The 249,147-nt window shown below is 42.2% G+C and overlaps 3 protein-coding genes and 4 long non-coding RNA genes across 11 annotated transcripts; 3 read left to right on the top strand and 4 right to left on the bottom strand.

Moving 5' to 3' along the window:
• Nucleotides 1–8,873: 8,873 nt before the first annotated feature.
• LOC101972869 (uncharacterized) lies at nt 8,874–21,351 on the bottom strand. Of its 2 annotated transcripts, XR_013425470.1 has the most exons (6): nt 20,776–21,351; nt 18,740–19,146; nt 14,529–14,774; nt 11,009–11,044; nt 9,371–9,454; nt 8,874–9,267 (listed from the first exon to the last, which is right to left on the bottom strand). It is a non-coding gene; the product is annotated as an uncharacterized LOC101972869 (long non-coding RNA). The 2 variants fall into 2 exon arrangements; XR_257856.5 differs by lacking the exon at nt 9,371–9,454.
• Nucleotides 21,352–21,976: 625 nt separating this feature from the next.
• On the top strand, nt 21,977–82,000 carry Nup153 (nucleoporin 153). 4 transcript variants are annotated; one of them, XM_078020580.1, is made up of 23 exons: nt 21,977–22,110; nt 34,255–34,480; nt 40,332–40,580; nt 42,017–42,156; nt 42,238–42,363; nt 47,636–47,752; nt 47,862–47,906; nt 47,993–48,046; nt 50,126–50,272; nt 50,931–50,980; nt 51,244–51,370; nt 59,361–59,498; nt 60,091–60,189; nt 61,395–61,479; nt 63,466–63,588; nt 66,450–67,052; nt 70,262–70,456; nt 72,787–73,605; nt 75,953–76,098; nt 76,177–76,300; nt 77,078–77,350; nt 80,365–80,533; nt 80,863–82,000. In XM_078020580.1, the coding sequence occupies exons 1-23, from the start codon at nt 22,000–22,002 to the stop codon at nt 80,945–80,947; spliced, it is 4,251 nt and encodes a 1,416-aa protein (XP_077876706.1). In that variant the 5' UTR covers nt 21,977–21,999; the 3' UTR covers nt 80,948–82,000. The 4 variants fall into 4 exon arrangements, with proteins under 4 accessions (XP_077876706.1, XP_077876705.1, XP_077876704.1 ...); XM_078020579.1 differs by having other exon boundaries at nt 51,268–51,370; nt 75,953–76,300; XM_078020578.1 differs by having other exon boundaries at nt 75,953–76,300.
• Nucleotides 82,001–83,733: 1,733 nt separating this feature from the next.
• Nucleotides 83,734–93,531, bottom strand: Fam8a1 (family with sequence similarity 8 member A1). Its single transcript, XM_078020581.1, has 5 exons — nt 92,688–93,531; nt 91,749–91,869; nt 89,842–89,965; nt 89,187–89,326; nt 83,734–86,892 (listed from the first exon to the last, which is right to left on the bottom strand). Exons 1-5 carry the CDS (start codon nt 93,397–93,399, stop codon nt 86,748–86,750), a joined length of 1,242 nt encoding a protein of 413 aa, XP_077876707.1. The 5' UTR covers nt 93,400–93,531; the 3' UTR covers nt 83,734–86,747.
• Nucleotides 93,532–95,843: 2,312 nt separating this feature from the next.
• Nucleotides 95,844–102,970, bottom strand: LOC144366381 (uncharacterized). Its single transcript, XR_013425469.1, has 2 exons — nt 102,507–102,970; nt 95,844–98,262 (listed from the first exon to the last, which is right to left on the bottom strand). It is a non-coding gene; the product is annotated as an uncharacterized LOC144366381 (long non-coding RNA).
• A 6,715-nt stretch (nt 102,971–109,685) lies between these two features.
• Nucleotides 109,686–117,003, top strand: LOC144366380 (uncharacterized). Its single transcript, XR_013425468.1, has 2 exons — nt 109,686–112,825; nt 113,672–117,003. It is a non-coding gene; the product is annotated as an uncharacterized LOC144366380 (long non-coding RNA).
• On the bottom strand, nt 116,695–244,512 carry Cap2 (cyclase associated actin cytoskeleton regulatory protein 2). Its single transcript, XM_078020577.1, has 13 exons — nt 244,172–244,512; nt 221,356–221,477; nt 217,466–217,566; nt 193,096–193,173; nt 155,856–155,999; nt 155,479–155,564; nt 149,263–149,368; nt 130,511–130,700; nt 128,299–128,471; nt 127,109–127,232; nt 126,939–127,021; nt 121,186–121,326; nt 116,695–118,205 (listed from the first exon to the last, which is right to left on the bottom strand). Exons 2-13 carry the CDS (start codon nt 221,474–221,476, stop codon nt 118,122–118,124), a joined length of 1,431 nt encoding a protein of 476 aa, XP_077876703.1. The 5' UTR covers nt 221,477; nt 244,172–244,512; the 3' UTR covers nt 116,695–118,121.
• LOC144366379 (uncharacterized) lies at nt 139,338–142,031 on the top strand. Its single transcript, XR_013425467.1, has 3 exons — nt 139,338–140,057; nt 140,406–140,518; nt 141,800–142,031. It is a non-coding gene; the product is annotated as an uncharacterized LOC144366379 (long non-coding RNA).
• Nucleotides 244,513–249,147: the final 4,635 nt, after the last annotated feature.

Here is a 249,147-nt window from a genome sequence, read left to right as displayed (position 1 = left end):
GATGTGGGTTACTATGCTCAGCAATGCCTAGGCAAACCCTCAGAGCAAGTAGCAGTGCCCTCTCGCCCCCCCCACACACACACACACTTGGAAATGGTGGCTAAAGATTGCTTACTATGAGAATTTTGTTAAAAATTGTATTATTACAGAATGTTTTCAGGAAAATCTCAGCTGTTCACAAGAGCCTTTCTGAAGTCACCAAGAGTTAGATCTATATAGTGCTTTATAGAGACTTCCAGGAAGAAATAGAGAGGGGGAGAAAAAACTCAGAACTTACTCAAATTTTATAGTCTAGGTTCAGCAAGAGAGAAACTCAGCTATTTAACGCTTAAGCCAATGGTAGAAACTGGAAATACTGTCAAGACAAAAATGAACAAATCTGCCAGGCTTACTGGTGCACACCTGTAAATACCTGCGACTCAGGAGGCTGAGGTAGGAAGATTGCAGTTCTAGACCAGTCTCAGCAATTTAGCCAGGCTGTGAGTAACTGGAAATGTGGCTAAGTGGTAAAGCGCCTCTGCGCCCAATCCCTGGTACCAAAACAACAACAACTAATGAACAAATTAACATCCCCTTACTGGTGTGAGATCAGTGGTACTTGGGACATTGGCATTGTCACTTGTTATGATTATAAGAGAACGAACTGGTTTGGGGACACAGTCTATTGAATATATCAGTACAGGCATGTGTTGAAGAGTTAATTTCCTAAGTCCAGTGTTACCAGTGTTGTCATATTTGTGTACGGTCATTTGGACACATTTTCTCCTAACAGAAACATAGCTTGTGACTCTATGGCACTGACTTATGGTAGGAAAACATTATTAAAATACCTTTAGGGTTAAGTAAGGGCAACACAGTATCTTCTACTAAATTATTACCACCCCAGCCAATTTAAGTTACAATATTCGAGCCTTGGAACTACACTGGAAAGAAAGACAACTAATTACACGATTAAGCTTTATTTTAAAAAGTAAAGCTTTCTGGTTACGTAATGAGAGTCTTGGAGGAAAGTGTCATTGACGAAGATTTCTTGCCCTCTTCTTTCTGGACCAACAGCTAACAGAAGAGCATGCTGCTGGCCCAGTCGTGTCGAAAGCTCTCCATACTCAGCCTTGGTCTCCCACAGTGACAGCAGTGTCCGTGTTTTCCTGAGCTACCTCCCAAGTTAGAAAACAGGAACGGAAGGCCTGTCTGTGGTCTGTGGCAGGCGTCTGGGGTTTTCTGTCCTCGCAGAAAGGCTCCAAGGCCAGCAGCTTCCCACCAGACATCCTGGAGGGATCTGTGGCCTCTCGCTGGTGGGGCAGTGGGATCTAGATGGCCCCATGGAAGGCGAGAAGACGCCAAAGGGGAGCTCTGTCCTTCCAAGAGCATGAGCCAGGCCTGAGAGGAGCAAAAGAAAACCCCAAAGTCTAAATGTAATGAGCTTGTCTTTTATTCTTTTTTTTTTTTTTTTTTTTGATGCCAAGGATTGAACCCAGGGATGCTTACCCACTGAGCCACATCCCCAGCCCTTTTTTATATTTCATTTTGAAACAAGGTCTCACTAAGTTGCTTGGGACCTTGTTAAGTTGCTGAGGCTGGCTTTGAACCCACAGTCCTCCTGCCTCAGGTGCTGGGATTCCAGGTGCGTGCCACTGTGCTCAGCCCAGTTTGTCTTTTGTCTTTAATCCCGGAGGGGAGGAAGAGAGAAGTATCGATTGGCTCCTTGTTTCCTGGACACACGGTGCATGCGTAAAGCTGAAATGAAACACCTTGGTTTTTCTCTTTCCAACATTCTGGGACATGCACCCGCCTCTGTATTCTGTTTCCCATCTGGGAGGCCCCCAGTGCCTGCACACTGCTCTCACACTGAGAAGACTAGCTCAAGAAGATGCACGGGGTGTCTTAAACCCTGTATCTGAACAGTGAATCATGTACAAAGAAACAGGAAAGCATTGTGGGACAATGAAGATGGTACAAAGAAACAGGTAAGTGTTGAAATTGGAGTCTCTGGAAGAAGACTTTAGCAAAATCTGAGCCAACCTGACCCTTTCATAATATCTAAAATGCTTTGAACTATGTAGTTTTTAAAATTGGTGTTTATGACAGCTGTAAGCAGTTACTTGGGGCCTTCATCTCCTAAATGTCTGCGTGAGTCGAATCATGGAGATGTCCTTAAGTTTCTTTATTATTGTTTATCTTTTCCTAATCCAGCAGGAAGTTTTGGGGCTATCGCAGCACAGTAGATCAATTTTCCTAAGAGTTTTTGTCAAGAAAAACACTTTGAACAAAAAGCCACAGCTCTGTGTGATTGATTAATCGCCCTTGTTGAATCAGCATAATCTACCTAGTGTGTGGTTAACCACAAATAAAACAAGCCTCCTCCAAACACTAGAGTTAAAATACTTAGGTGCAGCCGCTGCCAACAAGAGAGAAGTTTACTGAGAATGAGAACATAAGGTCTTCCTTCATACCACAATACTCAGGGCGATTTTGATGGCGGTGGAGGACGTCAGCATGCCTACGTTCTTCAAGCTAGTCCTTACATATACAGTGGCATGTATTTGTAAGAAGGGCAGTTATCTGACACACATAATAGATTACACTCACCCTTGGCAGCTTAAAACAACTTTTATCATCTCACACAATGTCTCTGGGTCCCAAATTCAGGCATGGGCAGGTCTGAGTAGTTCTGGCTCCGCTCTCTTAGGTGTTTCCAGTCACCTGCAGCCCTGGCTTGATGGACTGGGGGATCCACTCTTCAGGAAGCTGGTGCTTCTTCCTTGCAGTGTAGACCTCTCTATACTGCTTGCATGTCCCCACAGCATAGCTATGGGCTTCCCTGAAGTCAGTGGTTCAAGGGAGAAGACAGAAGCCATAGCGCCTCTCTGGGCTCAGAAGCCAACTTCTCCCACGCTATATTCTTTTGAAGTGGGATACTAAGAAGTGAAGGATGATCAGGCTCCCCCCCCCTTTTTTTTTGTTACCAGGATTGAACCCAGGGGTGCTTTACCACTGAGCCACATCCCCAGTCCTTTTTATTTTTATTTTGAGACATGGTCTTGCTGATTTGCTTAGGGCCTCACTAAGTTGCTGAGGCTGGCCTCAAACTTGTGATCCTCCTACCTCAGCTTCCCAGGCTGCTGGGATTATAGGCATGCACCACTGGGCCCGGCTACACTCTTCTTTTTGAGAAGAGAACTATAAACAGATTTTAGACATGCTTCAAGACCACCATAACTAGTTAGAAGTTGTACAGCAGAAGCCAGGGCCCAAAGCAAAGCTAACTGGAATCTTAAGTGAACACAGGAATCCAGTTCCTGATGCGATGCTCTCCTTCATGAAGAGGAATGTAACAAGGAAAGCTGCATCCCCTGGAGGGCAAAGGAGACAGCAATCAAAGGGGAAATGTGAGGATGATTTGAATAGATGAGATTGTCAATGATCAGACTGCTCTAGTATCCTGGGGGAAGCAAATGATCAGATGCTATAAATTTTGCTTTTACTTATAGTTGTATTTTCTCATCTGGTTCTTTTCGGATCTGCTTCATTAGAGGCACAAGTACATAAATATATTTGATGGCTTTGTTCAATGCAGGAAATCCAAGCACATCCTTACTTATGAAGACAAGTAATAGTAACGATGACTTTAGGAATAAAACTTCCACCGAAGACAAATTCCTCAGAGAAGCCTTTCCTTGATCCCTTAGACCAGGCTGACTCCTGCTCTTGCTCATGGTCACGGTGTGCTATAGCTCGGGTTTACACCATTGCACGTGATATAATGAAATAATGGCATTTTTTTTTTTTGTTTTCTGGTTTCCTCCCTCACAGAGCAGGGCTATGGTATTTTCCAACCCTGAACTCCAACTGCATAGTGCAGGGCTGGGTATGTATTAGGTTTCCAGAAGCCTGCTAAAGGGGTGATGCTGCAGTCTGGCTGGGCACAAATCACGAGCCACTCAAGCGGGAACAAACTTTATTTCCGAACTCACACGGTCCTTCCAGGAACACCACACACCAGAACTCCCTTCACTGGAACTTCACCAACTAACGAGAACTCCCCAGGAATCCCTCAAGAACTCCAAAGTAGCAGGCGCCTGAGGCGGACAGCAGGGATCTATATACAATTGAATACACAGCTTAACTTAATTATCTGGCAAAATGCCAGGGGCCATCCTACTGGCTGTGGCTCTCAACAGGGTGAGCTAGTGGGGAGAGCTGTACATCAGACCCAGAACTTGACCTGGAAGACCCAAGGCTTATTTCTAACAAGGATCCAGGAGTATGGACCGGCTTTACAGTAGTGTTGATGTTTACAGAATACTCTCCAAGTGCTCCATTCCTCTCCTTTCCATTAAAAACATGATTTAGCCAGGACAGTGATATGCGGCTGTAATCCCAGTGACTTGTGAAACTCAGGTGGGAAGATCACCAAGTTGGTGGCCAGCCTCAGCAACTTAGCCGGGCCCTAAGCAACTCAGCAAGACCCCGATGTGGCTAGGGAGGTGGTCAGTGATTAAGCGCCTCTGGTTTCAATCTCCAGGACCCTCCAAACAACAAAAAGACATGATACCTGTACATACACACATATATGGTTGAACTTAATAGTTGGTTTGGATTTCTTCAGTTACCTAATTCCCTTTTCTGTTTCAGGATCCCATTCAGGATATTATGTTACATTTTGTTGTACTGTTTTTTTGTTTGTTCTTTTTGTTGTTTTGCTTTTGCATCAAGGATGAAAACCAGGGGTACTTAACCACTGAACTGCATCCCTTTTTTATTTTTTTATTTTGAGACAGGGTCCCACTAAGTTGCTGAGGCTGGCCTTGAACTTTCGATCCTCCTGCCTCACCCTTCGAGTGGCCAGGGTGACATACATGAGCCACTGTACCTCACTTTGCGACACCTTCTTATCTTCTGGGCTACGCCAGCACCTTCACTTGCTTTTGCTGTCTTGGGCAGTTTTGAGTCGTGTAATGTCGGAGCCTCTACTAGATTTGCTTTTGTTTTTCTCAAGATTAGACTGGAGTTCGAGGGTTCTAGGGGGGAGATCGAAGAGGTGACATGCCATTTTCATCATGTCGTGGACCATGCTACCAAGGTGATCTCACTGTTGATCTCGGTCACCTGAATGCTGTTTGGTTTCTCCACCATCAAGCTACATCTTCCCTCTTTCTATATTCTTTGGAAGGAAGTCACCATGAAGTTCACCCAGGCAGAAGCTTGTTCTCTCAATAGGTCTTGCCTATCCACCAATCTGTATGAGGGGCACCCAACCTTCATTCAACCCCTGTGATTCATTTCCTTTGGGCTGGAAATCACTGGATGAAGGAAATACAGATGGTGATGGATCTGAGCTGACTGGGAGAAAGGAATTTCACTGCCTACCATTTTCTGTTTTCTTTTTTTTTTTCTTTTTTCTATGTCTTTATTTACTTATTTTTATGTGGTGCTGAGGATTGAACCCAGTGCCTCACACATGTGAGGCAGGTGCTCTACCACTGAGCTCCTGCCCCAGCCCCTCATTTTCTGTTTTCTGCTGAAAATTCAAGACTGAGAATCAAATATAATTGTGTCATCCACTATGAAGTTCTTTTGACAAGATTTTGAGACTAACACATTCTGAAACTAGTCTTCCTGGTGTGAATCCAGCTTGCCACCTAGCCTTTCTGATCTTGACTAATCCTAAGCCTAAAGCTCAGTTTTCCCACCACCAAGTGGGACAGGCAGCAGTATCCACCTCATGGGTTGTTGAAATCATTATGGGACAATGCGTGTGAAATCCCTTATACTGAATAAACAACCAGGCAATGGGATATGTGTGCATATGAAACAGACATCTCTTTCCTGCTACCAATCATGGTACCCTGTGGTTCTCCACTCGTAGTGTGAATGACACACCTTCCTTCATAGGGTTGCTTAGCTTTCAGATATCACCAAAGCAATGAGAACAGGCATGTTGGGAAAAGATCCAAGAATTTGTGGGAATGAAAATCAAATTCACTCAAATTAAAAACTCAGTGAATGTGTGAGCAACAGAAAATACTCCACGGAAGAAAGTAAGTTCGGAAGAGATTTAAAGAACTCAAAATATTGCATTGTGAGACAGAGATGGAAAGTGCGGGAAAGAGGTGAACCAGCATGCAGGATAGCATGACAAGACCAAATATACATCTAATACGAGCATCAAAGGAAAAGAGGCTTAGGAAAGCAGAGGTGTCAATGCGAAAATTTCCCAAAACTGGTGAAAAGCATGAGTTCTCAGATTCAGGAAGTACAATAACTCCATAAAGAGAAAACTAAAACGTCAACGATTAAACATATGACATGAAATTGCCAAACTCCAAAGATAAAAATATTTTAAAAGTATTCAGAGAGCCAGACATCTGTAATCCCAGCGGCTCGGGAGGCTGAGGCAGGAGGATCGCAAGTTCAAAGCCAGCCTCAGCAAAAAGTGAGGTGCTAAGCAACTCAGTGAGACCCTGTCTCTAAATAAAATACAAAATAGGGCTAAGGATGTGGCTCAGGGGTGGAGTGCCTCTGAGTTCAATCCCCAGTATCCATCCCCCCAAAAAGTGTTTAAAGAAAACAATTACTAGCTATAAATTAATCACAATTAGATTAACAGCGACCTTCTCAAACATACTAATAGAAATCTGGGGACATAGCTCAGTTGGTAAAGTGCTTGCCTTGCATGTACGGGTTCAATCCATAGCACCACAAAAAAGAAAAAAAAAAACTACACCAATAGAATTCATAAGACAATGGAATAGTTTCAAAATTCTGAAATTGCTTACTTATTTAGTTGCTAGTTACTTAAAGATTCAAGAATGAGGGCTGGGGCTCAGTGGTAGAGCGCTTGCCTAGCACGTGTGAGGTACTGGGTTCAATTCTCAGCACCGAATGGTAAATGAATGAATAAAATAAAGGTTCATCAATAGCTAGAGAGGGGGGGGGGAGGGAGGGAGAGAGATTCAGGAATAAGAACAAATTATAACATTTTAGCCCAAGACTAAAAGAATTGACTACCTGTAGACAATTCCACTAAAAGAACTATTTAAGGTAATACTTAAAGAAGGAAATGAAAAGCCGAGTACACCTCATCCTAGTCACACAGGAGGCGGAGGCTGGAGGATCGTAAGTTCTAGGTCAGCCTGGGCAACTTTGTGAGGCCCTAAATCAAAATTCATAAAGGGCTGCAGATATAGTACAGTGGTACAGCACGTGCCCAGCATGCATGAGGCTCTGGGTTCAGTGTCCAGAAAGTGGGGGGAGAAAAAAAAGTCCAGAACGAAGATAAAGGCATGAATGGTGAGGAAAGAAATCAGTCAACATGTGGATAAATCTAAATGAGCATCAGCAAAATAAAACCTGTGTGGGAGCAATAAAATGGAAGTGGGACTCAAATATGGTCAACAGAGTCAACAGGTAAGGGAGGGGGGATTGGAATGGAAGCATTCCAGAATGTCCATGTTGCTTTGGGGGAGGATGGAGATGCTGATCCATTTTATTTTAACTAATCAATTTGTTCTAATCGGTTATACATGACAGCAGAATGCTCTTGGATTCCTTGTACACAAATGGAGCACAATTTTTGACTTCTCTGGTTGTACCCAAAGTAGGGTGCTGATCCAGCTCAAGTGAAAGTGACAAAGTGATCACTCAAAAAGAAAAAAAAGTGACTTCCAAACCAAGGACTGGGGGAGAGCAAGGTAACACAACCAGCAATCTATTAAGAAGAAGAATGAAGTGGGAAAAGCAGATGGAAATTCCTTTTAAAAAGGCAGCAAACAAGATGAAAAGGTAAAAACAAATCCGAATAAATCCATATTCAGAATACATCTAAATAGGCTAAAATTATCTTTTTTTTTCTTTTTTCTTAAACAAGATTTTTCTTTTTCCTCCACAAGGACTCTCCGGGTAGCACAAGGGCAGGGGAAGTACTTAACTGAGGCTTCGTGATGTTCTAGGCATAGGTGGGGGAAGGGGCTGGGTCCAACCCCACGACCAGTTTGAAGGTGTTCCCGTCTCGGAATGTGCGCTGTGCTAAGTGAAGACATTCAACCAGGTCTCTTCCTCTGGATTCTCAAGTCCCTGGAGAATGCACCCCTAAGCTCTTATGGGGTGGGAGACAAACTCCCTTTCCTAGCTGCTCTGGGTGGGAAAGAAGAGCGGGCAGTCAGCGGTGTGCCCCAGATACTGCACCCATCTTGTGTTCAGCCAAGGGCCGGTCGTACCAAGACCCTCCTTGAGGGTCTCCTTACGTTTTGTCCGATATGCCTACGGCTGGTCCTTCAGCTGTCATTTCCCCTGCCCTGCAAATGAGTTTCTCTCTCCCCAAGTTGTAATAAAATCTTCTTTCCACGGGGGTCATCTGTTCTTTCTCCTGGGTAGTTTAATGATTTTATTAATTCATTTACTGTCACACAGGATGAGTTTAGAGAAGGAGAAGTTACAAACCATGTGACTCATCTGCCAGCTTTAATCAGAAGCCACAGATCCAACTGTGCTATGTCTAGAAAGATCGACAGCCAATGCAAACAACATGAAGTACCATCACATAGAAGAGGAAGAGGACCCCAAGTGTAGGTGACCCTCTGTAGAGATCTATGACAGAGGCTCATAACAAAAAGTTCACAGCAGATATACCAGGAGGTCAGAGATCAGAGAAAATCTAGTAATCTCCTTCTGTCCCACTTTTTGTTTACTTCTCTTCAGTGACATAACTAGGTAATAATACAGGCGTTACTTGAAGAAGGATTTAATTTTTTTTTTTTTTTACACAGACTGCTAGGATCTTAAGATCAATGAACAATATTAAAGGCTATTCCTTGAAGTGCATGAAAATCAGCGCAGAGATGATTGGAATTAAATGGCATTTAGATGCTCAGTTACTTTTGCTTGGAGCATGGGAAGCAATATAGTTTATTGGTTTTTGAGTCAGAAAGAACAGGGTTCAATACCCATCTCTAACAATTCCCATCTCTATCAATTCCCATAACCAAACCAAAACAAAGAAGAACAGACACACACCCCCACTCTGACATTGGTCAGCTAGATGACTGATGACCTTGGGCAAGTTATTTAACATCTCTGAGCCTCAATTTCCTCATCTGTAAAATGGAAACCATATTCCATTTGTCACAGGATGGTTCTGAAAATTAAGTGGGGTGCTACATGGAGAGGGTCTGATGCTCGGCCTGGCATGCTATAGAATCTCAGTGCATGCCCCTCTGTGTCCTCTCCACACCCTGTCATCCTGGTGCTATCCGTTTCTTGTTGCCACTAGTGAAAGAGAAATGAGATGTACATTAATAAATAATGTTTTTTAAAAAATTACTCTATGATAACCAAATAACACCATTCCCAAAATGACGTAAAAACACACTGGAATTTTGAGTCAGGAGATGTCCATTCATCAAGTCATTGATTGTGGCTGAGTATATAGCCTGAGCTCTCGGCCCTCAATTTCCTACAAGGAGAGACAAAAATGGCTCAATACACGTTTATTAAATGAACAAATGAATAACAAAATGGAAATAAAATCCCAAATGGATGAACCACTCCAATGAACAAGGGCTTTTGTTTAAAGTAGAGATGCCTAAACCAACACAAGTCTGAGGGAATAGTAGCTTTTCAGCCAGAGGTGCAAGACTTGCGGAGGAAGCCTTCGTGAGGTTCAAGTTCATGGAGGCGGAGACTCCAGGGCTCCAGAGCTCACCAAGGAGCAGCCTGAGTTTTCCCTTGTGACCCTCCTCGTCCTGACTCTCACTCAGAAAAACAGCTGTCCCCGGCAGAGGCCACTGTCCACCCCAGACAGCATGGATCTCCATTTCCAGATAGAATAAGCCCCAAACAGAATGGGCACCTGTAGGTGAAGCTGGAGAAATAACTCACGGATCAATGGGGGCACCAGCCTAGGAGAACTTGAGGTTCCTTTTGACCTCTGCGTGAAGTCTGATTTCTTTGGTCCCTAACTAACCCCATCTCTGTACCAAATGTTCAGCGGGGATAAAAAGGACATTCTCTTCAGAAGAATGATTTTCTTTCCTTATGACATTTAGTAGAGTGCTCTGCAAGCAGTTGATACTTCCTGGTCAATCAGGTACTGATGCTTAGTCAACTTTAAGGGAAAAGACATTAATAACTGAAGCCTGGAGTGTGAGGGCTCTTGGAATAAGGAAAGTGATTCTGGTAATCTGCTCAGTGCCCAGAAGTTCCCTTCTCTGCCTCCTGCTGGGCCTGCCCATCCCCCTCATGATTTACACCCTGGCCATTGTTATTGAACAGGGAGTAGGATTCTGATGTCATAGTAACAATATGTGACTTGTTTGTTGAGTTAAGTCAATAAACATAGCTGACTTTGATCAATATCAACAACCATTCCAGGGGGTGAGTCTTCCCAATCGTTGCTTGTGAATGATTTTCAGTCAGTGTGTCCATCATCTTTCTCTAGGACTTAATCCTTTTTAGGAGTTCCAATTTAGCTCAGCACTCCTAACCTCCTTCTGGAATCAAATAGGTCAATGATATTGCCAGCCTAATGTGTCCTACCTAGCCAGCTTCCATGAAAAAAAAGGGTGAGCTGTTCTCTCCAAATAAATTAACAAGAAATTAAACAAATCAGTGCAAGCCATCTAAAGAGATTTCACTTTGTAATTTGTCTACTTTGGGACTATGGTATTAGTTACATAGAGCCTTTCTTCTAGAAGTATCTCTGAACCCTAAAAAACTAGGAGGCTTCTATATGCTAATAATTTTCCCTAAGAATCAAGCAGTATTTAGGTCTCTGGGAAATATTTTTGCACTGAACACAGCTTGAAGACCTGGATGCTCTTATGTGGTCCATTAGACTCAGAATTTCTTCTTGGAACATGGAAAGGAGATTAAAGGATGAGAAAAATGGGATTTAAAAAACAGTAAGAGTAGATGAGACATGTGAACACCTGTTTGGCCTCTGCGTTATCCTCTCTTTCCAAGATGGATACAGGGGGTTGGAGATGTGGCTCAGTGGTAAAGTGCTTACCTTGTGTGCAAAGGCCCTGGATTCCATCGCCAGCACCTATATAAATAAATAAACAAACAAACAAACAAATAAATAAATGTATTATGTTCATCTACAACTAAGATAATATTTAAAAATAAAAAAGATGGATACAGAACTCCACTCTAGATTTTCATTCTATGCAAGGGAATTTAAGAAAGAAAGATAAAGAAGTCAGGATGTGGAAAAGAAAATGACTTGCAGAGAGTTGTACCCCAAAGGAGGTTGGAGGATCAGTGCAACTGAGAACAGAAGGGAAAAAACTGGGAGTTTGTTAAAAAAAAAAAAAAAAAAAAAAAAAAGACTTCTAAGGACTGGGAATATAGCCTTGTGTAGAGATTATGCTTAACTTTCATAAGGCCCTGAATTTGATACACACACTTCTAGGTTTAACCTAGAGGTTCTGTAGGTCTGGGACATGGACTGAGAATCCATACTTTGGATCCATCTCATGCTGATTCCAGATTTGTGGACGACCGTGAAACGAATTAAACAAATTAGGAGCTAATTTTTAGCTCTGGCCTTGAAAATAGGGCTGAGGATGTTTAAAGTTGGTTGTCAGGATACTTTCCTCTCTATTCTCTCACCTCCTCTCCCTACTTTCAAGCAGTTAAGCCATTTGTCTTCACCAGGGTGAAAAGGAAACAACCCTTCAGTGTCTTCCACAAATCTGAGATCCTTGGAGGAACAGGTATGAGAAAAGCATTTGGGAGCTGCAGGGTGGAGTGTTGAGGAGGGTGAGGCTTCCCTCCAGTCACTGCTAGAAAAAGAGGGTCCAGGCAGAGAAGAATTAGAGGGGCCCCAGAGGACCCAAGTGCCCTTGGACCCTCCCCGGGGTGAAGACATGTTTGTGGGAGTTAGAGGAAGAGTAGATCCTGCAGATTCCCAGCCCAGCGATAACACCCTAGCCAGCCTGTGGCCACACTGCCAGAAGTTTTGGAGCCTTGGCTTGATACCAGGCTGTGAGCTGCTGCTGCTGCCGCCCCTGCCTGCAGAGAACAGGGGGGGGACAGAAAGCAGCAGGATTGAAGGGGCCAGATGGACAAATCACATTCCTTGGCCTCTTCCTCAGTTCTGGGGGATCTCATAGTTATTTGCAATTATTTGGGGACACACTTTGTTCCTTTGCAAACTTGGGTCCATGTATCTCTGTTAAGTAGATTCTGTAACCTGGCCTTTGGTCCTGAAGAATTAATTTGGAACTAAAGAACTGAATGGCGCCCTCTGCTGAAAAGTCACTGAACTGTCCTCAGGGACTGTGAGTGCTGAGCACAGTCTCTTTGAGCTGGGCAGTGGGAACCAAGATGGTTTATATGAAGTTTTTGTTGTCTGCCTTCCAAAAATTGCTTAAAATGTAAAATATCAACGTAAAGCCATTTAAATACATAAAGCCATTTGTGAAATACACATTTCCAAAAGTAAATCTATGTGAGTAAGCATTTAATTAAAATACTTAAGTACGACCATCTCTACTTGTCCCTAAATGGTAGAACCTATGCTGTGATCACATTTTTATTTGCAGAATATGTGGCTGAAATACAGCAAATATTCGTTGGATGTCTTTTTTTTTTTTTTGCATTAGTAGGGATTGAACCTGAGGGCACTCTACCACTGAGCTGCATCCCCAGCCCTTTTGAAGTGTTGGTTTTTAAAAAAATTTTTTTAGTTGTAGACGGACACAATATCTTTATTTATTTTTACATGGTGCTGAGGAGCCAACCCAGTGCCTCATGCATACGAGGCAGGCGCTCTACCACTGAGCTGCAGCCCCAGCCCTAAAAGTTTTTCTTTTTTAAAAGAGAGAGAGAGAGAGAGAGAGAATTTTAATATTTTTTTTTTAGTTTTCGGTGGACACAACATCTTTGTTTGTATGTGGTGCTGAGGATTGAACCCGGCCGCACGCATGCCAGGTGAGCGCGCTACCGCTTGAGCAACATCCCCAGCCCCCCAAAAGTTTTTTATATTAAGACAGTGTCTCCCTAAATTACTGAGGCTGGACTCACTTCTGCCTCAGCCTTCCAAGTCACTGGGATTACAGGCATGTGCCACCACACCTAGCAGTATGTCATTTTTTAAATGTTTTTTTGTTTTGTTTTAATTAGTTACACATGACAGTACAATGACCTTGACATATCATACATTTGAACCAGATGGGATATAATATCTCATTTTTCTGAGTATACAGATTGCAGAAAGTATGTCAATTTTTAAAGTACTGTGTGTATCTTTCTCTCCTTAGTTCACAGTTCCTATTTTGGTATTGCCTCTCAGGGAAGGCACTGTGTTGATCTGATTGCATAAAAGTGATATTACTGGCCTGGGGTGTAGCTCAGTAGTACGAGTACTTGCCTAGCATGTGTAAGGCCCTGTGTTGGATCCTCAGCACCACATAAAGAAAAATAAATAAAATAATGGTATTCTGTCCATCTACAATTAAAAGATTTTTTTTTTTTTAAAAAGTGATATTACCATTTGTCTCTGGCAATTAGTACACGGTCTGAGAAAAATTATGTTTAAAAGGAAAGGGGAGATTAAAAGTACCTTAACAATGAACGCTAATCTTAACAAATTTTATTTTGAAGTATTTTTCCAAATACACAAAAAAATTTGCATAACATAAAAGTTGAAGAAAATAAAGAATTGCAAAACCTTGCATGAACAGGTGTTTTGGATACTTTCCTCTCTATTTAGGCCAGAGCTAAACACCATTCAGTAAACATTTATCCCATTTGTGTTTGGCACTATGGATACAAAACGTGAAGTGACAATAAGGCGAGGCTTTTCTTTCCTTTGTATTATTTATTAGTCCTTCATTATTTACGACGCTAGTAATGACACTCTGGTCTTCTGCGACACCATTTCTGCAAGGTATCATTCGTCTTTCCTTCGTTCATTTTACAGCTTTCGAATTTGGGTCAACAAGGAGCCAATCTGGACCCAGAAGAGTGACTTAACAGAGGGGAAAATACACCAAAGGTGAGTTCAGGCTGGCCGTGACCTGGCAGGATTTTTGAGAGTGTTTTCAGAAGGGGCGAGCCGAGACTGTCATTCAGAATTGAAGGTCTGCCATCCCCTTTCCCCTCTCAGCCTCCCTCTCTTTCCTCTGACACCACCCCTTAAACTTTTCCCCTTGCCTTTTCTACATTGCTGGTGTATGTAGGAATTTTTCGGCAGAAAGTTGCCGGGGAAATTTAAACTGATGACCTGACTTGTCTTGCGTAGATGTAATTTCCTAATTTCAGGCGGTACTTGTCCTCAGCCTGAAATTAGGAAAGTTGCTGAGAAGTGTTGCATTTCCCCCTCTCCATCAGTTTTTCATAGTTTTCAAGGGCACCTAGTGCTGGAGGAAAAATGAAGTGAAAGTCAAAACCAAACCTTGAGAGACAGGGACCATGGCCGGTGTGTGAGGAAGCCTAGCTGCAAAGGTAGACCGCATGAGGAGTAAGGGGAGAGGCACCCTCACTGCAGCCGGTGGTGGACAGGGAAGAGTGGGGGCTCCTACCCATTTGTGTAGACCCGCTCCTCAGTCCCCAGAGGCAGACCATTACTGCTTTGCACAGTGGCTGCCTTTTGGTGTGGACTCCAGGATGAGTGAGGCAAGCGACTGCACTTCAGCACTGATCAGCAAGGATGATGCTCCAGCCATCATGGGTCTCAGGCCTTCAGCTGGAGGGATGGGCTCACAGGTGCTTCTCGTAAGTGCTTCTCAGTGGCTGCTGATTCAGTGAAGGGGCAAGATTCTCCACCCCTGCAAGAGATAGAGATTTGACTGTTCCTCATTTAAAGCAGTTCAGGGGTGGCTTGGGCTTAATTGGGGCTGGTAGAAGCTGTTTGTCATTGGCTTTGGGCCCCTGTGGCGACCTCTGACGTGATATATCACGTGTGTACGTGGTGAGCATCAGCCTTTGTGTGCAGAGATCTCTCTCTTCCTAGCGGGGGAGCAGTATGACCAGTTCTGCTCCGTGTCTCTACTGCCTTGGGTTTGTCCGGCTATGCGGCCTGTTTGATACTGAATGTGGATTGACACAGCTTTGGTCGTTTTTACCTTGGAGAGAACATCTGAAGAGTTCTGTTTGTTGTTTGTGTTCTGGTTTTGAAGACCCATATATTTTTGTTAGCTCAAGATATCCTATAATGGACCTAAACAAGGTGAGCCATGTCATGGCCCCAAGCCAAACATGAGTTGGCGGTGTTGGCTTCAAATCATTTTAACTAATCACTATGGGTGGCTAATTGCTCTGTTCAATTAACTCTGCCACCTACGATAATAGAAAATGAGGATGTACTAAATCACTGTTTCAGGTAATAGTGTAGCTTCCTTTGGAAAAAGAAGCTAATGAAAATAATCATTAAAAATGTTTAATTTCTGTTCACTTTGGTGGTAAAGGTGGAACTTACCAACTGGTAAATAAGATGGGAAAAATCTACATGTTCCATAAGCTGTCAATCCATCAACTCTTAATTCTTGGTTGTTGTGGATTCATGAGGATCAGAAATTCCTAGATGGTCTCTTTTTGGGGGGTCTAGTTATGTCATTATCCTGCATCGATGTGAATCTCAAAGGGGCAGCCGTGGTTCTCTTTGGCTTGTGTGAGGGGAGATGCACGTGAGCACTTAAATCATAATTTTCCATTTTTTGGTACTCCACCACTTTTTAGGCCTTCTTTTTGTAGGAGTCAAGAACTCTAGATGTGTTGTGGGAAGACTACTATGGATGACCAACTTCAAGGGAATTTTTGATCCAAAGGATCCTTTATGGTTATAAAATTGAAATTTGACAGAAGAAAAAGTTTTGGAGAAAATACTGTATCTACACATCATTGTGGCTTCATGGTGCCTCTTTGAGAGGTCAATATAGTCTGAGGAGGCAATCTATTTGCTTTTCTGCTTTATCAGGGAGAAGGCAGCTATCATACTTACCTTTAAAGTTTTACAGTTCAAGAAAGTGAAATCTACAGATTTTATTCTAAGTTACCTGACTTTTCATCTGGCATTCTGGATACTAGATAATAAATGATCCAGTCCCCAAGAATATCCTTTACTTGCTTTTGCATACTTTTCTTCCTTAAAAATGACTTTGTGAGGCTGAGCATGGTGGTAACACCTGTAATCCCAGTGGCTCAGGAGGCTGAGGCAGGAGGATCTTGAGTTCAAAGCCAGCCACAGGAAAAGCAAGGTGCTAAGCAACTCGGTGAGACCCTGTCTCTAAATAAAATACAAAATAGAGCTGGGGATATGGCTCAGTATTTGAGTGCCTGAGTTCAATCCCCAGCACCAGCCCCCAGAAAGATTTTATGATTACTTCAGAAAAATCATAGTAATGATTTACCACTAGTTTTCTGGCATTTCTCTCTGCTCATGGCTTTTTTTTTTTTTTTTTTTTTTGCACTGGGGATTGAACCCAGCGGTGCTTCACCAATGAGCTGTATCCCTAGCTCTTTTCATTTCCGGATAGAATCTTGCTACATTGCTTAGGGCCTTGCTAATTTGGTGAGTTGACCATAAACTCTCAATCCTCCTGCCTCAGCCTACTGAGTCACTGGGATGGCAGGCATGCACTGCCACACCCAGCTGGTCATAGGCTCTTGATTTATGGTTTACTCTACATCTATGTCTTCTGGTTGTTGTCTGTCATGCATTAATCCTAAAAGAAAAGTTTTATAAGAAGGCTGTTTGGGAATTAGCAAAGTGTTTTTCAAATATCTCCACTCAAGGTTATTTCAAAACTAATCTTTGGTTTCAGATTCTTAACATTTCAGATGTGCCTAATAAATTCTGGTGACATAGTTGATTTTCAAAACAGTGTTTTTCAATTTAATGTGCACACAAGTCACCTGGAGATCTTGTTCATCTGGAGGTGCTGACTGAGTAGGCCTAGAAGGGACAGAGATGCTCTAGTCTAACGAGCTCCCAGGGGACACTGCTGCCACAGTCAGTGAGCAGCCAGGGACCAAAAGCCACTGTTGGTTTAAACTAGGTAGTTTGTGCTTTTCAGGTGGAGGTGGTGGGGTGATGTGTACATTAGGGCTGTTTCCATACTAATGAGAATAATGCACTTTAAAAGAAAAGCTTTCACAAGTTAGGGTCTGATCAATTGGAGTATTTTCTACAAATGCCGTTAAAAAATAAAGAAGCTTGGGTCTTGGTGTTAGCAATTTGAATTTTGGGACTCTCAATTGTTTTGTACTTGCAACCATAATGATGAGTCTGGTTAAAGTAACTGATCAGTTATATTTTTTAAAAAACTCTAAAATTGAACATGCCAATAGGTTGTTTGTATGGAATAGATGCAATAATGTGTTAGAATTTATGCTGTAGAATTCTGTAGGTGAATTGTTTGTGTCAAGAGCCTCGTGGTCAGTGGAGCATAATGCATTAAACTTTAAGAGAACTCAGTACAATCCTTAGAGGATACAGTTGTATTCAATGACAGACCAAATGCTAAAAGCTCAACATGTATTGGGCTCTCAATAAATAATTGTTTTCTTTTTTAAAAATTTTAATTAGGTCTATGACAGCAGAATGTATTTTGATTCATTGTATTCAATTGCAGCACAATTTTACATTTCTATGATTAAATAACTGTTTTTATTTTTGTTTATATTTTTGGTACTGGAGATTGAACCCGGGGTGCTCTACCGTTGAGCTACACTACCAGCCTTTTTTATTTTTTGAGACAGACTCTTGCTAAGTTGCTGAGGGTCTTGTGAAGTCGAAGAGGCTGTCCTCGAACTTGTGATGCTTTTGCCTTAGCCTCTTGAGTTGCTGGGATTACCAGCATGCACCTCGGTGCCCAGAATATTTGTTTTTTAATCATTTGATTTCAGTTGATGATTCACTAGCTGTCTTTAATGTTAGGATGGGAATTGACCTTGAATTGATGGGAACTGACCTGAATTCAGTTGTCATTTTATCCAAACAATTTCATTCAAAAATGATGAATTTAGGGGCTGAGCGTGGTGGCACACGCCTGTAATCCCAGTGGATCAGGAGTCTGAGACAGGAGGATCTCGAGTTCAAAGCCAGCAATGGTGAGGTGCTAAGCAACTCAGTGAGACCCTATCTCTAATAAAATACAAAATAGAGCTGGGGATGTGGCTCAGTGGTTGAGTGCCCCTGAGTTTAATCCCTGGTATGCCTCCACCCACAAAAACATAAAGAATTTAAAATTTGCTTTGAGTTACATGAGTTTATGTTCATTCATGTAGTCAGGAAGAAGAAAAATCTAATGCATGTTGGAATCATGTGATAGATGTAATTAATCAAAACTTGGTTACATTAGTTAATTCATTTCATCTTAAATATTACTTTATTCTCCAAAGACAGAAAATATAATAAGTTAATGAGAGTATACTGATTTATATCTTTAAAAATCTTCCCACTGCCATGTCCCTTCTTCCCCTAAAATACAAACAAGCAAAAACCTCCAATAACTTTCTAGAATTTGAACTCTGCATTGTCATATTTATTGAGTTTCTCCAGCTGTGATTGCATATAGTAGAATGTGAACCTCACTACTTTAATATTATTTTTCTATCTAATGAAATGCTTGGTGATAATTATCACATGATATATAGAAGCTCAAGGAGATCTATCTAAAACTACTCAACAAAGTAGATATCATAGCACATGCCTCATTTTTTTATCTATACAAAGTAAACACATAAAGCTACCTAACTTCCTTTCATTGTCATCTTTAAGTGATCGTCTTACCTTTTGAAGAATAAAGGAAGGCTATTTTTTTAATCCAGGATGGATTTGACCAAATTTATTTCTTTTGCAATTAGTGGATATTCTTCCTCTATTAGTGAAAGGCTAGCAGCTTCTGTATTTGCTGATTTATGATTGGCAGATGGTTACCATGTCATAGGGAAAAAAATAAAAAAGTTTCTTGGTGAAGAAATACTGTAGTAGTAATAGGATTTTCATGAGCCGAGTTGTCTCCCAATAAACTATTTGTTTCAGCTAAAACCAAAAAACAAAACCAACTGGGTCCAGGTTCATTGCAGATTTCTTCCTCTTATTTCTTGTCTGGTACAGCTTTCAATGAATCAGTTAACATGAATGTACGATTACTGTATCATTGTCCCTTTAAATATTGTTATGCTTCCAAGAAATACCTGTGGAATGAGGGAAACAATTGAGAGCAAGGTTAAGAGAGATGTGCATTTTCCCCGATTTCCTTAAAATTCTACCCATCTTCTACTCTGAAGTTTTGTCTAGGTTTGGCCCAATTCTTTTACATGTTTCTTCCTTTCAAAGCTTGGCTGTGAAGGCTGTCCCTCTCAAGAAGGAGATGGTTTCCTGTGCCGGAAATTTTGATTCTGATAGGGTGAAAAGGAAGATGAGATGTGGATACAGTTCAATCTCCTACAATTGAAGACCAATTAAAAGATCAGGTACAGATCTTCCCTGCCAGTAAGCACCAGGAATAACCTTACTCTGCTTGGCAAATTACCTACCTAAGAAAAGAAGAGGATTTCTTCTAGTTGCAATGGCTTAGGCCAGTGATCCCCATGACTTGGGAGGCTGAGGCAGGAGGATTGCAAGTTTAATGCTAGCCTCTGCAATTTAGTAATACCCTGTCTCAAGAAAAAAAAAAAAATAAGGGCTTGGGATGGAGCTGAATGGAGCACCCTGGGTTCAGTCACTAGTACTGGGGGGGGGGGGGAAGATGCAGTGCTTCAGGGGGAAGAAAATTCCTGGAGAGTCCATGGGTAGAGGGAAGTAGGACTGGGGAGAAGAAGAAGTAGACTAATTCTGTTTATCATTTTTGGCAACTTGTCTTAGTGGATATGGTCAGAGGTGCCACAGAAAGTCGTTTGCTCTGCAGCCTGTATCCGGTACAGCATGATTTCTTTAAGTGCTAAAAGGCATTACAAGTTCAAGGTACTATAAGTTTGGTTTTACAATTTCACTTACATGATTTAAACAGTGACTTGAATCATACAGATTGGGGGTGAGAGGGTATAGAATTCTTGGAGCTTGTTATCTGTAGCTAATACCTTGTCAATATTATTAGATGCTTTCTATCTGAAGTTACTATGAGCTAGTTATAAACCCTTTCAGCAGGGCCACCACCCTGTTGAGGTCAATATTCACTCTAATTGCAGATGAGGAAACTGAAGCTTAGAAAGAAGATCAGTAACTTCTCCAAGGCTACACAGCTAGTAAGTGATAGATTTGTGTATTTGATTTCAAAGTTATTATTGATTCAAAAATAATTGTCTCAAATAGAACATAAAGCCTATGGTTTTTCACAACAGATTTTTTCTCCCTAATCTTTTGTTTTATTTTGTTATTGTTGTCGTGCTAGGGATTGAACTCCAAGGTGCTTAACCATTGAGCCTCATCCACCGGTCCTTTTTTAAGTTTACTTAGAGACAGGGTCTCCCAAAGGTGCCGAGGCAGGCTTTGATCTCTGGATCCTGCTACCTCAGCCTACTGAACCACTGGGACTACAGGCATGCACTACTGCATCCAGATAGCGTCTCAGCTCTTATAGATGGGTTCTAATACTGGCTTTGACTGCCTAGCTCAGTGTCCTTGATGGTTCCAGCTACAATCTTTGAAAACCTCCATTTTGAAGGTTGAATGACAAACTGGACCAAATCGTTCTGTCAGCTCTTAGAATCTTTACAGGTAGTGAATTGAATCTTTGAATCTGGCTTATTCACTTTCCTAAATAGAATGCTATTTGGGGAAAAAAAATGTTCACTTTTAAAATTACTAGAAATATTAGTACTTACCCGTAATGTTGGCTAACTACATTAGGTTATAACTGCATCCATTTACTGTGCTTCTTGCATACCAGTAAATACACTCAGTGCTGTACACAGATGATCACATTTACTCCTCACTATGGTTTTGTAAGGTGGATTTTAAAGTCTCCCTTCTATAGAGGAGAAAGCCAAGGCCCAGAAGGTTTTGAGTCCTCCAAAGTCCAATAGGCAGAGCGGCGAAGCCAGAATTCCAGCCCTGTGTGCTTGGCAGCAAAGCCCTTATGTGTCTAAAGAAACCCTGGTAAGCTGCATGTATGTTCCAGTTCTGCTTTCGGCCTACGGTTCATGGACAGTGTTTATTCAACCCCAGGTTTGCTTTTCTCTTTTTTCATCTTAATAAAGCATCAACAGCTCCTGTCTTTGGTTTCACATGCACCTTCTGCCAGCTGAACCATGATGGGGAGAAGCAGAGTGGGAGGAGGTTACTGCGCTCAAGCCGAACTCGTCTCTGAGGTCTCCTTTACAGCCCATAGCAGCCGCGCCGCCCAGGCTTTGTGCCTCTGCCGGCTGGGCGCCACTCCTTCCGCGCGTCCGCGACCGGGCGTTGAACTACGTTTCCCAGCGGGCCCCGCGGCAAGAGCGCGGGCTCGACCAGCCTTCCTTCCTCCTCGCCTCCCCCCGTCGCCGCGGTGATGATGCAGACGCGTCGGGCGCTGACGAGTGACGGTGCTCTGGCTCGCGATCGCGGCGGCGGCCTAAACAGCGGCAATAGGCGCAACAGCGGCGGCGACTGCAGGGACGACGACGACGACGACGACGGCGGGGCGGGCGCTGTGCGCAGAGGGGAGGGGTAGCGGGCGGCGCCGGCGGCTTCAACTGCGGCAGCGACAGCTAAGGCGACGGAAGAGGCTGCTCCGCCGGCCGGCGGTCGGGTTAGGCCTCAGCGGCGCCGGGAGCGGCTCGCGCCGTCCTCTGCGGGAGATCTCCATAGAGACCGTGACAAACAGACGCGGGGTCCGCGCGAGCTGCCGTTCTGGAGCCGGGTCCTCGGCCTCACCCTCCACCACCCCCCCGCCGCCGGCGCGCGCGCACCCTCGGTTTCTGCTCGCGACCTCGCGGTTCTCCGTGAGTCTGTGCCTTACTGTCTGGGCAGCGCGGGCCGACTTTTGGGCCGGGGCCGGGCGGGGGAGGCCCTAAGGCCGCCGCCTCTGCCTCTCCCGCCCGGGAGCGGGAAGCCGCCGAGGCTCCGCCATGGCCTCGGGAGCCGGAGGAGTAGGAGGGGGCGGTGGCGGCAAGATCCGGACGCGGCGCTGCCACCAGAGGCCCATCAAGCCTTACCAGCCGGGGCGACCGCAGCACCAGGTACGGGACGCGGGCGGCGGGCGGGGCCGGGTGTGAGGCCCCGGCGCCCCACGTGGAGAGCGGCCGGGAGGCCCGGGCAGAGGCCGGGAGGCGGCGACGGGAAGTGGGCTGCGCCAGGCCGGGCCTTGCGGCGCACACGTGGGGTTGGGCCGCCCTCGCCGGGCTGGCCCGGGGCTTTCCCGGGCGGGCGCAGGGCGGGAAAGGAAATGCGGGGCTTGGGGCTACGTGGGCTTTTTTTTTTTTTTTGGCGGGTTTTGGGGCTTTGGCGGTATCACGCCCTTTGGAGGGGACAGGAAAGAGGTGGCTGGTGGCCCCGGAGCTGGCCATCTGGAGGGGCGCGGGGAGGGGGCTGCCTGGACGGGCCTCGGGGCGCCGAGGAGCTGGGGGGCGCTCTAGGGCGCAGGGTGGCCCTCGTCCCCTGCCCGAGGCCCTCCGGCGAGAACCGCGGCTTAGGTCCCCTCCTGGCCGTGGCTGCCGTGCGCCGGGGCGTTTTGAAAGTCCCTCCGCCCTTACGTCGGGCTCTGCCGCGCGACTCTTCCCTCCCTCTCTCTCCTCCCCCTCTGCATTTCGGAGGCTGGAGTCGGCGATCCCCGCGGCTGGCCGGTCGCCGGCCCTGGGCTCCCGCACCTGGGGTCTTAACAGCCAGGGTCGTGCTCCAGGGTTAGGTGCCCAGGACCCCGGGGGGCCACCTGCGCCCGCGGGATGCTGGAGATGGTGAGAAAGGGGTTCCTCGAGGTTGTGGGTGAGACGTTTGGTTCCGAGAAAATCGCGCGTGGAGACGGGGCTCTGCGGGGGGACTGAGCGGGAAGCCCTGCCCTGTTTTGGCAGAGCCGCTAGTAAAACTTCTCGGTGGCTCTAAGGTGGGGAGTGCGTCTTCAGTCCCTCAAACTAAGAGTACAGACCGCACAAGGACCTTGAGAACTTGTTGCATACTGTTAAAGGTACGTTTCCCCGATTGCTTGAACGTCGAACCCTTCAACGTTTTGTTCGGTGGTATTGTTAAATTGTATCACTATCAACAGATTTTTAGAAGTAGAGATTTGAAGGAAATTTTATGTAGTAAGTCGTGTTTTATGTAGTAAGTCGTTTTTTGCGTGGTTAGAAGTCTGGACATTATTAACACTTCCAACGATCCCCCCCCCCAATATGTGCAGAAAAGCTTGGTTTTCAGAGTTCTTTGTGAGAAACAGGGGTGTTTGGAGACAGATTTAAGATTAGAATTCAGGTCACAAGCCTGACCATTTAACCTTACGTAATCCTTTGTGTATGGAAGTTAGAATTACGTGCTTTCTGTTTCTCCTAAGAATAAACTGAATGTTTTCCTAGATCTTATGCTGCTATAGAAAAAAAGAATTTTTAAAAATAAAGACCAATGAATGGTTTGGATTGAATTTAGAAGGGAAATTATATATTCTAGGGTGGCAAAAGTTACAATCACAATTTATTTTAAAAGTACTTAGATAAAAATCTAATTTGGGAGGGATGATGCCTTAATAGTACAACACCTAAAGTCCAAGTTGTTTTTAGAGCTGCTATGATTTCAGGCTGTGTGGTTTTATTTTAAATCTTGATAATTTATCATCATTTCTTATCTAAAGTACTTTTTTCTTGTACCAGCCATTTGATTGAAAAAGAAAATATATTTTAGCTTTTGAACTGGGATCTGAGATATTTAGGGGTTTCTTGATCACTTAATACTGGCAGAAACTGCGAAGTATTTGGGGATATATTAAAGAATATTCTCCTATTATTTTTTTTTCCTCTTCATCTTAAAATAAGGACCTTTCTTAGTCCTTACTGGAACTTTGGTGGACCTGCTTGCTCTCAACTATACTAGACAATCCAATGGATGTTTTGCAGCAGCTGCTGAGTCATCATGAATAGCAAGGAGCTTCATGACATGGCATGTTTTGTACTAATGTTAACTGATTAAGTGTTCAAGGTTTTCTGGGTGAAAATGAAGCCTTTGGTTTTGTAGTAGAAGGTTGGAATAAGAATGAGAGGTCTAGCACTGTTAGTTCATGGGTGTTTGCCAAACCCTGTCAGGCCAACTATCTAGTGCAGTCACCTGGTACCTGTGACTTCTGCACATGTTCAGTTGACTTGTAATTTCCTGTTTTGACTTCTGGTTTAGCTCTGAGGGAAATGTATAAAGATTAACATTTTCTCCTTGTAACTTATGATCTTTAAAATGTCACTGTGCTTGAAGATGGAGACAGAAATCCATTATCTTACTTAACTCACTGAGGGATAGTAACGCATAGAACTGTTACCGCTGTTGACCGGGGACGACTTCTTGCTTCCCCAGTTTTGAAGTATAACATCAGAGAAGCACACCGAGGCAAGGTCAGAGTGGAAGGTAGAAGTTTATTAAAGGACAGCAGAAAAGACTTCTCCCGAAGGAAGAAGGGGACCCAAGAGATGGAATCCATGGAAGTGCGGTTGTCTCCCCTTTTTATACCTAGGGTCTTCATCTGGTCCGTCCATCCCCCTTACCCCCCCATTCCTGTCCTTTGTTCTGTTATCTTTCAGTGATGGAATGTAGGTAGGAAGGCCCGAAGGGTGGGGCACACAGGTGGGCCAAAGAAGTAATCTGGGCAGAAAAGACTTTTGAGTCAGCATCTTCAAGTTTGCTGGGAGCTGTTTCATTAACACTTCTTTGGGATGGGCTCTGGGCCTTGGGGACATTAATATTCCAAGAGTTGTTCTGCTTTTCCGGGAATTCATTCTCAACATGGCCTCTATTTTGGATCTTACTCCATATTAGACCCGATTTGCCTAACTACACTGACTACCTAACTTTAAATCTGGCTTCAGAAGCAAAAAATGAAGAATAGCTTTGAACAGTGCAAGCTGATAATTTTCACTTGTATTCTTCTGCCTCTTATACCTTTTAGCTTAGACACTTTTATGAAGGGAATAGTATCATTTTTCTACTTGGGAGTGACTAGGTCACTAAAGAGAATGTGGTTAGTTCTTGTCACTTCCCATCTCATTTTTGTGTTGTTCTGTGGAGAGGTCAAACCTCTTGCCTTTTGTAATAGCTACTACAAATTATTCAAGCACATGAGCCAGCAATCAATTCAGAACTGAAAGAAAGGGCTTCTTCTGGAAGAAACCACTGCCACCTCCTGGTGTTTTTTGCCTTCCAATTGGAATTGTGAGATTTGTCTTCTGGTTTGAAGCTAAGGGAGTCCACTCAGCAGTTTTGAGGCTATAAGCAACCTAGTGAGACCCTGTCTCAAAATAAAAAGGGCTGGGGATATGGCTCAGTGGTTAAAAGCTCCAGGATTCAGTCCATGGTACAAAAAAACAAAAACAAAACAAAACAAACAAAAACAAAGATAGTTTACATCAGGGGTTGGTAAACTTCTTCTGGAAAGGAACAGATGGTAAATTTTTAGACTTTGCTATTGCTAGTTCTCTGTTTTTCTTTTTCTTTTTTACCTGTAAGTGGCACAATACCTTTATTTTATTTACATTTATGTGACGCTGAGGATCGAACCCAGTGCCTCACACATGCTAGGAAAGTGCTCTTCTAGACACTGAGCTACAACCCTAGCCCCTCTCTCTCTCTCCTTTTTACAACCCTTTTGCAAATGTCAAAACCATTCTTATCCTGTGTAAGAACAGGCCAAGGCCTGGATTTAGCCTACAGACCATAATTTGCTAAGCTGGTTTATATGATAGTGTGGTTTTTGTTTTGGTAAGTGTGTAAGTATGTCCCGTGTGCTATCTGATGGCTAAAGTGTTTTTGGTTTTGGTAAGAAGGGATATTTAAAGGTTGAGTGTTAAACTCATTCTAGAAGATCACTAAGTAGTTCTGACTTTTGTCTTTATTTGTTTTATCCTAGATGCTTAATATTTTAAATGGATATAAAAATGGAAATAATTGATTGGAAAAACATACTCTAATGGGATTAACTGAGTTTGAATCCCATTAGATTGCTCTGATTTGGGCAATTTAAATTCTTAAGTTCCTCATCAGTAAAGTAAAACTTGTTGTGAGGGTTAAATGAGATAATATAAGTATAGCTTTAGTATAGGATCTGACATGTATAGTTAGGACTCCTTTGAAATTGTTGTGATGAAGTAGAACCTTTGAATTTAAATGTCTTTAAATTGTCTCTGATTTTGGGGGGGGGCGTTGAATGAGAGGTGCTTTACCACTGAGCCACATTCCCAGCCTTATTTGCTTAACTTTTATTTTGAGACAGGATCTGGTTAGGGCCTTGCTAAATTGTTGTGGCTGGTATGGAACTTGTGATCCTCCTGAGTCACTGGGATTACAGGTGTACCCCTGATACCTGGCATGAATTGTCTGAATTTTGCTTCCTCTTAGAGGTTCTACCCCCTTCCCAAGTTTAAATCTTAATAGGTTTATATAAGATTTGAGATCTTTGTTTACTGAGTGGTGAGGTGGTGAGACCAAATATTAAACAACCACTACCCTTTTAAGTATTTAGTATTTTCCTCATATAAATGCCAGTCATTTTAAGTATATGGAGAAAAAGCCACAAGTATTGTTTAATGAGAGCTAGGTTTGTTTTTTTGTTTTGTTTTGTTTTTTGGGGAGGTACTGGGGATTTAACCCAGGGATGCTTTACCACTGAGTCACATTGCTACCTCTTTTTATTTTTGATTTTGAGACAAGGTCTCCCTAAGTTGTTGGGGTCTCGATAGATTGCCAAGGCTGGCCTCAAACTTGTGAGCTTCCTACCTTAGCCTCCTGAGTTGTTAGGATTACAGGTGTGTGCCACTGGTCCAGCTATTTACTAAATTTTTAAATTAAGATGACAATAAGCCCAAGTGTATCCTTTATTTCCTAGAAAGAACCTTGCTAAGGTAGGTAGCTATTAGTTTGAAGTAAAATGAAAACTTTGGTCTTTACCTAATGAAAATTGTTTTCTTTAGGTAAAGAGTATTATTAGATTGCAATGGTTCCATATTTTAAAACACTTGTAGCTACTTTGATTATGGCTGAAATATTATTTTTAAAAGATCATGCATTGGAAAGCCTGTTGTAACTTCTTGCTGCCAGCTGCAGCTAATTGTCAGAAATAAAATGATAAGATAGATGGCTTTCTTATCCATATATGTCAGCTTGTCAGTTTGTTTGCTTTTGCTTATCTTTTTTCATAGTGTGATTTAAGAAATAAACTTTTACCCGTTTTCAAACATCTTAGGTGAAAAAAATGTGTCTGTATCTTATGGATTTTTTTTAGTGGGTTTAACTGCTGTGAGCTTTTAATGGGTCATGAATTCTCCTTAGCTGCATTTATGGAAGAAAGTTTTTAAAAAGGTTAAAGTCTATAGCCAATTGTAGAATTTTTGTTCTTTCATCAGAAAAGTATTTTAAGTGTCTAGAGAACTTGAGCTGCTTGGATGGGGTAAGTTTGGCCACTGAGTGACTAACAGCTTATAAAATATGGCAGTACCTTAGATTTAGAAATTGAATTAAAGATATTGAAAGTGAATTTGGTGTATAACTGCATTAGAATTTAAATACCAATTACTTTTCCCCCTTATGGAAACAACTGTTAACCTAACAGAGAAGCTATGTTAAAATAAGTAATTTTAGGGGATGGGGATGTGGCTCAAGCGGCAGCACGCTCGCCTGGCATGTGTGCTGCCCGGGTTCGATCCTCAGCACCACATACAAACAAAGATGTTGTGTCCACCGAAAACTAAAAAAAAATAAATATTAAAATTCTTTCTCCCCTCCCCTCCCCTCCCCCCCCTCAAAAAAATAAGTAATTTTTAAAAAATAATAATTATTATTTTTTAAGTCAGGTAGATTCTTAGATTGTTCTTGGGATTTGAGGGAGCAAAGGAGAAAACCCATTTGGGAAACTATATGAAATGACTTTGAAAAAAGTTTAGGAAGGAGGGTCTAGTGACATGGGTGTTAAATGGATCAGGAAGGTGTATACAGAAAGAAAACTTTTTAAGGGAAGAAAACTTTTTAAGGGTTGGTGACAGGTTTCTGTGTAATGCAGAAACAGCAGTCAAAACAACCAAACTTGACACTGGTGATTGTTTTGGGTTTTATTGCAGATCCAGTGAAATTATTTCAGAAAGGAGATTTCAGAATCTGAGTACTACCATTTAATAAAGGATAATGTGAAGAAAAGCAAGTGGACTCAGGAGGCTGAGGCAGGAGGATCACAAATTTAAAGCTAGCTTTAGCAATTTAGCAAGACCCTGGATGTAAATAAAAAATAAAAATGGGCTGGGGATGTGCTCAGTGGTTAAGCAAATTTCTAGGACAAACAAACCCAGAAAGGAAAAGGGAGTGGAATAGAACTGAAGTAACAAACCTAAGAGAAGGAAATATATATAGGAAGGATATATCCTGTGTCCATATTGGAAGATGCCTCTGATGAAAGATTTGTATGAAAAGAATGTCTTTATAATTGCAAATGAATTCTGAGTTGGTGTTGTATAGAAAAACCCTTCCCCTTGCCCCACTCTAGTCTTCTTTCTTTAATCCTTGAACTCTGATTAAATATGTTTGAAAAGCTAATATGTCCACAGTGCTTTACACAGTGAATGTTCTTGATGTATGTGTAGTATTGAATTTAATTTCACTGTGGCCTCCAAGTTGGATATTTAATTATTCTAAATCTCAGTTATCCCCACCTCCCCATCCCCTGGGGTTGAACCCAGGGTTGCTTTTTCCAGTCCTTTTTAAGTTTACTTTCCCAAAATTCACTTATTTTTATATAATAAGCCATACACTAGAATTTTTTATTTTTAATTTCAAGACAGGGTTTTGCTAAGTTGCCAAGGCTGGCCTTGAACTTGGCAATGCTCCTGCCTTAGCCTCCCTGGTTGCTGGAATAATAGGTGTGCATCACCATGGCTGATCTAATGACACATTTGATGTGTTTTGCCAAATGAAGAACCCTCAGTAATGGGGAGAGAACCCACTAGATTTGAGAAATCCAAGTTTAAAAATTTACTCCTTTAATTCTTCAGTTTGGCAAGACCCTCGTGTTATTGACTCATGTTATTTCTTATCATCTAGTGTAGACTTTGCTTCAGTGCCACAGGGAGTGTTTTTAAGATTTTAATGCCTTTTGTTATTGTTTTTCCTAAACACTTCATTAATTTGATTTTTTAGGATTGCTTTTCTTCTGTCATTTAATTGGCTTAGTTATTTATCATTCCAGAGGATGGTTCAGTCTCTCCTTGTCCTTGGACAGCTTCAGTTGGTTTTTGTTGGCAAGGGATGTTAGTAGGGCATAAAAAATGATAATTGCTGAAAGTGAAACTTACGTCATGTAAATGTTTTACATGTTTATTTATTTATTTATTTATTTTTAAAGAGGGGGGAGAGAGAGAGAGTTTTTTTTTAATGCCAGGCGAGCGTGCTACCACTTGAGCCACATCCCCAGCCCCAATTATATGTTTTTCAGAGTTTTAGAATTATTGATGTTTTTAGAAACTTGCTCTAGAATATTCATATGTGGCAATAAGCTGTTATTTGAGCAGTGCGGCTGTAGGTAAATTAAACCCATGCACCAACAAATTTGTGCTCTGTGAGACCTGATGCCAGCTCTCACAGAACTGTGCTCTGGTAAAGGCCACAGACAGACTGTAATCACCATGCTATTTGGCAGATTGCCATCATATGGTAGGTAGCAGGGCACTGCTGGTACTCTTGTAAGGGAACGAGTGTCCCAGACTTGGAAGGTCAGAGGCGGTTTTCTATAGGAAAACTTCCATCAGGCTGCTAGGCTTACTGATGAAACAGATCTGGAAAAAGGTAGGACTTAAGTATTCACTGGACCTTTCTTCAGAGTACTTGTGTTTCTTCCTCAGTTTTTCCTTTTGTTATGTTGTGCGTGTGCGCGCGCCCATGCCTCTGCCTCTCTCTCCATGTCCTTCAGCATAGGGCTTTGAACCCGAGAGCATTCTATCTCTTGAGTTATATTCTCAACTCTTTCTATTTTATTTATTTATTTTATTTTTGGTACTGGGGGCAACCCAGGGACACTTTGCCACTGAGATACGTCCCCAGCCCTGTGTGTGTGTGTGTGTGTGTGTGTGTGTGTGTGTGTACACATTTTGAGATGGGGTCTTGCTAAGTTGCTGCAGCTGACTCAAATTCTCAATCCTCCTGCCTCAGCCTCAGAGACCCTGATATTACAGATGTGCACTGCTATTCCTGGCTTGTTATATTTTTTAAGTCATAAAACATTCTTTCTTCAAACTGACTGTCCCCATTCCTGTAAAGACCTGAAGAACGCCTCAAGAACTCCTGAAAAGATAGTTGGGTTACACTGGGCCTTCTTTGGTAGTAAGATCAATGAAAACTTAACTCCAAAAGGAAGCCCTTTTTCCCCTTTTCCAATTCTTTTCACTCTCTCAATTTTTCATTAAGGGCTAAAGTGTTTGGTTCTTTAAAACTTAAAATTGACAGACAAGAAGATACTTCTTCAGATCTTACTCAGTATAATTCTGTGTATAATCAAGAGATGTTTTTTTCTTCTTGAGGAATTTTTAAACAATAATGATATCTCCTAGTTGGTCATTTACTAAAAGCAAGTACATAATCTGTGCAAGTCTTTAACAAGTGGAAATAAAATTAGCTCCAGGGTGCATATTTACTTCTGATTGATTTTCGGAGTCGATATTATAAAGTTTATAATGTTTATAAAAACAGGTGTAATGGTTGGATGAACTTGATAATTTTGAAAATAGGGTGGTCTTTTAGGTAAAATGTTACTTTATATTATAGTTAAGTTTATAAGGTTATGTTTATCAAGGTCTTATTTGGTATAATAGGTCACTGAATTTTTAAATAATTTTAGTAGCGTGGCTCTCAGAATTTAATTTGCATAATGATAACTCTAAGAGTTTCTTCTTTTGTTAAAAAGAAATTTGTATTTATCTAAGTATAACAGTACTTCTGATCTGAAGACTTTTTGCAAGGTGGGTACCTAGGATTGAATCCAGGGACTCTTAATCCCTGAGCCACATCACCCAGCCATTTATTTGTTTATTTATTGATAGATAGAATCTTGCTAAATTGCTTTGGGCCTCAATAAATAAGTTACTGAGGCTGGCTTTGAACTTGTGATCCTCAGCCTCCCGAGCTGATGGGATTACAGGAATGTACCACTGCACCCAGTTGAGGACTACACTTTTTTGAGAATAATTATATTAGTCTTTTTATTATGATTAGATATGTGAACTGAAGAACAAAAGATGAAGCAGATGATTCTAAGCACATGAGCAAAGACACACATATAAGTGTATGTTTCAAGGGAGTTTTTGAAGGATTTCAAATTTATCTTAAGATATATTAGATTTTTGCCTTTATTGATAAGGTAACCCTAAGTTTGGATAGCATATGTGAAGGACACTCCTTTATTTAGGTCTTCTCACTTTTGTTCCCTTAGTCTACTTACACAGTAGAAATTTGCATAGCCTATTATTTAGTAAACACCCTTTTCAGACATTTTCTGTGCTTATATAATGGGGCACCCATCTCATTTTTCTTTCTCTTGATTTTTGTTCATGGCACTATCTCACACGTATGTTTATGTGTGACATATTTTGTTTTTCTCACTGATTTTTAAACTCCATGAGGGCAAAAATTTGTTCACCACTGTGTTTTGATTCTTTTTTAAAAAAATATTTTTAATTGTATATGGACACAATACCCTGATTTTATTTATTTATTTTTATGTGGTTCTGAGGGTTGAACCCAGTGCCTCACACGTGTGAGATAAGTGCTCTATCAATGAGCTAAACCCCGGCCCCACCAGTGTTTAATTCTTGATGCACACTACTGTGTGCAGTTAGTATTGATTGAATGAAGAAAAGCAGTGTGTGAACTGCATTGTATTCAGTACAGTCCAAAATGGTCACTGCAAAGTTTGTTGTTCTGATTCACTTTAGGATATTTTCATTATATTTTAATTATTGTCTGACTAGTATTCCACATGTATGTTTTCTAAACAGTTGAAGTTTGAGTCTTTTTTTTTTTTTTTAAGTATGCTTGATTTTATTAACCTGTTGTAGAGGAACTTTCCCCCCTAAATGTAATGATAATTTCCTGAAATGTGTCTAATTTCCTAATGTCTTTAACTATAGTGTTGGTTCTCAAACTTTAACATAACATCAGAATCACTTGGGTGGACATTACCTGAGATTAATGTTACTGTAGCTGAGGGAACCACACATTGAGAAACCACTAGGATTCGAATATGTTAAGCTTAATTTAACTTTGTCCTGATGATTTGTGTCATTTAATAGAGGTATGTTTGATTATTTAAGTACTTTTTATTATTTACTGAATGTACTTTTTTTTTTTTTTTGAAAAAAATCCTTTTGCTGTCATTTACTGTGCAACTAGTAACTCCTCTGTCCCACTGAAATTTTCCTGTGCTAAGCTGCTCTGGGCTGAGACTAGATAAGTTGTTAAATTTTAGCTTAGAAAAGAGAAAGTCTTGTAAGCACAGTTCATGTGTACTTCAGAGAATAAGCTTTTTCGTATCTGTTTTGATTATTCAGATTTGGTTTTTGATTGTTCTCTAACATATTTCCTGCTGTCACACAAGTGACTTCTGGTTAAATATGGTGTCATTTTCTCTGCTTGCTTTAGATGGATAAGGATCATGAGGATCCTTGATATTTTTATATTTTCTACATTTTTATACTTTAGAAGTCCACAAATGACTTTTTCCACCTTGTTATTTCTGTAGTGCTTTAGCTAACCTATAACCTCATATCGTATGTGTCTTATTTTTTTGAAAGGCTGTCTTAAACTGAATTTTACCTTGTAAGTACTTCTGGGTCTTTTGAAATAGTGGAGGGTGGGATAAAGAACTAGTACTATATTATATTATTAAAAATGTTAACTCTAGATGTAGTAGGTATAATATGATTTTTTTCCCAAAGTAACTAATATTATGCATCATAGCATAGAAAAAGGAAACAGTGCATTTGTGTTTTTTAGTAAATACTGCTTAATGAAGGAAATTGTTGCTTGCAATTGGTTACCTTAGCAGAGTTTTTTCTGTTGACTTTTTCCTGGTTAGTAATAAAATTACCAATATGTTTGTTATATGTTGTAAGTTGAAAAGTATTGTCACATAATTTTCACTATAATTTCAGTAGATAGTAGGAGGGGGTGTTCTTACTTAAGCTAGAGTAAATCAAAGAACAGGGAGAAATTCAAATTTCGTAATGGGTCATAGTAATCCCAAGGCCCATGCTTTTAGTCTGTCTTAGATATACTGAAGTAGTTGTGTTTGTGCCCGGGGTAAGTTACTTATTGTCTCTCTTCATCCTTAAAGTGATGGGAGTGTTAGTTTCAACCTCATATAATTATTGTAAGATTAAATTGAAGGAAATAAATTGATTACAGCATTGCCTGACTCATAACTGAAGTCACTGTAAATGTTAATAATTCTTGTAGTTATAATACCACTTTATATTTCTTCCTTTAAAAGTCAATACAGTAAAATTTCACTTTCAAAAGATATTAGAGGAGCTGGGGATGTGGCTCAGCGGTAGAGCGCTTGCCTCACACATACAAGACCCTGGGTTTGATTCTCAGCACCACATACAAAACTGAAGTGAAATAAAGGTGTTGTGTCCAACTGCGACTAAAAAATAAATATTTTTTTAAAAAGATATTAGAATATTTCTTGGATTAATTTATGTTGGATTAGTTGTCTTTTGTTCTTAAACCCTCATTTCTATTAGTCTAATTGTTTTGTTTTCTTAAAGAATGTGTAAATAGTTGTTACTGAAGTTATGGTTTCTTTTAATACATTGAGATAGAAAAGGATGCCTTTTCTTGGATTAAAACATTTAGAACATATTTTATTGCTAAATCTAAAATAGATCTTGCTTATTCGATAGCTTATGGGGTATTTTAAAGGATTAGAATAATTAGGCATTTGGGACAAATATTAGCTCATGAATGCTATAGAACAAAGGAAAAAGTAAGAATTTCATATAAAGAAAATTTAAAATATTGTGTCATCGTAACTTTAGTAACCGAATTTTAGTAAACGCTGTTGGAAATAGTTATGTCTTGCTTGGCATGAGTTTCTTTTCTGTAAGTGATTATATATTTAAAAAGGTTAATTTCTAAAATTGTCTTGTGTTTTCTCCCAACAGGGCATTCTTAGCAGGGTTACAGAATCTGTTAAGAATATTGTGCCAGGGTGGCTACAAAGATATTTCAACAAGAATGAAGATGCATGTAGCTGCTCAACAGACACAAGTGAGGTTCCACATTGGCCAGAAAATAGAGATGATGATCATGTGATATATGGCCATGAGGAGAGCTCTAATATTAATGATGGGAGAATCACCCCTGAGCCAGCTGTCAGTAATACAGAAGGTAAGTAACATACGGATATATTTTTTATGAATGATAGATTTTCATGCCCTAATTTTAAATACATTTATGTTTACCTGGCTGTGGTTAATCAATGTCATTGAGTAGAACATAAAACATCTGAAGGAGGATGGTGATTAGGTTTAAATTGAATGTCTTTGTTATTTATCAACCTTCTGTTCATTAAGGAAGTCTGACACATTAGTTAAGAGTACAAACTCTGATGTCAGACTTTGGGTTTGAATTTTCATATCAGCAGTATTAGCTATGTAGTGTTTGGCAGGAGACCGTTTCCTCCTCTCTGCCTTCCTAAGTTGTTTCAGAAAGAGTAATTGTGAGCTGAGCATGGTGGTGCACTCTTGTACTCTAAGCTATTGGGGGCAGAGGTGGGAAGACCATTTCAGCCCACAAATTTGAGACTGACCTTGTCTTTTTTTTTTTTTTTTAAGTAATTGTGAAGCCCTTAGAATAAACCCTAGCATTAAGGGAACACTGCACAAATGTTAACCATTAGAATGCAACTGTTAGTGCCTCTCAGAACTCATGAATTTGGGTATAATATAACTAGTTGTATCCTGTTCTCTAGAGCAAACTCAATTGGGTTATTCCATTAATCACTGTTCAGTGATCCTGAATTTTAAATCTTTGAATTCTTAGGATCTACTTTCCAGCATTTTGTTAGGGTTTACAAGTATTGTAAATTTAGTGTAACCCACGTCTAGGCTATATTTGGAGATATTATTATTGTCATTTCACTTGATATGTATTTTTTATATCTGTATAGCTATATAGCTATATAGCTCATCTCATTATAGCTTCATTGAGATACATGCCATAAAACTCACCTATTTAAAATGTAGTTTAGTGGTTTTAAGTATATTCACTGGGGTTTGCAGCTGTCACTCCCATTGATTTTAGAACCTTTGCTGTCACTCTTCATTCCCTTCTCCCTCAACTCCTGACAACCACTGATCTGCTTTCTATCCCTGTAGATCCCTATCCTAGGCATTTCATGTGAATGGAATCATAAAATATGTATTCTTTGTCTCCAATTTTCCACTGACCACAGTGTTTTCAGCATGTATCAGAATGTCATTTGTTTTTTATTGTTGTTGGACAATATTCCATTATATGGATAAATTTACCCCTTATTTATTAGTTAATGGACATTTGTTTTCACTTTTGGGATGTTATGAATATCACTGTGAATATTTGCATGCAAATTTTTGTGTAGAGTAAAATAGCTGGGGCATATAATCACTCTATATTAAATATTATGACAAATTGCCAAAGGGTTTTCTAAAGTGGCTGTATCATCTTACCTTCCTGCAGTATATGAAAGTTTTATTTTCTTTATATATCATTATCAAAACTTATTTTGATTATAGTTACCTTAGTAGGTGTAATGATATTTCATTGTGCTTTGAGTATGGTGTTGTGTCGCCGTTGCCCTCCCCCTGCCAAAAAAAAAAAAAAAAAAAATCTGGGATTGAATCCATGCCTCATGCATGTTAGGCAAGCAGTCTACCACTAAGTCACAACTTCAGTCTCCAACTTAGTTTTAATATATGTAGTTTTCAAGATTTCTTTTAAATATATGACAACAACCATCTGGAGGCTTTTTATTTGGTAGATGTCTAAGATGACTGCTTCCAATCCCTCACCCTGCCAATCACATGGGATCCAGCTTGACTTTTCTTTCTTTTTGTTAGAGATTTTCTAGTATGCACTGATGTAGTCACAGTAACAGAATCTGTTCTCTCAATCCTAATAGAATACTTATAGGGTTTAATTAAACCTATATAGGGATTTAGGTGTGGGATTCATGGATAGTTTCTAATTCTACACCTGTAAAATTATTTTTTGTGTTTGTATTTACATGGAAACAATGGAATTAACTTCATTGGTTTGCTAAGGTTAATTCAAACTCAGATTGTATTCATTACTGTATTAAATTTATAAGATAGCTTTTCTCATATGTATTATACATGCCTTTGTAATTTTTAAACTCAAGTTATTATGGAAAATTTATAGAAGTACAGAGGATAGTACAATGAACCCCTATTTCCCCATCACTCAACAACAGTTTATGGCTGGTTTTGTTTTCTCGGTTCTCACACATTTTAGCCCACCTCTCCACTTCACTCCCCTGAGGATTCATTTTTTTATTTATGGTGCTAGGGCTTGAACTCAGAGCCTCATGTTAAGCAAGCACGCTACCACTGAGCTACATTTTCTGCTGTTTAGAAGCAAATTGTGGGCAGCTTTTTGATATGTTTCAAAAACTTATATCACATTTTCCTTTCTCAGACCTGACTCATAGTCCCCAAACCTTCTGAGTCCTAGGCAGTTCTTATAATCTGCCTTGACCTTTCTCAAATTATTTGTTTAATGCCTGCAGTCAGATAGTGTGAGACTTCAAGTATAAATTTTAACCCTCCCATAAGATGAACATAGCTATTACTAGATATAACCACAAAAAACATCAGTTTATATCAACTATGCAAAACATTACACTTGAAGTTATTCTCAAAATTTAGAGATATATCTACTATCGAAGTAGTGTCAAATTGCAGAAGGCTAAAAATAACATTAAAGTTCTTAATGTTTCCTAAAAATTAATTTTTTTTCTTTGCTTTTTTTTTTTTTTTTTTTTTTAAAGAGAGAGTGAGAGAGAGAGGGGGACAGAGAGAGAGAGAGAGAGAATTTTAACATTTATTTATTTTTTCTTAGTTCTTGGCGGACACAACATCTTTGTTGGTATGTGGTGCTGCTGAGGATCGAACCCGGGCTGCACGCATGCTAGGCGAGCGCGCTACCGCTTGAGCCACATCCCCAGCCCCATAAAAATTAATTTTTACAAAAATAACTTGTATTAATAGTAACAGTGGGGCTGGAGAGTATTTTTCTTCTTCAAGTGGCACAATGCAGTAAAACAGTTTGCAGCCCATTTCAAATGTATTGTCTGCAGCCTCTGTTGATTCTTGTAATGATATGAGCCTTGGATGTATAGATTGCTTCTGCTAGATTAGAAGAATAGAATGATGAGAAAAACCTCAAATCCATGTACCTGTTAAAAAGTTTTGGACTATTATGCCTCATAATTGTACTCTTAGAAAACTGGGTGTTTATGGCTGATGTGAATCTGTAGGTGACATGGCCTTATTTAATCTTCCTATCCCAGACTATATTCTTCATATGGTTAGGTGTGAAAGATAGGAAGCTCTGTAAGTAGCAAGAACTGGCTTGTGCTTCTTGGCCATATGTATGTATCATTTTTGGAGAAAGAATGCCTATTCCGTTTCTTTGCTTTTTTTTTTTTTTTTGGTTTTGTAATTTGACTTTTGAGTTGTAGGATTTATTCATATCTTCTGGATATTAGCCTCTTTATAGGCTTTCCAGATATTTTGTGTTCTGTCTTTTCACTCTTTTTTTTTTCACCACAGTTTAATTAATTAATTTGGTATGGGGGCATTGAATCCAAAGGCTCTTTACTGTTGAGCCACATCCCCAGTCCTTTTTACTTATTATTTTGAGACAGTCTCACTATGTTGCTGAGAGACTCGGCCTCCCGAGTTGCTGGGATTAAAGTGTGATCACATCTTGCTTTAAATTTTAATGTAATGCCTTTGTTTTTGCTTTTGTTGCCTAAGCTTTAGGTATGGTATGTAAGAAATCATTGTCAGATCCTAATAACTTAATGTTTTTCCTCTGATTTCTTCTGGAATTTTAGAGTTTTGAGGTATTGGGCTTAAGTCTAAGCCTCCAATATGGTTAGACTTAACCTTCTGTTTCCCCTGTGACTTTTCAGAATGGTTGTAGAATGGATCTAACACTAGAACATAGTTCTTATTCCTACAGGGAAATGTTTTGGTGCCTCAGCTGAATGCCAGGGAAGTGTTTATGGGATTTCTAGATTTCTAAGTTCTGGCAGCCCTTGAGAATTCTTGGCACAGTTTTTTTTTTTTTTTTTCCGCTTAGTACTCTTGGTGTCTCTGTTTTCAGCTTCATTGCAGCTGCTATTTGGTGGTGTTGCTTTGTGTATGTACAATCCATTCACCCACTGAACATTTCCATGTGAACTTCTGGGGGCTTCTGTGAGTGTAGTGCCCTTGGTTCTGATTCTATATGCTGTTTTGCATGGACTTCATCAGGACTCTGTTCCAGATTTGACAGTATTCCTCAGGCTTATCTTTTCTTAAACTCTTTTTTGTGGTCTAAACACGGTTGCCTTGTACTTTCACCAGTTTGATACATATTTACATTAGAAGAACTAGTTTGGTCTTAGTTATTCCATTCTAATGGGAACTTGACAAATGATTTTAAAGTTCTTGGAAATATACAAGAAGATGAACAGAGGTATTCTGAAAAAGAATAAGGTGAAGATGGGTGAAGTGGAGTAAATTTAACAGGCATTCAGTGTGTTCTAAAGCAAAGTATTAAAACATTATGGCACTGGTACAGAAATATATAGGTGTAACATTAGAGGAAGAAGGAGTAAAGCCTTTTAATTGACAATCGATGAGGAAAGAATGGCTTATTTAAGATTTTATCTTAGGATACTAAAAACAGGCTTATCCCTTTGGAAAGAATGAAGCTTACTTCTTCACTCCTGCATTGTAACTGATTCCAGATGGAGTCAAGATGCAATAAGCAACAATACCCAAGGAAATGAGTAAAAGTTGTAAATAAGTTGAACCAACTGGGGGAAAAATGGTTGTGGTATTTCAGTTGTCATATCACATGGTCTTATGGGCAAAAAATACACTTTATACATCTTATTAGTCTTATTATTAATCTTAATAGTAAGGGAGACTATGACAATAAGCATTTAACAGAAGAAATATAAGTGGGTAACGAATATAGGGAAGGATGCTCAAAAGCTCTCTCACTTGAATAAGTACAAATAAAATAATGATTCCATTTGACAGAAATTAGAAAAGGTTAATATCCAGCTTTGGAGTTTATCAGAAAATGTATATTGTCATTTACTATTTATGTGAGTACAACTTATGAAATCTTTTGAAATCACAGTTTAATATCTGTTATAAAAAATAAATAGGAGTATGCAGTTGGGTTCAGTTTGACAGAGCAGTTGATTTTCAGGATACCTAGGACCGCTTGGGCTAATTTTGGCACTCAGCTTCAGACTTAACTGAATCATACATAGGCTGTGATAGGCTCAGAGAGATTTGTTTAATATCAGTTCTCACAAATGTCATATGTATTGAAATTATAGAACCATGAATTTATGCAAAAGAATACTCTTAAAATATGCAGATATAAGTGCATTTGTGTTTAATTATTTTCTTATTGGGAAAATAATTGAATAATTATAGGCAGTTTGAGGGTATAATAGAATACAGGGTGGTTTTTAAATGGAATGCTCAATGTACAAAAAATTATTGGTAAAAGAAAAAAGATTAAAGAACAAGATGATAACATGATTATGTTGGGACAATGTATCTTTGTGTATACATAGAAAATATTAGAGATACACAGAGTTAATAGTGACTAAATCTGGAGGGAGAGGTTTAATGCTTATTTTATGACTTTATGAGCAGATGTTATAATAACACCTGTTCAAGGAGAATCTGGGACATGTTCTTTAAGTTGTACGTGATCACTAAACTATTTTGACACTAGTTTTGGTAACTTCAAGTTTAGTTAATTGGTTAAGGAGTATCTTAAATTTGTCTTATAGGAATCCTCAGTGATTTGTAGTTGAAACTATTAATATAGTGTTTCTATATAGTGTTTCTTAAAGAAACACTGATAGTGTATTGATTTTTCTAAGTTGAATATTTATACTATTCTCTCTCTCTCTCTGTGTCTCTTTTTTTTTTAATTAAAGAACCTTCGACAACAAGTACTGCTTCCAGTTATCCAGATGTATTGACAAGGCCTTCTCTTCACCGGAGTCATCTGAACTTCTCCATGTTGGAATCTCCAGCGTTGCATTGTCAACCATCTACATCCTCGGCATTCCCAATTGGCAGTTCTGGATTTTCCCTTGTAAAAGAAATAAAAGATTCTACCTCTCAGCATGATGATGACAACATCTCAACTACCAGTGGTTTTTCTTCAAGAGCCTCTGATAAAGGTATTTTTTTTTCATTTGACAGTAAGTTTGGTAGTAAAATTAAATTTCATGGAATGTTTTTTCCCCCACATTTTTTTATTGGTGCATTATAGTTGTTCATAATGTGGAATTTGTCATTACATGTTTATATATGCACACAGAAGAACAATATAATTTGACCAACATCATTCAAAAACACTTCTGCCTCCTTCCTCTCCACCTCTTATGTTAGTCCCTTTCCCCTGCTGATCTTTGATTTTTAGGATATCCACCCTCACCTTTGATTTCCTTTTACCTCTCTGGCCTTCCGAACATGAGAGAAGACAACAATCCTTAACCTAGTGTGTTTGACTCATCTAACCTAACATGACATGATTTCGTTTTCTTTATGGCTGAATAAAATTCTTTCATGTATTATATCACATTTTCTTGATCCTTTCAACTGATGATGGACACCTAGTCTAGTTCCATGGTTTTGCTGTTATAAACATGGGTATGCATGTATCACTATATATTATCGGTCTTTAATTATTCAGGGTTAATACTGAGAAGTGATAAAGCCGAGTTATGTGCTGGTTCCATTTCTAGTCTTTTGAGGAGCTTACAAACTGATTTTCATAGTGGTCGTACTAATTCACAGTCCCACCAGGACTGTAAAAATGTTCTTTATTCTTCATCTTCTCCAGCATTTATTATTAATTTATATTCTTGATGACTGCCATTCTGACTAGTGTGAGATGAAATCTCAGTTTTGGTTTGCATTTCTTAATTGCTAATGATGTTGAACATTTTTTTCTTGTTTGTTGGCCATTTCTATTTCTTCTTTTGAGATGTGTGTGTTTAATTTATTTGCCCATATATTAGTTGGGCTAGCTGATGTTTTGATGTAAAGTTTTTTGAGCTCTTCATGTATTCAAGACACTAACACTCTGTAAAAGAGTAGCTGGCTCGAAAAGATTTTCTCCTGTTCTGTGGGTTATCTTTTCACATTCCTAATTATTTCCTTTGTTGTGCAGAAACTTTTAAACTTATTAACTCTTGACATTATTTCCTGACCTTTAGGGGGTCCTATTGAGAAAGTCTTGCCTGTGCTTAAAAGCTAGAGTATTGACCCTACATTTTATTCTAAGAGTTGCATATTTTCTAGTTTAATTTCAAGGTCTTGGATCCATTTTGAGTTGGCTTTTGTGCAGGTTGTGAGATAAGGGTCTACTTTCATTCTTCTGTATATGGATAACCAATTTTCCCAGCACCATTTGTTAAAAAGGCTTTCTTCAGTGTATGTTTTTGGCACCTTTGTCAAGGATTAGATGACTTGGGTTTGACTAAGTGTCTTCTATTCTTTACTATTGGTCTATGTTTTAGACCAATTACTGGCTATTTGACTTTAGTTTTAATTTTTATTTTTCTATGTGAAATCTAGAGTCTTATAATTGGCACTATTACTTTTGTTTCAGATATAGCTGTTTCAAAGAACACTTCATTGCCACCTCTGTGGTCCCCAGAGGCTGAACGTTCTCATTCACTTTCTCAACATACTGCCACCGGCTCAAAAAAACCAGCATTTAACTTATCTGCCTTTGGAACACTTTCCTCTGTGAGTACTAACTGGATTGGATTTAATCACATTCATTTTGAGTATTTTTTGCTTAAAGTTTGTCATTGTGTTTCTGTGCAGTCACTTGGGAATTCTTCAAATCTTAAAACAAGTCAGCTTGGAGATTCTCCTTTTTATCCTGGAAAAACAACATATGGTGGGGCAGCTGCTGCAAGACAGTCTAAGCTACGAAATACACCTTATCAGGTTGGTTTCATTGGAGATGGATGATGGTTCTTTTCTTTTTGCTTTTAATTAGCCATTCACTATTGACACTCGAAAATTTAAAAAAAAAATAAACTTTTAGTTATTCTTTGGTAAAAATTACAGAACTGTGGAGATGACTGCACCTCCACCATCACCCTTTTTAGGATATGTGAATATTATTTCAGGTCTAAGTGAACATTTTGTGTATTATATTTGTGTGTCTCTTAGGAAGTTTGATTAATTTATTTTGTAAGTGAGGAATGAATTATATAATAAAAATTTTCTCTTATTTGTGTATTTGCATTATATAATAAAACACATACAGTTGTGTAACCATTTCTGCAGATTTTTAAACAAATACTCCCATCACCTCAGAACATTACCTTGTGCATCTCTGTAGTCAGTCTGTCCTTTCACTATCATCCTCTTGAACACCACTAATGTTTTTCTTTCCCTGTAGTTTGCCATTTTCCAGAATGTCAGGTGTAGCCTTTTGTATCTGACTTACTCCAGTTAGCATAATTCGTTTGAGATCAGTCTGTTTTTGCATGTCAATAGTTCCTTTTTATTGCTGAGTAGTATAATCATAGTTTTTCACCAGTAAAAGGACACTGTATTATTTCTCGTTTTTTTGCCTGTTTTGGATAAAGCTGCTATGAACCTTTTGTATGAATGTTAATTTTCATCTCTTGGGTAAATACCTGGGCGTTGGATTACTGGCTCACAAGGTAAGTATATAATAAATTGCCAGATTGTTTCAGAGTGATTGATAGCCCATTTTTAAATTGGGCTATCAAAGAATTTTGAGCGTTCATTTTTTCCAAATCCTTTATCAAATGTGTGTTGCAGATATTACATTCTGTGACATGTTTTCACAGTGTCTTTTGAAGAGAAATTTTTACTTTTGATTACATCTAAGTATATTGTTCTGTTTTTCTTTTATGATTTTGCTATTATATCTAAGACATTTTTGTTTAACCCTGTGCCACAGATTTTCTTGTTTTTTGTTTGTCCCCAGAAGCTTCATAGTTTTAGGTTTTAATTTAGACCTGTGATTCATTTTGAATTAATTTTTTTATCTAGTGTTAGGTATGGGTCAACACTTGTTTTACGTATGGATGAACCATTGTTCTAGTACCATATGTTGAAAAGACTATCTTTTCTCCATTGAATTACTTTTGCACATTTGTTGAAAAGTAGTTTACTATACATTGGTTCTGTTTCTGGGACTTTCTATTATTTTTCCATTGATCTGCATTTGTCCTTGCAGTATTACCTTGTCTTGATAGCTCTTTTATAGTAAGTCTTAAAATCAGGAAATGCGAGCTCTCTGTTCTTTTCTTTTACAAGCTTGTTTGGGCTTTCCTGGGTTCTTTGCTTTTCCATAAAATTTTAGATTCAGCTTGTTGATTCCTACAAAGGCTGTTGGAATTTTGATTGGGATTGCATTGAGTCTAAAGATCAATTTGAGAAGAATGGACATCTTAACAAAATTGAGTCTTCCAGTCCATGAATACAGTATATCTCTTTATTAAGGTGTTTTTAAGATTTCTTTCATGAGTGTTTTGTAATGTTCACAATGGAGACCTTGAACACATTTTATTAGAATTTTTTGTTTATTTTGATTAGTTACACATGACAGTAGAATGCATTTTGACACATTTATGTTTTCATTTTATTTGGCATAGCATGAGCAAAAGTCTGAATAGTGTTATTTATTCAGTAAGTTGAATTCATAGTTGAAGTCTTTCCAGCAAAGAAACATTCAGGCTCAAATAGCTTCCCTGATGAATTCTAACAAGTATTTAAAAAAGAAAGAATACCAATTATAAACTCTTCATGTATTAGAAAAGAACATTATCAACTCTTGGGGGATACTGAGGATTTAACCCAGGGGCTTTTACCACTGAGCTGCATCCCCAGCCCTATTTTTTAAATTTCTTTTTGAGATAAGGTCTCACTAAGTTACTGATTATGGCCTTAAACTTCTGACCCTCCTGCCTCAGCCTCCTAAGTTGCTGGGGTTATAGGTGTACCACCATGCCTGTCTCCCCAACACAGTTTGTTTGGGGGTAGGGGGGATGGGGATCAAACCTAGGGCCTTGTACATGCAAGGCTAGCACTCTACCAACTCAGCTATATCCACCCCCTGCCAAACACATTTTTAATAGGCTAACAGTACTTTGATCCAAAATGAGACAAAGACATTATAAAAAACAAAACAAAACAAAACATGGACAGCATTTCTCATTAATTATGGATACATGCTTTTACAACAAAAATTTTTGTAAATTGAATTCAAGGTTTATAAAAAGAAAACTGTATCATGATCAGGTGGGATTTGTCCTGGGAAAGCAACATTTGAAAATTTTGTAACCTAGCACGTAAGCAGATTAAAGAATAAAAACCTGGGCTGGGGATGTGGCTCAAGCGGTAGCACGCTCGCCTGGCATGAGTGTGGCCCGGGTTCGATCCTCAGCACCACGTACAAGCAAAGATGTTGTGTCCGCCGAAAACTAAAATAAAATATTAAAAAAATTAAAAAAAAAGAAAAAGAAAAAACCTTATGAACATTTGATGTTATAAAACATTTCACAAATCCATCATCCACTCATGATAAAAATTTTCAGCAAACCAAACGTAGGAAAAGATAAAAGATTCATCCTGATAAAGCATATTTACAGATGTACCATTCCTTAATGTGAAAGACTGAATACTGTTCTTCTGAAATGGGGGGAAGAGCAGGGAAGTCTCTTTATCAAAACTGCTACGCTTCAACCTACCCAGTGTAGAACAAGGTATACAGATGGAAAAGGGAGAAGTAAAATAATTTCTGTTCAGGAATGTAGGTATTTATTTATATCTATTACCAAAGGACTTTAAAAAATGCTATCAGAACTAATAGTTTGTCAGAGTCACAAGATACAAGGTCCAAATACAGAGCAATTTGTATTTATGTGTGTATATATTAGTAGTCAATAATTAGAAATTAGTAACTTTTTGAGAAATACCAATTTAAGGGGAATTGCATCCTGTTCTTTGTCCTGCTATTTTCTTGAGGACTGTACAAATTCTGGTTTGTGTGGGTTATAGTATTTTTATTTTATATTACAGATTTTGACCTTTTTAGAGATGGAAGAGAATATAAACATTAAGATTTCTGGAGCAAATCTTATTGAAATGAGAATCCATGGCAAATAGGAATCAACAAATGCTTGAAATTAGGATATTTAAACATTTTAATTTTGTCATTAAGGGTAGTCATTTCTTATCCTGATTAGAAGATTCTTTCTTGTCTAATTAACAGTAGTAATTATGAGACTTTTTTTTTTCCTGCGCTACTGGAAATTGAACCCAGGGGTGCTTTACCACTGAGCTACATCCGCAGCCTTTTTTTTGGAGTGTGGGAGGTACAGGGATTGAACTCCAGGGTACTCATCCATTGAGCTACATCCCCAGCTCTATTTTGTATTTTATTTAGAGACAGGTTCTCAATGAGTTGTTTTGCGCCTCGCTTTCTGCTAAGGCTGGCTTTGAACTTTTGATCCTTCTGCCTCAGCCTCCCAACCTGTCGGGATTATAGGCATGCTCCATCTGCACCTGGCCATCCTCAGCTCTTTTAATTTTTATTTTGAGACAAGGGATTGCTAAATTGTTTAGGCTGGCCTCGAATTTGTGGTCCTTCTGCCTAAGTCTTTCAAGTTACTGGGAGAACAGATGCACAACACCACACTAAGCTATGAGCCTTATTTCTGAGTGTTTTTATGGGGGACATTTTGTTATAAGAGAAAGCATTAACTGAATGTCAGAGTTACATAGGAAGCTTTTTCTTAAGCTGGATCATATCATGTTAAAAACTAAAATTTATAGTTAATATAGTTCAGCATGTTAGACAATGATGCAAGCCTATGATTCATAGAATAGTTTTGAGTGTGTTCCTGTTTCCTTCTCCTTTCTTACCAGTATTGAGTTCTGTTCTTTTTAATGCTGAGTTCTCATATACCCTTAGAATCTTCCTCAATCAAGCATCCAAATATTTACAGTTGACATTAGCTACTTTTGTTTTTGTCATGCTGGGGATAAAATCTAGGACCTTAAGCTTGTTAAGCAAGTGTTCTTCACTGAGCTACACCCTCAGCCTTGTAATTGACATTTGGAATGCAGTCTATTAGCCATTTCTTTCCTAGAGTTATGGAGCTAGAAGACATTATCAACATTCCAGTTCAGTTCTGTTTTATTGATTAGTGAACTGAGTCCCTGAGAGTCAGTAGACTTCAGTGATATCCTGGTGAATAGTTTAATGTTTTCTCGTGATTGCTGAAGCCTCTAGTCTCTCAACAGCAATCCATAGGGGACACCAAATTTGTAATAATACTAATGTATTATTATTATTACTGATGCAGCTACTTTGAAAATAAATAAATATATTTGATATATAAGAAGAAATTTTTAAAGTAGTAATTATGGTTCAAATTTTTAGATGAAAAATTTTAAAAACTAGGTTATATTTTGGTTGTGAGATTATCTTTTCCTTATGTTACTCATTGCCAAATTACTTGGTTTTGTGGTATCACATGTTTATTAGAATCTTGTAGTGCATTCTTGAGAGAAGGGTGTATTTTTATTGGAATATATACATTTTGCTTTTGTATTAAAGGGTAATTGCCTAGTCTTTAAGATTTTTTTCCTAATCCCAATTTTAAGAAAGTAAGTCACTTTATTAAGAAATAGCATGAGTATTTAAAAATGTTTCTTTTGTCATGTTGACTTTTGAGAAACAAGTTATTAGTATTAAAATGTTAGATTTTCATTGCAGTAGAATCTATAGTATTTTGTTTATCTGTCTTGGAATTTGCTTGAATTAAATGTTAATTAATATTCAGAATAACAGCTATCTTAATTCACTTCTCATTAATTTAATATTATTTGATTTAAATATCAAGAGTATGCAGGTCTAGGTATTGCTAGAACTTTTTTACCAATTATACCTTTTCACCATGTGTAATATAACTACAGATCCATTCTTCAGAGTGGTGTGTACTATTTTATCACTTCTAATTATAAAAAACTGTCTCCAGCAGGGAATTGGATTTTCAGTAAAAGCATGAAGAAGAAAAACAATTAAACTCTTATTTTATGACACCTCTCAGAGATAAGTTGTTGATAAAATACCGTGTTTTACATTAGACATTTTATTTTGTAAATATTTTCATTACATAAAATATGTGACTTAGATTTTGTTGCTACAAATAATATAGAGTTTACTTCACAGGCACCAGTCAGAAGACAGATGAAAGCTAAGCAACTTAATGCACAATCTTACGGTGTGACTAGTTCAACAGCTCGGCGAATATTGCAGTCTTTAGAGAAGATGTCAAGTCCTCTAGCGGTAAATTTTTAAAATCACTCTTAAAATTTGAGTTTAGTGAAAAATCTTAATTTTATTATTTCATAAAAAATAAAATTTTTTTAATAAATTGTTATTATAACATTAACAGGATGCGAAAAGAATTCCATCAGTTGTTTCTTCTCCTCTAAACTCTGTAAGTTGACCTTTAAAGCTGTTGTATTCTCAGAGACATAGTTTTTACAGTTTTCTGTATATTCTAATACTGTTTTATTTTTTCAGCCTCTTGATAGGAGCGGGATAGATATCACAGATTTTCAGGCCAAAAGAGAAAAGGTATGGTAATTATTTAATGTGTCATCAATTTTGTAGCATTTAAAGTTTAACAGATACACAAATTAGATTCAGTTGATAGTTGTCATGGAATGTGTTTGAAAAATGACATTTTTTGTACTTGGACATTGTTCCTTCTGCTCAGTGATAGAGCACTTGCCTAGCACATGTGAGGCACTGGGTTTGAGCCTCACCACCACATTAAATTAATTAATTAATTAAAGGTATTGTTCATCTACAACTAAAAAAAAAAGATGTTGCATAGCAAATGCTTATTCAGTATTTTTTGGTGATCTGCCATTTCTATCTTTAGATTCTTTATGGTCTTTATGACTTGTTCTTTTGATAAATGAAAATGAGAATGAACAAAATTTGTTTAGTAATTAGAAGGTCAGAAAATTAAAACCTTCATTGAACATTGAACCTTTGGAGATTTTCCTAATTATCTAACATTATGACAAATCTAATGTGTATAAATAAAATTTCAGTTTGGTACACATTTCGTCAGCCAGCCAACACTATTTCAGGATACCAGAACTATAAAAAATGTAATATAGATGTCTTGATACACTTCCATTGTGTTTTATTTGGTTCAAGTTAGCTCTTGAGGTTACTGTGTGAAAAATAAAATGCTTAATAATTTGAGGCTTTGGGTTAGTTATGTTTATGACTGGTTAAATATCCTTCCAGAAATGCAGATTCTCAAATTCGTACTGTTGAAAGCATTTATCACTAAATTTCCCAAAAGTGATTATTAAAATAATCCTAATTGTCTGAATTCACTCTGGGAACTATATGAGAGGTTGATGAATTATAATTATGAAATTGAGTATAAAGAAAGCTAAAATTGAATTTTTCATGGAAAAGTATTGCTTCTCAATTTTTGAATTACCTAGATGTTTGAACTTGGGCAAGAAGAAATCTATTATTAGCTGTCATCATGGTATTAATTTAAATTGTTAACTCTTAGACTCTCTTGTAAGATTGTTTAAAAACAAGTGGAGTTTTAAGGTTATCCCATAATAATATTGTCAGTAAAAGTCTTACTATGTCGTATTATTAATGATTGCGTATTGTTTAAATAAAAGGAAACAAAATGCTGGGGTACAGCAAGTTCATGTTTCACAGATACGCCAGAACAGTCTGCAAAATAAACTCTCTTATTCAGTTATTTGGTCACACTAATGAAAAGGATTTAGGGAAGAGCTAGCAACTGTACAGAAACTTTGCCCAGAAAAACCCAGGTTGTTCACAGCTGCTGCTGAGTGCAAGGGCTCTATTCATGGTATTGCAGTCTCCATCCAGGGTTCAAATTCTGGGCTTTATGGTGACCTTACACCATCAAGATTTTTACTGTGATTTAGAGAAGCAAAGGACTATTAATGAAAAACACTTGTGTACTTAGACAATAAAACCAGTTCATTTCAGAATCTGCAAGTTTTTACATTGTAAGGTTTTGTCTTAGTTTGTTTTTTAATTAACATTGGAGGAACCAACTTAGGACTTTGTTCATATTTTTAGGAATTAGAAGTATTTTTATGACTAGCTAAAAAATATTCACATACGTTATTTTTTTTTGAGGTGCTAGGGTTCAAACCCAGGGCCTTGCACATGCTTAGATAAGACTTTAGTACAAAGTATGTCCCCAGCACTCATACAGTATCTTATTTGCAAGATGAAGAAAATGTAGACAATAATTTGGGGGAAAATGTGAGTAAAACCAATTTAGACATATTTAAAATTCATGCTTTAAAAACTGAGCAGTTTTAAATTAAATAAATTACATTTTATGTGTGAGCAAATGTGCATGTATGTGAAAAAAATCACTGAGTCTGGAATGAAATATAGTTAATCTTCCTATGAAATTGTTTTGAATTTGTGTGTATGTTATACATATAAATAGATAAAGTACCACTTAGGTTCAGTTTTAATAATTTTTCCTAGTAGTATATATTTGCATCTGCTGAGTTTCTTTAGAAGTATTCATGGTCTCTAGGTAACTTTAGATTTTGTCATGTATTTTTAGATATGAGTCATTGATATGTATGAAATTATTTGTCTTTATTTCTGTTTGCCATTAAGGTGGATGCTCAATATCCCCCTGTTCAGAGACTTATGACCCCAAAGCCAGTTTCCATTGCAGCAAATCGAACTGTTTATTTTAAACCATCTCTGACCCCATCTGGTGAATTAAGAAAGGTTAATCAAAGAATTGATAAAAAGGACAGTGTGAGTATTTATTTATTTTCACCACTCTTTGAATATTGGTTATGATGAATAATCATGAGTAATGTTAAAAAGGAGGTATTCTCTCATTATAATCTACCATCTATATAATGAGTAAAATTGGTGTATTAATGATGATTATGTATATGCCTTTAAATAGTTTTCACCTTGATCAAATCCTAAATTAGCATTTACTGGTAAATATTAGTATTATACTTACTATCTAGATTAATTTTGCTAGATTTGATCCCCCCTCCCCTGATCCTAAGTTCAAAGCCAGCCTCAGCAACTTGGTGAGACCATGTCTCAAAAAAAAAAAGTGTGAGGATGTGGCTCAGTGGTTGAGCACACCTGGGATCAATTCCCAATACAAAAAAATTTATAGGAAGAAAAATGGTATAGCTGGGTGCTGTGGCTCACACCTGTAATCCCAGTGGCTCTGGAGGCTGAGACAGAACGATCAAGAGTTCAGAGCCAGCCTCAGCAAAAGTGAGGTGCTAAGCAACTCAGTGAGAACCCTGTCTCTAAATAAAATACAAAATAGGGCTGGGGATGTGGTTTAGTGGCCAAGGGCCCCTGAATTCAATCCCTGATACCCCTCCCCCCTCAAAAAAAAGAAAAGAAAAATGGGATCTAATGGCATCTATTTTTTTTTTTCTAGACTGGATATGAAAAAAATATGACATCAAGACAAAATAGAGAACAAGAAAGGTAATGTCATTTCATATCCACTAAAATTTCTTTATATTTAATTTGTAAGGTCCATATTTGATTTCAGATGCCTATTTGAATATTAAGAAATTTAAATGTAGAAACTTTATGCCAAAAAAAAAAACCTGTCAGTTTTAAAAATTATATTGAGCTTTGCATTTATTTTTCTTCCTTGTTAGCAGTTCTGGATTTTAGGTATTTAGTTAACAGGTTATGGACCCGAATAATATATCAATTGTTTTGATTTTCTTTTTATTTGCTAGTGGCTTTTCATATCCAAATTTCAGTATTCCTGCAGCCAATGGTTTATCTTCTGGAGTAGGTGGTGGAGGTGGCAAGATGAGACGAGAGAGAACACGCTTTGTTGCTTCTAAACGTTCAGAGGAGGAGGTAGGGTTATATATTTAAATATTCCTGAGGTTTTTAAAAAGCTTTGATGTGGTAGTTTTAAGGGGAGACCTGTAAGGGTGGGGGAGGACCCAGAGCAAGAATTATCTGCCATTGAAACATTTTCTTCAAAGTATGTGTGTAGCTGGGCATGGTGGTGTAAGCCTGTAATCCCAGCGGCTTGAGAGGCTGAGGCAGGAAGATCACAAGTTCAAAGCCAGCCTCAGCAAAAGCGAGGCAGTAAGCAACTCAGTGAGAACCTGTCTCTAAATAAAATATAAAACAGGGCTGGTATGTGACTCAGTGGCCGAGTGCGCCTGAGTTCAATCCCCACTACCCCTTGTCCCCCCAAAAAGTGTGTGTGTGCTAACTGTAGTATTTTTAGTGAATATTATAAAGCCACAATAAAAACAAATATTATAAAAAAACATTATCATCCTTCAAATATGGGAATTGATTGCCATCAAGATTACTTGATCTTGGAGTGTTACTATATAGTTTTGTCTGTTCTTAAACTATATATATGGTTAATGCTGTATATATTCTTGTCCTTTTCTCCATTTTTTTCCTTTTGACATTGTGAAAATTCACTAGATTGTTTCATTTCACTGCTATATATTTATTCAGTGTAAAGCTTTACCGCAGTGATTTCATTCTACTATCAGGATGTATTTGGGTTGATTCCCAGTACATGTTAATAATATTCATGCACTTTTCCCTCTTTTTTTTTTAAACATTTTTCTTGGTTGCCAATGGGACTTTATGTATTTATCTATTTATTTATTTATATGTGATGCTGAGGATCAAGCCCAGTGCCTCACACATGCCAGGCAAGTGCTCCACCATTGAGCCACAGCCCGAGCCCACTTTTTCCTCTTTATGTACAATATTTTCTCTAGTATATTTCTGTAGAAATGGAACTGTTAGATTATAGATGATGACATACAAGTTCATATGTATTAGATGCTGCCATATTGCTCTTCTAGGTAGTTTTGCAGTTTAACACTTTGCACGTTACAGTGGGTAGCTAGACTTTTTCTGTATCATTACCAGATCTTGATTTTGTTGACTTTTGAATTTTTGCCAGCATGATGGTTGTGAAATGATATATCATTGGAGTTTTATTTTCCATCTTGTTTACTGGCAGGAAGGCATCTTTTTTGGCCATTTGAGTTTTTCTCTTATCAGTTTTTTTCTATGAGGTTATTTCTTCAACTAGGAACAATTCTTTATATATACTGACCTTGAATGTTTGCAAAAAATCAGTGACTAATAGAAGATTGGTTTGATTAATCTTTCTGCCTATAGTTGGCTATATATTTTTTTACTAGTTTAAATTGAATACAGATCTCATTTCAGATTTTTTATAAATGATTTCAACCAAGTTACATCATTTAAAAATTTTTTGTTGTTATAAAGAAGAGGTTTATAAAGCTTACTAGATCATTTAACCTTTGGTACATAATGCTTTCATTTGCCATTTATTTCAAAAATCTCATTTGTATCCTCCTTGACCACAAATGTTTTAGTGGGATATATTCTTAAATTTAACATGTAAGTGACTGAATTCAGGTTTTGTTTGAAGTTGTTGAATGTCTTAGGGTTAATTTTCGTTAATGTCAGTTGGTATTTTGATTAGCAGTCTTGTTTGGGGAAGTTGGTTTCTTTTTCACTTTTTCTCTTTCCTTTTCCGAGTTAACATTTCAGTACTTTTGCATCTGGCTTATCAGAATCATGATTTCTTTGCCTGTTGGACTTCCTGTATGTACCTTTGCCATGATGTTTGGGTTTATGCTAAGGGCCTTGGTTCAGTTACTGGTCTGGACGCTCTCTTTCCCTCAGGTTCTGCGTGTCACTCTGCTGCTGGAGAGTTGTGAAGGAAGGGAATATATTAGTGTATTTCACTATCTCAAAAGAAAACTACAGTCTTTAATGCCATTGATCATACAGTATGTACAATTTTAGCAAACCTATTTTATTTTGTTATTAAAGCTTTTATGCAGAACTATTAATTATGTTTAAGAAATAGGTTGTCTGGACAGAAAATGTAGCTTAGTGATAGAGCCTTGCCTATCATGCTTGAGACTTGGGGTTTTTTCCTTAGTACACCCTGAGAAATAAGTTGTCTTACTTTGTACAAAAAAGAAATTTCGTGATTATCTGAATAATGTAAGATAAGCTTATTTTTCTAGACATACTTTTATAATTTTCATTAATATTGTGATATTATTTATCCCTGTATGAGGAAAATATTGGGTTGGTTTTATGTTTGCCAGATGACATATTGTGTAGATATTCTTCATTTCCCTTCACTTTTAATTTTTAAAGATATTAAGCTGAAGCTCGATGATATCTCCAGCTTGATTTTAACTGTCTTAAAGGTAGCGTTTAGTGTTAACTTTGCAGTATTGCGGTAGGGTTTTTATTGGTTTTTATTTACTTTTGTTCTTATTGTCTGGTATAACAATTGTAAAGAGTTACATGGAAACCCCTATCTCATATCTTTGTCACCACCTCCCTGCTCCTGGGCCCCCCCTCCATTCTGGCCAACTGCCAACTGTCAATTTTGCATCCCAGGATGCCTCACCCAACCCTTGTCCATCCCTGGCTCTTTTCCACATTGGAGTTGTTATCTCCACATTTCTGAGGAAAGAGGTACTAATGGGAAGACTGCCCCACGTTTCTGCTCACTGCTTTTTATCTGGATAAAATAGGTTTAGCTACACATTTTTATAATTATTTTGAATGCATTGCTTTTTTAAATTATTGTTCACATGTTAGTGATGTTCAGACCAGTAGGGTCTGGTTTTAGTTATAGTTAGAATTTTTGGCGAATTACTCAAGATTTTTTTTTTTTGGTAGGTATTTTAATGACCTTTAGGGAAAGGCCAAGTGGGAGAAAATTAAAATGGAACATAAACAGATAATGCTTATCTCAGATACATTTACTACTTAGCAGGAATTTGTATTTTTTGATTCACTAAACATTCAGGTTAATACAAATCTATATCTAAAGTAACTTAAGTTTGCAATATTGAGATAGAGGGTGTTTTAACTTTTATCTTAGATTCTAAAATTTGTAAGAATTATAGTCACTACACTTAACTTGCATTTTGCCTTTATGTCTCTGTTTTTGGTACTAGGGCTTGAATCCAGGAGTTCTTTATCACTTGAGCTACATCTCCAGCCCTTATTAATTTTTAATTTTGAGACAGGTTCTGGCTAAGTTGTTGAGGCTGGCCTCGAACTTGTGACCCTCCTGCCTTAGCCTCCCAAGTCCCTGGTATTACAGGTGTTTTCTATCATGCCAACTGTGTCTCCTTAGTTGCTTATTTCTAAAATGGGAATAAGAATCAACATATTGCTGGGTACTGTGGTCAGAGCCTGTAGTCCTAGAGCGGCTCAGCCTGCTAAGCCAGAAGAATCACAAGTTCAAGGCCAGCCTTGTCAATTTAGCAAAGTCTTGGTCTCAAAACAAAACACACACACACACACACGCGCGCGCGCGCGCAGGGATGTGGCTCAGTGGTTAAGTGCCCCTGGATTCAATCCCCGGTACACCTTGTTGACATCTAGTGAACTCTACACCCTCAAATTATGGTATATTCTTCAACAGAACATATACTGTACTATGTTAAACAAATTTCAATGCAAGTTTAATTAGAAATTCATAATCCTCCACCCAGATATTTGGAAATTAAACACATTGCTAAATATTGCATGCGTTAAATAAAAAGATCAAATGAGAAATTGGGGGATGGGGGACAAAAACAAAACCCAATGTATTGAACTTACATCTGTAGTACATCTGTCACTTGATAGTAAGCCAAGTATTTCCCTGCTTCAATTTCTTCTTGTATCACATCTACCTTATATAAAATAACTCAAGTACATATATAACTCAAGTACACGTAAAGATGTTTAAAAGGTATTAAGCCATGAAACATTTGCCTTCAGCTTGTGTCTGTAACCATCCAGTTAGCAGAATTCTTGACATTTTTTTTCTCCTATTAAGACCCACTTAGCTCCAGGTCCTTATTGGGGGCATTAGAAATCAAATTACAGAATAATATAAACAACCAGTGTGGCTGTTTGTGGCTTAATGAATTGGCACAAAATAGTAGGTCATACAGTATGTTAACGTCTAAAGGCAAGAAAATAAGCTTGAGGTTGGAGAGTAGAAAGTCCCCTTCAAAACTAGCCTGGTGTATCTTTTGTTTGCTCCCCACTTCCCCAAATTGACTATCAGGTTCCAAACATAAAATATCAAAGTAATTATTCCGCAAATACACATGTAGCACTTAGATTTTAATGTATTGTATTTGTCCTATCAAGTAGCCATCTGTCGGGCTGGGGTTGTAGCTCAGTGGTAGACCACTTGCCTAGCATATTGATGGACTGGCTTTGAACCTTAGCATCACATATAAATAAAATAAAAGGTACATTGACTACTAGAAAAAAAAGATGGGCATCTATCTCCCCCCTTTTGGGGGGGGTGTTTTTCAAATAAGTTGAAGATATCAGTATACATCAAGGTTATATAATGTACTAGAATTAAATATTTGTTGTTTTTTTAACTTAGCAAAAATATGCTTATAGTGAAATGTAGAATTCTTAGGTATAATGTTTAATGAATTCAACAAATGCTTAAACTAAACCTCTATTGAGGTAGTGAACATAGCCACTATCCCAAAAAATTTACTTAACATTCCTTCTCCAGTCCATTTCTGTCACCTTCTACCCTAAAGCACTTAGATTTTAATGTTTTATATTTGTGCTATGCTCAAATATAAAATTACTGTGCTCATTTTTTCCAAATTTTGGTTTTGCTTTTCCAGGAATTCCATATAAATACAATTATTCAGTAAATATTCTTTTGTTCTGGCTTTAGTGACTAAAGCTGCTGTGAACATTCTTGTACAAATCTTTTTGAAATCATATTTATTTCTCTAACAGTAAATACCTAAAAGTGGTAGGTTGTATTCTGAGTGTTTTAACTTTTTGAGAAACTGCCAAATTGTTCCCCAGAGTGGTAGTGGCATGTTATACTCCTACCCAGGAACTTCTCAGCATTTTAGTTACTCTTGATATTTACCAGCAGTTGTCATCTTTTTAAATTTTAGTCATCCAAGCTTGTGTGTGGTGGTATTGTGTTGAAGTTTGAATGATCATTTCTCTGATGACTAATAATATTGCATTTTTTAAATGTGCTTGTTGGCTTTGTATGTGGGTTGTTTGCTCAGATCTTTGTCTTTTTCAAAATTGGGTTGTCTTATCATTAGGTGTAAGAGGTCCCAAGTACTTTTGTCATATAAATTTCTTTTTTCCCAGTCTAAGCTTTTCATTTTCTCAACAGTGTCTTTTGATCAGCAGTTGCCAAATTTTATGAAGTCTGATATTTTTCCCCTGTTGTTTTTGCAGTTCTTTATATGCTAAGAAACCATTGTCTTTCTCCAGGCTGCAAAGATATTGTTTTCTTCTAGAAGATCTGTTTGTGCTTCCTGGTTTTTGGGTTTTATTTTTGTCCTATTCCCCCACCCCCAATTTCTTTTTTTTTTTTTTAAATTTAACTCATGCATTATTTAGAAGTGTGTTTAATTTCCAAATATTTGGGTTGTGGATTTCTAATTAAACTTAAATGGAGATTTGTTTAATATAGTGCAACATATGTTCTGTTTGAAGAATATACTGTAATTTGAGGGTGCAGTGTTCTTTAGATGTCAAGAGATGATTGATATTTCTTAGATCTTCTTCCTTTCTTTATTTTTTAAACTTTTTATCTTTATTTTTTTATTTTTGTGTGGTTCTGAGAATCGAACCCAGTGTCTCATGCATGCTAGGCGAGCGTGCTACCACTTGAGCCACATCCCCAGCCCTCTATTTATTTATTTTTCGAGAAGGAAGTATTGTTAGTCTGTTAAATTATAGAGAGGTGAAGATTTAAAATTGACAACTTTTTATATATTCAGATTGTTTTTTTCCCCTTAATTGAGTCAATTATTGTGTGATATATTTTGAGGCTCTCATTAAGAGCACACACCTTAGCGTGTAATGAGTTGATCTTTTATTATCAAATGTCCAAAAAGATCTTTAAGAATATTCTTTGTCTTGAAATTTTCTCTGTCTGGCATTAATAATAAGTGCTGAATTCTTACTAGAATACATTTTATGCATAGTAATTACAGTTTATATCCTTTTCTATCCATATGCTTTCAGTCTTTTTATATTTAAAGTAAGTTTTTAAATATATGACATACTTGAGTTTAGATGTTTAATTGGGATGTTTAATTCATTTATAGTTAATGTAATTATTGATGTGGTTAGATTTAGGTCTACCATTTTCCCATTTTTTTTTTGTTGTTGTTGTTGTTGTTTTTTTCTTTTGAAAGCTGCCTCTGTTGGCGTGAATCAATTATTTATTAAAATTTCATTTTAATTTATCTTTTAGCTTTACCTTTTTTGTTAGTATCTTTTTTTCAGATTATGTTACTTTTGTACCACTTGCTATAAAATCTAAGTGTCTTGCAACTATATAGTTCATATTTGCTACTATTCATCCTTGGCATTTTATGCTATATGTATCATTTCATTTTACATTTAGGCAGACTGTAAACCCACAGTATATCCTCTTTTTCTTTTTTTTAAGGGCATTTTAAATTTTATTTTTATATTTGTATTGTTAATGGACCTTTATTTTTTATTTATATGTGGTGCTGAGAATTGAACCCAGTGCCTCACACATGGTAGGCAAGTGCTCTGCCACTGAGCCACAACCCCAGCCTTCTATTTGTTTTTTGTATAATTATATATATTTTAAAGAAACTAAAAAAGAAAAGTGCTTTAATTTTGCCTACATATTCTTCATTTCCTTCCCAATCTGAGTTTCCATTTTATATCATTTCACTTCAGCCTGAAGAAATTATAAAGCAAGTTTTATGGTGACAATTTTGTAAATTCTTAGTTTTATTTTATCTGGAGGGAAAAAAAGGTAAAAATGCAAGTGTCAATTTTTGCTTTGATTTTTGGATCAACTTAATTGAGTTGTGATTTATGTACTGTGAACTTTTCAGATTGTTTTAGCTGGCAGTGAACTTACTGGAACTAAAACTCTTTCTCCTCTGGTGGACAGCAGTTTAAACTCTAGTTCCAATGAGATTCCCTGGTGTCTGCTTTATACCTGTGGAGTTTTCAGGTTTAGCAGATTTGAGTGGTTTTGCATTCAGACTTGGGAATTCCTTTCTGTGGCTTTTCATTTTTTCATCTCCCCTCATTTCTAACTGTTGTGGTCTTGCCACACTGTCTTCTGATTCGTCAGCTAACAGGTTTTCCGTATTCTGTCAAGTTTTCAATTGCTCAGAGTCACTAACTTAAAGAGAACAGGATGCTCACTCAGTGCCCTTTCCTACCTACTTTTTTTCCTTGCTTTTCAGCATTTCCAAATGTTTGGTGTTGACTGTTTTTTTTTTAACACATTTTCTCCTATATTATTATGTTTCCAAGGCATTGGTCACATAAAGTACTCCACTACCAACTAGTACAGGTGACTCTGTGTGTGTTCTTAATCTGGGTCATTGGAAACTTGGGATGATCTTTGCTCTATTGGTTAGAAACCAAAGCAATTTACTAGACTTCATGGGTTCTGGTAGTTACTATTTGTTTTAATGCAAAGATAATATAGAACTTTGTTTTGCATTATTACCACTGTTATGTGTAGAGTAAGAATCTTTTTCCTCTCATTTTTTGCCAATTAGAAAAATTGGTGCTGAGGGTAGTTAGGCTCTCAGAGTTATATGGCAGTTCGTGACATAAACCTGGGATTCAGATCTTGTTTTTTACTTGAGAGCTTACATTGCTAATATTATATGGTGCTATCTTCTTTATCTTATCTAAATTTATTTTAACTTCATCAGTTCTACCTGAAAATAAGAGTAGGAGTAAAAGAATGATGGGGAATATGCAAACACTTGTCATTATAATACATGCTGTGTTTTAGGAAATGGAAGTACCAGTATTACCGAAAATACCCCTACCAATCACCGGTTCTTCACTGCCTACCTTCAATTTTAGTTCTCCAGCAATCACAACTTCCTCTCTGTCACCCATCGGTCCTTCTCAGTCGTTAACAAACAAGGTACAGAGTCATTGTATAAATGAGGTGATGTACTTCTGAAAATGCTTATTTTAAAGCAGTGATTAATTTCTTTATGGAAATTAATACCTCAACGTAGGTAAAGAAAAATAAAATGGTGTCTTAATATTAAAAATTTAAATATATTTTATATACATTACAATGGAATTCTTTAACTCTTATGCAGTGCATTAGAGAAAAAAGATTAATTTGTTTCCCAACAATATTTCCAATGAGACTTGGGGGTGGGGGTAGGAGTAGATGTTATGTCTTTACTTTCTCAGTTAGGTTTAATATCTTTTAGTTTGCTTCTGTGCCCCGTCCCTTGTTCCTTACTTTCACTTTTTCTCAACATGTAGTTTATTTTTCTCATGTAGGCAACTATCCAGCTCTAAGATTGTATATATTCCTTTTCTAAGAGGCAGCCAGATTTTATAGAAGAAACTCAGTGTTTTTTAGAAGTTCTGATTTTTAAATCTAAAAGAAAAAAAAAACTGAATTTTTTGGAAATAATTTTCTGAAGGTGTGTTTTATTGACAGTTTCTTTTCCTAAATAGCTTTGTTTGTGTCATTTCTTAATAATTTGGAAAACCAGGTACAAATGACATCTCTGAGCAGCCCTGGAAGTCCCATGTTTAGATTTTCATCTCCAATTGTAAAATCTACTGAGGCAGATGTACTACCTCCATCCTCTGTAAGTAGTAATAAATATTTCATATTTAATATATATTAACTTAATAACCATAACTTAATAAAGCACATATTTTGTATTTTATAAATATAAACTATTTCAAAGCCCTACTGTATTTTATCAAATCTGTGATGTCATTGGTAATAAGAAACGTTATTTTTTTGTTTCCAACTTAAATATTCATAGTACAGAAAAGGTAATTGCATATACCATTTGATAGTTAATTCTCCTTCTCTGTGACCTCTAAGAAAAGGGACATTCCTTTGCTCCATTTAATATAGTTATCATACGCAAGAAATTTTATGATTTTATAATACAGTTCAGATTTAGACTTCCCATTGTCCCTAGACTGTCAATTAGTTGATGTTTTATGTCTATTGGCCCTAGATCCAGATAAAGACTAGGACCTAATTACTGAATTACACTGCATGTACTTAATAGATCTGTTTGAATGACCTTTTTAAAAAAAATACATATGTATTTTTAGTTGTTGAATGACCTTTATTTTATTCATTTTATTTATATGCAGTGCTTAGAATTGAACCCAGTGCCTCATACATGCAGGGAAATGCTGAGCCACAACCCAAGCCCTGATGAGTGACCTTTTAATCTAGAAAAGTTCTGGGCTTTTTTGGTCATGCAACATATATTTGTTCATGATTAAATAACATTTTGAAAGAGAATAATGCATAAATTTAATGTACATTTTGTTCCAGGTTTGGCATTTTGTAAATTTTGCCTTCTGTTTTTGTCTCCTTTTTTTGGTCCCAACTAGTGTTATAGATCAAGTATAATTTCCTTGCTGCTTGCCAGAAACCCATCAGTTATCCCCCAACTCATACTTTTTATTAAAAAAATTGCATTCAGAAACTGGGCATTAGGAATGCAGCATTATTTTCTGGAATGTTTTGAAAGGGGGGAAAATAAGGCCTAAGAAATTCTTTTTTTTTTTTTTTTTGAGACAAAGTCTTGCTGTGTTACCCAGTCAGCAGTCTGGTCTCATTCCTAGGTTCACATGAACCTCCTGCTTCAGCTTCCTTAGTGCTGTTACTATAGGTATACACCACAGTGCCTGGCTTATGAATCCCAGATTTAGATATTGTGGAAATTATATAGGTGAAATTTAGTGTGTGTATGTGTGTGTATAAATACTTATATATTTGTTTAGAAATGAGTTGACACTTAAGAAGACTTTTTTGTTTTTATAGATTGGATTTACATTTAGTGTGCCTGTTGCAAAAACAGAATTTTCTGGCTCCACTAGTACTTCAGAACCAAGTATAAGTAGTTCTGGTAAGTAAAATTTTTTTCACATATTTTTGCAAAAACAAAATTGTATTCATTAGCATAGTATTTCAAATTCTTTCACCTTCGGTAATTCTTCTAAGTGCTTTCACTTGAATGAAGTTAGCTCTGAAAAGAAGTTTTTGCTTTCTAATAATACTTTCTATTAATGGTTTTTCAGCAGGACAGTCACCATAACAAATTTATTAAAATACTGAGCAAGTTAGTTATAAATTAAGTTTAGTTTTACTGTAAATTTGTCTACAGTATAATTGTGGTGGATCTCATCTCCAGGTTTACTGAGCATTTCATAAGCATTTTCATTTGTAAAGGTTATGCTGGCCTGTGCAGTTAATGATACATAATCTCTGAACTGAAAAAAAAAATTGACATATTTGAGGAAAAGGAATTAGATAATTAAAATAGGATCTTGTTATAGTAGTAGTTGTTTTCTTTTCACATAGGACTGTGCTACTTAGGATAAGAATTCTGAACAAGGGCATTTTCCCCAAGAAATAAAGCCAAGGGAAAGGGTATAGTAACAAAAGAAAAAACATTACATTCTTTGTAAATACCAAAAAAATTATTGTGAGATTGGAGAGAGAGCTTTGCTTGCTAAGTTTGTGGTTCTAAATTTTTTTATTACCTTTTTTTTTAAAATCAAACAGCTCTATGTAATAAAAAGTAGCAGACATTTCAGTTGTACTTCTTACCATAAAATTTACGCATTAAACCTTGAATTATGTAGTAAACCTCTCATGACTTGTTATGAAGAAAGGTATTAAAGTCCTTTCCAGATTTTACTAATGCTTTAGTAGTGGTAACTGAATGTGTAACAATTTATTAAAATAGCTTTTTATTTTGTGAGAAATTATAATGTGAGAAATTACCCAGTTTTTTTTTTTTTTTTTTTTAATGAGTGATTACGAGTACATTTATGAGTGGCATCTACAAAATTGTATATTCTCACTTTAACACCTTTGGTTCTCACCATTTTTTTTCCCCTCTTTTTTTGATACTGGGGATTGAACCCAGGGGTGCTCTACCACTGAACTACATCCCCAGCCCTTGTGTTTTTTTATTTTGAGACAGGGTCTCGCTAAATTGCTGAGGCTGGCCTCGAACTTGCGATCTTCCCGCCTCGGCCTCCCGAGTCGCTGGAATTATAGGCGTGCGCCACCGCGCCCGGCTGGTTCTCATCACTTCTATCATTTAGCAAAGCTGATTGAAAATGTGGAAGTCATGATTAATTATTTTGTGACAGGAGCTAGTTTTCTCATTTTCTTCTTTTTGTCTCTTTGAGTGCACTTCAGGTAATCCTAAAACTTTACCTTAAATTTACTAAAAACAATTTAATTTTGATTATAAAAAGTAAAAACAATGAATATGAATTCCTTTTACCACTAGCAGCCACCATTAATTTTTAGATAGAAACATTCTAAATTTTCTAGACTTTCTAACCTGCTTTTGCCCACAACTATGCTTTTTAGCATATGCATTTTATTATGCCACTGTTATAGGCAATTTATGTAACCAGTTCCTTATTGATACTGTATCATACAGATTTTTAATATGACTGAAGGATATTTTTAGTCATAGCATGAATTTCTGTTGAATTTGTTTTAGGTTTTTTTTTTTTTTTAAATCACTATTTTAAATTGCTGAGCAATCAAATACATTATTTTAAGCAGTGAACAAGTCTTACCCCAGTGGCTGTATCCCCAGTGTTTCAGTTTAATTTTCTTCTAATGAATTACTTGCTAACAGTTGTAGTTTATACTTCTGTGCGTTTTTGTGACATGTGGGGTGGTGAGGGGAAAGTATTTTTATCTCCTTATAATGGTAAATTATGTTTGCTCATTATTTTTGAATTATAGTGACTATCAAAGTTTTAGAAATTGATTTAAAAGGGCTTAGATTGTTAAAATGCATTTAGTTCAAGAATCCAGTGCTTTCCTTGGCATAATATTTTTTATAATTTTAAAAAAATTACAGCTCAAGATATCACTGTGGTGAACAGCACAAGCTATAAGAAGCGAGATGAAGATCGTGAGGGCCTTTTTAGACCTGTAAAAATCCTGAAAGAAGGAAGTGTTCTAGATGTTCTGAAAAGCCCTGGTAAGATGATAGTAGCCCTTGAGATAGTGGGGGGAAAAAAATCTTAATTTTAAACTCCCTTGATTTCATTTTAATGTTATTTGTGTTATAATGTGGATTCCTTTAAAAAAAAGTAACTACCAATAATTTGATAAGATGTTGAATTTTGAATGTAGATTTAGTGATATCTAATTCTTTCATGGGAAATATCTTAGAAATACTACTTTAGAATTCAAGATCTCTGTATATAATAAAGAAATCTCTTTAAGAGGCAAGTATAGAAAGAGAATATGAGTTTTCTATTAATTGAGATGGGCCAATATTGAATAAGAGTAAACTTGATGATAACACCTATTACGTCTTTGAAATAACTGCCTTCTCACATTATTCCCCGGATTGGTACATATAGAATGAGGCCAAATTTACTGAATTGTAACACAAATATGTAGGAAATTGTATTCACTTGAAATAAGACTTGAAAACTAAGTCACTTATATGATGATGATTATTTTATTTTTTAATCAACACAGTGTTTGTATCGTGGGGTACAGTAGTATAATGAACAAATCAGGGTAAAGCAGGTATAGAATGGAAATGAGTCCAAGTCTTTAAACAGAGGATGTAATAAGTTTGGCTTCTACAACAAGTTTTAGGGTTAGGTTGTTTGATTCTGCTTTCTTATTTCATAGGTTGTGTATACTACCTATAGAATTCCGGTAATTGAGTTAGTTTTAATTCCAGAATGCTAGCTTATAATAAAATTATTAGTCAGTGGTAATAAATGACTATTATGATCTAAAAAGTAGAATTATTAGCCAACTAGTAGATAAGCAGCAACTGTATAGGTTTTTGGACTGGGATATGTCTGAAAAATAGAGTGCATATGTGAAGCCCTGGATTCATTCCCTAGAAAGGGTGGTGTATTGTTTTGCCCTATACATGTATTTAGGGTTGCACTTTGTTTCTCAACCTGGTCCCCTTTTAACTTTTTTAATAGGAACATTTTTCAAGTATTTTATTTTATTTTGTATTAGAGATTGAACCCAGGGATACTTTACCATTGAACGACATCCCCAACCCTTTTTATTTTTTATTGTGAGACGTGATCTCATTAAATTGCCCAGGCTTTCCTTGAAATTGTGATCCTCCTGCCTCAGCCTCCTGAGTCACTAGTATTATAGATATGTTCCACCAGGTCCAGCTTAAATAGGAAAAATTTTATAAGAGTCTTCTTATAAAGTTTATTTGAGTGACAATGAAAAGGAAAATAAATTTAATACTGTCAGTTTTCCTAATTTAGTGTTTCAAATAAACAATTACAAAACAACATTGCTGGGCTGGGGATGTGGCTCAAGTGATAGCGCGATTACCTGGCATGTGAGAGGCACTGGGTTCCTCAGCACCACATAAAAATAAAGATATTGTATCCACCTAAAACTAACTAACTAACTAACTAAGTATTTTTTTAAAAACCCAACATTGTTGACTGCTGGGAGTGACTGAAATATATGGTATCATTTTGCCGTTATGCTAAAGTAGCTATAGGCTTGATTATTTCTTGATACCAGTAGAAAACCTGTAAGGACCTTCTTTATTGTCTTCTCTTCTAATGCTTTCTTTGGTGATAGTGTTGCTGTGTATAAACTAAAAGTTTGTTGTCCCCAGGAAAGGATTAGAAAGTCATTCTCATTAATAAAGTATAGCTTGAGTGAATCAATTCAATGACTGCTTTGAAATTACCCTAATTGTCTAAATATACCTTCCATTTTTACAAAAAGATACACCTGGCACTGGGTTATGGCTCAGCGGTAGAGTATTCGCCTAGCACATGCGAGGCTCTGGGTTTGATCGTCAGCACCACATAAAAATAAGTATATAAAATAAAGGTATTGTGTCCAACTGCAACTAAAAATAATATTTTTAAAAAGATACTTGACAATTATAAAAGGATTCTGAGATTATTTTAGAAATATATTTGAGTTGTGTTTGAGTTACTGTTTACAAACCACATGTGAACATGTATTTGAGTAACATCAGCTGCTGTTCAATGAGCATTAAAAAACTGGGTTTTAATCATTTTTATATTTCTAGGACTTACTAGTTGGGTTATGGTATCATTTGTTATTGAAACATAGTTTAAAGCTTTTGTGTGTTTTTTTTTTTAATTTTTAATTTTTTTTAATTGTAGATGGACAACACAACACCTTTAACTATTCATTTACTTATTTATTTTTATGTGGTGCTGAGGATTGAACCCTGTGCCTCACAAGTGCAAGGCGCACACTACCACTGAGCCACAACCCCTAACCCTTTTGTGAGTTTAATATAGTTACAAATATTCCTTAGCACCTTGTTGTACTTTGAGGAATACTTATCAAATAATCATGCCTGCTCAGCTCAGCTTAGCTGGTTTTATTGATGGTTGAGATTACCACAACAGTGGATTATGACTGGAAAGCATTAAAACATTGTAGGTATTAAAGTTGTTTGGCAGGGCCCAGAGAACACCCAAATGAAGGGACAGACATGAGGGGACATTAAGACTGTGCTGTAGTTTAATATTTTGGGAAGGCAGACTGCAGTAAAATGTGGATGACAATAGTGTACATCATTATACTAGAAATTCCTTGAGGGAGAAGGTGATGTGTGCTTATTTTAAAAAAAAAAAATCTTGTAGAATTTTAACTTGTCTAGATGTTGCTTATTTATGCTCTTAATAAATATGTATGAAAAACAATCCTTAAAAGCAGTCCATTTGGTATTGTGGTAACTCTGCAAGAAGGTAGATGTTTTTTTTTTTCCTCTGTAATAATGTTGTAGTTAACGTTTTGATTGGAAAACTTCTCTTTTTACAAACTCTCTGCTCTTTTTCTCCATTGTAGGTTTCACATCGCCAAAGGTAGATCCTCAGTCAACCACAACAAGCCCAGTAGTTTATACAAGACCAGCAATAAGTACATTTTCTTTGAGTGGAATTGGGTTTGGGGAGAATTTAAAGGGTGGATCATCATGGCAGTGTGATACATGTCTACTCCAGAACAAAGTTACAGACAACAAGTGCATAGCCTGTCAAGCAGCAAAATTGCCATCAAGGGAAACTGCCAAACAAACTGGAAGTGGGACACCAACCAAAAGTGGCAAAGCAACTCTTTCTGCATCGGCTACAGGCTTTGGAGACAAATTTAAACCAGGAACTTGGGATTGTGACACCTGTTTAGTGCAAAATAAACCGGAAGCAGTGAAATGTGTAGCCTGTGAAACACCGAAACCTGGCACTGGTGTGAAGCGAGTGCTCACAATGACAGTGGTTTCAGAAAGTGCTGGGACCATGGCTGCGTCATCTTCCAGCTGCACTGTGGCATCTGGTTCTTTAGGATTTGGAGATAAATTCAATAAGCCTGTGGGGTCTTGGGAGTGTCCAGTTTGCTGTGTTTCTAACAATGCAGAAGACAACAAATGCGTGTCCTGTACTTCTGAGAAACCAGGTACGTTTATGGCTATATGGAATAATTTTACTCATTACTTTAGTAGGGTGTTTTAATTTATTCTGTAAAAACAGCTAAGAACAATCTCAGTATTTTAAATGGTTCAAGATGAGCATCTCCTCACATTTTTTTTTTTTTTTTAAACCATCTTGAGGTTAAAATGACTTGATAGTAGGGGCTAGATCTTCATGTTTGCTTGGATAGGTTGTGTGTCCAGCATATACTCTGACCTCCATTTTCTATGTGCTTTTATTAGAAGCTTCTTGCTCTTCCTGATAATTTTCTTTCTTTTTTAAAAAATATTTATTTAGTTGTAGATGAACATACAGTATCTTTATTTTTATATGGTGCTGAGGATCGAACCCAGTGTCTCATACATTGGAGGCAAGCACTTTACCACTGAGCCACAGTCCCAGCCCCCTTCCTGATAATTTTCAATGTTGCGTAATGTAGATGTTGAAAGCTTTCAGAATGGAGCATTCTCACTCAATTCTTCACAGAATAAAATGTTATTTTTCTCTCTTTCTCTAAGTAGAAATAAAGATAATTTTGTCATTTATAGGAATGTTTCTTTAAGGGGTGAACACTGATGCTTTATGAAAAGGCTGTAGCTGAGCAGTATTGATACCTGTAGTCATATGCCGTTTGCCAGCAATGTTGCAGTGATAGTAGATTTTTGAACAAATTTTGAGCAAAAAATTCTAACAGCTAGAAAAATGGAGTTAATTGAGTTTCTTCTGTTTCTCTGTTCAAAATTGAGTACTGAAGATTCACATCTTAATTCATTTGGAAGTGACTCTTTGCTTGTTTTGTAATACTAGTATATAACTTTATGATACAGATATAGTGATATAGATATGAATAGAACATGAATGTTCTGACAGTTATACTTCCTGTTTTTATTGTGTTACTTATGGATGTGTCCTTTTGTGTGTGTGTGGGGGTTGTAGTTGTAGACGGACAGCATGCCTTTATTTTATTTGTTTGCCTTTATTTTATTTATTTATTTATTTATTTATTTATTTATTTATTTATTTATTTATTTTATGTGGTCCTGAAGATCAAACCCAGTGCCTCACATGTGCAAGGCAAGCGCTCTGCCACTAAGCTACAGCCCCAGCTCCTCCTTTTGTGTTTGTAAAGTGAACCTGCATTACTAGCCACACTCTTTGCCTCAGCACTAAGCCATATTTCTAATTCATGCCGGATACTACAACACTAAGGTTTCAAAGTCTTCATTCCAAAATATCTTTTTCTTCCCATCTGGCATCATCTCCTTACTAAAGTCTTTGATACATTCAGGAAACCAGAATTGATTAAATTGACAAAAGAGTAATAAAACTTTGAATCCTCAGTAAGTGAACTTTTACCCATGAACAAAGGAGTCTTATAGATGTACAAAAGAACTTGAACTTTATCCAGAAAATGACAAATGATCATTTTCACCATAGGAATGACTCAAGTTTGTATTTTTTTTTTTGATAAATCACTCTGGGTTTTTGGTTAATGGATTTGATGCCAATAGAATTTTTAATATTCTTAGTCCTATGAATAATATGCAATAGATAATGGTTGTGTGTACTAAGGGAATCAAATCTAGGAGGGAGGGATATAGAATAATGTACATTGGAAGGCATGTTAATTTCAAGTTGCTGATGTTGACATCAAATACATGTGAGTCCTTTGGATATGCTGATATGGATCATTGACCCTCAGAGCTGGAGATAAGATGAGGGAGTCTTTTGTTATTTGAAGTTATCAAAGTCATGGGAATAGAGGTGAGTGGAGTAAATAGAGAAGACAGCCCAAACTGCTAATTTAGGAAGTGGTAGGAATAAAACTTGCACAGTTAATCTTTTAAAGGAACAATCAGAGGAAAAACAAAACTGCATGACAGTAATTGCCTCTGAGGAGAATGGATTTCAACAACAGATGAGGGGGAAACTTACCAGAATAGTGGAAGTGTCAGAGAAAGATTGAGATAAATTTGAGAAATATTTAAGGGAGAAAGAGCCATTTAGACATACTAACCAAGTGGATTAGCAGAACCACCAACTAAGACTAACAGTGACAGCTCAGAAGAGAAGTGTGGGAGGCAGGTACAGATTAAGAAACTGTCATTTTGGTGTATAAGACCACTAGAGTAGATGACAGGACAGTGGACCAGAAATGGAAACCAGGGAGCAGTTGTATTGGCAAGAGAACAAAACAGAACATGCCTATACAATATAGAAATTATTCAGTTAACTGGGAGAATCGACAACAGATGCAACCATTTAGAGAAGTGGTGGTGGTCGAAGGAATGGATGTCTTTATACCTTGTGCTTGGGTGAGCCCTTCTTCCCAAGCCACTTTACCCATAAACATGCTGGTTCTGCTTAAAAGATGTAAATGTCATCTTTGGGAATCCTTCCATGCTTCTTCATCATTTCTTCCTTCTTTGCACACTTGTTTTAGGTCATTTATCACTTGATGATGGTGCTGCCATGAGTTTGTTTAATTTTCCCCTACCTTAGGAATTAAATGTTATTTTACTCAACTTGATGTTCCCAGAACCCAACTATATTCTGGTGTTTAATAAATGTGTTAAATGGTCAGCATGTAATGGAGTGTAGTGTTGAATTGTAAAGTGGATGATTGTTTTCTGTGCAAAAACAATCATTTTAAATGCGGAGACTTGTGCCTTGAGATCTTACAATGAATATGGTATATGGCTATGTATTTATGTGTTAGGGTATTGCCTATAGTTTGCATCTTGTATCTTAAAAACACTGTGCTATTTAAGAAACTGACCTTTCAATACTAAAGATTGAACCCAGAGACCCTTTATTGATGAACTCTTACCTATCTATAGTCTTTTTTTTGTTTTGTATTTTGAGACAGGGTCTAAATTGCTGAGACTGGCCTTGAATTTGGGATCCTTCTGCCTCAGGATCCCAGCTAGCCATCATCCGTCCTTTTAGCCTCTTAATTTGTGAGCATGACTTGGTTTTTTTTGTTGTTGTTTTTTTTTAAACCACAACAATTCAAATTTGAAGTTAAGGAATTCATTACTAAGCAAGGTTAGAGCAAGCTGATCATTAGAGTTTTTTTCTGGCATATTCAGTTTCTTAATATGAAAAGTTAATAAATATTAAACACTTAAAAATATCATTAAGATGCTGATACAATGTAGTTAAATTTTCATGAGTTTCCCTATTACTTTTTAGGAAGTTCAATACCTGCTTCAAGTAGCAGCACTGTGTCTGTCTCTCTGTCTTTGGGAGGCTGCCTAGGATTGGACAAGTTCAAAAAACCTGAGGGAAGCTGGGACTGTGAAGTGTGCCTAGTCCAGAATAAAGCCGACTCTAGCAAGTGTGTTGCATGTGAAAGTGCAAAACCAGGCACGAAAGCTGAGTTTAAAGGTAAGGTAATGGAATGCCTCTTTACAATGCTGTTTTAAAGTGCAGTATTTACAAACAGCTGAAGTTTTTAAAAAGTTATTCATTCTCTGTTAAATTCATATAAAATGGAATATTGTCCTTAGATCTTTTTAATTCACATACATCTGAATTATTAAGTCAAATTAGTTGTAGATCATTAGTGAGGTATCTTTGCAACTGGGTAATGACTTCTTGTTATTGAAAGAGAGTAGTGTTTTTATTTTTCATTTTTTAAAGTTGGTGCATTATAGATGTCTGCAATGGTGGTATTCATTGTTACATAATCATACGTTTACATGGTTGTTGCTTTTAAATGTTAACTCTCTAGATGAGTTTTCTGACTCTTATTTAACAGACTCTTATTTATACAAACCTACAACCTTATTATATATAGGTAATATAGCTTTGGGCTTTGGTTCCCCAGCATATGACCCAGAAAAAAATGAACTCTTGAATATTTTGTTAATCATGTACACATTTCAGTCAAAAGTTTGATAAACCTGGGGGGAAAAGAAATTTTAATATCAGAACGACCAATCAGGGAGAAGTGAGCAAGATTTTAACCTGTAAGAGAGTAAGTTGACAAGGTGGGAATATGGAGGAATTAAAAGAGTACCATAATTGTGGCAGGAGGATCTCAAGTTTGAGCAGTTCAGCAAGGCCCTATCTCAAAATAGAAAATACAAGGGCTGAGAATGTAACTTGGTGGTAAAACGCCCCTGGGGCTCAGTCCCCAGTACTCAAACAAACAAAACCCAAGCTTTCTCTTATTTTCTAATTTGCCTCAGACTGGTGGCTTTCAAACTCTTCTGACTGAAAAATCAAAGTTAGATATGAACTTTTATATTTTGACTCATCGTACCCACATCATATTTGTCTATATGATTGAAATAACATTTTTACAAAATGATACTTCCCTCTTGGTATGTATGAAGTACCCTGGTGTTTTCTGTTTTAGGGGGCCACAGTCAGCATTTAATTGGATGACTAATGAAATACCACTGTCATTTTGAAAACCATTGCATCTGGTTGATTGTTTTCCATGCCATTTAACCTCATTTTTTAGCTGTTGCTCCACATTTACTTTACCACATTCTCTGCCTGTGGTTCAGTGACCACCATATTTTAAATCTGCCCATAGAAAGAAGTAATTAGTTCCTGTCTTTGGCCCCTTTATTTTTAGCTTTCTGTCAGTATTATTTAGTAGTTTAGAGAGTAGGTATATGGCTACTTACTTGCCTAAGATTCTCATGTAGTTTTCCAGTTGAGTTTCTCCTAATGAAAGGTAAGGTTGGTGGGTAATCATTAAAGGGAGATCTGAGGAGGAGGGCTTATAAAAAGTGTGGCTGATTTTTTTTTTTTAATTTACTCATGGATAAGTAATATATGCATATCTTAGCACCTTTTAATGGTTCTCTTTGAACCTCTTGCACTGTATTTTTAGATTCTTCAGCTGTAGGAAAGCAGCAAGAGACCGATTTTGATCTTCTCAGTTTAATACTATATCTTTATGAATATTGCTTCAGGTCATATAATTTTTCTTGTTTATTGTTGCTAAAATTTTTTAAATGCTCAAGTAAAGAACATTTACAGGTAAAAGGAAATTGTGACAAAGGTTCATAGTGAAAAAGTTGCTCTCTTGTTGCTATTTTTTATTTTTCCAAATCTTCATCCTCCCAAAGGTGATAGCTGTGGCCCTTTTAAAATCTTCTAATTTCTTTATACCCATTCTAAGCAAACACGCTCCTATTTGATGTGTTCTGATTTCCCTCTACCTTGTAAGGAAAAGTTGTTTACCTCACTTTCTTTCTGCCTTCTTGATTTATTATGGATTATTTTGGACATATTTTTCATTCCTTAGCAGTTGCTTGGACTGCATGTTATTTTGCATGCCTGGTAGTTTGTCTTTAAAACAAAGTCCTAGCTATAGAATTTCTGGGGTAAAAGGGTATAATTTTTGTTAAATATTGACAAATTGCTCATCCCAAATTGCTTGTGCTGATTTATACTTTGATCTACAATAGAATGTTGGATGTTCCCAGTGTCACCACCACTAAAAACTTTATCAAACCTTTTTGATCTCTGCCATTCCCATAGATGGAAAGTGGCAGATCAGTATAGTTGAGGATTGAGATATAAGTTTTATACTGAGTATTTGTCAGTTTGGTTCATATTTTATTTTACCATTTGTAATACTCCTCAAAGTAGGCCTTTTCAAAGTTGTTTTTATGTCATTTTGGCTTTTAATGTTTACATTGTGAAAGGATGAGTGCATTGATTCAGTGTCTTTGTGGCATCTTATATTTTTGAAGGCTTTGGCACATCATCTTCGTCTTTGAATCCATCAACTACGTCCTTCAAATTTGGTATCCCATCATCTTCTGGACCTTGTGTATCATCTGACTCTGGATCTATAAACCCCATCAGTGAAGGCTTTAAATTTTCTAAACCTACTGGAGATTTTAAATTTGGAATTTCATCAGATTCTAAACCTGAAGAAGTTAAAAAAGACAGTAAGAATGATAATTTTAAATTTGGACTTTCTTCTGGTTCAAGCAACCCAGCTTCATCAGCTTCATTTCAGTTTGGAGTGTCTAATCTTGGGCAGCAAGAAAAGAAAGAGGAACTGCCTAAATCTTCACCTGCAGGCTTCAGCTTTGGTACGGGTGTTATTAACCCTACCCCTGCTGCTACTGAAACTGTGGTGACCTCTGAGAATAAGAGCAGCTTCAGTTTTGGAACCATAGAAACTAAGAGTGTCTCAGTGGCTCCTTTCACTTGTAAAATGACAGAAGCTAAAAAGGAAGAAATGCCTACAACCAAGGGAGGGTTCACTTTTGGCAACATGGAACCTTCCTCTCTGCCTTCTGCCTCCATGTTTGTTTTGGGAAGGACAGAAGAGAAGCAACAAGAGCCCGTCACTTCTACTTCTCTGGTTTTTGGGAAGAAAGCTGACAATGAAGAGCCGAAGTGTCAACCAGTGTTTTCCTTTGGGAATTCAGAGCAAACCAAAGATGAGAGTTCTTCAAAGTCAACATTTAGTTTCAGTATGACAAAACCATCTGAGAAGGAATCTGATCAACCAGCAAAGTCTACATTTGCTTTTGGAGCTCAAACCAATACTACAGTTGGTAAATATTAGAAAATTTTTACAAGGGTCTTTAATATTTCCATAAATGCAGTAGGTCAAGGAATGGTTACATAGAACATGCTTGATAGAGCACCAGCTATAGAGAACAGATGGGATTTTCAGTTTTAATTGCTCCAAACCCTCATGATTCTAATGAAGTTAACTGCAGGTCTAATTTTAAGAAATAACAGCTCTAATGGAAAGCTCATAATAGTGTATCATTGTCTTTCTCCCTCATAATTGGGCCTTCTACTTGGGCTTTTATAACCAGAATTGGCATTATACTATCTAGAAAAGTAGGTATTTTAAATAAGCTTATGAAATATTGTATAATTTTTATGTGAAGTCCTTCAGTTACAAATAGTTAACATTTATCATCAGACATTTAAGGAACACAGCCTAGAAATATAATTAAATCCTGAGAAAACAGAGACAATTCTAAAACAAAAGTCCTGAAGAAAAAGAAATAAAAATAGCATTTTTAAAAGTAAAGAGCATGGTTGTTAAACTTAAAGCCATTATATGGATTTAGTAGCAGAACGAACACAGGTGATAATCAGATTTGTGAAATGGAATTTCCCAGAACACATTGCAAAAATAGATATTGATATAAACTAGATCTACAGTAAGTTCCATTAAAATAGGAGTTCTTAGAGGATGAGAACATTACCCGGGAGATGTCAAGTAAGTGACAGAAGTTTTTCTAGATATAAAGAAAGACCTGTCTTAAAAATGGAAAGGTGGGCTCAGGGTATATCTCAGTTGGTAGAGTGTTTGCCTTGCATGCACAAGGCCCTGGGTTCAATCCCCAGTACCAGGAGGAAAAAAAAAAAAAGGAAAGGCCCATACTAATTGACAAAGATCAGTGAGTTTTAGGACACCAAAGCCAAAACTCTGAACGCTTCCAAAGAGAAAAACTGTTTGCCATAAACAAACAGGTATCAAAGTAACATTAGACTTCTCCTTTGCCAGCATCAAACACTAAAAAAACAAAAGAGCAGTGCCCTCAAAATAAAAATGGTTTTGGACTTTAGAATTCTGTAATAAGCCGAATTTATCCAGACAAAGTAGAGGTCTTTCAGACATGCAAGGTATAATTTAAAAACCCATTAATAACACTTTTTAACAATAAATTAGAAAATACTCAAAACAAGAACCTAAATAATGTGGAATTCATCAAATAGTTGCAAGCAATTTTTTCTATTAGATATTTTCTTGGAATTTTAAAAGCAACCTACATAGAAAATCATAACTAAAATTACTCTTTTGAAAAGGAACAAAGCAGATCAAATCAAATTTGGTCATGCAACCCCTAGACTATAATAAATGCTTTTAACCACCCTCCTGTTAGCCAACATGAAAGTGAGCCAACAGGCTCCGCTTTTTATAAATCATGCTAATGCCCATAGGACACTATGAACTGCCTTGACTAGTGTGCAATATCGGAACTCAAAACATTGAAATAGTAAAAAGTCCTCTATTAGGTATTGAGGGTCACCACATAAAAACCATCAGGTTTCCTTTAAGTTCTCATCTTCTAAGAACTCCTATTTTAATGGAACTAATAATAGTGGTATAGCGTGTCTCATTTGTGTTTTCTAACATTTCTAATTTTGTGTTTTATAGCATCAGTGGAATTTATAGCATGCAGAATAATTGAGTAATCATTAAAGACGTACTTGTTCCTGAGAGTAGCTACTCCACATCCCTTAACATGAATTTTTAGAGGAACTTTTGTGGAGCTTGATAAGCTATGCTAGTTCTGAAATGTACATGGAAGGGAAAATAACATAAGAAATTTTGGGGAGAAGGGCAGGCACACAGACAGGGGTGTCCTACTATGAAACTGTATGTGACATTAAAATAATGAAAACAGTCTAATGACAGTAACATCAGAGGAAACAGTATATATAAAGGTAGCATTGCAAATTGGTTAGTAAGAGGTAAATAGTGCTGGGAGAACTAGCAATCCTTTTGGATAAATTGAAGTTATTTTACTGCATACTTCAACATAAATTGCAAAATCAAACACACAAAAGTACAGCTAATCTGGATTGTTCTCCAAACACAGTATCAATTTATATTTGGATTTGAGGGATAATATATATATATTTTTAAGTCTTGAATGCCAAAAGCCTTCCTGTGGGGGAAAATATCTATAAGCTATAAAAGAAAAGATATTTTTCAAAATTTAGAATTAATAGATGATCATTCTGTGAATAAATCTATATAAATATAAGCTTCTATTTTTTTAAAACTATTGAATTCCAAGATTGTAGTGCAGGAAATGCCTTCTGAGATGATTGGTACTTAAGGGTTAATGTTGTTTTCTTAATTTTGTCTTACAGATCAAGGAGCAGCAAAGCCAGTTTTTAGTTTCTTGAACAATAATTCCTCTAGTTCAAGTACACCAGCAACTTCAGCTGGTGGTGGCATATTTGGTAGTTCCACTTCTTCCTCCAATCCACCTGTGGCTGCCTTTGTGTTTGGACAGGTCAGCAATCCTGTGAGCAGCTCCGCTTTTGGTAACTGTGCTGAATCCAGTACATCTCAGTCTTTGCTGTTTTCTCAGGATAGCAAACCAGCAACCACATCCAGCACAGCTACAGTGGTTACCCCATTTGTCTTTGGGCCAGGAGCCAGCAGTAATAGTACTGCAACCTCTGGTTTCAGCTTTGGAGCTACAACCACTACAGGTACATAACACATTGTGTAGTTAGATTGGCTGGAATACAAAAATGTCTGTTCTTAGCAAATAATATAGCAGGCTGCCAGCATTCTTCAGTGGCATGTGTGCCTTTGGTCATCTGTGCCTGGGATGTTGTACTCATTCACTGTATAGAATAGTGTACAATTTGTGTTCAGGTTGAGTATGTTTAATTCTTGGCAACAGTTTTTCTAACCTTTGCAAGAATTTAATTAATTTTTCTGAGTTTTCATTTTGAAATGTCAAGTTATAAGTAATCAGTGGTGGTGGTTTTATTATTATTCAGTTCTCATGAATGCTATATGTACATGTATATACAGCATCAAGTAATTATTTCTTCATGTATTGAATTTCTGGCAGAAGATTATCTTTTTATATTTTTTAAGTAATAGTTGGACACAGTATCTTTACTTATTATTCATTTCCATGTGGTGCTGAGGATCAAACCCAGCACCTCGCATGTGCGAGGTGAGCTCTCAACCATTGAGCCCCAGGCCCAGGAGATTTATCTTTTTAGTTGTATCCCTTTACCAAAAAAATTAAGCTATAAGGTGGAGGAGTTTCATTCATGTTAATTGAAATCTCTGTTTATGTGGATTCTGTTTTACTACATAAGAGTAGAGTTATAGTCTCAATTATTACTTACAACTTGTTTTGATCAAGGTAAGCATCTGAAAAGAAGGATGGACTTTGAGGGTTTATGGAATCTTTTGAGGACTGACCGTAGTGACCATCTTGATGATTTACACATTACTTTGGCCTCCAGGGTCCTCCTTTGTATTTGGCACTGGGCCTCCAGCACCATCTGCCAGTCCAGCATTTGGTGCTAACCAGACCCCAACATTTGGACAGAGTCAAGGTGCCAGCCAACCCAATCCCCCAAGCTTTGGATCTATATCATCTTCAACAACGTTGTTTTCTGCTGGGTCTCAGCCTGCACCACCTACTTTTGGAACAGTGTCAAGTAGCAGCCAGCCTCCTGTGTTTGGACAACAGCCTAGTCAGTCAGCATTTGGCTCTGGAGCAGCTCCTAATCCCAGTAAGTTTGTACAATAATGTGGTTTGTGTCATACTTGGAGTCCGTGTGTCTTACTACAGGGAGTTATATCTCGATTACTCTCCTTGGAGAGGCCTACTGTATTGTCTCATGACACTTTGATGGTAATTAATACTAATCTTTCCATGTGGCTTGCTTGCTTGCTTGCTTATTGATTGACTAATTGATTGGGTACTAGGGATCACTTACTTGCTTGCATATTTATTTATTTATTGAATACCAGGGATTAAACTTGGGGACACTGGACCACTGAGCCACATCCATAAGCCCTAATTTGTATTTTATTTAGAGACGGTCTCACCAAATAGCCTAGCACCTTGCTCCTGTCTCAGCCTCCCGAGCCACTCAGATTACAGGCATGTGCCACAGTGCACAGGGTGACTTGCATATTTAAACAGAAGTTTATATGACTTTTTAAATATGACTGATCATGCTGTATTTTAATCATGTATTTTCTCAGAATTGCACTTTTTTTTTCTTATTATGAAATGTAATCTCATTTATAGAAGCGGTAAAACAAATGAACAGTGTAACACTGAAGCAAATATTTGTGTAACCACCACCTGGAAGCCCCTTAGAGATCCCATTTTGATCACATTCCTTTCCACTTAGCTCTTTTGTGATGTGTGTGTGTGTGTGTGTGTGTGTGTGTGTGTGTGTGTGTGTGGTAATCATTGTTCTTTGGACTTTAAAAAAAAAGTTTACAGATATGCATCTTTAGGAAATATAGTTTTGTCTGATTTTTCAATCTATAAGAGTAGAATCTTATGCAATCTTCTGTTTTTTTTACTTTTTTCTCTTTGGTTTGTAAGGTTCGTTCATGTGATTGCATTTAGTGTGTTCATTATCACTCCTGCATTGTATGTATATACCACAGTGTTTCCATTTACTGGTTTTTTTTTTTTAATATTTATTTTTTAATTGTACACAATACCTTTATTTTTGTTGTTGTTGTTGTTTTTATGTGGTGCTGAGGATCAAACCCCGGGCCTCGCAAGTGCTAGGTGAGCTAGGCAAGCGCTCTACCGCTGAGCCACAACCCCAGCCCCTCCATTCACTGTTGATGAAAGTTTAAATTGTTTTCAATTATTAGAAATTGCTGCTCTACTTGTTCTTAGATATGAACCTTGGGGTACATGTGCATGCTTTTCTGGAGTATATAACCCTGGGTGAGGTCACAGGATTAAGAGGTCTATGTATCTTGTACATAGAAGATAGTTGATGGTTTGTACCAATTCACATTCTCTTACCATTGTATGAAAAAAATTGCCATTTGGATTCTATTTAGATTCTATTTAATGTCATTTGTGGATTCTTCTTGAAGCATTTTTGGCCATTTTCTGATTGTTTCGCTTTTGCTTATTGGTTTGTAATGGTACTTTGTGTATTCCAGTATTAATACTTTATTGGTTAATAAATGTTGCAAGATTTTTCCTGTTTTGTGACACATATTAACCATTTTAATCAGGACTTTTTTTTTTGTAGTGTGGAATTGTACAGATTGGCTTTCTTTTACACGGGTAACATCTCTCTCTATCCCAATAGAGATACAGTATGATTAGACCAGTATTCTGATAATGCAAATACTATATATTACTGAGTAGCTGTGTGGTGTGCTGTGATTTTCTTTCCTATTCAAAATTTTGTTGCCTCTGACATCAATGATTCCTGCTCTTTTAACATTTTCTTTGTACTTATAATTAAAGTTTAAACTCTTCCTGAATTTGTATAAATATTTCCTCAGTAATTTTAAAGCCATTAACTGTTTATTAACATCTGAAAAAACTTTGTTTTGAATCTGATCTTCCACTAGGCTTCCTAGCCCAGCGGTTCTACAGTGGTGGCTTTGTGCTCTCTTACCATCACCTCAGGAGTTCCTTTAAGCATGACTTTTGTCTTTTGTACTTTCAAGGGATTTTTTTTTTTTTTACCTTTTCTTGTCCTTCTTTTGAGATTTTACCTTTAGTATTATTACTTTTTATTTTTTGAATTATCTTTTATATTTGTTTTCTGACTGTTTCTTTTATTTCTCTGATTTTGTTTCATGGATAATGTGTTTTCTGTTATCCCTTAAGATGTTAGTGATACTGAGTTACTGGTTTTTTCTTCAGGTTTCACTTTTCTGCTTATTTCCCCAGATTGCTTTTTTCTGTTTTTGTAGTTTGTTAAATTCCCCAGAGAAAATGTTTGTAGTCATCTGCTTAGAGGGTTACAGGGATCCTCCTGCTTGCCAGTGTTCTGGGAGCTGGGTCAGGGAGGATGGGTTGAGGTCACCATATGCATTATGGCAACCTGTCATGTTCTTACCTTTGACTTGGTGTCATATCCCCTGCTCCAGAGACCTCTCCAAAGACTAAACTTTGGTTTGGTGTTAGAGTTTGTTTCTGAAAACTATCCACAGTCTTTCTGATGGTTTTCTTTGTTGTCATCCTTGTCCTTGTCCTTGTTTGCTGGCCTCAAACTTGGCAATCCTTCTCACCCAGACTTTTGCTGAAGTTACCAGCAAGCATCACTGTACCTGGTCATTCCCCTTTCCTGTTATTTTAATGTACTTTTCAAAGAAGATAGACCTGAATGTTTGTCTGTTCCACTGCCTTTAACTAGATGTGTACTTTGCCCTTTTCTCCTTGGTCAAGGCCAAATTGTTTCACTTGTTAGAGATACCAATTGGTGTCAGAGAAAATATTTTAATTTTCTGTAGATTATATAATCATAAGAAATCTTAACTCTTTACATGTTTTCATATGTTGATGTCAGAATCATTACTAAAGAAAAACTATTAGGGGCTGGGGATGTGGCTCAAGCAGTAGTGCACTCGCCTGGCATGCGTACGGCCCGGGTTCGATCCTCAGCACCACATACCAACAAAGATGTTGTGTCCGCCGAGAACTGAAAAATAAATATTAAAAAAAAAAAAATTCTCTCTCTCTCCTCTCACTCTCTTGAAAAACTATTATTTTTCCTTTAATGAAGTATTTCTGCTTCAACTATTATAGGTTCCGGTTTCCAATTTGGCAGCAGCACTACAAATTTCAATTTCACAAACAACAACCCATCAGGAGTGTTCACATTTGGTGCAAATCCTAGCACGCCTGCAGCCTCTGCCCAGCCTTCAGGCTCAGGGGGCTTTCCATTCAACCAGCCTACAGCAGCTTTCACAGTAGGGTAAGAGGATTTGCTATTCAAGTGAAGGTCAAGAGTGTATGAATGCATGTGTTTTGCTTCCTGAAAGTCGTTCAGATGCAATATACTTTGGGTGAAATTAATATATTCTCCAACACCAATTTGCCTTGTTTTAATTTTGGAGATTTATAGCCTAAGAAAAAAATGTTAGTTGTAGTATTAGTGTGTGTCAGATAAAGTGGAAAATGTATTTGCTTCACAGTGTCTTTCCTGCTTTCTTTTCCCTGTTGCTAGTCATGTAAAAAGTTGTTATGATTCTAACATTTTTTTATTGAGCATCATGTCACATTATGAAGTTTTTTTCCCCACAGGTCAAATGGGAAAAATATGTTCTCCTCTTCTGGAACTTCAGTTCCTGCTCGCAAAATAAAGACTGCTGTTAGGCGCAAGAAATAAAGGTCACAGTGGTGTTGCACACACACTTTTAACGACAGCTGGTGCCCTTATTTCAGATACTGGATTGTACTCCAAACTGGGCTCGTCTGAAGTCACATCTGCCTAAGGACTTCTTTAATTTTGGAATTTTCCTCCTTTTTCTTTACGGAAGCTCCACTCCCACCTCTCCCAATCCCCACCCCCCTTTTTAAAAAAAAATAATAGCTAGACTGGTGACTGATTCTTCAGCAAAGATATTTTATGATTCAGCACATTATTCACTGATTTTGGCATAGTCTGGCTGTCCCCAGGAATAGAGCCTGCACGGTGAATGGCTTTGTATAGACCCTCTTCGTCTGCACCGCAATGTGCGCTGATAAGCGTTTGTGGAACGCATTGAACTTGTAATTATATCTGAGGAATTCTGTATAGATTAGAGGACGTTGAAATGAATGATCTCTATGCCGAGTTTGTGCTGGTGTACGTGTGAAGTGAGTGAGTTGGGTGTGTTGTGCACTAAGATTTTCTGATAGAGAAAGCCTGATTAAAGAACGGTCCATGCCAAGGACTTGTTAGATCTAGTTCATCGTCCATTTAATAATTATATGCTATTTCTACATTTTCATTCTTCTATCACCTGTCTTGCCTTTTTCATTATTTTATTATGAAACTTCTGTAAATATAATTTTGTTTCTGTACTTTTTTGGCATAACATAAATCTGTGAACTTGAAATTTTAATTTTGTGTTAGACATTTTTTTGTTGTTTGTTTAGTCTTGTCTCAGATTTTATTATGTAAATCCCATTATTCAAAGTTGCCTAAATCCATTTAGAAATCTTAAAAAAAAAATTGGGGATACTTAAAGTTGAATTTATTGGCTTTTCTGATCCAGTTTTGTTTGGACCAAAAACCAGTATTGTACAAAGTATTAAGCATATATTTTTATATTTACTGAAATGGACTGTGGTGACTTTGGATAATAAGGAAAAGTTTAATATTAAAGCCATGTTTATTACAGTATAATTAACATGTTAAACCATGGGATAAATGCCATCAATAAAAATTTATGAAGCACTTTTTGTTAAAGAGTTTTAACTCATAATGAAGGTACACAGTAGCCATGGAAAGGGACTTTATAAAGCAGTGTTCAGTTAGAAATCCCAGAGAGTATATTTAATGTAGAGAGGGAAGGGTCTGAGTTGACAGCATGAAGGAGGCACCCTGCCTGTCTGGTGCTGGGGGTCTTGCCTATTTGCACATAGATCTTCATACTTTTTTTGAAGTTGAAAATAAACACAACCATTTGTTTGTATTATATCTTCCTTGATAGGTGATTGGACAGTGTTTATTCATAGTTTGCAGGGATATATATCTAAAGCAATTTTCAAAAACTTTAGTGGTCCTTTTGTGTAATTTTTTAAATTACTAAATTATTATTTTACTGATCACTTTTTTTTCCTGTGGCCCAATGAACTCTTAGAATAGCATTGGTATTTTTAGACTGCAATTTGAATGCAGTTAATATGTGCTTGCTTTTAATTTGAGGTGGTTGGAGTTGAAATTCTGAAATTTTTCAATGTTTAGAAGCATTTCTGTTTTCCATAAAACGATGTTTGTCTTACCTAAGGCATCTTCAACCATCATCCTTTTATAATTAATAATATATATTTGATAATCAATGTTAGAAAAGGTAACTGGAAATCTGTGACCGCTAGGTGCTCTTGTAGGTTGGTTCTTTGCCATTACCCATCCCAGGTAATTAGGCATGTCAGGCTTTCTACTTTGCTCAAAAAATATGCTAGAAATGTTTAGTATTCCTTTTTTAAACAAGTTACCAATAAACCATACTTAAGATCCCATAAATGGGATCTTTTAGCTTCCCAACTGAGTGTCTATAGAACTGTATTTGAACTTGGGACTATTTCCAATCTTTATTCCTCAGTATCAGGGATAGAACCTAATGCTTTGCCACTGAGCTATATCTTCAGCCCTCTTTGAGACAGGTCTTGGTAAGTTGCCCTGGTTGGCCTCAAACTTGTGACCCTCTTTACTGAAATAAATTGTTCATTTTAACAATTTGTTACCAGGCTGTTAATAGTTTAGCCTGGGAAGAATGTTTCCTTCTATTCTGATGGCATGTCCTTTGGGGGGCCTGTTTAAAATTTGAAATTCAGTGAAAAATTTTAAAGGTCAGCTTGTGTGTTTAATGGAAACTAATTTGATGTAGTATTGAGGAAATGGGGGTGTTATGTCCACACACTACTGCTCCCTAACCCTAACCAAGTCAAGAGAAATATGGAGCAGCTTTTACAAACTTTGCTCAAAGGACAGTGTAGTTCTAAAATGTGCAATTAGGGCTTTGTTGTTGTAGGTGGACACAATACCTCTATTTTATTCATGTACCTAGTGTTCCACCTCTGAGCCACAACCCCAGCCCTTAGTAGCTAAGTTTTTAACAGCACATTGTCTACAGATTCAAACCAGACTATATTTTTGCCTTTCCTGAGGATACTTTATCTGTTCCCTTAGCTTGTCTGTGTAGGTTAGATTGGGGAGGGGTTTGTAAGACCAAAACTGAGTTTAAGTTGCCCAGCTGTCTCATAGTCTTATATGGTGGTAGCTAATGACTCTTTAAGGACTGGATTGATTGTAATTGGTGTGGGAAAGAAATATCCCTCGAGGCAGATAATGTTTTCATAGACCCATTTCTAAAAATGACCCAGTTCACTGGAGTATCCCCCTGGAAAGTGGTACTTGGAAGCAAGGTCTCCCTAGCAAACCTCAAATAAACAGACAAAACACAGATGCACTGGTGACACAAGTATTTATTGAGAAAAATAATACAAACTGGTGGCATACAAATTATTAAAAAATAGAATGATGGATTTTATTTATTGGTCGGACATCAGAAACTGCAGGTCAAATCCTACTATAATGTGCACACGTTGTGAAGACTTTGGTACTGGGGAAGGGGAATGGCAAGAATTTAAACATGGTGGTACTTGCCAGATTTTAGGAATACTTTTATTTGGGCACATTCTTTGAAGAAACAATAATAGCCTCTTTTAATAGGGCTAAATGTAGAATGAAAACATTCAATACTACACACCCTTCAAAAATCCCTTTATATTCCTAAGTATAAATATTTATGTGTAAGCAAAACACTCAAATCACTGACAAGAACAAATCTTTTTAGTGTAGGAGTTAAATTTTGCTAGTATTTTAAGACATTAAAACATTAGACAAGTGGCCCTCAAATAGAATGTCTTTTTTCCCCCAATCCTAAACACGTTGAGTGATGGAAGGCAAACATTAAGGTAGAACTACTGAACCAGTGCTAACGGAGTTGGGCCATACTTTCTCATAAATACTGGCAAGTAAAGACTTTTCATCCAAATGTGCAGGCTTGCTTTCTTTTTTTATAGAGTGGTCTTTATAAAGCAAGGCTACTACTCGGCACTGTGTACCCAGGGCCCAGCTTCTGCCTCCCAACATGAACATAGTCAGCCTGCCAGACTAGCCATTCCAGGATACTTTTAAAGTGACAAATAATGTTTGTACTAAGATTTTTTTTTTTTTGGCCTTTTTAGGCTAGAGTTTCAACTTGAGAATTAGATTTTGACACAGAAAAGAGCCAATATCACTTATATAAGTGAAATATACCAAATAGAAAGGTTTCCTGAAAGGGAGAATCCACCTCATAGCTACAAGGGAAAATGGGCACTGGGCCATGTTCTCTTTTTTCCCCATTGTTTTGTCACATTTTTCAACTCTGGGAATGAAAAAGTACTTCCTCTAAGCACTGAATTCATAAATAGAAACAGACTTTGGTTTTGTTGTAAAGGCAAAGTAAGACTTAATGTGTATCCGATGGGAATACATGGTATAACTTGAGTCCACACTTACAGCAAATTGTACTAATTAAACTGAACTTTTTTTTTTTGTATAAATAAAAAGCCTTGATGACAACTTATTTCAGTAGAAATTCCAAGTCAAAGATACATTCCACAGTTACGACTGAAGGACATTTAAACTTGAATTCCCCAATCAGTGACAACAGTAGTGTCTATACTATTTTAAGTTTGTATAACATTTCCCAATTTTCAATATAAATAAAAGATTTTTTGTTTTCTTTTTCCTTCGAAGAGCCATAAAACAACCTTCACAGAGGTTACAAGTGCATCATCTATTTAGTACTTGTACACACTTAACAATATTAAGTTTTACAATAAACATGTATTACTAAGGACACTGTCAAAGTTTCTACACACATTAAATGTTACTTTCACAGTTTTAAATATCAAAAGAAAAATCTACTTTAAAAATTGAACAGTGATAACAGACATGTCTTGGGTTTGCTATAAATTTAATACCAAGAACACAGCTTAGACTGATCCCGTAAGCAGTCTAATTTTAAACTGTACAGTACAGTTTAGTGTTTTTTGGAAAATAGTGTCAGAGTTGGAGAAAATGAGTAAGAATCAAAAAATTACAAATAGTTCGGGTATCTCTCTCAACACAGGTAACTGGGACACACAACAAAAGCACATGCAAACATGAACAAAACCCCATGACTTTGCTTCAGCAGAGTAAAGCAAAATGGCAATACACAAAGTATTATTTTGCTTCACATTTCCCCTACAACTCCATCCCAAGCAGGCCCAAAATGAGCTGAAAGCAGCTGAAATGATGTCTGGAGATGACGGTCTCCCTTGCTTTGGAGAGAATAGTTCAGGATGGGAAAATTGCTAGCATTTCACAGGCTACTGGCATTTAGAGTTACTCATGAAATAACTAGGGTGATTTATTTAACTCTTGATGTCTCAACAGTCATGGAACTATATAAGAAGAGGAAAGGAACTACTATGTGAGTATGAAGTATATAAGTTACACTCACAACACTGAAAAGCATTAACACTTTCTTCATGCTGCACACAAATTTTGTAGTAAATATGCAACATTTTAATAAAAGTTTTCCCCACATAGTCGTAGTGAGTTTTAGGGGGCAGTGAAAATACTTGCACATGAATTGTATGTTTTAAATTTACAGTAAAAATTTACACCCCCTGCCCTTATAAACAATCACTAACTTAACTTTTCTCATTAAAAAAAAAAATCAGTGATAATATAGCAATATGACTTAATACTTTTTCATCATTATGAAAAATCTGCCCCTAAACACGTTTAAGCATTAAGAATAGTTGCAGAGTTAACACCTTTACTGCAGTGAACTGCAGCACAGACTGGAAACTTCAGGCAAGGAACTGCTAGGCCTGCCTCACTTGCCCCTTTCAAAAACACTGCAGCTGACTCAACACCTGCTGGCAAGGGAGGTAAGTGAAGAGTTCTCACTCCCTCCCCACACCAAAACAAAGAACCATTTCCCCAAGAAGTGTAAACTAAAAGATAAACTAAGTAGGTGTTTACAAAACACAACTGGACTTCTTCCATCATTTTGGGATAAACCAAAATAAAAATTTTAAAGTTTCATTTGGAGATTTCAAAGCTGAAAATGCTTTCAACAAATTCTAATGCCTTAGATCTAAAGAAAGTATATATTGTCCATTGTTGATTATGAAACCACTGGCCTTCTTGTTGATCTAAAAATTTTTTAACACTTGAATTTAATATATATGTTTTTCTTCTGGAAAAGTTCTTTGGCATTCAAGTAAAATCAATACTTTCAGAACAGTCACCTGTATCACACTGAAGTGACTGCTTTAATTTCTAAATCAATTTTACCCAGGGATACTGATGGCCTTGACACATAATTTAGTCTTGTCATTATTCCAAAGAGTGGAATTCAGGGTTTTCTGGGACATCATCTGACCCCATTTCTTTTTACCACAATGGTTCCTGCTACAATGTCATAGGCTGTTCGATTATGCTGAAAAAACAGCAGTGTGATGAAAGCAGGGAAAAAAGAGGCAATAGAAAAATTCTTGATCAGAGCTCGTATGGTGGACCTAAAAAATTAAAGCAAAAATATCAAGGTATAGATGACTACATACAGATGAGTGGTATCCTACCCAAGTTCAAGTTGTACTTGAAACAGTCAATATGTAATTAAGAGAATCTTTACCTTTGATGTGTTATTTTCAAGTAAATATATCATGACCAAACTACTGGGCTCTTAAAGAGTTCATCAACATAAGACTTAGAACTTTCATAAGAAAAACATCTCAGATGGGCTGGACTCTGCCTCAGTGGCAGAGCGCTTGCTTGCCTAGCATGTGTGGGGCACTAGGTTTGATTCTCAGCACTGCATATAAATAAGTGAATGAAATAAAGGTCCATCAACAACTAAAAAGTAAATAACTCAGAATATGAACTAAGGGTTTACAGTATATTTTAGTATTTTTTTCTGGAAGAATACTGTTCCTGGCTTCCCTTTTCCATAGTGGCATCTTTTTTGTTTTTGGTACCAAAGATTGAACCCAGGGGTGCTTAACCAATGAGCTACATCCCTAGCCCTTTTTATTTTTTGAGACATGGTCTTTCCAAGTTGCTGAAGCTGGCTTTGAACTTAGATCCTCCTGCCTCAGCCTCCCAAGTCACAGGGATTAAGGTGAGTGTCACCATGCTGGGCCCATAGTCCCTTTTATTACCACGTGTTTCCTTCTAAATTTTCCTTCTAAACTGAATGCTTAATGTCACATTCTCTACCTTATATGAAGTGCGAGCATTTTAAAATTGTCTAGTCTTTCAACCCCTCTCTCCTTTGTAGGAAAGCCGTAAAAAGTGCGACAACAACAAACATCAGAATGAAGAATTATCCTACTAATATTAGATCTCTGCCCTTTGTGCACTATATTGTTACCAAAAGAGAAAAAAAAAAAAAAAAAGCAACGGCTAAAAGAGTAGACTGAATGCAGATTAGCTGTTTCCAAATCCATCTTTTAATTTCTGGTTGTGTCGCACATCTGCAAAAAAATATCTATCTTATAAGGCTTTAGGGATTAAATTAGTTAATGCACATGTCACTTTACAGTGCCTGGTATATGATAAGTATTAGCCATTTTTGACTCTTACCCACTTTCTTTTATAACAATCCAGGTGTCACTCATTCTGGCAATATTTACAGCTAGATTTTATTTGGCTCAACTGATTACCACCCACTCACCTTTACCACTCACATTACCACTAGGCGCCCTCCCTGGAAGCTAGACGCCAACTACTAGGGGACTGGAGGTATTACAAGCTCTGGCATTTGAGAGCAACAGGATATGTGCATGTATTATGCATATCATCAAACTCTTAGCCTATTCAAGACGAGATATAATGGTGGCTCAAGACAGAGTAGTAACTGACCAAATATCCCAGACCTAGGGAATTATAAAGCTGGGCCCTGAGGATTGGTATAGCATCAACACCTAAATCATCTTCTCATTATTGTGATCTATAAAAATGATCTTGAATATGTATACTGAAGAGGAAACAATTTAAAAAGTTCACAAATGAGAGCAACTAAGAACAGAGCAGGGAGGAAGAGCAGGAGGAAAAGATTAACATTTAACAGAGACATGAGGTGGGAGGGAAAGGGAGAGAAAAGGGAAATTGCATGGAAATGGAAGGAGACCCTCATTGTTATACAAAATTACATATAAGAGATTGTGAGGGGAATGGGGAAAAAAAAAACAAGGAGAGAAATGAATTACAGTAGATGGGGTAGAGAGAGAAGATGGGAAGGGAGGGGAGGGGGGATAGTAGAGGATAGGAAAGGTAGCAGAATACAACAGTTACTAATATGGCATTATGTAAAAATGTGGATGTGTAACCGATGTGATTCTGCAATCTGTATTTGAGGTAAAAATGGGAGTTCATAACCCACTTGAATCTAATGTATGAAATAAGATATGTCAAGAGCTTTGTAATGTTTTGAACAACCAATAAAAAAAAAAGTTCACAAACCCTTTAATAATTGCAGTATATGTCATAAAGAGTGAGAATAATCTAAATTCAATATTCTAAAAATATTATAACAAGCATTATAACTTATGCCATATTCAATACAGTCCTGTGTCACATAAGGGACACATTGAGAAATGTATCATTAGGTGATTTTGTTCACTATATAAAAATCTTAAATGTACTATACAAAACTAAGATTCCTACACAAAGACATTAGTCAATATAATCTTATGAGACCACTGTGATGTATGTGGTCTATCCTTGACCAAAACATTATGCAGTGCAAAAATATACCTAAAATATATACTTTCCCAAATATATAGTAGATGAAGCTAAGAAAAGGACTTACGTTGTAATGCTAACATTTGAGGAAGGAATCACTAAAACTCGACTTGGAGCAATAAGCACTGATGTATCACATGTCACAACTCGAAGCCCTAGCAGGAACTTCCCAGGGGTAGCTCCACCTGCTCCCCAAATGCAAATTATCTAAGGAAATAAGGAAAATTTAAAAATAATTTATTGGTTCAACTATACCAATTTTAAAGATAAGTTTCCTGTTACTTCATGTTTTAAAGTTTTCAACTTAAAAGAATACTCAAAGGATAGCCATTTATTTCTGTGGTCTCTTAATATGTGCAACACTACAATATATTTAATATTTCTCTATGACCCATTATATTTTTTAGTAAGTTGTTCCCAAGGAAAAATACTCCCAAGTGTCCTCAACCAACCAACTTACAAGTATATTTATTGGTCAGAGTATTTTTATGAGTGGAATTTTATTTTTAAGACCGAAAAATACTACAAAGAAATTATAAAATGTCTCCCTTCTAAACAATTTCTAAAAGTTGTTTTTTTACCTTGAAAAAAAAGTTAACTAAAGAAAATGTGGAAAAAACAGAAAAATACTTGAAAAATAATGATTAATTATAAATTTCCATTACTAAGGCTGATCATCTAAAGATTGATTCTTAAAAAAATTATTTGCTGCAGTAACTTACCTCATAGAAACAAACTAATAATCTGTATATAAGTGCCACAACCATCATTTTCTGCAAATCTTCCATTGACGTATCTTCATCTATTTCTTCTATTATATAATGCATAGCAAACTTAGAGATATCCCTACACAAAATAATAATTTGGGGTTACTCAGAATTAGTTACAAGAACAGTTATGGTTTTGTTTTGTTTTTGTGGTACTGAGGATTGAACCCAAGGACACTTTAGCACTGAGCTAGATCCCCAGTCCTTTTCTTGAATTTTTGAGATAGGGTCTATACTGCCGAGGCTGCTCAAACTTGTAATCCTCCTGTCTCAGCCTCCTAAATCACTGGGATTATAGGTGTACAACATGGTGTTCAGCTGTTTAATCATAAATTTTAAATGAAATTCTAAGCTAAACTTTAGGGTCCCAATCATCTAGTTGCACAAAACATTTACTAGCTTATTCAACAAATAGGCATGGCAGGGTGGAGGAGCATGTTCCTGCCACATGTGCTATGCACTGGGCTGGAGATAGCTCAGTAGCTAAAGCACTTCCCTAGTACAAGCAAGGGCCTGGGTTCAATCCCCAGCACTACAAAAAATAAAACAAAAATTGCACCATCATGAGTGAATACTGTGCAACCCCTGGGGATACAATGATAATTTGAAATGTGTCTATTTTCAGGGAGATTCAACCCAAAAAGGGAAACAACAATAAGTAATAATAATGACAAAGCAGGAAGCCAGCTGTAATAGGGAACCACAAGTACCAGGGAAACATTTCAGTTACACTTAACCTTGTGAATGACAAGTAAGCTAGGATTTGAAGGATGAAAAGAAGTTAGCCAGACTAAGGTGGAAGAAAGTTCCAGGGAAAGTGAACAGTAGGAAAGCTGTGGAGCAAGACAGTGTGTGATGGAGGTTATAAGTAGTTTGATATGGCTCAGATATTAAGTATGAGAAGTGACAGTAATTAAGAAATAAGAGCATGTGTTAAATCACATGAAGAAATTCAGACTTTATCTTGGCGAAGAGAAACAAGTAAAGGGTTTTAAGGCAGGGGAGGGCAGAATCAGAATTTATGATCACTTTGGTTTTACATAGGAGGTTCAGTTGAGATAAAACAAGAGACTGGCTATGATCCAAGCAAGAGATGACAGTGACTGGAGTAGGGAGAAACCATGATGAGGCAAACCATGATGAGGCAAAGCACTGAGGAGGCAACGGTCCAGGCTCAAGCTATCCAGGAGAAACTAGACACAGAGGAGTTGGCATTGGGTGGTTTTGTGAGGAGGAGGGAAAAGGAGGAAGCACAGTAACACTCAGGTTCACATCGGCTAACTTTCATGACTAAGTTCTAGGTTTAACTTCTCATAAGCCCAAATTTCAGTCTATAACCCATAGAGGTAAGCTCAGTGCCTCAGTGCTTAGCAAGTGGTAACTGCTGTTATGATTATTATGAGTAAATGCCTCGCTTGGCAGTTCACTCGGGATTTGTCTGATAGTATGAGCAATCCCATCTGGAAATGTCACTAGTTTATTATTAATAGTCACCTGCCAGTTCTCTTCATGTCTTTGTCTATGGAGACTCCACAGGATAGTAAGAGGAAAACTAGTTCCTGGCCTAAGAGAATAGTTGAACAAATGAGATTTGGAAGGTTCTTTTACCTTCTTTTGAACAGTGAAATTACCAGAAATTTTAAAAGAAGTTTATTAAAATTTTTTTTTCTTCTTTATAGGTATTTCTTTAAAACTACCACCACCACCAAAAACAAAAAACAGTAACTCTAACAAAGCTCTTATAAAGAAATCATGACCATGGCACACCTATTACCCACATAGCCACTTGCAAGCTTGAACAGAACTTAACAAAAGGACTCTAAAATAGAACTAAAACCTTTCTACAAATGTCCTTCACTTACTTTATTCCACTGAGGTGCATAATAGTTAAGACAATGGTTGCTTTTATAAAGAAGAGAATAAAGAAATCCACCATCTCTGCCATAAATCTGTGGGCCAAGGATGGAATAACATACTCTCTGCCTGCAAATTAAAAAAACAAAACAAGTTAGGAAACCCAATCACTTCATACCTGGGAACCAAAGTCAGATAATGAGGGGGGAAAAGCAAAGTCAGGGCACAACTTAATAATTCTAAAAAATATATAACCTGAAGCAATTATCAGGTATTGATTCCATAAGGGTACCATTAAATATAACAACTATTTAGAGAGTATTTATATAAGACTAGTTAGCTTACAATTTGCTTTCACCTTAATGTTTAAAATTTGATTTCTTAGCTAATGACTAGAGTGCCCAATACATTGCACTAGGGACTAGAAGAACTAGATGATCACATACAGGAAATCAAATCTAACACTTGCCGTAAAAATCAAGGTTAAGAATGGACAACTAGTATTAAGTAAATCCCTATATCCCACATGCTACCTTCATTTAATTTTGCTTTCTATTAAAAAACAAAAAACAACAACAACAAAAACCCTGATTATCAACCTCCCAACCTAATTCTGTCAGGGGTCGTGTTCTGGCATCCACCAGTGCTCGGCCATGCACAGGATTCGCTTTAATGAACTCGGCGTATTCTAGTCCACCCCGAGGTGCACAGGGCCTTGGGTCAGTAGGCCAGGCCCGAAGTCATCCCTCCTCTCGGTCTGCGACCCTCCCCGACGCGCGGTCCCGCCATCGGGGGCCCAGGCCGGCCGTCGGGCCAGGGGTCTCCCCCTCGGGGGCTGCGGCTGAGCGCAGCGGCCTACGAGCGAGGGATTCGCTGCGCGCGGGGCGCCGTGGCCCCGGGCACCGCGGCCTACGACCCCAGGCGGCCCACGACCCCGCGCCTCTCACCCGCCTGCCGCGCGGCGTCGCTCGCCGTCCGCGCAGGCACCGCGGCTCCTACTCTTGTCACTGGTGTCGCCCGGACCGTCCCAGGCACGGGAGCAACCCGCGGCCCCAAGCCCGCAACCGGAGCCGGGGTGGCGATGCCCGCCGCCGCCGCCGCCGCCGCCGCCGCCTCGGGCCCCGCGGCCCCGGCGCCCAGGAAGTAGAAGGGGTTGTAGTAGCCGAGCTGCGGCGCGGCGGCCGGGGAGGTGGCGCCGGCCGCGGGGTAGCTGGGCGGCGGCTGAGGGCCGCAGTAGGCGGGGAAGGCGGCCAGGCCGCTGTGCCAGGTCAGGTAGCCGCAGTACGACTGCCACAGCCACTCGTGCACCTGCCGCGAGTACTCGCGGGCGCTCAGCCGCGCCGACCTCTCCCGGGACGCCGCGGCCTCGGGCGCCTCGCAGCTCGCCGGCTCCGGCGGCCCCGCGGCCGCCTCCTTGCGATTCCGGGGCTCGTGCGGCGGCTCCGGCTCCTCGGCAGCGGCGGACGCGGGGCCCGGGGTTGGAGGCCGGCCCGGGGCCTGAGGCTCGGCCTGCGGCCCGTCCCGGGAGCCGGGGGCAGCGGCGGCGACGGCGGCGGCGGCGGCAGGGGGGCCACCCGGGGCGGGGACCGGCTCGTGGTCTCCTCCGCCTTCCTCCCGCCCGGGAGGGCGGCCTCGGGCTTCCTCGGGCCCCTCTGCCATCGTCGCCTCAGCAGCACCCTCCGCGGTACCTGTCACTGAGCTTTTCCCTCCCCCAGCGGCCCCTCCCCAACGGCGCCGTCGCCACCGCAGCACCGCAGGCGTCAACAATCCGCCGCCGGAAGCGGAAACCCCGCCCCTCGGAGGCGGCCGGGAGGAACTGGGGGCGGTGTCTCCTCAGTAGCTGCAACCAGGTGGTCGCCCTGCGCTTTGTGATGTTAATGGCATCCAAGTGGAGGCGTTTCTAGATGTTTCTGTGGGGACGGGCCGAGGTCCTCCCGGGAAGACTGTGGAGGGCCAGGAGGGTTTCCCGCAGAGGTCCCGGGCGGACGCCGCCTGTTGTGCGACGCCCAGAGCGTGTGGTCCGCGCCAGTTCACGATTTGTCCCGGGCATGCCGTGTTTGTGCCCTTGGATGATAGATCCAAAGCCGCACTCAGCTGAGACGTATGTAAGACGGAATGTCTCAGTGCGGACATTTTCAACTGAAGTAAGAGAAGAAGGGTTGTGCTGATTGCCCGAGCAGCGCGGTTCTGAAGCGTGCTTTCCTCCTGCTGTCGGGCCGCCTCCCGTTTCGGCAGATGTGCCTTTCCCCAAGCCACGGCCTCAGCCCAGGGGACCTTTCCCTTTATTTTGCTGGGAAAAGACCATGGCCCAGAACTTTGGTGCCCTCTCTCAGTACCTTAGCCCATGCGGGATAACTCTTATCCCCCTGCCACCAGAATTGCTAGACTTAATATTTCATACACACACGCACACGCACGCACACGCACACGCACACATACATACATGTATACATATACATATATATAAATTGAACCACTGAGCTGCATCTACAGTCCTTTTTATTTTTTATTTTTGAGACAGGGACTTAATAAGTTGCCCAGGCTGAACTTTAACTTGCATTTCTCCTGCCTCAGCCCCACCATGCCTGGCTACATGTTTATATTTTAATATACTTTATTATGTCCTTAACTTTATAAGCCTCTCAGTGGGTAGTAGTAGGACTTTGATTCCCTAATACCATATTGAGGCAGGGGCTAATCATTCTAAACTGAGGAAAGGGAAGCCAGAAGGAGGGAAGAGAGGTTGTAATGAGTGTGAATAACTGGCACAGGGCTACTGTAAAGATTTTAAGAAAATTATATAAGACATGAAAAGAGAATAAGAAAAACTCAGAAACGAAGTAACATAACTCAAGAAAGAATTAGAAATAAAAAATGATTTCAGAAAACTGGAACACCAGAGTAAGCAGATATAACAGTGCCTGTTCAATTCATGTTCAATACAAGTTGAACATGAATTTTTTAAGTCAAAAAGAAAAAGGCAAAAAATCCAACGCAAACATTGAATCATCGATTCAGAAAATCCAAGACAGGGGCTGGGGATGTGGCTCAAGCGGTAGCGCGCTCGCCTGGCATGCATGCGGCCCCGGGTTGGATCCTCAGCACCTCATACAAACAACGATGTTGTGTCCGCCAATAACTAAAAAATAAATATTAAAAAATTTCTCTCTCTCTCTCTCTCTCTCTCTCTCTCTCTCCCCCCTCCCTCCCTCTATCACTCTCTCTTTAAAAAAAAAAAAAGAAAAAAAGAAAATCTAAGACAGGTAACAATAAATATAATGCAGTATAATTCAAGAAAACTTCCTGAGAATATATATGCACATATATGTACAAAGTGGGGAGATAAAGGTTTTATACATCTTATATACTATTGTGTATTATTATATATAAAGAAAGAGTATACTATATGTCTGAGAACTGAAAATGAACAAAATGTATTCTAGTAAAAGTGCTAGACAATGTTTTTTAAAAAAGCATATATATATATATATATTGCCTAAACTTTAACACTTCATTTGAGAAGAAAATAGTGTAACGTTTAATAATTCAAAGAAAATGTGAATCAAGGTCATTAGATCCAGAAAACTGACTTTTGAGTAGCCCTGAGAATAGGCTATTTTATTTTCAGTATGAAAGAACTCAGGGAAGGTTATTGGCTTGAGTTATTTCTGAGGTCTACTGGAGAATGAGTAATGTCTAACATACAATGGCAGAAGGATTGTTGGTGAACATTAAATATTTAATTACTTGTAAAACTTGGGTTAAATGAGCACTTACATCAGTCGGAGTCCAGTCAAGACATAGAGAGCACATAGTATTTTGAACAGACAATGTTTGCTGGAAGGAACTATTAAGAGTCTTGGAGTTGGGGCTGGGTTTATGGCTCAGTGGTAGAGCTCTTGCCTGGCAGGTATGAGGCACTTGATTTGATCCTCAGCACCACATAAAAATAAATAAAAATAGTCTTGTAGTAAATGAGGATTGGCTAATAAGAAGCAAAGAGAATTGTAAACTATATAAGAATAGCAGATACATGGAGTAGCCGCTACTTGTAGTGTAAGGGTCCAGCGAAACGTCGGAGTAAGAGACCACAAGAGACTGTCTTATGCAAAAGCAGAAGGGTGGGTTTATTTGGAGACCAGCATGCTGGGGCTCCCTCTATAGCAAAGAGAGAGAGAGCCCTGAGAACCGCTTGAGCAGAGCTTATATACTTTTCTTGGAGAGGGCAGGGAGGGAAGTTCATTGATGGGTCAGGGTGAGTGGGCAGTTTGCCTGCAACCGAGTGAGGGAGTGCATCCTGCAGTTTGGCAGTTGGGGACAGCACATCCTGGGAACAAGATTAGCAAAGAGTTCACAGTTGGGGACAACACATCCTGGGAACAAGATTTCAACAGTGTTTTGTTAAGCATATAGAAAAACAGAGTGACAAGTACCTATTTTATTAACCTTTCATTTCCCACTTTTTCTTCTGGCTACTTTTAATCATAAAAGTGATCATTGGGGGGTGTCACCTTCTGTGTCTGCTAGTGGGGTATATTGTTGTCTGATTACCATAAGTTTGACTTGTCCAATTTGGGATTGGAGAAAGGAAATTACACGATTGAGCAAACAGGGTCCTAGAGTTAGCAACAATATAAGAATTATTAGAGGGCCGGCCAGGGCTGATAAAAGTGTAGTTAACCAGGGGGATTGTGTGAACCAAGACTCGTACCACCCTTTTTGGGCATCTCTCTCTCTCTGACGCTCTTCAAGGCGTTTTTTTAGTTTACTCATAGATTCTCTTACAACTCCAGTATGGTCGGCATAAAAACAACATTTTTCCCTCAATGCAGCACAAAGGCCCTTTTTTCTCATGAAGAGGAGGTCCAACCCTCGCCTGTTCTGTAAAACAACTTCAGAGAGAGAGGTTAAAGATTCCTGCAAAGCTGTGATGGAGGTTTCTAATATCTTTAAGTTTTGGTCCATTGCTGTTTCTAATTGGGTCATTTGTCGTGTCCCATGGACCAGGGCAGTGGTTCCTGTGCCCACCCCTGCAGCAATTCCCATTTCTAATAAGATGGCTAAAGCGAGGGATACAGGTTCCCGGTGAAACCGGGTTGTATGCCCCCCTATTTGATCTTTAAATGAACCTGCGTCATGATAGAGCATTCTGGGAAACATCTGCACCATTACATAATTAATCACATCTGTTGACCATTTTATGAAAACATAAATAATGTTTAAGTATATAGAATTATACTGTTGTAGGGATGGATAAGGCAAGGCACCTAAGATAGCACTGAAGACAGGGAAACAGTTCTATTTGGCTGCAACCGGATTCAGAGGGCATTGCTTCCGCTGTAATCAATTAATCCCCTGAACCCCAAGTTTAGGCAGCTTTAGAACTCCGTACTCAGCATGTAAGGGAAAGGGCTCAGAAGTTCACAGTCTGCAGAAGTTCACAAAAAGCAGTTTTTGTTTCTGTTATTTTTTTTTTTTCTCTGTTCTGGGCAAGTTAACTTTTTAAGGACACCTGGGAGGGGGAGAATTTTTTTTTTTTTCCTTGCCAGCTGTTACCATGGCGCCCAGTTGATAACTTTTTTATCTTAGAAATGTAGCCATCTCTGTGAAGCCTCAGCTCAAGGCCAGAGGCCCTGTTCACATATTTTGTGAAAAACTAGTAAGGGGGTGTCTAGCTTAGGAGTGCTGATTTTTCCAGCCAGTGGCCAAGTAGAACAGGGCAACATGAAAAGAGGAAGTTTATCTATACTGAACTCTTTTATAGGGACTCTTTTGCTGAAAGTCCTAAAGTCAGCCATAGTGAAGACTTCTGGAGAAGGTCAGTTAAGACTTTTCTGTGGGCCTGGTACAGAGGGGGAGGACAGGGAAGGCGGTGCTGAGAGCAGCTCCGTGGATCTGAGAATGAGGAAGGAGAGATGTAGAAGAATAATGGGAAAGGGGTTTGGGATTTTCTTAGCAATAAAAACTTGAGTAGTAGAACAGGTAGAGCAGAGGGGAAGACTGGAGTGAGTATCCCAAAAAGCCTGTGAGGGACTTTAAATTTTTAGTAACCTGTTTTCAGTGATGACAAAGCAACTTTAAAGGCCATTTTCATTACATTTTGGATAGTCCTGGTGGGTCCCGGTGTGGGCACTGAGAGGAGAAGAGAGGAGTGAATGGGTGGAGAGATACCTCAGTACCTGTTACTTCAGCAAGGGGGCAATGGTCTGAGAACTGGTGGAGGTTTGGGTTCCATCAGGTAGCCCCTGTATGTTTACATCCTTATGACTTACAGAAGAAGTCGGATTTTCCCCCACACAGCCATGACTGTGGCTTTGATAGTCTTTACCGCTGTAGGTGTTATAAGTAGCACCTGGTATGGTCCTTTCCAGCAGGGTTCTAGGGATGACACCTGATGTCGTCTTACATAGATGAAGTTTCCCACTTGATATCGGTGTGGAGTCCCTTCATCCCCAGGTTGGTAGGCAGTGGTCAGCTGTTTCCACGGGTATCACTGAGTTTTTTTTTTTAAAAGCTTTAAGTCTGTCAAGCAAGAGGGTGTGAAAGGAATTGTTAGGTCTTAGAGTTGGGGTCAGGTCCCTTATTGGAGGAGGGGCATCATAGAGAATTTCATAGGGGGTTAGGTTACACAAAGAAACAGAGGGAGTATTTCTTGCATGAAACAATGCATAAGGCAGGAGCATAGTCCAATCTTTTATGCCGGTCTCTAAGCTTAATTTTGTCAAGGTCTCTTTAATGGTTCTATTCATTTTTTCTACCTGTCCTGAGCTCTGGGGTCTATAAGCGCAATGCAACTTCCAATTAATCCCCAGGGTCCTGGCTAACCCCTGACTTACCTGGGCCATGAACGCCGGTCCATTATCGGACCCTATTACCTTAGGCAGGCCGTATCTTGGAAAAATATCTTCCAGGATCTTCTTGACCACCATTTCTTTCTTTTTTTTTTTTTTTGCGGGGAAGGCTTCAATCCATCCTGAAAATGTATCTACAAAGATTAGGAGATATTTAAGTCCATACCTTGCTGGCTTAATTTCAGTAAAGTCCACTTCTCAAAATTGTCCTGGTCTGGTCCCTCGAAGGCGTCTTCCTACAGGAAGCTTGGAGGGGTATGCATTAACCAATTGACAGGCCCGACAGGCTTTTGTTACTTGTTCAGCTATTTTCTTTCGCTGTGAGCCAGTTAGTGGAAAACTCTGTTCCTGATCCTTTAGGAATGCCTGCAGTTTCTTTGAACCAAGGTGAGTGAGTTGGTGTACATTTTTAACGTAGTGTAGGGCTTTCTGAAATTGCAAGTTGGGTTCAGTGTTGTCAAGGAGTTCAGTGTCAGTGTCCTCAGATGTTAAGTTGTCGGGGTGCTCCGACGTAGTTAAATCTCCTGACTTATGTTCCCCCATATGGAAAGTGTTAACATGGTTACTCTGTTTAGGGCTGTCAATTTAGCCTCTTTATTTGTCCTCTTGTTAGATGGGGGTGGTATCTGCACAACAGTTTGTTTTCTGGGCTCAGTGAGCCATTGTTTATCGCCCCTAAGGGAATAGTCTAGGAAGATTACTTTTTGCTGGCAAATTTGGGCTTTTTTGACAGAAGCTCTATACCCAAATTGAGCAAGCTCAGATAGTAGTGCTTGAGTCCCAGACTTACAGTTTTCCTTGGAGTCTGCTGCCAGTAGCAGGTCATCCACATATTGGAGTAGGGTGACTTCAGGGTGCATGGTTCTGAAGTTATTGAGATCTCTGTGGAGAGCTTCATCAAAAAGAGTGGGGGAGTTTTTGAACCCCTGTGGGAGTCTGGTCCAAGTTAGTTGATCAGACGTTTCAGTTTCTGGGTTTACCCATTTGAAAGCAAACAGTAATTGACTTTCTTTATGCAGAGGCAAGCAAAATAAAGCATCTTTTAAGTCCAGAATAGTATACCATTTTCGCTCAGGGTTCAGGGTGCTAAGCAGATTGTACGGATTAGGTACTGTGGGGTGAATGTCCTGCACTCTGTTGTTGATCTCTCTTAAGTCTTGAACAGGGCGATAGTCCCCAGTTCCTGGCTTTTTTTCTGGTAGCAGGAGAATGTTCCAGGCCAATTGACAGGGCTTCTTTGCTCAGAGGATATTGTTTAATATTAATTGGGGAGGCTGAGGTTTTTAACTCCACCATTATTGGAGGTTGTTTTACGACTAGGCCTAATTTAGCAGTTTCTGCCCAGGCATCTGGGTAATCTGTTATCCATTTCTGGGATAGCTTGCCTGTTTGATCAGTCTTGGGGGGTGTGAAGAGTTGATGTTCATCTTCTACTGACATAGTTAAAGCCATGACTATAGGAGTTTTTACTGAAGGATTTAGAAATTTCATTTGGGGGCCTTCAGGGTTAAAAGTTATTCTGGCCTGGAGTTTGGTGAGCAGATCTCTGTCCATCAATGGGGCTAGGCATTCTGGGATCACTAGGAAGGAGGAAGGAGTGATGGATTTTTCCTTTCCCCAGGTCCATGGTCCTCTTAGTTGTCCAAGCCCAATATTTACTGTTATTAGCCCCTTGAATTTGAGACATTTTAGTTGATAGAGGGCCCAAGGGGGCCTTAAGGGCTGAGCATATTGCCCCTGTATCCACTTCAAAGTTTACTGGGGTCCCCTCCACTTCAAAAGTTACCCTGAGCTCGGGGAGGGGATCTGAGCCCTGACTTTCCTAGTCATCCTCCAGAGTTAGAATGGCTGGCTGGCGTGGCTGTTTCTTTCTAGGGCAGTCTTTGGCCCAGTGTCCTTTTTCTTTACAGTAGGCACATTGATCTGAGGCCAGATGTGGCTTCTGGCGTGGACCCAGGTATCTCTTTCTGTCTCCCTGTCTCTTAACTTCTGGCCTATTTGTTGTTGTGACCAGGACCTTAGTCAATGCCTCAGTCTGTCTTTTGCTTCTTTCATCCTCCCTTTGCTCCCTTTCTTTCTCCCTTTCTTCCCTTTCTTTCTCCCTCCTTTGTTCCTTCTCTTCCTCAGTTTCTCTTTTATAGTATACCTTCTCAGCTTCTCTGACTAAATCTCTCAAAGTCATATCTTGCAATCCATCTAAGCGTTGTAACTTTTTTTTAATATCCAGGGCAGCTTGCCCAATAAAGGCCATCATGACAGATGCCTTTTGATCCTCTGCCTGAGGATCAAAAGGAGTATATCTCCTATGTGCCTCCATAATTCTCTCCAGAAACATAGAGGGTGATTCATTAGGCCCCTGAATAATCTCTCTTACCTTGGTCAAATTAGTTGGCCATCTAGCGGCTGCTGGGAGACCCGCTATTAGAGCCCGGCAATAAGTGGACAGATGCTCCCTACCTTTAAAGGTGTTGGGGTCCCAGTTGGGTCGGTTTAAGGAGAAGTCAGCTTCGATTATGTTGGGAAGTTGTGTCGGTCGCCCATCTGGTCCGAGGATATTTTCTCTTGCTTCCAGGAGGATTCTCTTTCGTTCCTCTGTCGTGAAGAGAGTGCCTAAGAGTTGTTGGCAGTCATCCCAAGTAGGCTGGTGTGAAAACATCAATGACTTGATCAGACCTGTGAGCCGGGTGGGGTCCTCGGAAAAAGGGGGATTGTTATTTTTCCAATTATATAGATCTGAAGAGGAGAAAGGCCAATACTGGTAGGCTTGCATTTCTCCACCATGGCCATCCTCTATCATTGGCCCATAAGGACGGAGGGGAAGTATCACGGGGGGTCATCTGTAGGGCACTGAGCTGGCTTAACCTCCTGTGGTGGAGAAGCTGAGTCAGCAGCAGGGGAATCTCTTAGAGGGTGTTGGGGGTTGGGGAATGAAGGCAGGGGATAAGGAAAGGGAGGAGAGTCCAGCAGAGTCAAATCTTGAGACTCAGGGAGAACAAAGGGTGGAGGAGGAGGTTTGAGAGATAGAATCGTAGGGGGAGGGGTAGGAGCAGGAACAGGGACAAGAAAAGCCTTCACCCAGGGAGGAGGAGATTCACAAAGGTCCTGCCAAGTTAAGATATACGGCTGTTGATCTGGATGGCTATGTGGTCCCGGCTGAAAAACAATATCTCTAATTTTTCGAATTAGTGGGGAGTAGAAAGATCCTTCTGGAGGCCATCCAATTCCAAAGGCAGGCCATTCTGAGGCACAAAGAGTCTGCCAGGTCCGACGTTTTACTGAAAAAGAAAGATTCTGAGCCCTTATGCGGACTTCAGCCCAGTGATCAAGGGTCAGGGACAGAGGCGTGGAATGACTCTGTCCCATAATGAAAGTTACTTGAACAAAGACAGGGACAATACAAATGACAAATGTGACACCAACACGGACACACAATGAACACACAATGAACAGTAAACGTGTAACACAAATCCAGAGGCAAAGATTAAAAACAGACAGTGAATTCAACCTGAGAGAAAGAATAGTTGCCGGCAAAACCAGACGGGTTGGCAGCAGAATACAGATGAGGGCACCTCCGTCCCTCCCAGATGGGGGCACCTCCGTCCCCCCCAGAGTCTCCCAAAGCGTCCCTTGAGGAGACGTGGTCTGTGGCTTCAGGGACACGTCTATCCACCACCGCCAGGGAGAACTTACGCTCTCCGCTGACAACCACACTCTGCCAACCCAAAACCAGAAAACCAGAAGACAGATGAGGGCACCTCCGTCCCTCCCAGATGGGGGCACCTCCGTCCCCCCCAGAAGCTCTGAGAGCTTTCGCTCTTCTCTGAGCCAAAAACCAGAAGCCAGAAACCAGAAGCCAGACAATCACAAAGGAAAAACAAGGAGGAGAAGAAGAAGGAGATAAGGCGCCATACTTACCCCCCTAAAGGAGTCTTGTTGAGGTCTCCCTTCCGGCGATGCGCAGTTCCCGGCCAATGCACCAAATGTAAGGGTCCAGCGAAACGTCGGAGTAAGAGACCACAAGAGACTGTCTTATGCAAAAGCAGAAGGGTGGGTTTATTTGGAGACCAGCATGCTGGGGCTCCCTCTATAGCAAAGAGAGAGAGAGCCCTGAGAACCGCTTGAGCAGAGCTTATATACTTTTCTTGGAGAGGGCAGGGAGGGAAGTTCATTGATGGGTCAGGGTGAGTGGGCAGTTTGCCTGCAACCGAGTGAGGGAGTGCATCCTGCAGTTTGGCAGTTGGGGACAGCACATCCTGGGAACAAGATTAGCAAAGAGTTCACAGTTGGGGACAACACATCCTGGGAACAAGATTTCAACAGTGTTTTGTTAAGCATATAGAAAAACAGAGTGACAAGTACCTATTTTATTAACCTTTCAGTAGGACTGAAATGAAGTGCCCAAGGAGGAGAACTTCTACACCAACAGGGCTGACAGCCAGACCTTGTTCAAGGGAGCATGATTGTGGCTCACTGGTGGGCAAAGAGGGTCACCAAGGACTTGTTCAGAAATCTTGTCCCAGGCTTGTTGGGAAAAGCTATCCACTGGGAAGTGCCTCATCTCAGAATTCCCCACAACGTGCTAGGAGAAGCCCCTTGCAGGAAGGAGCTTCACCACCAGTATACCACAAGGAAACCATCTCAAAGATAGTGTGCTGGGGGAAGCTCTCCAAGAGAAGGTGCTGCTTGCTGCTAGCTACTGGGCACTACTGAAGTTCAGAATGATAAGCCAGGAGTCCCAGGAAGAGACGCTACTTCTTACCACCAAACTAGCTAGCATGGAAGAAGCGTTTACAGAGTTTAGTTCCGTTATTGCAGAAAAAGCAAAGATTTGGAGCTCTGAAAGTCAATAAATTGGCAAGTGACCCTAGATTAAAAGAGTACAAGATGGATTTATATTCTAAAATATTAGTATAACTATGAAAATGGGAAAAGCATTCATGTTCCTTGGGCAGTTCTATGCAACCTGAATTGGGTTACCAGCACACATTGCATTTCTCTAGATAAGCCTAGCTTATCTAGAGGAAAAAAAAAATATATATATATATATATATTTATATATATATATATATATATATATATATATATATATATATATATATTAATCATAGGCCTTCTAACCAGAAAGTGATGGTGACTCTGTTCCTTCTGAGTTCCTCAAGTGAACATGTAGACCTTCTCCATCTCCTCTAGCCACAATTCATTGTGCTCATTTGCTGAGTGTGTTAAGTGCTGGATGTGTGCCGGGTGTTGGAATACAAAGGTGAATGAAACACCACCGTTGTGGCTGAGGGGATGACAGAACATACGGGAGAGCTTGGCGTGTCAGTTAGTACAGGATTAAAGTGTCAGTCCAAAGTGGGGAGTGATCAGTTCTGCTTGCAAAGACACAGGTGAGAACTTGGAATGGCTTTGTAGGAGGTGACTCTGAGTTGAGCTTTTGTTATATGGACCTGGCAGGGAGGGTGATTCCAGGGAGAGGGTGCAACAGGAGTGGAGTTCATGTAAAAAGAGCCAGGCTGAGGCAGCCTGAGATGGCCCCACATAGAGATGAATCGCAACAGTAGGGAGGGGTTTGACTTTTTTTTTTTTCTCCAGGTGAGGGAGTTTGGACTTTGTCTTACAGAGAGCAGAAGCTATAAAATAATTTCTATCAGGGAAATAAAAGTAGTCATATTTCTTTTTAAAGACATCTCTGTCTAGTAATAGTGTGCAAAATGGTTTGCGTGGTGTAAACAGGAAGACATGGACTCCACCTGGGAAATTATCATCTTGCTAAGATAAAGAGAACCCGCTGAATGAAGGCAATAGCAAGGGGGACGTAAAGAAGAGCAAGCACTTGCGTGACATAAAGGAAACCCAATATGCGGAGCTTAGTGATTGAATGGATTTAAGTGAGAGAGAAGCACACAGTTTGTGGCTTGGATGACTGAGGGCGTGGATTGTGCTGCTATTCATGGAAACAAGGAAGGAGGATGAGCAAGATGGCAGAAGGGGCTGTACAGGGATATCCAAGGCTCCCAGCTTTGAACACAGTGTATCTGTAAAGATAAGATCAAGCTAGATGGAACTTGAAGTGAGGAGTAGGTGGAAAGTTTTATGAAATGAGAAGAAAGAAAAGCCAAGAACAGAATGGGGTGGGGGGAGAAGGAGAAAAGGAATTGTTGAGATGGGAAGGAAAGTAGGATTGAGTGGGAAGAGACACTTTCCCTAAGAAGAGAGTGGTATGAATAGAGTTCTCCAGAGAAATAGAACCAGTAGTGTGCTATGGGAAGATAATATTATGAGAATCTGGCACAGGATCTGCTGTCTGCAAACCGGAGACCCAGGAGAGCCAGCGATGTGATTCTAGTCTGAGTCCAAAGGCCTGAAAACCAGGGCATCAATGGTGTGAATTCCAGTCCAAGGTGGGGAGAAGCCTGATGTTCCCACTCACAAGACAGGCAGGAAACCAAAAGAACAGCGGGATCCCGCCTTCCCCACTTTTTGTTCTATTCAGACACCCAGAAGCAACGTTCAGCCTTGCCCAATGTAGTTGACACTAGAATTAACCAACATTGGGGGCAATACCTGCTGTCAAACCAGAGAGAAGGAATCAAGATGAGAGCTATGGTGGGCATTTTCTTTTCTTTTTTTTTTTTGGTACTGGGAATTGAACTCAGGGCCCTTGACCACTGAGCCACATCCTCAGCCCTATTTTGTATTTAACTTAGAGACAGGGTCTCACTGAGTTGCTTAGCTCTTGCTGAGGCTGGCTTTGAACTCGAAATCCTCCTGCCTCAGCCTCGGAGCCTCTGGGATTATAGGCGTGCTCTGCGCCCAGCTCTGCCTTTCCTTTTTTGACCACCTTCCCTGTTTTTATTTCCCTCTTTTTCTTTTTTCTTTTTTTTAAAGAGAGTGAGAGAGGAGAGAGAGAGAGAGAGAGAAAATTTTTAATATTTATTTTTTAGTTCTCGGCGGACACAACATCTTTGTTGGTATGTGGTGCTGAGGATGGAACCCTGGCCGCAGGCATGCCAGGCGAGCGCGCTACCGCCTGAGCCACATCCCCAGCCCTCTCCCTCTTTTTCTGACAGCTCCCCAATTTCTTACCGAATAAACCCCTCCTGGTCTGTGCTTCTGTGGTAGGACTGCAGGGGCACTCCACACTCCAAGCCACCAGGTCAGCAGGTGACCCAGGCTCAGCTGAGTGACCTTAGCTGGGACTTGGAAACTTGAGCCAAGTGATTCTCGAATGGAGTGAATTCAATGCCAGCTGCAGTCCTTATCTGAAGAGACTGCTGAGGAACTCTTGCAACTTCAACTTCTTCCTTTACTTTCAAGGGCTCTGATATCCTTTCAATAACTTCCTCTTAAGATTAAATTAGCAAGTGCTGGTTTATGATCCTTCCAGCTAATAATATGGCTGTGAGATGGCTTTTGGATAGTTTCATGGGGTGAGGGGAGGGAAATGAAGCAGAGATAAATAACTGTGTTCTGATCTTTTTTTTTTTTAAAGAGAGAGAGAGATGAGATGAGAGAGAGAGAATTTTTAATATTTATTTTTTAGTTTTCGGCGGACACAACATCTTTGTTTGTATGTGGTGCTGAGGATCGAACCCTGGCCGCACGCATGCCAGGCGAGCGCGCTACCGCTGGAGCCACATCCCCAGCCCCTGTGTTCTGATCTTTAAGGAGTTTGTTTTGGAGGAGAAGCTGCTAGTAGAGTGGCTAATTATTGTTTTAGGGATTCATTGTCACTGTTTTATTGTTATTGTGGGCAGAGAAAGTGGTGGTTTTCATAGAAGTGATATATTTGTTTTCAGAATGATTGATTGTTCTTTTTTTTTTTAAGAGAGAGAGAATTTTTTTAATATTTTTTTTTTAAGTTTTCGGTGGACACAACATCTTTATTTTTTTATTTGTATGTGATGCTGGGGATCCTGCCCTGCGAATGCCAGGAGAGTGCTTTACCGCTTGAGCCACATCCCCAGCCCCTGATTGATTGTTCTTAACAATGTTTGAATCCATATTTTGATAGAACTGAAAAGTGGTATCTTTTTTTTTCATTTAATTTTTTTTTCCCAGTACTGGTGATTGAACCCAGGGATGCTTTACCATTGAGCCATCCATGTGCCACCATGCCCAACTTGAAAAGAAAAGGCTTAAAACTTGGGCAGTCATGAATCAGTAGTTTTATTATGGATTTCTCTAATTTTTAGTGAGGTAAACACTTTTAACTCATCATCCTATTTGAACTATTCTTACTAGTAATATGTGGTCTACAGTCCTCATAGTTATCAAGTTGGTCTTTAGAGTGTTTAGTCAGGGATAAATTTTGCCTGATTTAATACATTGATAGAAAGCAATTTGTAAAAAAAAAAAAAAAAAATTGAACTGCTACCAAAGGCTTATTTACAAATAAGATGCCTACATGCACTAAATAAAAGGCTAATTTAAAAATGACTTAATTTCAGTGCTAACTTTTTAGAAATACACATAAATGAAGGCATTTTTTTCCTCCTCTAGCCAAACTTGGAGCGAATTGCTGCATAATGCTTTTCTGCCCCCCAGTGGTTGTTAAAAAGCATTATGAAATTTGTCATCTGCTTTTAAAGATTTTATATTATCAGAATATATTTTTCTTTATGATAGACTTCTTGATTTGAGGAATTTGAAGTGGTTTATAAATAAATCATCAATCACAAGAGGCACACATTACTTTTAAAAGCAGGTCCTACTTACTGTAAAACAACCAGAAGCCTCATTATGTAATGTAAACAGGACTCAGGGCAACCAGTAGGTGGGGGAGTTTCCAAAGCTAAGAGTACCACCGTGTCCTTCAGGCCCCACAGTACCCCAGGACCTTAAAGAACATCAATTTAACCTTTTCTGTTTTATATTAACAAAAACGAAGGACTGTCGATTAGCTCCAAGTTATTTATGCATATATTTATATTGCCCATGAGATTCTGGTAAAAATGAGGAATAGATTTTACCTTTGAACTATGAAATTGGGGTGAAAGGAGAGCATTCTTTTAGGTATTAACATCACAAGATAAAAAGCTCAAAATAAGTAGGATGTGTGAAGAAAATGATTGTGACATACAGAGGAAAGGGTCAAAAAGAGAACTGGGTGACATGTTAGAGAGTCATGTTATGCACAAATGTCAAGGGAGGGAGCCAAGTTTGGCTTTGATCCAGTCAACAACAGAAATTATTATCATTTAATAATAATAATTAGGGGCTGGGGTTGTGGCTCAGTGGTAGAGCACTTGCCTAGCATGGGTGAGGCACTGGGTTCGATTCTCGGCACCACATACAAATAAAGGTCCATCAATAACTAAAAAGTATTTTAAAATAATAATTAACTAATAATTATTATTAAACATTATTATTTACTTATGATTACATGAGCATAATTATTATTATAACTCAGTGGTGGAGCATTTGCCTGGTCTGTATAAGGCTCTGGGTTCTATGAAAATAAATTAAGGAAAGCTCTTATGAAAGACAAAAGAGCAAATATTTATAACATCTAAAGCGTTGGCTTGAAGGGTATGGGAAACATTTCTTTGCTTCTGCTGCTGCCTTTACTGGCACTGAAGCCACCAACCCAGGGGGAGTGAACACGGAAGCTCTTGAGCACTGGGTCTGTTTAGCTCTTCTGGGCCTGATTCAGATCCTTCTCTTGGAATTTTGCCCTTGATGGTGGGTGGCCCTGCTCTTCCCAAACTCCTCCCTGACCTCTCTCCAAAGTGGATGCCCCTAGTCTGAGTGCTGCGCTTCCCCTCCCTGTTGTTATTTATTTTGCACATGATCTTATCATCATGATAAATTGGACCCATTGCCTAGCCAATCTGGCGTTGAGCACAAGCAGGGCAGGCCCCGAAACTTCAGCTTAACTCCATCAGCTTCCCACTGTGTTCTTGGCTCTTCTTGCTCTTGCCGTCAGATGAACAAGTTTGCACAACTTCTTTGAAGGCTCATTTGGCAGCATCCACAAAAATTCAGAATTTGTGAGGCCTATAACTCATGAATCCCCCTTTTAGGAATGTACAGAAATATGAGCACTAGGGTACAAAGATTCAAGTCAAGCAAATTATATTTATAAAAGCAAACCAACAAAAATACATGAGCTAGTCATCAAAAATTCAGTGATTAGAAAACATAGGGATAATACAATTTGTCAATAAATCCAGTTACTAGTTCTTTGAAGAAAAAAAGTGCAATGCATAAAATTTTGTCAATGTTAAGAAGGAGAAATTGCAACTCTAGAACATTAAGAGGAAAGAATATAAAATACTGAAACAATTTTTATAAATAACACAATCTAATGAACTCAGTGTTCAACTTCATCCCAACAATTGTGAAAACCCAGAGAATGTGGATTATTTTCTAGAAAAAGGCAAATTGTCAAAATTGAGTCAGATCTAAAGACATTTGTTGCCACTGAAGAATTAAACTACCTGTCAAAGTTAGTTAATCTTTTAGTTATTTAATTCTCATTTTGTAGCTTTATTGTCTTGAGTTTATTTATTTTTTAAAAATATTTATTTATATATGTATTATTTTTTAGTTTAGGTGGGCACATTATTATTATTATTATTATTATTTTTAATGTGATGCTGAGGATTGAACCCAGTGCCTCATGCATGCTAGGCGAGCACTTTACCATTGAGCCACAATCCCAGCCCTTGTCTTGAGTTTAGAGAGAATGCCTGTATAATTTTTCCATTTTGGAATTTGAAATATTAATTTTCAACTGTTATGTGATTAATTTTAAATGTGTTCTGTACCCTATTGGGAAAATAGTTTATATAATAGCTGGAACTTTCTAGCTCTCCTTCAAAAATCAGAATATTCTTTATTTGTTTGCCTACCTATCATCTATTTTTAGTTACAAAAGTAATATAAGCCTATTATAGCAAATTCGAATCACAAGGAAAGATGTTTATCTTAGTCTCCCAAAGAATTTCCTCTCACTATTAAGGCAATTTCCACACTCTTTGCTGCTTATTCAAACACACACACAAATAACCTTTTAAGTTTCTAAATTCTTTAATTTTGCTTTATTTTTGCATATTCATATCTCCTATATTTCTTAATTATTTTTGCTTCTGTTTCCTAACTTTTTGACAAAAATGCAAATTGTCCTATATTTTTTTATAGTCAGAGCTTTTGTAGTCACCAAACTGTTACTGCAATCCTGTTTTGTTCTTTGATTCAAGAACTCTTTAAAGCCAGGTACTGTGGTGCACATACTTGTAATCCCAACTCCTGAGGAGGCTGATGCAGGAGTATCTGGAGTTTGAGGCCAGCCTGGGCAGCACAGCGAGAACCTGTCTCAAAAAACAAACGGTTTAAACAGCTCACCTTTTCAGTGCTTAAATTACTTTGGTTGAGCTTTAAGTTTTTGCTTTATTGTCTTACATTCAGAGATCATGGCCCATGTAATATTTACTTTGCAGATTCTAAGGTTTCACTTTATATGTTATTAATTTGTATTCTATATTATTAATATTGTAACCCTTGCTTTATTGTTCTGTGCTTATTAATTTCCCATTATTTGCCTATCTTTTATTTCCAACATTGTGAAATACTGTGTTTGATATGTGCCTTTTAAAAAAAATTATTATTACTTATTTATTGTACCAGGGATAGAACCCAGGGGCTTTTAACCACTGAGCCACATCCTCAGCCCTTAATATTTTTTCATTTTGAGACAGGGTCTCACTGAATTGCTAAGGGCGTCACTAAGTTGCTAAGGCTGGCTTTGAACTTGAGATCCTCCTGCCTCAGCCTCCCAAGTTGCTTTTATTTTCCCTCAAGGCAGACTGGATTATTTCATTCCCCCCCACCCCCCTCTATATCCTAAGTACCAACCACATAGAAAATATCTTTAAAATATTTCATTTGTTGAATTAAAATCACTAGGTTCTTAGCAATTATGCTGGCAATTGTCTTTTACTATCTTTTGTTTTTAAGTAAGCATTTAAAAACATTACTTGATTTTCCTTTTGGATTATGTATTTTTCTTGTTTTTTTATTAAACATTTTCCTCATATGTATTATTTTGAAACAACTTGTAATTTGAAACAGACAAAAAATGATGCACTAAAAGGTAGTTATCTTCTTCTGAATGCATTTAAAAATTATCGGATGTTTGGTAAACCACAAAAGATTATGGAGATTTTCACAGTAAAATGCATGTTCTGACATATTCAAATAAATGAAGAGAGTAGAAAGCAAAAAGTATTTCCCTCTAACCTATATCTTAAAGAGAGAGTCATTGTTACCATTTTAGTGTGTGTATTTTCATATTTTCTGTATGCTATAATGAAAATCACAGCTAATTCTTATATAACATTTATCGTATACTTCACATGTATGAATTCATTTACCTTACACAACAATCCGATGGGATAAGTCTAAGGGAGATAAACAAACTGAAGTGCAGATAAGTTAAATGATTTTTCCAACAATTATACAGCTGATAAGTAATGAAACTAGTATTCTTGCTCTTAAGCAAGAATTTTTTTTTAAAAAATTATTATTACTTATTTATTGTACCAGGGATAGAACCCAGGGGCTTTTAACCACTGAGCCACATCCTCAGCCCTTAATATTTTTTCATTTTGAGACAGGGTCTCACGAATTGCTTAGGGCCTCACTAAGTTGCTAAACTATGCTGCCATCAAATATACAGTTTTATAATCAAACACAATATTGTTCTTTTAATTGACTTGCATTTTAGTAAAAATGTTCTTACACTCTGTTTTCTGATAAATGCTCATTTTGCTTGATAGCATATTGTACACCTCTTTCCAAGTCCTTAAAATGTATTTCTTCCCACTGAACCAGCAAACCAGAGCTTCTTAGGTAGCATGTTTGTTTTGGTAGATTAAACTACTCTGGTAAGTAAATCCAATTTGCAGTTGTTTAAGCACAGTCGTCTTGGTCCATCTGTGCTGCTCTAACAGAATACGTGAGACTGTGTAATTTACAAAGAACAGGTTTGTTTCTTACAGTGCTGGAGGCTGGGGAGTCCAAGGCTGAGAGGCCCATTATGGTTAGTCCCTTAGTGCTCTCTTCTCCCATTGGAAAAGTCAGAAGGGCAAGAGACTGTGCATGTTTGTGCCCATTCAGGTGAAGGGAAGATGGAGTGGGGGCAGGGGAGGGGACCAGACCTCCTTTCATCAGGAAACTACTACCACAGTAAGTGACTCACTCCTATGATGAAGATATTAATCCATTTATGAAGGTAGAGCCCTCATGATCTCAATGGTCTCTTGACATTGGAATTTAGTTTCCAACTATGCACTTTGGGGATACATACCATCCACTGCATGCTATACAGGTTTATTTCTCATGTAACTAACTAGGGCAGGTTCTTGTCTTTGTCTATCTTCCATTTTGTGACTCAGGTATGAGTCATAGGCTCTTTCCACTTGGTATTTCTTGTCTAACCAGATAATATTGTCATTTGCATGATTGAGGCTGGTTGCCCTGCCCAGGATCTGGTTGGTGGAGGGAAAGGGAATATGGAGAAACATGCTCTTTAAAAGATTGTTCTAGGGGTGGGGCTGTAGTTTAGTGGTGGAGTGCTTGCCCTGTGTGTGTGAGGAACTGGATTCAACCCTCAGCACCGCATTTAAAAAAAAAAAAAGGTATTATGTCCATCTATAACTAAAATATAAAAATTTTAAAAAGGTTATTCTTTTTTAAAATTTTAATTTGTTATATATGACAACAGAATGAATAACACATACAGAGAACAATTTTTTAGTAATCATTCTAAAGTAGAGTCACACCCTTTGTGTCTTCATACATGAACTTAGGGTAATGATGACCATCGCATTCCACCATCTTTCCTACCCCTTTGCCCCCTTTCTTCCTTTCCCTCCCCTTTGGGGAAAAAAAGGTTATTCTTAACTAAGACTTCCCACATTAAAAAATTACCCAACATCACTCACATCTAGTTGGAAGGCCATGCAACTGCAAGGGAGGCTGGGAACTTAGTCTATTAAGGAGAGAATAAATTGTGATGGATGGCAGGGGCTTCTGTTATAGACAATTTTTATTGTATATTTGTTAATTTCATGTTTGAAAAGAATTTTAACACACTGATCTCATTTTAAATGATCATATCTTCAAAGGTATTACGGACATCTTTAAAGGTATTATGGACACACCTTTAGTGGCTCCAGAATTCGAACCAGACCTTCTGCCTCCATGCCAAGTTCCTTTCCATGAATGTAAGGGCTACTTTTTTGGAGCCTTAATGAAGTATGCCTTTTTCCCCCATTGACAATAAACCCTATCGGAATTATCTTTATCTGGTGAGACACTGAAGCCTTTTTGAGCCAGAGAGACTTATTTCTGTAAACTATAGAGTAGGAGGTTAATTTAATTAGAGAAAATGGCTGTCTAGCCAGTTGGTAAAAGCAGTCTGCAGAATGTAGACCATATTGCTGGTGTGATTATTTTAGATGCTAACAAATGAGAGAACATTTTGGTAACTCTATGAACCAGATTTCAGTTGTTAACAATGGGGCGTCTTTCTCTGAATTCCACATTCCCTGAATGGGCTTCCATTAAAATGTTCCGTCTGTACTCTTCAGAGGCTTGTACATCAACTCTGACTGAGCATACAGGGAAAATGCCCACCACATATTCAGTGGATTTAGACAGGCAATTTGGATAACTTAGGTTTTCAAGTTCACTTTTCCATCAGCCAAACAAATACCAAAATCTATGCTTCATTTGGCCACGGTCAGAGTTAAAGTAATGCCATTCATAATAGAGAATTGTTGATTATTTCCTCCAACTTTTATCTCTGTCCCAGAACATAAAGAATGCCTAACCTTACAACTTCTTTAAAAGCATATGGCTGTGAATCTATACTCTTTTCTATAGATGCATATTTTACATGGTTCTTGAAAACTCTTTCTCTGGCTCTGCACATCTTTCAGTAATACTACAGGACAGTGTCTTTAAATATCTGTAAGCCTCATAGATTTTAAGAAGCATGGTTGCAGGAAGCAATCACTCTCCTGGAACCAACAGACTACATCTACCTAACTCTGATATTTTCTCTACAGCTTTTAAACGGAAGAGAATGCCTGAAGCAAGGGCTGTCATAATATCAGCTGAAAGAAGGACAGGCAGCCAGAGGACATGTGTCATTAGCATCAGCTTTTCTGGGGGATGCCTGCTGTTCATTATGTGTGGACACGATTAGGCTCCACAGGGACCATGAGCAGGAAAGAGCAATCACAGGCTTCCCAAGCGAGTCTGTCTTTCCAAACAAATCTACAGAACCGCTCTGTTCACAGGAAGACTTCCATTATAGGTTTATTGACTTTTGGGTGGATGAAATGAGTTCAAGGAATGATTACTAAAAATAGCAAAAAAAAATTAAGATGCAGTTTCTGATTAGTTGCCAGGATGAATTATTGGCTAGAGGAAATTATTAACTGATTTTTAAAAGAACAAACCTTTGTGATATTGTAAAATGCAATTTATAAACTGCTATTATGTATTCCTTTCATCTGAGTCTTCATGTCATTATGGGGTATTCTTTTTGACAACGGATGGTCCTAAAAGGTAATGTGTTGAAATATAGTGGACATATAACTCAAATGTGCAAAATGATAGTTGTAGGTAAAAATTACCTTTAAATATAAAATGACTCTTTAATTGGAAGGTAAGCTGAACCAAAATTTTCTGATAGGTAAACATTACCCTTTGTTAGCTGCATATTCTGTGCCAATGTACTAAGCAAACAAAAGAGGAAAAAAAAACATTTGGAAAAAAATCATCAAATTATCACTGGGTAACTTGAGCTGGTTTCTTTTTCTCTTGACACACAGATATAAGCTTCTTCACAGAAAGAAACAATGAAATGGTTAAAAGTGCACAAGAAATTGTGACATTGTAAAATCAACCTCTCTCCTTTGAAGCAATTAAAGCCCTCAAAATCATATGTGTATCTGAAGTGGTACAGAAAGTGCCATTGGTTTTAAATAAATTCTTCTGAAATGAGAACGCTTAATGAAATTCATTTTTGGAATATTAAACTCATGAGATAATTCCTAAGTATTTGGTTTCAGTGACAAGGACTCCAAATCCATAGACCCAAATGTTTACCTTCCCTTTACAGTTAAAATATTATACATATTCAAGACAGAACCCCCGTTTCCCCCATCTCTGGCTCTCTCAGCATTTCCTAACACAGGAAATGGATGATTTTAAATCTTCTGATGGAAAGCCTAAGGTGCCTTAACTGAAATACAGGGACGTGTGTGGAAAATGCACTTTAATTTTAGCCACGTTGAGTGAAGCTGGGGGCAGGCAGGTGGACGGACACTCTCTGTGGACACAAGGAGTTAAGAATCCTGGAGGTGGATCTGGGAATCATCTATGTAGAGGTGATGAAGTTAAGGGAGACAAATGAGCTTTTGAGGGGAAACAAAGGGGTAGAAGGGAAAGGAGCCAGAGAAGCATGTGGCCTATCACAAAATCAAGGGAGTTTAGTAAGAAAAGGGCAGTGTCAGGAATGTTAATGGACAAGGACTGAGACGAAGACACTGGATTTGATAAACTTTCAGAGTTTCAGAAATAGGAGACCATAAGCCCAAGTGTTTTGTCCTTAGGTTCACTTGCTGCTTCTATAAGAAGTTAATGTCATAGGATCTCAGCCTTCTTGTCTTTAAGATGAGAGGATTTCCTGGATACACTCATCTAGATTCTTAGAACTTGAAGTAGACATTTTCAATGAGAGAAAGAATAAATGAATAGAGCTATATGTATTTCCTATCAGCTTCCTAGATAGAGAGTGGTTAGTACTGACTATTCACATCAAAACATTTTGCTGTATAAGGAAAACTGTTTGCAATGCATTATCTAAGAGAACAATATCATTGAGGATAGAATTTTGAAGATAAAACCTCTTTCAATTTTTTTTTTTTTTTTTTTGGTAGCAGGAATTGAACCTAGAGGTGCTTAACCACTGAGCAACATTCCTAGCCCCTTTTTTATTTTGAGATAGGGTCTTGGTAAGTTGCTTAGGGCCTCAGCCTCCCAAGCTGTTGGAACTCCCAAGTCACTGGGATCACAAGCATGATGCCTGTGTTGGTTGTTCATCTTTATCCTGTAATTCTACAAAGTAAAGAAGTATAGGAGACCCTTGCCCCGCTTACTTTTGACAGATTCTCATTTTGACTTCTTTTTTTAAAAAAAAATATTTATTTTTTGGACACAATACCTTTATTTATTTATTTTTATGTGGTGCTGAGGATCAAACCCAGGGCTTCACACATGCTAGGCAAGTGCTCTACCACTGAGCCACAGCCCCAGTCCTCATTTTGACTTCTTAAGAATGGATGTGTCATTGATTCTGCAAAGTGTGGATTTCTTATTCAATAGATAGAGCATTGGAATTCAATAAGGAACAAGAAACAAAGCTTATTGGAAATACAGCATTTTCTTTTTGAATTTTTATACACTGCCAAAAAATTTTCAATAAATTTAACCTACTGGTTAACAAGTCTGGCAGGTGGAAGGTGCCTTAAGGCATACAGAGCTGGTAAATCAGCTGGTAAATAAGTCCCGATTTGCATTTCAGGGGTAAAGCATGTTGAAAAGCTGATGTTAATCCAAGGCTGACTGACAGACCCTAAGGATTTTGAGTGGACTTATTTTTCCATGGAAAGTTATTATTATATAATGGGTGTGTAATATGTCCTTGTAAGAGTAATTTCTTTTCATATAATTACTTTCCTCTAAAGTTTATTCATAAATTCATCATGTCATTCCTATTATAATCTATTAACATATAGTATGTAGTATCATATTTATAAAATCACCTATTCTGGCATCTATATATTAAAAAGACCTGAAGCAGGTGTTTTCTCTGTGAAGAGGCCTTGATTCTAGAATTTTCTGAAGGCCTTCCAACTACAATGGCTTCATCTGGTATCTACCTTGAAGGAACCATTCTTTAGGAAAGCTGATCATATGCTGAATACACTATCAACCAGAAGGACTCATCTGTCTTTTAAGTTTCATGTATGAGCAAGGGGAAAAATCAAAGTGCAACAAAAAATAATCTTAATACCCAGAATTCATCACAGTATATAAACAATTAGAATTTTACTCTCTTTTGGAATAAGTTTACAGTTCAAAAATGATATTTATTAAAGCCACAACAATATTCATTCAGACAAAAATTTTTGTAGCAAAACCTTGGTACATGAGCATTAGTAATTTGAATGCTATATGGATATAGAAGATATTTTTAAAAAACGGAAATGATATGTTCCAAAGGCTGTCATAGGCACAATATATATGCTTGTGTTGTTTCTGCAAGCACAGAATGACACTTTATCACACGTGATCCAAGAAGTTACAATTCAGCACTATGTACCAAAAAGATACAAAGGAATATCATAGTTACTCATTTTTAAAAAGCAGATACTATCAAGACTACAAAATAGGAGCAGCAAGCCAAACCAACAAACAATTCTTTAGGTTTTAGAAGAAGTAATATAGCTATGGCTTTTTTCATGGTCATTTTTGAGACTGGTTAGCGTCTGGCAAATGGGAAAGAAGAAATGATTCTATAATAAAGCACAACACCATTTACAAGGCATCTGATATTTAACAGGCTCAAAAATGGAAAACAAAAATTGAGCTGTTCTCAGAGCAAAATTATGAGATTTCATGTAGCAGAAACATTGCTTCCTCTTATGCCGATCTTTTGGCAGAAGAGTATGCAGAAAAGTGAGTTGTCACGTGACATGGAGGAACAATACTGAAGATGAATAATTAGAAATTTACTTTTATTTTAACCTTCTTTATTTTTATGTGGTGCTGAGGATCGAACTCAGGGCCTCACATGTGCTAGGCAAGCGTTCTACTGCTGAGCCACAACCCTAGCCCCTTACTTTTGTATTTTACTAACTATTAAGGATATAGGTCTTCCAAGGACCAAGAAACCAAATTTGGTCCTTATATGTGGAATTTTCTTATTTATTTTTAGGACATGGACTGAAATATGAATTCATGCTGATAGTGTATCCACACCGATAAAGATGAAAATGTAGTAAAAATAAGAAAAAAAATCATACATTTTTCTGGCCACACTACTACTATTACATCATATTGAAATAGTCTAAAAGGTAAAAAGGACGTTGATTCTCAAAGGTTTTTTTTCCGACTAGCAATTAAGCCTAAGTGTAAAAGTGATACATGCAGTATTTTTACCCATCAGTGACTGTGTTAAGGATACAAGGGGATCAGAATTCTTTTTTCTTTTCCTTTCAATCAGTAGTGCTCACAAGTTATGTGGAACTAAAATCACACACAAAGGTAAGTCATGAAGAAATGTTAAATATTTCAGAATGCCCACAAAGGCGTGCCAGACACGACGCTGTTTCTAGAGCTCTGTTGGAGGCTTAACTAACGAGTTGGCGCTGGAGCTCTTGAATGCTGCTTGCTTGTGTTTGTGTGATGGGACCGAGGTTGGGGGGGGCCCAGGCTTTCTGGAGATTAGGCCATAATTTCTGCAGGTTCAGTGACCAGCTTGGATCCATCCCATACTGTCTTGAACTGCTCAGGAACCGGAAATTCTCTCTGGAAAAAGGCAAGAAGAACAGAACGTTTTACATTCAAGCTGCCTCAAGACTGGTGAGTGCCAACTCATGGGCAAAGCAATTCCATTGAACCCACATCTGCACCGTGGAGAGGTCTCTGTCACAGAGAGACTCCCACATGTGTCCCTTTTTGTGCCTATAAGCAATAGAACTAGCATTTACAGAGAACCAGCTAGGGGTTATGTGATGCTATCTACAGAAAGCAGAGGCCTGAGGGGAAGCAGCTGGCCCAAGATGGGGGGTGGCCACAGAGCAGATAGCCAGAATCCACACCAATGAAGTCTTTCTCTTTGTTTTTATTTATTTTACTATGTGCTGAGGATTAAACCCAGTGCCTCACACATGCTGGGCAGGTACTCTACCACTGGGCTACCACCCCAGCCCAAGGCAGTCTCTAATCCACTCCTCTCTACCACATCGGGGTGGTGTCTTATTAACATGCAGACTCTGATTCAGGAGATTGGAGAGGGAAATGAGAATCAAATTTCCAGCACGCCCTCAAGGCTTATGGCCCCAGCCGCAGCGAGTGGAATTTATTCCAGTTATCACCTGTCTGCTCTTTGAGAAACTGCAAAAAATGTGTGTAAGCTTGTGTAAACATTTGTCATCCTGCCATTGTACTCTTTCCAGTGGAAAACACACACTCCATACACACCTGTCCCCCACCTCCACCTATACAACCACACAAAGAAGCACAGACTAGTCTAAAAAGGACTCTCCTTCCCCAGTGATTCTCCAGACATTTAAGAGGAAGATGGAAAGGGACCAAGGGGAAAAATCAAAGTGGAATAAAAAATATTCTTAATATCCAGAATTCATCCAGTATTTAAACAATTAGAATTTTACTCTCTTAGAATAATTTTTCAGTTCAAAAATGATATTTTTGTTGTTGAGCGGCCCCCTTGGCCCTGACTCCTGGAGCCTCCCTGAACTTCCTGCATGTGCCAAGCAGTCTGAAACCCCACATGCGGGATAAGCTAATGTCTCTGCTCATGAGATGTGACGTTTCACTGGAACACACATGACCCCTATCTTCCTAGATGGAGGATCCAACTGTTTCTTTTGAAAGAAGCGAATTATTTATTAGAGCAATGAATTCTCCTTGAGTGAAATCTGAAATGGGAAACCTTTAAGTCTTCAAAACCCAATGTGTCCCTGTGGGTGTGTCTGTGTGTGTTGTACCTCATATCACTTCTGGAGCTCTTTTTGATGCATAAATGAAGCTTTGTCCTATAGGTGTTCTAAACTCTCTGTTGGCAGAGAGAAGATAGTAACGTGATGATGGATTTGCTCTGGGAGGCTGATTTCCTTCAGGATGAACCATCCCACCATCCATCTCTGCATGGTAATGACCATGGTGGGCCCTCAGGATGGTTCCCATTACCTCCAACTTAAAAATGTATGAAGGGGGTCAAGGACTGAAGACTCAGGGTAATTCACCTGCACAGGCAGGACTACAGTTCCAGCATAAAAACTCAGGCACTGCTTGTAGTCACTCTTTAGGCCAGCGGATCTTAATCTCAGCCCCATACTGGAACCACCTGGAAAGCTTTAACACCACAGATGCTGGGTGGCATGCCCAGAGAGTCCAGCTTAATGAGTCTGCAGAGCTCAGCCAACCACGCTGCTTTCCTTAGCAGGTCCAGTTCCCATGCAGCTGAGCCTTCTGCTTAAACAGCTGCGAAGGCCAGGGATCATATGATTTATGTCTCTTCAGTTCTGGAGAATTCTCCTACTCTGAGGCTCTTCGGTATTGCCTTGAGCTCTTCCATACTTTTTAGGGTGAGAGCCCAAGAAGGGACTCTTCTCTTGCTCAGGGCTGGGTGTCCACATGCGGAGTGGTGAAGCACCCTCTGATGCTTGTGGTTTTGTGTTGTAAACTGAAAGGATGAATTCTAGGCTGCTCTATATGGTATGTGGCCTGTGGAGCCGAAGAACTTGGCAGTGGGGAAAGGAGCAGTGGGCTGCAGCCACGTCTGTCCATGGAGGTCAACCTGTCTCTGACTGCCGTGTAGACAGCTGGAGACTGACCTTTCAGCTCAGGTGGCCCCTCTTCCTAAGGTGTGCCTGCTAAATTACCTTTTCTTCCATTCTTTCCTGATTCACTAGTCCCCTGCTTAGACCCAGAGGGAATGATCTCTATTTATTCTCCTACTTCTAAGTAATGACAACTAGCAGATCCATGATACTCCATTATCCAGAAATGTTATTTATTCACTTAAATTCCCTTTTCTATGGATGAGAATACCTGCATGCTTCTTTTAGATGCTATTGGAAGGAAGGAGCAAAGAAAAGAAATGCTGGCAAAATCACTTAAGCTTGTGTTTCTCAGAAGGGCCACTGGGTGGCCCGATGGCATTAGAATCACCTGGGATGCAATTAGCAATCCAGACGCCCAGAGGCTCCATCTGGAGCCTCCCCAATCCCACCTCTAGGTATAGGGTTTGAGTCTGGCCATTTCTTCTTCTTCTTCTTTATTTTATTTTTTGTCTTTTTTTGGAATTGGCTTTGTGAGTGCAAGACAGACACTTTGCCATTGAGCGACATGCCAGCCCATCTCACCAAGCTTCTCACTGATTCTTATGGTAAGTGGAGGATCTCTGACTTGAGCAAACCTTCACAAACAGTTCTACTTAACTGTCCCCTTTCCTCCTTCCCATCCCCCGCAAAGCCTTCTTCTTTCCTGTTCCCCTCCATCAGAGCTCAGGAAAAATATTTAGCCCCACCCAATATGAATTCAGATGCATGCTGCGCTATTCCGTAGCAGCTGGCCAATTATCGTAGCGATCAGTGGCCTGCTGTGGGAACGGGCAGTGGGCAGAGCCCAGGAGCTGGGCAAGAGTGGTGGAAGGCAACTCCCTGAACTTGTTCCCACCTGTGATGGAGCTCCACGCTGGTGGTCTGTTGTCTAATCAATCTCTAAGAATTTTAATAATGACAGCTGCCTGGGAAGTACTTACATAATCACCATCCTGAGGGACAAGGACATTCATTTCGGAAGACTTGGCGCTCACCAGCTCACAGTCCAAGGCGTCCTCACTGAGGTACACGTGGCAGCCTTCTGTCTTGTTAATGGAAATTGTTGGCACTCTCCCCATTACCTGAAATGAGGTGGGGGGAAATCTAGGGTCAAAGCAAACCGACAGAAATGACAGTGTTCCCCAATAAATCCATCTAGATTCTTCTTGGCCTTAGCTTGGGCTTAGCCAAACGTTAGGAAGTGCCAGGTGGAAGCTAGGGAGACTGGTTAATGGGCTCCAGGGTGAATAGGGAGGTGTCATTTGGGGATACAATGAAAAGACCACACAAGGGGATTCTCAAACCTCTGGGCCTCTTTCCCAAGATAAAATTAAGGGATTAATTTGGAAACAGCAGCTAAATGTTTAGAAAAAGTCTTGCAGCACCTGTAAGTGGATCTGAACCATATATTTGATTTCATGATAAAAGAAACAAGATGCATTTGCTTTATTTGCTAAAAATTTTAGTTTTGACAAATATCTAGAAACTGGGATTTAAACAAGTACTAATACTGATGTGTAAGAATAGGATTATTCTTGAGCAGAAACTGAGTAGATTGTTCCTAAATTAAGAATAAGTAAGAAACACTACAATTCTTTTCATGTAAGTACTTTTGGTGGATAAAAATCTCAGTGGATGAATGCAAAGTTTATATGAGATGAGTTCTTAGAAGTGTATTTATTTTAGGAGCCAAAACTGGAGGCTTAGCTCAGGATACTCATTATACGGATAAACAGGACTGTGCACAAGAGAGGGCAATTCCTGGTGTTGTTTACAAATACTAAATGCTGTAAAAATTCTGATCAGTTTTAAGTTTCTCTTTGAACAGTTTTCAGAAATCACCCCAAATTGCACAGGAGCAGAATGCCCCCAAAGACACTATGATTTTCCTTCTTGTAATGGTAATTAAAGTGATAAAGACATCTCCTCTTTCACCTTGAAGAAAAGGCTAGATTGCAAACCAAAGCAGCAAGTCCTGTTGATGGTGCAGGTGATGTAAAGAATTCCTTGGGGGGCGTCTGGTCAGATCGCCCTACTTCTCTGTTTTCTCTCTTCTCTGCATAGAAACTGAACACTGAGTTGGAATTGAACCTCAGTGCTAAAGTAAAGGCAGAGGTAGTTCAAGGTCAGGTAAGTACAGGGCTCAGCCACAAATAAAAGAATAATAATACATATGTGTATTTAAAAAATGTGTCAGCAGCTATGTTTTGATAATATCGAGATTTGCTTATTTTATAATGATGTAGAGCATTTACATTCTGACCAAAGCTGTGTGAATACTAGGCAAGCAGAGCAAAGGGATGTCTTGTCACTGTCTCTTAGAACGTATTTATACGTTGCTAGAGTATGCCAAAATCCTGAAGTGTCCTGGGTACTGGAAAAGGCAATAGCAAAAATTAAAAATAGCCCTGTTATGTTAAGAACGGCAATTTCCACAGCATTTTGGTCAATGACGTATTTGAATACATTATAAACATGGCTTTCCCTGGTAGTCTCTGAATACTTTAGGAACAGAGAGTGTTTCTTATCAGGAGAGTTGGGCCAAAAAGCTCCTCTGCTGAGTGACAGGTGGCATGTGAGCTTGCGCAGGCGGCTACTCCTGCTCTACCTCTAAGTTCCTCTTTTAGTCTCATGTAGTTTTTCACAAACATGTTTCTCCATAAAATTTTTAACATCCCCATTGACTTCTTGGGTCTCTCTCTTTTCCCATAATTTGTGTATTTTACTATGATGTTTGCCAAAAGTAGGATGACAGGTCAGATCCTGTGAACTTCAGTCCTGACCTGGTTATTCCTTTCAATCTTTTAATAGCATTATTGAAGGAAAACCTGCAAACATAAATTCACCCATCTTGAGTGTACAACTCCGTTATATTTAATAAATTCACAGACTTGTGCAATCATCACTACAACCCAGTTTTAGAACATTTCCATCATCCTCAAAATATCCCTAATGGCCACTCACAATCCATCCCCACCCCCACCCCCACCCCAGGCCACCACTAATCGGTTTTCTGTTTCTATTGTGTGCAGGCCCTTTTAAGTGCTTTAAATAGGTAATGACATTCCCTTGGTTTGAACATGCCAAAGTTCAAAAAGTATTCACTAAATGTTTTTCTTTGAATTGCACTGCTGAATTTCTATCATTCTGATACAAGAAAACATGGCTTATCCTTAAAAATATTACAATATATTTCAAAAATAGAAAAAATATATAAAGAATAATACAACAAATACAGCAATGTGTATATGCTACCAATAGCTTCATCCGAGTGATTCATTTTGGCTTATTTCCTATTTTTTTAAGAGACTAAAATTTTCTAGTATTGTTGAAGCCCCTTCATAACATATACCACCTCACTGATCTCTCCTTCCTCTGTAACTACTCTTCTGGATTTTGTGCTTCTGATTCACCAAGTCTGTCTATTGTTCACCAGGTCTGTCTGTTGGTTAAAGCGATTGGCATGGCTACCCTGAGTTCTCAGAAGTACATTTACTATGTGGTATTGTTTGCAGGTCTTCAATCTTTTTATAAATAGGTACATTGCACAACGTCTGCCACTCTGTAACGCCTTCATTGCTCAATACCGTTTTATACACGCAGCTGCGGAGCCTTCATTTTCACTAACGTGCAGTGTTCTGTGAGGAGGATGTATTCACTTGCCAGTTGGTGGACATTTAAACTGGTTGTTTTTACTGGCATTCTGAATGACACGGCATCAAATACGTTTCGAGTCTCCTTGGCATATGTACGAGTGCTTCTTTAGTGTTTATTCCTAAGAGCAAATTAGTCACACAGTATGATGTGACTTCATGAGATGGGGCCAGTTTGCTCAGCAGTGAGTGCAACAGAATCACTCCCCCAACACGGATGCACCAGGGTTCTCAAGTTCCACTTCTCTTAACATACAGGCAATCCTCAACTCGAAGTTCTTAGAGTATGAGATTCAGTTCAAGGCACCCTGCAAAGGGCATTCTGAATCCAAAACTGTGTGAAAATCTATTTCTAATTATTAACTTTACATACACCTATGCCTATGCATATATATGTATTCACTTACATATACACCTACCTATTGGTATAGGTATGTATACGTATGTTTCTATACACATAGATATCCACGTATATCTACATGTATGTATACTCATATGTATCAACCAATTCTGTTTTCCTTCTCTGAGTTGCTTTAATAATCTTTGCCCATTTTCCTATTAGATTGTTAGGTTTTTTTTCTTATTGATTCATGGTCCATTCTTTATATATTCTGGACATAAATCCTTTTTGTTTATCTGCAAAGATTTCCCCAAATTTATGGTTGTTTTTCAGCTTTGTATATCAGGTCTACTTGTTGAACTATAATTTTATATTTATTTTTTATTTGTTCTTTTTATATACATGATAGGAGAATGTATTTTGACATATTATGCGTGCATGGAGTATAACTTCCCATTCTACGGTTGAACATCATGGGGAGTTCTCTTCCCCCCATTTTAATTTTAATGATATTTACTAATTTTAGATTAATTGGTTCTTCTCTTTATGGTTTGTGCTTCTTGATCCAATTAGTTTCTTTCTTTCTTTAAGGTCACCAAGACGTTCTGCATGTTATTCTCAGAGTTCAAGTATTTCTTTTCATAATTAAAACTTTACTTTTATGTATGATGAGAATTCAGTATATATTTTTTCCCAAATAGATAATCAATTGTCCTAAACACACACTTCTATTAATGTATCTATCTATTTCAGGGCTTGCCAGGCTGTTTGTGAGTCTTTTTCTATACTTCCCACACTATAACATTTTCAATGACTCAATATCTGGTGTGCAAGTCCATTCAGCTTGTTCATTTGCTTTCAAATCGTTTTAGCTATACTTTTCCACTAGTTTTCCAAATGGATTTTAAGGCCATTTTTCATCAAAAATCCTGTTGATATGTTTGAGTTGAGTTTCACTGAACTTATGGGTTAAATAAATGGAGACCACTGATACTGACGTCTTTCTGTCCATTTATTTACATCTCTTTTGTGTTCTTTATGAATACCTTCCATTTTGGTTGTTATTTTTTCCCTAAGCACCCTACAGTTTGGTTGTGATTTTAAATATTATTTTGTATACATTTTCTAAGACTTATTTGTAGTATAAAGATAGGTTGTTGATTTTTGCATGCTGATGTTGTATCCAACCATCTTGCTGAATGTTTCTTCAGTTTCATAGTTTGTTAACTCTCTTGGATTTTATGTAAAGGCAATCATATTTTTAAAAATATTTTTTCTTAGTTGTCAATGGGACTTAATTTTATTTATTTATACGTGGTGCTTAGAATTAGACCCAGTGCCTCATACATGCTAGGCAAGAGCTCTACCACTGAGCTACAACCCCAGCCCAAGGCAATCATTTTGTTGGCAAATAAGGACATCTTTGTTCTTCCTTTTCCAGTTTTATATCCCTCAATTATTTTTCTCATCTTATTGCACAGATTGTACCTTTAATACATCACTAGAAGCAATGATGGAAGGAATTTTCTTATTTTTCTGACTTTAATGGCAATTCTAAAGTTTTAAATTTTTGCTGTAGCATTTTTCAAGATACCCTTACTTTGCTGACAGAATGTAGTATAGCTTCTCTGACTTTTTCCTAATATTATCAGCTATAGCTCCAGAGCTGGCATTAGTGCCCAGGTGTCCTGATGCCCAGTCAGGATTATTTCCATTTGACAGACACAGGCAGAACTAACTTCTAAAATTACCATCAGTGAAATGTAAAGGTGCACACAGGGGACTCTAATTAAAGGTTTCAGTGGTGACCAGCAACTTGGGAGGCTGAGGCAGGAGGATTCAATTTTGAGGTGAGACCCTGGCTCAAAAGAAAACAAAAAAGAGCCGAGGATGTGGCTCAACGTTAGAGCACCCCTGGTTTAATTCTCAGTGCTATTTTTTAAAAAAAGAAAGAAAAAGAAAAAAGTGTCAGGAAAGCAAAAAGATTTGTGCAGTCACAATCTAATTTGAACAAACATTCTTGGGAAGCATCAGGTGGCGAAGGATAATTAACAACAGGGAAAAATGTAGCGAAAGACAGAAGTCACAGTTGGCCAAAGATGTGAGACACCCTCTAGATTTTGGTGTATTGTTAAATCTCATTTGGCTAAAGCAAAATTACTAGACGACTACAGGTTTTCTTCTATTTTTGAAAATTCAGTTTCAATTTGACTTCCCAGGTGTTATTCTGATTACCTCACTAACTCTTAAGAAGAATTTTTCTTCTAAGACCAATTTTCCCAGTTGGGTTGGGGAAGAGTGCCTTAATTTTCCCGGGGATGATGGTGCTACGCCGAGAAATCTGCTTAGTATTTTTACACACACAGTAATCGATCCATTCCAATCCACCAAACATTTATTTATTAGACAACTACTGTGTGCAGGTCCTGTGCAAATCTCTGGAGCTGTAAAGATTAGTTAGTTGTCCTTGAAATAGACAGTAAACCAGTAGAGGGATGTGTTAGAGGCGGAGAAGGGGGAGTGAATGCTCAGAAGAAAGACAGGATGAGCCAGAAGAGGCAATGACAGAGCTATGTTTGGAAAGATCAGGAGCAGGAGTTTTCTGGGCGGACCTGGAGGAGTGAGGGTCCCCCTGCAGGCAGAGTGGGCGGTGCATGTGAGGCCACGGCCAGGGTGGAGCAGGGCTGGAAGGGCTGCTTACCTGGATCTGAATGTCCTTGGAGTTGATCACTTCCACGATCCCCACCACATTGTCAAACACCAGGCCAAACTTCTTACAGTTATCTAGAGGGGGAAAAGCCCACTAAATACTCACAGCTTTGCCTGAACACAACCCACCAGAGGAACCACAGAGCCGCCCCTTGGCCCTACCAATGGTAATGGAATTTATTTTCCCATTTATCTGGAGTGTCGATTTGTCACATTTGAAAACGTAAGCCACTTGTTTCAGTTCAGTCTCTGAAATCACGAGGTCATTCCTGTCCTCTTGATACTCCTAAAATTAAAACAGACACAAATATTAAGTTCGAGGATATACAGATAAACGAGTCCACCGGGCACTGAAGTCACCATGCAGCTGGGATGATAGCTTTTCAGGGTGCTCTTCGTTCAGATCCGTGTCTGCCCAGGCCTTACCTTGTCATCGTAATGACAAAAATGGATGGAACTACCTAGAAGGGGGTCAGGGTCAATGTGCAAGCATCGGGTACTGGCTCCCTGGTGAGTGGGCGGGGCTGAAGCAAGGGTGTGAGAGCTGTGGAGACACTGATGCCAAGGCCTTGATCCTGCAGCAGAATCCACTGTGCCACGTAGGAGACTGGCAGAGGAGCTGCTGAAGGACACAACAGCGGTCCAGCTCCACTGTGTTTTCAGGCCATGACAACCTTTCCAGGGATTTGGACCTTATGCTTCTGGGATGCTCTCTGGAATATAGAGGACACTAGCTTTCCCCACTTCCAAAATGTCCTTGTCCTGCTCACAGCGTTAGCCCTGAAGGTGGGGGTGGCAGCGGTAGTGTATGGCTGTATCAGGGCCTCCATCAGGGGCACCAACACGACGCAGATCAGATCGGGGCACACCTTCCCCAGGCCACAAGCTATTGTGGTTTCTCACTGCCTGGTTGGAAGCTCATGGAAATGAGTAGTCAAATTCACAAAGACAGAAAGGAGAAGGTGGTCACCAGGGGCTGCGGGCAGGAGGCTAGGGGAGCATCATATGCTGGGCTCAGGGTTTTAGTTCTGCAAGATGCAGAGAGTTCCATGGAGTTCCATGGTTGGATGGTGGTAATGGTGCACAGCAACGTCACTGCCCTTAATAATGCCACTGAAATGTACCCTTAAAATGGTTCACGCGTAAATTTTATGTTATGTGTATATTACCACAATCAAAAACAACTTTAAAAATGTTGAAGAAAATAATGCATGAGAGTCAGAAAAAATTTATGGAAGCATTTGGAAATGCACAGTGCCTCCTCCAGCCAGCGTCCTTTCTCAAGACCCAGGAAAATGGATGGTGCATTCATCAAAGTGTGTGAAGAACACAGGTCAAAGGTCTTCACTCACCACCCTCCACTTCTTTCCTTCCAACTCGAACACTGGAGCATGTTTCTGGGGAGAAGAGGATTTGGGAGATGTGGGACTTGGAGTGTGGGATTTGGTTGGAGATCGCACTTGTCCTTGGGCCCGCAGGCTGGGATTCTTGTATGTCTTCTGGTCGTCTGTGACATGCCGGAGCCCTAGGAAAGCAACACACATGGGCACATTTCTTTATGACATATGCAAAAGGAAAGATGCTTGATGTAAACAAGCAGAACTTCTGGTGGTGCTATTTTTGTTACAGAGTAGTTCTAAGCGTGTTAATGGTATTTCTTGCTGCCTAGTTAAAAGTTGATGGAAATGAGCAGCCGAATTCAGAGAGACAGAGAGCAGAATGGAGGTTGGTGTGTGTGTGTGTGTGTGTGTGTGTGTGTGTGTGTGTGTGTGTGTAGTGGGGAAGGGGAACAGGGATTCTGTGTAAGTTGATACTGATAGAAGCACCACGGTCACTTTTTAACTTGAGGCCCTCCGTCTTTAGGTAGAAATTCTGCAACAGACAAAAAAACAAAAAAACAAAAAACAAAAAACCAGAACAACAACAACAACAAACAACAAAAACCCAACTCCCATATCAATTACTACATTACCACAAAAAATCTCATGGTTTGTTTCTTTTCTCATGGCTAAATCACCCACAAGAACGGGCCTAAAAAGTCAGGCATTCGGGTGAGTGTATATCAGAGTATAGAATCAACTTCTATGCCCTGTTGATTCAGAGTACAGAATGCCTTTATGGTTTAGAATGCAAGCGCTTTTGACCCTGATATATCTTAACTGTTGTATTTTTAAAAATTAACCATCACTATGAGGACAAAGGTAGTTCTGTGATAGAGCACCTCAGCAAGCCAGGACACCGCGTCAGGACAGAGGTGCTGCCGTTGGCCATTTTCATTTCACTTGACCTCAATGCTTGGGTTTTAGAGGATGCTGCTGGAGCACCAGAGGCTGCAGGGGTGAAGTAGTGCAGTGGTTGACTGAGAACCCGGAGTCTCTGAGTTCTTCCTGCTCCACTGAGACCCTCTGCCTAGACTTGAAGAGTGTAGACGCCCTCCCCCTTTGTGTTGGGGGTGGGAGTGGAATGACTCATGCATCGCTGGCCTTGGGGTTTATGGTTTGAATCTGGAATGTGCCCCCCAAAGCCCATGTGTTGAGATCTCTAGAAATGAAAATTAATCCAAATGTTTATGAATATCAATACATACATAGCATACAGGGACATAAATATGACCATGTGCATGTAGAGGTACATGAATATGGATGTGTATGTGTACATGAAAATGAACATGTACACATACACATGCATGAATATGCAAATATATATGGATATGAGCACCAATAAGAACATGTACATAAATCTGAATATGAAGGTGTCATGTACATAATTATGAACATGTGTATGATTACATATGAGAATATGAATGTGTGCATGAGTATGAATACATGCACATGAATATGAAAGTGTATATGAGCATGAATAAGAATGTGTTCATTTACATGTGCATGAATTGAATATGTGTATGAATATGTATATGTGCATAAATATGCATATGTATATGAATATGCATATGTACATGTACCTTAAAAAGTACATGAATAAGAATGTGAATGTCCACACATACATGTGCATGAATATGACTGCGAATGTGTGCATGAATGTGTGAATGAATGTGTGCATGAACATGAATATAAATATACTCTCCATTGATGAGATCCCACTCCAAATGCAGCAAGTTTTGGAGGTGGGACTTTTAGGTAATCACTGGGGCTCTACCTCATCAGCTGATTAATCCATTTGCTGGATTAATCTACTGAGAGCTCGGTAGTCTACTGCGTGGAAACTGTAGGCAAATGGGGCATAGGTGGGGGAGGTAGGGCGCCCGGGGCCTGGCCTTGGACTACGCTGACCTTGTCCCTTCCTCTCCCTCTCTGCCTCTGTGCTCACTGACTGCCTGGAGGTGAGCGTTGCCCTTCTGATGCAAAGTTCTGCCTCATCTTGGCCCAAGGAATAGAGGTGTCCAACAAATGAACTGAACCTGTGAAACTCTGAGTTGAAATTAACTTAGTTCTAAGTTGTTCTAGTCAGGCATTTGGGTCACAGTGACAAAAAGCGGACTGACCCAGGATGGTGTTCCTGGAGGCAAAAGGGAAAGCAGCACACTTTGGGGTCTCATGTGCTCACCTTTGGTGATGGCTTCTCCCTGGTTAAGCTGGGCAAACAAAGCCGAACGAGAAGGAGAGGACTCCTCTCTTCTGCCTTCGTTCTCAAAAAGTGGAGGTGGTCCTGGGGGAGGCGGTGGAGGAGGAGGTGGCGGGAGGCCAGGCCCAGAAGAGAGGACAGAAAACGCCGACGCCGTGGTCGCTACGGGACCCTGCGGAAGGCAGAGGAGGGGGCTGCCCTGGGCCTGGGGCCTGCTGGGGTGTGGCCAGAGTTCCCCAGAGCCTGCTGCCGGAGAGGGAGTGGGGCTGAGGACCCCCAGGGGCCCCCCAGGCGTAAGGGTGCTGCGTGGGTCTGTTCAGGATCCTGGATGGAGGCAGGGCCTGCCTGGGGACCTGACGGTCAGTAGAATCTGCATGTCCAGGAGCCCACTGCCAACTCAGGCCAACAAGGCCACATTCACAAGTTCACGTCCAACGCTCAGGATAGGAAAAGAACTGGACCTTGGCCAATTCAGAGTCCTAAGGGGAAAAGTGGTCCAGCTGATAAAATTAGCTTTACAGGGACACTGGAAACTGCAGCCACCCAGGACAGAGAGGACGAGAAGGGGGGAAGGTGAAAAATAACCCAGGGTTCCTAATGTTTTTGAACTTTTCTTCCCCCCAGTATTAGGGATGGAACTCAGGGGCGGTTATCCCCGGAGGCACATCCCCAGCCCTTTTTACTTTTTTGTTTTGAGACAGAGTCTCACCAAGTTGCTTAGGACCTCACCAAATTGCTGAGGTTGGCTTTGAACTTTCGCTCCTTCTGCCTCAGCTTTCTGAGCCACTGGGATTACAGACATGCACCACTGCCCCTGGCTGTTTTTTTAACCTTTTTTGAGCAGCTCAAGAGAGAAATACTGAAAATCTTTGGAAATCTTTTTCCACATATACATGCTTCAAATTGACCCCCAAAGACCATATGTGACCTGTCAGATCTGCAGATCGTCTCAGGTAATGACCTGAAGACTAGCAAAGGGCTCTTGGCAGGCAGACCAATCACAGACCAATCAGAGACCAACGGAAACCAGAGCCTTCCCGAGAAAGGGCTGGGCTCATTTTCATCTTCTTTGCTATGTGAAGTGCAACCTTGGTTTCCAATATGGAGGTCCAACGAGGGCAAATGGCAGTCGAGGATGATAGAAAAGGTAACCCAGACATCCAAAGACACCCCAGAAAACCAAAGGCTGAGTGTTGTCTCTGATGTGCAGAAGCTGATCCGAAATAAGAGGTAGGGGGATTTAAAAAAAAAGAAGAACAGAAGAAAGATCAGGGGAGTGGACAAAGGGGAATGAAAGGAAGGGAAGAGGGACCGGATAGAGAAAGAAAGTGGAAGGAATCTGACCAAACTTTCCTAGGTACAGATATACCACAGTGAATATCACCACTGTACACATCCACAGACACTGATTTTGAAAAAAAATATAATAACAAAGATCAGTAGACAGAGGAAAGGGAGCAGGGGGGGAGGAGGGAAGGGAAGAGGGAACTACTGGAGACTGAATTAGAATAAATTATATTCCACGCTTTTATAATTATGTCAAAAGGAATCATATTGTCTTGTATAAAAAGAACCAATAAAACTATATAAAATACATATAAATAATAAAACATATATAATAAAGGATATTTATATATGTATATACACACACACACACACACACACACATATTTTACTTTTAAACCCTGAAGTAGAACTGTTTTATCTATGATAAGAAATCATAAGCCAATTCAACTTTAAGAAGTCAGGATACTTGGGCTGAGGCTGTGGCCCAGCGGGAGAGCACTTGCCTAGCATGTGTGAGGCACTGGGTTTGATCCTCAGCATCACATAAAAAAAATAAATACATAAAATAAAGGTGAGAAAGAAATTTTAAAAAAATCAGGAATCTTAAAATATTGGGAATGATGGAAGTCTGGCCTAGATTCATAGACTTTTAATACAAAATATAATAGGTGAAATATTACATAGGGGTTAATAAACATTAACGAACACAGAACATCCCTTCTTTCACAAACAGCTCAGTATTACCAGGTGCCAAAATTAGTTAGTCTTTGCCTATAATAGTTTTCGAAAACAAGCTCTTTTCATAGTGCTTATAAAATCTCTGTTCAATGTAGAATTACTCTGAAAAGATTCATCTCTTATTCAGAAAGGGTGTTTTTAAAACCCAGCAGGCCGGAAGTCTCGTCTCTTGAAGGTGTCATCGGTAATAAGTTTTTGTTTCTAGGGAAGCAGCCTGACTCCATCAGGATTCTGGGGTCAAGTAGAAAATGATTTCAAGTTCTTGAGACCAACCAATTTTTCCCCAGCATCTACACAATTTTCTATCATGTCACTGGGGTGCAATTTGAGAATCTGCTTTGAATCACAAACAGCATATAATGCAAGCTTTATGCATCAAATGACATTCCAGTCCTCAGTTACAGACACGAGAAACCACTTCTGCTCATAAGCCTGTAATAATTCATATAGCCGTGGAGGGAACAGATCCCCACACCACCCCCCTGCAACTCTGCAGCTTTACTGATCTCCTATTTTGTGGACAGGGGACATGATACTGGCTCCTAAATTTTAGAATGATTTAGATGGTTCTTTGGCTCTCAGAATGAACTTCTCTCCACAAGCCAGTAAAAGACTTGGAAACTGATAAGCCACGTAGTCAGCTTTTTGGAATTTTGTTGCTTTTATGTGATTGACCCAGGACAGCAGACAGATGATTTACTGTGACAGATGTGGAAAACAAAAGTCAAAAGAAAGCGGGACCCTGGGACCTGTTGGAACGCCGCATCACATGCTCTCAGGAATCCCGGCCACCAGTAGCAGCCACACCAACGGGAATCCCAGCCTGACACTGAATCTCAAGGCATCCTAATGAGAAAAAGGGGCAATCAATGGTCCAGGAAGGGATGGCCTGAGAATTATGGGAAGTCTAGTATGTACTAAGCACCGATCATTTTCATTTATTTAGTGAATATTTAATGCTTAGTAATAACAGTCTTTATGCCAGGGGTTCTGAAGCTTGTCTGAACATTAGAAGCATCTGGGATCTTTTGACATCCTCCAAGCCCAGGCCACTGTGCACAGACACTCTCTGGGGGATGGGGTTGGGTAGCACCTGTCCTCTGAAGCTCCCTCAGTGATTCCAAGGCGCATCTTCAGGACTACCGCTCTGTCCTATGTGCTGAGATTAACCTTAATCACAACATTCTTACCAGGACTATTGAAATCCTTCAAACATAAAGCAGAGAATCAGAGAGGTTGTTGAAATTCCATAATAAAGCCACCAGCTCATGGCAGAGACATAATTCATGAGTGTATCTGCTTGATTCCAAAGCCTTCTGAGAAATCCTTTATGTTGTATTTAGATTTTGAAAAAGTCACTAGTCAATGGGCTGGGATTGTGGCTCAGTGGCAGAGCCCTTACGTCTCAAGTATGAGGCACTGGGTTTGATCCTCAGCACCACATCTACACAAATAAATAAAATAAAGGTATTGTGTCCATCTACAACTAAAACAAATTTTTAAAAAGTCACTAGTCCAATGAAACACCAGAGGTATGCATTGCCTTGACATGTATGTAGAGTTGCATTTGAGCTTCTGATTAGAGGATTGGGGTGCTGGAGGTGGCATGTGAAGTTCAGCTTAGTTTTTATATCCACCCTTACTCTATTGCTCTAACATCTTAGCAGCTGATCAGCTCCTACAGCTGACTCTGGAACCAGACTCCAACATATAAGGCCATAAGATCCCTTGGGTGGACATAAGTCAGGCTTGATGTTGGTCTTGCTGTGACTTGGTGCCCTGGTTCTCGCCTTAATTTATGATTCCTAAATATCCACTGGTTCCAGTAGTGGGGTCCTCATGCCCAAGTCCTGGCTGGCTAACTGGTGCTCACATTGCTCCAGCATGGGGTCTTGCTCTCCTCCTGGGGACTGGAAATTGAAGGGCACCATCCTTAGCGGTGACATACCTGGTTGTCTAGACTGGATGGGGATGAGTGCCTCAGGTCAGGGCCTGGAGGATCAGTCTCCACTAAGGGATCCACAGCTTCTTGTTCACATTGGGCCAAAGAGAATGGAACTCAAGGAGAGAGGGCGGAGTTTGTATCTTTGAATTGGAGTTAGGACCACCTAGAGGTACAGGAGGATAATCCCTGGTGGGCAAACCTTAGGAATGAGCCAATAGCACCTGCCCCAGGGGCCTGAGAGGATGACCCTTGACAGGGTTCCTTCCCTGCTGGGCACCATGGAGGTCCTGAGAAACTGCGTTCATTTCTTTTAAAAAAAAAAAGTCTTCTTATTTTTAAAATTGTGATTGGTTCTTTTTAGTTATACATGACAGTAGAATCTATCTTGATATAATTATACAAGCATGGGTTATATCTTATTCTAATTAGGACCCTATTCTTGTGGATGTACACGATGGTGGGATTCACCGTGGTATTTTCATAAATGTACGTAGGAAAATTATGTCAGATTCATTCCACTGTCTTTTCTTTTCCTTCCCTTCATTACCCTTTGTTTAAGCTACTGAACTTCTAATCCCTCCAGCTCCCTTATTGTGGGTTAGCTTCTACCTACTACTGAAAACATTTGACCCTTGGTTTTTGCGGATTGGCTTATTTCATTTAGCACAATAGTCTCCAGATCCATCCATTGGCAAATGTCATAAAGACATTCTTTTTTTTTTTATAGATGAATAATATTCCATTGAGTATATATGCCACATTTTCTTTACCCATCTATCTGTTGAAGGGCACCTACATTGGTTCCATAGCTTGGTTATTGTGGATTGAGCTGCTATAAACACTGATGTGGCACATAACTATAGTAGGCTGATTTTTAAATCCTTAGCACAGTATTGGGACAGCTGGGTCATATGGTGATTCCATTCTTAGTTTTTTGAGGAATCTCCATACTGCTTTCCAGAGTGGTTGCACCAATTCGCTTGCTTTCGTTTCTCTGAATGGAGGCTACAGGTCAGATCTGCACATGTAGAATAAACAAGGGTTTTTAATGAGACAACTTGTTTAATTGCAAATTATTTGAATATTTCTTGTCCTTCTCAAAGAAGGCTTTCCTTAATTCTTTTTTCTACAATATGTCTTACTCTAACAATCACTTTCATTTTATCGCCGCAGTATAAAAGCTTACATTTTAGTGCTTGAAACCTAGGATAATGATGTCATGTGACTTGCACAAGGTCAAGGTCACAGAGCTGGCAAAGCCAGGCTGAGAGCTGAATGGAGTATCCTGCTGTAGGAACTCAGGGAGAGAGACTTAACTCTGCTGAAGCAGCAATGACCCGCACACAAATGCTTTTTTTTTTAAAAAAAAACTTCTTTATAATGTTGATAAAATGAGTCTTTTAAGTGTCTTAGAGACATAGATTGGGGACAATTGAAAAAGACATTCTATTAAAGTCATGTAACAATGGCTTACAAGTTAAAAAGAAAAAAGGAAAAAGAAAAGCAGCACACTTAGGATTTTAAATGGCCATATTCACAGTGCAAAAGTTCACTTATGTTGCAAGAACACAGCACAAAACGTAAAAATGCTGCTTTTAAGGTCTATTAAGACTAATTTTGAGAGCAGATGTTTGATTATATACTTTTTTTTTTTCCTGGTACAAAGACTTTTTTAAAAGTTAATGTACTGCAAATCCCCTTCTCTAAATTAATTTCATTGTCCTGGGAACAGCTGCTTCTTCTGTTTTTAAATATATGAACTGTAAAATAATGAAGCCATTGTAAGCAGCACACATGGAAAGTTGATAATTTTTGGTGACATATACTATATATAATACAGTTGTACACTGACGCGCACTGTAATTTGTTTTCATTACAAGCTACTTCTCGAAATAATTACTAATCATTTTATTACTTTAGAATTTAGATTTTATTATGAAGGAAAAATTGCTTCTGCTTCGTAAATGGAGTCTCCATATTGCTTTGCTGGTGGTAATTGTATATATAATTAACAATCCACTTTTATTCCCTTCTCCCCAGCATAAACACTTGTCTTAATTATCCAGTTAATTCAGGTGCAGTCCACATTTGGATTTAATCAAGCTATAAAAATTGCTCCAACTATCCCTTCTGTTGAGTTCATGGAAAGTAAGACCAAAAGGGCACTTTTCAGGGGGTCCGAGGCCAGAGGAGGGGCTGCTGTGGTACAGGCCTAAACTGTACCTCGGAGGGCTTTGTAGAGTTCTTTATCCTGCAAGAAGAGACCGAGGGGACTTAAGCAGGGAAGAAACATATATATATATAAATGACATTCACCACTGACTTTAAGAGTAGGCCAGGCCAGGTGTAGTGGTGCACGCCTGTGGTCGCAGTAGCTCAGGAGGCTGAGGCAAGAGAATCTCAAGTTCAAAGCCAGCCTCAGCAAAGGTGAGGCACTAAGCAACTCAGTAAGACTCTGACTCTAAATAAAATACAAAATAGGGCTGGGATGTGGCTCAGTGGTTGAGTGCCCCTGAGTTCAATCCCCAGTAGTGCCGCCCCCCCCCCTGCCCCCGCCCCGCCTCTACAAAAAAAAGAATTGGCCAGGCCATCAATGTCTTGATTGGTATTTTTACAAATTTTTAAAAAGCAAAACCAATAAAATAAAAGTATCATGGAATAATTTCATGAAACGGGTGGACTATGTTGCCCACGAGCCTTTGCTAGGATCTTTTCTATGAAACTAGCCCAGTGATGATGATATTTTGAGGCACCTGTCCTTAAGTATTTGTGAAAATCGTAGATAAAGCCACAGAAGTCAAACAGCTGACATGCAGTGGTGTCTGTGGGTCCCTCCCACCCCGTCACCTGTCCCTCTGGGACACACACTCAGGTCCCTCCAGTTTCTGGGTCAGATTCTCTCCTTATCCACTGCTGAACCATCTGGGCTCAACAGTCACCTCTTTACCATTAATGATCTCCAGGTGACAGTGACAAGTGACCTGTGCCCAATCATAAAAAGTTTAAAAGTCACAAGGCCCTTACAACCACAAATACACTTACATCTTCACACTCTAACCACAGGAGCTCACTGTGTTTTACAATAACTTTTTTTTTTTTTAGTTGTCCATGGACTTTTATTTTATTTATATGCGGTGCTGAGAATCAAACCCAGCACCTCACACATGCAAGGCATGCGCTCTGCCACTGAATCACAACCCCAGCCCTACGATAATGTTTTAACAAAATGCCGTTAATTAATTTTTTCAAAGGCAAAGAATCCCAAATGACCTGGAACAATGTAACACAGAAACCAACAGGGTGTGAACCTCTCAGACTCCAATAGGAGCAAGTGATGCACAGAAAGAACCATCAGTTTCAGAAACACTGGCAACGACTTTAAACACACAAACCAGAAGCCTCACAGCAAAATAAGTAAATAAATAAATAAATCAAAGTTCACAGATTCACAATTTGGGTTTCATGTTTTAGATATCAAAACTACTTTTTTTCTATTTTCTGCCAGCCCAACGGACACATTTCCAAGGGTGTCAACCTCTATAAGAACCTGCAGATTTTACATTCATATCTATATCACGCTTTCCTGGCAAGATCACCGTAATCAAGAGAGACGACTGTGCAGAAACTGACAGATGATCATCCTGAACAACTGTCCGCCAAAGTGAATGGAGGACTTTAAGTCTCTATTCTTCTTATTTGCATCACTTTTTAGAATTTTGAGACTTCTTCTCTTCTGCCAATGGAAACAAAATTCCTGGGAACATTTCCAAGAAAACAGGACTGCCAATAATGCCATAATGAAGTCCTGTGCTATGCTTCAACAGTATGTTTATTAATAATTTTAAGAATGTTAACTTGGGGACCATTTCCCACTTCATCTATGGAAAGGGAACACGGTGGAATAGCAGGTTCCCATAGAAACGCCAATAGCATTTTATAGGTAATCAACGTAAAAAGCTGGCCCCACAACGACTAAGGTCACGTGGGCCTGTTACCTTCAGTTTGCTTCCCAGGCAAAGCTCCAGATGCCCTTCCCCCAGACGGAAAAGCAAAGGTCATTAAAAACCCAAATCTCAGGGTTTCAGAGATGATTTCTGAACGTTTCCCTCTTCCCCGTCCCTCCCACCTTCCTGTGCTCTCTGAATGTGGCTCCTTTGATGAGGTGGAAGGACCAGGTTTGACGGTAGATGAGAAGATGAAAAGAAAGAAGAAATAAACTCACTCCAGAGAAGTGACAGCCTGGGAGAGACAAACAGCCCACCTTAGTGTCTCAGCCACTGACTTAGTGATTCTCTGCTTGTGGGCCAGTTGATCTATACAGATGTGTCCTTTCCAAAAATGTAGGTGGTGACTTCTGTTTGACATGCCCAAAGTAGAAACTTACATTTTTTTTAGTTGTAGTTGGACACAATTTCTTTATTTTATTCATTTATCTTTAAGTGGTGCTGAGGGTCGAACCCAGTGCCTCACACAAGCGAGACGCATGCTCTACCGCTGAGCCCCAACCCCAACCCCAAAGTAGAAATTTTCCATATAAGCGGACCAAGCCCTCGAAACAGAGGCCAGAAGAATACACGGGACACAGTGTCATTAGCTCAAGTGATCCAGATGTTCCGTGAACATCGTCTTGGTAAGCAGCCTTAATGATTAGTTTGGCCTTGCTTTGCGGCTGATATCTGGACCAAATCTGGAATTTCTAGATTGTCTTTTCCTCTTTTCTGTCAGCAATGGCAACTTGAAAATACAATTTCTCATGAAAAAAAAAAGAGATAAAATTAAATTTTCCATGGGAAAACTTTGCAGAGTTAAAGATAGCAGAGTTTCCCCATCAAAGAGACCAACTTCAGAGAGCCAACAGTTATATAAAGACTGAGAGTGGCATGTGGCTTGAATTAGCTGGACAACTACTTCATTTGGATAGGAGAGCTTAAGTCTGAATACCCTGAGTTCAAGTTTTTGTTTTTCTTTGGATTTTAGGGTCATAAAGAAACTGTTGTACTTTTTTCAAATTATCCATGGTTGGTAAATGGTCGGGGTGAAGGCAAAGGAAAAATAGTTGCTGTTGGAAAGACTATTTATATTAGGTTTTGTATTACATAATGTATCTGAATGGATTTTATTTACCCAAGAAAAAAATTCTTTTAAATGAAAATAACCAAGAAGAACCAAGTTCCTGAGCTTTATCAGTGAGGCACACTAAGTTAGAGGGACTGTTGACTCAACGTCGGTTCCAAAGTTCACAGGAAAAGGTCAGATGGTGCTTAGACCTAGGCAAGGGACTGCGATTAGTTCCACTGACATCAAAGGTAGACTCAATGAACTGTGGCCAGGGCTTGCCTCTGTGCTCTGTCTTATGAAGGTTTTATTTTACCTTTAGAAGGCAGTCTGTCTTTCCTTCCTGTATTTTCTTAAGAAATCCTTTTTGCTTAATCTAATACCAGCTTCTGCTTCTTTTGTCAGTCCTCCCAAGATGGGAGGCAGCGGTGGCCAGGGGAAGGAACAGGGGAGGTGTCCTTGACCTGCAAGAGGATGCCCCGTCCATGCCACTGCCATCACTGAGTAAGTAAAGGCCTGGTTTTTACCTGGTTCTTCAACAATGGACATGGAGTCAACATTTTGCAGATTTCATTGCCAAGCAATGTGATCACAGATGAGTGCTTTTGATCCATCAAACGTGTGTGGACGTCATCGGTTTCTAAGGCCCTGGGGCAGTCACTGCTGCAGATCTCAGGTTCAACTGAGCTCATGGCCTCAACGGAGAGAGTTCTGTGGTCCCAGACGCTTGGCTCTTGGTTTTTGAGTCTTCACTAAGACCTGACTTGGTTTGGAAAGCTCTTCCCCAATTTACTATCTGGACAACTCTCTGGTACCCTTCAAGCTCAACTCAAATGCTTCTTCTTTTTATAGGTTTTACAAAGCTCTTCCAAGAGGAATTCCCTCTTTCTCTAGACAGGGCCCATCAGGACTCTCTCGGGACACTTCTCATTATATCCTCATCATCTGTCTGGCTGTGAATTCAGGTTTGGTCATCTTTGGAGCCAGTATCTCTTGTTACTCTTTTTTTGGTGCCAGGGATTGAACTCAGGGATGCTCAACGACGGAGCCACATCCCCAGCCCTTTTTATATTTTATTTAGAGATAGTCTCTCATAAGTTGCTGAGGCTGGCTTTAAACTTTTGATCCTCTTGCCTGTAATCTGCTGGGATTACAGGTGTGCGCCACCAGACCCGGCTTTGTTACACACCTTAATGCCACCAGTGATGGGCACAATGCCCGAAACACAGAATTGCCTCCTAAATATTGACTGATGTGAATAAATTACTGCTTTACAAGGGAGAAAGTGCTCAGGGAAGTACAAACTCTAAGAAGTGCTCTGGAGCTTTGGAGGTGAGCACGGGTAACTCCGGCTTGGGGCAGGCATGGTGATGAGCACGGCTCAGAGAAGCTTCTAGAAAGAAGGCTGATTTAAACAGAGCTGGCAGGGTGGTAAGATCCCACACCAGGAAGCCAGAGGAAGGGATGCCAGGAGCAGGGGACGTGAGCGCCGTCCTGTTAAGGATCCCATGCAATCTCAGAGCACTCAGCGCTGTCCTTCGGAAGACCACCGATGCTGCAGACATTCAGGGAAACCACTGTCCCTTGGCGACAAGGTGAGGATGGCCTCCAGGCCTGTACGGAAACGTGCACACCAGACGTCACCAGTGCACCCCCGCTCTGCCCCTTTGGGCTGAAAAGGGTATTGTTTGAATCCGTTCCTCTCTAAAGGAGTCCTTGATGGATTGGGGCCATTTAAAAAGATAAAACTTGTTGTTGAGGGAGGATGAGAATCTCCCACCCCCCAGTGACGAGGGTGGGCTACAGCTTTCTCTGCCAGGGCCCTTTCTCCCTAGGGGTGGGGGGTGAGATGCACAAAGTCTCGTAGCCCTGGCAGCGTCCCGGGAGGGCCAGTCTTCAGCGGTGGGGGATCTGGGGAGCAAAAGCCAAGGGATGGACCAGAGGCCTGGTGCATCTGTGATGAGGGAAAACCCAGATGCCCAGAGCCAGGTGCACTAGCTCCAGGGTGGACATGGCTGAGTGTGTCTTCTAGGGGTACATGTACGGGACGCCTGGCCCCAGTGTGGCCATGTCGAGGGGAGGGGTTTAGAGAGAGGCAGTGAGGTTACAGGGGACACTAGGAGGGATTAATTAACGTAACCTTTTGGGGTGAGTGGGTTTCCACAAGTATAGGTGTGGCACAAAGAGTGAGCCGGATCCCTGAATCCTCTGACTTCCTGTTACACCATGTAATCGCCCTCTTGTAGGCACTCTCTTCATGATGACATCTGCCATGCTGTAATGCAACCAAGGAGGCCCTCACCAGAGTTCAAACAGAGGGGGCTGCTGGATTTTGGACTTTTTGGCCTTCAGAAGTGTGAGACCAATAAACTTCTTTGCTTTATAAAGCCTCTAGCCTCAGGTGTTTAATTATAGCAACAGAACTGGATCAAAACACATCTTCTGCTCTGAGGTGGGGAGCATCACTCCCTGTCTATTTACACCACAACCTCCTGATAATCCTAGGAGTAGGTAAAGGAGACAATGGGCAAGAGGACATCCTCAGCTACTCTGTGGACTTCAACATTATAAACACATCTTATTAAAATATTCTCAGGGTAATGATTTAAATAAATTAGAAATGTGTATTAACTTCCTAGCCCTTATGTCTAGAGAGTATGAGTTCATAGTTATAAAACAACAACAAAAAACTAGTCAATAAAATAACCTCAACTGTTAGATTAGGCAGTTTTAAAAGCTTCTCCTGTTTTGATTTATGGAGAGAGAGAGAGAGGCTTAAATACTCTAAAAATACTTACACATTCTTATCAACAATCACTAAACTCAAAGTTATTTATGTGATAATAGAAATAGTTCTAAATGTAAAACATTTAGAGTTTATAGTCCTGCTAACCCTAAAGGATCGTTTATGAAATTCTAGTTATTTGACTGTTTTTGACCTACGCTACTGAAGGTATAGCACAGATCAAAATAAAAATCCACAAATGATTCCAAAGCTTTGGAGCAAAAATTGGAGCTATAAATAATCATCCCTCAAATTAGACCATTGGCCTGTAAATAATCAAGAGATCATTACGTGAAAACTCGGTACTCCTGAATTCTACAGCCGGATCTACCTCGAACTCTCCACAGGCCCTCTCTGAGGTCACTGCTAACAAGACAGTCGAGGACGATGACAGCCCTTTAGAATCTTGTCCTTCCCAGGCCACCAGGTGCACATCAGTGGCCACACCACCTTTCCTTCAGCTTTGAGGCCACTGATTCTTCCAGTTCTCCCTTCCCTCTCTCTCCCTTGTCTCCTTGACAGGGTCGCCCCCACCTCTACATGACGGTGCCCAGGGTTTTATTCTCTCCCTTCATCTCTTTTTCTGCCTTCTCCTCTAGTTACCTGTCATCTCCAGGCAGATGATTCCCAGCGTGTGAATCCGGGGCTCCCCGAGTGGGTCCTAGACCTGCCCCTCCACCTCTGCCTCTGGATGGAGTCTCAGCTGCCCCCCAAGCACCACCTTCAATACCCAAACCAAGGGCCTATTTCTTCGTGGCCCTTCCTGCCTCCCAGGAGTCTAATGAGTAAAGTTCGTTTTCCAGCATAACTTTGTGTTGTTGATATTTATTTACGTACTACAAGACTTTTCAGAGGTGAAATAATTAGATGATGAGAGGTGTAACCCGATTGGTGGATTAATCCACAGATATCGGTTATGGGTAGGGCATGGCCGGAAGAGGTAGGTCACGGGGACATGCCTTTGGGGTATACATTTGGTCCCTGAGCTGCTTTCCTCGGACACACGCTGCGGCTCTGATGTTCTGCCTCACCTCGGGCCTGGGCAATGGAGTCGGCCAGCTGCGGGCTTGACCTCTGAAACTGTGAGCCAAAATAAACGTTCCCTCCTCTTTAAGTGGCTCTGGCCAGGTATTTTGGTCACAGTGACACGAAGATGACTAACACATGTACTGCAACAGAAAAATGCTGCTGATTAATAGCAGAAATTGTAAAATAAGGCCCGACATGTGCTTTGTACCTGGTAGGGAGCCAACTAATGGTTATTATGTAAATGAATTGCTAAATAAATTACTAAAAAGGAATAATCTCCCCGTAACAGCTCCTTTGGCTCAACTGAAATATACAAGGGCTGTACCTTTCAAGCTGTACTCTATGTAAAAACCTCCCGGGCACCTTGTAAACTGGCAGGGTCCGATGCAGGAGGCCTGCCGTGGGGCTGAGATTCTGCGTGTCTAACAAGCGCCCAGACTGCGATTGGCCAAGAACCACCCTGGTGGAGCGTGGGAGTATCTAGAACACGCCAGCACTGTGCTTGTCTCTAACACTGCAGACCCCCTTCCTTCCTGCTGCACTGTTCCTGTCTTCTGCAGCTAGAACACAAGAGACGGGGTCGAGAATTGCATCCTGGGTGTCACGTACCATCTTTGTATCCTCAGCACCCTGCCCACGCTCAGTGCACAGCAGGAGTTTCAGCATGGCTGGCTTAGCTAGGTGGTCTCTTTCAGGCAGAACTCAAGACCCTTTCCAGCCTCATGCTATTATCTGTGTACTTTGGGGACTCTGTTGCTTAGCAACGTGGTGCACTGCAGAGCTTTGGTCCTTTCCCCTCGTGACTGTGGGGCTGACTGGGAGCTATGTGGCTGCTGCTTCCTGGCATCTCAAGGGAGGGTCCTAGAGCTCCCTGCTACCCGGGAAAGATCCATGTGCAAAATGCCAAGTGTGGTTTCTACCATGCCTTCTGCCTTTGCACCACGATAGGGTTAAAAAATCGTAAGTCAGGCCATTGTAAGTCAGGGAACGGTTTGTAATTGGTTACCCAAAGCTCCATAAAGGGGTGGAAAGTACATTTAACACAGCTGTGGTCAAGGACAATGGTGAGAGCCACTCTGCGGGCAGATCAGAAGAGGACAGTGGTGGACTTTGTGAACCAGACAAAGGACATCCCACGGGGGCTTTGCCCATTCACACTGGTTAACAAACCCAAGGCAGGGGTTTAGCATAAGGGCCAAATGAAAACTCCGATATAAAGGGCAAGAGGGAGCCAGAGAGACCAGGCAACTTGAAAACTTACCAGATATACATATTTCATGACACGCTACCGAGTCTACATTATTTATAAGAAGTCAGGATACCCTCTGGCTGAGTTTTAATTTGATCAAAAGCAAACTGTTTATCTTTTGCTTTGTTAATGGACATTTAGCCTTTACGTTGAGAAATAAGCTGAAAGAATACCTGGAAGAAAAGAAATGATCTCGTGTCTTGCTTTGGGAAATTTATTATTATTATTATTATTATTATTATTATTATTATTTTGACTATTATTTTAAGCAGCCTAATAATTTGCATTTGCCTGGATGTTAAGTCAGGGCAGACAACAATTAGCATACATAAAAATTAACATTTTTTTAAAACTCACATTTCTAACCCTAAGCACTATATCACTATATAAGACTTTGCATGCATTCATCTATGTATAGTTTTATTCTATTCTACGGATAATTACACCCTAATTGTTCCTCAAGTTAAAGTAATTCAGACATACATGAAAAGACAGACGTACGTCGACAAGTTTAACACCAGAAAAATTAATAAAATGATCACAATTATCCTATCTGTGGAATTCTTTTCATGTTCCATTTCTGGTTCAATTCACGAAGAACAGACCGGTTTGAATACCAACCAGACAATTCATCAAAAAAAAAAATCAATTGTTTTGGTAATTGTGAAGACTAGGCCTTCATCTTTCATCGTTAGTCATCTGACTTGAAAGGACTGCCAATGAGTATTACAAATCTGACCCAATTTGGGTGATAAATTCCAGCCTCTCTACTGGGTTTCTGCCCAAAGATTGATCTCTTCAATAAAATGTATTTGAACTTTGGCACTAAAGAAATGGCTTCTGTTGGTCTGAAAGGGAAAGAATGAAGAGCTGGGGTCATTTCGGGTGGAGGGTCCTTCCGGTTCACAGTTGGCCTCAGGTTGAAGAAAAGCCCACAGAAATGAGTAGATTCCATTTACCACCGCAGATGCGTTCAGAAATTCCAGAAGGATTACCGCACAGCTGCTCCCGTCCCCAACACCTCCACCCAACCCCAGCACACTTGTGCACCCACACGGCCTCCCCAATCGCTGTCCCCCAGCTTCACATTTCACTGTGACAAGTGACAGGAGCAGCCGTTGCCTGGCACAGCTGCAGCCTGAAGGCAAAGGGTAGGAGGCGGAAGAGGCAAGCTCCGTCCCAGAGGCCCACCCAGGCCAGGCGAGGGGGCTCAGAGCCAGGCTCCCTGGGAGACCCTCACGCAGCAAGCTGGCGGTCACGAAAACTGCACTGAGTATGGATCTCAAACTCCAACTTGAAAACAGAAGAAAGCAATGGCTCAACATTCTTGAGATGTTAAGTCATGGAAGGTTCTCTGTGGTACGTGCAGGAGTGTGGCAAGGGCTGCATCCACGAGAGGCCAAACCTGTTTCTACAGCCCTCCAAGTCCCGCCGTGTCTGGGAACACTACGTCTTTCTACCTTCTTTCCTCATCCGTATCATTTTCTAAACACAGAGTTTTTACATAGTCATGATCAGCAGACGAATAAATAAAAGAATCTAGTTTATTTTTTCTCCCCAAGCCCAGTTGACCAGACTGTTCAAACGGCTTTTTCCTCTTTGCAGGAAAGCTGCGGCTCAGGCTTTGTGTTATCATTCCTGTGCTGGTTTGCTGATGGTACATGGTAGGGGAGAAGAGATTAGTTTGTTTTATGCTTAGAGTCTTTAAATTGATTTTAGTAATTTGAAATAGAAATAGAATTTTAAAAATCAAAAGTATGATTTTTATGATACACTTTTTAGTAGCTTCTCTCCAAACCTTAGAAGAACACAGCAATATCAGGAAATATGTTTCTGTTCAGGTCTTAAAGCAGGTCAAAAGATTTTGTACACATGGTACCAGGGATTGTACCCCAGGGACACTTAATCACTGAGCCATATCCCCAGCTGTTTTTATTTTTTATTTTGAGACAGGGTCTCACTAAGTGGCTTAGGGTCTTGCTAAGTTGCTGAGGCTGGCCTTAGACTTAAGACCCTCCTGCCTCAGCCACTTGAGTTGCTGGGATTACAGGCTTGCAACTCTGTACCCAGCATGCTGTTATTTCTGAACCAACGTTATTCATTGTAATCATTTCTTACTTTAAACATTGAACCAACACTTTATCATTAGCTCTTCTTTGCAAAAGTGAAGTAGGGCTGATGGTGGGGCTGGGGGTAAGAGTGCCCGCTGACCACACCCTGAGGCCCTGGGCTCAACCTCCAGCACCCAGGTTTGGGGGTAGGATGGGGGGAAGAAGTGGAGTAGACGCTTCACTTCTATTTTTCGAAATAGAATTTTTCCACAACATATTATATGCTTAATAAACAATAGCTTTCATTGTTATGGTAATCCACAATGTGTGCTCTATGGATCACCTGCATTTTGCATAAATACGACATGTATGTTTTACAACACTTTTTCATTGTGTTTAAAATATACATGTGACCCCTTGGTAGGTCATGAAATTGACTTAGTGAGTCTTAACCACAATTTTATTTAAAAAGACATAAACATAAAAAGAAAATACCTGAATGCATTGTAAGAAAGAAGATTGTTTTGTGAAACTTGTTTTAGTATTATGCATGTGGGGAGGTGTGTAAAATGTATTTCTTTCTATAATTTGTCTTAAAAAGTTTGAGAGTTACTGCTTCGAGGCATTATTTCTTACAAACATATTCTACTATTCACTAGTTAATTCATTAAACTGTTCTAGTATTCACTCTAGAACAAAGGAAAAAGCTACATTTACTTTGTGCTACAATTAATAATCAATGCTCTTCCTTTATATTCATAAACATAATTACTCAACTTTGTACACAGCATTAAAGGTATTCAAACCATTTAAAAATAATTTTCTATTCATTTTCCATGGGTACCATTAGAGAAGTAATAGACGAGCATTTACTGACATTATATTCCATAAATGGATTCTCATTTCTCTTCCATTTATCTACCATCAAATCATAACAGATCCCAGGTCTCTTGATTTTTCAGTTTACTATTTTCTAATGATGGGCTGTTTCCATGGCAAAGATATGACGATGTCCCTTCATGACATATTGATCTAACTAACATTATCTCATTTGAGTGGGATGAAAAGTCATCCCCACTAGTCGATGTGAACACCCATCCTCACACGCATGCATCCTTTCTTATTAAAACCCTCCAGATGTTTATGAACTCTCTTCTCAAAGGTCATAGTGTTGTGGGCAGAATAAAAACAACTGGCCAGCTTAGTTAGTTTTGCATGGTGCATTTCAACAGTATGGAGGAAAAATAAAAAGAGACTTCATCGCGAGGAGGCCATGTCATCGGTGCCTACCTGCTGGGGACAAATGTAGCAATGCTAGACTCCCCTGGAAAATCACAAACTGCCCTCGCATGAGGGCTACTGTACTGACAGCAGCCACAGAATGGAAAGGTAGGTGCTGGGGCACAGCTTCAGGAGAGGGAGATTTCACCTCTGAATGGCTTCACCACGGCTGCTTCATTTCCTCAACAATTACTCTGGCAAGATCATCCACTACTGGAAGGGAGATTCCATTGGGAAGCAAACGCAGAGACTCCAAAGGGCAAGGGAGATTCTAAGATACCCCTAACTCGTGATGTCATTCAAATCATTAGTTAAGCACTTACTGCATGCCAGGTACTATGTGAGGGGCTGGGATACGGATGAGTTTTCCAGGCAAGTAAGAGAGTCCCGAAAGCACACAGAATTATAATTCTATGTGCTAAGAGCTCTGACTAAGGCATACTCAAGACAGAGAAAGAGCCACCCATCAGATGACTTTCTGATGAAAGTCCATGAACTTTCTTAAGGAGGTGGCCACGTTTGGGCTACACCATGGACGAGGGGCAGCGGTGCTTCCCCTGGGGAACTCAGGTCATTCAGCAGGACATATGCTCAGGACATTGCAATTAAGGTCAAGGAACAATTTCATTTGGTCCAAACTAAGTGGGGCGTGTGCACAGATACTACCAGTAGCTACGGGTCGCTGGAGTGCTCGGTAAGGCCAGCGTGACAGGAGATGCAAAGCCCCACAAGAGGCAGAGGCCAGGTCCAGGCCCCCTGTGGACATGAGAGTGGGGCAGACCCTGCCTGGGATTGCATCCTCCTGGTAGGCACCCTTGGAGGACCAGGATCACCCAGCGACGCAGAAACATTGTTCAAGACACTTAAACACGTCAAAAGAGAAATCAAGAATGTTTGAAAGATCATTCTACTGATCAGTTTACCTCTTTAAAATTATACCCATATTCAAAGCTCCCTGTTCCCTTCTCTTCTCATCAGTTTCTTAACACTCGCCATCTTGGTTCTCACACAGGTCTGTGCTTGACTTTGCCACCTGACATTAATGGCAAAGTGCCTTCCGTGTAATCACCACGTGTTAACTTTAGTGGCTGTTGAGTGTCACCATAGACGACGTCCCATTTTCTGTCCGTAGTCACATATTCCTGGATTTTCCTATGCTGCCACCATCTGTCCCCACATGGTTTCTTATGCACATCTTATTCTCTTTCCTTGGGACAAAGTTGAGGGTCGTACTGGGTGAGTGGGCCATCGGGGCCATGTTTCTATAAATAGTTTCATGCCTTGTCACCGGGGCGGGAGGGGCCCGGTACTCACTGTGGTGCTCCAGGTGAGGCCCGTGGTGTGGTGCTCCTTGATGTAGGCTTGAAGCTCACTCCAGATGTTCAGGTAGGACTTCACCCAATCCACGTGCCGTAAGTCACTTTGTTACAAAAGAGAGTGGAAGGGAGCGGAGTTAGGATCTCCAATAAATGTAAAGTAGAGGGCCATGTGGTTATCCAGTGACCAGCAGCCACAGGACCCAGAGCGACTCTCCCTCTAGCCACAAAAGAACCAGTGGGGAAGGTGGCCCAGGACTCTCCTGAGGGAGGCGGACACACGGCCCCAGTCCTGAGCTCCACACCTGAACGGAAACACCAGACAGGGGACCTGACCCAACAGGGCCAACAGGGGCCACGTGTCCTCTGGCAGTCAGTCTCTGTCTTCCCTAACGGAGGAGACTGCGGGGGGAGGCCACTTCTTCCAGTGTGGCTTCTGGTGCAGAATTAAGAACAACGTGTTCTCAGAAGTGAGAACGGTACTTGAGGGGAAAAAGTCACTTGGTTGATTTCTAACAATTCAGTTGAATTATTTGGTTAAAAGTGTAACTGATTGGAGAACTTGAGTTATCATGACTGATAAGGAGGTCGGTATGAAAGAAAAGCACTTCTTCACCAGCAGGTCACACCCTGTATGTCTAGGGGGACATTCACTTACATGACCTGGATCTGATACTCTTGGCATCCCACGTGAGGAGGGGCACAACCGGGATTTTTTATCTCTTACTTTACTGAACTGAGTGCGAGCAAAGTGCTTACCTTTTATGGCAGGGTTAACATACAGGATTAAGAGAGCTGTTAGGAGCGTGAAACTCACAGAGAGATGAAGGTAATTATATTTCCTTTTGGTAATTTTCATCATAGATTTTTTTCTTTTTTGGTACTGGGGATTGAACCTAGGGGTTCTCTACCACTGAGCTACATCCCCAGCCCTTTTTATTTTGAGACAGGGTCTGGCTAAGTTGCTTAGGGTCTTGCTAAGCTGGTGAGGCTAGCTTCAAACTTGTGATCGTCCTGCCTCAGTTTCCCTAGTTGCTGAAATTACAGGTGTGCGCCACCTCATCCAGCCCAGTGTTCGTTCTCCCGCTGGCATGAAGGGGTGGTAAGGGAGAAGATGCTGATAGTTGAGCTAATGAACATTTAATTACACACCTGGGTCATTAATCTGAAGAGAATCACCAAAGGAAATGTCTGTTATTAAAGCTCCTGCCAATAATGACGTGTCTCTAGGCACACTTCATTTTGTTTTCCTTGGAACATTCCAAGTCCCACCAGCGTGTCTGGAGTCCCACTGTTTGAAGCATGCCACTCGGAGGAGCGTGGGGGGGACTCCGACCTTCTCATTCATTCACTCCTCAGGAGGGAACACATGAATGGAGTTTCATTCTAAATTTCTCAATTAATTATATATATATATAAATTATTATGTATTAATAATCAATTAATTGAGAAATTGAGAATCTATCTATCTAACGAAATCTATGAAGAATCTCACTGTTGCTTTGTCTCATGACACACTTTGTGTCAGTCTCTGAAGGTTATATGCCTCTTATGAGTTTCCTCACCCACAGGTTTTGTGAGGGTCTTGGTACAGTGTCTTCCACATGAGAAGCAGTCTGCACACAGCTGTCATTAGAGCACATAATCACTTTAATATAAGTGTACACCTATATCTACTTATACGGCATGTATGAAACACAAACATGCCATGTCGTGGTGGTGCACATTCAACAAACTTTACTAAAACATTCAACAACCAGTGAAGACCAAATCTGTCTAGGAATATTCACCTTTCCTTTTAATCAGTACAGCACGAGTCTGACTTGAAGAAAGTTCCAGAAAAACTGGTAGTAAGGAATAACAGTATGGTGACTTTTACTTCAAGTCCCTAAGAGATAAATGGAGCAGGGTTCAAAAATCCAGGGGCAACTGCACACACTCCCTTGGTTTTCCTTGACCCTGGAGGGAGCCATGTGAGGGGAAGGAGCCCTGACAGAAGGAGGCCACACCCCGAGGAAGCCAGCCACCTGCCCTGTCATACTGAAGGAAGGGCCCAGCCATGGCAGCACACAGAGGAGGGGCATGCTCACTGCCCTTGCTTCACCTAAGGGAAGTCACCCTCAGCTCCTCTACCCCCCAGCTCCTCCACCCCCCAGCTCCTCCACCCCCCAGCTCCTCCACCCCCCAGCTCCTCCACCCCTCAGCTCCTCTACCCCAGCTCCTCCACCCCTCAGCTCCTCCACCCCTCAGCTCCTCCACCCCCCAGCTCCTCCACCCCCAGCTCCTCCACCCCTCAGCTCCTCCACCCCTCAGCTCCTCCACCCCCAGCTCCTCCACCCCCCAGCTCCTCCACCCCCCAGCTCCTCCACCCCTCAGCTCCTCCACCCCCCAGCTCCTCCACCCCCCAGCTCCTCCACCCCCCAGCTCCTCCACCCCCCAGCTCCTCCATCCCTCAGCTCCTCCACCCCCAGCTCCTCCACCCCCAGCTCCTCCACCCCCAGCTCCTCCACCCCCCAGCTCCTCCACCCCCAGCTCCTCCACCCCCAGCTCCTCCACCCCCAGCTCCTCCTCCCCAGCTCCTCCACCCCTCAGCTCCTCCACCCCCAGCTCCTCCACCCTCAGCTCCTCCTCCCCAGCTCCTCCACCCCTCAGCTCCTCCACCCCCCAGCTCCTCCATCCCTCAGCTCCTCCACCCCCAGCTCCTCCACCCCCAGCTCCTCCACCCCCAGCTCCTCCACCCCTCAGCTCCTCCACCCCCAGCTCCTCCATCCCTCAGCTCCTCCACCCCCAGCTCCTCCACCCCCAGCTCCTCCACCCCCAGCTCCTCCACCCCCCAGCTCCTCCACCCCTCAGCTCCTCCACCCCTCAGCTCCTCCACCCCCAGCTCCTCCACCCCCAGCTCCTCCACCCCTCAGCTCCTCCACCCCTCAGCTCCTCCACCCCTCAGCTCCTCCACCTCCAGCTCCTCTACCCCCAGCTCCTCCACCCCTCAGCTCCTCCTCCCCAGCTCCTCCACCCCTCAGCTTCTCCACCCCCAGCTTCTCCACCCCTCAGCTACTCCACCCCTCAGCTCCTCCACCCCCAGCTCCTCCACCCCTCAGCTCCTCCACCCCCTAACTCCTCCACCCCCAGCTCCTCCACCCCCAGCTCCTCCACCCCCCAGCTCCTCCACCCCTCAGCTCCTCCACCCCCTAACTCCTCCACCCCCAGCTCCTCCACCCCCAGCTTCTCCACCCCCAGCTCCTCCACCCCCCAGCTTCTCCATCCCCCAGCTTCTCCACCCCTTAGTTCCTCCACCCCCCAGCTTCTCCACCTCTCAGCTCCTCCGCCCCCCAGCTCCTCCACCCAGGTCCATCACTGCAGGCTGGGGTCCACCACAAGCCTTGAGGCGGTGGGGTACTTTGGTGTCATCTGGTGACCAGCCCTAGGAGATTGAGGGTGGACGGGGACAGGTGTGCTGCTTCTGGAAGTGGAAGGATGCACCTGAACACTGGCTTGTCCTCTTGGTCCACTGGACTGGACCGAGTCAACCGTGAGGCTGCTGGAAGTACTTTTTCTATTCAATGGCTGACATGAGGGGCAAATACTGGATTCTTCAGTACATATGCCACGTGTGGAAACCCCCACCACCCCGGCCATGCCACCTCAGGGGGGGATGACACACCCACGGCCCTGACATGCACTCAGCTGGGGCTAGGAGAAGGGCAGGTGCCCCCGAACTGAGACACGAATAAAAATGTTCTTCAAGGGTGATCTTCTCAAAGGCAGAAGCCCAAACAGTGCTGAAGCTGCCCTGAACCGGCAGGTAGAAGCATCTAAACATCCCGAAAAAGGAGGTCACCCAGGGTGTGTTCCTGCCGACATATCACACCCAGGTCTGGTAACACACTCCCCATCTTCTGAAGTGGCACCTGCGTGTGACAAGGGCAAGCTGTCCTGCACCTGTGAGGCCCCTTCTCAGGCACCCCACGGCAACCTGTGGCATCAGATCCCTGGGCCTGGCTGCCTGGGTGCTTGCTGTGGTCACAGGAAGTCTGCCCCGAGCACAAGTGCTTTGTCAGAGCTCTCAAGGAAGGGGGCCCCCGAGGCCGGTGCGACTGTTAGTAGTCGCATCTGCTAATGGCGCTGTTCCTAAAAGCTACAAGGCCTGCTTTGCTGACATCGAATGAACAAACTAGAGCTATTTTAAAAAATACAACAGTTTTATAAAGACAGAATTCATAGCCTGTATCATTAAAGTACGCAATTCAATGATTTAGCCCAGCAGAGGTGAGCAGTCATCACATTTAGCTTTAGAACATTTTCTTTGTCCCCCAAAGGAACCCGGTCCTCATCTGCAGTTACTCCCCATCTCCCCTAAACTGTTCAGCCCTGGGAAGCTGCTCTGTCTCTATAGATCTGCTTATTTTGAATTTCATATAAATGGAACCATACAACATGTGCTTTCTTGTGTCTGGCTGGACCATGGTTTCAGGGTTCGCCCATGTAGCTGTCTGTATTGATACTTCACTTTTTTATGGCTACATGATATTCTCTTGCATGGAGGCAGCACATCTCGTTGGAGTCATCAGCTGAAGGGCCTCTGGGTGCTCCTACCCTTGGCTCCTCCTCTGGGCTTTCGACAGCCCTCTGATACCTGGAGTTGTCTCCCCCGTCTCCCCGTCCATCCCATTTGTTCTTCATTTTAACTCCGTAGGTTTCCCTGTCACTGTCTGGTTTACTGACTCATCTCACCTCTGGTCTTGATTTTACACCTCCCTTCTAGATTCTTCCTTTCTTTTTGGATATATACCTAGGAGTGGAATTGTAGTAAAAAAAATATTCCTAGCTAGTTCTTAAAATGGGTAGTGGAAGGTGGGTATTCTTTGCACTGTACTTCTTTACACCTGATGGATACTCTGAAAGTAGTCTTTTGAATCTACTCAATGTTTATTAAAACAAACAAATGACCTAATAAAAAAATAAAAAGTGGTGCAAACCTGGAGTACGGGCTGGATTGGCCCATGACTTAGAACTATGGTAGGTATTTGTTTATGCATTCTACGCATTTTTCTATGTTCCAGATCATATTCGTCTTGTTGTGGATTCTTTTCTTCTGGTTCTGTTTTCAGGTCTGTGTTAGTCAAATAAAGAGGCAAACTGAGGTGATAATGCAGACGATGCAGGTCCTCAAACTTCCTTTAGTGGGACAGTCTGGACCCATGCTGAGATGTCCCCAAGAGCCCTGCGTCAGCTCACTGATGCCCCGCTCTGCGGCTGGCACTGAAGGGCTCACACGGGGATCACCGTGGAGCCCAGAGCAGAGGCAGGGGGCACATCGCTGCTCTTACTCTTCCCTTAGTTACGAGACCCCAGCTCAGAACATTTGGCCAGCTGTGTGGGGGGCAAAGCAAGACCTTATCACAGGGTGAGATGCTCCCTGCGGGGTTCAGGGACATCTTCTGGGTGCTTCCTCAGCTTTGGCATGTCTCCCCTGGGTTCCGTTTTCCATCCTGATCCCAGTTCTAGTTTCCAGGATCTGTAGTGTGGGCTGTAGAACGCAAGGTCCTTTCACGTGGGCTCTCTAGACAAAGCCCTTGGTCTGGACTCACCTGTACCTTCTTTTTTTTAAAGTTAGTTTTCTATTAGTGCTTTAGACTTATACATAATGGTGGGATTCACTGTGACATGCCTGTCCACGCACGGAACATGATCACCTGTGCTTTCAACAGCCCTGAGAATAGCTGCTCTTGTCACCCACGTCTCCCCGTCCACCCCATGTGTACTTCATTTTGGCTCCATCAGTTTCCCTCTAACTGCCCCATCCCACCTCTGTTCTTGACCTACTCTGTGCTCCCGGAGTCCGTCTGTCCTCCATCTGCTCACCCACCAACTCTACTTCCATTAGTATAAAGATCGGTGCCCACGGAGGGCGGTTCATCACAGAGCTCTCTCAGGATCACAGAAATACATAGCATAATGACGCGCCTTCAAGAGGGGACAGCTGACCCATGCAAACACAACCGAGGGAAGTTTTCTGAACACACTCACTGTCTGCATAATTGATTCCACTTCCCCCTGGGCTTGACCTGCAAAGATGGATTTTTCCTTAGCGTCTGTAGTACATTAGTGTGGTTCACGGGAAAGGGATTCGGAACCAGCCGCATTACGTTTTAGGAACAAAGATCTAACAAGTGACCAACTGGAAATCCGACTAGTAAAAGAAGGCACGTACCTGTGTTTGTAGTCCTTTAAGACCCTGTTAGTGTAAAAGGTGGCAGCATCGTTCATCTCCTTGACATAAGGACCAGGTTTGGGGGACTGAGAGGACAGGACCATCACCCAAGCATAGAAGGAAACAAAAAATAGGATAAGAAAGAAAATGACTTGAAGAAGAAGAAAAGCAATGGTTGAAAGTTGCAGGCAAACTGGGCTCTGGAGAGGCTGGTGAAACACCTTCAGCACTGAACTTCAAACAGGATGAGGAGAAGCCGATACGCTCAGCCTAGGAGGAGCCCTGCTTCGGGCATCAGGCTGTGGAGGGGGTGAAGGTGGCTACGAGGCTCCTAAACCCTGCACCGACGGGCAAGGGGCAGGGCCCGGCCGACTCACCACAGCTATCCAGCCCAGGGCAGGGATGCTCTCGCTGACGGCCGAGAGGTGGTTGAACATGCTGCTCCCGCGGTTCCTCTCTCTGAAGGTCTGGATTTCCTGGATCTTTTCCGATATGGGTTTCAGAAGGGCAGCCACCTCGTTCTGGAAGTAAATGTCGAGAGGATTACTCAGGACGGGACAGAAGCTCAGCACCTCCAGCCACACCACACCGGCCGAAGCAGGGGACTCGGGACTGTCCGGGGGTCCAAAAGAAACAAACAACGGTCCCAGAAGAGAATGGAACTTTGCTCTGGGAGGGCAATACAGCCGGCCCTCTGTCCCCGAGTCCCACATCTGTGCGTCGAACCAACAGCAGAACGAAAACATTTTAAAAAATGGCATCTGCACTAAAAATGTACACTTTTGGCCCCCATTCCTGGAATAATACGGTATTAACAACATGTACACTGTATTAAGTATGGTAAGTGATCTAGGGGTGACTCAGAGTACATGGGAAGATGTGAGCTGGTGATGTGCACACTCTGTGCCACTGACAGGAGGCACTTGAACCTCTGTGGATGCGGAAGTCTGTAGGAGGTCCTGGAACCAGCTGTCCTCAGACACCCAGGGACAAGTGTTTTGCGTTTTCATTCTCTGCATGATGAAGATGGCAGGTATTTTTGACATTATAAATGCTGTCTCCTGAGACATGGGAAACCCAGCAGTGGGCTAGAGCCCTGTTTTGGAGATTCCTGCATAGAAAGTCACTTTTTTTAATGTCACGTAGAGAAGTCAGGTGTTGATTTAATCAGAGCTGAGCCTGACTCGGAGTCATAGGCCTATGACGGAGTGTCATTGGAACCAATGGGATCCACCAGCAAGGGCACAGGGGTAGGTCAGGGTGAAAGGACAGCTCCCTATTCCTGAGGGGACAGGATGTGGGACAGCATCCTGGGCTTGGCCACTGTTTCCACGGTCCACGTGCAAACAGACAGAAGGTTCCCTGCGGCTCTCTAAAGAAACCGTGATGGCTTATCATTCATGTTGTCATATTCTCAGTGGCCTTACTGCTTTGGCTTTCTACACTGTCCCCAGTCCCCATAGGCCTATGACTCCCGGTCGGGCTCAGTTCTGATTAAATCAACACCTGACTTCTCTACGTTACATAAAAAATGACTTTCAAAACCATGTGAGCTGAGTGACGAGGTGTCGTGGATATCGACACTCCAGAACACCGGCTGCTTCAAAGCCCCCACCCGGACCCTGTCCATGCCCACAGCATCCTCTGCTCCCTCTAGGTGTTGAAGAGCAGACAGACAGCGTTGTTCCCCTGGTGTGTGTGTGTGTGTGTGTGTGTGTCCAAAAAAAAGAGCTTTACAGAACAGTTGAAAGGCTTGGGCAGTATTTTAATAAATCTGGTTTGCAGGAAATAAATGGAAAAGTTCCTACAGCTCTTTAATTTCTTTAACCGAGATTTCAGAGGAATGGTTTCTAACCCTGGTTACTCATTGGAGCCACCTGGGGGGCTTTAAAAAGCACCTCTGCCTGGGTCCCACGCCCAGAGATTCTGATTTAGCGGGTCTGGAGGTGGCCTGGCCAGGGCAGGAAGGTGGGAAGAGCTCCTGGTGTGATTTAATCAGTCCTGCGGCGCTGGCTTCACACCCCAAAGGAGAGCCGTTTCTACCAGGGACAGCAGGTCATTAGGGAAGGGATTCTGTTCGGGCTTTGGAATTAGAAGGCCTTCGCTGAAATCTCAGCTCTGCCCCTTACCACCTCCAGGGCCTGGAGCAAAGGGTGTGATCCTTGGTTTCCTCAAGAATAAATCAGAGACAAAGACCTACAAACCAATAAGCTGCAGGAGACGCACCATCCGTGGAAATGATGATCATCACTGTGAGGAATTGGCTCATACGGAGGACGCTGTCCCCGAAATAGTTACCGTCCACTTGCCTCAAATCAATGAAGGTATTCAACTTAGGCTCCAGGGCTGGGTTGTAGCTCAGTGGGTGGGCACTGACCTTCGCATGCGAGAGGCACGACCCTGGGTTTGATCCTCAGCACATAAAATAAATAAATCAATAAAAATAAAGATATCGTGTCCACCTTCAGCTAAAATAAATAAACAAGTAAACAAATAAATAAAGAAAAGAAGGGGAAGTCTACAATCCCTGTAGATTAACAGGATTTTAGGATCCCCGGAGTCTCAACTGTGTAGCCTTGTTCAGCCTTTAGACAGATCCAGCTGAGTAGGTCACAACGAGTTTTGTAAAGAATAAATGGATTTGAACAGAACAGAGAGTACTCCCATGGAGTAAGGGCGGGTATTCGGGGCCACTTTGTGTCAGTCAGGCACGGTGTGGGGGTGTCTGTGGACTCAGCTGTGGGGTAAAGTGCATTTCTTACTGGGGACCTCAGCTCAAAGGTTTGACAAACAAGGACCTGGCCAGTTCTCCCATTTCGCACATGTGCACCAGGCTCACCGAGGTCCACTTGCTAAAGACCAGCGGGCAGAGTAGGTGGGGCTGCAGCTCGCTCCTAGGTATTCTGGGAGGTGCTGAGACCACCACTCTCCATGTACCACTGAGTGACACAGCCTTCTCCTCTGCCCACAAGACAAAGACAGGCACCGTGGATGGAGTAAGAGCTCAGTTCTGGACGGGACAGTGGATCAAGCCCTTGTTCCACGGTGGAGCAGCACGTGGGGGCTTTACACAAACGACAAGCAAGAATTCACCACCCCATTTGCAGGACCGGGTTGACAATGGCACCCACTTCACAGGGGTCTTACGAGGCATCAATGAGAGCTCTCGGGGCATTTTTAACTTCTTCCACATTGAAGGAGGGCAAAGGCAAAATGGTCTGAAGCCAGCCAGTCCTCGTGGAAGATGCATGAACACCTTCTTCCTGCCCCTTCCGGTCATTATGAAGCAAGGGTCTGACAGATTCCGCATGAAGACGCTGGATCCCAGCTGTTACAGGCGGACAGGTCTCCCTCGGATCCACGTTGAAGCCCTTGGACTCCCAGGACCTCAGCCTGTAATCACGCAGTACTGGACATGGGGGTCTTCAGAGGAAGTTAAAATGAGGTCGTTAGGGTGGGCTTTAATGCAACGTAACTTAACTGGTGAGCTTAAAAGATGAGGACATTTGGACACGGAGACCCCAGAGGGAAGGTGATGTGGGGGCACAGGGAGAAGGGGGCCAGCTACCAGCCCGGGAGGAAGGCCTCAGGAAAGACCGACCCTGCCCACACCTTGCCCTCCGACTCCCAGCCTGCAGAACCGGGAGAACATAAAGGACTGATCCCTTGTCATGGCAAGGAACGCAGGGGTCTACGGGCACCCAGGAAAAGCAAGCGAAGATCCTCACCCCTTCCCTCCCCGACTGTCAATAACAACACAAACAGACCCCTCCAACCACTCCAGCCCCAAACACAGCTCTCCATCCTGGCTCGTCAAGGGCGGCCAAAAAAAGTCAGTCTTAAATGTTCTCCCTGGAATTTCACTCTGCAAGAAGCAAACATTTCCCTCTTTGAGGGATGCTTTTCAGTCCAAACTCAATACTGACCAAAGGGGTGGCCTTGGTTTTCTGCAGAAGACCACTGAGTTTCAATTATGGTAGAATTGTTAAAAAAAAAAAAATACCGTCTCCCAAAGTTGGCTAAGAAAGTCCAGAATATTTGAATTGTTGGTAATACCGGGTCCACTGCCCCAAGGGAAAACAGAGCTAGGAACTGTGTACTCCCAAGGGTAGATTTATGAAGGCCATCTTTTTCTTTTTTATCTCTAACTTCCCAAGAACAAACTCTGAAGTCGGAGGAGACACCGTATTCTGGAAGATATTTGACACTGGTTATCTGATGAAAGCATCATCAGGACTGAGAAAGTCTCCCTTAGCCTTCGCTTGGCTGTCGGGTGAAGAACTGCGATCGGGAAAAAACAAGAAAGTGTGTGGAGAGAGCCAAGCACCACAGCTATTTGCACAAGGCTGATAAACAGGACGGCTTTCATTCCCTGCCAGGAGATTGCTCCTCTACTTGAGAGGTGGGCTTGTCGTCTCCAGCTCATCCTGAACTTTCGCAGCTGGAATTGAGAGAGCAGAGGACACTGGAGCGAATGGTGTGACCTCATCAAGGCTGGCTGCGCGCCATGTCAGAGTGGAGGCCAGTGGAGGAGGCTCATCACGTCCCCCACCTGCTCAGCAAGGCACACCTACTAGGCATCCTCAACGCATGCAGGCTGAATTGTGAAGACGACAGTTACACTTACAGAGGGGCTTTCCACTGACGGAGCGGTAACTTAAGAACTGTCCAGGTTTACTGTTCTTTTTTTTAGTTTTTCTAGTCAGAGTGCACCGGTGACAGTCTCCAGACATGGCTAGCAGTCCTCTGAATGACTTCAAATCATTCAGTGTCACAAAGGAGCTGCCCAGAGTACTTTTTTTTTTTTTTTTTAACTCTCCCCTCTGGTTTCTTTATTAGGAGACATTTCCCCGAAACAAAATCATTTTTCAAGGTTCATGGGAAGATGACCAAAAACCTTCCCTGCCTCTCCCCAGGTTTCTGTGTCTTTTCAGAAGGTGCAAATGGACCAAGGGAGGAGACAGGAGCATGGGGCACGTTTCCAAGGGCGGACCTCTGACCCGGAGAGTAGTGTGGGGCTCTGCGTCTTTATGGTCCTACTTCTGCTTTAGACTGCAAGACTCAAGCCCATTATCAGCTGCATCTCCTGTGAGCTCCAGAACTAACTGAATTGTGTTGCAGAAAGTAAAATAAAAAAGAGTTTTATCAGCAAGCTTTGTAGAAACTTTACCCAAAAAGGAAAACCAAATCCCCACTCACGCTGTTTTGTAAGACATGGAACAAACTCTGGGAGTTTGACCTTAAAGACGTGTCACTGAGTCAAATAAAATTGGCCTGTTATTTCTAGAATCCAGAGTTCTCATGTAGTTATGCATCAGGTAGAAAATAGTTCAATCATTTGCTACTTAAAAAAAAAAAAGCTCCCTTTCACCCTCTCCCTCTCTCTCTCATTTATAAAATTAATATGTGCATTTTGAGAAGCACTGGAAAATACAAATGAGAAAATCCACATAAACAAAAACTATTCTTAATTCCACCCCATGGACATTTTCGAAAACAACAACAATTACTTTAAAAATAATGGCCACTTAACCCCTAAAGAATGAATCTCAAAGTTGAATTTAAGCAGTTCAATTAAAAGAAGCAAGCGAGGCACCAAATAAAATCCCATCAGTATATTCTTGTAAGTACGGTGAGCACCCCGTCATCCTAGGAAGCCTGCCTTCAAGTAAAATTTTGACTTTTTAATCTTTAAATTCCATCTACCTCTACAATTTTAGGAAAGCTCATATCAAGCACTATTTCTCAGCAAGCCAAGCTACCAAATGCCAAGCATTATTACTGTGGCTTATACATTTGCCTGTTTCTTGTGATGCTGGGGATGGAACCCCAGCCTCAGGTGCGCCAGGTAAGTGCCCCACCACTGAACCTCACTTATGTATTTTTGTGCAAAATTTTACCAGCGGATTCAAGGGGTGGGTGAGGGTATAACACGAAGAACACATCAAAAGACATATGTAACAGTGTTAACACCAAATTTTCATGTAGTTTTCTGGCTTACTCATATATTTTAAACTTTCTAATCTGTACATATATTTCCTTTCTAGTTAAAGGAAAAATTTTAAAGCATATTAAACAGTTTTATACTTTCCAGGGCAGAAAAAAAAATTGCACAGAGGTGCTATTAATTTTGCATTTATCAAAAAATAGTCAGGCTCCTTCTTCTAATCAGGGAAGTAGCTTCAGGGAAACACATTCAGAAAGGCCAGAAGAAGGCTGTGATCCCTGATCCCAGCCACTCAGGAGGCTAAGGCAGAAGGATCGCAAGTAAGGCCAGCCTCAACAACTTAGCAAGGCCTGTCTCAAAATTAGAAAATTAAAAAGGACTGGGGTATATAGCTAAGAGGTAGTGCACCCTGGGTTGACTTCCCAATATTAACCAACCAAACAAACAAACCTGAAACCTGGTGGACTTGGTCTTCCAGGGGATTGAATTGCTTTGGACAGTGGTATTGTCCCAACACCAGCTTTTAGCAGGTACAAACTCCTACCCAAACTTTTCATGTAAATCTTTCAACAACCCCTTATATTCATCAGCACATTTTAATTTTTTTTCAGTAATAGCTTTCATAAAACACATGATTTCAGACATAAAAAGCATCAAAAATACTAAGGACAAGCTCACGGGTACATGAACTACAATTTCATGGGGGCCCAGGGTCATCATTACTGCGTCCCCTTGCTGACTTTTGCTGAAGAACACCTGGCAATGCAGAGATCTGGGGCCGGGGCCAGGGAACTATGTAGATAAGACCTGGTGGGGGGGTGAAGAAGCTTGACATCAAATTGATGTATTTTTCTCATGAAGGTAGAACATTGTACTTTCAGCAACAAATAGACATTTTTTAAAAAAATGTTTTAGTTTTAGGTGGATGCAACACCTTTATTTTTAAATTTTTATTTATTTTTTAAGTGGTGCTGAGGATGGAACCGGTGCCTCACGCATGCTAGGCGAGCGCTCTACCGCTGAGCCCCAGCCCCAGCCCACAACTAGACATTTTTAATGTAAAGAGTTTTCCACAAAAGTGTTCAGTCAATCCCAGGCTAATGAGTCCTCTGTGAAGTCATCCTCCTCTTCAGATGTGGATCGACACTGTTCCTGTCAATGTATTTTAACTTGCTGGAACCACTTAAAGACTTACGTAAAGTCTGGGGGCCACTGATGCAGTGGGCAGCAGACCCTCCTGGTCAGTCTCACTATTCTTGGTCTTGACCACTGTTCCCGGGCGGAAGCTCTCTCTCTCTCACTTCTAGGTTTCATGCTGTAATTTTGGGGTGGTGCTCACCCTAAAACCTACAATTGATTCGTCAGAAGGACACGGTACTGTCGACATGACAGGTGGGCCGCAACCTCCTCTAAGCCTCCATGGTTTAAATGTCTAGTGCACAAGGTCCATGATAGAAAAAGGTCAAGTTCAGCAGAAATCTTCTTTCCTTCCGGTTCATTTTTTAATTTGTGGTTTTTAGGTACACGTGGCAGTAGAGTGCACCTTGACACACTGCACATGCACGGTGTGTGCCTTATTCTCATCAGGATCCCCTCCTGTGGCTGCACGTGATGTGGGTTCCACTGTGATCACACATGCACATAGGAAAGTTCTCCCGGATCCACTCCACGGTTTTTCCCATTCCCATCTCCCTCCCTTCTCAGTGGAAATCCTATGGTCAACACGGTGACTGGCAACAGTCTGTTCCTTATGATATCTCATGTCCTGAATCTTTGCAAACAACGGGGATTGGAAGACATTCAACACAGAACAAAAGGACAGGTAAAAGTCCCCTCACGCCCACAGCCCCTCAGGTGGAGATTGGCGGCTCTCTCCATCGCGGCTTCTGCACTTTCAGTCATCCTGAATCACTTCAGGTCAGCACCGTCTTTGAGATTCCATCGCTTGTTTTTCTCAAGAGCGGAGCATCCGAGAGGGCACCCTGTCTGGTGAGCAGCTCAGCAGGAACGTGCTTCCTGGTCAGCAGAATGGCCGGGATCTGGGGTCCTGATACCCCCACCCCCTGGACACTCAGTTCACCTCAGATCACCCCCCGGGCTGGTGAAGAGACCTACTCTGCTTCACCGGACATTTCTCAACCTTTTTAAAATCTTTTTGCCCTTGGAATTTTAATTTCCCCGTAGTTTTCTAAGGAGCTGAGATTCCGTGGAACAGACCCAGGCTAAGGGCTGGGGATGGGTGGGGGCTGCGCTGCGTGATCATCGTCCACTCTTCCCTAGCCGCTCTCCCTCATTACCATGGAGATGCTCTGGGGCATCCACTCGGTCCTCTCCCATGTCCACACACCCACACACACACACACCCAAGGCGGTCATCTTCTGGGGTCTGTTGGCATGACTGTCCCCAGCGCGCTGTGCCCGGCCCTCTGTCACTCTCTCCTGCCAGTGCTGGCTGCTGCCCCTCCCACCACTCCTACCACCAGCCATTCCAGTCCCTCCCTCCCCTGGCTCCAGATTTCCTTTGTTTTCTCTTGCTTCTTCCCTCAGGTGGCTGACCTTCGTGTGGGAAGGCAGACTGTGCTCTTCTGTATCTTATTTAGAGGCAGGGTCTCACTGACTTGCTCAGTGCCTCACCGTTGCTGAGGCTGGCTTTGAACTCGCGATCCTCCTGCCTCAGCCTCCCACTGCTGGGACGACAGGCGTGCGCCACTGCACCCGGCCTGAGTGTGTTCTTTCCCGTCTGCTGGAAAACAAAGGACCGGTGCCCTCTGACATGGGTTTCAGGAGGAGCCATTGCTTCTGATCCCCTGGACTTGGCTGTGTCCGAGCCCCCTGGAGTCCTGCAGGTTTTCTTGACTTAGGGTTCCTTGTGCCTTAGATCACAGGGACCCTGTGTCTTAGCAGTGCTGGGGGACTGCCTGGTTTATGACCCGGATCCCGGAGGGAAGGGGACCAACAGGGTGTGTGAACCTCACGTAGAATGTGGGGGTATCCAGAACTGCTTCCCGTGAAGCCCGTGCAGAAGGCCATTCTTGGAACTTGGACTGGGTTATTAGGACAGCCCGGCGCTCCTGACTCTGAACCACATGGAGACTACGGCCCTCGGCGTATCTCCAAAGAGGGTTATTTTGTTCCCATTTGGTTTATTTTTTTTTTTTTTTTTGCTCATTTATTCTGTAAAAGATACTGATTGCTCTCTCTGTGCCAGGACTGAGTGTATTTGTCAGGTTTCTCCAGGATATGGATTTACTTATTTATTATTAGGGAGTGTCTTGTTTCATTATGGAGGTGGACAAGTCCCAAGATGTGCAGTCGGCTAGCTGGACACCCAGAAGAGCTGACCCAGCTCCCTCCAGTATAAAGGCCAGCAGGCTAGAGGTCCAGGAAAAGCCAAGGACGGTTCAGTTCATGTCCAGTGGAAACCAATGTCTTAGCTCAAAGACTGTCGGGCAGCAGGACTTCTCATTCGGGAAGGCTCAGGTCTTGTTCTGATTAGATGAGGCCCACTTGCACTCAAGAGTGCAATCTTCTTCAGTCTACTGATTCAAATGTGAACCTCGTGCAGAAACACACTCACAGAACACCCAGGACAGTGTCTGTCCAAATATCTGGACACACTGTAGACCAGTTTTGTTGACACATAAAATCAGCCATTATAGAGAGGCACAGATGAAGAACAGTAATCATGATGTTTAACGAAATTAAATACAGCCTGTTATGTGTTAAAAGCCCCCGGGAGCACAATTCACTGATGTCATTTGCAATGCAATGGTCAATGTCCTTAATGTCCCCTGCACCTCTCCCTGCCCCACTTAGTCCCTTTCTGGTCTCCACTCTCCGTCATTCCTCTGCTTAGGAGCCTCTGCTCAGATTGTAATTCAGCGTGCTCAGTGTACATCCACGGGCTGTGTGTCCCTGAATTCCGACCATCGGTTCCGATTCAGATCTACATGGTGCATCAGTGAGCTGCTCTGCATATCTGGGGATGGCGCTTCCAGCCTCGGACAGCCAGGGCCGCACCTTGAGCTGCTCTCTCCTGGCGTGGCGTGCGCAGAGTCCCCCTCGGGCCAGCAGCACAGGCTTGGGACACAACTCTCCTGGGTTACACCTACTGTCTGTGGGTGGCAGTCAAGGTACTTTTGTTAGTTTCTCAGCTCAGTTACTCTCTGTATCCAGGATCCTAAGGAGACAAAACCTTTGGACTTGGCATCAACTGTACCAAATCTTAACTGACTCAGGTAACAGGCAGAAGTGCACATTTTTAATTAATTTATTTATTTATGTATTTATTTATTTTCTGGTACCAGGGATTGAACTCAGGGGCACTTAACCACCGAGCTACATCTCTAGCCCATTTTTGTATTTTAGATAGAGACACGGTCTTGCTGAGTTGCTGAGGCTGGCTTTGAACTCTCAATCCTCTTGCCTCAGCCGAGTCACTGGGATTACAGGTGTGAACTACCGTGCCAATTTAAGAGAGTTGATTTGTTGTAGGCCCAGTCATGTTATATGAGTAGGTTCTGGTGGCCCAGATTACATTCCCAACAGTGTCCTATAGTAGGTGACAGAACAAATGGATGCATGACTGCACACTAATGTCGAGGTGATAAAGATGAATGAAGCTTCCAAAAGTCAGAGAGGGCTGGGTGTGGGGGTGCACACCTGTTGTCCCGTGACTCAGAGGCTGAGACAGGAGGACTGAAAGCAGGAGGCCAACCTCAGCAATTCAGTGAAACCCTGTCTCAAAATTAAAAACTGGCGGGGACTGGGGATTGGCTCAGTGAAAAGTGTCCCTGGGTTCAATCCCTGGTACCACAGCAGAAATAAAATATGACATCAAAAGACGATGACGGGGCTGGGGATGTGGCTCAAGCGGTAGCGCGCTCGCCTGGCATGCGTGCGGCCCAGGTTCGATCCTCAGAACCACATACCAACAAAGATGTGTCCATCAAAAACTAAAAAATAAATATTAAAATTCTCTCTTAAAAAAAAGATGATGACAGCTTACCTTATTTTGGTACATATTTTCAAAAGTCCATAAGTGAGCAAAAGGATATCTTCTTTTACATGCTTCTCTGTTTTCCCTGCTAACCCTCTTTTTCCTCCTGATGTTTATTCATTGTAACTTGAAGTTTTCTGTCTCTTTGCCTCTTAAAGTATTTACTGAGCACCTATTATGTGTCAGGGTTTGTCCTAGGAACTTGGAATACATTAGTAAGGAAACAGAAAAAGAGCTCCCCATGGGGTTTACAAGCAATACCCGAACAGAGGGTGGGCGACAGGTTTATTAACTATATCATGCTGGTACAGTGGGCCTTGCCTGTAATCCCAGCAATTCGGGAGGCTGAGGTAGGAAGATCCCAAGTTGGAGGCCAGCCTCAGCAAACTAGCGAGGCCCTAAATAAGTTAGTGAGAACTTGCCTCAAAATAAAAAATAAAAAAGGGCCGGGGATGTAGCTCAGTGGTAAAGCAGCCCTGGGTTCAATCCCTGGTACAAAAACAAAACAAAACAAAAAACCCAAACAAATAAAAATCATGAAACAAAGGAGAACAGCACAAAGGGTCTGAGGTTTCTTTAATGTTCATGTAGAAGGCTTCGGTGATGTGGCCCACCTGTCATGGGCAGCAGCTGCTCAGAGCAAGGAGCAAACAGGAAGTGGAAGGGGGACAAAGCTGCCCCTTCCCCCAGCTGGCCATCTGGAGTCCAGCCGCTCGGCTACCGCTCAGGTCCAGCCCGCGCCCTTGGCCCTGGCACACAGCACAGGATGACCTGCTCGCTGTGCATTGCATCACGGAGCAAACCCACCAGCGCAGTCCCAGGGCCGAGGCCCCTCGCTGTCTTGATTTCTCTTTTGGTTCTTTTTACCAACTCTGGCCCTCCTCGCTCCCAGGGGCAGAATTACTCTATTAAACAGACCTGGTTTCTTTGGGGGATTTTTGGTGATCCTCCCCCACCCTGAAAAATTAAAATACCAACTATGCACCCTTCCCCAGGGCCAATGTCACATGAAGTAGGTAAGGTGACAGGGAGAGAAATGTACAGCAGGCAGCCATTTCCCAGCACTGGTTTTCGACAATTTCCCTGAAATCCCTAAGATGCGCCTCTGCACTATCCCACGGGAATGCTGAGAAGCACAAAGGGCAATTCCTGCAAAGGAAGAAGACCGGAAAGGTGCGACTCTTTCTTTGCTTGTGGCACATCAAGCGCTCCTTCCAGAGTAAACACAGGCACAGGTTGGGGTGCGGAGAGCCAACCTGAGTGGCCGAAGGGCTCTTCCTCAGCCCCTGTCCCGAGGAGGCCACTTCTGTGTGCAAGAGTCTGTTGGAGGAGTATCCTCAGCAGAACAGTTTGAAGGGAGAGAGGAAAGGAACACTTGCTGATTGCTTGCTATCAGTCAGGCACTGGAATTTATTTGTATTCTGTGTATTATGCAAACATCACAAACATTTTCAACGGTTGTCATTAATTTCTGTGTTTTATGAATGAGGAACAAGTTTGAGAAATATGAGTAACTTGCATAAGATCATCTGGCTAGAAGTAGGATTTGGACCCAGTTCTGTCTGGCTCTCGAAGGGCAGATTCAGACATAATGAGAGAAGCTTTGGTTTGGAGAAGGGCACCTCTGGGTTCCAACCACGGCTTTCACATGGAGATGAGCACTGCACCTTCCTCTGAAATGAACACTACTCATCTGTAAGGCTCAGATGCAGATTATGTAAGATAACGTGTGCAGAGCGCCTGCCGAAACATCACTGAAGCCTAACAACAGTAGCTGCTATTATGATTGTAATTATTCAAGCCCGTTACTGACCTTGGATACGGAAGAAAAGTGTCTTTGACAGTTGGACAAAATGGAATGACCGATCATTTAAGTACTGTCCTCGATGACAGAACGGAAAGTACAGTCCCCACCAGGATGTGCCGTCAGAGGGCCAGCTGTCCCCTGATGGCCCTCTGGGAGCCGGTGGAACTTGGCTCACCTCTATCTGAGTCTGTCCCTGGGTGGGAGCACATGGAAGGGCACCGTGACAATCTCTGGAGCACTGTGGGGACTGTCCTTGGGAAAGGCAGGAGGGGACTGCGAGAAGCCCAGGCCCAGAAGCTCACCTTTCTGGGTGCAAAGTTAAGGACAGGCACTGGCTTCCAGTAGTTCACAGTAGAAGAGGATCAGAGAGGAAGAGACGTCCGTTGGGAGGACTGTCCTTCCACTCTCTGGGTGGAGCCAACACGTCAGAGGTGACATGGATAGGGACACTCTCAGGGGAACTGAAGAGTAGAGCGTCAAGCCAACTGTTCATATCACTGAGAAGACTGCAGGGTTTTCCAGCTCCTCTGGGAATACCCAGGGCAGCAGAGGGACAATCTGGAGCTCTCTCTTGCTGGGAGACAGACGTGTCGCAGATAGGGTCTGCTCACGGCTGACCCCAGCCTCAGGGAACTGGGGCAGCTACACCAGTGGCCAAGGCACCACGCTGTGGTCGGTGGTAAATGGTCACTGGCCAAGCCAACCTCTGCTGCTCCAGCACCTCCTCCAGGACTCCTGTAAGTCCCCACAGTCCAGCAACCAACGGGTAATCCCTGGTCCCCCAGGGGCCTCGAGGTCCTGCTGCAGGGCTCCGTTCTGTTGGCTCATGTTTTGATCTGACCTTTGGAGAACCTGAGGGCTACCACCTAAAACTCACAGGCAGGACTCTGCCCGCTCACAGTGCCGTCAAGATGCCAGGAACTTTGTGACCTACACCCTACTGAACTCACCACTCTATTTCCAATCCCATGTACAGATGGTCCCCAATATACAATGGTTTGACTTAGGTTTTCTGACCTCATGCTGGGGCAAAAGTGACAGGCATTCAGTAGGAAGTGTGCCTGGAATTTTGAAGTATGATCTTTTTCCCTGCCGAGTGATCCATGGTCCAATCTTCGTGTGTGACGCTGGGTGGTGTCTGTAAAGCCACGGTTCCCAGACAGCCCAGTGATCAGGAGGGAGGAACAACTCACGCTCAACAGAGCCCTGGGTTGCTAAGCCCGGATGTCTGCAGACTGGCTATATTACATGCACTCCCATTTCACCACATTTTCAACTTGCAATGAGTTTATTGGGACATAACCTCATGGTAAGTCACACTTTCCCAGCCTGAAAGAAATTCACAAATAAACACACACACATATGGTTTAAAAAATCGATATGGTGCCTAACTCTAAAAGAAAAAGGGGGAAACAGAAGAAAAGTGACTTCAATAAGCTTAGCCATAATGACCCAAGGAAGGTAGGAAATCAGTCTCCAAAGTGCAACTATCCATGCAGACCTGGGAACGAGAGGAGGATTGACAGGTGAGAGCATTAGCAACTCCAATAGGAGAACCCACCCACTGGAGATGATTGGAGAAATGATCTTCTGAAATGGAGACCAGCATCTGGGCAAGTTCAGAACAGGAACAATCATCTTCCCTCTGTCCTGCAGCTGCATTCCAGCGTAACTCGGAGCACATTCAACCTGAAGGTAACTATTATTCCAAACTCCATGGAATAGAGTGGAGTTCAGTTCTGTGTGTTTTGCCTCCTTTGCACACTTGGTGGGACCCTGAAATTCACGCAGGATGAGGGATTATGAGCCGTGTCGTGTGCGGCCAGGCTTCTCACATTCTCTTGCACCTGACACCCAAAAAAAGACCCTCATAAATTTCCAAAGGGCCCTGTTGTGAAGAATTAGGTCTGGCTAAGTAAACGGAGCCTCTGTTATCACTGCCCTCCTGGACTGCAAACGCTGTGAAGATATATATATATATATGTATATGTCTGTTTTGCTCACTACACTTTTCCACCAGCCCAGGATCTGGCAGATAATAGAATCTCCATGAATGTTTGGTAAATAAGGGAACAAATGCAAATTCCCAGAGTTACCAAGAGCCCTTCTGGAGGGGAAATCAGCCCAGAGCAATAAGAGGAGGAGCAGGCGGGAGGTGGGCACCCAGGTGACCAAGGCACTGCCGTGGTGCCAGAGGGTGAGGTCCAGCCACCATCCCACTGCTTGCCAGGATGGCCCTGGGCCTGACCCTTGCCACCCAGCTCTCTTGCCATCTTTGGGTGGGGAGACACTGGTCATCAAAGGTGGCTGGGGGAAGACGGCTGGGTCTCGGCTGGGAAAAGCCCAGCTGGTCTCTGCAGGTCTCTGGCAAGTTCTGCAACTCAACATCTGTGGGCTTTGATCCCTCCACCTGCACAGGGAGGGTAACATGGCTACCCGTGAGCTCCAGCGTGACGCTGCGAAAATGCACCAACAGGTGACGAGAGAATTTTGAGATCCTTGAATTAAAAAAAATCTCTCATAAATATTCACTTAAAATGCACCAGTACATAAACATTCATACATAAATATTCACTTAAATTGCCATCAGTACAGTATAAAATGCCTTTGTATTAGGACTTGGGAAAAAAGAAAACACCTGGGACTGGGTTTTTTTCTTCTCCTATTTCTATCTGTGCCATTCTGCTTATCTGCCGAGGAAAGCAATTGAACAACAGAGTCTGAAGGTTGCATTTTGGATTCATTTCAGAAAATGTTCATATGATACCATCAAAGAACGATTTCCAAAGACAGTGAAGGAAAACCATCTTTGGTTGGGAGCAGTGTGTGGCCAGAGAAGCAAGAAGAGATGGATCCCGAGACACAGCTCATCCCTCATCTCTCATAGAAATAGCTCCAGGTGTCCAGGGGCAGGTGCTTTCAAAACCACTTTCTCCGTTGTTGTTTTTACCCAAGACAAATCTTCCACAGTCGGATTTCCTGGTCAGCTCCAAGCGCATTGCCCGCCCAGACCCACTTCACTTAGATGATTCTGCCTCCAGAGCCGCGGAGCCGACACGCATGCGCGGCCCCATCTGTATGCCACTTGGGTTTTCAATTTGTAAACCGCCCAGGAAACGTGTTAGATAGAGATGAAAGGCAAGGTGTTTACAAACTGGCAATGAAATATGATATTTATCCTGTCAGCTGAAATGAGCCTGACAGATGTATTTTTTGTTAAAATTAAAATCGTGAACCATATCACATTACCCCTGGCGATACCGCCAGATGCACAGCGTATGCCTGACAAAGAGGCACCCTGTGGTCATCTGAGCCAGGCTGTGGCTTCCAGCAATTCATTACCTGGGAGCTCCTCGTGGGCCTGGCCTGGGAGGACCTCCCCCTCCCCCCCAAGTCCACACACACAGAAGCCGACTCGTGAAACTGGAATAGAAATCATCCTTTCCTGTCTTTCCTTGCCCACAGACATCCTTGATATCAGAGAATAGCTTGGGGGAAAATGAAGGGAGTCGGTAATTTTTTATTTTGGTCTGGGACACTGGTGCTGGTGGGAGGTAGCAGAGTGGACGTGCTCCCCGCCATCGGACTTCCAAACAGCAGTGGTCAGAAGGCACACGGGACAGAGCCGATGGGGCTATCTTCCAGGGCAAGCTCTTCTATTTTTTTGTCCCCCACACGGGGTGCTCCTGAACCCAGTTTCTGAGTTGGTCCACTTTCCTCGTGACTGAGCAACGAGCTAGTGTTACCTGGGAACAATCCTCCATCAGTACCAGGGATAGAGACCTCTAAACTGCCTCCAAGGTGGGGCTTCCTGCAGGCCCTGTGGTCCTCTGCCAGAAGTGGGGTACGTGGGTGCTAAATCAGGGGTCCTGAGGTTCTGTGATGGTGAGCACTCCCATCTTTCATACTTTCCCTTCACCAGCTTGTATTTTGTTGATTTGCGCAGGAGCCTAAACCCCACATTATCGTCTAATAGTGAACCCCGGTCCACTCTATCTTCTCATCCTCATCTGCAAAGCCAGCCTCCTCTGGCTGTGTCTCCCTGTGACCAAGGGCACACCATCAATGTCTTTCCTTCCCCTTGACACGTGTGTGTACATGACCTCTCAGGAAGTGACAAAGATTTTCATGAGCCAGGCACAGTGGTGCATCCTGGGAATTCCAACAACTCGGGAGGCTGAGGCAGGAGGATCCCAGGTTCTAGGCTAGCTGGAGCAACTTAATAAGACCCTGTCTCAAAATAAAAAATAAAAAGGGCTGGGGATGTGGCTCAGTGGCTGAGCACCCCTGGGTTCGATCCCCACTACCAGAAAACAAACAAACAAACAAAACTCACGGGATGCCATGTACTGTGGACTCACGAGAAGGAATTTCAGGTGGCGAATACCTCCTGCATTCTATATAAAGTTATGTGAAGCAAAGAAACCACACACACAATAGGGAAAGTTTCATACACAGTTAACCAATCACAGAAATAAAATTCCACCAGGTGACAGCCCAAGTCCTTAGTAGGAGACCCCAGTGAGCCTGGAGTGCCCCAGCTGCACAGGCCTGAAGAGCCCGTGACAACCACTTTCAAACACAGAGAGAGAGTGGAGAGTAATTGCCGCAGAGGAACAGGCTGCAGTGTGAGCTGTGACAAGCTCAACAGCTGGCCCAAACTGTGGCTGCTAAAGGCAGTGCACGGTGTTAGAGCACTACCTGTCACACCTCGGGTTACAGGCTGAATTGTGTGCCCTCCGCAGATTTGTATGTGGAAGTCCAGACCCCATGTACCTCGGAAGGTGACCTGACTTGGAAACAGGGTCACTGCAGATGTGATTAGTTAAGCCGAGGGCATACTGCACCAGGGCGGGCCCTAATCTTATGACTGGTGCTGTGGTTTGAATGTCTGCCCCCTCCCAAGTTCATGTGGAAATTTGGTTGCCATGGCAACAACAGCATCAGTAGGCGAGACCTTTAAGAGGAATTAAGCACCTTCGGGAAAGGGTTTTGTCATTATCACAGGTGGGTTTCTTGTGAATGGATGAGTCTGGCTTCCCTTTGCTCCTCGTGTGCCCATATGATGCCTTCCGCCATGTTATGAGGTAGCAAGAAGGCCCTTCCTCACCAGAGGCAGACCCCTTGGTCCTGGACAACCCAGCCTTCCCACCTGTGAGAAATCAATGTAAGTTCATTCATTATAGATTACCTAGTCTTGAATATTCTGTTTTTGCGACACAAATGAACTAAAACAAATACTATTCTTTTTTTTTTTTTTTGGCACCAGGGATTGAACTCAGGAGCACTCGCCCACTGAGCCAGATCCCCAGCCCTATTTTGTATTTTATTTAGAGACAGGGTCTCACTGAGTTGCTTAGCGCCTTGCTCATTTGCTGAGGCTGGCTTTGAACTCAGGATCCTCCTGCCTCAGCCTTTTGAGCTATGGGGATTACAGGCGTGCACCACTGTGGTCTGCAAATACTATTCTTATGCAAAGGGGAGATTTAGAAACAGAGACATGCACACAGAAGGGAATGATGTGTAAACATGAAGGCGGAGATCAGGGTGATATGTTTACAAGCCAAGGATCACCAGCTGCCCAGGAGCTAGGAGAGAGGCTGAGATAGAGTCTACCCGGGCATCTCTGGAGGAGCGGGGCCCTGCCCACCCCTTGATCTCAGACTTCCAGCCCCAGAACTGAGAGACCATAAATTCCCCTTGTGTGAGCCACTCAATTGACGGTCCTTTGTTATGGTAGCCCTACAACCTAACCCCCCTGGAGAGGGAATAGGGAACTTTGAAGGCCAGGAATGCCAATAGTGTCAGGAAGGGACTGTGATGAGCAGAGCATTGGGGACCGAGGAAACGGAACATGTCCTGGGCTGAAGTACAAGTTTGGCCCGGAAACCATGAGAATCCAGAGAAGTCTGCTCAGAGGTGGACGTGCCCCAGGGCGCCTCCCTGGGCTGTCTTTAAAAATAGAATGAACAAAAAAGATTTAAAGATACCCAAAGGAAAGTTGACTAGAGGACAATTTAATTCTATTTCTCTGCTAAGACTTTGGAGTAGAAAAAGACTGGGTGGAGAAGCTGACAAGGCCAAGGGACAGGACCTGACCCACGCACGGTCTCTGTGCTCTTTGACAATTTTAAGACTTAAAACAACTGGCCAATTAAAAAGACAAATAGTGAGTCACAGAAACTCATCCTCATGATGTCATTGGAAGGGACAATTAATTATCAGACTAGACAGAGATTTAAGGACACTTTTGAGGAACAAATAAATAGTAGGCAAGGATTAACAAACTATGATGAACATGGTTGGTAAATTCATGAAATAAATCTGAGACTATCCCATATTAGCAGAACCACAAGAGGATCTCGGATGATGACTACTAAGAATGAACAGCAGCAGAAGAATCAAAGACTCCTTTTGTTTCCTAGAAGGAATCAACATCTATTTAGTTAATATAAACAAATAGAAGCAATTAAAATCATTTTTTCGAAACACATTAACGTGAAAAATGTTCACAGGAGGCTGCTTATGCTTATCTTTCAGCCCAGCCCGAAAAGAAAGAATTTAACATCCACCAACGAAACCACAGAAGGGAACAAAGAAAGCAAGAAATGATGACAAGAAAGATCAACCCAACTTGGGCTTATGGACAAATAAGGTCTCAAAAAAGCCAATGTGCACAGCCAACCTTGCTTATTAAAAAGAACAGTAATTGATAGGAAGAAAACATGAAATTCAACAATCTGCTATGGACATACATTTGGCACCACGTCATTTGGGTAGATGGGGTGGAGGGAAAAGATCTGCGATGCAACCCACTCGTGTGGACACAGAGGCACCCCTTCCCAGGGCACGGATCCTGCGTATCTTGCTAGACCAGGCTTACGGGGCCGCTCCCCTGGAGCCTTCCCCAGCTGCCCTGGCCCAGCAGCTCAGCCCTCATGGCAGTGCACTTGTACCACGTTTAGGTTCATCTTTTGCCCTCATTAGACCCTGAACTCTTGGAGAAAACAGGAGCTCCGGGTGTCTCCAAGCACAGCTGATAAAATTATGGAGTACGACAAGTCTATTAAAACAGAGTTTTTATGATTAGGAAGATGGATATTCCCGGCCCATCCTTCCTCTGCGTGAGCAGGGCACATGTTCAGGGAGCTGGGGCTGTTCAGCGTGCCCGCAATGTTGGATTTATTTGGGGGAGGAGCTTTGGGGGAAGGATTCAAAGGCTGAAACAGTAAGTGGCACAGGGGTGGCATGCCCCCCTCTGCAGTCTGGGGAAGAATGCCAGGGGTCCTAATTGATCTTGTTTTCTGCTTGTTTGCTTTGTTTTATAACAATAACTAGCAGAAGAAAGCGGAGAACAGACTGGAGGAGAGGGATCTTTGAGGCAGAGACTGGCACTAAGAGACCACACGACAGTGTTTGTCAAGGGCTGGCAGGATTTCCTCCTTCTTCTTCTTTTTTTTTTGGTACTGGGGATTAAATCAGTGCTTAACCACTGAGCCACATCCTCAGCCCTTCTTATGTTTTTACTCAGAGGCAGGGTCTTGCTAAGTTGCTTAGGGCCTCAGTAAGTTGCTGAGGCTGGCTTTGAACTAGTGATCCTCCTGCCTCAGCCTCCTGAGCTGCTGGGTTTACAGCTGTCTTTCATCTTAAGACAGTTTTTCTTCTTAAGTCCTTTCTTTACTCCACAGTTTTCAAAGAGAAAACTTGTTATAATATCCTGTATATGAAAAATTTTAAAAGAAGGTAATCTCCCTTCCGTGATCTCCCTTCTGTTCTCTCTGCTCCTTCCTTCTTCTCTCCCTTCCTTCCTCCCCTCCTTCTTCCCTTTGGAAGCAGGGAAAACAGGAGTAGAGGAAAGGCTTCAGATCCCATGGCGTCTCCTGGCCAGAGTGTCACCAGGACACGGGCTGGATGTGAGGGGTGAGGGGAAAGGAGGTGTTGAGACGAGATGGCATAGGCATTTCCAGACTTGGTGGCTTGGCTCCATCACCTGGGACAAAAACCAGGAGGGGGCACTGAGGTTGGTGGAGGTGGGTGTGGTTCTGGGCCAGCTGCATCTGAGGGTCACTTGGGACACCCGGGCCCAGGGGGGAGCAGCATCTCTGCCTGGAGGGGCACAGCTGGCTCCAGGGCAGTGGATGGAATCAACCAGGGAGGGACCAGGCCTGATAAAGTCCCCTGCTGATGAAAAAGAAGGAAGTGGATATTGAACTGAGCTGGTAGAGGGAGGAGGAGGAGCCAGAGGAATGAAACTGGTAACTTCAAAGAGCAGGGAGCGGGGATGGGGCAGTGGCAGGGTGCCTCCCTGGGACGAGGGAGCCCCGGGTTCCACCCCAGCACTGCAAAAATCATCATTATTGACATTTTGTTGTTTATAATAAATAAAACCCAATCTTAATAAAAAAAAAAAAAAAAAAAAAAAAAAGTTTCATTATGCAAGCGGGAAAACTTGGAGGGAGCGGACAGTGCCTGGTGGGAATGAGTCAAGGAGGCTGAGGGGGATGGGGGGATCGGGAGGAGGGCAGGGCGCTGGGAAAGTCTTTTTTGGTAAAATGATAAGGAAGACGTGAGACTGAGAAGTGCCAGGAAGTGAGGACAAGAAACCAGGTGGCAGAGGAGTCTCCAGCAGTCTGGCAGAGAAGGAGGGGACAGAAGCAGCACAGCAATCCAGGGATCCAGGGACTTGCTCTGGTGTTTTTTTTTTTTTTTTGGATAGAGAAGCCTGATTTGGTTTGTAGACTCAACAGAAGGAGCCAATGGAGAGAGAGAGAGACGGGAATGACTGAGGAGATAAGGTTCTGCTGAAGGTAGAGGAGCTCACCTCAGTCACACAAACAGGGACAGGCAGATTACAGGTCAGAAGGAAAAGCAAGGAGGGCCATCATAGGGTCCCAAGAGGGACGACCTGTATGGACAGCTTTCATTCCAAGCAGTGTGTGTGCGTGTGTGTGTGTGTCCGCACGCTGCAAGAAGTAAATTCATAATTACATAACTTAAAATTCCGTGTTGGATCCAAGAATGGAGACAGTTGAACATTTCAACAATTAAGAAAAAAGAATGAACAGATGTGACTGCATTAAAATCTACTTGATTTCTTTTCAAGAAAAAAAAAATAAGTCTTTCTCCAATATTTATCAGGAAAAAAGGAGAAAAAGCCAAATCAATGAGATGGTGAAGTGATACATTTGTGGTCACCAGTTTCAGAGCTGGAAAACCTTAACTTTCAATTCTTGGGGCTCTTAAGGAGTGAGATCAGTCAGGGAATCTTTCCTGTCTATGTGGGAGTAATATTTTTTCATCAACAATCCATAGGCTAGGGGACCACACGCCGAGGCCTATACTGATGGGATGAATCTCCTTTTTGCAACTTGTGATTCTCTTAATATCAAAAAAATGATTGAGGCACTTGGTTCAATCCTTAGCACCACATAAAAATAAACAAACAAAATAAAGGCATTCTGTCCACCTACAACTACAAAAAATATTTTTAAAAAATGATTGGAGCCGGGTGCAGTAGAGCAAGCCTATAATCACAACAGTTTGGGAGGATCACAAGTTCAAAGCCAGCTTCAGCTACTTAGCAAGGTCCTAAGCATCTCAGTTGATGTAAATAAAATACAAAATAGGGCTGGGGATGGGGCTCAGTGGTTAAGTGCTCCTGGTTCAGTTCCTGGTACCAAAAAAAAAAAAAAAAAAAAAAGAGAGATTGGGGTTGATTTTCCATGCATATTTTGCATATTTGTTTCAACTAAAAGACAAGAGAAGCGTTTCAGAGACCCTCTGAATAAGTGATCCCGGGGGGAAGGTCTTAATTGTTCTGAGTATTGGGGAGTCTGTTTGGTTGAGGTGACGTATCCATCCTGTTTCTGAGCACCTGCCTTCAGCTGGACCCAGGGCGAGGCGTGGCTCAGAAGTCCGGAATCATCACACTCTATTATATCAGCCCCTCCCTGGCACTTCCTGGTTGTCATTTGAGTGATGACTCAGTGCCTAAGTCAACAGTTCAACTGATGGGTGCCAGGGACGTCACAGGAGGACCAAGAATAATGTTGGGGAAACAACTTGGTTTAGGAAGTCCAGGAAATTAAAGTGGCCAGTTGACAGGTAGAAGCCAGTGCGCCCGTCCCGTCTTCCCCTGTTCACTCCTTGGTCTCTGCCTTTGTGATGAGGAACACCTGCCTTTTGCCTTTCCCACCCTGGAGTCTGCACGTGATGGACAAAGGCACACGGAAGAAGAGCCGAGTGGTCCAGTGAGGTCACAGCCGCGTGGCCGGCTCCTCCCTCCCTGCTGGCTGGTAAGTGGCAGGGCTGGTCCACCTCTTCCCTTTCCTCACTTGCCTTTTAGGACTCGTCTGATTGATGCCTTTCCCGTTTAAGCCTCGGGAGATGGAAGAACAAAGACAAGCTGCCTGAGAAGACCAGAGCCCAGAGAAGCCCCCCAAGACACCCTGAGTGTGACCTCCGAATGTTGGATTCTGTGGCTGCTACTTTGAAGAGGGTGATCCAATCATCTTAAGAACAATTAGGGAATTAATTCTGAACTCTTGGCCTAGGCTAGATAAATATTATCAGGAAACAAAAAGACGGCTGAGAACATAGCTCAGTGGTACAGCACACGCCTAGGATCTGTGAGACCCTGGGTTAGACCCCTGCGAGAGAGAGAGAGAGAGAGAGAGAGAGAGAGAGAGAGAGAGAGAGAGAGAGAGAGAGAAAGAGAGAGAGAGGGGGGGGGGGAGAGAGAACAAGACAAAAAAAAAGTTTTGAGATTCAGGTGACCCCAGGACATCCTTACAAAAAGACCTTCCACATTCTACAGAGTCTTGAAGTTATTACTGATGGATATTGACGATAGCCCTTCTCAGTTCCAGACTGATTAGAGTTGATCAGCGACTCTTATAATCACCACGAACAGCGTATGTATAACCACTTTCTAGAACAGGGAGCCACCATTTTCCATTTTAAATAAGTATAAAGGCTTTAGCTGTATCTTCAGTTTTTAGGATGTAAAAACTGCTTTGTTCCTTGTTTCCTGTCTGCCGGTACAACATGAAGTTTCAAATTATAACCCTGCCCCAGTAGGAAAAGATGATCCAATGCATGACTTTCCAAGAGGAATCCTGTACACGTTCAGCTATACGATATTCAGGCCGAGAAAAGGAGGAGACTCCTGTCATCCCCGGCACGTAAATCCACTCTGTGTGATGGGCTGTCCATGTAGACAATCCATCTGCGCAGAGATGGGGTACACCTGAGGGTCTGCACTGTGTAATTACCAGCTTCAGAGGATGAATATTGGACACTCAACAATTTCACTGCCTCAAGAAAGCACCGCTTTCCCCGATTTACATGAAAACTCTGCACAGGGAAGAATCCCTCTTAATTGGAACATTTTTCAACAGCATTTAAATATCAGGCCAGCTGGCTCTCTGCCGCCCATGTGAATTTAATCAGCACACTCTTCCCAGAACCTATATTCTATAATCACTGAATGCTTGAGCTACATCTGTCACCCAAATCTGGTTGTGATCATCTCTCATCGTTAGCTCCACGCATCTAGAAATGAGCCATCCCGTGGAGCCCTCAACAGCATTTATTTTGTGAAAGGGTACATAAGAGAGACGGTGTCTCTGAAATGAAATGCCTTAATGGCCCCCGTAAGTCTTGTTCTGCCTCTGATTTCCCCCTTTCCTATTCCTATAAGGAATCTTCATTCGCTCAAGGCTAAGTCTGCGTGATGGAATCATGATTCACACTTGACCATTTGCACCCACTTTACTTGATGAGACGGAGGTCTTCACCAAAGATGCCTCCGAAAATACTGAGTTCTTTTTGGTAAAAGATAACAGTGTGAGACTAAATAAAAATGTCCCTTCCCTCTGTCCCCTCCCTCTGTGCCACCGTCATCCATTGGCCCAGCTTCTCTTTCCCCAGTCCAGCCAAAGGTGCTCAGGAGCCTGGGTCTGTCTTTTTATCAAACTTGGCATCAAATAAATCATTGTCAAGACCACAATGAGGCACAAAGCAAAAAAAAAAAAAAAAAAAAAAGACCCTTGAGGCTCTCAGGATCCATCCAGGAGACGGAAATTACCTACAAGACAACAGAAGCACGTGTCCAGAGTAGCATGTGAGCAAGTTAGACGTGGTCTGACAGAGGCCACTACCCAGCACGTGAGAAGGCCAAAGCAGCGAGAGAGCATGGGAAGGCAGAAGGTGGACTTCTTAACAGGAGAGCCGGGCGGAGGCAGAGGGCCAGACATCAGGGATGGAGCTGGGCACACCTAAGACGGGGGAAAGCACGGGGCCACAGAGATCATGACAGATAACATCATCCAGGCCCCATTTTCCCAAGGCATGAGGCACAGAAATGGAGCAGTAACAGACCCAGAGGGTCCCCTAGGCACTCTGGCTCTATGGGCTGGGCATGCAATGACTGCTTGGTTTACAACAGAAAAAAAAGCCCCGAGAAAGAAATTAATGGAGTCGAGGAAGTTAAAGAGGACTGGAGCATATAAGGTGAACAGGGCCTTCCAAGATCCAAAGCAGCTACTTACAGTCAAATTTATCTCCTAAACGATTCCAGATATGGAAAGCCAGCTCCTAGCAGCTAATCCACCCAAACCTGACAGGAACATTTTTTTTTTCCTGTTTAGTTTATGAAGAGGAATAATCATCAAAGAAGAAGTTCATTCCCTAGGTGTCTGCCGCTGGAAACCTACATATTAAGCGGCACCGGGAGAAGGGCTGTGGAGAATGGAAAGAGAAAAGCAACTTGCACTGTGTTTTCTTCTCTCTTGATTAGTTTGAGAAAAGTCTCTCCTTTCAAATAAACGGACACCGGGATGATTCATATCCAAGTCAGGAGAGGAGCGGGGAAAAAAAATGTAAAATAGTGAATTTTGGTCTTTATTATTCTGGCAATGTTGACTCGCTCATGTTCAAAATGTATGTGTTAAAAATCTCTGGAAGGCACCGTGCATTTCAATGAGGTGGGTGTACCGCACTTTGTCTCCTCCCAAAGACAATTATATAAAATTTATTCCGGGTTATTTGGGATTTTAGTAGTTAGGGAAGCGGCTGCACTTTCAATTCAGAGCTAAATATACAAGTTCAAAGTACGGCACAGCAAAGCTTCCACGGAGCCTCACTGGCCGGTGCACATAAACACTAATATCAAGTGATGGTCTCATCATGTGATCCATCCCCCAGCACATACAAATATAGAACATGACCATAAAAAGTCAGGGACCGTGCCCTCTGCTAAGTAATTCATGACAGCAGATCCAGACTGGAATGCTACCCTGTCCCCACCGGCAGTTTTCACATGCACAGCAGCCGCATCTGCCAGTCCTGGGGAGAGGAGCATTTCTGAAGAAGAGGCCCACACAGGCTCCTCCCCGCTGTTAGAAGACATTTGCTGAGAGACCCGTGGATGCCTTTTTAAACTGCCTGTTGACTCAGGTTGTAAGAGGAACTCTTGTAACCCTCTCCAGCTTTTCCTAGCAGGTTCATGGTGGCTAGCAAGCAACTATTTAGCTTCGCAGTGGAGAATGATAAGCAGTCGATAATTATTTTATTAAAAATACAGAGTGATCCCAAATGGTAAACTAAACGGAGAAAGCAAAAAAAAAAAAAAAAAAAAAAAAGGTCAAATAAATACACAGCTGTGTTGTTGATGTAGCGTGTGGCTTCAAGACCGGCAGGAATTCTAACAAACTTAGGACGAAATGGTTGATAAAACAAAGGGTATTATCTCTCTTTATTAACCTTTACCCCTCAGATAATCGCCCAAATCCCCAGTGTGTGATAACCACCTCACTTCCTTTGGGCAGCCATTCATTATCTAATTCATGTCTTACACAAAGAGAGATGAGCTAATGTGCTTTATCAGATTTAGAAAAAAACAGAAAAAAAGAAAAAAAAAAAAGGTCACCAGCGGCGAGAGTCCCATACACAGGATCTTAGCAAATCCTTCCTGCCTCCACCGTCCTGGGTTTCTAAATACCTATAAAGCTACTGACCCATAGTGCCAGCTCGCAGGCTCACCACAGCTTTATGTGGCTAAAGCAAACAGTCTGGGCAGAAGAATGACAGAATTACCCTCCTCTCTGATTACCCTCCTCTCTGCATCCTGATAAACGGAATGATTAGCTTTCCTGTTGGGATTCAGCCCTGACTGGGTAGCTTCAGGCAGTCAACTCCAGCAGACCCTGATGACATTACACAAACCGAGGCCTCTCCTTTCCCTGGCGATTTATTCTGTGTCAACCAGCCTCCATGCCCAGCTCGGGCAGCAGCCTTCACACGCCAGCCAGGGTGTAATTACTTGCCATTGTGGAAAAACTCCCATGAAAAGCTAAGCCTGCCTTTGGCCCCACTGCTCCATCCCCGCAGGAAGCTGCTGGTTATAAAAGACCAACCAGCACAGTATCAGCAATGGATCATTTTTATTCGCCCTGTAGAGATCACATTTGAGCAGGTATTTCTTGATGCTTAAAGCCTACTTGTTTCTCCAAAAATAAAAAGTGCATGTCACCTTGGGTGCCTTTGAGTCAACAGTGAAGACAACCACCCCACTTAGCGATGGGTAGAGCAGAAACTTATGCACACTGAAGAAACGAGAATATCGAGTGAATTTGCAAAAAGACCACAACATGAGCCACTGGTTCGATTCTAGGTGCTGTGATTTCCCCAAAACTGTCCGTGCAGATCACTGGGGAATACCACTACTAAATGAAAACATAACACACTGACCCAAAAGATGAAAACTTCACTTTTTCTTGTGTAGCTTTTTTTCCCCCTGTTTTCAGATAAATGTAGAAATGATTTATTGTGAAACTCATTAATGTGGATTTAAAATTTTAATATTTAAAAACCATTAACACACTTGCTCTGCCCACATAATTAACAGTTGTGATTCAACAGATAATTTTCTGGATGCCTTTGTATGAAGATAAAGCTCCAATGTTCGAGCAATATCTCAAAGCAGGCATTTCATTTTCCATCAGGGCCAAAGCTGATTTATTACATTATGTTCCCTGTCACGCGGGCCCTGACAACAGAGCTCAGCAGCAGTCATCACGGCCCCATCTTTCTAGAAGGCTCGGCAACCTGGACTGAGCAACGCTGAGACGTTTTCTGGGCATGGACTAAAGAAACACTTGGGAGTTTGGCTTCGTTCATGGGTTTGCTTTCCCTTTACAATTTCCAGACCTTCCCCTAGCACTGAGTAATCCACCCAAGGCAGGCTCCGAGATCAAAGCCACAGGAATACTGGTTTGTCATTTTAAAATATCGGACAATAACTCGCCACCTTACAGTTATGGTATATGTTACCTAGGCAAAAAGGATGAACTCACTCTGATTAAAAGAAACTGAGCTACTTGTTTAGATAGACCTATATTTATTTTATTTTAATTTTGGCACTGGGGATTGAACCTAGGGGTGCTTTGCCACTGAGTCATATCCCCATCTCTTTTTATTTTTTATTTTTATTTGGAGACAGGGTCTTGCTAAGTTGCTCGGGCCCTTGCTTAATTGTTGAGGCTGGTCTCATAACTCAATGCGGCTTCAGCCTCCAGAGTTACTGGGATTACAGGTGCACAACCCCCCCGCCCCAAGCCTGGATATACCTTTATCTATTTATGCACAAATATAATAAAAAATTCAGTTGTTAGGTTTGAAAGACTTTGTTGTCTTTTGTTTTTGGCTGGGCAGAGAAATGGGGTGTTAACCTGGAAAACCCAGGCGAGTTTCTGGAATGACAGACAATATGTTTCTGCAGAGAGACCTCACCGTAGTCAGGCCACGCGGCCCAGCCCAGTGCAGGGTCGGATGTCCGCTGTGCATGTGGATCATTCCTTACAGGTGCAGGAGTGGGCTAGATTTCTGACCCTCCCTGGTGGCAAGGGTGGCCATTTGATTGAAAGAAGGTAAAGGTGACATGCTACTTCTGGGCCTGGCCCAATAAAACCTTTCTGGAAGTGACTGGCATTCTCCTTCCTAAGTCAACGCTGAGGACCGAGAGGAGGTGGGCAGGGGAGTCCAACACGGAAGGAGCCTGCTCCCTGATGACCAAAAGGAGCCTGTCAACCCCAAACACCGGGCCAGCCCTCAGGTGAGCCAGGGAGAAAAGCTCTATTGTGGTAAGCCCTTGGAGACTTTGAGCTGGAAGGGTGGGACCCAGTGACTAATAACCAAACTCCTCTCTCAGCCACCGGACCCTCGCGTGCTCTGGGTCAGTTAGAGCTCACAATAACTCGCCAAGTAGGGGCTGTCACCCCTGTTCTACAGGTAAGAAGACAGCCACTTAGCAACTTGGATTGCCTTGCACCAAGGGGGCCACTTGAAAAGTTAGTGGCTTGGTGGACATTGCCAGGTTCATTCTCCAATAGCCACCCAGAAAAAGAGGGAGGGTTTGCCCCATTAAGAGATCCAGACAGGCTGGGGTTGTGGCTCAGCAGTAGAGCGCTCACCTAGCCTGTGCGAGGCCCTGGGTTGGATCCTCACAACACATAAAAATAAATAAATAAAATAAAGGTATTGTGTCCAACTACAACTAAAAAATAAATAAATGAATATTTATATATTTTTAAAGAGACACAGATAAATTTGTTTTTCTTGCATTTGGATTAGCAGAGCTAATGTGTAAAAGACCTTGGATTCAAATCCAGGTAAGCTCAACTCCAAAGTTTCTGCCATCCTTACAAATTGATGTATTTTTTTTTAAATTAAAAAAAAAATTTTTTTTTCTGTACTGGGGATTTAACCCAGGGCACTCTACCACTGAACTATAACCCCAGCCCCTTTTAATTTTTATTGGGGGCAGAGTACTACTAAATTTCCAAGGCTGGCCTCTAACTTGTGATCCTCTTGCCTCAGCTTCCTCAGTCACTGAGGTTGCAGGTATGTGCCACTGTGCTTTTCCTAAACTTATTTCTTTAACTGATACACAAGAACATAAAAATTCTACATCATTTGCCGGGTGCAGTGGCACACCCTGTAATTCCAGTAGCTCAGGAGGCTGAGGCAAGAGGATCACAGGAGGATGGGGGAGTTCAAAGCCAGCCTCAGCAATGGTGAGGCACTAAACAACTCAGTGAGACCCTGTCTCTAAATAAAATGCAAACTAGGGCAGGGGATGTGGCTCAGTGGTTGAGTGACCCTGAGTTCAATCCCTGGGCCCCCTCAAAAAATTGCACATTATTTGAGGTATGGTACCATGTGATGCTTCCATGTGTGTATACATGGTGTAATGTTTAAATCAGGGCAAACGTATCTATTTCTTCAGTTATCATTTACTGTTAATTTTATTAAAATCCCAAACACACCTTTGTCCCCTGGTAATCTGGATCCTCAGGTTCTTAACTAATTGGCTGACCTCCTAAGGTCACTGCCACAAGGCTTTCTTCCTGAGCTGAAGATTAGCAAATCACTAGCACACTGTTGTGGCTCCGAACCTCAGCACCACCCTGTCAGGTGGGAGCCGGCTGAGCAGAGGTCTGCCCTGTGGCCTGCAGATGCCTGAGAGAGGGAGGGGTGGCCAGCAGGCGTCTCCAGCCCTCCTTCCCACTCTCAGTTTTCAGACTGTGCAGGGAGTGAAAGGAGAGGCTCAGAGGTGAAGTTCTGCTCAGGCACTATTTCCTTTTAAAGTGCAAATCCCGAGGCTGGGCCTTTGGGGCATCTGCAAGGCCCGGGTGGTCCCCAGCATGAGGACTGCAAGTCTGGACACAGTCAGGAGAGGGAGGGCCAAGCGCTCCCCTCGGGAGGAGTCCCAAGCTCCGCTTCCTCACCTTTCAGATAGAATACAATCTAGAGAGCAGGGCTATGGGTGGAATTTGGGTAGTGTCCCCTGAAGGTCCACAGGCAAAGACCTGGTCTCCAGGGTGGCAATATTAGGAGATGCGGTGACCCTTGAGGAGGAGGCGCCTGGCGGGAGGTCCTTAGGCCACTGGGGGCTTGCCCTCACTCTCTGCCTCCCAGTTCCTATTGTGGGTGGTTTGCTCTGACACCAGCTCTCTGCCGTCGCCATCTGGCTTCCTCACCAGGTCCCAAACCAACAGGGCCCCTGATCTTGAACTAGAATCTCTAGAACCATGAGGGAGAACAAACCTCTTTATTTCCTAAGTAGCTTGTGTCAGGCATTTCATTACAGTGACACAAAGCTGGCTAATACGGGTGGTCAGAGACTAATCAATCATCTTCCTGGAGGTTGGAAAACTTAGGGTTAATTATTTTTTCTCTGTGTGTCCTTGCACATTAATTCCATGCGCGTACACACACACACACACACACACACACACACACACACACACAGATCATTTTACTGACAGGTCTCAGCAGCATTAAGAAATGCTGGAGAAAAATATGGAAAGTGAGTGGGAGGGAAGGAGGAGTCTGTTTGCTTATGGACAACAGCTGCGGTTCTCCCCATCCAGGTACTTCCCATCTGCTCCTGCGGATAACCAGAGCTGGACCAGCAGAGTTGGGGGGAAGACCTTCCCCGACTCCCTGGTTACAGTCCTCCTGGGGGTGGCGTCCGTCCAGGGGGTCTGAGGCTGTGGCCCACTAGAGGCTGCATTTTTAGTTCAGGCCAGAGTTGGGGTCACACCCAGCACAGATCACTAAGGATCCTGCTTCCTGTCTCTCCCCGGTGATGGGAGATGTTTCGAGGCCCCCCAAAATTCCACCTCTCCCTATTGATCTGACCACATTGTACATAAAACTCCAGTAAATGACAGTGCCGTGTAGCTCTTAGGTGTAGGGTCTGTGAAAAGGACTTTGGAGGGGGCTATGGTTTGCATGGGGTTTGAGTGTGTCCAAGAAGCTTGGTCCTCAGTGCAGCCACGTGACAGCTGGTGGGACCTTGGAGAGTGGCTCACTGGGAGCGCTGACTCGGAGGGACCCAGGAAGTTCTGGTGGGATCCTGGCTAGTTCTTGCAAGGGGCTTGTTACAAAACAGCAAGTCTTTACACCCCGCCTGTCATCCCCACAGCTCGGGAGGCTGTGGCAGGAGGATTTCGAGGCCCTGTCTCAAAGTGAAATAAAAAATGGGCTGGGGATACAGCTCGGTGGTTAAAGCGCCCCTGGGTTCAGTCCCTGGTACCAAAAATGAAGAGCAAGTCCAACCCCTCCCCGGTCTCTGACTTCCTGCATCGTGTGCTCTCTCCCTCTCACACACACTCTCCCATGACGCCAGCCATGATGTGGCTTAGGGGGGGCTCTTGCCAGAGCCAGAGACATGCTGTTTGGACTTTCTACCTCCAAACCCGAGCTAAATAAACCTGTTCTTTAAAAAAAAAATACCCAGACTCAGGTGTTTCTTGAGAGTAACAGAAAACAGACGAACCCAGATGGTGAATAAAGGAACGTGCCCGGGTCTCGTCCTGTGGCCAGGTGGTTAATGTATGGCTGTTTTGCCTGTTTGTGAATTAGAAGGGACATACTGTCTCTGTGGCCACCTGTTCTCGATGGAAACGAGTGGTTGAGCATGCCAGGTTGGGGGCTTCTTGGAAATTTTCCATGTAAGAATCCTCCTTTCAACTGGAAGAAGACAGGCTTCATAAATTGTCACTGAAATTCCTAGATGATGATGCTCTAAGGCCCGGACTATTCTTTCGCCCAGAGATTAATTTTATAAATTACAACAAGGGAGACAAGAAAAGCATGAGATGTTCTGCAAATGTTTTGTAATGTGTTTTATGTCATGAGTATTGTAATATATCAATGAGAGAGAGGTGCTCTGGAACTGCAGAGGGTGATCCATTAGTACATCGTGAAATTGATTCAGTGGGTCATGACCAGTCTCAAAAAAAAAAAAAAAAAAAACAGCAATAGGAAAAACCAGAAAGAAAATATCAAAATGCTATGCACATGGCAAAAATAATTGTTGTTTTGTGAAACTAAGTGATGAAAGAAAATAGATTTTTTTTTTCTGTGGGTCATGGTTGAAAAATTTGAAAGCCCTTCTATGAGAGAATGCAAGAGACTTATTGCTTGGTACCAAAGAGAGAAAGGAAACTTGGAATTGGATGTCACCATTGTCAATCAGGGCTGTCGATCAACCTCTTATCCTGCTTCTTCTAGGATAGATGGAGGATTTGGATTCAGGTACTAGGGGACACATTTCATTTTGGTTTGCAGCCTATAGCTTTAATCTTTCCTTCCCTTCCTTTCCCTCCCTCCCTCCCTGGGTTCCTTCCTTTCTTTCTTCTTTTTGTGCGAGGGATTGAACCCATGGGTGTTCCAACACTGAGGTACATCCCTGGCCCTTTTATATATATATATATATACATTTTTTATTTATTCTAATTTATTACCTATGACAGAAGAATGCATTACAATTCATATTACACATAGAGAGCACCATTTTTCATATCTCTGGTTGCGCACAAAGTGTTTTTGTACCTGTACCTTTTATTTTTATTTTTTATTTCGAGACAGGGTCTCGTTTAGTCACTGAGGGTCTTGATAAGTTGATACGGCTGGTTTCAAATTTAGGATCCTCTTTCCTCAGTCTCCTGAGTCACGAGGATTTCTGGCATGTGCTTTACCATGCCTGGTCCCATATCCTTATTTCAAAAAGTTGTTTCAGAATCCAGCAGGAGCCAAGCATGGTGGTTCATGCCTGTCATCCCAGTGGCTCAGGAGGCTGAGGCAGGAGGATCACAAGTTCAAAGCCAGCCTTAGTACTTTAGCAAAAAACTGTCCCCCAACCCAAAAAAGGTCTAGGGGTGTGGCTCAGTGGTTAAGTGCCCCAGAGTTCAATCCCCAATTCCCCCTCAAAACAAAACAAAACAAAACAAAAAAACAGCATGAAGGGAATCAAGGCAACCATGTTAGTTTTCTATTGCTGGCTGCATAACAAATTACCACAAACGGAATGGCTTAAAATACCCATTTATTACCTTCCAGTTTCTCTAGGTCAGAAATCTGAATCAAGGTGTAATAAAGTCTCTCTGGTTTAGCTTTGCTTTATACTTTGGCATTGTGGGTGGTCACCTTCATTATCAGAATCCAAGGCACATTTGGAAGGTCCTCCCATCCTAAAATATCTTCCTTCCCCATATCCCAAACTCCAATTAAAAAGTCATTCTCTACCATTTTCTCTCAGAACCCCATTATGACTCTAAAACAATTATATGAGTGATTACTTAGTAACTCCTCCACCAGAAAGTGAGTCAACTTGTAACGGGCATGCAGTGGGATCACGAAATCAGTCTTTACAATTCCAAGCCACTGAGTCTTGGAGATGTTTGTTACTGCAGCATGGTGTAGCCTACTTTGACAGAGAAATGTTAAGAAGAGAATATTAGTTTGAGGTTTGAGTACTGAGGGATCTTGCACATGTGGAGACTTTGGGTGGCGAGGACTTGTGACTCAAAGTGCAGGGACAGACGAGTGGCAGCAGTATCACCTGGGAATTTTAATAGGTTTCAACTGGGCCCAAAATGTCTAGTTCTGAAAAATTCCCAGGTGATACTGCTGCCACTCGTCTGTCCCTCTACTTGAACAAAATCTCCAGGTGAAGAGTAAAGTTTGAGAAGCAGTGGTCTAGAGGCAGTTGGAAGGTAAATTCTGAAGCTTCTGAAATAACATTTGAGCTGAAGGTTTAATGGGGAGGGCGATCCACACACAGCAGCTTCTCAAAGTGTGGTCCCTGGACCAGCTGCATCTCCATCACCCGGAGACTCCTTAGAACCGCACATACCCGGGGCTCAACCAAGACCTACTGAATTGGAAACTCGGTGAGTGGGGCCCAGCATTCTGTGACTTAACCATCCGGGGGATTCTCACGCACACCAAAAAAATTCTCACGCACTCCTGGATGTCAGTGGGAGTTAAAATTATAGCAGCTAATCCTTTCCCTCCTGAAAGAAGAAAAAAAAAACAATAACATAGACTGATACAATATTGCTCCCATGAGAAAATACCCTGAGCTTTATGATAATGCTCTTTATGATCTATCCTCTCTAACTCGATTTTCTCCCAGGTGCAAGCTGCAGGCCAGTACTCTGGGTGAAGGAGGAAGAGAAGTAGATAGTAGGGTCAGAAATGGAGGCGGGCACCAAAAAACCGATGTGCCTTTGCCTCCCTGTTCCTGCTGGGCCTTAGTACACTGAGAGCACTGTGTAAGTGCCTCTGGGGACAGTGCCATACATGCTTGCCTCCTTCTATCAGGAATGCAGCAGAGCAAGAGGGAGAAGTGAAGATACCATCACCCAACTCTGCAAGCCATGTGCCCAGCCACACAGGTGCCCTGACCATGGTTCCAGTGTACCAGCTCACCCCACACTAACTCAGTCCTCATCAGTGTTTAGTGAGTGCCTCTTCCATGAGGCTTAGAGAAGGGACTGCCAGGATCACCAGGGAGGAAAAGTCACAGTTCGCCCACCTGAGACCCAACGGAAACCTCCTCTCCTCCCTTAATCAGTAGGCAGGCCGAGGCGGAACCCAGAAGGTATTACACCGTAATTTCCTAGTTGCATTTTTCTTTTGCAAAGCAGGGACAGAGAAGGCCACGCAGGCATTTCCTTCTACCAGGGAAAATGGAATCTTTGCATCTCTGCAGACCCACTGCCTGGCAGTGTGCTCATGCCTCCTCTCACACGGAGGGAAGTAACACATCTTCAGATGGGAGACAGCAGAACTATTTACAGTTAGAATTACCTTTGGAGCTGTGGCCAAGGGACTGAGTCCAGCACCAGCAAAGAAAGTCAGGTCAAGGTCACTCTTCAGACAAGCTATGTCAGAATGACTCAGGGTAGCATCGGTTTTTATTTATTTTTATATTCTTATGCTTTGGGTACTGGGGATTGAAGCCAGAGGTGCTTTTCTATTAAGCCACAATCCCAGCCCTTTTTTTATTTTTTTGTTTAGAGACAGGATCTTGCTCAGTTGCTTAGGACCTTCCTAAGTTGCTGAAGCTGGCCGTGAACTTGCAATCCTCCTGCCTCGACCTCCTGAATTGCTGGGATCAGCGGTGTGCACCACCATGACTAGCTCGGGGCATTGGCATTGAAAACAGAACAGAACGGAACCTTCCAGGTGATCCCACAGCACAGGCAAGGCTGGGAATGGCTGTTCCAGGGAGGGTACGGGGGTCTCAGGGGTTGTTCCTTTCCGGAGCTGAGTGTTGGCCCCTGAAGGCCAAGGTTCTGTATTCCCTGATTCTCAGCTCAACTCTTTTAATTTCAGGAGGTGTTTTTAAATTCAAAGTAAGCTATTACATTTAAGCTACCGTGTCATCCTATAGGATCAATTCATCCTTTTTATTTATATCATTTTGATCAACTTTAGATGCATGATATTTAGTCAAAAGAGCAATTTGTATCTCTTATCTCACAAAATATGTTGGCAGTAGATGAGCTTTTTAATGAATAATTTCATTCATTACCAATTCGGCATGATGGAGACATTATGAATGTGTGGTAAAGGGAATGTGGCCATCTGCATGACATGATATCACTGGTTTGGACTTGTGGGTGGGGCCTGGCTTTAGAGAATGAGCAATTTTATGGTGGTCTGGGAAATGGGAAGGACCCATACCAACCACCATTTGACTCTGATCATTTTTTCCCCCCTGAGTCCTGGGGATGGAGCCCAGGAGCACTGTACTATTGAGCTTCCTCCCCAGCCCTTTTTAAAAAATTTTGGGAAAGGGACTCACTAAATCGCCAAGGCTGGCCTTGAACCTGTGATCTCAGCCTCCTGAGTAGCTAGGGTTAGAGGTGTGCACCACCACACCCAACCTCTCTTATCATTTTTATTCCTATATATATATTAGAATTTGCTCTGGGCCCTACGTGGCCATGTACAATAAGTTAAAGGTCATTAAAATGATAACATCGACAATGTTGTTGCAATTAGCATCGAACCCTCTCACATCTCTCAATACGTTTAAGGAATGTTAATCTGTATTCCTCGTGGCAGAGAAAGGAGAGGTGGGCTAGGCCTGCATACTTACAGATTCATAAGAGTTCTCTCCCATTTGGGTGTTTTTGCTTTTTAATAAGCTCCTAAGTGATGCTCAAGCTGCTCATCCTCACTCTTAAAACACCCAAATTGGAGAGGATCTTACTGAATGAGAAAGAAGATCAGCAGTTTGGGAATCACTTAGGAGCTGATTAACAAGAACATCTCGGGCCACATTCCAGACCCAACGAATCAGAAACTGCCACGATGCTCCCGAGGTCCCCCAGAAACAGAAGAGGCCCGAGAAGCTCTGACTCCGCCTGGCCCTGCTGCTTACGACCCAGGAGCTAATCAAATCCATACAAAGAACTTATGGCTGATCGTGGAGGTGAACTGTCTTTGACAACAAAGCAGCACAAAATCAGCAGTAAAAGCTAGGGGTGAACATTTCCTCAGTCATAAAAACGTTGGGAGGCCCGTAAAAAGAACAGGTTACAGATGACCTTTTGGCTTAGCGATGTCCATCGCTGGGCTATGGATTTAGCCGTAATGACCCAATATCGGTAGTAAGAAGACACACATAATGCTTTCTTTTTGTAACTGGCATATATATTCTTTTAAAAAAATTTTTTTTAGTTGTTGATGGACCCTTATTTTATTCATTTAGTTTTATGTGATGCTGAGAATTGAACCCAGTGCCTCACACGTGCTGGGCAAGCGCTCTACCACTGAGCCACAGACCCAGCCTGGCATAGATAGTCTTAAAAACGTGCCTCCTAAGATCATATAAAGACAGAAGAAATGTTCCACACCACGACTGGATCAGAGGTGGAATCGGAAAGTGCTAGTAGTCTCCTTTTGGATTTCCCTTGCAGGAAATGGACCTGCTGGTTCCCTGCCCCAGGTCTTACTCTGCCACTCCCTGGGCAGCCTGACTCTCACGACTCTTCTTACCTCCTGGGGTTGCTGGTACTGCGAGGCCATCAGAAGAAACGCCCGCTGGGCCTGGAAGGCACCGTGCACCATTTCCGCCTGAAAATAAAGAGGAAGACGGCAACTTCAGTGTTTGGGTGCCTATACCAACGGTTATCCCAGGACCCAGCAACTCCACCCCAAGGCACAAACCCAGGAAGGATGTAACCATATCTTCCCACAGTGACTCATCGATGAACGGTCCTAGAGCCAAAAAATGAAAAAACCTGCTCAGGTCCATTAGCAGAGAAATGGATAAATAACATGTGACGTATCTACACAATGGTGTATTATTCAGCCTCTAAAGAAGGAATCGAGTCCTGTCACATGCTACAACATAAATGACTCTTGAAAACATTATGCTGAGCGACGGAAGCCACTCACAAAAGAGCACATTCGTATGACCCCGTTTATACAAAATGTTCAGAATCAGCAAATCTGCAGAGACAGAAAGGGGGTCAGTGGCTGCGGACAGGGTGAACTGCTGATGGGCAGGGGTTCCTGTTGGGAGGGGCGGATTAGACAGCGGTGATGGTTTCACAACTTGGTGAATCTGCTAAAAACTGCGGCATCCTCCGCTTTGAAAGGGCGGATGTTAGGGTGTGTGAATTCTATCTCACCACGTGCTTAAAAGTTCAAGCCCCAACAGGCTCTTGTTTTCACAGAGTGTCTCTGCTGTCCTCCTTCCCTGTGCCCAAATCTGTTCGACACCTTCTAGTGGGCAGAGGACCGTCCCATAAACCACCCCCACAAAGACAGGCTCACCAAGAGGCATGGCTTCTGGGATCCTCCAAAAGGTCTGGAAAAGAGTTTTCAGTGCCACTCTGGGCCTTGGCCAGGGGGTGCCAGGACGGCAGGTTCACAAAAGGATGCGTGCAGGTGGGAACACCTTCTTTCTTTCACTCTCTACTCATACCTAAGTCATTAGTTCAGTGAAGTGTACCAAGAAAAAAATCATGTCAAATGCCTTATCACCCAGAATTGATCGTTTTAAGTTTACTACCTAGTTTTTAAGACAATTCAAGATTTTTTTTTTTTTTGGTAAGATACAGCATAATGATTTGAAATAATCATTAGAAATGTAGAATGTTTCAAAGATAAAAGTTTTTTAAAAAAATATTTGATAACTTAGAAATAATCATTATCAGTATTAGCTAAACATTAATTTCCTATAGAATTTATGCAGAGAGGGCTGGAGATGCAGCTCGGTGTAGACTGCTTGCCCTGCATGCACAGGCCCTGGGTTTGATCCCCACCAACAACAACCAAAAAAAAAAAAAAAAAGAAAAGAAATTTAGAGAAACTTACAAAATGAGACCATACCCACCATTGTTTTTTTTTTTAAATTAAAAGTATATATTTTAATTTTAATTGAATAGTAGATAGGAAAAGAAAAGTAACTGTTAAACTGAAAAATTTACTGCACTATAATAGTTATTATGTCTTAAGTGATCATTCTAAGGTTAAAAGAATTGTAATGTATTATCAGATTGGAATACTTATTTCCATAGTGTTTAGAGTCTACCTTGAACTTATTTGTCTGAAACCTGTGTTCATTGTGATCAGAGGAATATTTTTTCTACTTTTTGTAAACTTTTTAACAGGTCTCACATGTGAATGTGTCTAATTAATCATTTCTGTATTAATGATGTCCTGAGTCGTTTTTGTGGGGAGGTGAAGTACTGGGGATGGAACTCAGGGGCACTCGACCACTGAGCCACATCCTCAGCCCTGTTTTGTATTTTATTTAGAGACAGAGCCTCACGGAGTTGCTTAGCGCCTCACTTTTGCTGAGGCTGGCTTTGAACCCATGATCCTCCTGTCTGGTGCGCCACCATGGTTCTGAGCAGTTGATTGACTAAGATTTTCCGCTTTTCATTTAGTATCATGCTCTCACCTTGTCTTTAAGCTTTTTTAAAATTACTTTTACACTTTGTCAAAGTTCAAAGAGTGCGAGTTTTGTTCTTAGTAAGCCACGGTGAGGATTCTGTCTCTGTAACTTAAGTTCAGACTGTGCCCCAGGGACTGTGTTAAAGGGTTGAGGTGGAGAAACCTTTGAGAGGTGGGGGCTACAGGGAGGTCTTTAGGTTACTGGTGGAAATGTCCTTGAAGGTGATCATGGAGTCCTGGTCTAGCTCTTCTCCCTGTCATTTCTGGCTGCAAGGTGAGAGCTTCTTCTGCCATGCACTCCCCCCATGATAGAAGGTTTACTCACAGGCCCAGATAAGTGTGGATTGAGCCTCCTGAAACTGTGAGACAAAATAACCTTTCCTCTTTTTAATTTGATTCCCTCTGGTATTTGGTTAGAGTAATGGAAAGCTGACTCACACAAAGGGCCAGCCCACATCTCTCTACTTTGCACCTCATGTTCTATTCTGGTACACTTTTGGTAGCTGCTCTCCTGGTTCTTTTCATCTTGTTCGTACTTGACCCTCCCTGTCCAGAAACTTAAAAATTTCTGCAAAAACACAAGTGATTCATTGAGTCTCTTGCTTCCAAAGTAAAGCTAGTGTCTTTCCTCTCAAGCAACAACTTGAGGGTGAAATGCTTTGTGCTCTCTCTTCTTCTAGGGCCTAAAGGAACAGGGTGTAGGGAAAGGAAGAGCTCCGTGGAGGGGATATCCAGTCTGTATTTCTGGGTGCTGCTAACTCTACCTAATTGCAATGTTTGCCATTCTCGGGTTTTGGGCCATTTTTCCCATTTACAACCTAGACACAAAGCCTCCCATCTACAGGGAGAAGCGCCCCGTGGCTCTTTTCTTGCTTTCCATTCTCCTTTCCTGAGTTCACTTCCTTAAGGTGAGTCTTTAAGGGCTGGGAAGGAGCAGAGTTAGGAAACCAACTACTCAGCCACCAGGTGCTGACATGTCTTGCTTTAGATTATGGCTTTTTTGGTTTGGTGATATAAGGCAGTTTTCTTGTTTGTTTGTTTGTTTGATCCCCACCACTGCATCCCCTGCCCTTCATTCGTGGGAAGAAAAATTCCCTAAAGAGTGATTCAGTCTGATTTGGCCATGAGTTTTTATTCCTTTTTGCTTACTGATGTCTTCTTCATCTCTTCCTTGTTAGCTTCTGATCTGTTTGGGGTCAGATTCTAACTCTCGGAAATGACATCACTCTATGATAGATAATAGGTAAGTACCAGCTTAATACTATTTTTTAAAATAGACACCCTGGATGGGTTGGGTTAACCCCAGTGTCAATATCAGACGATTTTCTGGGATGGAAGGGCCACAGAATGCCCGCAAAATGGGAAATGACCAGTTTTTATCCTTCCATTTACCACGTTTGGGCACCTGACACATTTTCCCAAAACGTTTGCTGTAATGAACGCCTTAATTTTGATTCTAACTTCCTCATTACTTCTCAATCTAAGGATTTTATTTTTCCTCCACGAAGAAAATGTTTGAAATCAAACTAAGATTTGTGGATCATTTATCCTTAAAACCACAAATTGACATCATCGCTGGCATGATGAAGTCTTGTGAATGTTTAAATGGGCACATATTTTTCTCAAAGCCATTTTTGAAGGACGCCATCTTCCTTCCTCTTTGTCCTGGTTGTCTGATTGCTGGGACTATATTGCTCAAAAATCTCAGATTTCAGATACTGCTTAGGGAAGAACAGAATTTTCCAATTTCTGTTGCATTTTGACCTTGTAAATGTGAAGCTCTGAGCTGCACATTTTTCTACCTCTCAATACGTATATTTTTCGGTGATTCAGAAGGACTTTTGTTGGTCTCTAATGACCATATTTCCAAAGACCATAAGATAAAACTTCCTGCAGCACGGCTGTAAATAAAATAACTGCACTCTCCCAGCAACGATGCCACTCGGGCACCCTCCGCATCCACGACAAGCCTTGCAGCTTCGCCTGAATTATGGTTGCCATGGGAACGGTGATTCGGGATGGCCCGGCTTCTATAGTTAAAACTGTAGCTCAGAGGTGGCGGTAACGACATTTTCGTGGTTATCCCAAGATGCACACTGTCGTTAGCGGTTTTTCATTTTCCCTAGTAACGACATTCAGCCTGTTGCTAATAGACCAATTTTCTGGCAAGGCCAATTAGTGAAGATGGGCAATTTCATTAATTAGTCTCTTCCTCCAAATGGCCTTTCACTGAACAATGGGGGTTGAGGCTGGGGTGGAGAACTGCAGGGTATCTGGAGATCGGCTTCAAATCCCTTTCCTTTGGCCTCTGTAGAGGAGACCTTTCTGAGGATTTGCCTGTGCCTTCTTTCAGCTCCCTGGAACTCTGGGTCCCCTGAGCCAACCAAACCCCACTCATTTTGAAACTCATCAGTCCACACGTCCAAGGACTTTCATTCCCACTTTGAGATATTCTGAGCCACTTGCTTCTACCTTCTGGAAAGTTCCACGAGTGGTCCCCACCAGAGAGCCTCCTATTGAGGAGAAACTTCATTGAACCTGCTGAGTCTGGTGACTGCAAAGGGAGAATCTGGCTCACTCAGGCAATTCGAAACAGTGTGAAAGGAAAAGCCACACACAGGGGTTTTCGGGAACGGCAGATTCACCGAGGGTTTCTGCTGAGTTTGTGCATCACGCGTGTGCAGGGCTCCGAGAGCCCTGGTGACCTCTGTGGGGGAACGTGGCATCTATGTGCCGCTGCCTCGTGTGTGCACGGGGGAGAGGGACCGTTTGGTAGAGGCCCAGGCTGTGCATTCGGGTGAACTCCTCCATCAGCACTCTGGTTCTCGGGCAGGTCGGGGGACGCCTGTCGTTCTGTGGTCCTGGAGCAGGGAAATGAACCTCAGCAATGGCTGAAAGCAAGCCTTGGGGAAGCAAGCAGACACCAGCTGACCATGACTTGCTTTATGTGACCCTCTTGGGAGTGGGAGCTGGCGCCTTCCTCTGGGGAAGCCCAACCGACCTTTCCATCCGCATCAAAGCTTGGTTTGCAGTGTTTCATTGGAAAAGCCACAGGCTGCAAACCAAGTCCCACAAAATAAATGGCCCCCCTGGGGGAGGGGCACGGGAAGATGGAAGAGCATCCCGCCCGGTGCCAGTGCCAGAGGCACCTGCGTCTGGTTCTGGAAGTGCATCAGCCTCTTCCTGAGAACCCGAGGGTTTCTCTGTGCAACCTGCAGGTCCCGGGCAGCCACTCTCAAGGCCCCCCACCGCGCTCCCCAGGCGGCCCCCAGCACCGCACACTGCATGGTTAGAGATGCTGTGTCTTCAGATGTGTTTCTGAGGGGTCTCTGCCCTTCCCTTAGGAAGTCCCTGGAATTTGACCCATGAAGAAGTCAAGAGGGAGCTCAGAAGAACGTAAGAGAAGAAAATGAGCCAAAAAATGAGGTGAAAGGATGCCCAAGACCACTGCCACCCACTTCATGGTTTTGCTCAAAACAAGATGGCAGATGCCTGAATTTGTCATCACCAACCCCATAAAGCTGGGTCACGACAGACGCCTGAGTTGGTATGTCAGGAACCTCTAGGAAGGCTTACGCCGGCAGTTCTCGGTCCAAATGCACGGGAGGGTTTGCTGAAACAGACAGCCACCCAGTGGACTTGGGAGACCAAGAGCCGGCATGCTTCATGTCTGGACACCAACGTGGAAAACCGCTGGCTTCCTTCTCTCCTGTACGTCGTCTGTGGATTCTCTCATTTCCATCAGGAGCCGAACTGGAAAGCAGCTCTCAGGGGTCCACTTGGAACCCTGAACCCAGACCAGCCAGAGGAGCGACTTTCATTCAACCCTGGCTTTTTTCTTTTTAAGCGAAGGGATGAAGTTCTAGAAAAAAAAAGTCCTTTGCCCAAGGTCACTTAGCCAGTGAGCGGCTGAGCAGAGGCAAGAACTGCCAACCCCGGATTCCTCCCTAGAGAGACTTGAAGCACACAAACCAGGTTGGTTTGGCCAAAATGAGTGACGCGACCATCCAGATCCTCAGGGCTGGATGTGACTGCACCGGGCCAACGGTGCTTGGAAAAGTTCCAGCAAGACTGACCCGTAGCTGTGACCACTGACAAGTGGCCTGAGCGGAGCCAGTCGCGGGACTAGCACCATCCCCCAGAATGTTCATCAAACAGCCACATGAGCACTTTGTGCGCTGAGGACAGGGCCCGCGAGGTAAAGGGAGAGGACAAAGGAAGTGGGTCAGGGAAGAACCAGAGCCCTGGGTGGAAATGTGCTGATGTGTCTAGGAGCAGGTGCTGCAGGCCACCGAGAGGACACCTCATCCCTCCCCGATCACCCAGCGCTCAGGCAATCCCCCCAAGGGCTCTCATGGCTTTTAAAGGGTTTGACAAAGCCCAGAACTGGGCCTGGCCTCCTGAGTCCTGCACAATTACACGCTCATCGATGGCATCACAGTGGCCACTTCTCTGCAAGTGCTCCAGTGGGGTGGCCTCCCAAACACCCCAGGGCTCTTCCTGAAAGATCCCCAGGGGACAAGAAATGCACATAAGCACCAGAGCCTGCCAGGCCGCTCTATTTCTTCTTCAGAAAACAAAATCAATACTAAGAAAGAGGTAGCTGATTCCCCAGGGCTGGAGACAGTGAAGGATGAGACTCAGGTCTGCTGATGAGAGGCTATGTCCTTCCCTCGCTCTGGTGGTTCACCCCCCCGCCCCACCGGGGGTGAGCTTTGTGGAAAACATGCTCCCTGCTTCTCCAAGAAGTTAGAAGTCCCTAAGAGTCAAAGGTTTCCTATCCTATTATTTTACCTCCTCTGCCGAGATGAGCATGAGGCTTTGCCTACAGTAGATAATGACACTTGTCGACTGTTCAGCAAGGCTTCCACTTGCAGTGGTCAGGCCATCTGACAGAAAATTAAGGCCAGAAGCTGAGGCGGATGCCGAGTGCCCAAAGAACAACCAACTGGGTGCAGCTACAGTCGGAAGTGGATCAAAATGCATCCCATAGGCGACTGTTTTCCCAGATGCCTGTCATGCTCTGAATCAACAATGGAAGGGAGGCCGCAGTCCCTCACACCACACATCGAACCCTGAACAGAGAGGCCCTCCCAAGCCACCAACGGGGCCTTCTGCCCTGCGTGATTCTGTCCTGGTCTGCTCCCTCTATCAACCTCCCAAGTGTCTACTTCAAAGTCCCATCTCCTTCCAATCTGTCCCCACCCTCCCCATGGCCAGGATGCATCACAGGGGCTTTGGGACTGCTGAGCAGGTGCAATGGTGACTAGAAGGATCAGGGGCAGGATCTGAACCAGAGTGCAAACAGTTCAGTGCTGACTTATGAGCAGCGGATGGGCAAACTAGAATCCCCCTCCCTGCGTCCTTCCAACTTCAGCCACCAGGCCTGAGAGTTAAAATATCTGCTCCCCCTCCCCATTTTTTTAATGAGAAAAATCATATTCAGTTTTAATTTTCAAGCAACATTGTTGAACTTCCACCCTGACCTCATCCTCTTGAGGACGAAACATTGATGGGGGCTCTCTGGAGGGAGAGGTGTTATGCACACCACACAGGTGGCAAGGTGGAGGTCACGGAGCAACTCTGCAATGAGCATTCTGTTTTCACTTGGACTATTAACAAAGAGCAAAATTCTCTAAAGATGTTTCACCTTCACTATTTGAGATTTTTATTGCATGTGCCTCTTGTTATTTCTATCTCATTTATTCTGCAGTGCTTGCTGGTGCTTATAGAGACGGGAGGAGACCAACCTGACATCCCACCTGCCCCTGCATTGTGTCACAGCCAAGAAGGAACCAGGCAAGGGCACACGTCTCTCCGACTGTGACTTCGTTGGTTCCCAGGGACGTCTGCCTATCTTTGCATGGTAAGTTTGGGGAACCACTCTCTCCCTTTCCCGTGCCAGGAGGAAAGGGCAGAAAGAAGCAAGCCAGAATTGTCACCAACGTGGACATCTGCTTGGGCTAAACTTGCCACAGCAGGACCAGAGAGGACCAAGCTTTGCGTGGACTCTGGCCCTACCGTGTGCATTAGCATCCTCATATACCACCTGGACTCCCCGTACCTGCCAGTGCTTGGCACATGTCACCTGTGCCTATACATAGGGTCAGCACAGATTACAGTAGGATTCCATCTTAGGAAGAAACAGGGTTGTACAATGGACGGTGATTAAGATTTTGAAAAATGTCCTTATGAAATAAATACACAGTGATACCTATGGAGGTTATCTCTGGGTTGTGGGATATGAGTGGTTTTTGTTCTCTTTTCTATACATCAATTGCCAAAATTTTCCTACATCAGAAAAGATTTTTTAAAAAATCTTTATCAAGAAAGACAGAAACTTACTATTTAATTTTATAATCAAAAGTATATTCTGGGGCTGGGGATATAGCTCAGTTGGTAGAGTGCTTTCCTGGGATCTAATCCCCAGCCCCACCACACACACAAAAAGTATATTCTGTGTACCTACTGTGAGCCTATGTGCTAGATCGGGTATGAACCAGTGGGACGAGATGTGAGCACAGAGGATAACCAGTCCATGTAGTAACAAGTGGTGAGCGCTCATGGAGAGGACACACCACCCATGTCTGTCCAGAAGAGAACAGGCTCTGGTACCACCAGCCCATGGCTGTGCAGGAAAACATCCCAGTTTATAAGGAAGCGTTCTCATAAAAAAGAGAGTGCAAGGGGCATGCAGAGAAGACCCCTCTAGAACCCAGGGAGCACAGCGCTTGGTGCTTTGTCATTTCCAACCCTCGTCTCTTCCTGGGCTCTGGGCTCTTAGGACAGCAAGGATTTCAGCAAACATCCAACTCCCCGTGGCTGCCTTCTAGAAGTTTCCAGCATATGCACATAAAATGGAAGCTAAATTTACAGGCTGACTAGGGGAAGGAAGCTGTAATGTCACACTCCACTTACTTAAAAAAATATGTTGGCAATGATCCATTAAATCATCAAGACAAGCTAATTTAAAGACTCTGGCCTGCTCAAATACCAACCAAGTCACAGTCAATTTCAGGTTCTGCCTTAGCCAAAGCATATATCAAAAGGGCAATAATTTTATATTAGGTAATTGTTATAAATTAATGTTTTTACTGCCCTTAAAGTTTACCGATTTTTTTTTTTTTTTACCTTCAATTCTACTCTCATTGGCAGAGGAAGGAGGCCTGTTTATTGAATAGGGCTAAACAGTTTTGCAGTCTGGAAAGGGTAGAGGAGTAGGTAGATGGAGAATGTCAACGTTCGACCACGAGGTACACTTATTAAAAAAAGAATCATTCAGGCACTGATAATAAATGAGGCTCATTCTTCATTAATAGGACTGTTGCCATGGCAACTTCCAGCTCACAAAAGTATTTACATCAGCCACCCCACGCGGTTCTGACGCGAAGGCGCAGCTCCAGCCTGTCTCCTCCGCGTTTGCCCCTGGAATCTTCGGTTAGGACTCAGAGCTGCAGAGCCGGTCTCACTTAAGATGACCTCGGCAGCCACCAACCCCACGGCAGACGGGTCCTCTCTAACCCCAAGGAGGCACCGGAAACAAACCTCTGGGTACATGGAAATGGTTTTCTTGGGCCAAAAGGATGATTTGTATGAGTTGTTTTTATTTTCCCTCTCATCCGGTATTTTAAAACATTCCATGTCGTGAATATAAATGGGTATTCAAAAAACCACGCGTTGTTTCCCTAAAACTTTCATTTTTCCAAATGCCTCGTTGTCACCAAACAGCCTAAAGCACTCGCAGTCACGGTGACACCATGAGTCAGCGCAACTGTGTGTGTGTGTGTGTGGGGGGGTGAGGATTATGAGGCAGTAAGTAGGAGCCTCTGGCCTAACACTGTAACTGTAGGGACTTTCCTTGAGAAAATAATTGCATAATCATAACCTCGTGTTAGCCCAGGGATAGTCACATCGATTTGATGAACAATAGAGTAGGGGGGAAAAATCCAAGCAAATCAAATGTCACAAATTTCTAAAATGATTATAAGTAATACCAGATGACCATCCCTGCAGCGAGTGGACCAGAGGAGGCTGGCGGTTTCCTCTGGGTTGTGTTCTGCATTCTCATCAGGACATTATTGTACCTACATACAGTTTGTGACTGTCAATTATGGCGTAACCATGCAACAAAATACTATGCAGTCATTACAAATGATAATGCAGGCCTCCACTGCCTGACCTGGAGACAGGCCCAGAACATATGGCCTAAATTAAATAAGCAGATTACAAAAACAGTATGTGCAGAAAAATCTGCAGAGCCTATAACATAAGCCAACCACTCATTTAAAAAGCCTAACGTGGAGCTCTTCTAAATAATTGATTATCCCAATTGATGCGGAAAAAAAAAAAAATCAAAGATTTGAAAGAGTTAAAAACAGCATTTCTCCAGGCATGGGAATAGAAAAAAGAAAGAAAACACCACTGTACGTTCAAATCCATTTGCTTTTCTGACAGGCATGAATATTGCTACAAGTCTGTATTCTGAACAAAACCGTTCTCCTAAATTGACTTCATTTTCAAATTCAATCATTGTGCAGCTACAAAATACTTGGCAGATTGGCTCCTTTCCAAATTCTCTAATTTGTTTTTTCTAACACTTAAGGAATCTGAAATACTTGATCAACATGTTTTGGTGAAATCTTTGGATGCAGGAAGCCAGCAATGTCCTCGAGGTAGATGAGTCTTGGGCCTACACACGTGAAAGCCATCAGGCTGCCTTAAGACCACGCAGAACAGTCAGCTAACAAAACACTCCTGATTCTAGAATGTACTAGAAGGCAAGCTCTAGTCTTTCATTTTGTGTGTGTATACACACTCACACACACACACACACACACACACATATATGTTGTTGTTTTTTTTTCTGGTACAAGGGATTTAACCCAAGGGTCCTCTACCACTGAGCTACGTCCACAACTCTCTTTATTTTTTATTTTGAGACAGGGTTTCACTAAGACTGGCCTCAGACTTGCAATCCTCCTGCCTCAGCCTCCTGAGTCACTGGGACAACAGACACGTGCCACCGTACCTGGTATTTAAGCCATATTCTTCATTCAACTTTTCATGCCTGTATATGAAAATTGTGTCCCAGAGAACTAAGTAGTGGCTACCCACATATAAAAGTATGTATTACAACAGAAACTCAGTAACTACTGCTTAATAACGAACAGGGGAAATCACTAGAAAGCAGTGTGGGGTAGAAGAAGGGACATCATGAGGTTTAGGTTCAGAGGCCTGAAGGTACATAGCTACAGCAAGTTCCCCAGTCTCCCTGAGGCTTGGTCTCTTCGTCTTGAATGCTACCTTCCTTAAACAGTTCTCTTAACTATCACAGGAAATAACCCTTGTCAAGAGCCCTGCACCGGGCCTGACACACGGCGGGTCCTCAATGAATACAAGTTCTCTCTCCTCTTCTTTACAGTCGCCCCTCTTACCAATATGAAAATCGGACACGAGGCAGGGAGACCAAGTTAATCTGTGGGGGCTGTGAAATCTGGCTAAAAAACCGAGATTGTTCATTCACCAACCTTGTCTATCCAGAACCAACCCATCTAGTCTGGTTCTCACGATGAACCCTCGACCAAGAACGGTCCTTGGTAAACTCTGGTTGCCCGTGCCCTTTGGATTCCCAGGCCAGGGTGCCCTGCCACAAAGCTGTGCAGGATCGGTGACATTTCCTGGTGCCCACGATTTCTGTTTGTCTTTTGTTGCTCTTTTCCCATCTTTCTTGCCCCACTTGTGAATTCGGAGGTTACCTTCACAGTGGTTGCTAAGCATCAAAGGAGTGTAACTATAACACTCATAAAAAAGAGAAGGAAAATCCTGTTTGGTAGCAAAGTAGAAAGAACTCAGGCTCAGCTGCAGCTTAGAGTCTGCAGAACCTGCATAGGAATCCCTCCCGGTTTCCCGTCTCCCTAATTAAACTCACATGCCCCCAGGTATCAGCGATCTTAATAAACCACTCTTTCTCATTTAATGTTATTGTTTCCCTATTTCATTTAACTAAAAGCTTGGTGGGAGAATTTTCCCCCCAGCATTTTGCAGTGAACAGTGCCGCTTTTTCTTTTCCATGGCTGATACTTTTTTATAAAATAAATAAAAAGACATTAGAGAAAACGAAATTTTAAAAAATTTCAGAGGTTTTAAAAATTATTATTATTTTTTAAAATAAAAGTATAAGTCCTGGTTTTCTTCAATGACTAGCTTTTGGAGACTTGAAGTTCCCCTGTTGGATTGCTATAAAAACCTTCGCAGTCTTCCTCCCCCTCTCTGTACTTGGTAGTTTCTGAACGCTACAACACAGTAGCTGCTCACCGTGTAGCCAATCATCCCTGGCTTACCTCAGGTCTTGGGGCAACAACTCTCAAGTTTCTAGCAACTACCTGACAATGAACTTGAAGCGAGGCAGGAGGTGTCATTTAAAGTTGAGGACTGTCTGTATTTGGATATATTGAGACCATCTACTGGATTTTTTACTTTCCAGCTGGATGGTTTACAATTATACAAACACAGCAAGACTCTGAAAACCAGGGAAGTTTGATTATTGGAAATAGGCTGTTAAGTCTCAGCCAAAAATTCCATCTCCCAGCTTACCCTTTCGGAGGTATTTCTTGCCTGATCTAGCACTGGGAAACATAGAGGGGAAAGCAAACTGCCAAACAAACAAACAAAACTCTATTCTTTTTTTTAACTCTGACCTTCAGCTTAAAATACTTATAGTAAGGTTCTCAAAAATATCTCCTCTCAGATAGAGCTCACGGATTTCTACAGGCAGTGACTGCAGGTCGATATACATTGGCGGATGCACTTGCTACTTAGGAATTCTTGTCTTGCTTTCGAAAGCTGCCGGAGAGCCCCAGTTTTCAATGGCTCGCTTTCCCCAGCTACAAAACAGGAATGAGAATGAAGAGAGTGAGGAGGGACCAGACAAAGTGTCAGGCCTTCGATACATTCAAAAAGTGTGCATCTGTGAGAGGTGTGTGTGTGTGTGTGTGTGTGTGTGTGTGTGTGAAACGAAAATCTAAGAGACACAGAAATCCAACACTCCATGTTCCTCACTATCTCATTTATTAATTCATGACTTAAAAACTGGCTTTGATGATTTATTTTCAACTGCCAGTTCAGATTTGCTTGATTCGAATTGTCATCCATCCATGGATTCAATTATACGTTAATAATTTGATTCATTTATCTAATATTCACTTGCATTCATTTATTTAGCAAACACTTGTTAACCATTCACCCTGGGCACAGTGTTAGACACCAGGAGGGCTGGGGGAAAGCAGTAGGCGTGGAGAATCTCGTAATAAACCACAAGCCAACTCAGGTGGGCCTAAAGCTACGGCACCCTACCTGAACCGTCTTACCCAGACAACAATCTGTTTTAACCAAAGCAGTTGAAAGCCACACATTCCGAGTCCCTTATTATTTAAAATAATTCTTTGAAAAGGGGCTTTCTGAAAAAGGAAAAGGATGTGTACAACAAACATATCTGAGTGACAAATTATTAGTTCATTGAATACTGTGTTCTTATAGCACCAAACATTTTATATTTAAAAGTCTTGCCTTGTAATGTGTCTCAGGTGTGTGTGTATACATATACTGTCATGTTTTTTAAAAGTCATTTTTTTGTTTCATTTTGCTTTGTTTCTGGGAGATTGAACTCAGGGGCACTTTACCACTGAGCTACATCCGTGGTCCTTTTTATTTTATTTATTTTATTTTTAAATTTTGAGACAGAGTCTCGCTAAGTTGCTGAGGGTCTCTCTAAATTGCTGAGTCTGGGCTCAAACCGCGATCCAAGTCGCTGGGATTCTAGGCAGGCGCCACTGGTGCTCAGCTCAAACCGTGGTGTCTTAAAGTGAACGGCGTTAAACCACAATCGAGATACAACTGGTAAGGGAAAAAAATATGAACAAGGCTGGAAAGTGTATTTTGCTCTTTCTGTGTGCCCAGTAACAAATATGCAAATACCTATACCTAGAATCATTGTGCTTTGTGGGCCAGAGCACACATAACATTGATGGGTACTAACACAATATTATGAGGAACGCTTAAGTGACTGATGTGTGTGTGTGTGTGTGTGTGTGTGTGTGTGTGTGTGTGTGTGTGTGTGTGTGGTGTGTGTGCATGTTTTGTGAGCACTGGTGTGTGGGTGGGTAGATAATGAGATGATCTAAATGAAATCAGAATGTAAAGAGGTCACTACTTTGGTCAAAGTATTAATGCTAAAGTAGCCTCCAGGCAAGCAATTAATGATCCTGAAATCCAGATAGAACAACATCCACTGCAATTATTGACATCACTTTAGAAAGAAGTAAAGCTGGGATAAGAGAAAAAAGCAAGGAAACATGCAAAGGAAAGGACACGTGTTTTGCAGCAGCAGGTGTCAGGGTTGATTTCTGACGTGGGAAACAATCCAACGAAGGGTATTCTCAAGGAGAAAATTTGCTGGTTACCTGCAGGAGCTTCTGACACGGACTGAACTGTAGCAATGCTGCTCACCTGCGACTCAGACACCTGATTTCTTCCCCAGGAAGGTAAAGTGGTACTAAGTGGGATGCATTGACACCCAACCAGGTGGGCATGCTCAGAGTGTGCACCGGGTGCTGGCAGTTCCATCTCACCTATGCCAGTGAACACAGAGCAGAAAGGACGAACCAGGGCTGTCACTCCATGGGTTTCCCATGGCCAACACCAGCTGTGGAGATCCGAAGGTGCATGGGAGGCAGAACCTCAGCCACAGCTCTGCAGCAGCTCACGGCTAACCTGGAAGCAGGTTCCCTGCACCCCGTGTTCCATTCACAGCCTCAACTCCAGGAGAACAGGAATGTCTTTCAGATTCAGCCACCTGGTGAGGATTCGGCTTCATTCCACTTACTCAACCAAAGAAGTCAATTGCCCCTAAAGAATTTGTTACTGACAACAGGCCAGTAAAAGCTGGTTTCATTGTGAGGTCCTTCCCCTTCCTGCTTGACTTGTTAGTATAAGCAATAAAGGGTTATGTGAGGAAGTGAAAAAAGCAGGATTCCTTTCCATGTCGGGCACACTGTTGTGCTGTTTATTTCTTCAATCTCAAATTTGAAAATTTTAGATAACGTCCATAATAGAAAAGAATGTAATTGCAATTTTTTTTTTTTTTGGTAATGAGGATTGAACCCAGAAATGCTTAACCACTGAGCCACATCCTCAGCTCTTTTTTGTATCTTACTTAGAGATAGGGTCTCGCTGAGTTGTGTAGTGCTTTGCTGAGGCTGGCTTTGAACCAGCGATCTTCCTGCCTCACCCTCCAGAGCTGCTGGGATTATAGGCATGCACCATCACACCTGGCTGTAACTGCTATTTTAAAGTTAATTTGAACTTTAAAAATATATATATATATATATATATTTTTTTTTAAAACTTGTAGTTGGACACAATACCTTTATTTATTTATTTTTACGTGGTGCTCAGGAACCCAGGGCCTTGCACTTGCTAGGCGAGTGCTCTACTGCTGAGCCACAACCCCAGTCTTGAATATTTTCTCTTAACAGTTACACACTTCAAATCTGTCAGCTTCCATTTAGCTATCAGTCTATGATAGAAATTTTGTTTGTATTTGGACAGGAGATTGCCGCAGCCTGGCTGGGCACAAAATCACGAGCCACTCACAGCCTTGTAGACTCAAACAGCAATTCTTTATTCCGGAACTCTCACCGGCCTCTACACGCACGTTCTGGGGAAAATCCACACTTCCACTGGGCTCTGCATTCCAAAATACTCTCTGAATCCCGTGAGAACCCAACGGGAACTCAAGGAGGGGGCGGGTGCCTGAGGCAGCAGCATACGACCTATTCCCAGCAGGGTCCAACTCAAACCTGGACCCACCCTAATCCAGCAGGATCCTCCCTAAACCCAGATCCACCCTGGTCCTTGAGCAGGGTCACCTTTCTCAAACATTCATGCAATGTCACTGCAAATGACCTGGGTCCAAGGCAAGCCCATTTCCACAATGGAGAGTCCTCCCTCTAAGCAACATTGGGTAGGCTGACAAAGAAATTGCCATTCGTCATTCCTACTTGGCTATGGCTCTCAGCAGGAGATCTTACCTAAGAATGCACTGTACATAAATGATCTTAAGCATCCAAAAGCTATTTAAAATGCCTTTGGTATTTAACAATATACCAATAATAAAGCTTAAAAGTACATAAGGATTTTTCAAAGAATGCATCTTTCTTGAACAAATTAGGTTTCATATGACTAAGAAAACTTCACATTTCCCTTTATCTCATTTGAAAAATTTTGAACATTCTGAAAGAAATGTAGAAGAAAGTTTAGAATGGTCAATTCAATATAATTAGTTTCCTGAGTGATTCAACACCAGGGGCTATATTAAAATAATTAATCATAGTAAAGATCGTAAGGAGAAAGGTCACATGCTTATCTCCACAGATTCTAAAAAAAGACCCTCGACAAAAATCCAACAATTTTCTTGCTTTAAAAAAGAAGACCCACAATTGGACATTAAAAATGATTACACACACACACCCACGTGTGTACGCATATACACACACTTTTTTTCAGTACCAAATAAGCATCATCCTTGATGGATTAGCATTACTATTGAAAGACGAGCCATTATCAATATTTTATTAACACTGTCTTAAAAGAAAAGACACGGAAGGTCTAACAACTAGAAAGGAAGAGGTGCATCAATTATTATTGGCAAATAATTACACACCTACAAAATCCTGGATCATTAAATGAAAAGCTACTATAAACCACCAGCAAAGGAAAGAACCAAAGGAAACAAGGTGCAGAATGAGCAGAGAAGTCAGAGCCTGCCTGTGTATGAAGGGCCAGTTAGAAACTACGGAGATAAAGTTGATCCCTTTACCAGCAGTAACACCATCCCCTCCAAAAGAAGCCGAGAATTGTACACAGCTCTCCAAGAAAGACTAGAGAGCACTGTGAAGGACGCAGAAGAGGTGAGAACCTATGGGAAGATGGCCTGTTCCTGGACAGTCAACATCCCACAGAGGCAAACTTGGAATCCTCATTTATACATTCACTTTGATCCCAATGAAAACATCAACATTTTCCTTCTGGGAATGGACACATTGATTTTTCATGAAAGACAAATGGGCAGGAACAGCCAGCGAAACTGGACAGAGCGGGCCCCGAGGGGAAGAACCCACAACATGCCAATGTGCTCTGAATCCTCAGTGATCAGTGCGGTCCTGGGACCTGAAGAGACACAGGGCACGGCGGGAGGAATGAAGAGCACAAAAGTAGACCCAAAGGCACTCGGGTGCTGGGTGCGTGGGAAGGCACCCTTCAGTCAGCAGGGAATGGGCCCATGGACAAGATGGCGGCGGGAGGTGGGGAACCACTGGAGAAGGGCCTTTGGATCTGTACCCGGCATTAGCCAGGATGAACTCAAGTGTGGATCCAATTTACACGCAAACAACGAAGCCACACCAGTGTCACACGAAAGAGGCTTTTAAGTGACAACTCAAAATCCAGAAGTCACAAAAGAAAAAAAAATGATCCCTTCATAATAAATGCTGCGACATTAAAAAAAATCTTCTGCATGGTCAAAAAAATAGCCCAAAGACATGTCAAAAGACAATAATAAAGTGGGAAAAGTATCTGCACTTTTCAGACAGAAGGTCACTCTCCCCAAAACACAGAGATCTCTAGAAATGACAAACCCACAGCCTTTCTTTTGGGACTCCTGTCTATGGACAAAAGACTGGAGTAGACCACTCACAGCCAGAGAAACACAAGCAACCCTCAAACATAGGAAAGGATGCCCAACCTTACTTGTCATAAGAGAAGCCAAGACTAAAACCTCACGGAAGTACCCTCTTGCGCCTAGACCGGGAAACATCCGCAGGCCTCGTCCTCCGCAGGGTACGTGGGGAAACAGATCCGCCCATCCCTGCTGAGCCAAGAAGCTGCACACCCGCCAGGGATGGCGATTCCAGCAGATCTCAAGCAAAGTGCCCTCCCCTTTGCCCAGGGAGCTGACATCTCCGTTGGGCATCCCAGATCCCTCTCCATCCTCCCGCACCCTGCTCTTCGCTCCAGGGTGACCACCCAGCTCCTGGCTGCTGACTGGCTTTGGCTGGGAGAAGGCCTGGCAAGAAGTGGGGACACAGGTAGAGGGGAGAGGGGCTCCATCCCCGACTCTTCCCTGCTGGCTTCCACGGCTTGGCTGTGTCTGTACTGAAGGCTGTGAGTCCCACTCCCTCCCCTGGATCTGGCAAACCCTGGTTCTTGTAGCACATTCTGGGTGCTGTATGTCAACTGTCCCTTCATTAAACTCTCCTTACAGTCCCCTGGTTTGATCCATGGCACCTAAGCCTTCTGGGAGCCAGCAATTCCACTTTGGGGAACCTATCTTCAGCCATCTTGGACATACAGGAAATCCTGTGCACACAAGGTGAAAAGTCGGACTTCCCAGCCTCCGGGCAGGAAGGAGCCATCTGCTGGTTCATCTCATGGCAGAAAGTGGAAGGGCAAGTGAAAGATTAGAAACTACTCCATGTTCGGCAACAGGGGTCCGACGGTCAAATAAACTATGCCGTGTCCACGCAGAGGGCTGTTACAAAGCTGTAACAAACAAGGAGGCTCCACGTGTACTGAGAGAACTCTAGAACATGCCATTAAGTGAAGAAAACAGAGTGTAAAGCTGTATCCATAATGAGGTGACCTTTTAGTAAGATAGGGACTGGTAAGAAAACATATTTTTTCAAAGGTCAATGCTGAAAGGATACATAAGAACGAAAACTAGTCACCTTTTGGGGCAGGGGACGTTTTAGTTCGTTTTCTGTTTCTATAACAGCATACCGGAGACTGGGTGATTTATAAAGGCAGAGGGTTACTTCCTGCTTGGAGGCTGGGAAGTCTAAAGCACGGTTCAGCTCATGGCAGAGAGTGGAAGGGCAAATGGGTTCCTAAGGAAAAGGAGGACCCGACAGGCAGCCTAGTTCATAACCAGCCACCGCAGCGGTAAATGATTTACTCCTGAGAGAGCAAGGACTCCCTCCGGGAAGACGGCCTGAGCCCATTCATGAGGGCTCTGCCCTGGCCCCAGACATTCCCCTAGCCCCACCTCCCCACACTGCTGCCTGGAGGAGTTAAGGTTCCAACAAGTGAACTTGTGGGGACACACACCACAGCATGGGGAGATGGGAGGAACAAGTAAGTTGGTAAACTTCTCAACACAGCTTCTCCTGGCTGAAATTCTTTAACCCGGCAAACATATTGTTTATCCCCCCCCAAAAAATTAAACTAAATTAAATTCAAAAAGCAAAGAAAAAAACAGGTATCCTCTCAACCTCAGGAACCTAATTCGTTACTTTAGCAAATATTCGGTGCTGACTTTAACTTCCGGTAGAGTAAACTGGGCGACCTGGTCATGATGCCTGGTGGTCCTTCAGAGACACTCTGATCCCAAGTCCACTTTCTCATCAGCCAGTGCCCTAAGCTCTAATTAGAACACCCCATGAGAGGTGGGGATGATATACTCTAAAGCCAGGCTTCCTCAAATGACAAGCTCACCACAGCGATGCTCAGCTGAGGACAACGGCTTAGAAGGACCTGGGCTGTGAGTCAGAACACATTTGGTAGCAAAGGATGTGTTCAGTGCTCCGTCTTTCATGTTCTTGGGAAGAGATGATACCCAAGGTCCATCTCTCCATGACCTTTCTGAATTCTGCAGATTTAGTGCCAACAGCACTGTGAGTAATGGCCAGGCTGAGGTCAGGTGCAAGGGACTCTGTCCTGGAGGTCAGCGATCTCCCTGCCCTCACTCAGCACCATGCTGAAGACGTGCACCAGTCACTGGGTACGTCAGCTTCCACCTGTCCCCAGCCCTGTTCCTCCTTCCTCACTGCACAGAAAGAGTGGGTGGAGAGGGAGGCAGGCCAGGGCCAGCTCAGGCCCACGAGGGATCCAGTTACCCACATGGGGTGGGGGGAGACACAGCTGCCCAGCGGGTTAAGGTTGGCAGTGCCAACGTCATGGATGGAACTCTGGAGACCAGATCCCTGGCTCTGTCACTCTCAACCCGTCGCCGCCATCACCTAACTAGTCCAGTCCCCAGAAAGACAGAAAGACAGAGTGACCAGGGAAAGGAAGGGAAGGATGAAGCGGGAAGGAAGGGAGGAAGGGATGTGGGCAAGAAGGCAGGCGGGTGGGGGTGGAGTGGGGGAGGGGGAGTGATTGACAAGTGGACCATTTCCAAGGGCTTCCTTGAAAACTTGGACCCTCACAAAGGGCTCAGGCAGTGAGAGCCAGAGGAGGCTCTTGCCAGTGCCATCGTCCTTCTCACTAAGCAGCAATTATGATCTTGCTCTTGATGCAGGAGTCAGGCCAGCTGGACAATCGGACCTGGACCCGCTGGTGCTGGTCAGGGGGACACACAGGGCTCCCTGTGCCATTCCTCAAATTCATTACCCAACCAGCGCAGCACAAAAAAAACAAAAAGTTTTGTAGGTGATTTAAATAGATGGTACAGACCAGGCACATCCAGGGTCACTATGAGCCATCCGAAGGGTGGCTGGAAACCACCTGAGAAGATTCATCCTTGAAAGGACGTCGTATCATACGGTGTGTCCTTTAGTCATATGCTAAATGTGTGCTCTGCTTAGTTGAGTTGTACTGCCCTTTTGTTCAAACTCTCTCGTTTCATGAAACAATAAGAATTTTTTAAAAACCCATTTTAATCAAGAACAGGAAATAAACATTCTGAACCCCTAGAGACATTCCAAATGTAAAGTCCACGAACCTTCCAAAAGGAAGGTTAGGAGGAGCTATGATCTGCAGCTGCTTCATAATTGTCAAACCACTCAGAAACAGAACTGAGATTGTTTCATATACCGGAAATAACAGTAGAAGAGCTTTGTTAAAAAAAAAAAAAGTATCAGTCCATTTGTGGATAAACAGTGCCCAGCCAAGCACTTGGTATTATGTGCTCCCATTATCTAGAGAACTTTTCTTTTAATATTAAGGACTGTATTTACCATAAACATTTATTACAAAATTATGCATTGTTTATTCTTTCCTATTAAAAAGTGTAAGCTGCGTGGGTGTTGCCGGGTTGAGGAGTGATTGAAATAAGCCCTTTGGTGTGTGCTGCGTACAAGAAAGCTTCAGGAGATCTAATCTTTCCTAAACCTGCTCTGTCCTCCGGTTTAGTGGAGCTTCCTAATTGTAGCTATTAGCTCCCCCTTTCTTGTGGTCCCTTGTCAATGGACTATTGAGTGTTGGGTAAATGAAGCCAGACCAGGAGCCAACACATGGAGACAGACGTTAAATCATAGCCTGGCGGCCCTCATTCATTATTCGTGTCTGTGGAATAGCTTCTCAGCCCAGGGACAGGATTTATTTAAGATGATGCCCATTTGTGTCATTCTCAGATTTCCGTACAGTACAATCAGGTATGTGAGGGCTTTTTTTTTCCCCTGGGCAACAGGTGTGTTCCTGAAACAAAGTTCAGCCCCCACTTCTGGCTTATGTGAGAGGCGGCAGCTGCAGGCTTAATGCCTGTGACACATGGTCCTGCAAGAGAGAAGAAAATAAACGACTTGTTCAAAGTAGGAAAGCAAAAGGCAGATGGACGGTAGCCGCCTGGGCTTTTCTTTGTGTGGTGGAGCCGTGGCCTCAACTTGTGGGTGACCGTGTGTCTCCCCCTCTTTCTCTTTCTTCTTCCTTCCTTCCTGCCTGTCTTCCCTCCTTTCTTCTGTTTTTCAAAAGCCCAGTTAAAAACATAAGTTTCTTTATGCATTACATGGTCCATATTCTTTCCCTGGAGACATGCTGTTTATAGGCTCATGGTGGGAGAAGGAAAAAGGGAATGAGTCAAGGTGGAGTTTACAACTCACTTTGTTCTAAAAAGAACTTCAAGAGACTGTTCACAATTTGAAGTGTGCAGATCCTACTTTTTCTTTTTTTACAATGCAAATAACTATTTATTTATTTATTTTTAAGAGAGAGAGAGAGAATTTTTTAATATTTATTTTTTAGTTCTCGGCGGACACAACATCTTTGTTTGCATGTGGTGCTGAGGATCGAACCCGGGCCGCACGCATGCCAGGCGAGCGCGCTACCGCTTGAGCCACATCCCCAGCCCCATATTTATTTATTTTTGTACTGAGGATTAAACCCCAGGCATCCCCAGCCACCTTTTTATATTTTATTTAGAGACAGGGTCTCACTGAATTACTTAGGGCCGCTCTCTAAGTTGCTGAGGCTGGCTTTGAACTGGCCATGCTCCTGCCTCAGCCTCCTGAGCGGCTGGGATTACAGGCTTGTGCCACCCAAGAACTACTTATTCATAGGCCTCATTATTCTCGAGTGAAAAGTTTCCACCTGGAACGATGTGAGATGTCACTAGTAAGATCTACAACATCCTGCGGACGCTGAAGCACACCATCGGCATTAACCGACGGTCGCAAGGACCACTCCAGCCTATCTTCACTGTCCTGGGGACATGTGGGCATGTCAGCTCTCGGGTGTGGTCATGTCTTGGCATACAAGCGGCTCCTGCCTTCCCTTGCTGCACACAGGTTTCTTGTAAATAAAGACACCAAAGAGGACAGACCAGTGTGATGGTGGAGCTGTGGCGAGCCTCTGGCAGGGACACGTCTTAGTACAGTCTTTTCTGGAACTCGAGCGTAACAGAGGTCCCCCTCTTATACCAAAGGGTACTTCAACAGAAATAGTCAACAAAAAAGAAGAATCTTTGGTTTTCTGAGGTCTGATAAACAAGTACAACGGGGAACAGTATCACAAGATGAGCTATCATGTCATGGCCACCTTGGCTTCTCTGGTAAAACTGAGCCCCTGAATTCCCTGCAAGACCAGAGCTGGGCTCATGTACGCCGGCGATTGAGGAAGGAGGAAAGAAAGAACTACTTTTTCACCTTTTTTTTCCCTTAACCCCAAACCACAACTTGATTCCAGAATCATATTTTCTGGGAGTCTCCATTGAAAATGGTTTCACCCCACGGTCTCATCAGTAAGAAATCCAGAGGCAGACGGATTTGGAATTCATTCTTCTGAAACCCACAAAGGGCCAGAGGGAAAAACAGAACCTGCGGATAAGTTGGTTTTTAAGTTGTTAATTGGTTTGGCTATTTAGATTTTCTACGAAATGCATGCGAATAACAGCCAACCTCAGGAAGCTTGCTAATATCTTAAAAAGTGAAAAGCGTACAACAGGAGACCGGGAGGCTGGCCTCGACACTGTTCAAGGTCTCTTCCAATCTAGGGATTCTCAAGTTTTCTGATATTACTTTTACTCCAGATGTACTTAAAAAAAAATGTGGTAAGAGACACACAGCAAAGTTTACCATCCTCACCCTTTACACACACGATTCGATGGTGTAAAGGATGTCCGTGGTGTTGTGCTCTCTCTAGAACGTCTTCATCTTGCAAAACTAAGACTGTACCCATTCATCAGCATCTCCCTGTCACCCGCTTCCTCAGCCTCTGACCACACCATTCTGTCTCTGTAAATTTGACTCCTCAGGGTACTTCAGATAAATGAAATCACATATCTGTCTTTTTGTGTCTGGCTTATTTCCCTGAGCAGAAAGTTCGCAAAGCTCACGGCTTTATAGCATGTAATAGGATTTTCTTTCTTGTTAAGGCTGAATAATATTCCATTGTCCATCTACACCGCATTTACTTGATCCGTTCATCTGTCAACGGATCCTTAGACGGCTTCCCCCCTGGGCTACCGTGAGCGGTGTTGCTGTGAACGGGGGTGCGTAACATCTCCTCGAAACCTGCTTTTGGGGATACACCGGCCATGAGATTGTCAGAGTGCGGTCATTCTCTTTTTTCATTTTTTTGAGGATCAGCCACACCATTTGCCATAGCAGCTAAACCGTTCCACATTTCCACCATTTCCCCCACATCCTCACCAGCACTTAACAGCTTTCTGGGTTTTTTTCTGAGAGTGGTCACCCCAACGGATGTGAGGCTATATCCTCAGGCTACACTTTAAGGAAAGAAGAGGGGCCTGGTGACAGAGTCAGCGCAGCCAACGTCTCTTTTTTAAAACACAAGCCAAGTGGCCCTCGGTCCTGTGCCCAGCACCCTCCGTGGCTTCGTCCCGCTTGGAATAAGACCAAATTCCTTACTGTGACTAACGGGCCTTCTGGGGTGGGCCTCCTGTTCTCTCTCCCCAGCTCACCTTCTCCCTGGCCTCCTGCTCCCAAAGTCCCGTGAGGCTAAGGCTTGGCCTCTCCTGTCCATTCCTGACCTCCCAGCTTCTAGGACCGTGCCCGGCAATGCCCCATCAGCAGGCGCTGCAGGAAGGAGTGAGCCAGGGACCAACAGTGAGGGGTTAACTACCACCATGCTAGCCAGTGAAAAATAAGTAAATAAGGTCCCATCATGCCACCCGTGTCGTCAGAGGCCGGCTGGCCACTCTGACTCTCCATGGGGAACGGGAGGAACTACTCACGTGAGTGTCCACGTCACCGGCAAGGATCCTGCTGTTCTTTAAGAACTCAGCCACCACGCTGTCCATCAGCTTGTCAAAGGCTTCCACGGAGGGCGCCACACCTTGGGGAGGAACATTTAGTTATTCCCTGGCAGTCTAATGAAGAGCCAGGCCTGCCTTGCACTAGGTAACGTGGCCCACGAACGTCCCCGCCATCACCGCTAATGTGTTCCCCAAGTCATTCCCTGGCTCAACCCCGACGAACGGAGCACTTCTCAAGGGCTCAGGAAAACAGGGTCTTCCACCCTCCTGAGTGGGCACTTTTGCCCACAGCCTCTCATTTTCCTCTCCTCCAGCTCAGGTGGCACCCTCACGGGTGCAGAGGAGGAAAGGGAGAGGCCACAGAGCGTGTGCCCTGCCCTTCCCTGCTGGGGACGGAACAAAAGGCAAATCCCCAAACTGAACTGAGCCAGATTCACCCAAGGCCACTGGACTCTTTTTCTACAGGGACTTGTCCAGGTGCTAGGTCATCCTTACAAATAGCTACCAACTCTTTGTCCTGGGGGCCAAAAAGAAAATGAGCATGGTGGACCCTGGGTAGGGAGGCAGAGACCGCGGACTCCACTCTTCCTGCTCCTTCCTCTGTCCCAGATGGAGGAGAGGCGGCCCTGATGGAAAGGCAGAGACATGGACAGTCCACCGGGTTCTCAGTGCCTGTGACCCTAGAGCTGAAGTGACGACAGCCCAGCTCTGTGTTCTCTCCCTACTTTTTGATCAAATGAAGAAAACCTGGGTCTCTGACTTCCTGCCCCTAAGACTGAGAAACATCATACTGAGAAACTTAGACTTATGGACTGTTGATATCCAAACCCAAATCTAGCATCTCCTTTCTTCTGTTGTATGAATACATCACCCTCACTCATAAAGCTAGAGGAGAAAGCCTCCTCCCCTCTCTCTTATTCCTACTTGCCCAGTTGTACCAGCTCAAAGGGGATGGAAATGTTCTGTACAGCCCTCTGCACCTATAAAGTTCCAAGCAGATGTTGAAACTGTGCTATCTTAAATGCAAAGTTCTTGAGCATAAGAGGACACAAGCCCCAGCTGCCTCACGGGTTCACCTGGAAATGGGTAACCCTGTTTGCTGTCATGGAAGGGGCCCAAAGGTCTCCGCCGAGTATTTAAAGTGGGAGAAAGTTTTGGAAATGTGACAGAGGCCTCTACCTAGCAGAGGGTTCGGTGATGAAAGGGAATATTTTCTAATTTCCTTTCATCACTCTACTCTGCTCACACCTCCTCCGGGCAGCCTTTAATGATCTGTCCTCTCACCAGTCTGCACCCTTTGAGCATCTCTTAATCAAAGCATTTGCAGCTCTGAATAGTAATGCACGGAGACCAAAGGTTCCGGAGGATTAGGACTGTGTATAATTCATCTAAGATGTCCTCGCACCTCGCACCGTGTTTGTCACTTGGCAGGAATGCAAAAGTACCTCTTCACTTGTTAGGCTGGACTTATCTAATGATGGTGAGGGGGATGAGTGCAGAGCCCCACATCATAAAACACGTCACGACACACATAACAGCAGACCTTCGAGCTATGTGTACTATGTATTTGTAATGGATTATGTTCTTTCTAGAAATTTCTTTTAAAGTAAAACATAACAAAACAAAATATTTTTGGTGCTGGGGATCAAATTTGGGGCATACTAGGCAAGTAACTCTACTACTGAGCCACACCCCCAGCCCCTAAATAAAAATTTTTAAAAATTTGACTCTAGGGACTGGGTTTGTGGCTCGGTGGTAGAGTGCTCATCTAGCATGCATGTGGTACTGGGTTCAGTCATCAGCACCACATAAAAATAAAATAAAGATACTGGTTCAATCTAAAACTAAAAGATAAATATTTTTTTAAAAGAATGTGCTTTATTTAATTTTTTCCCCTAATCCTTAAAAATATTTGACTCTAGTTAAATAATAGTAATGATGATGTTTATATTTAAGGTTAAAAAGTTGTTCTTAAGAATTTTTTAAGAATAGAATTTAGGAAGCTACCAACACGTACTAATGAAGGAAAAAAAATGTCAATGATGTTGTTTAGGACTTGTAATATATTCTAACGATGGGCCTCATTGGGACATTTTACTAATTATCTTCCTTATTAATTACCCTACTTCATTTCAAGTAGGATAACAAATTGCTAGCTAAGTTGTTTTAGAAAATCTTTGCTTTAATAAACGGTTTGCAATGATGTGCTATATTAGAAAATATCTGTTTAAACACCAAATAATTAAATTATGTCCTCCAATTTTGCTAGCCTATTCATTTTCCCAGAAAAATGATCTTCATCAAGAAAGCACAAAATTCAGTCTACTACCCCTCTAGATGCATAAGATTCCAATCGTTGATTTGATTTTTCTTTACTCAAGATTTTTCTTTACTCAATCCTCAGAGGGTGGGTTTTGGCTATTTTTTTTTTTTATCACTCACAGACTTTACATTTGGGGTCAGCAACCTCAGGGAAATGTCTGTCCTGGGGATGAGGTCAGGGCATAATGAAACAAAGTTACTGAAGAACATGAAAAGTATTTTCTTACCAATAAGACAGAGGAGTCTCCTAGACCCACTGCACAGCTAACAAAGACTAAAAATGAAACCATGAATGTGTTTCAGTGGTTGTGGAAAAAACTTCCAGACCCCTGGCAGCCGGCCTGCAAGCCCCGCCCCTTCCAATTCATTCAGGGCATTTTAATTTTCATTGTGTTCAGGGGGAAAAGACAGCCGGCACATTTGTGCTCACCCAGTCATTCCTGTCCCCTGGCATGTAACACAAGGCACAGCTCCAGACACGCCCGAGATGCTGGAAGCACCAATGGAGGTCTTCCCTGGGGAAGTGGATTCGGAAGCCTCCTCTTCTCCCAGGCTTTTCTCAGACCTCCAAAAGCTGACAGGCTTCAAAATGGGTCAGATAAGGAGGAGGCGCACGTGGGACAGGAACAGAACTGCCATGTTAAACACAGATTGCCCAGTTAAATCTGAATTTCAGAGAAGCAATGAATAAATTTCTAGTATAAATATGTACCATGCAGTATGCCCAGGCAGTATTTGGGACACATTTATACCAAAAAAAAAAAAAAAATCTTCTTTATCTGAAATTCAAATTTAACTCGTGCCCTGTATTTTCATTTATTAAACTGCAGACTTAGACAAGAATGAAACTGGAGAAATTATTATAGATAATTGGAAGAGTCTGCCATATAGGGTACCCTCTTAGAGAAAGAGTTTTTTTTGAACCTACAATTTTTAGGAATCTTTTTTGTTTAAATGTGGTGTTGGCCTATAGTTTTCAAAGAGTGAATAGGCCAGGTGACCATGGGAGGTGGCCCTGGCACATTTCTCAAATTTCCCTCCACATCAGACTGTCTTCCCTCAAAGCTGCAGTTCCTAAATGCAAGGACTTGTCTTAAAATCAACATCCGCAGGATAATTCCTTCCAATCACGTTGCCATTGAGAACATTTGTTTCTTTTTTCTTTTGATCATCACTTTAGATAATACAGCCATCGAGTATTGGAACAGCCGTATAAACACTAAAACCAAGAATAATGACATTTGGCACATGGATCTCTACTCTTAAGAGGCACCGACGTTGGTAAATTTTTGTGGACTGCAGGTTGAAACTTTTAAAATGTTATTACTTTTCATAATGGGTGCAAAAAATTTGTTCGTATTTCTGGAGAAAGAAAACTCATTTTTTTCCTTCTCTTTTTTCAGAGGCAGCGTGTTTATGGCCACACAGAAAGGAAGGAGGAGGGACGGTGGCAGCAAGCAGGTGGACTGTTATCTGGACAATGAAATGATGAGGACAAAGTTAAGTGACCCACACGGAGACCAGCCATGACGGCTGTGCGGCCCTACCTCCATGGACGCCGTTCACCTCCCCGCAGTTCCCAGGAGGCTTGTGTGACTCCGCAGACAGCTGCTCCAGCCGGCAGACGGCTCGCTCCAGTCTCTCCACCAGGCCCTGCATGTCTTCCATTCTAGAAGGACACACACACAAAGGGAGGCCACGTGTGAGCACCAGGGTGACACCCTTACACCTGCCCGCAGGAGGAAAATGAGAAGTCCTCTGAGCGGCTTGAATGGCCGAAAGACCATCGCCACACGTCGGGAAAGTACATGAAATTCAAGAGAACACCAAAACTTGCAACAAAAATAAAAAATTAGCAAACAGTTGAAAGCTTATTTTCTACTCAACCCAGTGCTTTTTACATGACGTGAAAATGAACACATCAGACACACCATCCTCCTGTACCTCACCCTCCAGCCCCTGCTCCGTGCCTCCTCGTTACAAGATACGACTCAGACATGGGGCCTGCTTAAACGCCCACAAGCACATATCCCCAAATTGATATCGCCAACTCTGGCTCTGCTGAATGGTGGGGGAATATTTTAACTATTTCCCACAATTCTTCCTGGCAAAGCATTATTCCCCAGGGGCTGCTAAACCCATGGGTAATCCTTATTTACTGAGTAGTGAGAAAACCAAACAGCCCAGCACAGAACTGAATTTATGAAACTATGTGCCATGAAGGGGGGAGGAGAGTCCCTCCCCAAGGCCAGTTGGTTCCAGTGGGTTTCTATTGCTGAATTAGTTTAAATGAAAATGATCCTGAGTGGTGGGCGATTTTTAACGAAGAATATTAGAAATGATTCTTTTCCTTGGATAAGGCTGCTGGCTATTTTTTAGTAAAATTTTGTGTTAGGTGTGGTGGATTTTAGAGACAGGCTCTTTCTTCAGTTACTCAGTATTCTTGCTGGAACAAATAGGAATTGAAGTGGACTAAGGGATGGGGGATAAAAAGTGGGATTGGCTAGCCATCCCTTCCACTTCTAAACAGATATGTCTCTGTGTGTATTTATTTATAAACATGTATGCACACATATTTTTATGTATTTGCTTGTTTATTTATTTTTTGGTACCAGGAGCACTTAGCCACTGAGCCACATCCCCAGCCACATCCTGAGACAGGGTCTCGCTAAGTTGCTGAGGCTGGCTTTGAACTTGTGATCCTCCTGCCTCAGCCTCCCAGGCCACTGGGATTATTACAGGCATGCACCATAATTAGCTGACCCAAACAAATATTTAAATGACTATACATGGGGTAAGTATGTTAAAATTATTGGTCTTAGAATTTACATTTACATTCCTCTGGGGAGTGGAACCCACTCTAATTCAGGCGGTTCCGAGAGCGCCACTGTGTAGGCACCGTGACCCTGACCACACCCACTTATGACCGCCTTTGGCACAACAGGGTAGATTCCCAAAGAGAATAAAATGGGCCTCCTCTGAACGGGTGCCTGGGGTTCTTCTCACTCTTAAGAACTTTCCGAGCATTCCTCTGAGCCAAAGAGGAGCACTCTGCTTCTCATCCAGAGCTGCGGCTGCCCCGGGCATAGGAAGCGGGCACTGCTCTGAGATGGGCAAACATTTCATTTCTCCTGGGAACCAGGCTAATGCACTGCTGCTGGGCTCTGTATGCCACGCGCCTGGGGTTTCAATACCACGATGACGCGCCACTGCGTGTTTCCAGGGCAAGGCTCTGCTCATCCAGACGTGTGTGCCTCTCTGTGATCCTGCCTCCAAATGCCAGTCATCGGATTCGGAGGCAGGCTCACTGCCTATTTTGGAAAGTCATCTCTCTGAAAACTGCCGGCAGCGACTCTCAGAATATGGAGCAATGTTCTCTGCACGGCCGAAACCCGCATCAAATCCTCAGGGGATTCAGAATTAGACATCTCTCATCTATTCTTCTCCTCCTCACGTCAGAGCTTTTGATTCCATCGCAATAGAAGAGAGAGGGGGAAGAAAATAAAAAGGAAGAAGAAATTGAATTGAACCCTTTACGTAATCTTCTTGCAAGGGAACAGGGTATCTTTTAGGTGGGTGAAGGCCATTTGAGAAAGGATGAAAGCCCCTCGCATCTTTTAATAGTTGCCCATCTGTTCACAGTTATCTCTGTTCCCTGTTACCCAACTTGCCAAATGTTACCGCCATGGACTTAGTCCTGACAGGGGGGGGGGGGGAACGCGTTTGCTTTGTTAGCAAGCTCCGGGCCCATAGGAAAGCGCCAGCCCCCGCCCCCCAGCAGCTCACAGAGGGAGCGGCCCTGGGAAGGGCCTGCTACATTTCACACTTGAGCCTGCCATCTCTGAGTGCTGCCTAATCAGACCCCCTGACAAGACCCACACTCACACCCTCTAATGGCGCTCCATATGGTGAGAGGCAACGGGACTCAGCCCGTGAGCTGCGGGGCTGGGCAGATTGCTATGGAATGCAGTCTAACAGAGACTCAGATGTCCCTCCGTGTAAAATCACCATGAGCAAGACCCAAGTCTTGCCCACGGCTTCTGAAGAGACCGAAATGTGGCTCATACGATGAAGCTCGAAAGGGTTTAAAGTTTTAGAACAGGTTCTATGAGAAACTGAAAAATAAAAGAAAGAGTATACCAGGGGACATGCTAACACCTCCAAGAGGCTGCTGAGGTCCCAGCCCTCCCCTCCATCTCCCTCTCTCTCTCTCTCTCTCTCTCTCTCTCTCTCACACACACACACACACACACACACACACACACGCCCTCCGCTGCTGTCGAGACCCTCAAGAATGAGGGAAAAAACAGAGCTGCAGATTTTCCAAATTCTTCCCGGGCACTTCCATCTGCCTTGGCTTTTCAAAGTGCATTTAGCCAGGTTTGGACAGGAGCCAGGATCTCAGAATGAGGCTGAAGAAGCACACGAGGTAGGCAAGGCGGATGCAGGCAGCAGGGGCAGGATGGGGCAGGAGTCAGAGCGAGGCGGCCTGGGGAGTCTGCACAGGAGCAGTGTGTGTGTGTGTGTGTGGGGGGGGGGCACGGCAAGATGGCTGGAGGGGAGAAGCCTAAGGAGCCGAGAACAGGAAGCCGCATTGGCAGGTGGAGAGCCCAGAGACTCAGCCTGGTCCTGCAAGGCTCACTCATCCCCTTCATGCACCAACCCGAGGCGAGAGCTTCCATGACCTGGGGCTTCGGGAGGATGCACGCGCAGCACACCACTGCAGAGGGCCAGGGTTGGAGAAGCAAGAGAGGGAGCCTGGTGCTTCACGGCTTTCTAAGGCTGTTTAAAGAAGCGAGGGTTGGGGGTCTTCTTAATTCCTCCTTTGGTACCCATTTTTGGGTGTTCTCTTTGGAGTTCCACTACGATGAGAAGCCCACCCACCCTAGTTTATCTCCTTCTTATTATTACTTGCGCTTTCCTCACTTTTCCTTTTCTACCTTTTTTTTTTTTAATGGATGCATACTATTTGGACCTACTTCGAGGTGACAGTGTGATAACTCCGTGCGTGTTTGCCACGTGCAGTGATCACACCACTCCTTATCATTTAGCATTCCTCTGTGTTTGGAGGCCTGGGCTCCTCTCTCCCTGTTCTTCATTAAACAGATCAAAGTTGGTTGTCAGTTATAGTCACTCTACTGTACTGTGGAAAACTTGGACTTATTCCGCCCATGGAACCACATTTGGGTGCCCGTCATCCAACCTCTCTCCCCACCCCCGCATCCCAGTCTTTACTAATCATTATTCCACTGTCTTCTTTGAAATCAACATTTTTAGCTTCCCCACATTTAAGTGAGAACACACGGTACTTGTCTATGCATCTGGCTTATTTCGCTTAGCACCAAGTCCTCCACTGTCACCTGTTTACCACAAATGACAGGATCCCATTCTTTTTTATGGCCAAATACTATTCTAGTGTGTATATATACCTTACTTTCTTTATCCATTTCTTGTTCACATATCTTGTCCTTTTTTTTTTAAAGTTTAATTTTTTTTCATCAAAACTATACATGAACAGAAAGAATCAACAGTTCTACATGTCTCCTTTTTTTTTTAAGAGAGAGAGAGAATTTTTTAATATTTATTTTTTAGTTATCAGCAGACACAACATCTTTGATTGTATGGGTGCTGAGGATAGAACCCGGGCCGCATGCATGCCAGGTGAGCGCGCGATACTGCTTGAGCCACATCCCCAGCCCGGCTCCTTTCTTTTTTAATTTATTTTTTAAATTCTCTCTCTCTCTTTTTTTTTTTTTTTTTTTTAGTGGTAGTCGAACACGATACCTTTATTTTATCCGTTTATTTTCATGTGGTGCTGAGGATCGAACCCAGCGCCTCACACATGCTAGGCGAGTGCTCTACCTCGGAGCCACCACCCCAGCCCGTGGCTCCTTTCTTTTTAACGGATACATAATAATATTAATATATTAATGGGATACCATGTGACATTTTGACGTGTGGATACACTGCACAAGGCTTAAGTCAGGTTAGACACGTTGATCTCCTCAAATATCTATAACGCCTTCATGGTGACATCAGTCAATGTCCTTTCTTGCAGCTTTTCAGGATACAATGCACATGATTTTTACACAGGTGTCAGGACTAAGCCCATGGTGGTAACATTTGCCCCTTTTCTTTTCTTTTTTTTTTTTTGTCTCAAGAGTCAACCATTTTCAATTATTGTATCTATTTCTTTTGGCAACCACCTCCTTGTCTCTAAATAACATGCTTCGTCCTGTGTCTGGCTTATTTTTCTTCTGTTGTGGCACTTTCCCTTGAGTTTCCACCCAAAACTCGAGGGTTGACTTATTTCTTGACAATCCCCACTAACTACGCATCTGCAAAAGGAAATCTCACGATCCTCCCAATTGTGTCCCGATCCTCCCAATTGTGTCCCGTCTCCGTTTTTGTGTGACGCCACTCAGCATCAGCACACGGTGCCTGTGCGCACTGAGCCCCGAGGTGTACACAGCGGTCAGCTTTCCATGCTCTGCACGTCCTATTTCCCCAAAGCGATTACTTCCAGCTTCCTGGTCCCTGTGGACCTCACAACAGCTCACACCCCACCTCTTCCTCCTGCTCTTCCCCTGGCTCTTCCTCCATTCGACGGCGCCAACACACCTGGGCTTCTCTAGACTCCTGGGACACAGCTCTTCTGCATGTTGCTCCGACTGGCTGTCCCAGCAGGTGCTGCGCATGGTGACCCAGGCCACTGCCCGCTCCAGACTAGGGACTTCCCTCACCTCTCTTAGGCTGTCTCACCTTTTCCCTGGACTCTGTGACTTTTTCTTTTCTGAGAAAAGAAAAGAAAGGTCATATTTTTGACCTGCAAGATTGAAAATATCTTTTTGACACTTGATCAGTGGTTGAGCTGAGGACAGGATTCCGGGCTGCAAGTTTCCCTCAGAATTGAAAAGGGATGGATTTGCGGCTTCAGGGTCACTGGACTGCTGCTGAGAAGTCCAAAGCCCTCTGACTCTTGACCCCTTGAGTGCACCCAGCGTTTTCTTTCTGAACGTAGATTTGGAGTCTTCTCTCTGAACACTAGGACGATATGCTTTGTTGTCAATATATATTTTCTTTTCTTTCAGGGGTGGAGTACCAGGGATTGAACTCAGGGGCACTTGACCACTGAGCCACATCCCCAGCCCTATTTTATATTTTATTTAGAGACAGGTCTCACCGAGTTGCTTAGCACCTTACTTTTTGCTGAGGCTAGCTTTGAACTTGCAATCCTCCAGCATCTGCCTCCTGAGCCACTGGGATTACAGGCGTGTGCCACTATGCCTGGCTATATATATTTTCTTTATAAGTGATTTTCAAGAGGCCCAGAAAATGTGGAAGGTGGGTCTTGCATGTTGTTTATCTCTGAGTGAGTTTATAAACCAAGTTGTTTGTTTCCAAATACTCCATACACTTCAGAATGGAGCCAGCCAGTATTCATTAATATGCTCTCTTGGAATAATAAGGTATCCTAAGAGAAAAGATGGCTATTAGTTTTTAAATGTTCTGCCTCATTGATCATTTTACAAAAACCATCCTCGAAACCATCCAGAATATTAGCTCCTAACACCTTCTGATTCCGTGTCCAATGTCCAGTGTCACACCCCCAGTGCAATGACCATGCAGAAAGACTCAGAGAGATGGGGTTTTTATCCTTCTCCATAACAATTCCAGAAGCAGAGAGTTCCACACACTTTCACACAAAGTCTCAAAGGTCTCGCTCGTCCTTAACCTGGAAAGTACAGAGAGGCCATGACTTCGGAGTCAGACATACCAGATGTGTCCTCTGGCTCTTGTCAAGCAGAGGATTATGAGAAAAGAACTTAATTTTGCTTTGCTCCTGTCACTACCCATACATAGACTTGCTCTGAGACATAAAGATGCACGTTAGCTAATGCTATAAGACACTCCACCTCACTGTCCCTCCGTGGCAACAGTCACAGTATTGGGAATGTTAGGCAGTCAACGAGAAAGTCCCATCAATGGAAGACACTTCATTTTTTTTCCTCTCCATTTACTTACTCTTACAACATTTGTGAGATTTTCTCAAGTCTGTGTGTAATGGTTATAGAAAGTGATCAATGTGGTGTGTGACTAGTATTTTGTATTCTCCTCGTAAGTGTTTTACGACTCCCTTCTTTTCTGTGGTCCTCCACAAAGGACCCACGCACAGCCTCGGTGGAACCAGCTTTGGAAACGAGCATCCTTCATCCCCATATCGCATCCAGACCTGCTCATGCTCAGTGGTGAAGGTCTGCCCAGGTTTTCCCTAACTGGTTCTGATCAGTTATAAATCCGGCTTTCAGAGCTGCTCTGAACACTGGCCCCCGTGCGACCCTGTAAGTGGCGAGAGGCCCAGAATAAGCCCAGTTGTCTGGACTTCCTCCCCAGCATCTGTCAGGCATACTGTCCAATTAAGATGCACCCTCTGCTTCCTCTCCTATTAGCACCTGTCCACCTTCCTCCCCACCCCAAGGAGCCTGGTCCAGAGCTTTCCATGAGCTGGGGTCGGATCTCATTCTTCTCTGACCCTCCTGCTGGGTCCAGCATGGTGCCATATGCCTAGAGGAGTCTATAAATGTTTCTCGATTGACTAATTAATTGGCTACCACTCACTGCCTTTTCCTTGCCTGCCCACTCTCTGGCGCAATCCCAGATGGGGCTGCAGGCCAGATTTTCACAGGAGAAATTTCCATTGAAAAGTAGGCATTAGATTAGTTTTTCCCACTTGGAACCACAGCAGCTTCCTCCTCCGGTGACTGAAAGAACAAGCTTGCTCCCTCCAGATAGAAGCCTCTCAGTCTTCCGGGGCTCCTTTTGCTTTAGGATTTCCATTTTTAAAACAAACTCCGTGTTGTTCAAAGGGCTCTGTAAATTCCTCACAGCGAGCTCCTGAAATAACTAAAGGGGAGAACATTTTCGCGTTCATAATAAAAGGTTTCCTGATTGTGGGTTCAGAGTGCTGCTCACCAGGTCCAAGATGCCATCCGAGATGGCAAAGGAGGCTCAGATACAGGGGTTCTGAAGTCCACGAGTCGAAGATTAAGCAGGAAAAGACTGGAAGGAACAGGAAATCGAAGACTCCCAAACCTTTTCTCCCAGTGAGTGCAGGCAACTGGTTCAGAGGAGAACTCTGCAAAAAGTCAAGTCACTGTGGTGGTTTCTTGGGAAGGGCACGGCAATTCAAACACATTTGTTCAGCTACCATGAAACCACACTCTTTTCCGATGATGTATCAATGACTGCCTTTCTTTTCCAGGAAACCATCACTCCTGGGAGTCACTGCTCTAGCCAGGCTTAGGGGACGTAGGGGAGAAACGGGCATCACAGTGTCCATCCACCTGTCCACTGGCCAGCTCAGGGACCACGTCTGCTTTATTCAGTCAGCACCCACCCTCGGCTAGGCATGCTGCTCACGTTTAAGAGGCTGGAGTCAATTGAAGTACCTCTCCTGCCCCGCTGTGGTGGGAGGGAGATGAGAGCAGACCCCACTCACTCACACAGGGAGCAGCTTCCCCAGGACCTGCCTTCCCTTCCTGGTGTTCACCTAACTCTCCTGCAGAGCATTTCTGGAGCCGGCTTCTCACCAAACAGCAAACATAGCTGCTGCTTTAGTTAGGATCTGAAACGTCCCTCCCCCCCCAGTCCCCGTTGGAGGCCTGGTTCCCAGTTTGTGCACCAGTGGGAGCTGTGAGGAGGTGGGACCTACTGAAGGAAGTGAGGTCATTAGGGGTGTGGCCTTGAAGGGCTATGGGGACCGCCCCTTCTTCTCTCCTCCACCTCCCTGATGGGAGCATCCTCTCCTGCCACGTGGCCCCACCAGGACCTGCTGGGATGCCACAGGCCCGAAGCGACAGGGCGGAGCAACTGCAGATTGATAACTCTGAAATCACGAGCCAAATAAACCATGTCTCCTCCCAAGCTGTTCACCTCAAGTGTTTGGAGACAGTGGTGCAAAGCTACCCACCACTGCCACCGTTTTCTTCTTTTATTTTATTGCAAAAAAAAGTTTCAAGACTCTGTTTTTAGACAGTGTGATCAGAATAGGGGAGCCCTCGATGCCTGCGTCCTCTGTGTCCACTGTTGCAAGGTCCTTCCTGGCACGACGGAGCCATCCTGCAAACCCCAAGTCCTCCCAGAGGAGGTGCAGAGTCTCCTGTCCTCTCCATCAACCCACCCACCCAGGTGGGGAAGTGGTCTCCCCAGCACGTGAGCTCTCCCCCTGGTGGGATCGCCCCTCAGCACCACGACAGGTGGGTCTTGTGGTCTAAGTAATTCTGCTCTGGGTGGAAAGCTCTGGAGATACAAATGAGGACTTGTCCCTGGATGAAGCAGAGAAAGCATGATTGAGATCAAAGCATCTTCACCCACACCTTCAGTGACAGCCTGCGACCTCCTGGGCGCCCTGGGTAGATCATTTAACCTGTTGAGTCTCGGTTACCCTATTTCCAATCAGCGCATTCCTTTCTGATTCTTCACTCATGAAGTTAAGAAAAGCTGTCTGTGAACGTGTTCTGAGCTGTGGCTTGAGCCCCCGAGGCTACACGACAGGGTGGGACACAGACTGCACCTTCAGGGCCCCCAGATCTCCTTGAGGAATAGACAGTTCAGCCACGGGGTCAGGCCAGCCCATCGCAGGGAAGTGAGGGAGAAGTGGGACCTGAGGCCGGGAGAAGCCCACGTATGTCCAGAAGGCTGGTTCTGGGCCTCCCGGGTGGTGGAGCAGAGTCAGGATGGAGTCATAAAATCACGATTCATCCCCTGTTCCTCCACCATGAAGTGTGTGGTAGGAACCCTTCACCAAAATAGAGCTCTCTCTAACCCCTCAGTGGCCCTTTCTACGGGCCGTGCTGTCTGGGAAGCGCTTTCTCTTCCTGTGTCCTCACTCTGCCCTGGTGACCCTTATGCCCTGGAGGAGGTAGAAGTCAACAAGCTGCTTCTCAGAGGCCCCTGAGGGCCACATTCTGGCACTGAGAAAAGAAGAGCCACAGAGATGCTGGTGGGGAGGCTACTACACACAGCCTGTTTTCCTTCCACCAAGTGAACATCATGCTCCCTTGTACTCAGCATATATAAAGAGCTCTTGCAACTCAATGATAAGACAACTAGAAAGACAATATAAAACAGATGCTGGTGAGAATGTGAAGAACATGGACCTCATGCACTGCTGGGCCGCAAAGGGGTGTGGAATAGAAACTGGGAGTTCCTTAAAAAGTTCAGCCCGTATTTCACTTGAATCAGCCATTCTGTTCCTCAGTGGGTACCACCTATCCTCGAAGTCTTGCTTCCAGGTGGGGCGATGCCAACAGGAGGAAAATGAAGAGGAGCAGGTCAGCCCTGGAGGACGAGGGTGACATGTCCACAATGGCATGAGGTGACAGGTGGCAGCTCGGGGGCCATCTGCAATTCCCTCTGGAACACAGCTACGATAAGAAGCACCCCCCCCCAGGTTCTGGGGGAGATGAAAGGAGATGGAGAAGTGAACTTTGTGAACTAGAAGTGACCCTCAGGGTCGTTATTCTAGTCTCTCCACAGCTCTGTGCTTGGCACCCATGAGTCACAGTTCACAGGTCACCAACCCTTCCATCCCCAAGCCCGACAGCCAGGACCCCTCACACACCATGCTGCAGAGACCCTGTCGATGAGCAGACCCCTGCGGAGACCCTGCTGCCTGGAGGCACGGGGGCGCATCATTCTGTGTGGTCAGTCCTTCCCCCAACATGACGCGCAATCTCTGAATTCATTAAATCCTGCCACCCAGCGATAAGAATGCCCTGTCTCTCTAGAATAGTGACTAATAAGGTTTGCCGAAAGCCCTTCTAATCCCATAATCCATGGCACTCAGAAGATTAATACGTAATTGAATAACAGTTCCAACAACTCTTCAATAAGAAAAAGAAAGACCTACGGATCCGCCCCAGGGGCTGGACCCGTGGGAGTGTGCTCGCTGGGCGTGGAGCAGCCCGGTGGTCAGGTCCTCCGGTCCCTCTGGCTGCCGCGTGCTTCCAGCCTCCTGGGTCTATTTTTATGCTTGATTTCAAATGATGACTTCAACAGAGTGTTTAAACAGTGCTGTGGGCAACCCCAAAGACTAAGAGATTCTTCTTTTGCTCTTTGGACCTGGGAACCCAAAGTCAAAGGGGAAAGAGAGAAAGAGGGAAAAAAGGGAAAGAACAGAATAAATGGAGGGTGTGGGAGAAACAGGAAGGAATAAAGGGAGTCATCAAAAAGGGGGGCTACGAGGGGAGATGGAGAAGGAGCAGGCCCACACGGACCTATCCCTGAACTGCCTTCAGAATGCAAAAGCAACCGCTGGATTCTGAAAGGACAAGCTGGAGCTGAGGAACCGAGGAGAAGAAGCCAACTTGAAAAAGCCACCTAGTAGGGAGGGAGGGAGGGTCTCAGCTTTCCATTACTATAACAAAATGCCTAAGATAATCAACTTAAAAAGAGAAAAGGTTTATTTTGGCTCATAGTGTTGGAGGTTTTCATTCCACGGTTGGTCGGTCGGTTGTCCCCATTGTTTTAGGGCCTGGAGGAGGCAGCACATCACGGCTGGAGCCCAGTGGTGGAAGCCGATTCACCTTAAGACCAAGAAGAAAGAGGAAGAGGAGGGGCCAGGGTTCCAATATCTCCTTCAAGGGCACACCATGAGTGATCAGCCTCAGCAACTGAGTGAGACCCTGTCTCAAAATAAAAAGGGCTGGGGATGTAGCTCAGTGGTAAAATGCCCCCAGTTAAATAAATAAAGAAGACAGACAGACAGACTACACACATGATGAGCTAAAAATTGAATCTTCAACATCCAACAGGAAAGAAGGTAGAAAGAGGAGAGAAAAAGGAATTGTAATCATAAAATATCACTGTCTGAATAGACACCCTGTGAATTGGTTTTTTTTTTTTTCTTCTGAGACTAAAAGATCTTGCCCAAACAATTATAGGAGAGGAAAAAGTTATATTTGAGGGTTCGCGGTTTCAGCCTCCATAGGAGGCTGGCTCCATTCCTCAGGGCTCGAGGTGAGGCAGAACATCACGGTGGAAGAGTGTGGTGGAGGGAAGGAGCTCAGATGATGACCAGGAAGCAGAGAGACTCCACTCTCCAGATACAAAGTCTATACCCCAAAGCCACACCCCCAGAGCCCAGCTCCTCCTGCCACACCCCCTGCCTCAGTCAGCACCCAGTTAACCCCATCAGGGGATCGATTCACTGATTGGGTGAAGACTCTTACAACTCAGTCCCTTCTCCTCTGCACCGTCTTGTGTTGTCTCACACGTGAGCTTTGGGGGGTGCCTCACATCCAAACCATCACGCCGTGTCTCCAAACAAAAAGGACTAGGGATGCAGCTCAGTGGTGCAGGGCCCCGGGGCTCAATCCCCAGCACCAAACAGGAAAAAGGAAGAAAAGCAAAAACTCTAACAGGGAGGTGCAGCCTCTGAAAGGTGGCTGGTTGTCAGGAAGGGTCAAAGGAGTCCCCTCTGAGCTCTCTCTTCCCCACACGCCCACTTGCCCTTCCGCCTCCCGCCAGGCTGGGGGAAGCAGGAAGGCCCTGTCCCACTCTGCCATGGTGCCCTTGACTTTCAGCTGTTTCTTTGTCTCCTCTTTTCTCTCCAGGTTATTAACCTGGAACTGTGCAAGGGGTGTATGTCCCAGTAACGTCCCCCAGCCGTGCATGTGTGAACCAAAGCCCCAGGCTGACCCTGAACAGTGCATGCATGGGACCCAAAGCCACACAGCAAAGCTTTGGAAATGGAACCGACGTTGGAACCGTTGCCACAGCATACAAACAAAACGGCTGCGATTGGCTGGTGAAACAAAAACTCGAGCATTTTCCAAAGGTCCCAAATCTCACAATGTAACACTCAAGGTCCAAAACACAATCCAAAAATATCTGGCATGCACAGGACCAGAGAGACACAACCAATTCTCAAGAAAGAAGATAATCAATAGATGACGTAGACACTGGGATCGTCAGACAAATTTACAGAAACTATTTTAACTGTGACTGAGAAAATGAAGGCGAACACTCTTGAAATGAATGGAAAGACAGAAGGTCTTAGTAGAAACACAGAAACCACAAGAAAGACCCGAGGGCAAATTCTAGCATAGCAAAATATAATGACTACAATCAAAAGTATACTGCATGGGCTCAGTGACAGATAGGAGATGACAGAGGAGAGTATCCATGAACCTGATGATACTATTGCCTCTGTCTTAGATCAGAGGGAAAAAATACTGAAAAAATTAACAGTATCTGAAAGACTGTGGGACCACACTAACGTTCTAATATTAATGTCCCGAGTCTCAGGGGAGGAGAGAGAAATCAAGGTAGAAGACATATTTGAGGAAGCAATAGCTTCTAAATTGGTGAAAGACATACATTTACAGATCCAAATAGCACTGTTTTGTTAGTTCTTTCTTTCTCTTTCTCTCTCTCTCTCTCTCTCTCTCTCTCTCTCTCTCTCTCTCTCTTTCTCTCTCTCTCTCTCTCACACACACACACACACACACACACAGCCTTACAATGAGTGTGGCCAAAGGGGAAAAAAATAAAGAAGAGTCAAGTAAGACTTTAACCACCAATAAATAAATAAATAAATAAAATGCAACGGGCCAGCATCCTCTTTGGGGAGGTTTCATATAAGTACCTTTAGTTTTCAGATGTCCTCCATGAGTCTTGCAGAACAAGGAGTCACTAGAACTATGTCAATAAGTAAGTTGATTCGTTTAATATTAGGATCATTCCAGGACCCAAGCCAAAAAGGTAGACAAAGGAACCGAAAACACACATGGGAGAAAAGACAGCCTCTTCAACAAACGGTGCTGGGGAAACTAGAAATCCATATGCAGCAAAATGAAATTAAACCCCCGTCTCTCATCCTGCATGAAACTCGACTCAAAGTGGATCAAAGACACTAGAACAGAAACCCTGTGCCTAACAGAAAAAAAAAAAGTCGACCCAAATCTCCACCATGCTGGCCTAGGACCTGACTTCCTTAACAAGACCCCTAAGATGCAAGAAGTAAGATCCAGAATCAATGAATGAGAAGGAGGGCTGGGGTTGTGGCTCAGCGGCAGAGAGCTCACCTAGCACGTGGGAGGCACTGGGCTTGATCCTCAGCACCACATAAAAATAAATGAACAAAATAAAAGCACTGTGTCCAACTACAACTAAAAAATACAAGAAAAAATAAATGGGATGGAATCGAACTGAAAAGCTTCTTCTCAGCAAAGGAAGCAATCAATAACATGAAGAGAGAACCTACAGAATGGGAGAAAATCTTTACCACACACACATCAGATAGAGCACTAATTAAAAAAAAAAAAACAAGTAACCCATCAATAAATGGGTTAAGGAACTGAACAAACACTTTACAGAAGAAGAAATACAATCGATTAACAAGTATATGAAAAAACGTTCAAATCTCTAGCAATTAGAGAAATGCAAACCAAACTACTCTAAGATTTCATCTCACTCCAGTCAGAATGACAATTATCAAGAATAAAAGCACCAATAAATGTTGGTCAGGCTGTGGGGGGAAATGGTACATTCATACATTGCTGGTCAGACTGCAAATTGGTGCAACCACTATGGAAATCAGTATGGAGATTCTTCAGAAAAGAATGGAATGGAACTGCCATTTGATCTAGTATCCCTCTCCTCGGCTTATATCCAAACGACTTAAAAACAGCATACTACATTGACACAGCCACGTTAATGTTTATAGCAGCTCAGCTCATACTAGTTAAACTATGGAACCAACCAACATGCCCTTCAACAGATGAATGGATGAAGAAGAGGTGGTATATATACACAATGGAATATTGCTCAGCCTTAAAGAAGAATGAAATCATGGCATTTGCAGGTAAATGAATGGATATTTCATGCTAAGTGAAATAAGCTGACCCCCTAAACCCAAAGGCTGAATGTTTTCTCTCATATGCGGATACTAATTCACAATAAGGTGGGGGAGCTAGGGAAGAATAGAGGTACTTCGGATTAGACAGAGGGAAGTGAAGGGAGAAGAGAGTATATGAGGGTAGGAAGGACAGTATAATGAACAGGACATTGTTACCCTACATGCATATATGATTACATGATCCATGTGATTCTACATCATGTACAATGAGAGCTTATACTCCATTTATGTATGATGTGTCAAAATGCATTCTACTGTCATGCATGACCAATTTAAATAAATAAATAAATAAATAAAAGTGTTTCCACATTTATGGATCCTCGATTTTTGCTCAGAAATCAGGAAGAGGCAGGGCAAACCATAAGAGTTCTCACATTTTTACTTGAATCAAGCCTAAAAGAATTTTGCGAAACCCTGTTGCACATTTTTTTAGATTGACACATATTTTTTTTTGCCAAAATATGAATAGTTGCAAAGGATATAACTGCCAGCACCCTGTAAATATTGACACGTAATAGAGAAATGATTTTACCACTCATCAAAATATATCCGATGAAATCATCATTATTCATTTTGAAAGAATACATGGGCAGGTTGCTCTTTAATGGTCATAAATTGTGCAGAATTCTACTTTCCCCTTGAACTTACATTTTCTTTCTCCTTGCCTTATAGAAGTTCATCTTCATTTTACGTATTTTGTGTTTTTAGGTCCTTTACTCACTGTCCTACTGTACTTTTCTGTATCAAAAACACTTATTTCAATTTCAATTTTAATTCAGGGTAAAAGTATCTTTTAAAGTTCTTCTGATACAACTGTTACTATTATTAGAACCCAACTTATCAAAACACAAATCACAAATTTTAACAAATAGTCACTAAACACAAGTAAAAAGTCATTTCCATTGGAAATCCCTCTCTTCTGAGTACTTTTGTTTTTCAAGTATCTTGTGCATATGTGGATAAGTGTACTTATTATGAGAATGGGTCAAGGTTGGGTCTCGATTTGATTCATATCATTTTAAAAATCAGTGTAAGAGTGGGAAGTTTAAATGCAGATGGAAGAAAAAAAATTATTATAAAAATGCCATTCAATTCTTTGAATGCCTCCTGAGTTACATGCTAAAGATCACTTGATGATAAAATACGGAAGATTATTTTAATTATCACTGTAAGAATAAATCAGGAAAGACAAAGTTGGTGAGCACCCTACCTGCTCATCCATCTGGGTTATGCCAGCCATTCACTGCCTTCAACTAGGCTATTTTACAGCTAACTCTACAGAGAGAAATCAACATGTGAAAAATAGACAGTAAGGAAAATAGCTACTATATATAAATATATATGCAAAACCAAACCCAAACAAAAAACCTTTATCCAGTGGAAGATCATCGGTCTTCGGCCTCTCACTGAAAGAAGCCAGTTTCACGTATTAAGCACTCGGTTCGATTCTCAGCACCGCATATTTATTTATATGAATAAAATAAAGTCCATCGACAACTCAAAAAATACTTTTAAAAAGTGGTTTCCTTTGAACTGATTCAGTCTCTTGTTTTAAAAGTAGGTTTTAAAATGTTCGTTTTTATTTGTATGAGAGTCATGATTTTGTTTTCATGTTTATCCTTTTACTTCAGTTTACCATGTGTCTAGATTGACCAACCGTTTTGCTTTGTTTTTTTTTTTTCAGATAAGGATTTAGAAAACCCACGATTTGCAAAAGGATCTCTGTTCGAGCATTAGAATCATCCACTTCCTCATCCCCCAAACTTAATATTCTGAAATGCCCTCCCTTCTTGCTCTTCCCACCCACTAGATATTCACCCTCTTGGGCAAAACAAGTTACCAGCACGGGTTAGAGACGGAACTGGGAGGGGGACCATGGAGGTAAGAGAGGTAAGTCTGGGAAAGGAGGTGAGCACCGAGGGTCAGTCTTAGGGAAAAGTGCAGGCAAGAGACGAGGAGGGGGACGATTTCTCAAAGCACTTGTGTTCACGCAGCTCTGGGAGCCGTTGGGTGTGGCACGTGCACGTGGCATAAGGGCTGCTGATCTACAGTGAGAAGCACGAAAAGTGTCTCACCTTGCTAAGGTGACGACGTGACCCATCCTGGATGCCACCCACTTGAAGCTTGATGTCGGGAGTCACTGCGTTGGGCGGTGACTCAGTCAGCACCAGGTATGGATGGATTAACGCCTTTACTGAGAGGGAGGAAGGGGTGAGGGACGGGGTCAGTGGTGTTACAATGCAGGGCTGCCCCACACGCCTGGCCCCTTGTGCACGTGGTCACCTCCGGGTCCACTTCTCCACCATCGGGTGACCCATCGCTGTTAGGTAAGTAGTAATGAGCAGTGGAGGGCCAACTAGTAACAGAGCAGGGTCACAGGGTTCTCTGAACCGCCTTTAACCAACAATCAAGTAACTTGTAGAAAATCAACAGGAGAACGAACCCAAGAAACACGTCAAGAAGGAAAGATCCAGGGGGCCAAGTCCTGACGGGGTCACCTGGGGTTACTGTGCAGTTCGGATTTGAGGTCACAGGTTTCTCAATGTATTTCAGAAGGGAATTCCAAGGGCACTGAGACAGTTTGCTGGCACACTCACCACAGCACCCACATTGGCACAGGATTGGCTTGTAGATGAAGCCCCCACTGAATGGCATGGAGGCCAGGACAGTTCTGGAGAGAACCAGCAAGGGTCAACCCCCCCCCTCCCCGATGTGAAGGAAGAATTACACATGGGATTGGTGAGGACCGCAGAGGGTGGACCCCAGTCCTGCAGGCAAACGTCAAATGGTGATAAATTTGGAAGCAGCACCCAGCCAGGACTACACCTAACACTCATGGCTTAGAGGTCTACGTAGCCTGCTTCTGGAAATCCTGATTGGCCAGTTCCCTTGGTATGGCCCAATTTGACTGCTTTTCATTGCCAGAGAGTAAAATCATAGACTTATCTCAAAAGAACCCAGGAAGTCCTTTAAGTGTAAACAAGATAGGAAGGAATGGAGACAATCACTGGCATGGATCTTTCCAGTTAGGTTCCGGCTCAGACATCACCTTCCTTCGCGGATGTGCATTTCTTGGTCCCCAGTGACAGACGCTGAGCACGGAGTGCTCACTCAACATCGAGACCATGAATAAGTGATCAATGGATCCCAGACCTTCTCTGGATTTGCACGTGGAAGGACAGAGGTTATTTTCTCACTGTACTGTGCACAAATTCAGATATAAGACATCCAAGATGTCCAGGCACTAAAAGATCTGCCTTTGGTGTCTCTGCAGAGGTGATTGTCCTCATAACACTGCCACTGAGACCACCTCACCTCCACTTTCAGCCTCCCAGACTCCTCCTGCCCTTTAGTATCCCATCCCATCAATGCAGATTTTAAAGCAGACTTTTAGATTACAGAATGGCCTTCCAATTCTGAGAACTGGAGACTCAGGAGGCCTCAAAGTGTGCCCAGTCCATCCATTCATCAGAGAGTGTAACGCTGTGAGAAGCAGGACTACTGGACCCTCTTCACTTGGCAAAGGGGCCAATGAGAAGCCCAGGATTCTTAGACAGATGTCCAGTTACTAGACAGGGCACATGAAGACCCCATTCATTACTCAAAAGTTCTGCTTTTAGGCAGCTTACTGTGTAGGGCAGGAGATTTACAGAGGGGGAAAAACTATTAAATAATTTCTTGAGAGAAGAAGCCATGTTTTCCTTGATTAGAAAAATAATCTATAAAGAGAAAAATAAAACAAGACAAAATTCCTCTGGACAAAAAAGCTCATGTACTGAAAGGTGGAATATGGTATCACTTGCACGAAGGAACCCAGAATGCGCAAATTCAGGCGGGCAGAGAGTGGAGTGGTCTGGGGGCTGTCCTTTAGTGGGCACAGAGCTTCAGCTTGGGATGAGGACAAAGCTCTGGAGGTGGGCAGTACTGATGTGAAGGGACTTAGTCAAACAGTTACTAAACACAAGTAAAAAGTCATTTTCATTGGAAATCTGTATACTTGAAAACGATGAAGATGGTGAATTTTATATTATGTGTCTCTTTCCACAACAAAAAGGAATTCTTTTCAATGCTTTATAATCGCCTGTTCTGGCCTATGGGTGCTTCCTCCCTTCCTAAGTCACACTATCTGAATAAACTGCAAAATCTCACAGCCTGAATCAGAAGCTGCCCAAATAACTGATCAGCTTGCTGTTGTCAGAACAACTAAATCACAGTAGAACCCTGGGCTGCAGCAAGGTTCACAATACAGGAATGTTTTAGTGAAGCTTACTGACTCTTCCTGTACCTTGCCTGAAGCAATGCCCCTTTGATTTCCTAAGGTTGTCTGTCCTAAACCTAGGAGGTCTGAAAGGAGGTGCTCATGAGTGACTGGGTAATGAGATCACACTGGGGAACTCAGTTGTGAATTTTAGACTAGTGTTTTCCCACTAAGGCATCAGAAAACATATTAGACCCACGCCTGTAATCCCAGCGGGTCAGGAGGCTGAGGCAGGAGGATCACAAGTTCATAGCCAGCCTCAGCAACTTAGCAAGGCCCTAAGCAACTCAGTGAGGCCCTGTCTGTAAATAAAATATTAAAAAGGGCTTGCGATGTGATTCGGTGGCTAATCACCCCTGGGACCAAAAAAAAAAAGTCAACACATTAGATTTGGAATTTAAATAGAGCAGAAGCAAGACTCTCAGAATTAGTCACTTCATCTTGAATTAGATGAATGAACACCAAGGTATACACCATCAACATGGAAAATGACAGAGAAACAAACTTTGTTTTTTTGCCAGTAAAATATATGACACGTTCCCACAGATGTCCTGCCCAGGCACATGAGAAAGCGCTTTGGAAGCAGCATTGTTGGAAATAGCAAAACACAGGCGGCAACTCAGATGCCTGTCAATAGGGAACGGCTAAATAAATGACGGAATATTTGCCAAAATTTATTCTATAACTTCAAATAACAACATGGGTGACCTCAAAAGCTTAACATTGAGTTTAAAGAAAGCGAGATTAGCCAGGTGAGGTGGTGCATGCTTGTAATTCCAGCAACTCAAGAGGCTGAGGCAGGAGGATTACAAATTTGAGGCCAGCCTGGACAACTCAGCAAGACCCTGCCCCAAAATTAAAATAAAATGGGCTGGGGATGTAGCTAAGGGATAAAGCACTGGGTTTCAATCTCCAGGACCAGAAGGAAAAAAAAGGTAAAGAAAAAAAGGTAAAAAAAAAAAAAAGGTGAGATTATATATTACTTTCTTATAAATCTAAACCAAGTAGAACTTAACATATGTTGTTCAGGAATTCGTACATGACATAAAACTGTTTCACAATTAAAGCAAGGAATGATTAACTCGGAATGCAGGGTTGGCAGGGACATGGAGAATGACCCCGGGGAGGAACACAGGTGCAGCCAGGTAGGTGAGCGCCCAGTTTTTTCTCCCCAGAGCCTCTATTCTCCCTAACAGCTTTATTGGCATGTTTTTCACATACTGTACAATTCACCCACCTAAGGTGTACAATTCAATTATTTTTAGTACATTCACAGACCCGTGCAACCATCGCCACAATTTTAGAAAATTTTCATCAGCTCAGGAAGAAATCCTATCCGCTTTATTACTTTTTTAGAAACTCACCTCCAACTCCAGCCCCAAGGGATAACTAACTAATCTACATTCCAACTCTATAGACGTCCTTGCTCTGGACATTTTCACCTGAATGGATCATACAGTGTGTGGCCTTTTGTGACTGGCTTCTTTCACTTAGCATGGTGCTTTCAAAGTTCACCCCTGCTGATGTAGCGGCACTTCTCTCCTTTTTATGGCTGAATCATATGCCCTTGAACCGACAGACCCCATTTTATCTACCATTCATCAGCTGATAGACATGTGGGTTGCCTCTGCCTTCTGGCTATTTTGAATGGTGCTGCTATAAGCATCTGCGCACAGATTTTTATGGGGCCATGTTTTAATTTTTCTTGAATACATACCTACAATGGAACTGGCAGGTCATACAACACCACTTAACTTGAACTGCCAAACTGGTTTCCAACGTGAAGGCAACATGCTACGTTCCCCCCGAGCAGTGCCTGAGGCTTCCAGTGCTTCCTCCCTCACCCACTCTCCTAATTACCTTCCCCTCTTATGACTGCTGTCAGCCAGGATCAAGAAGTTACGCCGTGTAGTTTCGACTTGCATTTTCCTGATAAATAATGATGTGGAGCATTTTTTTTCATGCATTTATTGGTCATTTGTATATCTTCTTTAGAGAAATATCTATTCAGATCTTTTGTCCAGTTTTAAATTGGGCTACTTATCTTTTATTATTGAGTTTTCATAAGTCTTTATATATTGTGGATTTAAGTCCCTCATCAGATATGATTTTTAAATATTTCTTCCCACTTGATGAGCTATTTTTTTCAAAACGATCTAGTTCTTAAGCCTTAGTTTTAAACTGGTGATGGGTGGTAATGGGCTCATAGGTGTTCATTTGAACACAATGTTCCTAGGTTACATAGACTTATTAACATTATTTTTATGTATAAAATATCATATAATTGATGAATTAAAAACAAAACTTCTTGTATAACGATAAATATTCAAAACGAAAGACCATAAGGCCCCAAAATAAGTTAATGCTCTTCTTGAAGGTGTTTAACTTAACTCTTTGGGTATAATTTTGGCACTTAGAAAATCTAGCCATTAATCCTTTCAAAAGGTTCCTTTCTAACTCAGGGTGGCAGGAAGGCAGAGTCCAGCCAGCAGGACCAACCTACTCTCCTCTCTTCTCCTGTGTATTTTCCCTCCTCCCCTAAGCTAAGAATAGTATTTTTTACATTTTTTTTAATGCCTGGGGGAAAAAAAGAATATTTTGTTCCTGGTGAAAATTACGTGACTTTCAAACTTCAATATCCACAAATAAAGTGAACCATGGTTGCACCATTCCTCGATATGTTATCTTTGGCTGCTTTCAACCTATGATAGCAAAACCTAATCATTACTAAAGAATCCACATGGCCAGCAAAGCCAACATATTTACTCTCTGGGTTTTTACTCAAGAAGTTAAATTATTTCTTGTTTCAAAGAAAAACAGCCAACACCGACTTCCTATTAGCAAAGCACCTTGGTAATTATCTTCACGATTTCTCAAAGTCAGCTTCTTTTTCTCTTTATCCTTAGTAAATAGTTACATGACCCCTTGATTCTAATTTTATTAAGGATTTTTAGATTTGGGGATCCATGGAGAAATAGGCTTTTCTTGCAAATATACAGTCTTGTCAAGTTATGGTCACACTTAAAACTATTCACCTGATTATTTACACAAACTTTTACTGCCTATTCACAATACACTGAGTCAGTTTCTATGGACTGTTATACCACCCCCACACCCTCCTTGCCCTCAATATGCTTACAGTCTAATTAGACTCTAATAACATAATTACCCTAAAGATCTCACTTATGTTGTAATCCTTCCCAAAATGGACCTAGACGTTTTATCAAACATTGTAAGGCACATTCCTTAAATTAAAAGAAATTTGGACAAGCAGAAGAGATACAGGCTCTACCAACAATTCTGGTAAGCGGTGGTGCCTAAGGCTTCTACCGTCATGACCACGTAGCCAAAGGTCCTTGACCTTTGGGCCAAGCGTTCCTCTTCACCTTGGCGGTTTGGACCTAACCCAGCTTCACTATCCTAAATGCAGTCACCTACATTCACTCATTTTAAAGAATGCATGAATTCAAACATCGCCCAAACTTGCAGCATATCTGTGGTGCTGATGAGAATAAAGATTCCCATCTGCACGCCCGGTTATTGGCCCTCCCAGTGATGACGAGGCGGCTACTTTTACCAACAGCCCTCTACCCTAAGCAGTCCGAGAGCAGCTGCGGGGTACATTTTCGGCGCTGTCGCTCCATGCCTCAGTTGTCTTTGCATTTTTAACAAGTGACTCATGGCCTCAAGTCAGGTTCTGCGGAGAGGCCAGGTCGGTTTCTTTCCAGCACTTTCTGATCCGGGTGGCTCTGGTCAGCTCCATCTCAAGGACACCCCCACCCCCACCCCCGGGAGCCTCACGAGCGTCAGATCCGAGTGGGCGAGACCCCCCCAAAGTTGGACCGGCCCGGGCTGCAGCGGCTCCGGGTGCGCAGGCCTCGGCGGCTGGCAGCTCCCGGCCCGCCTCCGTCCGCACCCGCCTCCGGAGCTGCGGGGCCAGGGCCGAGGAGGCGGCGCGGGCGGAGCGCACCGTGCGCTGACCCAGATGGGGCCGTGCGCGCCGCGCCCCGCTCCCGGGGTCGGGTCGGCGCAGCCCGCAGCCCGCAGACCCCGCGCCGGCTTTATTCCCCGCGCGCCGCCGCGACCCCGCAGCTTCGCACCGCGGCCGGGGGCGCAACTGGCCAGCGCGGCCGCCGAGTCCCTGCACCTGCGCCCGCCCCTGCCCGCGCGGCGCCCCGATTACCTGCTCCGGCGCCCCGGGGTCCGGTCCTCGCGATGCCAAGCCGTGCGCGGCCACCGGCACCCTCCGCCCGCCGGCCCTCCCCTGCTCCTCCCGCTGCCTCCTCCCCCCTGAATGGGAGTCGGTCACGCTGCTCCCAGGGAGAGTCGCCGGCTTCCGGGAGCTCCAAATACAGACGAGCGCAGCCGAGGGGGAGGGCGAGCGCAGCGCGAGGGCGAGGAGTGGAAATAAAGGGGAGCAGCGAGGAGAGGGGGTGGAGGGAAGGAGGGGCAGATGGGCCGTGGGAGAAAAGAGGGAGATGGGGACGGCAGAGGCGCGCGAGGGAGACTGGCTGCCAACGCGAGCCTGCGAAAGCCAGGCATCCACCGCATCGGGAGTGTTGCAAGGAAGTCTGGAAAGATCTGGAGGCTCCTGGCTGAAGGAGGCACAGATAGGTTGGGTCCCCAATGGGTAATGGGTCCTTAGGGAGCAAGAGACTGGCCTGGGTCCCCACCCCTCCCATCCGCGATGTAAGGACAAAGGCTGTGGGTAGGAGCAGTTATCCAACCTTTTAGCTGGGCATCAGGGTCAGATGCACGTGTATCTTGGGATGATTCTTTTTTTAAAGTACTATATATACAGCAACTTTAAAAAGTTGCCTGATTATTTAAAAACAACCTACTTCTTAAGATGGATATTGTAGCCACGTCCCTTTTTATATATGGATTATAATTACAAAATTGGACGTGTTCCTCTTTTTTTTATTAACGTTATTAGGTGGAAAGCATTGATTTTCAATTTTCATTGGAGTTTACTTCAATCTGAAAAAAGTACACTTGAACCTCTTCGTTGAATGAATGCCAGAAAAATAATTGCTTGGGGGGTGGGGGGTGGGGGGCAGCAGGAATGTAATTGTTGTCCTCTTAAAGAAAGTCTCCAAACAAACATGAAAAAGAACCTCTGAAAAGCGAGAATTCTATGTCAATGTTCAAACCACTTCTTGTTCAGTTCTATGCATTACAAGGCTTATTTTGACCCAAGAGGTCGCAATTTAAGTCAAGGTCATTCCTATTACATATTGCTCTTGGCTAGTAATGATGATGTGCAGTGCCTCTTTGCTCCCCTTTGTTTGGAAAACAGGTAAACAACATGACATAAACATCGATTGATTAATGGGTACTCGATGAATGGGTACACTACACAAGGTCAGCCAACACCAACCCTATGATGCACATACTTTGCATATATTAGATATTCAGTAAATTTGTACTGAATAACACAGGGATGAATGGATGGATGGATGGGTGGATTTATGTTCCAGGAATGCATATGCGTTAAGTAATATGTCAATAACAACCAACTTGTTCAGGACCATAACCAGAAACTTCCAAACATCCATGGCTAAAATTTTAAGCATTAGCTTCAATAAACATTAATAGAGTATTTCTTTTAGCTAAATAGAGTCGTTACTCTGTATCCATGTGGGTATATAAAATGGTGCAGTATTTGCATATAATTCATATAGTTCTCCCTTATACTTTAAATCATCTCATGACTACTTTTAATACCTAACAATGTAAATACTCTGCAAATAGTTGCAATGCTGTATTATTTGGGGAATAATGACATGAAAAAAAGTCTGAATGCCTTTAGTACAGCTACAATTTTTTCCAAATATTTTCAATCCAACATACATTGAATCCACAGATGCAAACCCCTCAGATATAGGAGGCTGACTGTATATTTCATACTGGAGTATGAAGTATTGTGGAGAATAAGGTTGAATGAGGCAAAATTCTGTCTTCAAGTTTATGACATAATAGGAAGATATGGAGAGTATAAAAATAAGCACAGTGCAAGGAAAATTGCAAAACATACCTTAAGTTAGAGCAGTATTTGTGGCTGTATAGGAAAGGAGGTTGTTCCTACTACTCCAGATCAAAGAATGCTTCCTGTGGAGTTAAGAACTGAGTCTTCAAGAAGAAATGAGACATGAAAGGTGATTGGTTGCTGACTGTACACCTATAATCCCAGCAGCTCAGGAGGCTGAGGCAGGAGGATCAAGAGTTCAAAGCCAGCCTCAGCAAAAGCAAAGCACTAAGCAACTCAGTTGAGATCCTGTCTCTAAATAAAATCCAAAACAGGGCTGGGGATGTGACTCAATGGTCAAGTGCCCTTGAGTTCAATCGACAGTACAAAATAAAAGAATGAATGGTGCAAGAAGAACACTGAAGATGAAAGGAACAAGCCAGGCTCAGTGGGGCACACCTGTAATCCCAGAAGTTCAGAAGGCGGAGGCAGGAGGATTGCAAGTTTGAGGTCAGCCTCAGCAACTTAACAAGATGCTTCTTGAAATAAAATAGGCTGGGGATATGGCTCAGGTTAAGCACCCCTGGATTCAATATCTGGTACAAAAAAAAAAAGGAACATTAGGGACAATATTGAAGAGGTGATGAAGGATGAGACCTGTGAAGGACAATCTGAGATTTTATTTTTGAATTGAGGATTGAACCCAGGGATACTATACCACTGAGGCTCATCCCAAGCCCCTCTCCCCTTTGAGACAAATCTCACTAAGTTGCTTAGGGCTTTGCTGATTTGCTAAGGTTGACCATAAACCCAGGGATACTGTACCGCTGCTGTACCACCAAGCTACATCCCCAACCCTTGCCTCAGCAATTTAGCAAGACCCTGTCTCACAAATAGAAAATAAAAGGGCTGGGAATGTGGCTCAGTGATACATCATCCCTGGGTTCAATCCCCAATCCAAAAAAAAAAAAAACTTCAGGGCTGACAAATAAGGATCATTGAGCATGTTTGTTGAGAAATGTTTCTTTCACAGTATCAGTTCTGAAGGCAGTGGAAGTGGAAAATAGAAAAGATGCTGAACTTTTCTGTGACTGTCAGTCCTCCTTGAGATTCCAGCAAGAGCCTGTCTGTCTCTGTGGAGGGTAATCTCTTTATTTGCTACACGAGGAAACCAATATTAATTTCTATTCCTTCAACTTTCTCTGTCCTCTACCTTAAAATTCTCCTCTCCTCTCCCTGTCATTTATTTATTTTGATGTCCCTCTCCTTGTCAAAATAAGAATATTCTTTTCTTGTTCCACTTGGACCCTTACTCTTGCATCCTGGATCTCTCCCCCTTCACTGTGTTGTCCCTGTGGGTTATTCTCCAATTTTACCCAGCCAGGGCTGTTTCTAAGAGCTGACCACTCAGTGCACACATGGGCAAGAGGAGGAACCCAACACTGGAGTGGTCCTACAGTTCCTCTGCCTTTCTTTACGTAGCATAAGACTTCTGAATAAACTATTTCCTATGAACAGGTTTTTCTAAAATCTTGACAGAGAAGGTAACCCAGGACCTCAAAATTCATTGTCTACAAAGCTTATAGGAGTACCAGGTAGTCTTCTATGATTCCTTCACAGAATCTACTGAGATCCTATCTTATCTGTCTGCTGCTTTTACACAATGCATCCAACTGGGCAATTTATGAATAATAGAAACTCATTTCTCACTTTTGGAGGTTGACAAGCCTAAGATCAAGCAGACAGACTCTGCTCTCTGCTTCCTGATGCTGCGTCCTCACATGAAGGTAGAAGATGGACTAGCGGGCCACCTTTAGCCACTTTTATATGCATGCAAATTCCATGCATGAGGGTAGCACACCTGTGATTTAATGGGACCCCCAAACAGTTCACCTTGTAACACCATCACACTGAGTTTTAGATTCCAACATATGAATTTGAGGGACACATGCATTCAAAATATAGCAAGTCCCAGAGTACCTGTTCATCAGTCCAACATGTGGGAGGGCTAACCATCTGGGTTGGCTTGGTGAAAAATTTGTCCCTAAAGTAGTGTACTGAATGGGAACAAATGAACCCAAATAAACTCCTGTTGCTAAGCAGTGGCCACATTGGCACATGAAGAGAGAATGGGTCACTGGATTCCAAATGAGGCTACGGAGGGCGCCGGATCTGAGAAACCTGTTCCTCCCAAGTGGCTGCTGAAATTACTGAGACCAGATTATTGGCTCTTGCTGCTCACCGTGATCCCACCTGCCCTGTTGGGTTGGTCTCTGACTGGCCAATGGAAAATGGCCAATGGACACAGTATTCTTTCTCGAAGCTTCTCCTTGTCGCTAAGGGGGACAGGATGATGGTGATGATGTAGTGCCTCCACAAACACACCTATTCTGAGTCAAAGGTTCTGAAGAACATGTGACCAGTGTATTAGGGGAACTTGTATCTTATTTTAATAACTCCACAGTGGAAACTGATCAGTAGGTAACTTTATTATCAGCTGACTCAAGAACATTTATTTTACAAAGTCAGTGATCTGTGTTCCACACGTTGTGGGTACTGAGCAAACAGGATAAAAATGCAATTAGTGCTCCATATCCAGTTTCCACATCCAAGGACATAATCAACCATGGAACCAAAACATCTTTTTTTTTAAAAAAAAAATGTGTCTGTAGTGTACAGCAACAGAATCTTTGCCATTATTCGCTAAACAATACAGTATAAAACTGTTTATATTGTATTGGGCATTATAAGTAATCTGGAGACGATCTAAGGCATGCAGGAGGGTGTGTAGGTCATGTGCAAATACTACAAGAGACCTGAGCATCCTTAGGGTTTTTATTCAAGGGGATCCTAGGACCAACCCACATGGATGGATACCAAGGAACCACTGTGATCAATAAAACTTACCAAGCCTTTATCACTTGTCAAGCTCTGTCCTAAGCATTTTATATGGGCTAACTCTCCACCTTACAGGTTGGGTACTGTTCCTATCCTCACTTTATTTATTTATTTTGATACCAGGGATTTAACCTGGGGTACTTAACCACTGAGCCACATCTCCAGCCCTTCTTAATATTTTATTTTGAGAAAGGGTCTCGCTAAGTTGCTTAGGGCCTTGCTAAGTTGCTGAAGCTGGCTTTGAACTTGTGATCCTCCTGCCTCAGCCTCCTGAGCCACTTGGATTAGAGGTA

This window comes from Ictidomys tridecemlineatus, chromosome 8 (assembly GCF_052094955.1).
Source record: "Ictidomys tridecemlineatus isolate mIctTri1 chromosome 8, mIctTri1.hap1, whole genome shotgun sequence".
Classification (NCBI taxonomy): domain Eukaryota; kingdom Metazoa; phylum Chordata; class Mammalia; order Rodentia; family Sciuridae; genus Ictidomys; species Ictidomys tridecemlineatus.
This window is presented reverse-complemented; position numbering and strand designations above follow the sequence as displayed.

Excerpts from the sequence above, each read along its gene's own strand:
- Nup153 (XM_078020578.1), top strand. The coding sequence starts at position 22,000 with ATGGCCTCGGGAGCCGGAGGAGTAGGAGGGGGCGGTGGCGGCAAGATC. Across the intron at positions 42,364-47,635 it reads TACGAAATACACCTTATCAG|GCACCAGTCAGAAGACAGAT; the intron begins GTTGGTTTCATT and ends TTTACTTCACAG. Across the intron at positions 50,273-50,930 it reads GAATTGATAAAAAGGACAGT|ACTGGATATGAAAAAAATAT; the intron begins GTGAGTATTTAT and ends TTTTTTTTCTAG.
- Fam8a1 (XM_078020581.1), bottom strand. The coding sequence starts at position 93,399 with ATGGCAGAGGGGCCCGAGGAAGCCCGAGGCCGCCCTCCCGGGCGGGAG. Across the intron at positions 91,870-92,687 it reads CGACGCCGCGCGGCAGGCGG|GCAGAGAGTATGTTATTCCA; the intron begins GTGAGAGGCGCG and ends TTTAATTTGCAG. Across the intron at positions 89,327-89,841 it reads TATTAGTTTGTTTCTATGAG|ATAATTTGCATTTGGGGAGC; the intron begins GTAAGTTACTGC and ends TTATTTCCTTAG.
- Cap2 (XM_078020577.1), bottom strand. The coding sequence starts at position 221,476 with ATGGAAGACATGCAGGGCCTGGTGGAGAGACTGGAGCGAGCCGTCTGC. Across the intron at positions 155,565-155,855 it reads CCCTGGGCTGGATAGCTGTG|TCCCCCAAACCTGGTCCTTA; the intron begins GTGAGTCGGCCG and ends CTGTCCTCTCAG. Across the intron at positions 128,472-130,510 it reads GGGAGAAGCCATCACCAAAG|GGCTCCGGCATGTCACAGAC; the intron begins GTGAGCACATGA and ends TTGCTTTCCTAG.